We start from the raw sequence: 288358 nt of genomic DNA, 5'->3' as shown, positions 1-288358 counted from the left end.
GGACATACATAGCAATACCATTGATTTTTTTCATTTCATTACACGCAGTGAATAATTTGCCCATTTTTGTTTGCTCCAACCTGTGAATATCCTTTGGTAATATATGTGTCTCCTGTAAACAAAAAATATTAGCTTTGGACTTTTGTAGATGGTAAAACACTTTTTTCCTCTTAATTGGAGAGTTCAAATCATTAACATTCCAAGATACAATTTGTAGCATTTTTATTATTAATATAAGCTCCTACTCAAATTTCCATAGTTATTTCTCTTTTTCTCTTAAAGACTTCCATTATCCTTTTCACGCCCTCCCCTCTTCCCCCCTTTTTTCCCCCCTTTGTTCAGTCATCTCCCCACTCCTCACTCATCTGAGGATGATGCCCCCCCAGTTGCTTCTTCTGCCTTTTCTTCTTCAGCACGATCCTTTCCATCATGTTCTCTTGAAGTTTGGCCTGGTGGTTTGCGTAGCTCCCCTTCATATCTTCGCAAGAATTGTTCTACTTTGACAGTATCTGTGATCTTAACTCTTTTAGCCTTGAAGATAAAAGAAACTCCCTGGGGGTATTCCCATCTATGTTGTATTCCATTGTATTTCAGTCTTTCCACAAACTCTGCAAAAAGTTTTCTTTTCCTCAGCAGTCTTCCAGGGATTTCTTTCATCAATCTCACCGGATTCCCATCAATTGTTAGTGGGTTGTTAAAATGTTTATTCAAAATTAGGTCACGATGACTTCTGGAAAAAAGCTGAATCAAACAATCTCTTGGAACTTTATTTTTTGTAGCATAAGCAGAGTTCATTCTGTAGGCTGATATTATCATACCTTCCACCACAGCATCATCTTCCTGTAAAAAATCAGCCAACAATATTTTCAAATAATTTCTCAGGTTTGTACCTTCCTGTTTTTCTTTTAAACCTCGTAAACGAATCCAACTTTCCTTTATCTTCAACTCCAACATTGCAGTACTGTCATCTCGCAATTCGTCACGTTCCTGGGAGGCTTCCATTGACAATTCAAAAGCATCAACCCTCTTTCTGGTTTCTTTGTTATCCTTTGCTTGCTTTTGAACTTTTGCATCAAGCTTATCCTGTTTTACTGCTAAAGATGAGATGGATTCTTGAAGAGTAGTAATAGCCACTGCATTTTGATTTAGGCCTTGCTTAACAGATTCCATTTCCTGCTTCATTGAGACCATTTCCTGTTTAACTTCTGTCACCTCTTGTTTAACTGATGTCACCTCTTGGAGTGTTTTAGTCAGCAGTTCTTGTAGAGAGTTAAGAGTGGCATCAGGTTTTTTAGTCATCTTTGCTGTTATTGATGTCTCTGTTCCAGGAGAAGAAGCTGGTGAAAGAGCAGGACTGGTGACAGAAGCTCTTCTTTTAAATTGTAGTAATTGTTGAATCTGAAGCTGTTTGGTCTCTTTTATTAATACTTTAGGATGTTTTTCTGTGTCTTTTTTGACTTTGTCTTCTTTGTTTTCCATGTAAAAAACTTGAGGTGGCTGCTATTGTAATCCAGGGAGGGTGAGGGGGGGGTGAGAATTATTGCTTAAAACATTAGTTCAGCTATATTTGTTTAAACGTCTTTTATTTCAAAACAACATTCAGTTTCAAGCAGAAAAAATCAAAAGTCAAGAATCAATTCTGGAGAGGATATAGCATTTATATTCCTTCAATGCTCCATTGCCAATGTTTCACTTGCTTTCAGTCCTGGTCAGATGCTTCTCAGGTCTGAAGTGGCACAGCTGGAATTTTAAATGCGCAACACTTTGGCAAAAAGCCAAGTTTCACTTTGTTAGGGTTAGCGAGTGTAGAAAACAGAATCAAAAATGCTTCTCCTTGTTTAGATAACAGATTAGACACCTCCGTGAGTTAGTTGTTAGCAAATGTTAATCATTAGAAAAAAAAACCTTTTTACTTTGCTCCGTGCCGTTTCCGCCGCCACCCGGGCTCCTGCAGATCTAATGGTGCTGACTCATCCGCTTTCCCCTCCTGGCGCTCACTGCCGATTTTGAGGCAGCGGGCGCACCTTGGTCGGGGCGCGAGCCGGCAGCCTATTCAGCTTCCCCTCTCCTTCCAGGGGAGCCGCGTCGTTGTTCCGGGGGGGGAACCTCCCCCCACTCCGCTTTAGAGCCCGGAGCTCTAGTCTTGAGCTGCCACGGCGATCGGCACAGGAACCGGAAGCCGCAAGAGACTCTCCTTAGACAGTCACCAAAGTTTGGTGAACTTTGGGACAGGGGGTCCTATTTTATGGGCCCACAAAGGAGTTGCCCCCATCCTCGAGGCATTTGTGAGCCGAGCTGTCCATCAGTTTTTCTGGATCAAAAGTTCAGCATTGCTGAGGACTGGCAGAAAGAGCCGATTCCAGGCTGGTGCCTCAAAGTCTTGGGGCTGCCTTCGTTTCTGGGTCGCATTTCATGGTGTCCATGCAAATGAGCTTCCAAACAGAGGAAAAAGGCTTAAATGCAAGATAAATAAGGCACAGAAAATATTTCTTTTGGTGGCAAATGTCATCCTGTGAGCAGTCCTTTATTGTGGTCATGAAAAATCTGATTCCAAGAGATGGTCACGGTGTGGGGAAACAATATCAGAGCCAGCCGAAGTCATGACCAACAGCAAAGAAAAACAGTACCATGAGGCCACTATATATATATATGCTAAACTACAATTTTATGATTTTATAATTCAATCCCAAAATGTACTTACACAACTCTAAAAACATACTACTAAGGATAACAATACAGAAGCCATTCAAAGCAACATAGAATACTCCATAAGTTCTTCATATATATAATGTTCATGATAAAACACTAGTTGACACAACACTGATTGAAGAGTGAAGATGGAGTTGAAGGCTAGAAGCTGAAGATGACACCCCAGTATTCAGTTGTTTAATTTAGCTTCCTCAGTTCAGACTGTATCCATTAAAAGGAGATGTATATACATGAAACATCTTCCCTGACATTCACAGCATAAACTAACAGCTTTAGAAATGCATTTCTAAACTCAGTCACAGGTGACCACCCCGTGAAGTAGGCTGAGAGTGACTGACTCAAGGTCATCCAGAGATTCATTCTGGGGTTTCCCAGATCCTAGGCTGACACACTAACCATTACACCACAAATGGAAAAACGTTTGTGAAATCCATGTTTGTGTTTCCTTTTCTGTTAGCCACTTGCATCCTCAGTACAATTGACTCAGGATATGGCAGTTTTATGTGTTGATATGAATATTTCTATCTTCATTTGGTTTTGTCAACGAAATTGACTTCATTACATGATGACTCTTTTGTGTAACTATTGCAATATGATTTTGAAGTGCAAGCGTCCATACCCTTGCAAGGCTTCTAGTCATACAGTAATGGCAGATGTGATCACTCTTAATTCAAAGAGGCATTGTACATTTCTTTGTTCAAAAAGGCAATAAACTCAACTAGGTACACATGAGCCTAGCTACACAATATCCTTTCTTTGTCTTTCCATAAACGGCTAAGTCTGATGAAGGACTCAATATAATCTGAAAGCTTGTTTCTGGTACTTGGGGAAAAATAATTGGCTAATCTAGTTCAACAGGAGAGTAGGCCCAGTAAAAGATTATTGCCTTGTGTGTTCTGTTTCTCGTGCTGTAGGGACAATATGGCTGCTAAAGTATATGATATGAATAATAAATGTTGCCACTTCACTCTCTACAGCTTTTCCCATATTGTTAATGAATATTTTAAAACACTCATATCACAGTAAATGTCCTTAGGTCACCCATGACTGTTCTTGCTGTTTCCTAGCATTTAACCAGATGCTGATTAAGTATAGATTGCTCAAAAAACCCACCCTATTCACCATTTATTTTGCAACTTTTTTCTTGCATTCCACTATAAATTAAATGCAATAGATCCACCAAGTGCTACAGGACACAATGATATTGAGTAAAAAATGAGGTAAGGGGGTGGCGATGATAAGGGAGTTGTGCCACCTGTTTAGGTGGTGAGGATAAGGGAAAAGTAGAAGAAGAGGACATGCATGAAAGCACTATTGGATATTGTCATTATTATAACAAATTGCTTGGAAAAATAATGGTGGGCATTAATGCTCGCCCAAGAGAGAGACCCATGAAGACAGGAAATGCCCCAGTTGTTAGTGTAACCCCCTCTTCCCTTACTCTCCTTATCCTCCTCCTCATCTTCCTCCTCCTGGTCTTCACTGTCACCTCTTCCAACTTGTCATCCTGAACAGTGTCTTTGCACACCATCTTTTATTGCTGTAGCAACCCAAACCTCTGGAGCTTCTGAACTCCAATGGTTCTGTGAATTTGGAATATTTCCAAATCTGAATTGCACATTCCTACTGAGAAGCTTCCCATGCATTTGTCAAGCAAGATCAAGGATGGCATACCTTCATTTTCTCAAGTCAAACTAAAAAAAATAGTCCTAAACAGCAGTACCTTCTGTACATATTCAGAATCTCATGTTACACTGTGAGCCAAACTAGAAGTCTAGATTTTAAAAATGAGCATGTTTAGAGCATCCTATCTTGTTTGCTTGTAAGTAGCAACCCACCTAAAATTTGGGATGGGAGAGTTAATGCATTATAAACTACAATTAAGGACAGAAGGGTGCAGGAAAAGAGGACAGGCTATGGGGGGTGTAGAAAAGGGAAAGAGGAAATAGTGGGGGAGTGGAGAGGAAGATGAGATGCCTCCCGCAATTCCTTGTGGGTCCACTGCTTGTGTGTGTGGAGGGGAGAGAAGAACATTAGATACAATGAGCTTAATTTGGAGTAGGTCTGCATAGGATTTGCACTGTTAGTGTAAAAAACAGAATGATGCCTTTTCATGTTCATAACTTGGAAGATCCTGAATTGCCCTGGAGAGTTCATTGTTGTAGCCTAGAAGGCAGGATGGTAGAATGAAGAACTGAGTGGAGGGAATATTGAACTGCCTCTGCAGCAGATGGGGGAAAGAGCTCTTGCCACATCTGATATTATTAAATGGTCAGTGACTGAGATATTTTATTCCCTGTTGCCTTGGACACCTCCCTGCTGCTTCCTCTCTTCTTCTACTCCTTAGACAGAAAATGCCGTACACTTAATGAAGAAATGCTTCCACTCCTGTGCTGATCTCCACTCTGAACCTTGTGCCTGAATCCTTGCAGTGCCTGGGAAAAGTCATCTTTATAAAATATATATAAACAGAAATTAAAAATAGAAAAATACACAAAAATAGAAAATAATACAGAAAAGTTCTGGGCAGACATACAAAATTTTGATAAAATTACTTCATACATACAATTACTCTATCCTACTCAGAGAGTATATTATGTCATATCTCTACCCTCTTAATATCTGGTCCTCTTTGTTTTCTTCTTGCTAGCTTATGCTCTATATTGCTAATATTTTAACATTAACAATATCTTATTTTTAATTTAATATCTAAAGCTTTCTTCCTTTACATAAGCATATGTAAAGTCATCTTGATTGATTGTAGATGATGATTATGATTATGGTGATGAAAAAGAAGAGTTGGTTTTTATATGCCGATATTCTCTACCTTTTAAGTAATCTCAAACTGGTTTACAATCACCTTCCCTTCCTCTACCCACAACAGACACCTTGTGAGGTAGGTGGGGCAGAGAGAGATCTGAGAGAACTGTGACTGGCCCAAGGTCACCCAGCTAGCTTCATGTGTCAGAGTGGGGAAACAAACGCAGTTCACCAGATTAGCTTCCGCTGTTCATGTGGAGGAGTGGGGAATCAAACCAGGTTCTCCAGATTAGAGTCCACTGCTCCTAACCACTACACCACGATGGCAGTATGGACCTACCAGATAGTTTAGCTGCAAAGGAGATACAGATAGTTTAGCTGCAAAGGAGAACCCATGCAGTGCAAGGTGTCTAAGTTTCTGACAGGAGGCAAGACACGAAACATAGCTGAAAACTGTACTGTACCATGGACCTTATCTAAAAAAGACAGTTTTCTGAAGTAGGAATTTGCCTCCCTATGGTGTTAACAATGGTCAAAGGCTTCCCAAAGCCATATTAACTCAGCTCTTGGTACACGTTCTCCAAATGCTGTAATAGATTTATGAGCATTATCACTGCAGTTTTTAGGATCTACATTAATTCTTTCTTAACATATCATGTGGATCAATATATAGGTTGGATCTTACAAACTGTGAGAGCAAGGAGATTATGGGAAGAAGAGTTGGTTTTTATATGCTGACAATCTCTACCACTTAAGGGAGAATCAAACCGGCTTACAATCACCTTCCTTTCCTCTCCCCACAACAGACACCCTGTGAGGTAAGTGGGGCTGAGAGAGCTCTAAGAGAGCTGTGACTAGCCCAAGCTCACCAGCAAGCTTCATGTGTAGGAGTGGGGAAACCAACCCTGTTCACCAGATTAGTGTCCGCTGCTCACGTGGAGTTGCGAGTAGATCTTCCCCACCTTCTCTTCCCCAGCAGCCCCGCAAAAACTAATGTGGGGGTGGGGTGTCAAGGGACTGTTGTGGACAAGATGGTGAGCTAGCACAGGAGGAGGACAAATTCAGCAAAATCACCCCTTCCCTCTTGCACAAGCGGAGATCGTGCTTCCCTTGAGTTTCCTCTCCCAGTGATTTCACCCAGCTCCCACTCTTTACTGCATACCATGTGATATTTTGTCCATGACACTCCCCAACATCTGCTCTACCTCAAGTATGTCCACCAGTTAGGTTTTGTGGGGGGGCAGGAGCAAGTGACTTCCGGCTCTAACACTGGGCTGTCCTTGCTGTTATTGCAGTCATACAGTTCCACTAAATTTCCCTTTAAGTCACCTTCCCTGTCAACTGCATTTATTCCTCTGAAAAAGTTCTTCTGTGGTGCAAATCACTGTGGCCATGCAAATCACTGTGGAGAAAAGTTTACAGATCTGGGGTATTGGCTCTGGTGTGTTGTCTGATAGCCTGAAAAGAAAGCAGTGCTGTTGGCAACAGCAAGAAAATTCCAAGCATCATTCTGGCAACTGTATTTATTTAAAGAGACACTGTATAAGTATAGACAAATTGGGGCCAGGTGGCTAATGGAGAGGCTGATACCAAGAGGACCACACTCTGAAATGAGAAACTGATTTCATTTCCCTACTAAGGAAGAACTCGTTTTGATTTTAGTGTGCAGGTACCCTAACACCTTTGTCTTTCTGAGACATTGCCAACAAGATGGGAGCAGAGAGGTTTGGTTATTTTTTTTAAGTAGATCTTTAAAGCAAAGTCATGTCCACCTGTCACGTCAAGACATAATCCTTCTGTGTGCACAATGTGCTTCTTGAACATTTTAACAAATGGGGAATTGTGAATAAGTTTAAAAAACAAAAACAAATGGGGAATTGTGAATCACTTTTTGTAGAATACTGCAGCTAGTTATCAATGTAGAAGAAGAGAGTTGGTTTTTTTATATGCCGACTTTCTCTGCCACTTAAGGAGAATCAAACCAGCTTACAATCGCCTTCCCTTCCCCTCCCCACAACAGACACCCTGTGAGGTTGGTGGGGCTGAGAGAATGTGACTCGCCCAAGATCACCCAGCTGGCTTTGTGTGTAGCAGTGGGGAATCAAACCCAGTTCACCAGATTAGTGTCCGCCATTCATTTGGAGGAATGGAGAATCAAACCCGGTTCTCCAGATCAGACTCTACTACTACCAAAGGTACATCAGGGCAGAATCAGTACCTCATATCCAACCCAACTTTTAACGGCCTGTCAATCTTTGGACTTCTGCTAATTCCCTCTCCCAATTCAGACACTGGCTTTCCCCCCATGCTGTTCTTCAGGGTCTGCTAATCCTCAAAAACAAAACAGAGGACACACTCAGTGGGCTACAGCAGCAGGAGGGGAAGTGGGAAAGTCTCGCTCTGCAAGGTGTGCATTGCAAGCAGATCTTGTTAGCTACAAGCCATTTGATTGTCACGGTGGTGTGAGCAGAACTGAAATAATTGCAAAGGTTCAAGCTTTAATTTTCATCCTACAGTCAGCATATGCTTATTTAAATTTCAGCATTTAAATTTGATTTTGATAAAAAACATTCTGCTGATATCTAGTACATTTTTTATCCCACCCTTCCTCCTAAGGAGCTCTGGTGTATATGGTGATCCCTTCTACATTTTATCTCACAACACCCAGCGTGGTAGATGGGACTGAGGAAGAGTGATTGACCTGGGTCACCGAGAAAGTATCATGGCAGAATGGAGATTTGAATTCAGGTCACCCAGATCCTAGTCTAACACTCTAACCACTACATCACATTGCCCTGTTTTATGCAGATTTGAGGGTAGATTTTGGAAAATATAATATTGGTGGCAATGGTCATTTGCCAACTGCTGAAATAAAATGGTACAATTCTAGATAAATAATGTTACTGAAATCAATTTACATTTTGAATTGTCATTGCTTTGTTTTATTTCTATATAGCATATAGCCGATTGGAGGAGAGAGCTTAATTAATAATGCATAATATATCCTTGATAATGCATACAACATGGAACTGTCAAAGTTCAAACTTTAAATTGTCTAACCTCACACAAATCTAATGAAACAAGTCACCGTTATTCTCATTTTTACCAAGGGTTACCCAGTGACTGGAACTGAAATTCAAATCTAGGTTCTTCCAGTCCACATGCCGTTTTGATTAAGCAACAGAATCCAAATCAACGGCAACATTCCATGGAAAGGTTTGGCAATCAATCTTTTTTTCAGACTATGAAATGAGGTCTTGCTTTAATAAAGGTAAACCAAGATAGCCCCAACATTAGGGCTGAAAATATTTTACTAAGCTGCAATTGACCCTGATGGACACAATATGGTGGCATATTTCTTGTGCACGTGTGTTTTCCTCACTCTTCTTCCTGTCTTTTCACACAGACCATGATTAAGGAGTCCTGGTTTGAAACCGACTCCACTGCCCTGTAACACAGAAATGCAGGTGCTCAGGAGAAGCAGAGTTTCTTTGATGGTTGAAACTGCTGTCCATTTGTAGCTGACTTATGGCAACCCCATAGGGTTTTCAAGGCAAGAGAAAAACAGAGGTGGTTTGCCGTTGCCTGCCTCATTGTAGCTACCATGAACTTCTTTGGTGGTCTCCCATCCAAATACTAACCAGGGCCAACCCTGCTTAGCTTCTGAGATCTGATGAGACTGGGCTAGCCTTGGCCATCCACAGCCCACTAATCAGGATCGCAAGCTGGGATTAAACCATGGTTTAGAATCCTGTCTTAAAGACAATTTTAAAAACTCTGATTCACCTGGGCACCTGCATTGCATATATTATGGGACACCAGAAGTTGTTTCAGACCAGGTCTCCATAGTTACACTCAGCTGAAGATGGATAGAATAGGAATGCAAAGATTGTACAAGCACAAAGAACCAGCTGTGTTCATGGCCTAGGTGGCAAAATGTTGCTTGGCATGATGTCTGTATGTAGCCTAAGAGGTTAAGAACAAATAAAATCCTACTGGATCAGACCGACAGTACCATGACCAAGTATAGCCAGGAAGCTGACAAGAAGGCTGTGAAAGTAAGATCATTCTCAGGTTGTACTGAGACAGTTGTATTCAGAAGCAGACCAACTCAGAACATGAAAAAGCAATCTGAATTGACAAACAAGCATCTGACAAAAATGTAATCTGTAATGTTTTTTAGCCACCATTGAATTTCCTTCATTTGCTTTGCCTCTCTTGAGCGCACGTTCAGAGTATATCAACTGAAAAGTCAAATGACGCAAACAGTTCCTTAATCAGCCCACTGCAACAAGAAATTCACATGGGCTTTTGGAGAAGACATTATGTTCCTGCAGCTTCAGGATGTTGAAATATTGTCAGTTCAGTAATGCAAGGAAGCATTCCTTTTCTTGGCTTGTACACAGCTAGAGACAAATGGACTTTGACATCTTATTTCAACCTAATAACAAAACAGAGATAACTAAAGGTGCTCCATATGGCAATAGCGCTGATTCACACCACAGATACTCATCTATGAGGATGGCAGTGCCCTTTCCCAAGAACTCAGGTGTCTCCTCTGTTTGTACAAAAGACTGATGCTTGTTCCTTTCCAGAGGCTTTAAAAAAAAATATTTCTGCTGGGCATTGCTAAGCTGCAGAAATCTGATCCCAACCTCAAGAGCAGGCAGCCAGTAAAAGGAAACTGGGAACAGTTTGATATATCAAGGGATTCTGGAAGCCATAATACAGGAAATCTGGACTAGAGATTCTGCCGTTCTCTTTCCAGAGTCTAAAGGTGCTCCCTCCTTAACAAAGACATTTAGAAGATGATACTGAGCCCTGCTGATGCTTCTAATGTGATGAAGGGGTCAATGGGGCCTCCTGATCAAGCTTTCTCTGCTTCCTATTGGCAACAATTCCACCTCCACTCATCCCCCACACACACACACACTTTTTATCAACCACACTCGGTAATATACCACTATGAACTGTTCCTTGGGGAACAACTGCAAATATAAATGAGATGCTAATTGAGATAGTGAGATCTGTTATGCTATGGAATATGGGTACTGGATTAAAAATAGGCAGGGAAGAGGTGGCCACTCTTTCTTTGACATTGAACACTATTGAACCACTGTAACAATGCTTAAAGTGTGCACAGAGCCACTAAGAGTATTCCTAGTAGATTGTTAAGAGGTGGTTGGTTGTTAGAGGTTTTTGAATGCTTGCATCCAGCTGCTTAGCAGAGGATGCTATGTACCTGGCCCCCATCCCAAAATTAAATATGGCTGACAGGAGCCAGTCATTCAGCTCTTTGCCTAGGGTTACCAACCTCCACGTAGTAGCTGGAGATCTCCTGCTATTACAACTGATCTCCAGCCGATAGAAATCAGTTCACCTGGAGAAAATGGCCACTTTGGCAATTGGACTCTACGGCATTGAAGTCCCTCCCCTCCCCAAACCCCGCCCTCCTAAGGCTCCACCCCAAAAATCTCCTGCCAGTGGTGAAGAGTGACCTGGCAACCCTATCTTGGCCTCTTGGCACCTTTGTGGCCTGACCAGTCCAGACTGATGTGTGGAAAGATGGGGCTAAAAGGATGTGGTGCTGTCCACAATGATGTCCAAGTGAACATCGGCAGCACATGTTGGGAAAGCAGCAGGCCAGAATTGAAACTGGGACATAAAAAGGAAAGTCAAGATCAGGCAAGCAAGTAACAGCACTCCTTTCATGAAGTCTAGAGTAATTGCCAATGGTTAAGGAAAAAAGAGAGGGCATATAGGATTGCTGTCAGTGTTGGACTTTCAAGAGGAAGTTCAGGCCCCCAACTTATGTAGGGTTACCAACCTCTGAACGGGGCCTGAAACTACAACTGCTCTCCGAACCACAGAGGGCACACTCTGGCATTACATCCCTGCTGAATTCCTTCTTCTCCCCAAACTCTACCTTCCCCGGGTACTGCCCCCAAATCTCCAGGATTTTTTCCAAGCCAGAGTTAGGCTCAGCCAGGAGGGCCCAAAGCAGGCTGGAGCTTTGCATTTGAAGTATACTTTACCATCTAAAGGGGAGAGGAGTAAAACCATTCAGTGAGTCCATTGCTTAACTGTTCGACTGAGAAGCAAGAAAGTACACCAGTGATGAGCTGTGCTAGAACGCCAGGGGAAGATACTCAGTCCCCTGTTGGTTGCTGCTGTGCTGTCATCCTCCTAGTCCCACCCTTCTGTCACAATAACTGTAAATCTGATCCTCACGTTTGTGTGGAAGTAAATTCTGCCATGTTCATTGTGGCCAACCAGGCCTCTAGGCCAACATTGTGTCTCTAGGAAGCCCACAAACAAGACGACTGCAGCAGCGTCCTGCCTGTGTTCCACAGCACCTAATATAATAGGCATGCTCCTCTGATACTGCAGAGAATAGGTATGCATCATGACTAGTATTCACTTTGACTAGTATCCATGGATAGCCCTCTCCTCCATGAACATTAGTCCTTCATTGGAAAGCATTACTCCTTCCTCGGAAAGCACCGGAAGCTCTTGCATGCATGGGTCTTTAGATCATACTCAGTGGATTTACATGAGAGTTATTTTACCTTTCCCTTCTGAATACTCTGGATGTACAAGAGATGGCCACAGAACAAAGCAACATAAAAAAGCACTCTTTTAGTATAATGTCAAACATGTGTCCTAACTGAAGGTTAGCCAGATATGCAGAATTTGGCATATCACAATATACAGATATTGTAATGAAATGATGACTATTGATGCTTCTGAAGCAAGCTGCAGTGCTAGCCAAGGCATCTTTATTGCTGAGTAATAAATCCTAGAAAGTCTGTAGCTTTTTGGCATTTTCTGTGCTTTAATTCAGTCACTTTCAAGCACCGGCAATAAATAGAAGCCGGATCAGGGCCAGCCCTACCACTAAGTTATTGTTGGAGATTTTCAAGGGCAGGTCTTTGTAGGGGACAGTGCTTTTACTGCAGTATCAGATGGAAAGCGTGCTTTGTTTTTGGCACTGTTTTAGTACTTACAGTCACTTTGCTGAGGAAGAACAAAAGGCAATCGAAGACATAAAAATCTGATTTTACAGGAAGTGAAGGGTTGTGCAGGAGGAAAGGGTATGCAGTTTCTTTTTAGACAACACTTTAATGTTAATTCATGTTTCTAGTTTTGTTGGTCTCTCCCCCTTGCCCTCTACTTGATTTGTTCTTGTGTCCCTCTATACAGACCAGATTACTGCAGTTCTATGTGGAGGTCAATCAAACCATTTACCACGAATATCTAAATCTTATCTGGAGTCAGCTTCAATTAGTTAGCCCTCATCTGGCCTACTAGTGACCTGGCATCTGTTCAGAACATCAACTTGGATTAAATAAAAAGTAGAAATAGAACTAATGTCATCCGCATTGGCATCTTAAGAATACTTCTTATTTCCTTCAAACAATCTTCTCCACAAGTTTCATATAAATATTCTTGCATCAGAGGACGTGGAGGTATGTAGTACCCAGGGCTGGTGCCAGTCATTTTTGCACCCTAGGCTAGGCTAACAACTCCCCCCCGCCATCACCAACCAGTTTTAAAAAACTGATGTCTTGTAGAAAAACAAAAGCTCAAAACTTTTTATAAGACGTTATAATTAATTATATTCCATAACACTGTTGTGATGTGTGTATATTAAGTGCCATCAAGTCGCTTCCGACTCATGCCGACCCTATGAATCAAAGTCCTTCAAAATGTCCTATCTTTGACAGCCTGTGGTACTTAAAGTAAATAATATAAATTGTCAGTTGCGTTTTTTTTTTTTTAAAAAAGCCTTTAATTTGACAGGGCAGACGGGAGAATTATTTCAAGCAGGGTTATCCAGACCAACTCCCTGCCAATGCAGGAACTACAACTATAATATCCCTGACAAGTAGGTACCCAATAGATACTTTAAAACTTCCAGCAGAGAATCCACCACCTTACAGTGGACACTGTTCTAGCCTCAAACAAATCTCACTGTCAGAAAATTTCTCCTCAAATGTATATGGAACTTCCTTTGCTGTGGTCTATATCCATTAGTCTGAGTCCTGTCATCCAACACAACTGGAAACATATCCGCCCAGTTCTCCACATGGAAACTCTTTAGGTATCAGAAGTTTGCAGTCATATCGACTCACAAGCTTCTCTGACGTAGAGATTGCCAACTCTTTCAACCTCTCCTCATAGAACATGGTCTCCAAACTTAATACCAGTTATGCCATGGGCACATCTGTGGGCGGAGAAGGGGGCAATTTTTATCTAATTCCTCCTTCTACGTGCATCCCCTGCTCTGTCCTTCATCTTGTTTGTGAGAGACCTCTGACTCCTAAGAGTAGAATTTCATGTTTCTCTGTGCTGCAGTGGGCTTTCCAACCACAGTATTTTAGACCCAACCCAGCAGTAAAGAAATTGAAGTCTCAGGGCAAGAACTCCATCTTGGTCTTGATCTTATCAACTGGAAAATATTCAGTTACTTAAAGCATGTTTTCAATATACACAGGAGAGGAAGAATCACAGCATATTTTCAGGTAAAGAAAGCAGCATGAGCAAAATAAAATCAATTTCCCACTGAACAAATGTCTCTGGAAACACATAATTGAGGACTGGACTTTTTCAGAAAAAGCAGTCATGTTTGCTTCCAGTGAAATGCCTAACTTGAAACACAAATGAACAGTATTCCTTCTGGGCCTACACAAAAGCATTATTAGATTAAGCTGTGCAGGAGAAAGAAAAATAGGTAATTGGATTCACATTACCACAGATATGGGAAATAAGTTGTTGTATGACTGTTGAATATAGCTATATGACTCAGCAGTACTTGAATAATCTGGAAATCGCATGAAATTTCTCCACATCATGTTCCTTGGCCTAGATGGAAATAAGAAACACACGTTGATACTCAGACTTGGAAAGAGTCCATTTGCAGGGAACAAAATAATGAAGGGGTAGAAACAACCATTCAGATTCGCTTTCGCTTCCTGGTCTGGTTCAATGAACTCAGCATTTATCTCACAATAACACTGTGAGGTAGTTTAGACTGATAGATAAGAATTGCCTGAAGCTGTCCGGCCAACTTCATGGCTGAACAGGGACTGGAAATCTGGTTTGTAATAAATATGGTTCAACACTAAAAAATGGAACTCTCATTGTCAACGAGAAAATGGAATGGTAAAGTGATGGAACTGAAATAAAATTTCATTAAAATTAATTCTGGTAGAGATCCGCTTGGCATGCAGAAGGTCCCAGGTTCAATCCCCGGCATCGCCAGTTAAAGGGTCTAGGCAAGTAGGTGATGTGAAAGACCTCTGCCTGAGACCCTGGAGAGCTGCTGCCGGTCTGAGTAGACAATACTGACTTTGATGGACCAAGGGTCTGATTCAGTATAAGGCAGCTTCATGTGTTCATGTGTTCACCCTCCATTTTTATCTCTGGTATGCAATAAACCTTTGTTTTCAGGCTGTCTTTAACACTTTACAATTTTCTATATTCTACTACTGTGATAAGGCTTAGGTCTAATCTTTACATGCCACAGTTTGCCAGCTCTCGGTTGGGAAATTCCTGGAGATATGGGGCTAGAGCTTGGAGAGGAGAGGGATTCGGAGATGGGAGGGACCTCAGCGGGAAATAATGCTAGAGAATCCATCCTCAAAGCAGCCATTTTCTCCAGGGAAACTGATCTTTGAAGTTTGGAGATCAGATGTAATTCTGGGAGATTTCCAGGCAACCCTAAAGGGCAGAATGAGGTTGAGGAATTCTGAAGTGGTTGAATGAGCTGTACTATTTCAGACCGTATGTGAAGAGAGAGAGATTTTTAATGCTCCCACATGTAGAAACACCAGGAAAATTGAAGTGAGACATCCTAAAGAAAGGTTCTTGCCTTCATGTGCTGTGTTAGTTTTTTTTCTATTTACATACAATTATTAATGTAGGGAAGAAGAAGAGTTGGTTTTTATATGCCAACTTTCTCTACCACTTAAAGAAGAATCAAACCAGCTTACAGTCACCTTCCCTTCCCCTCCACACAACAGACACCCTTTGAAGTAGGTGGGGCTGAGAGAACTCCAAGACAACTGTGACTAGCCCAAGGTCACCCAGCTGGCCTTATGTGTAGGAGTGGGGAAACCACCAGATTAGAGTCCAGCACTCATGTGGAGGAGTAGGGAATCAAACCTGGTTCTCCAGATTAGAGTCCATCTCTCCAAACCACCGCTGTTAACCACTACACCATGCTGGCTCTCAGCTATAAAAAATGTTACCCATTCCCTGTAGTCTGAAGCAGTAAAGTCCATTCTGCATCAACAATCTGCCACATATCCCGTCACATGACTCAGTGATGCCTCAGATATCAATTCAAATATAGTAAGCAAGCATTGCTTTTAAAGTATGTATTTAGTAGAAATATGCATATACCACTTTCCCCAGGTGCAAGACACTTTACATTAAATGAAATAAAGCATTAAAATAGTGATTCAGGAAAAAAATAACTAACACGAGGACATGGTTCAGCTTTACAGTTAAGCTATAAACTCTGGACAAACATGAAACGCTGGTGCTCTAATACAGATGTTCTGTTTGCTGCTGCCATAGCAAACCTTTCTCCCCTGACCTCTAGAAACATTTCCATTCATCCTTGATAGTGTTCAGACCACACTTAAAGAACTGTTGCATCAACTCTTACCATTAAAGGCCCTGCTGCAATCTTGAAGGATGTAGATCCAAGCTTGGTAGAAAGCCAACCTTCCAAGCAGTGTAGACAGCCTGCCAAGGACACCCAAGTAAAACCAGATGCTGTGTTTTGGAAGTTTTTGGAAAGAAAGAAAGAAAGAAAGAAAGAAAGAAAGAAAGAAAGAAAGAAAGAAAGAAAGAAAGAAAGAAAGAAAGAAAGAAAGAAAGAAAGAAAGAAAGAAAAAGAAAAAGTTTGTAAAACAATCATCTTTACAAAGGGGATGGAACTTGGATTACACCATTAAAGAGGAGAAAGGACAGTCCTCACATTAAAGATCAATGGCAAAAGTAAGCAGATACACAATAAAAAGGAGAAACCCCAGTGTTTCATTAACATTGATATTATTGGCTTCAGTAGAATTTATGCCTAGTATATGTTTTTCAACGTAGAGCCAAATGACTGCAGATGTTCAAGCACTGAAATCCATCCATCTGTCCAACTTGAAATCAGAATTGAACCTAAGAGCAAAACTTGGAAGAATACCCCTAATTTGCAAAACTTGGAAGAATACCCCTAATTTGAAACCTGCAAATGCTTAGAACCCATTTCCAGAATTTAGTGCATTTCAGAAGCGACCTGACTATGCCTGAAAATTTCGATAGTTGATACAAGAGCTAGAAATCTGATTTTTAAATTGTCATGGCAGCTTGCAACAGAAACAAGGGCTTGTAGTGGCATGGTTCTGCTGACAGAAGGGATTTCCATCAGCAGAGTTCAACTTTCTCACCCCCACCCCCTGTCCCACTGCAGCCCCAAGAACCCCTCCCCTAAAATGCTTCCTGGAGGACTGGGGAACCCCAGGAAGAGCATAAGGGGGATCTGGAGGTTTGCACAGATGGAAATGAAATATCTTTGGGTTCATTAGAATGTGTTGTTGTTTTTTGCTGCTTCTACCCAATAACCTTTTGTTTCAAAGGAGCTATAATTTGAGACATGATTTGATTTTTACACTGATGCTGTTGCCTTTGGCTTATTTGATCAGTATGACTTCTGTTGTTCAGTGACATTGCTCAGTCAAGAGAGCTCTCACCTGACAGTCTGCATGCCATTACTTCATGCCTCCATAATCTCTTGAAATATAATTCATGCCTCCATAATCTCTTGAAATATAATCCATTTGTATAGGCTCCTGGTTTTTCTTTGTCGGTTCACAGATTCATTTATAAACTTGAGCTATTCTTCATTATCTTGAAAAAAAGCCTTATTTTTGCCTTTTTTATGCTTGGCTTTTCTCTGCAGGAACATAGAGATGGGGCATAAAGAACTTCCAAAAAGTTTTTAAAATAAAAATTCTAGATTAAAATGAGTGCTGTCTTAAATTAAGGTTAAATTGATTTTATTCTGTCCGTCCATCTGTCTGTCTGTCTGTCTGTCTGTCATAAGAACATAAGGACGTAAGAAAGGCCATGCTGGATCAGATCAACGTCCATCAAGTTCAGGAGTCTGTTCACACAGTGGCCAACCAGGTGCCTCTAGGAAGCCCACAAACAAGACAGCTGCAGCAGCATTACCCTGCCTGTGTTCCACAGCACCTAATATAAGAGGCATGCTCCTCTGATCCTGGAGATTCCTGGATCAGTCTGTCTGTCTGTCACATTTTTATTCTGCCCTTCCTACAAAAAGCTCAGTGTAGCATATAGGCTCTTCTCCATTTTAACTTCACAACAACCCTTGGGGAAAGATCAGGCTGACAGACAATGGCTGACCCAAGGTCACCCAACAAGCTTCACAGGAGATGTGAATGCTGATCTACTTCAGCTTCTTCCAATCCAGCCACTACACCATACTAGGATAAGGGGCCTTCCAATAATGGAGAATCATATTCTAACAAGATAGATAGATAGATAGATAGATAGATAGATAGATAGATAGATAGATAGATAGATAGACAGACAGACAGACAGACAGACAGACAGACAGACAGACAGACAGACAGACAGACAGACAGACAGACCACCCATAGGATACGGCCCAACAAATTCCAGACAGATAGGAGAAACGAGAAAGTATACTTGTCTTCAAAGCAATGACAGGCAGGATACAACCAATTCACATGAACTTCTCTGGGATTGTACCCCAAGAGAAGGCGTCTTCAGAATTGTATAGGTAGTCCATACTCAGTTGTCATCTATATGCCATGAGTTCAAATACTGATAGATTTCTAAGGTTCTCAATCCATTGATTTACCAGAGGTGGGCTTTAATCTTTCCAGTGTTGTAATGTGAGTCTTTTAGCTGTTCTAAGCTGTATTGAGGGCATGAAGGGTCTAGAGGAGAATTATACAAACTGCTTGGGGTTCCTGTTGGGGAAAAGGGCACGACATAAGTGAAGCTAATGTAACTGTAATGTTAATGAAATGGCAGATAGTAAACAGAGGGATTCTACAGAAAAAGGTTATCTGTATATGTCAGCCCATCACCACCAAAATAATTCCCTCCAGAAATCCCAAAGACTTAAATGGCTTAAATGAGCAATCCCTCCCATATTCCAGAGAGAAGCCCCACGTTTTCACTGTAAAAAAAAAACGTCCCTTGGCTTGCCACAATTATTGTTAGCCTGGGCCTTTGGTGAAACATTTGTGTAGTTTACCAGCAATATCCTGTAGGTTTTATTACCCTGATATTGTTGCCAAGGCTTTCTCAAGTGTATATCTCTGGCTGGTACCTGCACAGTACACTGAATACCCCCTTCCACCTCAACTAAACGGTCTTTTCAAAATAGCAAAGATTGTGAGCAGAATATGGAGGGGGGGAACCAGTAATGGGCTTTACAAATGCTCTCTAATGGAAAATGCGTTTAACAGGACATGAATAAAAGCTGTAGAGGGCAATCTTATTATATCTGCATTACTATAGAAAAAGTACAAAAGCATAAAGACTCAATCAAGCAGCAATTTTTTCCCCTGCAGCAGAAAAGTTCTGCACAAAAAGGGCCCAGGGATAAGCATATGGTGCATATTTGTTGGTTCTGCATCACCCTGATGTTTCCTAGGAAGTAGTTATGTAACCATATAAAGATTAGCTGCCCTTCAGAGAATCTCTTCCCCCACTAGACTTTGCATTTAAAGCAAATGGAAAAGAGGGACAGATTTTTGTGACAGTTTCTTTCCTTGGAGCCTCTTTTCATTTGGAACATCAACAGAGATTTGTTTGCGTCTGAATCCAAAGCACATTTACATGGACATAAGCTCCATCTGTATCAATACTACTAGGAAGTTTGATAAATCCTTTGCGTGTTGTTACCATATGAGGGGCTGTAGCTCAGTGTTAGAGCATCTGCTCTGCATGCAGAAGGTCCTAAGTTCAAACCCCAGCAGTTAAACCACGCAGTAGGTGATGTGAAAGACCTCTGCCTGGTACCCTGGAGGGCCGCTGCCAGTCTGAGTAGACTGTACCTGATGAACAAGGGTCTGCCTGATAAGGCAGTTTCATGTATTCACACCAGAAAGCTTACTTAGGATCACAAGTAAAGGGTGCAATATATGTTGCCACATGCAGGTGCTTGAAACAACACTGCCTCCTTTATGCTGTAGTGCAGGGGTGGGGAACCTCAGGCCTGGGGGCCGTATGCGGCCCCCGATGACATTTTTTGTGGCCCTTGGGAGCTCCGGGAACCCTGCCACGGAGGCGGGGCGCAGGGTGGCCCTCCCTGAGGGTGTTCCTGGGGCCACGGCGCCCTTGTAGCGCCCTTTGGACCTCCTCTCACCGACTGTCGGTTGTTGGTCGGCGAGAGGGGAGGGGGAGGGACGCTTCCCCCAAGGCTGCCCCCTACAGCTGTGGCGTGCAGGAACGCTGCGGCACATTGTAAGCCCCTCTCGCTGCCTGTTGACAGTTGAGCAGTGGGGGGCGGGAAGAGGCCGGCGGCTCCCGGCGGCAGAGCATGCATGCGGGAGCCGATTTGGTGGAGGGGGGGCTTTTATGGACTCGGGGGGGAGTGCATGGAGGCTGGGGCCCGGTTGCTTGGTGCTCTGTGCGCCGCCGGGTGTGTGTGTGTGTGGGCGGGGGAGGTGGGGTGGCTGGGGCCCCGTCGCGCAGGCCGGCATGCGTGTGTGTGTGGGAGGCTTTTCTCTCTTTTCTTCCTCTTTTTCTGTCACTCTTTCTCCTTTCTCTCCCTCTCTTCCTCCCTCTTTTTCTGTCTCTTTCTTTGTCTACCTCCGTCCTTTTCTTTCTTTCCCCCCCTCTCTCCATTTCTTTCTCCCTCCCTCCCTTTCCTTCTTTCTCTGTTTTCCTTCCTCCCTTGCCAATCGACTGTGGGCTGCGCCCCCCTGGCGCTTCGTTTTCTGGGGCCCACCGCTGGCTGCCCTCCCACCTGGGGAGGGGGGCGCCCTGCAGACCTTCTCTGGCTGGCCTCCCCTGGGGTTGCCAACCTCCAGGTGGTGGCTGGAGACCTGGCAACACTAGCCTCTCCCCCCCACCGGGTGTGGCCCCTGGTGTGGCCCCCGAAAGATGTTATTAATGTGCGAATGGCCCTTGGCAGGAAAAAGGTTCCCCACCCCTGCTGTAGTGAGTTATGGCTTTCCATGCATGTTCTGTGATTTGCTTCCACACTTCTGGTTTCGCACAGTGAGGAGAGCCAGCGTGGTACAGTGGTAAAGAGCGGTGGTTTGGAGCAGTGCGCTCTGATCTAAAGAACTGGGTTTGATTCCCCACTTCTCCACATGAGCGGCGGAGGCTAACATGACCGGCGGAGGATAACATGAGCGGCGGAGGCTAAACCAACTCTTCTTCTGGTTTAGCTGCCACTGGACTGTGAAAATCCTCATTTTACCCATGCACCTCTGTACCACCAGTACATTGCTTGGAATGTCCAGTGGCAATGCACAGTCACATCACCAGTTAGCGCCAGCCAGGCCTAGTGATCAACCAGGGAGCACAAAATGGTTAGAAGAATAAGAAGAGTTGGTTTTTATATGCTGACTTTCTCTACCACTTAAGGGAGAATCAAACCGGCTTACAATCACCTTACCTTCCCCTCCCCACAACAGACGCCCTGTGAGGTAGGTGGGGCCAAGAGAGTATGACTAGCCCAAGGTCACCCAGCTGGATTCATGTGTAGGAGTGGGGAAACAAATCCAGTTCACCAGATTAGTCTCCGTCACTCATGTGGAGGAGTGGGGAATCAAACCTGGTTCTCCAGATCAGACTCCACCGCTCCAAACCACCGCTCTTAACCACTACACCATGCTGGCTTCTTAGATCACCCCAACTCATCAAGCCAGCACAAGAAGGCAGTTTCAAGGATGCTCCAGGTAGTGGATCCAGGTAGTGGATCATCCTAAATCGTATAATTTATTTATTACATTCACATCCCAATGTTTACTCAAAAAAATCTTAAGGTGGTCTATGTAAAGGTTTTCCAATTTAATCCTCAGAACAACTCTGAGAGGTAAGTCAGGCTGATGGATAGTTATCCATTCCATGATCACCTGCTAAGTTTCATATCTGAATTCTGTTCCAGCTCCACCTTTCTTTGGTTTTTACCATACCAGTTCTCTCTCTCTCTCTCTCTCTCTCACCCATTACTCTGCTTAGAATTGAAACTTCAGATATAACTATTATTTGTTCTAGCAAATATGTCTTCCTGGATGTGGACCAAACCAGGCGATCCTGGGAGTTCCATGAACAGAGGTCCCCGTTTCCTTCCCTTCTGATAATCATGCATCTGGGGGTCTGGTTGCAACTGGCATGAGGGGATTTAAGTTTGAGCTCTTGGGCTGTTTTCCTGGCCTGGAAAAAATGTCCATGATCATTTTAGATCAGAAAGGCTTATCCCTCCCCTTTTCAATGGCCCTGACTGGAATTGGTCCCCTGGGCACCTGATTAAAACTGCTGCAAGCTCAGGTCACAGAACTCCCAACATTCCATCTAATTTTGTTCTTGTTTTCTGACTGCTGATAGATTATTAGGTGTGTCATTATGAAACAAGCAATTTAGCAGAAACGCTGTGAAGTTTAGTGTGAGAACGGGGAGTTTATGTTTTTTTTTAGGGGGGAAGCCAATTCTGATGCATGCTATCAACTTACCCTATCATGGATGCCTCATATCTACCATTAAAAGATCCTCCAAGAGCTTTCTCACAAACTTTGCCTGAGTTTGCAATCCTTCTTGTGAAATGTGATGATTTCATAGAACGTGCCAGATATTGGCCTTGATCCACTGGACCATTTCTGCAGAGGGAACAATTTGTCTCTGCGAAAGGTGACTGCTTTGCGCCTCTTTCCTGCTGCAGCCTGAAATCCCCCCTTCCCCCCAATGTTGCTCCAGGGCAACAGGATACCAGGAACAGCATTTCAGAAGATCTTTTGGGTTGCTGTGACATGGGGGAGGTGAGAATGCCATGAATCATGCAGCTTAAAAACTGTTCTATCCACACAAACATTCCATTGTTGTGTGTGTGTTAAGTGCCGTCAAGTCGCTTCTGACTCATGGCGACCCTGTGAATGAAAGTCCTCCAAAATGTCCTGTCTTTGACAGCCTTGCTCAGATCTTGCACATTGAAGGCTGTGGCTTCCTTTATTGAGTCAATCCATCTCTTGTTGGGTCTTCCTCTTTTCCTGCTGCCCTCAACTTTTCCTAGCATGACTGTCTTTTCCAGTGACTCTTGTCATCTCATTGTTCCATTGTTAGCACGTATACAAAAAAGATATACAGTCAATAGGGCTACAAGGCAAACATATACATGAAGGATGACAATGAAGTATTTAAATCCATGAGTTCCCACATCATTATGTTGTTCGTCAAAAGACATGGTAGGAGTTGCCATTAGCGAGAAGTCACAGATTTCTGTGCTTCCCAGTTTGGGCTGCCAAAATCTTCTTAGGAAATATTTTAACAACCCAGTTCTCAAAATCTGTGAGAAAGGCTTCCTTACGTAAGCAGAACTATTGCTGGAATCTATTCCCATACTGGTTGGCCCTTAGTCTCTCCAAAATTAATCATGTCTCATACCTTCTGTTCATCTCTCAGTGCAGGTCATTTACCAGGGAGACCATGCCTGAAAACAAATTGGATGCATAGAATCTGCTAGTCACAATTAGTATTAATCCCTTTACCTAAGGGCTCCATCTTTTCCACGTGGTGAGGGACAATGGGGAGAAATACCAATTCTGACAACTAAGATGACAATGTACTTTTAAATGCTGTAACTTCAAGAATTACTAGCCTATCCTTGTTAAACATCATTTCCGAAAAGTACTGTGAAGGGTGACCTGGATAGCCCAGGCAAGCCTGATCTCATCAGATCTCAGAAGCTAAGCAGAGTCAATCCTGGCAAGTATTTGGATGGGACGCCTCCAAGGAATACCAGGGTCATGACACAGAGGCAGGCAATGGCAAACCACCTCTGAAAGTCTCTTGCCTTGAAAACCCTTTGGGGTTGCCGTACGTCAGCTGTGACTTGACAGCAACAAAAGGGTGAGAGAAGTGTGTGTTCTCACTTTTTCTTTGTATCCTTGCTCAGCCTGATGCTTGTACAATCTATGTGTACTCTTTTTTACTTTTGCTTATTAAACTTTCTTATATTTTGAATTCTTCAAGTCTTGTTTCTGTGAACATACCACACCTATTTGGCCTTGCTATCCAAAGAGCAGTAAAGAGGATGGGCAGTGGGTGAATTAACCATTGGTTGAGCAAGATATTTGAAATTGTGAAAGTGCAGTAGATCACCGCCATGCTAGCTGGTTCAAGCAAAGCAGGAGATGTGACAACTAGGCAGAGCCTCTAAACAGCAATGGAAATAAAGAGTGGTAGATGTGTAAGCTGCAGCACTGCAGTCAGAAGCTCTGCTCATGACCTGAGTTCGATCCCAACAGAAGTTGGTTTCAGGTAGCCGGATCAAGGTTGACTCAGCCTTCCATCCTTCCGAGGTAGGTAAAACGAGTACCCAGCTTGCTGGGGGTAAAGGGAAGATGACTGGGGAAGGCACTGGCAAACCACCGCGCAAACAAAAGTCTGCCTAGTAAACGTCGGGATGTGACATCACCCCATGGGTCAGGAATGACCCAGTGCTTGCACAGGGGACCTTTACCTTTTTACCTTTTAGATGTGTAAATCCATCTGGCAGGGGATTTGCTGGTGGCAGCAGTTATTACCTGGTTTGATGTTGATACTCCTCAGGAGTAAGGGAAGGGAGTGTCAGGATCAGGTGTGTATGACTTAGAATGGCTACAGGGGTTTCTGGTCTCCCAGGACCCAAGGGAATAGGGTTTGCAAGTCCATTCATTGCAACAATACATGTAGGTATTTATTTATTAGAAACATCTTTCCATCCCATCAGATCCCCATATACAGAAACCATGATTTACATACCATAGCACAAACTACCTAAGCTGCAGTCTCAACATATCAGTTTCATTTACTGAATCAAATATATTTATTGGAATTTATGGAAAATATGTTTTCAATCTGTTTCCAATTTTTGCTGTATAACAATTTTCTTACCATACCACTTAATTCCAAAAGCCAAAGAACTTCCAAAATGGAAATTCTTAACCAATGATAATGATTTATCTATCCTTTCAATTAATTCCTTTGCATGCAGTGTTTTTGGGTTATTAAGTTGTTGAAGGCATAGCAACAACCATATAAACATAGCAATAGAAAGCAGAAAATTATATATCATTACGCAGTGAAAGCATATTTTAAAATATTTGGCAATTTTAAAAAATTGCAGTCCTATTTATATATGGATATATGTCTGTATGTTAAACGATCTACTAAGGGACCCAGAAAAAAATGTAGAAAGAGTAGAATGGGGGGAGTCTCTAATTATCTTAATTTTGTAATCTCAAATTTTCACCCTAGCTAAACTATCTTCTCATTTTGAAAAGCTTAATTTTGTTTGGACATATTTAATTCTGTAAAACTACAGAAGGAAAATAAAATATCTCGGACGTGACTAGGCTTACATTTGGAAAGCAGACAGGCACAGGACTGAAACATTAATATGTACCATAAGGAATGTTTCCAATTACAGGGGGGTAATGATGGATATCAGCATTTAACAATATAATTAAAATAGATCAGTTACAGCACATTATTCTGGCAGAACAGAAACACACTGATGCGTTGATAAGAAAAATGGTTTAAAATACACCAAAATTCTATAGATAGCATTCTTGCAAAGTATACATATGAAGACTGCTCAAGTCAGCGGGCATAATGCTGGTCTCTCTTTGGAGCCAAGTAAGAATGACAGTCATCGTGGTGTAGTGGTTAAGAGCAGTGGTCTCTAATCTGGAGAACCAGGTTTGATTCTCTGCTCCCCAACGTGAAGCCTGCTGGGGGATCTCTCAGCAGATTCAGGCAATGGCAAACCACCTCTGAACATCTCTGGCCTTGAAAATCCTACGTGGTTGCCATAAGTTAGCTGTGACCTGATGGCAAAATCACACACACAGAGGAATGTGTTACCTCATGAATAGGGTTGCCAACCTCCAGGTGTTAGCTGGAGAACTCATGGAATTACAACTGATCTCCAGGAAACAGAGATCTGTTCTCCTGGAGAAAATGACTGCTTTGGAAGGTGGACTGTATGGCACTATGCCTCACTGAAGTCCCTCCCTCCCCAAACCCCACCCTCCTCAGGCTCCACCCCAAAATCTCCAGGTATTTCCCAACCCAGAGATGGCAACCCTACTCATGAATCTGTTTGGCTTTGATTCAGGATTTTTTCCCCCACCTACACCTCTCTGCAGGTCAGGGGAGAGACTTGTTAGGGTCCTACTTGTGTTGGTCAAGTAGCTAGAATTGCTTGGTTACAACTGGCAATTGTGGTGAAGGTAAACCAGTTAAGTCAGAAGCACACTGTTCAGTGACCACCATGAGGCCTCATTTCAAAGGTGAAGGGAATGTTCCTCCAACCAGGATCTCAGGGTAATGCATATCAGGGACTGAAACATCCCTCGGGGCTGCTGTGATCCCTGAGCCAAAGACCTCATTGCTAGGGAGAAAGGATTTGGCATGCTTCCCTCAAACATCAGTTAGTATTGGGCAAGGAGGAGCCTGAACAGTACAGAAGACTGTTCAGAAGCTCACCACCCAGATTTAAGTAATGCTTAAGCAGAGGAGGCCTGATTCCTCTGCATCACATTATTACTAGGGTTGCCAACCTCCAGGTACTAGCTGGAGATCTCTTGATAATACAACTGATCTCCAGCTGATAGAGATCAGTTCACCTGGAGAAAATGGCTGCTTTGGCAATTGGACTCTATGGCATTGAAGTCACTCCCCTCCCCAAACCCAGCCCTCCTCAGGCTCCGCCCCCAAACTTCCCGCCAGTGGCAAAGAGGGACCTGGCAACCCTACATTATTACCCACACTGTACTATAGTTGAATTATTAAAGTACAATCCTTGGTGCTTACCGTTGATTTCAATGAGACTGGAGCAACTCTGCATATGATTGTGTTATTAGTTGTCTGCTCATTATAGATCTTATTCTGTATTTAATCAAGTTGTGGCCTGTTAATTATCCAGAAAACGGTGTCTGCTCTCTTTATTTCATGTCTGTCTGCCCAATCCAAACATTTGCTGCACAAACCTAAATGTAGGATGGGGATGAACAGGTTACAATGATCATTTATTCACCATTGTTTTGAAACCTCCAAGGTGCCTGTGCTGACTTCCAATTGTAGCTGCCATATGCTAAGGTCAAGGGACATTTGCTGAAATTATAACCACAAGTCAGCACTGGATTTTCATGCAAGGGCCCAAAGTTTTTGAATGCTTGTTGTGTCATATAAAAACTAAGTCCTGATTTATTTCTGGACTCAGAGCTGTATTGTCCAAAGTCATCATACAAGTTTACAGTAGCCAGCCATGGTCTCTGAATATTGCTTCTTCCAAGGCGACAGAATTTCTCCCTAATCAATCCCTTTGCGGCTTTACCTCTTAGCTGACAAATGATCTGGCGAACTACCTCCCTTGTCTCACCTCCTCTGACAGATGACATTTTATCTGCTTCATGAACATACTCCCTTTCTGCCACTCCATCCTGTAAACTACTTGCCTACAACATAATACGCATGGCACAAAAGCAGGAAAAAAGAATGAGAAGAGAAGAAAACAGAAATAAACTTCAGATAACTTACTTGACAGTTGCATACTGACCAGGTGAAATGCTCAGTGCAGGAGACAGTTTGAGAAGTTTTCATCGTTGCTGTTGTTGCCAGCCAAGATAATTAAGGGAATCTAATGATCAGACCTGTCTCTGGTTGTTTGCCCCGGCTTGGGTGTGGGGAAGTGTTCCTCCGCCCTTGCTCCCCCAAAGTAGTGTGGTGCTTCCACCCATCTTCTTGGTTTCCCTGTTTTTTCTGAAGTCTTTCAGAAGCCTCTTGGCTGCGATGTTTTGGAAAAAACGGGGCTAGTACCCATGTGAACAGGAAAGTCTGGGTCCTCCCAGTCTTATCCACACTGACACCATTTCTCTGTCCCATGGTATCTTGGTCTGCTATGGCAAGCAGCAGCCCTGTGAGGCGCCCTCGGCCCTGGTAGGCAGCTGTGGGGAGCCTGCTGTTTCACTCCATCAGGGGGCAGGGAGGGTGGGCACAGCCTTCCTCCCCTTACTTAGTCTTCCTTTCCTCGCTGGGGGCAAACAACATCTTCCTGTCATGCTGTGGTGAGGGGAGGTGGGAAGGAGCTGCATCATGTAACCTTCTTTGCTGCCACCCTGAAAGGGGGGGGGGCAGTTGCTTCTTCATACGGGTAAGGAGTATGGGTGGTGGTTTCTTGCCATGCCTAGGGGGAGGGGAGAAGGGCAAGTGGTTTCCTAGAGTGCCAGTCATGTTTGGGTTAGCCCTGAGAACAACCACAGAATGGCCACCCATCTGGGAAGAGAGAAGCCCATGGGCACTGGCTGTCTTTTGCCATTTCGCCATAATATAAAATTAACAGGGCTACATGAACACATGAAGCTGCCTTATACTAAATCAGACCCTTGGTCCATCAAATTCAGTATTGTCTACTCAGACTGGCAGCGGCTCTCTAGGGTCCCAGACTGAGGACTTTCACATCACCTACTTGCCTGCTCCCTTTAACTGGAGATGCCGGGGATTGAACCTGGGACCCTTCTGCATGCAATGTATATGCTCTACCGCTGAGCCACAGCCCCTCTCCAGCTAGTTTCATATTGCTCATAAAGGCTAATATATCGTAACAAAGGGCTTTAGAAAAGTAGCTCTTCAATTTTGCCTTTTAATATTTGATTGTTTCTCAAAGTTTTTTTTAAAAACTGGTAACATTTATAATGCTTGTGAGTGCAGCTGGGGGGGGGAAACTGAGGCAGGGGAGGTAAAGAGCTATCCTTTGGCTTCTTCATTTTATGAGAACGGGAGTCATACATGGGTAAAAACCTGAGGTTCCAAGGATTACATCACAGCAAATATGCTTTCAGATATTATTATATTTTCCCAGAACAACTTCAGTATATTACAACTCCATGCAACAACAACAAAAAATGATGAAAATGGGAGAAAAATCAGATATGTCAGAACAAATTTCCAGCAAGCAATAACAGAAGCAGCACCCTTAATCATATCTGTTTGCTCGTTCCTCTGTCAGATGGATGAATTCTAAACATCCATCCTGATTTTCATGCAGTTGTCTGTTTAACCACTACCATAAGCTCGCTTCCTCTTATTTAGTCTGACATTTTCCTATCCCATTTGGCCATCTGTTTTCCACTACATATATTCACAGTTCAACAAGTAGAGGCCTTTCCTTTCATGGGACAGAAGCCCACAGCAACTAAGTTCTTTTCCCATTGAAGATGTAGAACTGACACTACATCTAGGTTTCTTCTGAAGAAATGTCTCTCTAGCAATCTGGTCTTAAAACTTGCAACCAGGTGCATCATTAACTACACCATGGGAACAGCATAAACTACTATGTTATAAGGTATTAAATTATTATATCATGTGAGTTCTGATGTGTGATGTATGGAAGAATCATACTGTCCTTTGTCAAAAAGACAAAGATCCTCAATGGAACAGGCTTCCTCGGGAGGTGGTAGGCTCCTTTTTTGGAGGTTTTTAAATAGATGGCCATCTGACTGCAATGCTGATTATGTGAATCTAGGCAGATCATGAGAGATCTGCCTAAGATCTTTCTTACATGCCCAGGAAAATGCTGATTGCCACTTTGAGGTCAGGAAGCAATTTTCCTCCAGGACAGATTGCCCGGGGATCCTGGAATGTTTTCCCCCCATGTTCTGGGCATGGACCAGGGGTCACAGGGGGTGTGGGGGGAGGTAGTTGTGAATTTCCTGAAGGGGTTGGACTAGATGACCCTGGAGGTACCTCCCAACTCTATGATTCTATTAAATGTTTTCTCACTAACTTCTGGTGTTAGCACACCACATGAATAGGGTTGCCAACTGCCAGGTAGTAGCAGGAGATCTGCTAATTCAACTGATCTATGGCCGATAGAGATCAGATCACCTGGAGAAAAATGGCCACTTTGGCAATTGAACTCTATGGCATTAAAGTCCCTCCCCTCCCCAAACCCCACCCTCCTCAGGCTCCACCCCAAAAATCTCCCACCGGTGGCGAAGAGGGACCTGGCAACCCTACACATGAAGAGAGAGTGAGAGACTACACTGATTAAGAGTTATATGAGTAGAAGGCTTATCAAAAGATACACAACTGTCCCCAGGGATCTCTGCTCTTGAACAAAAAGCGAGACATTCTGCAGATTAGAAGAAAGGTGGTAGTGAAGGAGAGCAAGGCTAGGGTTGCCAACTTCAGTTTGGGAAGTTCCTGAAGATTTGGGGACAAAACCTGGGGAGGACAAAGTCTGGGCGGGGGGAGCTCAGCAGGAATGCAGCCCTCTGGAGTCTGCTCTCTGAAGCCACCATTTGCTCCAGGAGAACAGACCTCTGTAGTTTGTAGATGTGGTTGTAATTCTGGGAGAACTCCAGGCTCCACCTGGAGGTTGAGAACCCTAAGCAAGGCAAGAGGTGGAAAGACAGTGAAATACCATTCACTGGCCTGCTTTTATCAATTTGTACTTTATATTGAAGTGGTGTTGTGTATTTTCAAATGGAATGCCAGGGACAAATACTTCTAAATTGATAACAAGATGGAAAGGGTAATTCAAGCTTCTTTAGCAACTGTGGTGAGGCCCACCTCTCAGTTTGATAGCATCTGAACTTGGTAAAGGTCACTTAGTTATGCCACCTGTGAAGAAGAAGAAGAGTTGGTTTTTATATGCTGATTTTCTCTACCTTTTAAGGTGAATCAAACCGGTTTACAATTTCCTTCCCTTCTTCTCCCCACAACAGACACCCTGTGAGGTAGGTGGGGCTGAGAGAGTTTGAAGTCAGTTGTGACTGGCCCAAGGCCACCCAGCTGGCTTTCATGTGGAGGAGTGGGGAAACCAAGCTGGTTCACCAGACTAGAGTCCACTGCTCATGTGCAGTAGTGGGGAATCAAACCCCGTTCTCCAGAGTAGAGTCCACCACTCTTAACCACTACACCACTCATTCCCATTTTATTGTCCCTGCTTAGTGATCACAAAGAATGAAGTCTGCTTTTCAAGTACCCTCTGCAGCTTTGCCTTTAACAGCAGGTAGCAGGCAATCGTGTTTATTTCCAAGCCGTGAAAAGCCTTACAGATGATTTCTGCTCATCAGGTTGCTGCTAAAAGCACAGGAACGGTCAGGTGCTTTTCCCCTGGTCAGTTGACAACCACGATGAAGTCTGTACAGCAACTGCTGACACCAGAGGCAAATCTGCCTCCCCTGCTTTCCACCCTCTCTCCTTTATTTTCTTCAGCTGTTAAGCCAGTTGTTAAGATGGAGGAATGGACAAAGATGAGCGCGTGGGCAAGAGGAAGGACCTCCTCTCCTTCATGGGATCGTATTCCTTGTTCCCTTCCCTGAGAGAAAATTGTGAAAGCTGAAGTGCTGAGTTTGCCAACATTTTTGCAAAATGTAAAACACGCTGGAGCTAAGACCCAGTATATCAATTTGATATTGTGTGGAACACTTTTAATTTAAAATGTCAATTAGAAGTTTGTAAAAGAGCTGTCGTTGATACTTGGAATGGTTGTCCTTTCAATATTTTTTTTTAAAAACCTTACTGGAAGAAAACTGCCAAGGAAAGGAAACTTTCCGTTTCCCCATGAGACATTTTTTTGTGGTAAGCTTCAGTTTCAAAAAGAGGTCCACTCCTGTTTCTATCGATAGTGAGGGGAATTATGTCAGGGACTTCAAAGGGGAAGGGATTGAGCTCAAAGCTTCCAGAGGTAAATAAAAACCTACCTTTAATCCGGGGTTTTTGACCTTTACGGTTCTTGTGTTTGCACTGCGGACTGTGATTTTCAGTGTAAGCAAAGAACCTCGATAACGGTGCTGCAAGACATTACCCTTCTGTGTTCTATTCTGTTGCAAAATAGGGCCAATAAAGAGGGTTTGGCTTAGACATTGCAGGTACAATCTAGTCAAAGTTAAGCACCTTTAAATCCCCACTGGTTTAATCTCTCCCCACTGAAATCAGTTGTACTTAGTGGTACTTAACACATGATTAACTCTTGCTTTGAAATTAATAGGTCTTAAAAAGTGCTCAACTTAAACTGGATTGTGTTACCTGGAGTGGATTTTCTTGGAAGTAAGATACTGAAATCCATGGGGTTTCTCTCAAAGAAAACATGGTTTTAGCCCAAAAATGTCATCTTTAGCTGGACTGAATCATCGAGTGGGAAGGGTCCACCAGGGTCATCTAGTCCAACACCCTGCATAATGCAGGAAATTCCAAACTACCTCCCTCACACACACCCAGTGACCCCTACTCCATGCCCAGAAGATGGCCAAGGTGCCCTCCCTCTCATGATCTGCCCAAGGCTATAGAATCGGCATTGCTGACAGATGGCCATCTAACCTCATCTTTAAAACCTCCAGGGAAGGAGAGCTTACCACCTCCCAAGGAAGCCTGAGCAGTTAGAACTGCTCTAACTGTTAGAAAATTCTTCCTAATGTCTAGACGGAAACTCTTTTGATTTAATTTCAACCCGTTGATTCTGGTCCGACCTTCTGGAGCAACAGAAAACAACTTGGCGCCATCCTCTATATGACACCCCTTCAAGTACTTGTAGATGGTTATCATATCCCCTCTCAGTCTTCTCCTCTTCAGGCTAAACATACCCAGCTCCTTCAACCTTTCCCCATAGGAATGACAATATTTTCATTTCCTGTTATGTGTTTCTGTGTCACATCGATCTTTCAGCAGGGTGATACACATACTAAACCTAAGTCAGGGCTCATAGATTTCTATTAAGATGAGATTCACAGAAACCACAAGTGAACTAGCTGCCCCTCACTATCGCACCTCAAAAATAACTGGTCCTTTCCCTTTTTTCAAGGAGTGAGCTTTCCTCATGGTTCTACTTGCATGGAGAGAGGACCCTGGCCTGGATGGCTCATGCTAGTCCGATCATGTCAGATCTCAGAATAGGGTTGCCAACCTCCAGGTGGTGGCTGGAGATCTCCCACTATTACAACTAATCTCCAGGCGACAGAGATCAGTTCCCCTGGAGAAAATGGCAGCTTGGCCCATTGGACTCTATGGCATTGAAGTCCCTCCCCTCTCCAAACCCTGCTCTCCTCAGGCTCCACTCCCAAAATCTCCAGGTAATGCCCAACCCTGGCAACCCTATCTCAGAAACTAGGCAGGGTCTGCTCTGGCAAGGATTTGGATGGCAGACCTCCAACCAATATCAGGGTTGTGATGCAGAGGCAGGCAATGACAAACCACCTCTGAACATCTCTTGCCATGAAAACCCTATGCGGTTGCTATAAGTTGGCTGCGATTGCACTTTCCATCACCACCATGGAGAGAGGCCTTCTTGCAGGTAGCCACACAATTCTAAAACCCCTTATACAGTCTTGTCAACGCCTGGGCCTGTCGCTGTTTTGGAGAAGATTGTAAGGGCTTTTCCACATGTTCAGCTTGCTCATGATTTTCCTGGGAGTTGACCCACAAGCATTGAAATCAATTTAGGCACAGTTCTTCCACATGTCTACCCTCCTTCTGCATTTTCACAGTTTTGGAGCCAGTTTACTTTCTTCTGCACATGCCTTCAATAATGAGGATTTTCAAGAGAGGATGCTGTTGTCATCGGTGGTGTCATCAATGGCATCAAAGCACACCCTCCTTTTTAAAAAAAATGGCACTAAAATATCAATATATCACTGGAGCATTGTAACAATGGGATTAACACATTCTCTCTCCCTTAAAAAAACAAAACAAAACAAAACAAACAAGAATCTAGCCACTTCCCTCACAGAGATATGCCTTTTTCCTTATATCTCCAATTCAAAATTGGCTTCCAGCAAAACATTGGGGTAAAAGTGGTCTGAAACAAACTGGGGGCGGGGGGGGGATGGGGAAAATTTATGTTAATATTGGGGGATAAATCCATACACCATGGGGCCAGAACCAAAACACACACACACAGAAAAGACCAAAGGGGAAAGGAAAGGAAAGGAAAGGAAAGGAAAGGAAAGGAAAGGAAAGGAAAGGAAAGGAAAGGAAAGGAAAGGAAAACTAGTTTTCAGCTGCTGCTGCTGCTATTAAAATGATTAGACAATTCTGTATTTGTTTGCTTATAGGAGGGGCATAGCTTGTTATGGGCCAGGTCTTGCACTATGGCAAGAGATCGCCTGCGGGCAACCCGCTATCCCTCCTTCTTCAGGTAGCAGGAGAAAAATAAAAATAATTGCTGGTTTCATGAACAACATGATGTCACTTCCAGGTAAAACCCAGAAGTGACATCATGTTGCTCTAGGAATCACTAGAAACTCTATGGTTTTACAGTCGTTCCCAATGATTCTGAGAGCAACATGATTGCACTTCTGCTTCCCCCCAGAAGCGACATTATGGCACATGCAATAACACAGCCCCATGTCCCCACCCCTCCCATCTGCCACCACGTGCCAGCCATCAGCTGGCAACCCTACTTGGCATGTAGAAAATGCCAGCATCACCAGTTAAAAGAATCAGAAGGACTTCAACCTGAGACACTTGAAGGTCACTGCCAGTTAGAATGAACAGTACTGACATTGACGGACCAATGGTCTGATTCAGTGTAAGGCAGCTTCATGTGCTCATGTATATTTAGCATTTGTACATGTCATCTCTCAAGAGACATATTTTGTATACGTGTTTCACATGTATGTATTGAATACGTACATTAAAATAAGAATTTAGCCTAAGCCCTTAACCTTTTATCCTGTTCTGGGCTACTGTAGCCAGTTTTTAGGTTTGGATTCTGTTTCTGCAAAGATTCACAAATGGGAACACGGCATTAATAGATGGATCGCCCAGCAAAAACCCAAAATTTTCACTTGCATAATGTTTGAGGTATCACAGACTTGATGCTCTTTGTTTATGGATGGGAAGGTTAGAACGATCTGTTATTAGGTTTAAGGCTCATGGTCCTTGATTAAAAAGGGACATGGGGCGGGGGGAAACACACACACCATAAAAAAGGATTTGTTTCCATGGCTGCACCATCAGTTTTTCCTAAGGTATCCTTTAACAAAGGTAAAAAAAAAAGAGAGGAAAAGACGCTCAGTAAGTCCATTTCCTCTCAAGACGCAACAGTACTTTTGTCTCAGAATTGTGTAGGTGGGATACGAAAACTGGGCTGCGGTCCAAGAGCGGAAACACCAAACAGGCTGCTTGAATGGGATTTGCTCGACAGATTTTGCTGCAATAGGAGTTTTGGCTTCCGAGCAGCAGCAACAGCAGAAGGCTAAAACATATATACATAGACCTGAAAGGGACCCAGTGTTGAAAAATGCCTGCTTGCAAAAAAAAAAAAAAAGGGGGGGGGAGTGGTGGAAACGTGCCAGTGCCAAATCCCAGTCCTACGACAAGGCACCCTCACACATCTCTATGAAAGAACGGTAACGGTTGAAGGAGCGACCCCACCCCTGTGCCCTGCCTCGAGACAGGAGGACCTAATTGAATAGCACTCCTCCCTCTTTTTGGCTGCTGATGTTCACCTCTAATGGCATTGAGGGTACAAAATAGGGCTGCTTGTCCGCTTGAAACCTCAGTCTGAGAAAACAACTCGAGCAAGGCAGGATGCCCCGCCTCTCTCCTGGAAACCCAAAACTCTGCGTCTCCTGCTGAGGCGAGTTCCCTTCACACTCCTTCCCCCCACCTCCACGTAACGGCTTTTCAAGAAGGGATTTGAGCTACGAGCCAGCTTTTGAAAATAATAAATAAGTAAATGGAGGCGAAGGGGCGGGCGGCTCGGAAACCAGACTTTTGGTGTCTTGCGCATAAATAAAAATCGTAGCCCATGCTGAGGTAATGGTCAAGTGTATCGTGCAATCCAGCAGCAGCTGTCTGGAAAGAAAGTCCTAAATGAAAACACTGGTCACAATTATTACACGTATTTTCCACCCTGTTGTTTACATAGGATCCAATAGCTTTTAGAAAGACCGTGCTTATCAGGGTTGGAGTCATCATTATGTTAATTTTTGCTACCCTGTAGTGTAAAGATACCTGCTGTGGTGGGATTATTTGGGACATTTCTGACATGTAATGTTTAGTCTTTTTATTCCTTTTAAAATCCCCACACACTTCCAAACACGGTGACTCTTTTCTTATTACGGGGCAAAAGGAGTAACGATCATGTTACCCAGATGACGAAAAATAGCAATAGAATGGAAATCTGTGAAATGCTTTCTAAACTGAAACATATTTTACAAGTGGTTTGGGGAGGACTTTGCATCCCTTTATAAGCCTGTCCAGTTCCAGAGTCAAAAAAACTGCTATCTCAGTTTCACAAACGCAGCACAATCTTTTGTATCGTTATCGAGTTACTGGGAAGTATGAAGGAAGCTGGTATCTATCTGATGGGTGTGTGTGTGGTGGGATGTGCCAAGGTCAAAAGAATCTTGGGCCTGGTTCACACAAGCGGGAAAACCAGGCGGTAGAAAGGTGTACACCACTTTACACTGTATGGGGAGGCTCAAATTTTGGAAGGCTCTCCTCACAGACAGAAAACCACAACAGCCACCAAACTGGGGTAACGTGCCTTTCTCCGAGCTTTGCTAGTTGTCTGTTTGCATGCAGGTTTTTTAGGTGAAGGAGAATTCAAAGCTGAAATTCTCACCCGCAGTCTGAACTTCAGCTATCTCATTACATCCTCATTCTCCTGTATGTGTGAACCAGAAGCTGGTGAGGCTGTTCTGGGCAGGTGTATTTGCTGTGAACAGAGGGGGTGGACCCATCTTCTCTACAGCAATTGTGAACACAATCCTTGATGTCTCCGTATGATATTGTCTCAGTTCAGTTCACACATGCTTAGAAACCAGGTGACAATGAAAAGAATGGACTGCACTGTCAAGTTATTATGACTCCTAGGTGTTCTGTTGGTTTTGTGGGGTTCAGGTTGTTCTTGGTAGGCTTCAGGAGGATCGCATGAGATGCAAGACATTGGATGGTAAATGTGTTGTCTTTGTGAGCTTGTAGTAGATTTGATGATCTAATGAGTAAGACCTAGTGAGTACGTTTGGTGATCTAATGAGAGAAAAGACTCTTAGAGCTGTTGTAAGCCTGAAGGGTAGAGCTCAGAACTGAACGTGTATGCAAATATTAGGAACCTGTGGTGTGAGGGAAGAATGGGAATGTGTTGGTATGCCTTTGTGAGATCTATGGAAGCCATAAAGTCATGGGGCCTCAGAGCTTCTGTGATGGACCAAAGGGTCTCCATCTTCAGGGTTTTTGGATCCAATATTGCTTGTCAGTTCCCATTCCTTCTGGGGACCTCAAAGAATATTTAATATACCCCTGATGATCTTTCACATGGGGAGCTTGTTCTGTATCTCTGATGCTCTCAAAGTAATGGATGGATTTCATAGTTCACTGATGCTTTTCTTTCCTTTTGGACTTTGGGGACTATAGAAATCATTCTGGGGGATGGCATTTGAACTCCATGGAGTAACGCAGCCTGACTGACTTCCAAACCCATTGATCCATGTGCGGTAAGTTTCAGTAAAGGTACCTTTATTGGCATAACAAACCTTTCGCTAAATACAGTAAAACACATAGAAAAGCTGTTATAAGGCAGAACGGATTGCAATCATACCAACAAGAAAGTTAGCCATAGTTTCTATGGAGTAACGCAGCCTGACCGTCTCCCAGACCCATTTATCCAAGTGGGGTAAGTTCCATTGCTGACGGAATTGAGCTAACCACCCCCCTACTTGTGGGATGCTGGCAACAGGATCTTTTCTGTTGGGGTCTGTTCCTCATGCTGGCATTAAGGGCTGGCTGCCCTTGGGGTGGTTAGGGTTAGGGTTAGGCTTGGGCTACCTTGCTTGGGCTACTGTTTGTATCTGTGCCTGTTGGGTCTGCGCTAGCCATTTCTAAAGTGCGGAAGAATGCGTTGGCTATGAAAGGTTTGAGATGTGCTGGAGCATCTGCTATCCCTTTTATATGATCTGGGTGTGGCTTTCTCTTTATCCATGGTTTCTACCAGGATGATTGTCTCCAGAAGTCTTGTCACCCTGAAACAAAACAGATGCCAGGATCAGTTTAGAAAGACAGTCAGTCTACCTTGCGCAGAGCCAGAGATTTCTGTGCATCACCACTGCTGATGCCATTGACCTGGAAGAGAAATGTAGAGTATCTAGGGTGGAATCTAGGTGACAATTTTAAGCAGCTTGTTAGTTCCCTCTCTGGCCTTTTATTGTACTCTGGAATTACTTCAGGCTAAAGCCTCACCCCACATTTTGAGGGCTAGGGTTGCAAGGTCCCTCTTCACTACCAGCAGGAGGTTTTTGGGGCAGAGCCTGAAGAGGGCAGGGTTTGGGGAGGGGCTTCTGCCTGCCATAGAGTCCAATTGCCAAAGTGGCCATTTTCTCCAGGCAAACTGATCTCTATTGGCTGGAGATCAGTTGTAATAGCAAGAGATCTCCAGCTAGTACCTGGAGGTTGGCAACCCTGTTGAGGGCATAGTCTTATTTACAATCCAGTTGAATGCATAGGGATACTTTGCCATCCTTACGGGCAAGCGCCCTTGCTAAGAAGGCGACTACTAATGAAACTTTTAAAAGATCTATCGCTTGATTAGGCAAGGAGTTGCAACTTTTGACTAGTTTGAGATTCTGCTTATTGGAGAGAGGATTGGTCCCAGGGTGGATTTGATATAAATCAAATCAATTTAAATCACTAGTCAGTAAGACTAGATTTAAATCATGGTTTTCTACATAAACTGCACTTCTCATGATGTTGTTTCATTTCGGCCACCAGGCCTTGCATTTCTTTGTTGCAGTGTTTGCATTTTGCACACATGCCTGCCTTACCCATAGGTAGAGGAACTTCATTAAAATATTCCCAAACCGCGTCTCTTTTACAGCCTGCTGCCATTATAGTTTTTTTTTTTCCTCCAGGAAGAGCATAATAGGATAAACCTCATGCTATGCACACAAAGATCCCAAGACTTGTGGATAATTCTGCTCAAAAGGTTTCACTATCATTTTTTACTGCTTGCCCTTCCTTCCTTACACCTAGTTCCTTATGCAGATCTATTCCACTCCAATCAATCTTTTATTAATTGAACTTCTTGAAACTTAGCACTTAGGAGGCAAGGGGTTGATTCTGTGTGCATAGATTTGCAAAGGAGCAATGGGAGTAAGGTGTTTTTTCTCAACTCTGTATGTTTATTTTATAACATTTTTGCTGTGAAGAAGAGGCATGTTATCTCTGCAGACACAAATTCACAGTTTTGAGAACTGCAAAACCAAGCATCTGTGATATCTTAATAGAAAAACTGCCCAAAATAATCTTACAGAAACCTCTGTGAATGGATGGAATTCATTTACCTAAAAATGTAAACACTGAATCAATTTACAACCTAATGCTACTTAATTAAAAACTAATCCTTATTTCCTGATGAATATATAATGTATCTGTGGACTATAATGTATCTTTAATAGAAAACTATCTTTAGATCGATTTTTCCTCAAAGAGCATTTTATTTAAAAATTCTGATGTTACTGAGGCGTTTCCAGGGTTGGAGCTGCCTTTATGCAGCTTCCACAGCCCTTTCGCCCAGGAACAGCCCCTTGAGTGTCAGCGGGGCAGCACCACCTTTTTTGGTGGTGCAGCATTGCTGTTCCTTATGGGGCATTTCCCCCGTTTTTCTCTTATTTTTAAAAAAGTTTTTTTTTGTGTCTCTGTGGTAGCAGGGAAGCCTCTGAGGAAGCAGCGTGGCTCTGCTGCTCCCGACCACCACAGATCTGCCCCCTCACCTCAGGATTGTGCTCAAAGTTAAAATCCCCCAAATTCCTTACAAGTTTCGCTAAGAGGCTTCTTCACAGGAATCTGTTAGTCTTGCAGTAATTCTCCAGAAAGAGTACAATATCAGAACTATTGCAAGACCAACAGATTACCCTGAAGTAATCTCTTGGCGAAACACATAGGGAATTTTAACTGAGTAATTTTAACTGAGTAATAAAATATATGATTTGATTTGATTAGCAGCCCTTGATAATCTACCTAATTAAAGAGGCACTAGGGCTATTATCTCTTCCCCTTCTGAGACTTCTTCTTTATCAGAAGAGATGCTTGAGGCCCCTAAGCTATATGAAGTAGTGTCTCTCTCCTGGGGAAAAATACATGCTGTGGAATTGTCTTCCAGGTTGCTTTTGTGGGCCAAATCCCAGATCATCATGAAAAGTGTGCACTGCCTGGTGGCATCCAAGAAGCACAGCGGCCTTTCTTCCTGCTATCTAGTAGTGATGTCTGTAAAGGGGAGCATTGTCTGTGTTTGGGTTCAAAACTGCTGGTGGAGCATCAACCATACAGAAGAGGCTTATTCTCTCTCCCATGGTAGAAAAATGTATATTTTTGAGATTTTAGATATCCTTCTGGTGTGGTCTTGTGTAATAGCTCTTGATTATACCTTCTGAATGCTTGGAGATTATGTGTATGGAAACAGATTTTCCAAGTACTAAGCCTTCCTAGCTTAAATACGCACAGATACACAAATAATTCTCAATGACATTAACGAGATATTAATAGACTACACAAAGCCCAGAAGTATTATTTTCTACCCATGTGGAGATTTCCGTTGCCCCTTTGTGACAGCTTTGAATCCAGATGGGAAAGTGAAATGATTGGAACTATTGGAAGTCATAAACATATTTGCTCGGAAGTCTCACTGATTTCAAATGAGTAAGATGATAATATTTGTACAGGGCCTAAAATAAGTGTGATAGATAACAAAACATTAAAAACAGAATAGATCCTGCTTAGAGGTTTAGTCTTAAAAAAGATTAATCGTGTCATGTCCTAAGGTACCAACACCCATTTTATCTCTGCTGGATGAGACTAGTGGTCCATCTAGTCCAGCATGACTTTTCATACAGTGGTCAACTTGTAGTCCTATAGGGTCAACAAACAGGACCCCGAGGCCAAGGCCTTCCCCTAGTTCTTAACTATATCTTGCACCATTTGGGCTGAATCTTGCCTCATATGGTGTGTTTGGATTTTGAGGTTATCATTTGCTCTTCCCAAGGAAAAAAAGATATTCTGGACAGATAATCTTTCTTATATCTTATCTTTCATCTGTTTAAATGTCCCTGATGCTTTTCTTGATCTTTTAATTGTTTTCTGTGATGGATATTGCTTTGTCTACAGTTCTATTGTAGGCAGAGCAAGGGACTGCTACTAGAAACATAGAACTGGAAGGGACCCCAAGGGTCATCTAGTCCAACCCCCTGCACAATGCAGGAAATGCACAGCCACACCCCCATACACACACTTCCCCAGTGACTCCTGTTTTATGCCAGAGGAAGGCAAAAACCTCCAGGATCCTTGGCTAATCTGACCTGGAAGAAAATCCTTACAGACTCCAAAGTGGTAATTGGCATAACCCTGGGCATATAAGAAAGGGCCACAAGAGCTGAGCACTGGTTAATCCCTTCCTGCCCTCCCTCTCATGATCTGCCTAAATTCATAGTGAGTCACAATCAGTATTGCTGTCAGATGGCCATTTTAAGCCTTTGCTTAAAAATCTCCAAAGAAGGAGAGCCCATCACCTCCCAAGGAAACTTGTTCCACTGAGGAACCACACTGTCAGGAAGTTTTTCCTAATGTTCAGTCAAAAACTATTTTGATTTAATTTCAACCCGTTGGTTCTGGTCCAACCTTCTGGAGCAACAGAAAACAACTGCACTCCATTCTCTATCTGACAGCCCTTCAAATACTTGAAGATGGCTGTCATATCCCCTCTCAATTGTCTCCTCTCTAGGCTAAACATACCCAGTTCCTTCAACCTTTCCTCATAGGACTTGGTCTTCAAAGCCTTCACCATCTTTGTCACCCTCCTGTGGACATGTTCCAGCTTATCAACATTCTTCTTAAACTGGGGTGCTCAAAACTGAACACAATACTCCAAGTGAGGTCTAACCTGAGCAGAGCAAAATGATACTATCATTTCGTGCGATCTGGACACTATACGATCTGGACACTGTTGATGCAGCCCAAAATCACATTTGCTACCGCATCACACTGCTTGAAAGGTTGGATAAAAATGAATATTATTTTCTCTCACTTGAATGTTGCTATTCTATATATTTTCTAGTGTGTAGCTTCAATTGAGCCCTGACCTAGATAGCCCAGGCAAGCGTAATCTCATCAGATCTCAGAACCTGGAGTGACTCTGACCAGTATTTGGATGGCAGACTTCCAAGGAATACAAGTGTCATGACGTGGAGGCAAGCAATGGCAAACTACTTCTGAATGTCTCTTGCCTTGAAAACCCCACCAGGGGTCACCATAAGTCAGATTGTGACTGATGGCAAAAAAAAAAAAAAGTTCTATTGTCAGAAATTTCCTTTTTGTTTTCATGAGAGATGGCCAGTGTCTATTATTTGCTACTACTTGGGTTTTTTAAAATATGTTTATCCTGGACTTTACAGTATTTTTATTGATGTTTTCATTATTTTGTTGTGATCTGGCTTCAATAAACACACACACACACATATGTATTATCCCAAATGCTCATCATTTGTCCGCAAAAGTTCTAAATGTTCCCTGAATGCCAAGGTTTGTAGATTGTCCTGTTAAGAATCACTAATTTGGTTCATTATTGTATCATCAACCTGCTGTGCCTTTCAGTCTACAGCCCAGCTACCCAAGATCCACTTTAGCAGGAGATACCAGGATCTCCCATATGCCCTATGACTCGACAGTCCTATCTTACATGAAGAGCTGCAATCATAATGGAAATAAGGGAAGAAGGGATATGAAGGGTCCAAGATGTTTACAGCTTTGCACCTAAACCAAGCACCTTTCAGCTATTGTAGTTTCTGGGACATTGCAGTTACTATTTTTTGCACTGAGCTTAAGCACAGTTTATTATATTAGATTTTAGAATATCTGGCATCTGACCTAAGCCTGATGGTTTTTTTACAGTAAGAGTTGTTCAACAGTGGAATTGGCTACCTGTGGAGGTGGTCTGGCAGTCTTTAAGCAGAGGCTGGATAAACATTTGTCAGGGATGCGCTAGGCTGATCCTGCATTAAGCAGGTGGTTGGACTAGATAGCCTGTATGGCCCTTTCCAACTCTATGATTAGGTTGTGTTAAAAATAGAAAACCAAAAACTTTCCCCGTTTCCTGTCCCTTTTGTTTGCCATTCTTTGTAAAAATCCTCTTCCTTTTACTCCTCTGTGAGGCCAATGGGTGTTTTGACATGTGACTCTTAAGTGGTTTTTTGGCTTAATCGGTAATGCAAATATAAAATCTGCATCCACAATGTCCATTCAAATTTAAAACGTCTCTCTTCTTCTTGCTGCACTAAAAACCATGCACAGTCCAAACAGCAGCTCAAAGGAGCTTTTCAGAGCCCTCTGCGTCTGTGGTGTGGTAAGATGCAAGAGCTTTGTCGACTCTCAGTGATTCTTTTTGAGCCTTGTGATACACGTTTTGTGGGAGAGAACATCTCTGAAATCTGTAATCATAGCTGCAAGAATTTCAGTTTTCACTCAAACCATAGGCAATTACAGACTTGGAGATTGCTGAAGAAAGAGTCTGAGGGGAATACCAAATCCTGATATCTTCTTAGTCTCCTCACAGTCCTTTCTTGCATCTGCCTATTTGTATAATTTGGGTTGGCCTCAATAAAAGGTATTACATGATTTTGGCTTCTATATCCCCCCACCCACCCACCCGACTTTCACCTCCTTCCCAGTCTCCATTCATATGAATCTCTTTCCTCAGCTTCTATGGGCTATACTTCCCACCTCATAATATAAGAGGGGGGGGGCTGGTTGAGATATAATGGTTATATATTGCTCAGAGCCTCTTTTACAAAACTCCCCCCCCCCCCATACCTGCCTCACGAGTCTGGTAGGACTGTTTTTAAAAATACTGCAGACGTTGTCCTTTGACCTTAGTCGGCTGCTCCCCCCCCCCACTTCCAAACAGGCTGCTAAGAGTTGGGCAGGGGGAACAAAGACACTTTTGTCACCCTATATGAAGCACAAGGGTACAGGATAGGTAGCCAGATGTCCCTACGTTTGCAGGGGCTCTTTCGACACCCTGCACAACTCTACTGAGCAGAGTGAAAACCTTCCGAGTCCATCAAAGTGAATGGACTCTGCTTAGGTCTGCCCAGTCAGAGGTGCATATAGTGTTAAATGCAAGACACTGCTCTCTGCTGCATAAGCGGACAGCCCAGACCCCCTCCCCACATTGCTCCCCCAAAAGAACACTGTCACTATGTAGGACACAAAGACTAAACAGCCAGTCTTCTACTCAAATCACCTTTCCCAGAACCATTAATAGTCTTACTATTTTAACCTAAAGCCAGCGTGGTGAAGTGGTTAAGAGCGGTGGTTTGGAGCGGTGGAGTCTGATCTGGAGAACTGGGTTTGATTCCCCACTCCTACACAAGAAGCCAGCTGGGTGACCTTGGGCTAGTTACATTCTTAGTCCCACCTACCTCACAGGGTGTCTGTTGTGGGGAGAGGAAGGGAAGGTGATTGTAAGCCGGTTTGAGTCTCCTTTAAGTGGTAGAGAAAGTCGGCATACAAAAACCAACTCTTCTTCTAACTTTTATTTTTTTTCAATCCAGAGCTGATCTTGCCTTGAAATAAATTTGATTTGATTAAATGTAGGACACAAGGACTAAAAAGCCAGCCTGGGCTGTTCCCAATAACAGAAGAACCTGCCAGCCCCATATATCAAAAGCCACAGCGCCAAGGAACTCTGCAGAATTGGTTTTTTAAAAAATAATAATGCATGGACACTATTAGATAAACACCCCCCCAGTGTAGTGACCAGAGGACACAATGTAGGACACAAAGACTAAACAGCCAGTCTTCTACTCAAATCACCTTTCCCAGAACCAAAATGCTTTCCAGAAAAGAACCTGACAAATCGGTAGGACAGACAACAGTGCAAAAGATCCCCCTCCCCCATCCATATATATATCTCGGACTTCACAAGCCTTCCTTTCTCTTTTAATCCATCCAGTAAGCCTTACAGATGACGATGATCCATATGAATAAACAGCATTCTCAGTCGCACCGAAGGAAAAAGAGTGGTTTACAAAAACAGGAAAAAAAAGTTAAATCATGCCAAAGAAGGCGAGAGCGAGGAGGGGTTTTGGGGAAGGGCGGCCGTGCGGAGAGGAGGGACGGAAGGGGGCCGGCGAGAAAGCGGGGCGAGGGGGAAAGTCTGCGCTTCAACTCGAGTCAATGCGGTAGAGGATTCCTTCCCCAGCATTTGCAGGGAAGTCGGAGGCAATTAGTTCAGTCAGTAGACAGCCTGCAGCCAGCCAGTCTGGGCTGTTCCCAATGACTCGCGGGGCATCCGAAAAGGAGAGCGGTTGCAACAGTTCCCCATGATCGCCGCAGTTTGGGCTTCTTCTGAGCACAGATCGTTTTTGCATCTTGGGAGGGCGTGCAGTTTTGTGTGATTTTTTTTTTTGTGCGGGGGGGTCGCTTAAATTTTGCTTCGGGGGACTGGAGTTGTTTTTTTGTTTTGTGCATTTTCTTTTTCGCTTTGCATTCGTCCCCCCTTCGCGGGCAGGCGGGCGCGCCATGGGCTTCGAGCTGGACCGCTTCGACGGGGAGGTGGACCCCGACCTCAAGTGCAACCTGTGCGACCAAGTGCTGGAGGACCCGCTCACCACCCCGTGCGGCCACGTGTTCTGCGCCGGCTGCGTCCTGCCCTGGGTGGTGCAGCGGGGCAGCTGCCCGGCCCAGTGCCGCCGCCTCTCGGCCAAGGAGCTCAACCACGTCCTGCCCCTCAAGCGCCTCATCCTCAAGCTGGACATCCGCTGCGCCCACCGCCCGCGGGGCTGCGGGGCCGTGGTGCCGCTGCAGCGCCTGGCCGACCACCACGAGGCCTGCGGCTACGCGCCGGCCCGCTGCCCCCACGACGGCTGCGGCCAGCTGCTCGACCGCCGCGACCTGGAGGCGCACGTGCGCGACGCCTGCGCCGCCCGCCCGGCCGGCCTCTGCGAGCGCGGCTGCGGCCTGCCGCTCACCCACGGCCAGCGCCACGCCGCCGACCCCCACGCCGCCGCCCCCCACGGCCACGGCTGCCTGCAGGCGCTGCGGGACCAGGGCGCCGCCCTGCGCGCCCAGCTGGCCGCCCTGCAGAAGCGGCTCAAGAGCGAGGCGCTGCGGGCCGCCGGGCGCGAGAAGGCGCTCCTCGCCCGCCTCGCCGCCGCCCAGCTCGAGCTGCAGACCGCCGCGCTGCGCTACCAGCACAAGTTCACCCGCTACAGCGCCCGCCTCGACGCCCTCGCGCGGCGCCTCCGCGCCCCCACGCCCACGGCGCCCGGCAAGGTGAACGGCGGCGGGGGGAGCGGGGGGAGGAGAAGGGCAGCCCCCTCCCCGCGCGCGCTCCCTCCCTCCCCTCGACCCACGCGCCCCGGCCCCGGCCCTCGGTTGGGTTTAGGAGGGAGTCGCGCGCCCCGTTGAGGATGGCGCCTCTGCCAGCATCCTCCCTCGGAGGGAGGGGACAAGGGAGGGACGGAGGGGACCGCTTTCCCTGCAGGCTTGTGACAGTACAGAGGAAACCTCTCTCTCGCTTTCCCTTTCTTTCTCTCTCTCTCTTTCTTTCTCTCTTTCTTTCTCTCTTTCTTTCCCTCTCTTTCCCTCCCTCCCTCTCTTTCTTTCCCTTTCTTTCCTTCTTTCTTTCTTTCTTTCTTTCTTTCTTTCTTTCTTTCTTTCTTTCTTTCTTTCTTTCTCTTTCCCTCTCTTTCCCTCCCTCTCTTTCTCTCTCTCTTTCCCTTTCTTTCTCTCTTTCTTTCTCTCTCTCTTACTTTCCCTCTCTTTCCCTCCCTTTCTCTCTTTCTTTCCCTTTCTTTCCCTCTCTTTCTTTCTTTCTCTCTTTCTTTCTTTCTTTCTTTCTCTTTCTCTCTTTCTTTCTTTCCCACTCTCTTTCCCGCTCTCTCTTTCCATCTCTCTTTCCCTCTCTTTCTTTTCTTTCTTTCTCTCTCTCTTTCTCTCCCTCTCTTTCTTTCTTTCTTTCTTTCTTTCTTTCTTTCTTTCTTTCTTTCTTTCTTTCTTTCTTTCTTTCTTTCCCTCTCTCTTTCCCCCTTTCTGTTACTTTCTCTCTCTCTCTCTCTCTCTCCTTCTTCTTTCTCTCTTTCCCTCTCCCCCTTCTTTCCTTCCCTCCCTCTCTCCCTTCCCCTCCCTTCCTTTCCTTCCCTCTCTCCCTTCCTTCCCTCTCTCTCCCCCTTTCTCCCTTCCTTCCCTCTCTTTGGCTCACTTCTTTGGATACCTCCCCCACTCTTCTGTGGCCCATCCCTACAGGACAAACTCTTCCCTTTGGAATTTAAACCACCCCGCTCCCCAACCGTTTCACTCCTTCACATTGAGCATAAGCCGCAGATTTGGGACAGATGCTTAAGTGAGAGGAAATATCCCTTTGGAACAACAACAAAAAAAGCAGCCCCCCCCCCCCATCCAAGTGCCAGACGTTTGGCATCCTCTGGTGAAAGTCTGTGTGTGTATAGTGAAGGCTCGGGGAGGGTGCTTGAAATCAAGTGGAATTAAGGCTGTCTTTGGGGTAGGGAGCGAGATGTTTGGTTGTCCTGGTAGTCTCCTAAGTGGTCAAGCCCTCCTCTTCCTCCTTCTCCTTTTTGTCTCCTTCCAAACTTATTTTCTCCCCCTCCCCACTGCCCTGCTCTCTCTCTACCCGCCCCTTGCTTACAGACATGTCTGTCAGCTGCTGCTTCAGCCAGCTGGAGGGCTCTGCATGAAGGGCAAATATTTACAGCTAAGCTGCTCACAACTAACTTGGGAGAAATAGGACCTGCCTTGGAAAGGAGGAGTGCAGTAAGGGGAGGAGGAGAGGGAGAAGAATCAAAACATAAGATAACTTGCACCAAATTGCCATGCATTAGATTTTTGGCATTAGATTTCTTTTAAAACCCAAATTATTCCCATACCATCAAAGGCAAATCGTTGTAGTGTTTTGTTCTAACATGAATTCTTTATGGAAATCTTGTAAAATGCAGTCCACTTTCTCCTCAGTTATAACTATTTGATGGACATAGGGCTGGATTTGGTCAGAGGGAGAATAATGTGATCCATTGTACTGAATTACATAGTTGAGCATTTGGATAAGCACTGAAGGGCTTATTTTATTGCTTTAAAAGATTGAGCATCAGATTTATTTGTGATTAGTTCATGATGGCTTTGGTATGCTAGTGTACTCCGGAATATCCTCTGGATAATTCTTGGACGGCTATAACTGTAGAGTCTGAATTACAGATGGTGGTTTCTTTTATGGAAGAACCCAGGTCACAAGTCTTTTCTCCACTTTTTTCTCCAAAAGTACGGACTTGGATATACAATGAATAGGATTTTCAGGATTCCCAGCTGATATTGAGCCATTAGGAAACAGCAATTATTAAATAGGATCACTTAGTGCTGTGATCCTTGTCCTGGGCGCTTTCCAAACTGGGCTATTCAGTAACCATAAATCATCTATAGTGGGCTGAACAGGATCAGCCATAGAGCATGCATGCAAACATGGAATCTGTCCTCTAAAATCTACAATGACTTCATTGATCTAGAAAGCACAGAGGCAGACCATCGTTCATTGTTGTGTACTTGGAAGATCCCTGCTTAGACCCACCCCTCTTTAGGCAGACAGAAGAAGAGTTGGTTTTTATATAACGACTTTCTCTACCACTTATTGCAGAATCAAACCAGCTTACAATCACCTTCCCTCCCCCTCCCCACAACAGACACCCTGTGGGTAGGTAGGGCTGAGAGAGCTCTAAGAGACCTGAGACTAGCCCAAGGTCACCCAGCTGGCTTCATGTGGAGGAGTGGGGAAACCAACCTGGTTCACCAGATTAGCGTCTGCCGCTCATGGGGAGGAGTGGGGAATCGAACCCGGTTCTCCAGATCAAGAGTCCACCGCTCCAAACGACCGCTCTTAACCACTACACCATGCTGGTGTAGCCCTTCTTTTTCTTTTAAAAACCTCTGGATCAAGAAATTGGACAACTTCCTGTACTCATACACAATACTTCTTACAGTTAAGAAGCATTAATGATAACTAGCCTTAAATATGTTATAATGCCCTTAAAACGTTGTGTCATTGGGTAAGATGTGATGCCTTCTCGGAGTAATTTTTGGCTGGCAGAAGAGACGATGGGAGTTTGGGCAAAAGCCAATTCTTGCTGTGTTGCCTCCCACCGTTTCATCCAACCGGAGGATTGCTCAAATAATGGTTTTAAACAAACCCCATGGCTCACTCTCACTTTACTAACAGCACTCTCAAAAACTCTTGCTCCATAAGAACTACCTGTTTGTTGTCAGTTCAAAACCTACTTTGGGGGCCTGGATGGTCACCCACTCTCCTTCCCCTTTTCAGTGGCCCTTCAATAACACTCATCTGAACAGGGGCCTACGTTTCCACGATTCAGCTTAGAAGGACCAACTTTGCCTTTCTAAGGTTCTGCAGGAAATTTCTCCCTCTGTATTCTGTAAGTTCAGTTGTGTAGTTCCTGCTCTTTGTCATCTTTCCTGGCTCTTCTCACTCTGTCAGTGATGCTGATATGTTAGTCCACTCCCACCTTCTACCCCCCCCCCGCCATAGTCTTTCTGCATATTGTTGCACCGCTACTAAAATCTTTTAGACTGTCCTGTTGCAACTGAAGTGTGAAACCAAGCACTTCAATGAATATGGGGTTAGGGTAGCACCACTAACTTTGAAGGCTGTGTAAATGTCTTGTGTGCCAGTGCTTAGATTCAGTGTTAGCCCTCACCATAAGAATACCTCTCATGTAATATTGTATGGGTCAGAAGCTACAGAGATTGTTCAAATTGAGTTCCAGCCAAATTCTGCCCTAGTCTTTCGTAGCCAGACTCTAGCAGTTTCACTTGGAGTGGCACACATTACTGCTTACACAACTGTAGATGGAGCTGAGGTGTATGGAGGTGCTGATTTTTCATGTTGGAGTGAAACATTATCAGTGCATTCCTGAGCCTCTGGTGGCCGGGGGCAGCATGGAGGAGGCGCCGCTGCACCACCTCCAAACCAGTTTCACAGCCGCCGAAAACCTTTAAAAAGCCTTTTACAGGCTTTTAAAAGTTTAAATGGGGCTTTTCGCCCTATAGAGAACGGTGAGGTTGCGCCTTATAAAAAGCAGGTGCAGTAACGCCGTTCTTGGCGCCGGCGTTACGGGGTAAATGGGGACAGGCGGCTGCCTCTAGGCAGCCCCACCTTCTGAAATGCCCAGGGAACGCCTCCAGGGATGCCGGAATGGCCCCCGGAATGCCGGAGTGGTTTCTTTATGCCGGTGGGACGCCGGCGGAAGGCCCTGTCAGCGTCCCGGGGTGGCGCTGCCCAGTGCGAGGAGACCACCGTCCGGCCTGCCCCGCCAGCGTTGGGCTCATGGCAGATTAAGTAGCCCGGATGCCGGCATGGAGGGCCCTAACACTGGTGCAGCCCCTTCCTGGCCTCCTGAAGACTTTTGTCCTCAGAAGTCAGGAATGCGCTGTATATTTTCCACCTGAATTTCCATTCCTTCCCCAAACGATCCCCATGTCCGGATGCATGCAAGAGACAGTGCCTGAAAGTCCCTTAGTATATGTAATATTTGAAATTTTTGAAGTTCAGTTCAGGAATTCACAGTTGTTAGGGAAGCAAGTTATGTGTATCTCCCAGCATGTTTTTTTGTGAGTGTCCAGACATGGAATGATCTCATCACTGGGCTATGTAATGTCTGAACCAGTGTTGGGTGTCCATAGCTGTCCTACAGCATTATTATATTACTCCCCTAAATGCTTTAGTTGTTGCTATTAAAAAGAATCCCTGATAGTGTCCACAGTATGTGGTGTGTACAGCAATGTTTTTATCAGATTTATGGACACAGCTGGTTAACATGACTGTTTGTGTTCAGCCTGTCCACAAAAAGGTTGTTATTCAGTTTGTAGAAAAAAGGGAGCGTGTAATCTGCAGAAAGCCAAAAGGTGTCATGTCACCACAAAACTGTGGTGTAGCGCTCAATCAATTACATGTCTTTCATAGATTTTTGGGCAACTTTCCAACATTAACAGTTTCAGCCTGGCCAGTGCCAAAAGGACGTGCAATTAGAAAACATACGATTTTGTATTCTAGAGGACTGCAAAGGAAGATCATGTCATTATAGGCATCGTTCTTCCGCGTGGCTCACTGCATTGGTTTGGGGGCTGGATGGCTTGCTTCCAGAATTTTGATCCTGGGATTATTTAATCAGACAATGATGTCAACGTAGTTATGTACAGCAAACAGCAGAAGATATACGCAAGTGGTAGGGTACACACACTAGGCTCAAGAACTTTAGATCCCAAAATATTCAGATTGGGTATAGTGCATAATGTGAAGCAGCATTGTTCCGTTTCCCCACCATTCTTTGTTCCTTGTCGATATGTGATCACCTGGGTTATCTTTTATTGCGATTATGGCTCTTCCTATTTCAAAAATGTTATGGTAAGCTGGAGTTGCTCAGTCAGTATCAAAAATATCATTTGCATAATTGATCCATACAATATTATTAATGTGTAAGATCTTGGGTATACCCCCCTTTTGAGGTGGAGTATGGGATATCCAAGATGCTCAGAGCTTTAGATAAAGAGGGTTCTATTTACCTGTATGTTATAGGACTATTTGGGAAGAGCCCCGTGGCGCAGAGTGGTAAGCTGCAGTACTGCAGTCCAAGCTCTGCTCACGACCTGAGTTTGATCCTGACGGAAGTCGGTTTCAGGTAGCCGGCTCAAGGTTGACTCAGCCTTCCATCCTTCCAAGATCGGTAAAATGAGTACCCAACTTCCTGGGGGTAAAGGGAAGATGACTGGGGAAGGCACTGGCAAACCACCCCGTAAACAAAGTCTGCCCAGTAAACGTCGGGATGTGACGTCACCCCATGGGTCGGGAATGACCCAGTGCTTGCATAGAGGACCTTTACCTTTTATAGGACTATTTAGAGGCACATGGTTAATTTATAACTAGGATTTGGGGGAGAAGGTTCTATAGATACATGACCATGGTCAGTGTTGTATGACCTGGAAAAAAAGACACACACTTCCAGATGGACGTGAAGACACTCTGCATAAAGTGAGACATGGAAATTCTTGAAGCAGACAGGTAAAAAGAAACTTCTATTCAACATCTGTATGAAAATGGTTACTCTTAGTCAACCTGCTAATAAGCATCTGAATGGAACGGTTTCCCAAAGCTCAGTGTTAAATTGATTCTTGGGCACAACTGCACATTAAATGGGAAGTCTGTGATTGGTTATTTTTATTTTAAATCAACCCACAGGTGGCTCCCAATTTCATTGGAACAGTAGCACTGAAGGTGGGAGAAGTTGAATCCTTTCCTTCTGTACCATTTTAAACCACTCTTCCCAAATTCTGCTGTTTTTCCCATGGAAGCAAAATTCTTCTGTGGAACTAATGGCAGCATTGTGTATGTATGTGTGTGTATAGATATAGTTTGAAAGTAAAAACAAACATAAATAAAAAGAGTCAATCATAGAATGCCCATCTTACATACACTTTGGCTCTAAGATAATAGAATAGGGGCATTAGGGCTTAAGTGATAGTTTTTATAAACAAAAAACACCCTATTTTGCTTCAATTTATAATGTCTTTTGAAAGCTAGATGCCTGTACCCTTGATACTGTGAACATCTGTAGTTTCTGCTTGCAGCTCCCATGGCTTGCTGCTCAAGGCAAGGGGAGCAAGGTCATTCCACTGTGCTCCATGGCAGCTGCAATCCTAGTATTTAAAAAGTGTCTTTCAACTTCTGATTGACTCTGATTAGGTGGTTTTGTAATACCTAAAACAAGCTTGTGATGCCATCAGCTTGTCATTATGTCATATCTAGGGCACATCACATTGCTGAGGCCCACAACAGAGCAAATGTGCACCTGTGCTGGCATAAGATTCCTTGTTTATCCTGCACTGCTAGTGCCATAGTACAAGTGAAAATGTTGTGCTGGCTTTGCAGTCATTGTGTTTCCTCCTGGCTGGTGATGCAGTCTCACAGCATTGAGGCACAGGTGCTAATTAGCCGCAAGTGAATGCCATCTGTTTCCAGTACCACCCCCAGTATTCTGCTTCCCCCCCCTTATTATAGTGATATAATTTCCAGATACTGCTTTTGAAAGTGTCTTCGGTGGAACAAAGTCCAGTAGCACCTTAAAGACTAACAAAATTTCTGGCAGGTTCATAGAATCATAGAATCGGAAGGGACCACCAGGGTCATCTAGTCCAACCCCATGCACAATGCAGGAACCCCACAACTACCTCCTCCAAACACCCCAGTGACCCCCACTCCATGCCCAGAAGATGGCGAAGATGGCCTCCCTCTCATGAACTGCCCAAGGTCATAGAATCAAGCATAGCTTATAAGCTTTTGTGAGCAATAGCTCACTTCTTCAGACTGTGGCTTACAAAATCTCATACCCTGCCAGAATTTTGTCAGTCTTTAAGGTGCTACTGGACTCTTGCTCTTTTCTACTGCTATTGACAGACTAACACGACTACCCATCATGATCTGTCTTCAGTGGAATGAGATAGCTTTGGTGGATGCATTTCCTGGCAGCCATGAACAACTGGTAAGAAGAATATGGTACAAGGTGGTTAGAACACTTTGCATGAATTCTTTGGTTAAGACCTACCGCTCCAAATAATTTTCAGCTGTGTTATCTAGGAATGGGCAATAGGCTAGTAGCTCCAAACCAACAAGGGTAACATGTCCCCATAATTTACCTTTAACACAAGGTTAACTTTGTGGTTTAGCCATTGATCTGAAAACTTTGTACGTGGTTTTGTTTTTTCATCATTGATACTGTTGGCTTCTTGGTCAATCGTCCACTATAGCCTGGGAAGATATTAAAATATCTACTATGTATGTACATAGATTGGAGTGGGATCAGACCTACTAGAACTGTTTCCCACTGCCTGTGCACTCAACTGAACATCTGTGCAGAACCCTGTGTGCAATTGGAACTGATTTTTCCTAATCACGTGGAACATTTACCTTTTTCATGCATAGGACTCTGTGCAGACATTCCCCTGAATATGTGGACTTTGGAGATGGGACCTGCAGGTATGATCCTGCTCGATCTATGCAAGTACTCTATGCATTTTTGAACATCTGCACAGCCTCCAATAGGTTCAGTGTCAAGTCTTTTGAGAATCTTTGTACTACTCTGTTCTAATAAGTTTGGCTGAGAACTGAGTTTTTGCATTATTACCGGAGAACTGAGAACCTTTCAGTGCCTGGAATGAAATACAAGAGGTAGTTTAGGGCTCCAAAATACTCAGCTGGGAGGTGAAGCAATTTGCAGAATTATGTTTAAGAGCTTGATTGAGCTGTGGGAATATAGCATGCCAGACTTGTAGAATCAGATGATCTGAGCTGGGTGGGGCTAGCCAGGACATTTGCAAGACAATATTTCTTATTTTTAAAGTGGTTAGAATGATTGGCATAAAAGCAATTTATTTGGGACCAAGAGCAGTTGTTCCTGCGGCTAGATAGGAATTTCAAAAAGTGCAGTAGAAACATGTTGCTAGACCTTTGTGTTTTCATGTTTCAAGCATGTAGAACAATATTATCACCCTATTTTTCTCTGTAATTCTACTTGGTTAAAATATAAACAATTGATCAATTATATGAATCCATTACAAGCTAGCAGAATCCCCCCCCCCCCCAGAATTCTTGGGAACTTTATTGCAGAGAAAGTTTTATCAAACTTCACCAAAGTCTTGGACCGTTTTCCAAACCTTTTTTAAAACCCAACTACCGTAGTCAATGTATTTTGAAATCTCTCCCCCCCACAGACACACCCCAAGATCTTTCAAAAAGAAAACAGCCAAATTAATAGTAGTAATGGAGATCTTTTTTTAAAGCTTTAATTAGAGCGTCCATCTTGAGTGCAATCCAGTAATGGTGTCTTGATTGACCCAATTCTATTTTTATTCTTTTATAGAGTAGAGCTGAATAATAGAGAGGCTAGCTTTTGTGACAATAACATTCTTGTGTTTCCAATTTTGAACTTATTAGACCTTAAAAGTGGTCTCCCAGGATTGGAGGTTTTTTCCCTTGAAATATTATCTGATGTCTGGGCTTGGGGATTTCCGGGAAAACAGCTTTCATTCCCCCCCCCCCTTCATTGCTCCCCTTTCAGAAGAGCTGAATATTCACAAAGCCGGTTGATGCAAGTAGAATGTAAAAAAACTCAGTATCCCTTGAGACTGGATTTGGAAGTCTTCAGTACTATGGCTGAAAGAAATGAACACACATGTAGAAATGAAGCTTGTTGAAATCAGGGAGACTTACTTCTAAGTAAATATGTTTAAGTTGGGGCATAAGAATTGCACTTTGATTTGCCTCTAAGTAACATTTTGTTGTGCAACTGCTGTACAATTTGTAAGTTAATTGAGTCTCTAGAACTGTGTAATTTATAGTAGCCGATTTAAGCTCTGGGCTTTCTTTCAGAAGAGTGACAAGAAAATATATGACCAAGTCAGAATATACCAGATAGTAATAAAGGCTGACTGACATCTTCAAATTGACACACAGAAAAGAAAAAAACCAACAAGCTGTAAGCATCTGCATTGCAGTATTAGGCAGCAATTGCAATTTATGTCATTAAGTAGTTAATGAGAAACAGACGTGTAAAATAGCTTCCTCAAGTTTTTATGGGTGTTCATAACTTTTTCAACTTTTGGAGGTAACATACAAAAAGAAGAGTTTTACATGTAGCAATGGTTATGTTCAGAATTTGTTTATAATGGAATACTTTCCAGATCAAGGTATTGATTTATTAGTACAGTGTCACTTTACTAACACATCGCTGAAGTTGGAATTTTAATGTACTGTGAAGATCATCAGCATCCATACCTGTCGATGGCAAAAGCTATAAGTACCCACATATATTAAGCTACATTCAGACATCATCAACACACACCAGTTTGTGGTGATCATGAGCCAGGAAATCCTCACTCTTTCCTGTCTCTTCTCTTGTACTCAGAACCAAGAATGAGGACCTCCTGCAATGAAGGAAACCGCAGTTTGTTTGACATCCAGATCGACCACTTTTACACATTTCAGTTTGTTTCTTGTTTACAAATGTAACGTGGGATTCCCAATCAGGATTAAACCTGCTCTAAAACTGGTTTCTTTCAAACCATGAAGTCAAAAGCCAAATCACTTCTGGGCCCATTCCCATTGTAAACAAACCATTGTTTATTTGTTACGTTTGAATGCAGCCTATAGTGGAAATGCAGTATTGATGTCAAAAGGACATTATTTCAGATAAACCACATATAATTCCTGTCAGTATTTTATTTTGCCTTACTCCCTGTTTATTATTTTCATAAAGTGTGATGGAGAAAAAAGTACCCAGCCAATGTTTACTGTTGTTTTTAAATCATAAGTAGGTAACTTCCTCTTGCAGTTACTTGGATGATGTATTACTTCCTCCAGGTATCCAAATAGTTGAAGTTTACAAGCCATGTGTGACTTGTTCCAGAGCCTATTGAGTCAGGTGAGACTGTTTCCCATGATTTCAATAGGCTTTTTGATCAGGCTATGTATTCATTTAACCCAGGGGTGTCAAACGTTTGGCCCGAGGGCCGGATCCAGCCCCTTCAAAGCTGTTATCTGGCCCGCAAGCCAGCCGAGACAGCCACCTCCCCCAGTCCTGAACTAGGTTGGCAAGGCATGACCCGGCCCAACCAAGTGACATTTATGACATATCCGGCCGTTGGGCAACCCCGGTCCTTTCTTGAGGGGTAAAGGAACATAGACATAAAGACAGAAATGGAGATGGAAATGTATAAGGTGCTCTCAGGAGCAGAAAAGAAAGATTACTAGTTAATATAATACATTAGTCATGGCTTTATGCAGGTTATGATTTTCATCATTATTTAAGGCTAAACTGGAGCAAAACGAATGTGTGAGGAGAAATAATTCATGCAGGGAGATTAAAAAAAAGCCACGTGAAACAGGAACTGTGAAAGCCGTGGAACCAGATGTTTATGATAGAGTTGTGCCCCCTCCAAAGGAAGCTGATTTTTGATTGCATCCGTTTTTATTTTATGGAAAAACAAGGGGAGCCTCAGAATTTCTGGGCTGCCATGTGCTTATGTTACCTTTTCCAGAAGTACTGGCCTTAAATTCATTTTTTTCCATCTGTCTGCTTTGTTAACATAACTTTATTAAAGTCAGCGAAATTTTCTTTTACATGGAAGTAGAGGGACCCAGAAGTCAGTTGTCATATTTTCTGGCCATGTTTGTTGGAGATTAAAAAGTACTAGAAATCCTCCAGCTCTCAAGGGAAATAAAAACCCTGCCACTTAGTGAATTGGATCAATGGCTCATCGAGCAGGGTAATGTCAACCATGAAGGGTGCGTCTTGAACTCTGCTCTCTAGGGTCTCAAGTAGAAGTTGTTCCCAGCCCTGCTACCTGATACCCTATTAAGTGGAGATGGCAAGAGCTCAGACTTGAATCCTCATAACATGCAAAGCATGCATTCATCTTCTGAGCTATGGCCTCTTTTTTTGAACAGTGGGAAAGGATGTTTCATCGGCAGATGGCAATTCTATATTTAGGCACAAGCTCAGCAGCAGTAGCCATGGTCTCATTGTTATATGGCATGTATTATATACCGTTTTCTTAATTATATCAATAGGCAAGCATAAGTCTTTCCAACAGATTTTCTCGAAGATATATATTACATTTCTGTAACCACAAGACCTCCATAGACAAATGATATTTCATAGACCGGGGGCGAGAACAGGTTTCTCCTCATACATGGCCAACATATGTAGCGGGGTAGTGGTATAGTGGTTAACAGTGGTGGTTTGGAGCGGTGGACTCTAATCTGGAGAACCAGGTTGGTTTTCCCACTCCTACAAATGAAGGCAGCTGGATGACCTTGGACTAGTCACAGCTCTCTTAGAGCTCTCTCAGCCCCACCTACCTCACAGGGTGTCTGTTGTGGGGAAGGTGATTGTAAGCCGGGTTGATTCTCCCTTAAGTGGTAGAGAAAGTTGGCATATAAAAAACTGTTCTTCCTCTTCCTCCCCCTCTTCCTCCTCCTCCTATCCTAAACAGTTACATCATTCTAAGTCCATTGATTTAAGTGGTCTTAGAAGAGTGTAATTCTGTTTAGGATTGCATTTAGTGATGCTGGGCTAAACTGTGCGCACATTTATTTTATTTTCAGTGGTAATAATGTAATTGTTTGATCCACATACCATTTTAAAAAATCAGAAGAAGATTATGTGATGAAACTACTGCGAGTTGACATTTAAGTGTGATGAACAATTTTGGAATGATGTGTTGGGTTGCCAGCTCCAGATTGCGATATTCCTGGAGATCTGGGGGTGGAGCGGGAGAGGGGAAGATGCTCAGCAGGGATATGATGCTATAGAGTCCACAATCCAAAGCAGCCATTTTCTCCAGGGACACTGATCTTTGTTGTCTGGAGATTAGTTGTAACAAGTGGGGGCCCGCAAAAAACTTGTGAAAGCAGCTGTCCCATTTTGCCCCCCTTGCTTCCTCCCCTCACCCCACCCTTTCTCTGCAGGCTTCCCTCCCCAGCCCCGTTCTTGTCGACTTGCCTAGAGCAGTCCAGGCGGGCACGCCAAGCCTTCCCTCCCCCGGTGGATCCCGGAAGGCACGCCAAGGCTTCCCTCCCCTCTCTCTCTTTTCATCTTTCTCTCAGCAGCTTGTCCAGACTACTCCGGGCAGACGCATGGAGGCTTTCCTACTTCTCTCTCTTTCCCTCTCTCTCTTGGTGGCTCATCCAGACTGCTCTGGGCAGGTGTCCCGAGGGCTCCCCCCTCCTCCTCCCTTTCAGCAGCTTGCCTGGACTACTCCGGGCAGGTGTGTGAGGTCCCCACTGGAAACCTCCGAGGCCGCCACTGGGCACAGCGCAGCTCCCTGGTAGTGCTGCCACCTGAGATAAGTGCATTCTCTGTGCTTGCGCAGAGAACGCATTTTACTTTGGTGAAATAAACTGTTTTTTTATTAGTTCTCAGATCTTTTTGCAAACTTGGGGAGTACCCCAAGTTTGAAGAAACATCTGTTTGGCCTAAGCATGACCCTATCTGTGGATTTAAGTATCCACAGATAGGGAGCACAATTGGGAATTATATATATAGATTACTGGATCTCTCCAAACCCTACCTGTAGGTTGGCAACCCTAACATTGCAGTGATGTGAAATGAGATTGTGGCTTGCCACTTTCAAGCTTGGCCCACATTTCAAAGATATGCTAGGATTTCTTGAGGCCAGTTACTGTGCCAGAATTTTATGGAAATAGTTTGTATCAGTCAACTTTCAGTCTGGAAATGACTTAATATGAATATCTATCTTAACTGTTCCCAGCTTTTAAAAAAATGTCGTCTTTGGTACTTCCTGTGTGTAGTTGCTTTTCGTGGAAATCTTTCCTTTAGCATGCAGATCTTTAGCAAGGAGATTGCTGAAGAGAGGATGTAAACAGGGTGCCATTAAGCGGCAGAACTGTAACTGTTTCTGGAGGACCTGACCATGTTGTCTGTATTACTGCTAGAGCCTTTACCTGCTGTGTTTTGTTCCAGAGAGGTGGGCTGTGGTCATAATTTCATCAGAATTGCTACCAGGAAAGGTGGCGCAGGACAAAATACCACAGTGTTTCCTTAAGTAAAGTGCAGTGGTCACACACATAACTTCAGAAGTGCTCAGAAGACAATTTCTTCCACTGAGGCATGAACGAGATCAGCAGCTCTCATTACAAACTTGAATTTTATCCACCCAGGAGCAATAAGAATTTCAAGACGGTAAAAGCTAATGGCAGCTTTGCCTGAATATGAGCTGATCAGTTTGATCTGGTGCTACTTAAGGGTCTTGAAGTTTTCAGAAAACTTAATCCTCAAGAAATTTTCACTGCATCTGTGAGCAAAATACACGTGTGTGTCTTACTGTACTTACTGACAAAGCTGCTATCAGATATTAGTTTTCATTACTGAGCAAAACCTGTCCTAAATTTTCCAAAGGCTTTACAGTTGGCTTTCTTTGCTCATTTTAGGGTGAAGAAACTAAAGCCCTCACTCTTGTCCTTCATCGTGATTCTGGATCTCTTGGATTTAATATAATTGGTGGACGACCATGTATGGTATGTTAATCATTAAAGTATGTTTGTCTTTCCTATTAGTGACATCGTAAGAGGCATTGATTAGTGATTAGCTGAATGTTTTGCTTCACAGAAAATCCATACACAAATTACATGGACTATCTTCATTGAGCGAATGCCTCGTATTTTGAAGCACTAGGAAGTATGGGGATTCTTTGATACATTTGAAATAGGCAGACAGAACATCACTTCTTACAAGTTTTAACTTCTACTGGCAGTTCTGATAACCGTGCTCCTTCACAACGAGGTGATTATTCTACAGCAGCTAAAAGTAAACACCAATCAGCAGTCTGTTCTAACTTTCAGTCTTGGAAAATATATAAAATTCCTAAGCACTAGCATCAAATGTTTAGAAGTCAGCATTTGTTACAGTCCAGTCCTGCAGCGGGATGGGAAAATGTATATATTCTTAGCCACTGAAAGCAATTTTAGTTAGGAATATGGGGACCAGATACTTTGGATTTTTCTGTCTGTGCTTAACAAGATGGTAGACAGCATAATGTTTTAAGTTATGAGCTTTATTATTTCAACTGAGTACAATATGTAAATTTTGTTTAAATCAAAAATGGAAAAAAATGGCTTCATATTTATTGATTGGCTTCATTCTGTCTGAAAAAAATCAGCAGATTTCTAATGATAAGAAAGGAGAAGAGTTAATTTTGAAATAGTGGCTTTTTACATCGAAGAAGTGCACCAGTCTTGTTGGCTGCTGTACTTTAATTAAGTAATTTCCTTGTAATTAGCAACATTTTAATGGCATTGTGGTGGAATCTCTCAAACGCTGTTAAAATTCCCTGAAGATGATTGCTCAATGAACAAAAGAACCTTTGTCTCATTCGCCAGTATTTTTCCAGATGAGATTGGGGTGGGAAATCTTCACTGAAACACAAATGCATTCCTGTTGTTTTATGCTATACTCTTAGACAGTGTTACAGATTAGTCTGCTTGTGTACAACCTCATGAAAGTATGGATTGTTCACAATCTTTAGAAAATTAGCCATAATTAACAATAACTATGTGAAGCAAGCACAATTGCCATTCCCAGATGTTGAAAACATCTTGAATAAATCCTTTGTACCAAAAAAGGGGGGCTTAAATGTGCTAACACTGAAATAGTTAAGATTTGAGACCAGTAGAACCTTAGAGATTAACAAGATTTTCAGGGTATAAGCTTTCAAGGGTCCTGTTGCTACCAGACTCAAATCTAACTGTTCTACTGCAGACCAACAGAGCTATCCTCTGAATGCTGAAATAATTTGTTTATAGAGAAGTAGGGCTGAGCAGAATGTTATCCTGGTTCCCTGTTTGCCTCAAAGGTAGAAGTTCTAGGTGGCTGACTCAAAAAACTCTAGTCTTACCTTTCTTGAGACTATTAGCAACTCTTGGTGTGACTATTTATCCCTTCTGGGATTATTTCATTACCGTCTCCCACCTTATATTTCATATAATCATAGAATCACAGAGTTGGAAGGGGCCACACAGGCCATCTCGTCCAACTCCCTGCTTAATACAGTATCAGCCTAGAGCATCCCTGACAAGTGCTTGTCCAGCCTCTGCTTAAAGTCTGCCAGTGAGGGGAAGCTCCCTAGGTAGTTGATTCCACTGTCGAACAACTCTTACTGTAAAAAACCTTTTCCTAATATGCAGCCGGTACCTCTCCCCCCCAGGGTTCCCAACCAGTCAGGGGCCATGTACTGGACTTAATGCCATTCAGATTTGGCTGTGTTCTGGTGGCGCTGTCAAGTTGCAGCAAGTACTTATTATAAGAGTCACATGGATGTTGCTAACCAACCAGGAGTCACTCTAACAATTAAACATTTCTGTAGTTTCTCACTTCACTTCTCCTCCTGCCATCGTTTGCTCGAAGGGGAACTCCTTTCAATGCAGATAAAGATTTTCATTTATTGGGGAATCCATTCAGCTCAAACCTGTAAAGTCATCAAGTTTTGAAGCTACCCTGTAGCATTTATTCAAAGGGTTGAGACTGCAAGTGACTGTATCTGAAATTTTTGGAGGTGTTGGGCTGAGTTGTCTTCCCCATGGTTTTCTGATGGTAGGTGTCAGTAGCAAGGTATACATTCTGTTTCGACCTAAAAGAAAAATAGGCTGCTGCCACCTGAGCCTCTGGGATTCCCTTGTATCTTGTACTATGCCCTCTTTTCACCATTCCTCTTTTTTCTAGGTTTGCAGACTGTGGGTTGGGATGTTTGGGGCAGGTCATAAGCCAATTGCAGAGGGACCATCAGAGGAAGTATTCTGTTAGCGACCTGCTTTTTGGGCGGGTAGTCAGGCACTAGCTGATCTTCTCTCATTCTGTGAATGGGGCTACGAACTCAGCAGGTTTACAGTTTTAGGCCAGTGCCTTATAGAAAATAGGTAAGCCCTGTTGCCAGAGAAAAGAGCAAGGGTGACAGGATGAGGAAAGGGCATAGCACTCCTGCTGATGTTTTAAAGACACATTAGAACGGGTGGGGAACCTTTTTTCTGTTAAGGGCCATTTACATATTTATAACATCGTTCAGGGGCCATACCGGGCGTAGATCTCCTGGTGGGGTGGGAGGAGAAGCTAGGGTTGCCAGGTCCTCTTCACCAGGGTTGCCAGGTCCTCTTTAGGGGTGGAGCCTGAGGAGGGCGGGGTTTGGGGAGGAAGACTGCATAGCCATAGAGCCCAATGGCCGAAGTGGCCATTTTCTCCAGGGGAACTGATCTGTATTGGCTGGAGATCAGTTGTAATAGCAGGAGATCTCCAGCCACCACCTGGAGGTTGGCAACCCTAAGGGAAGCAGTGCAGAGAAGGCTTGGAGGGTGCCTCTATTCCCCAGGTCTTCCCCCTCCTCCCAGGTGGGAGGACAGCCAGCGGTGGGCCCAGGCAACCGAGGTGCCAGGGGGTCGCAGCTTGCAGCCTGCTGTCGATCTGCAGGGAAGGAAAGAAGGATGGAAAGAAGGAAAGAAAGGAAAGAAGGAAGGAAGGGAAGAAAGAAGGAAGCAAGGAAAGAAGGAAGGAAGCAGGGAAAGAAGGAAGGAAGAAAGGAAGGAGAGAAAAAAAGTAGAGAAAGACAGTGGGAAGAAAGAAAGAGACAGAAAAAGAGGAGAGAAAGAATAGGAGAGTGAGTGACAGAAAAAGGAAGAAAAGAAAGAAAAGCCTCTCTCTCTCTTTCTCTCTCTCTCTCTCTCACACACACACACACACACATAGCCGGCTCCACCTTCCCGCCTTGGGGGAAGCGTCTTTCTCCCTCCCCCCTTGCTGATTAACAGCTGACAGTCGGCGAGATGGGGTTTAAAGGGGCCGCAGCGTTCCTGCACGCTGCAACTTCAGGGAGGGCCCTGCTGCGCTGTGTTTCTCTGGCAGGGCCCTGGAGCTCCCGGGGGCCACCGAAAATGGCCTCAGGGGCGTAAACGGCCCGGGGGCCGGACGTTCCCCATCCCTGCATTAGAATGACAAATCAAGTTGGAGAAAAATTGTGAAAAACTGCCTTACACATTTCTCCAACTTCTCTAAGCAGAAAATAATGAGACAGTAGGTTGATCATGAAATGGAATGCCAAGACGGAGGGGCTAGCTTAGCCTACACCACAATTTCTTTTCCTTCCTTCCTTCCTTCCTTCCTTCCTTCCTTCCTTCCTTCCTTCCTTCCTTCCTTCCTTCCTTCCTTCCTTCCTTCCTTCCTTCCTTCCTTCCTTCCTTCCTTCCTTCCTTCCTTCCTTCCTTCCTTTTTATTTACTTATATATTTATTTTTTAAAAATATACTTTGCCTTTCTGCCCTTATCAGAACCACCAAGGAGGCCCACAGATTAAAAACACACGGAATAAAAACATTTCTTGAAATCCGTTAAAACCCAACAAAAACACACCATTCAAACAAAACCAAGTTGACATACACATACATTACAATAAAATATACACAGATAAAAAAAGAACCGTTAAACACGGGGCAGGAAGGAGGAATCACTGAGGGGGGACCGCTAGATGATACGAAGTCTTCACCTGCTGGCAGAAGATGGCAGCAGAAGGGGACAAGTGAGTTTATCTAGGGAAAGAGTCCTAGATTTTTGGTGCCATGATCGAGAAGGCCGTCTCCCGGGTTGCCATCTGTATAACTTCAGAAGGTGGGGGCACTCAAAGCAGGGCTTTAAATGTCAACACCAGCTCCTTGAGTTGTGCCCAGAAACAGATCACAAGCCAGTGTCGATGGAACAAGAGTGGAGTGATGTGGTCCCTATGAGCCATGCTAGTCGATATCCTGGATGCAGCATTCTACACCAATTGAAGTTTCCAAATGCTTTTCAAGGGCGGCCCCATGTAGGACGCATTGTAGTAATCCAATCTAAATGTAACCAGGGCACACAGCACAGTCACCAGGTCTTTTTTGACCAGGAGAGGCTGCAGCTGGCTAACCTGTTGAAACTGGCAAAAAGCACTGCTGTACACAGCTAACACCTGCTTATCCAGCAGTAGGCCTGGGTCCAGGAGCCCCCCCCTCCCCCCCGACTACAGACCTGTTCCATCAAGGGGTGTGCAATCCCATCCAGAATGGGTGACTCCTTAAATCCTGGGTCAGGCTTTCTGCTCACCAGTAGCACTTCTGTTTTATCAGGATTAAGCTTCAGTTTATTAGCCTGCATCCAATCCAAAACTGCTTCCAGGCACCAGTTCAGGGTTTCTGTAGCCTCTCTGTGACAGGCAGAAGTATAAAATAAAGTTGAATGTCATCTGCATATTGATGACAGATTATGTCATCTGCATATTGGATTAACTCATCCATTGGTTTTGTGTAGGTGTTAAAAAGCGTAGGAGATGAGCTTTGCAGGACCCCATAGGCCAAAGGCCATGGGGCTGAGCAACATTCTTCCATTGCCACCTTCTGAAACCTACCTTAATGCAGGGGACACCCCCCCAGAGGGCTGAATAGGGGCATATTATTCTTATCTCACTTCAGATGCTAATTTTCTGCCCCTGAGCATTTCTCCTCTGCTTTAATCAAACTAATTGCATTCTGCATTGTACCGCTACATCCTGACTCCTTTCTTTGCAACACTCCTCCCACCTTCAAGCTCAGTTATAAGGACTCATGGATCTCCATTCCTACTTGTATTTAAGAAAGGAGCTTTGACTCTTCAGGGCTCATATCCCAAAATCTTTTGTTGGTCTTTAAGGTGCTACTGGACTGGACTAGCTGTTCTACTGTGGATCAACACAGCTACCCCCTGAAACTGATCAAGAGTGTGACCTGCACAATGTGTAGAACTAGTTATTACCTCAGACAGGCCCATGGTTATCATCAATGCCATGAAGTCCTGAACCACTACTGACAAGATAGCCTCAGCATGAATGATGAAGTCCCCCAGGATCACCAGCCTGGGGTCTTCACCACCACCCTTGAGTCCACCTCTGTCAACTCAGGCAGGGAGACTGTTGGGCAGCGGGATGGGCGGTACACCAGTAGAATCTCATTACTGACAATGCAATGCTGACGTTAGGTATACAGCCTCAAAATTGGAAATGTCTTGGATGGGACACTGTGTTTTCAATAGACTACAGCAAAACCACCTCCCTGCCTTCCAGACCTGTGTTGATGTATCACTGAGTACCCTGGGGGACACAGTTGGGAAAGGGTAATCCCTTCCCTCACTAAGTATCAGTGATACAGTGTGAGGAAATACACATGGTGTATTTTCTTTTCATATCCTTCTGGTTCTTTTCCAAGGTGCAGGGAGACATATTCCTTTCAGGGGAACTCATGTCCTGTTGCTGCGGATAGTATATGTATCTTCGGGAAGAGGTCAACGACCCGCCCCCTCTCTACCTTCAGGTGATACCCAAATTGTGGAGATGTTTCCTCTTGTTCTGTTTTCTCTGAATCAAACAATGTGGTCTCCAGAAACACGACAAGTTAAACACTAGCCTGTTTGTGGCTGCATATAATGTTTACCAATAGAAAGGTCTGTATCACCATGGCTCTGGTCTGCAATGTACGTAAACATCAGTTTGGCATTCAGTGTTTAACTTGTGAGAAGTGCCATGACTTTGAAACGTTTCAGTCTTTCCCAGTGTTTACATTCTTTTTTTTTCTGCTTCCCTTTTCTTTCCTTAAAGGACAATCAAGATGGCTCATCTAGCGAAGGAATTTTTGTCTCTAAAATAGCTGACAGTGGTCCTGCTGCCAAAGAAGGGGGACTGCAGATTCATGACAGGATTATTGAAGTAAGAACACTTTGTCTGATCTCTTTTTAATAGGCCGAGTTCCATCTCTGATCTTTTGTACAAGAAGACAAGTTTATAAGACAAGTCTTGTGTGTAAGACAAAATGTTTATCTCTGACTTGAGAGAATGGTGGCACGGTAACGGAGGACTGAAGACGGGGGCAGCTAAAATATGCTTGACTTGCTTCGATGCTGACCTTCCTGGCTTTAGGTATAGTTCTTATCTATATATAGAAACCAGATTATGGAAGGTATGTGCTTGTCCTGGCATTTTGAGGAGCTAGTATCTACTTGGTATGCTGCAGTTATTTCTTTCTGAAGCTGCTGGAGACGTGCAAGTTATTTAGTTAAAACCATATGTGAAGTCAAGTATCTGTTGTGAAAACTGCGACTTTATTTAGCTTGGTTCCTAAGGCATTTTTCAAGAGGACCAAAATGTTTTGAATGGATGATAAAGGACAGAAACCTCTCTCAGTGAGCTTTCGTGTAGATTGTGATTAGCCTTTCTGAGAAATTCTTTGGAGGGTTACTGTGTACTTTCAGTACATATAGCCTAGAGTCATTTCCAGGTTCTTAAAAGTTTTCACTCCTTGAAAATGTAGATCCTATTGGAGAGTTCATTGCTGAAGACAATTTCTGTGTTTTTTTAAAACTGTTAAAAACAAAGTTTGATTTATGAAATGGAAACAGCTAATACCAAATCACATTCAACTGTTGGCTATATTTTAATTTGTCCATTTGTTTTAATTATTTTAAAAGTGGGAAAGTTAGGCAAGCCTATTGTTCAGAAAAGATAAGTGCTGATTTTGTTGCCAGAGATAGCAAGGAACAGCCAGTTTTCCAAGTAATGGAATTCCTTTGCTCTTATGTTTTGCAAATGAGTAATAAACAGCTGTTAAGGATTTTCTGTTGGCTAAGGACAGCATGTATTTGCTATTTTCTGCATGGGTACAGTGAATTGCATACACAGTTTTTAGTAAGCATAGAAAATATTAAGGACAACAGCTTGCTCTAGAAGGGATGTTTAATGATACAAAGGAGTAGAGTTTTTAAAAAACTGTTTCAATCTGCTTTTCGGGCTTACAGATTTATGAAGTAAGATGTCTGCAAAAAGAACTAATTAGAAGGCATTCATGCATTCTTCCCTTATGTAGAACTGTTAAGATTTTTAATAGTTTTAAGATACCTTCCCTCTTCCAAAACGCTGGAGTACAAGACTGCTGAGAAGGAAACTTACAGGTCACACTGGGTACACTTACCCAGGAGGTAGATAAGGCCCTGTGGTGTGTGGCTACACATTTAACTGCTCCTTATTTAGGAAAAGCTCTGCTCACGACCTGAGTTCGATCCCGACGGAAGTTGGTTTCAGGTAGCCGGCTCAAGGTTGACTCAGCCTTCCATCCTTCCGAGGTCAGTCAAATGAGGACCCAGCTTGCTGGGGGTAAAGGGAAGATGACTGGGGAAGGCACTGGCAAACCACCCCGTAAAGAAAGTCTGCCTTGGAAACGTCGGGATGTGACGTCACCCCATGGGTCAGGAATGACCCGGTGCTTGCACAGGGGACCTTTACCTTTACCTTTTATTGAGGATAGGGGAAGGTGGGGAGTGCGACCTTGGTCCATTTGGCAAAAGGAAAGTTATTGTGAGCCAGCGTGGTGTAGTGGTTTAAGAGCGGTGGACTCTAATATGGAGAACCGGTTTTGATGGGCTAGTCACAATTCTCTCAGAACCCTCTCAGCCTCACCTACCTCACAAGGTGCTTGTTGTGGAGAGAGGAAGGGAAGGCAACTGTAAGCCGCTTTGAGACTCCTTAAGGTAGAGAATAGCGGGGTGTAAAAAAACCAACTCTTCTTCTCGTGTAAACCGTGGCGGTGTGCTCTACCTGCCTAAGAGGTAACATTAAGGAGGAAATGCGGTTCCAAATGCAGTTGTTGGGTGAGTGCTTCCCTGGCTCGTACTTGTATAGTCTCTGTAAACAGGTTATACAGGATGTTATAGCGTTTTAAAAATGTGTCAACCTGCTTGGCTAGGGGTTATTATGGTGTAACAAGTATGTCCTTCAAAAGCCGTGATGGTTCTGTTATATGAACATAGACTCTCTCACCTCATCAGTGCTATCCATGAAGTGACTGCTCACAACTAAATGCAACTGTCTCTATTAAATGTTTTTTTTTAATTGCAGTCAAAAGTCTCTCCAGTTGCATAAAGACAGAAGTAAAAGTTCCCCAAATAGCTACCTTCTGATTGAGGACAAGTAAACCTGTGGGTAGGGTTGCCAACTGCCAGGTAGTAGCAGGATATCTCCTGCTAATTCAACTGATCTCCAGCTGATAAAGATCAGATCACCTGGAGAAAAATGGCCTCTTTGGCAATTGAACTCTATGGCATTTAAGTCCCTCCCCTCTCCAAACCCCGCCCTCTTCAGGCTCCGCCCCAAAAGTCCCGCACCAGTTGCGAAGAGGGACCTGGCAACCCTACCTGTGGGACAAACATCCTTATATTATCTCCATTGGGAGACAAAGCTGTCATGTGAAAGTGGCGGTACAGGCGTACACTGCCTTTCAAAGAGCCAGATTGCAAAACCCATTTGAATCCTATATGTGGCGTTTAGCTATGTGCCAAAGATGACTACATATGCTGTGACTGAGCTCACATTGTTGAATTATGCTCCCAGAATAGAAAGAAAATGTCTCTATAAAGTAAAGGCAGAGTAGACATGCTGTTTCATTCACAGCATGTGAAGATTTCATCAGGCATCCTCCCTGGGGTGCAAGTAATGAGTATTTTGTAGAAAACTCATAAGACTCATTCAGTGTAACACCTTTTAAATATGATCATAACTTGCACACAAAGCAGGCATCTGGTATCTAAACGGTATGTGTATGGGCAGCAAAGTGTTAGGGAATAGCAGGCCTAGGAAAAATAAGCTAGATGTTTTATTAGCGTTATCATTGATTTCCTGTGTGTGTCCAGCCTGCACAAATCTCCATGCTTCAAAGGGGCACGATGCCTGTAGAAGTTATCTTCAGTGCATTGAGATAGCCTTAGTAGGAAGCAGGGGTTGTAACAGTTGAACGTTTGAACTGTGTTTTATCTCTTTAACGTCCAAACACATTAACGTATCTGTACTCCCTCGCACAATCCAATCCAATCTAAAGTCTGAGGGCACAGATCCATTTCAAAGGTGACCTTGTGCGGCTGAGAAGAATGCAGAGCTTAACAAATAATAATGTTACAGTTGTGATTAATCAAATGACAAAGGTCTCTTTCTCAGAGAAATTGAATATATATATATTTATTTTGTATTTATTGATATGGTTCCTAGTTTTATCACCCTGACTTAAAATAACTGAGCCACGAGATGGAGTGTAATTCAACCCATTTGATACCACAGAGTCTGTTCATTCAGATTCCACTAAATGAATGAAGACTGCATCAGCAGTATTTGGTGTTTAGTGAGTGTAATCTGTGATTATGTGTATGGATTTTATTGTGGCTGTTTGTAGAGTGATACTATTTAAACACAGGAGATAGTATTTGTATTTTTTATCATCAGGCAATTATCAGGATAGTTCTGTAGTTTGCCAAAGTCTTGTACCTGCGGGACCACCTCTCCTGGTGTACCCCCCAGAGAGCGCTTCGCTCAGCTCGTGAACATCTACTGCTGATCCCTGGCCCAAAAAGTATCTGGCTGTCCTTGGCCAGGGCCTTCTTGGCTCTGACCCCAGTCTGGTGGAACGCAATGCCCAATGAGGTTTGGGCCCTGCGGGACTTAAAGCAATTCTGCAGGGCCTGTAAAACTGAGCTGTTCCACCACACATATGGTTGAGGACACCGATGATTTTTCCATCTGGCTGGCCTCCCTCTCCTCTCTTCGCCTCTGCTGTTCCCACTAATGGAAAAAGTGTTAATGCTACTTATGTTATTGTTATATGTTATTGTTTTATAGAGGTACTGGTTGCTGTTATAGTTAAGGGGGTTGCCAGGTCCTTCTTCACCACTGGCAGGAGGTTTTGGGGGCGGAGTCTGAGGAGGGCAGGGTTTGGGGAGGGGAGGGACTTCAATACCATAGAGTCCAATTGCTAAAACGGCCATTTTCTCCAGCTGAACTGATCTCTATTGGCTGGAGATGAGTTGTAACAACAGGAGATCTCCAGCTAGTACCTGGAGGTTGGCATCCCTAGTTAAGGGTGCCTGGTTTTAATACTGTTTATAGCTGTATTTATTGTTGCATGTCTTTTTAGATGGTTTTCAATTGTTTTAATAAGGTTGTTAGCTGCTCTGAGCTTGGCTTGGCCAGGAAAGGAGGGCCTATAAATCCGATCAAAAGAACAAGGACCTTTAAGTTCTGATTTGTTTCATAGATAGGTTGATCAACAAAGGACCTCTGTGGGAAAGTGGGATCACACGGGGCGTACTTATCTCCCAGTTGGCCCCCCTGATGTCCAAGCATTGGAGGTAAAATCAGGGAGGTTTTCAGTTCCCCTGGATAAAATAGTTGCTTTGAAGGGTGGACTCTATGGCATTATACTGGGGTTTCCAGGTCCCTCTTTGCCAATGGTGGGAGGTTTTTGGGGTGGAGCCTGAGGAGGGCAGGATTTGGGGAGGGGAGGGACTTCAATGCCATAGAATCCGATTGCCAAAGCGGCCATTTTCTCCAGGTGAACTGATCTCTATCGGCTGGAGATCAGTTGTAATAGCGAGAGATCTCCAGCTAGTACCTGGAGGTTGGCAAGCCTATGTTATATGCTGTTGAGGTCCCTTCCTTCTCCAAACCTTTCCTCCCCAGGATTTACCCCCCAGATCTCCAGGAATTTCCCAACCCATATGTTGCAACCATATCTGTTATTACCACACCTAATCCCATCACACCTGCTATTCACATTTACATACTGTTAACATTTACATCAGGGGTGGGGAACGTCAGGCCCGGGGGCCGTATAAGGCCCGCTAAATCATTTGGTCTGGCCCTTTGTGGGTCCTGGCAGATCTCTAGCTCAGAAGGATCTAAGACTAGCGATCCGCCCCCTCCCGCGGACAGGAATAGCCTCTATTCAAGGCGGATGTGAGTTTGTCTTGCTGAGAAAGGGAACCTTCCCCCCCCCTTGAAGAAGAGTCATTAGCTATGGAGCTGCTAGGACCACCCAACAAACTGAGTCTTGTGTTTGCTGCCCTGCCTGAATCTCTCAGGCCCAGCTGGGAAAGGCAGAGCTCAAAAGCGAGTCACTCTTCATGGCAGATACTCGGAGCTGTCTCCAGTCATGCCTCTTGGCTGAATGTTTGACCAAATAAATATAGCAGGCTAATTTTTAAGTTGATAATTTTGTATGGCCCGCGGATGATGTTCTAAATATCCAAATGGCCCTTGGCAGAAAAAAGGTTCCCCACCCCTGATTTACATACTAATGGTTGTCTGAATTCACTCTCCTCTACTTAAAGACAGATGGATTCACATTCTAGCTGTATCTGAAGAAGTGAGCTGTGGCTCACGAAAGCTCATACCCTACCAGAAAATATTTTTGTTAGTCTTTAAGGTGCTACTGGACTCTTGCCCTTTTCTACTGTTATTATCTGTTAGTGGAAGTCCAAGAAAGTGACCTTGCTTAACTTCCCCTTGAAACGGCAGCCTCCTGTGCTGCATTGCATTTTATGAGAATCGCCCAGCCACAAAAGAGTTTTGGTAGTCACAGGGACCTTCAGGGGAAAAGGGAGGTGGGAGTACATCTATTTCTGTGAGTTCTTTCCTCTGGATCTTATATAGGACAAAACATCATCCCTAGTACATTGACATCTGATGGCCCAGAAGTGGGACTGTTGTGCTTGGTTGACAGATTGGAATTCATTTCCATACAACACATTCATAGTGTACACTTAGAGATTATCTGAACTGGTTTCTGAAGCTGCAGCTATTTAATCAGTGGTAGCAAAGATTAACCTGTAAGACAATTTCAGGCCACACTCTTTTTAAGCTGCTCAGGTTTTGGTATATTATTTTGATGAAGAATGAAAAAAGAATCATTAAGGCTAATACTTAACGTTGTTCTTAACTTCTTGAAGAGTGGTAGCATGTATTTATTCAAATGTGTGTGGCGTTTTCACTCAGTGGATTTGGTGACATTTCTGTGGTGGCTTCCTGATTTCTGTAGCTATTGTTTATACCTAATTCCCCATTAAAATATATATATAATGAAATGAATGAACGTATTTATTAAGGGAAATGGCTTCTGCAGATTATTAAGTTTGCTGGGATCTCCATATCCCCATAATGAACCAATTTTGGGTTCACTAATGATCTGTAAGGCTAGTTAAAAACAGTAGCTTTGTGGGTTCATTTTTTAGTATTTAAAGAGATGGACCGGAGATTATTTCACAGACCAAAATGGCATAAGTATTACTTCTAATTTACTTCAGGGTTAAATTTTGTTCACATGGTTATAGAGCCAGTGTAGGGTTTCCATTTTCCTGTTGGGGGAAGGGGATCCCCCCACCCTGGCTCTTGTTTCCTGCTGCTGCTCCTAGGGCACGTGGGAGAAAAATAATATTTTAAAAATGCTGTTGGGCAATGGTTTGACATCACTTCCAGGGAAAAGAAAAATTCTTTGGCCAAGTCTGGGATGCTACTCAGAGTTAAGGCAGAGCTCAGTAAACCAAGGGGTAGTTTTCTAAGGCTCCAGGGAACTGTGGGTATACACAGGAAAGTGTGGCATTCCTCACTTACCCTTGTAGATCATCATCATCATTATGATCCACAAGTGTCAGTTAGGAATGTTACACCTTCCTGGGTATATCCTTAGTTCCATGGAGCCTTAGAAAACCACCCCCTGATTTTGCTAAAATGGTCAAGAAATTAAAGGTTTTGTGTGTCCTGGGATAACAGAAAATATACTAAAATAGAGTTGCCAACCTTCAGGTACTAGCTGGAGATTTCCTGCTATTACAACTGATCTCCAGCCGATCAAGATCAGTTCCCCTGAAGAGACTGGCCGCTTTGGCAATTGGACTCTATGTCATTGAAGTCCCTCCCCTCCCCAAACCCTGCCCTCCTGAGGCTCCGCCCCAACAACCTCCTGCCTGTGGTAAAGAGGGACTTGGCAACTCTAGTAGGTCCCCAGTTCCTTGGACCTTTAAAAATAATCTCCAGGGGAAATTTACTTAGTTCTGTCTGACTGCAGTTGGGATCCACAACTTTGACAAAGCTAGAGAAAAATAAGGGCACATTCAGAGCTGAATAAGAACTTGTATAGGAAATAATGTTTGATTCATAATACATCTGAGCATTATAAATGAGGAAATTTCATATTTAGATTCTGATAACTGGAAACTTTAGCCACATCACTACTCGAGGAGAAGGAATGGTGTGTAAATCGTAGTATGTTTCTAATGACAGTCATTTTCTAGTTTTCATGTTTTACCACTAAATACATAGTGACCTGAGATTAGATTAGATGACGATGATGACTTCAAATATTTATATTCTGCCTCCACTAATAATGTCCCAGATGGTGCAAGTTTGTTAGCTGATTAGATATTATTATGATTCCTGTTCTGTGTAAACAAAACCAAATCTAACTTACAGAGCAAAGCATCAGGTAAGGAATGTAGGTCAGATAACTTAAAGTAAACATGTTGAACTAGAAAGCACCATGTCTGAAAACATTCAACTTACTGTCGCTACATTTTGCCAGTGTTATTCATAAGGCTGGGAATTCTCCATTTTAAAAGAGAAAGACTGAATTTTCAGAAATTCCTAAAAGCGACAGAACACTCAAAAGGTAGGATTGAGAGGCACAGGAGAATCAAGGAACCCAGTCTTCAGATATGCAAGCAATATAGAATGACAGAATGTAAAGTAACCTGCATGCTAGAATTCAGGAACTGAACAAGCCACTTTAAATGTAAAGACTGTATTCCTATGCAATGTATTATGTTATTCCCTGTTGTTTGCAGAAAAAGATAAACTAGTCATACCACTGCAGTTTGTAAGGAGAGTGAATACACTTGGACTATTAGTAGGGTCGCCAACCTCCAGGTACTAGCTGGAGATCTCCTAGTATTACAACTGATCTCCAGCCGATAGAGATCCGTTCACCTAGAGAAAATGGCTGCTTTGGCAATTGGACTGTATGGCATTGAAGTCCCTCCCCTCTCCAAACACCACCCTCCTCAGGCTCCACCCCAAAAATATCCAGGTATTTCCCAGCCCAGAGCTGGCAACCCTATTAGCCATGTCTGCAAAATGAGTACCATATTCATGTATGAGTTAAAGGCTGGATGTTGCAACCTGGCAAATGGTGAAACAAAACAAAAAGGAATAGGTTTATAAAGAGAAATATCTGTAGGCCAGAGCGAAAACAGGAGGGTCTTTTTTCTCTAAAGCATATTCTCTAGGATGAAGTGCTCTAAGCTTTGAAGAGGAGCTGAGAAGGTGGCAAATCAAGTTTTCATAGACTTTTAAATAGTGAACAATGAGATTTAATGTAATCTCATTCTTATACTGTTGTTCTTATCTAATGCAAAGTAATTTAAAAATAAGAAAAAAGAATTCTAAATAGAGATGATCATCTGCATAGCTGAGGTGGGCTTAATGGTGGAGCATAGCTGAAGTGGGCTTTGCTGTTGCTCAGTGGTAGAGCATCTGCTTGGCATGTAGAAGGTCCCAGGTTCAGTCCCCAGCATCTCCAGTTAAGGGACTAGGTAAGTAGGTGATGTGAAAGACCTCTGCCTGAGACCCTGGAGAGCCGCTGCTGGTCTGAGTAGACAATACTGACTTCGATGGACCTAAGGTCTGATTCAGTATAAGGCAGCTTCATGTGTTCATATAGAAGGTTCCAGATTCTGTCCTCAGCAGCTCCACTTGAAAGGATGAGGTAGTAGGTAATTCATTCAAGGACATTCTCTATTGCTGTATATGGATATGAAAGTTGGACATTGGAGAAAGCTGACAGGAAAAAAATCGATTCATTTGAAATGTTGTGTTGGAAGAGAATTTTACGGATACCCATGGACCACCAAAAAGACAAATAAATGGTTTTAGCTCAAACCAAACCTACATTCTCCACAGAAGCTAAAATGACTAAACTACAACTATTGTACTTTGGTCACATCATGAGAAGACAAGAGTCACTAGAAAAGACAGTCATGCTAGGAAAAGTTGAGGGCAGCAGGAAAAGAGGAAGACCCAACAAGAGATGGATTGACTCTATAAAGGTCAATCAATAAAGCCCTCTATTTGCAAGACATGAGCAAGGCTGTCAAAGATAGGACATTTTGGAGGACATTGATTCATAAGGTCGCCATGAGTCGGAAGCGACTGGACGGCACTTAACACACACACATATACACACAATTCAGAGTCACCATAAGTCGGAAGCAACTTGATGGCACATAACACATACAGAAGGTAATGTGAAAGACCTGGGATCCTGGAGAATTGCTACCCGTCTGAGTAGACTGCACTGACCTTCATAGTTCAGTTTGTCAGTATAAAGCAGCTTCATATCTACTTTTAGAACACTGTACTTATGTAGTAAGCATTTTTCATGTTATAAGTCTGGAAGCCAAGCCCTAGATGGGGCCTTAGCAACATTCCTCTTCACACCCACTTTAATGGAAAATACACAATTTGTTGATGCACTGTATGTCTGCAAGAACATTGCTCTTCCAAAGGGGCTTAGAAATCTCTCTCTCATGGGTGTGTGTAAATAAGAACAGATATAGTTATGGCATCCATGGTAACTCTGAGCAGAGTGGACAACCTTTTTGTAGCTGTGGAAATTTTTTTCTCCCCCCAAATGTTAGGGCAATATAAATTGTAAGTGACACTACTTATAGCAGAAGACCTGACCTGTGAGAAACAAGTGAGTCAAATGGAAAGGAAAAAAATCTATACTTTTTTTTTTTTTTTTGTAAAGCAGCATGTTCTGTTAACTGTGGGTTGTGAATGGGTAAAGGTCCAACACGGTTTTCAGTGACGAACTCTAGACTGTAGAGTTATGTTGCTCCAGCTTGAACAGAATGATCTATTGACAGAATAGTTGGATTTTGGGTTTCATTTCTTAAGGAGTGGTAGCAATTGGTTTCATTTTCTGCAAAGTACACTTTTGTTCAGAATTTATAAGGGTGTGTGTATTTTACATTCTTTTAGACCAACATAACTTTCCATGGCACATTAGCACATATGGTATTTATACATATCTATGCCCCTCTACCCCTCATAAAGACAATGGAAATTTACAGCAGCCAGCATGGTACAGTGGTTAGGAGCAGTGGAATCGAATTTGGAGAACCGGGTTTGATTCCCCACTCCTCCACATGAGCTGTATCCTCTAATCTGGAGAACTGGGTTTGATTCTCCACTCCTCCACATGGGCAGTGGACTCTAACCTGGTGTGCCGTGTTGGCTTTCCCACTCCTACACATGAAGCCAGCCGGGTGACCTTGGGCTAGTCACAGTTCTCTTCAAACTCTCTCAGCCTCACCTATTTCACAGGGTGTCTGTTGAAGGGAAGGAGATTGTAAGACGGTTTGATTCTCCTTAAAACGTAGAGAAAGTTGGCATATAAAAACCAACTCTTCTCCTTTTTGGCCTACAACTGCTTGAACGTTTTCCATCCAGAGAAGTGTTTATCATATGTTGCCAGCAGTGGAAAGCAATGATGAGAATTTAAGACTTGTAGACAAAATGATGCTACAGCTTTATATAAATTAAATAATGCTACTTTGTTATATGTTTCTAGTAATAGTGAACTGATATAATTGGTACTGAGTGCTATTTTGCCTACAGAATCCATGATTTCTCTTATGTCAATGCTACCAAGATTGGTGATGAAAATGCACAGGACCTTTGGGGCGAATTTCTAGAGAACTAGAATACTTAGTGCAACTTTCAATGCTACATCTTGACTCTTACAGTGGTCAGTGTATGCAGTGATTAGCATCAGTCTAAAAGCAGAATAGGGCTTAAAATCTGATAAAACAGTGTAACGTTCTAAAGTTATTGAGATCTGCATTGCTTCTGATGAACGTATAACTTATTGATCCTAATGTTTTAAGCCTTTTTGTCATGCCCTGCAATTGAGTCAGCATTAATTTTCTAAACTTTCTACCTCATAATTCACTTCTGTTCCCCTGGCCATCCACCAGAGTATGCATGCGTGATGATTTATGAAACTTTTAAGACCAGAAAACCCAGGATGCAATACAACTGTGTGTGTCTGGATAAAACTGAACAATCAAAAAGGAGTGGAAAATAGGTATGCACATAATTGAATACATTTCAATTTACATTGTTTCCCTATGAAGGACAATGGAAATATAAGCACAATTAATACCAACTAGACATAAAAAATGTCGCCCACCCAGGACATTTAATGATGTACATATTTCAGCACGCAAAGTTTTAAAGAGAGGCTCCAGCATGGAGCTTCAGAGCTGGAATTCATATGCAGAATTGATACTGTCATATTTGGACTCAGTAGAGACCATGACTAGGTAGCTCATTACAGAAAGTAATTGTCTTAATTACCTACGGTTGTGACACTTTTCAAATGGTTGTACCGGCTGATCCATACCCATCCATAGTAATGACTTGCGCTTGTCTCTTGATCACTTCGCCTTCTGGCTTTATTTTCTAATCAGTTCTTCCTGCACACTTATTCCTTTTATCCATCTAACTAGGCTTGCCTATTGAAGATAATACTTTCTGCATATAATGAAATAAGCTCTGGCTCATGAAAACTTATGCTACGATAAATGTGTTTGTCTTTTACTACTAACAGCAGCTCTCTTTGAATTCATTCACAATTTTGCACATCCATATATTAGATATTTCCTGTTGTGCTCTGTAGGGAAAGTGGACTTACTTTTGAATTGTACTAACAAAGCATCACTTAACTTAGGCTAAATTGGCTTTAGGAGATGTATCCAAGATACGGAGTGTGTAAAATTTGGGGATTTAATTTTTTCACATCTATTGTCGAAGTCTTTCACGGTCAGAGTTCATTGGTTCTCGTAGGTTTATCTGGGCTGTGTAACCGTGGTCTTGATATTTTCTTTCCTGACGTTTCGCCAGCAGCTGTGGCCGGCATCTTCAGAGGAGTAACACTGTCCTTCAGTGTTACTCCTCTGAAGATGCCAGCCACAGCTGCTGGCGAAACGTCAGGAAAGAAAATACCAAGACCACGGTTACATAGCCTGGATAACCTATGAGAACCAATTTTTCACATCTGTTATATGTAGTTTCTTCAATTTTTAGAAACTCCTTATTCAGTTTTCCACATTTGTATCCAAAAACTATCATTATTTAACTGCTGGGTTTTAATTTGTGGATCCAAATGTTCTTTTTGAGACTGTACAGAGAAAATACTAATGCACTCTATTCCTATCTATAGCATTTGGGGGGAGTTCATGCATATCACAATAATTGGGCAATCAGGCACAATCATCCTTAATTTGCAACATGTGTAGTAAATTACCATGTCAGTTGTATAAAATGATATGAATAAAATTAGTGCAAACCGACTAAGGAGCTATTCACTACCCAGAGGATTCCTATTCAGAGTGCATTTGAATAGAGCCAATATGGTTTCATCTTATTTAAAAACTTTAGATTAAAAATTTTGGATTCATAGTATGGGCAGGAAACGGTACTAATACTGTTGGACAACTCCTGGGTTCACAAGAAGTCCTTACGTAGATTGTGATGCTATTGGATACTATTCTCTTGCGTCTATTATATACATGACTTCACCAAATTTCAGTTGCCCATGCAACCGGGAGTGAAGAATAAGATTGAGTTGTTAGGTTAAAATAAAGTCAGCTTTATTAACTGCAGCAACAAAAAAAGTTAATGAATAACATCCCTCCCCACAGGGGATGCCTTGTGGTTAAAAACCTGCAGCTTACAGTTGGGGCTCTCATATAAAGGATTCTGACTACTCTTCCCTATTGGAATGGATGCGGTGTCTGTGCCTTTGCGTTGTGCTTTCCTTTCAAGCAAAACCATCTCCATCCCCAGGAGAGGTCAAAAGAATAAACTAATGTATATGCCGTTCGTATAAAGAAAACCAAATGTGATCACCAAGTACGATCTCTTTTAATAATTACTTGTATCCAACCAGCTTCAATTGGATGCCTTGCAGATTTCTTTCTCTTTCCCCCCTCCTTGCAGTCCTTCTGGACTCTCCCCCCCCCCCGCACACACACACAATTATTCCTGTGGTTGTGGGACCCACATGGATGAACAGCTGTGCATCAAGAGGACTGCAGTGAAGAGGAAAGGGGATTAAATTGCTCTCCTCTTTTTGGCAGGGCAGTTCTGAGCTGGGTAATTCGCATTCTCAGGCAGTCCAAATTGTAACAAGTATTCCTACATCAATACTAGAAAGCCCACTTAAAGAATAAGGCATTCCAAGCATTCAAACACTGCACAAGCTACTCCATTTAAGAAGGGATTCAAGAGTTCACAGAGATAGACCAAAGGGAGAAAATGATAGCTACTAGTCTCTTGAAGATCCAAGCAGGAGTTTGAACACCAAGGGAGGGGTACAAGCCTTTGGATAGCAGAAGACAAACATCCCCCATTGCAGATGGGGGCTTCATACCTTAGAAGTCAGGGGTAGTCTTGAGTAAGCACAAGTGCTCATTTGGGACAGATTCTGTCCCCAGTTTTAAGGCAGACAAAAAAGACCAAAAACAATCTATTGTTTTATTTCCAGGCTTGAAAAGAGGGAGGACTGAAGCAGGGAATTGAAAAGAGGGAGGGCTGAAGCAGGGAATTCAAAGACGTAACCTAACTATTTGAAAGGGAGGTGTGCCTAGGGTTGCCAGGTTCCCCCCTCTCCTCCGGCGGGAGGTTTTTTTTGGGGGGGGGGGACTGAAGCAGGGATTGCAGCTGCGCCAAAGCAATCCATCACTTCCAGATTACACCCGGAAGATAGGGTTCCCGCCTTATCGGGAGCCATGTTTGCTGCCCCGGGGGGAAGAAGGAGCGATCGCGGCAGAGGGGGAGGGAGATCGGGTCCGGCCGGCCAACATGTGCGTTTGCGCGCGCACGGAGGCTCGTGCCGGACCCGATTTGCCCGGATACAGCCTTCTCATTGGCTGGGGCAAGGAAGGGCTCCAGCCAATGAGGGCGGAAGGCGGGAGCTGGGTGGGGGCGTGGCTAGCCTCGCCCCCTCAGTATATAACAGGGGAACGGGCCCGCCCACAGCTCACTCCGTTTTCTTTGTGAACCCACCCACCCTCCCTAAGGTTTATTGGCTTATAGTCACAGCTTGTTGCGGTTTAGCATGTGGATGTGTCATTTTGGGGGGGGAAGCTCCATAGGAATTGGTCGCTTCCCTGGTTTTGGGAACCCTATCCCAAGGGTTTTGGGAGAGGCTTCAGGGACATGCCCTGGCGGCAGGGCAGGTGTCCGCCTCTTCCCAAGTGGTGGGGGATAACACCCAGTGGCGTTCGTCCTGGTGTCATCCTGGTACTGCCATCCCAGTTGCCCACAGCGGGAGCCCTGTGGGCGGAGGTTACTTCATGGCCGTGGTGGACACGGCCTGGGCACTTGACACATCATGCATGCTGCGCCACGAGGGTCGCAGCTGTTTGCCAATTCCAAGCTGTGGCCAATTTATTTCAAAATCAATCTAATTCCTACAATTAAATGTTTATAATGTTGTTGTTTAATAGAGTTGTGTTTTAATAAAATGTTAACTTTTAAAAAATGTTTGAATTTATTGAATAGCGACGTTCCTTTTAATTAACCCTGGGTCAGCAAGTGCCGCATCGCAAGCGGCCTTTTCCACTCAAACTGGTAAAAGGCCTGTTGCGATGCGGCACTTCCGAATGTAAACATGAAGTGACGTGGCGCGGCATGCAGGCTCACGTGCACGCTTGCCCCCCGACCCTCAGCTGGTCGATGGGCAGCCTGGTGGATTGGCGGGGTTTTGCTCGCCACCACCGGGCACCTGGCAACCCTATGTGTGCCTTAGGGATAGGGTTGCCATCTCCGAGTTGGGAAATACCTGGAGATTTGGAGGTGGAGCCTGAGGAGGGCGCGGCTTGGAGAGAGGAGAAACTTCAATGTCATAGAGTCCAATTGCAAAAGCTGCCGTTTTCTCCAGGTGAACTGATGTCTATCGGCTGGAGATCAGTTGTAATAGCAGGAGATCTCCAGCCACCACCTGGAGGTTGGCAACCCCATACCCATACCAGCTTGATACTTTAGAGACCCAAGCGGTTGTTTGGGGCACTAAGTCAGTGGGGGAGGTACAGGATTAGGTGGGTGTCCTCTACAACCATGCAGCTGCCCTCTCATCTGTGCCACTGCTACCCAGCATCTCCAGAATGGCCTGCAGCTTGCAGAAGTGTTGCTTCCAAGTTGCACTCAGTGGTGATGGCATGGTTCTAGGGATTGCCCCTTCTGCCCCATCATAAGTTGCTTGTAGTTGAGATGGGGGCAAAATGATGGACCCATGATCAATAAATTGAGTTTGTCAGCAATTTAATATAAGCCAATATCTCTTTCCATTATAAACTAAAAGTCACAGGCAGAAATAAAAGAAAATAACTGCTTCTGCATTCATGTGCCCAATACCCTTTTTAAGTACTGCTCCTTCAGGTCCCTGATAACTCGGAAGCATCTCATAAGTAACCACAGTTCATCGACTTACATACTAAGGTGCTGGTACTGTATCACATTTATGTGATTACTTGTGTTGTTCTTGTTTGTTCCTTTCTTTAAAGCAGGGCACTTTGATGCGATCTGAATAATTCAGTATCGTTTGTTGTTGCATCTTTCATTACAGAGGGCAGCCACAGGGATTGTAAAGTGGTTCGACACCCATAAATATAAATGAGAACAGGCGAGCCATGTTAGCGGTTCAACTTGGGCCTTTTAAGTGTAGAATTGAATTGGTTGATCTGAGACACTGTGTTTGTGTGTGTCTTTCCACCAAAAACAAATCCATTGTGTTATCTACTTGTATCTAATACAGTCGGAGAAAGTGGGGGAGAGTGGGAGGGAGAGAGAAGTGTCTGGGGCAGAGTGTCTGCCCTGAGGTACCCCAAGTCCAGGCATTCCTCGCTACTGTGGTGTAAGCGCACTTCTGTTTGTCCTGCTTCCTGTCAGACTTCAGAGTGTGTGAGAAATACCGGAAAGGATGTACTACCTCAGCCACATGGGACACTGGCAAGCCCACCTCCGTTTCTTTCAAAATTGATTTTTATTCTTTGTGCAGCTTTAAAGTTTGTGCTTGTTTTCTTATTCTGTGGCATTATTTTGCATGCACTTTATCCTAGGATATCGTTGGTTCCTTTCAGCCTGGAAGTATGACTGTAAATAGTAATATTCTTTTCTCTATCCCACACCAGAAGAAACAAAACCCCTAAATAATATATTGGGAAAGCAGGATATGATATTATAGATTGGGTTGCTTACCACCGGCGGGAGGATTTTGGGGCGGAGCCTGAGGAGGGCAGGGTTTGGGGAGGGGAGGGACTTCAATGCCATAGAGTCCAATTGCCAAAGAGGCCGTTTTCTCTAGGTGAATGGATCTTTATCGGCTGGAGATCAGTTGTAATAGCAGGAGGTCTCCAGCTTGTACTTGGAGGTTGGCAACCCTAATGATAGAATCAATATATTTGGGAAAGAAATGCATCTCCCCTACTACCAATGGGCATGCAAACCTGTAGATCAATCCTTGTGAACTTCTAGTCTAAATACATAAAATTCCTGCCTCTGTTGATTATTTTACTGCTTCTCAGTCCTCGCTTATCCCACTACTAGAGGGTTCCATGGAGAGGTTCAGCTAGACTAGTTTGCTCAGTTTCTGTGTCCATGATGGTCAGAGCCCATTCAGATAATCAGCATTGCAAAGATAAAGCTTCGATTCCTTTCACATGCTGTCTAGTTGCACGACAGAGGGAAGGCTAGACAAATGATAGGTGTGGGCAGGAATGCCTGACCTAATAATGTTTATGGAGCGACTAGAGGATTTGAGGTTCAATAGAAACCACAAAAGGAGTATCAACATAAGATCAGAATTCCCTATGGGCTGTAGGCAAAAAACTTAGAACAAGTGAGATAATATTTTTAATGGGCCAAATAATGTTAGAAATGTGAAGTTTCAAGTTAACCAGAAATCTCATTGAGGGGTTGGAGATCAATGAAATAAAATTAAATGATGGTACATACTGGGTGAGTGTGCTTAAACAACTGGCAGGAAGAACTGAACTGCCCAAATTTTCTGGATAATCCAATCAATGCATCATAGTAGGGTGGCAAAACACTTTGGTCAAATGTGGGACAAAAACTCTTAAAGAAATACACAAATGCTTTATATTTTACAATTCATTTTTCAGGCAGGAATCCTTTAACGCTGACCACTGATACTTTTAGGGTCACAATTGTCATCTGATGCTGACAGATTAATCTATTTGTTGTCAGATAGGGACCCATATATTTCCAAAAGATTGGCACTGTATGGTCTGGCGGCCAAGACAATTAGGGAAAAGCAAACCATGAAGGGTGTCAAAGTTGGTTAGAGCTGACTGGGGGTATTTCAATTTTTTTAAAAAAAATTGTATTCTTTTAATGATTCTGTTTCTTCCTATTTTAACCTGCTACTATACTGTTTTAGATTGTAATGGCCTTATACAATACGGCCTTATACAATAAACTTGACTTAACCACTGATAAAGTAAAATTTGTCGTTATCTTAACTGGCCCAAAGAGGATTTGTTAGATATTTTAGGTGAAATTTGATGGCAGTTTTGTTCTGTTGACAATGTGTTGCATCCCTTCATCCACCAGCAGAAAGTACTGGTAAATGTGGATTTCCCCCAATATTCCCTTCCTGCAGCAAACCATTTTGACTTGTGGAAAGATGATGCCTTAGGGCCAAACTATACATGATAGTGTCCTTATTGCCACCATAAGGATGCTGTAGCTGCTTTAAAGTCATTTTAAAATGCTGTGAGAGCCCAGTATTGGGCCTGCGATGCAGGGCTGTTGTCCCCCACCCGTGACTTCTCAAGTTCCGAAACAGCCAGGTGGATGGGCAGCCATTTCAGGATCTGGCTCTCTCATCATTTTAAAGTGAATTGAAAATGGTGCTGGTGTCCTTGTGGCTGTCAACATCACATCTAGCTTGGTCCTAAGTTTTGGGACCCATGTGAATAAAATGCTAAGTGGTGTTTTTTTTTGGGGGGGGGGCTAAAACGAGGATGGGGAATTAGATTAATTGACCTCCACCCTTTTCTGAGAGACCAAAGAGGTTTCATCCAATGAAGTACATGCTTTTTGTGCATATGGGTCCCACAACTCCGGGAGTCTTTTTGAAATCCAAAGGGGCTGTTAGGGCAAGAGAACTCACAGAAAACCACCATGTTTTGCGCTGGTGGTTGGTTGGATACAATCCAATATTTATAAACCACTTTTATAAGCCACAGTTTGCAAGATCTGAGCAAAGCTGTTTTGGAGGACATTGATTCATAGGGTCGCCTAAGGGCAAGAGTTTTTGTTTGTTTTTAGATGTGCCTTCTGAGAAACAAAATATCTCTAGTTTCTGTACTGTAAATGAACTAGCCAAGATGAAAAGCTGCTTTAGAAAGGACTGGCACCAGAATTTCTCATTTATGTAATTGTGTTGGCGAACAAACGCATACCACAAGTAGTCAGTTGATAAGGGATTTTAAGCCATTTAGCCAGAGACTCTGCCTCTTAATGATGGTAAAACTGGTGATGGAAAGATATTCTGCGCGGCAGTTGAGTAAAAGAGCAAATAAATGTTTTTGTTTTGTTATCCTAGATGCTTACTGTTGTGTTCAGAATACCGTTTTGTTCGAGTAGCACAGCAAATGGGTGTTGTCGGCACTTGAAAAACTCTGACCATTACTCTACTGGCTTCTTGAACCTAGCAAGGGCACGGGTCATATGGCTGCAAGTAGTTAAAGCGAATAGAGAACAAGGAACATGGTTCAGGAGAATGAAGGTATGCCGAAAATCTAGGAGGGAGTCAGAGATACATGTTTTGTTCCTAGATCAGTAGTGTTCATCAACTTTTCTCACATAATGTTTTAATTAGGCTAGTCCCCTAACACATAAATTTGGTCATTTCCCTGATTATTCCTGTATTTGCCTCCTTTCAAATGGTTTGTCTGGTAATATTGGGAAATGTTTTGTTGTCTGTAAATGTGGGCCAAATTGTGTGGTTGGTCCATTTTGGGTTAGTGGATAAACCAGACTTAAATTGGGTGAGTTGGGACCTCTGAACCACATCTCATAATTGTTCTGGAGGCTTCTGTCATCAAACAAGATACTGAAATTTTTAAAATGCCAAATCCTATAGCCTTTGAGTGCTCATATACACTTCCTTTCTCAAAATGTAGCTCTGCTTATACTCATTAGTTGAGTAAGCTTTACTTAAAAGGACTTGTTTATAGACCAGACAGTTTTCTGTTCATCTGCAGCACTGTCAAAAATTGCTTTTAGGAACTGTTACAGCATAACACTGATGGGATCTTTATCACTTCTTTTCCTGCACAAAATTTCGCAGAGCCCAGATGATTGAGTCTAGGTTATTTTTTGAAAACATTGTTCTCCAACTGATTATTAAAAAAACAAACCACAATTTTATCCTTTCAAAATCTTAGATAGGATGAAGGTGTCGTGTTCTTACAGCTGTCACATGAGCATGCCGAAGGAGTACGGAGGATGGATTACCACTTTGCTACCTAAAACCACTTTGTTGTGGCCAGGGTCCAAGGAGCCATACAAGTACTTCATGTTCCTGAGGGGCGTTGGATTTGTTTTTCTTGAATAGCAGCTCCCATACCATATGGCAGACTGCTTTTGAAACCCACAGGGTCAGCGGTGTAAAAAAAAAATCCCCGCAGGCAAGTGCAAGTCCTTGGGCACGCCTAAAGTAGGTCTTTGGCTTCTGGCCTGTGTATATAACCCAAGCTATACTCTTTGTAGATGTAATTCACAGAGCTGCAGTCCGGTCTGAAGTTTCAGTGGTGGAAATGAGGGCTGGAATTTAAAGAGGCCCATGTGGTGTATAAACTGTTTTCATGCATGCATGGGGAAATAGCCAGTTTTTTCTAGCAGCTGCAGATTTCTATGCTACATTGAATGCCACTGCGGAAGCTCTCCTGACTTTCAGGAATGGCTTTTTGGGTCTGCAGTAGGAACAGGGCCCTGACCTGGATGGCCCAGGCTAGCCTGATCTCGTCAGATCTCAGAAGCTAAGCAGGGTCAGCCCTGGTTAGTATTTGGATGGGAGACCACCAAGGAATACCAGGGTTGCTGTGCAGAGGAAGGCACTGGCAAACCACCTCTGTTAGTCTCTTGCCATGAAAACCCCAAAAAGGGGTCGCCATAAGTCGGCTGCGACTTGAAGGCACTTTACACACACACACAGTAGGAACAGGACCCTGAAATACACCAATATATGCATGGGGCACTGCCTGTGGCCCTTTTGGATTCCAGTCTGTTTCTCTGTTTGCACTGATATTGGTTTTGGGCAGTATTGACTGGGAGATAGTAAATGACTTGTACAAAAGAAACCCTAGCAAAAAAAATCACATTATTAACTGTGATGGTAATAGAAATGAATGTAGTCTGAAAGGAAACCCAGAAAATTGTTCAGCTATAAATGTAGAAAAGATGTGTCAATACAGCGTCAATAAGTAAGGGGGAAGAGAGTCCAGCTAATTCTCAAGTGCAAGAACTTATCTTAAGGGAGTTGGGTAACACTCTGTCATAATTCCTTTATTGTGGTACTGTTATTGCTTACATTTACATTCTACCTTCCTTCCCACATACAGCATATGAACTTTTCTCTGGAGGTCTCCTATCCTTGTGTTGAGTAGATCAGAGCTCCTCAGCTTCAGCTATTGTTGCTGTATAAGGTGCCTTCCAGTCCTAATTTGGGATCACATGATTCATATTTACACCTTGTAACATATGAATTATTTGTTGTGGCGTTGATAATTTCAAAGAGGTAATCGGTATGAGAGCTGGGCCTTTTTTTGCAGTGATAGTTGTTGCAGATTCCAAGCCAACAGTCAGCAGTCTTCAAACCACTCCGGGTTAGACATCTCACTGTGTGAAACTCACTGTTGACCTTTCATTGGTCACTCTTTCCTAGCCTCACCAATTTCACAGGGTTGTTTGAGGATTAACTGGAGAGGAGAGAACTTTGTTCACCACTGAGAGCTACTTGGACAAAGGGTAGGATTAAAATGAAAGAATTCCTTTTCTACTTTATTTCCTGGTTTTTTAAGCAAATAATTTTTGGGGGCTCTCATTTGGTATGACAGTGTTAGCAAGTTAAAGGTAACTTGCCCCTGTGCAAACACCGGGTCATTACTGACCCAAGGGATGACGTCACATCACGACGTTTACTAGGCAAGACTATGTTTACAGGGTGGTTTGCCGTTGTCTTTCCCAGTCATCTATACTTTACCCCCAACAAGCTGGGTACTCACTTTACCGACCTTGGAATGATGGAAGGCTGAATCAACCTTGAGCCGGCTACCTGAACCCGACTTCCGTCAGGATCAAACTCCGGTCATGAGCAGAGCTTGGACTGCAGTTCTGCAGCTTACCACTCTGCGCCACAGGGCTCCAAGTTACTTGTAAATGAAAGGAAAAAACACCAGCACCTTTTAAATCAGTGGTTTCCAAGGTGGGCAGTACCACCCCCTGGGGGGCAGTGGGATTACCTGGGGGGGCACTAAGAGGCAAGGGGGCAGCAGAGAGGCGCTAGAGGTGGGCCCCTTCAACTGTGTTGTTGGATAAGGTAGGGGGCGCTGGGGTTGATTTTGTGGAACCAAGGGGGCGATGGCCTGGTAAGTTTGGGAACCACTGTTTTAAATGATGGCACTGAGTACCTCTTTTGGGGCTCTCCCAAGTCCTGGTACTCATGCACCAGCCTGTGCCACTCAAGCCATAGAAAGAAAGATTGGACCCACAGAACACCCTAGTGGTGATCTGCTGAGGAGGGGGAAATTGGTGGAAATGGGCACAACTTTATATATGAGTACTGACACTTAAAAAACAAAACAAAAATAGCACTGGAAAACATTAATGGTTTTTATGGGTAAATTAATAATGTTCCAGTGGGAGAGCCAGCATGGTATAGTGGTTAAGAGTGGTGGTTTGGAGCAGTGGACTCTAATTTGGAGAACTGGGTTTGATTCCCCACTCTTCCACAGGAGCAGCGGTCACTAATCTGGTGAACTGGGTTGGTTTCCCCACTCCTACACATGAAGCCAGCTGAGTGATTTTGGGCTTGTCACAGCTCTCTTAAAGCTCTCTCAGCCCCACCTACCTCATGGGGTGTCTGTTGTGGGGAAGAAGAAGATGATTTGGTTTTTATATGCTGACTTTCTCTACCACTTAAGGGAGAATCAAACTGGCTTACAATCACCTTCCCTTCCCCTCCCACAACAGACACCCTGTGAGGTAGGTGGGACTGAGAAAGCTCTAACAGAGCTGTAACTTGCCCACGGTCACCCAGCTGGCTTCGTGTGGAGGAGGGGAGAAACAAATCCAGTTCACCAGATTCGCGTCCGCTGCTCATGTGGAGGAGTGGGGAATCAAACCCAGTTCTCCAGATCAGAGTCCACCGCTCCAAACCACCGCTCTTAGCCACTACACCACGCTGGGAGAGGAAGGGAAGGTGATTGTAAGCTGATTTGATTCTTCCTTAAGTGGTAAAGTCAGCATATAAAAAACCAACTCCTCTTCTCTTCCAAATCATCTTGTTTCATTTTAAACCATTTCAAAGCATGAATGTTGCCCATATTTGATGCATTTGTTTGTTTCCCTTTGTTTTTGGCTTTTCTTCCATCTTTGAAAGCTATGAGAGTACAGACTGCTCTGCAGCAGGGGAGTTATTGCCTCCTTCTGTTATCAACCTTTTCATTAAAGGAGTATGGTTTCCTTAAAAAAATTTTTTACTCACTTTAACCCTCTTGTGAACTATGAAAATTCATTTTCCATTTTATCCACTCCTTTAATGAGTTTCTTTGCAGCTACAAGGATGGCAGAATTAACTGGTAAGGGACACTCTTTATAATAGTTTGGAACACCAGACTCCAAAATTGCTAAACAGAAAAAAAAAAGAAAGATAAAAGAGGAATGCATACAAAGGTGTCAAATCAGATAGATAAAATATTAGCCTTTTATAGCTGCCAGTAAATCTCTAGGTTTATAGGCTATTAAAGTTGCTTTCCCTGAGCTTGTGCTTTATAATATTGTACATTCAATTTACAGTATTCTCAGCTCGCCTTCTCTCTTTTGCTTGAGCCTTTGTTCCTTTAGGCATATTAAGGGAGCTTAGCAGTAGTCCTTTTCAGAGGTTAAAATCATTCATACCAGAAGCCTACAGACTGCATGCTACTACCCACAATCCTCGTTATACACATGGTTGCCATATTGTGTGAATGAAGGCAGTGAGTATTTACCATGAATGTACAGTCGTGGTATATGTGAACCATGAAACCGTGAAAAATCCAGAGGTCAATTCATTAGTATTGAAGCTGTATATGCACGGTAAGCATTTGTGTTGTCTCGGTTCACACAACATTAATGTTCCCATTGCACATGGTTGACAGGCTCCTGCGGCATGGAACAGTGATGTCTGAAAAAGGTTAAAGTAACAGTGCAATCCTAGATAAGGAAGTGGTAACAGTGCAATCCTAAGCAGAGATGTACCCATCTAAGTCCACTGAAACCAATGGGCTTAGAAGGGTGCTGCTGTGCTTAAGTGGACCTACTCAGAAGTAAGTGCCATTTTATTCAATGGATCTTACTCCCAGGAAAGTATTTTTAGGATTACAGCCTAAGTAACTTTAACTGACTGGGCTAACATGTTATTCCTAAGAGAACTGATTATCACTTCAGTCAGTAAGCAAAGGTGCCGGGGATACCTTGGAGAGGAAGCTGAGTTTCCAGGCCCTCTTTGGATCTTCTCTTTGCTGCTGTGTGTTTGTGTCATGATATGATTGTAGTCTGAGAAGAGAATCTTAAGCCGTTTTTCAGAAGTCAGACAATGTGGTTTCTTATGCCTTTTAACACTGGATGGTGCTTTCAAACACAACACAAGCAATGGAATCCATAGCTCTGCTTAGGAATGGGCTTCCACAATCAGCTACCTTCCAGTGTGTTTCCAGGGCTTGTTTTGTTTTTCTTTACAGGGGCCAGGCTTCTATGCATGCGGCTACTACAGCGATTAAGGGTTCTCGAGTGGAAAGAAGTTTGATTTGTTTGGGTGGAGCTTGTTTCTAGGGTTTAGGATTGAACCATTTTACAAGTGCTGATGTTTTTACTACAAATGAATGTTTTTATTCATCGTTTCCAGGATAAGGGAGTCACTGTATGGTTGCAGTTTGCAACCTACTTTTCAGGAACATTGCCTTCGTTCAAGAAAAATGAAGCCTCTGTGCTGATTTGCTATTGCTTCTGTACTGTTTTCAGGAAGTCTTGCCTTTTTCGCAAATGCTTAATTAAACAGCTGTCAATGAGGCGATAAACCATAGCAAAATTTGCTTGGGAGCAGAATGCAAATTTGGAGCTATAAACAGAGGTCTTGGGAAAGGTCTTGACTGCTTTTGCCAGTCCAGTTATTACCCAAGGTCATTCATATTCCCAACTAATTAGGTGAGAGAGATCATCTCCCATGTGTGAAAATGAGAATGTAAGTAAACTGTGAAACAAATGCTAACAGAAAAGGAAAGCACTTTGCTTAAACATGCATTTTCTGTCAGTAGACTGCTGAATGAATACAAACCAGAAGGATCACCTTTTTTGGGAAATGTGGCTCAAACAATGAGAAAACACAGGATAGATTCTTGAATTCTCTTTTGCCATATCCATGTGCAGTTTGTAGATCTCTTCTGATTTCATATGCTTACATTTAGCAATGATATTTTGATCTGGCATCCTTAGTTTTTCATGACTATAAAGGTTAGCCATACCTGCTGATTTCTTACTATTTTTTTGTTGTATATTCAACAATGGGACGGCAGACAGCATGGTATAGCCCAGGGGTCTCAAAACTGCGGCTCCAGAGCCGCATGTGGCTCTTTGGCCCATTAAGTGCGGCTCTCCGAACTTGGTTCAGAGCCCCTGCTCTTGCACCCGCTCGCACCGGCAGCCGGGTTGCTGAGCCGGCGCGCCTAAGAGAGAGAGAAAGAGCAGGCGAGCGGGCGTGCTGTCTCTCCCCCCCCCCCCGCCGTGGAGAATGGCCGGGTCCCCCTTTCCCTTGCCCTCAATGGTTGGGAGGCTAAAGCCTCACCTCCCCTCTAGCCGCGCGATTGCTGGATGGGCGGCTCGGCGGTTCCTGCCCCCCCTATCAGCTGTTGGGTGGGGCGGGCTTCCTTTGGTAGACCTGGCCTCCGGCTGAGTCCCATTGGGAGCCCATGTCTACCCACTGGCTTTCTTGGCGGTAGACCTGAACTCCGAGGAGGGGAAAAAGTCCCCCTTCAGAGGCCAGGTCTACCAATTGGCTTCTATGAGCCTACCACTTAAGGGAGAATCAAACCGGCTTACAACCACCTTCCCTTCCCCTCCCTACAACAGACACCCTGTGGGGTAGATGGGGCTGAGAGAGTGTGACTAGCCCAAGGTCACCCAGCTGGCTTCATGTGTAGGAGTGGGGAAACAAATCCAGTTCACCAGATTAGCCTCCGCTGCTCATGTGGCGGAGTGGGGAATCAGACCCAATGCTCCAGATCAGAGTCCACCACTCCAAACCTCCGCTCTTAAGCACTACACCACGATGGCTTCCATCTCTATGTAATCTCTATGTAATTAGATCTCTATGCTCCATCTCTGTGTAATGGAAGGAAAGTCTTATTTTGGGGTAGGACAGAGAACAGGTATGACCTTGACAGTAAGTGATGTGATCTGTGGAGAGGATGAGCATGCATTTTTTTTTGAGGAAATAAAGACAAATGATGTCAATTGGCAGGCCATTCAAAACAGTTCAAGTAGGTAGAGGAAGAACTTGCTACATAAGGGACAGTGATATCAACACAGACCCCTCGCGCTGGAAGAATTCTGCACTGAAATGTAGATGTTCACTTTCACGTTTCTTTCACTACATATGGAAATACAAGCTCTGCTTTAAATACATTGCATTCATCTTATTTATTTGTTATTAGTAGCTGGTAGGGGTGCTTTTCAAATGCGTTTGACTGTTCAATTTGCACTGGACAGAATCTGCTGTAGTGGTTTCCTGATAGCCTCTGAAAATTATTTGGAATTTTGAGTTACACCACTCCCAAGGAAAAAAACTCTTTAAAAAAACTAATTGCTATCTGATTGCTGGTTTAATTTCCCCATGTTTTTGGGATTGCAGCATGTGTAATTCACTTTTGTTTGACTAGAGGGGAGTGGACATGTTCATGGAGGAGAGGGCTATCCATGGCTACTAGTTAAAATGAATACTAGTCATGATGCATACCTATTCTCTCCAGGATCAGAGGAACATGCCTATTATATTAGGTTCTGTGAAAACACAGGCAGTATGGTGCTGCTGCAGTTGTATTGTTTGTGGGCTTCCTAGAGGCACCTGGTTGGCCACTGTGTGAACAGACTGTTGGACATGATGGGCCTTGGTCTGATCCAGCATGGCTTTTCTTGTGTTCTTATGGCAAAAATATTTATTTATTGATGTAGTCAATTCAAGGCCATTGAACCTCCCAGAATTTACAACAGTCATTGGAACCTGGAATGCCCTGACCTTTTCTGCTCTCTCCTGGAATATTCTTTAGGAAGATGTATCGCTTGGTACTGTGGTTGTGTTTTCTCTGAAAAAGTGTAAATGGGTCCTTGCACAGCCCAATTAGTGGAACAGAGTTTGTGTCTTTAATTCTACAGGGGTTAATGGCTAAGACCCATGGTTAAACATTTTCTTGTGGTTAGGCAAACAAAGTAGACAGTGTCTTGAGCCAAGGTCAGTGGTAAAGCAACAGCTTGGAGGGTAGCCCTCATTTTAAATTTATGTTTCTTGGCAAGTGTTTGTATCTGTCAATTCATAGTCCTTGCCCTACAATATATTGCCGTGTGCAGTTTTAACCATTAAGAGCATTGAAAGGTACCCCTTAAAACTACAAATAGGCTTGCTTTTTCTCTCTCGTTGTGTTTTCTTTTGTAATTTACAATGTTAGACGGGGAGGATGCCTTACTCTTGTCAATGAATAGAGCACAAATGCCAGCTTTAGAAAAGAAAGCATAAAGCTAATTGTTGATGGTTTAATGTTTCGGACCACCTACTCTGAGAAGGCTAGGATTTTCTTGTTTGATTGAAATGCCAGACAACTTTGAACTTTTTGAGGGGAAGAATTTCTGTTTGCTTAAATAGAAACTTAAAGAAGAAGAGCAGTATGCAAAGGTGCTGTAAAATACTGCGTTTGCATTTCTTTTTAAATAGCTGTGCTCCGTTTTCTTGCCATATGACAGGCCGGAGTTAAGGCCATACTTGTGAGCGATGCAGTTAAATCCTTTACATACTTTTATCAGGAACAGATACAAAGAAAGCTCTGAAGGGATTAAAATTTATTCTCTAAATGCAGAAGGAGCTGCTGTGTGCAGAAATGATGCCGTGAATTATTTGCAGAAGATTGTGTTTGGATTTCTGTATCTGTGGTAGATGTGATGGATTGGATCCTAAATTCTTCTGCATGTTCTACAAGGAGGATTCCCCCCCCCCAATTGTGTATTAGGTGAAAAGAAGGAATGATCTGTACTTAAAAGTAGCTCCACTTCTGTTAGGTGAGCAATCAAGCAGACAATTCATGAAAAGCTTTAGGAGCTTTACTTGAAGATCTAAATTATCTGGGCAGAGCTTAAAGGCAGCAGTGACAAAACTTGGTAGCTGGGTTTGATTGTAGGAAGATAATCCAAAACTGTACTGCCTTTTCAGTGCTGACCCTGGTTTCCCCCTAGCCCTACTGCAAGGGTGTGTGTGTGTGGGGGGGAGACTACATCTGCAAGGATCCATGTTTTGAAGAGTAGCATATTTGTGTCATGTGTATCCTCTTCTGTCCAAAATAGCACGTTTCACATTTCTTTCTTGTTTCTTCACTGCCATTTTGGATCAGAGGGGAGCCCGGTGAGGTGAGCTTACAATCCCTGGCATCTCCATTTAAAAAGGCCAGGTAGCAGGAGAAGCAAAAGATTCTGGAGAGCTGTTGCCTGTCACAGTAGGCGGTACTGACTTTGATAGACTAATTATGGTCTGACTCAGTGGAAGGCATCTTCATGGGTTCAAGTACTGGGCTGTTGAATTCGATCTAATAAAAGTGAAGTGCTGATAGATTTTTAACAGGTGCTGCAAGAAGCTTTTGTTCAGTCCTGATCTTTTAAACTCCCAATGCCATGTTTGTTTTCCCAATATCATTTGAGATATTCTCTTACTGCCAAGAATACAACATCTGTGTCACGAACAATATTTTAAAAGTTTAGCACCAGCAAAGAAGCTCCGCTATTTGCAGGTGGGGCTGAGAGTGTTATTCTCTGGACTGCTTTGAACAGGAACCTCTTTATTAGCAGCCTTTGCTGCGGAGAGACTCGTGAGCTTATTTCTCATTCCTTTAAGCAGGTGGTTGGAATCATTCTGCAGTTCATAAAAGTCGCAATCTTTCCAATATTTCCTTTTCAGCTGTACTAAATATGTTTAGTTGGGTGGGAACCCCTCACAGTCAGTTGTGCGGTCACTTACGTAATGGCTCATTGCCGAAAGTATTTCTATGCTGCTCCTCCTCTGTCAAGTCCCCAGCAACTGAGATGAGCCACGGAGTCGCCAGCAGCATCTTTGGGGGCAGTAGCGTAGGAGGAGGCAATAGACATGGTTTCATCTCTAGGACTCACAAACCTGCCATCCAGGGCCACAGTAAGATTGCCAGCTCCGGGTTGGGAAATACCTGGAGATTTGGGGGGTGGAGCCTGGGGAGGGGGATTGGGGAGGGGAGGGACTTCAATGTCATAGAGTCCAATTGCCAAAGCTGCTATTTTCTCCAGGTGAACTGATGCCTTTCGGCTGGAGATCAGTTGCAATAGCAGGAGATCTCCAGCCACCACCTGGAGATTGGCAACCCTATGTGGTACACTGATCCAGTCAGAACTTTCAGGCACACAGCCACATATACAAAATGGATAAACTTTACCCATTTCCAGAAACCCTGGTGTTCCCACAACAGATATGATTTCTGCTTAAAACAATGTCTCAGCACTAATGTTGAAAAATTGCAGCGCTTATTTTTACCTTCTGTGAGTCAGTATATTGTCAAGGTGTATTGGCATAATAAATATAATAATACCCAGGCTATAATAAAAAAAATCACTGAAGAAATTATCTTTAAAGAAATAAACTTTTTTAAAAACTTGAAAAATTGGTTTGCAAATTGAAACATAGTGTTTACTTCCATTCTGATTTCCCGTTCTTCATTTTTCACATGGCATTTTTTAGAACGTAACTCTTGTAACCATGTTATAATGTTAACTACCTTACTTACTCTTTTAAGATAGTGAAAATTCTCAGGATTCCAGTGGTGCTCTTGAAGAGACGTGTGGTCTGCATATGTCTTAATTCATGATTTTGCTTCCATGGGTATTCCTCCCATTCCATGAAAATTTATGAATGTGTCTTAAAAAATATGTGTCTTTGTAAATTCAACGTTTGTATTACTGTTTGTGTTTTAACTGGCTTAATGACGCAAATAAAATATTATTATTATTAAAATATATGTCTTGCAAGTGCAGCATTGGTAAGTGAAAGGTGAAATGCTAGCAGTGTTGAGGGCTTGCTAATGCTGACTTTTAAAATTAGTATTCCTTGTTAGATCAACAAGATCTTTACTGGTGGGCCTGAAGAGAAGTGAGTTAGTACAGTGAATGCATAAGAGTATAGCATCACACTGTAATCAGTGTAAACTCTTTTGCTTATAGGGGAAGTGTTGAATGTCTGACAGTTCTACAACTGACTTGTTATTTCCGACAACTGTGGCGGTAGGATAAATAGCTTTGGCTCTTTCCATTTTGGGGTTTTTTCACACACCCTCCACACCACTCATGGTTAGAGTATGTGCTAATAAAGTAGCATTGCCTTATTCCAGCTGATACAGATGTGTCTTTTTCTGAGATGAGTCCAAATATGAGAGAGACACGGCATCAACTCAGACATCACACCAGATCATGGGTAAGGAGCTCAGCTGTGAAGCCCACGTTACGTCCCTGCTCTTGCTTCTCTGCAAGAGGCAGTTGTACTAACTAGGGAGATAAGAGTGGATTTGGGGCTACTGAAAGTGGGGAAATGAAAGCAGAGAAGCAATTGTAAACTTCTATTTGCCTTTTCTAATTTTGGAAACTCAAATCACAGTTTGGATTCTACACTATGGGTTGGTTTTTCTGCTGGCGAAAAAGGGAAGGGGGGTTTCCCTTTGACCACCGAAAAGGCTATGCTGATGATCGTGGGATCTGCTTGAACAAAAGTCACATGGGACAGGGACTGCAATAAGAAGCAGAATTGAGAAACATTGAGCAAAAAAATTGTTTGAACTGAGCCACAGTTTTTATTGGATGCTGAAGGAACATGAAGAAAGGGTACATGTGTTCCTTTGAAAATTCCGTCATTTTTTCATGCTCTTTTGTATTGAAGGATTAAAGCTGGTCATCAATGTAATTTTAGGGGATATATGATTCCATGTTTATTGTGGTTGCAGAAAACATGTTTTTGTCTAGCTCCTGGTTATGTACATTGAGTTTGTACACACAAAATTCCCAGTAGATAGCATTCTGTATGGGGTTCAGGGGACCAAACCAGATCATCAGCCAAATATGATGTTGTTTCTAACATATCTTGCTTCAATAGTTGACAGGGATCCCAAAGTTGTTTTTGAAACTTCTTATAAGAATAGAATAAAATGATAAATAAATAAAAATCCCAAAGTCAAGTTGAAACAATAGAAAACAACAGTGATCTGTACAGTCAGTGGGATTCAAGGTTCAGGAATGTTTGACTTTTTCTCTCCTGGTGGACCCATATACCATAATTCAAGTTGTTTTGGAAACTCTTGTGTTTCAAATCTGGTTTGCCATGTGGGATGATGATGGGAAAACAAATCCAAAGTCCTGTTGAGTACATGGTTCTTTCATTCCTGGCCAAGTATGTATCTATTTCTAATATGAAAAGGAAAGTAGAATTATTCATTGTATCTATGGAAATCTGATAGAAATATACATTTATATATGAAGAAGAAGAAGGAGACCCAACTAACAATCATCTTCCCTTCCCCTCCCCACAACAGACACCCTGTGAGGGAGGTGGGGCTGAGAGAGAGTGACTAGCCCAAGGTCACCTATCTGGCTTCATGTGTAGGAGTGGGGAAACCAACCCGGTTTACCAGTCTGCCGCTCATGTGGAGGAGTGGGGAATCAAACCCGGTTCTCCAGATTAGAGTCCACCACTCCACCGCTCTTAACCACTACACCACGCTGGCTAGTTAGTCATTTTGTTAGTTCCCCTAAGCATACTGGAGGAATGGGATATAAATATTTTATATATGTGTCTGAATAAGTAACATGCAATAAAATTCCCATAAAGTATTATTTCATAACTCAGTAGTATTAAGTTGGATTAATTGCTGAACCCTTTAATTTCTGTTGCTTTGCAGAGTGTTTTGATCCTCTTTTGAGACAAACCAGGGCATGTAACTATTCAAGCATTCTCTTTCTGGGGTTGTGCTATATCAGTCTGTCAGCTGTTGCTTTGATTGAAAAGGTATGCTTGACAGCTCAGAACAAGTTTCATAACAAATGGCAGCCGTTTCTGAAAGAAAATAAAAGGGACTTTCAGCAGAACCTCTCTAAAAGCATCTTCCACTCTGAGGGCTTTCAAAATTTGCCCTAATAAGCTCCCGGAAATGAGGATGCTTCTAACAGAAAGGAAAATCATATCAACTTTGTGGATTTACGATGACGACGTTAATACCTTCCGGGAATACATATAATCTCCTAGGTACATTGTGAGTTAGACTATCTGAAGATGATACAGAGTGAGGTTGTGGCTTTTTAGTTATTTGCACAGGACAAGTTGATTCTATTGTTCAACTGTAAAGCCCTGGTCCCACTTTATTAAGCCATTCCTTTGGAGTGCTTGGTTGTAGGGCTGCGTTTATAGAGAGGTACACTGGTTAGTTTCAGCATAGGATGAATGTTTAGAAATCAGGAGAAGTAAAATTAGAGCCAAGGTTTTGCTGCATAGTGATGGAAGTATGGTACTTATCAGGCTGTCAGTGGTCTTACACAAAGATGTTGTAGGAAAGGTCACTCACATTCATACAGACAAAAATACACACAAGACTAATTCACACACATATACATTATCTCTTTTTAAAAAATTTGTCCAGCTTCTCTGTCGCCTCTCTTTTTTTCCTTTTCCAGGTGTTAGAACACCTATCTGATCATTATTGTGTTGAAGGTTTCTTGGAAGCCCAAAGCCCTGGTTTTTATTTTGGCACATTTGACAATATATTGGTGTTGTAAAAGATACTTGGAACATAAGAACATAAGAAAAACCATGCTGGATCAGACCAAGGCCCATCAAATCCAGCAGTCTGTTCACACAGTGGTCAACCAGGTGCCTCGAGGAAGGCCCACAAACAAGATGACTGCAGCAACATTTTCCTGCCTTTGTTCCACAGCACCTAATATAATAGGCATGCAACTCTGATCCTGGAAAGAATGGGTATGCATCATGACTAATATTCATTTTAACTAGCAGCCATGGATAGCCCTATCATCCATGAACATGTCCACTTCCCTCTTAAAGCTCTCATGACAAAACAGGTACATGTTAGGTTTTTAAAGAGAATCTTCACACATTGAATTAGTCTTGTGAAAGCTCCAACATGTTTGAGTTTATAACTTTGGCTCATTGCTCCTTCATTTCACACATATAAATGCAAGCATTCATTAGGGGAAATACATTGCATATAATACAGCCATCGCCATTTCTTATGCCAGAGCACGTTTTGCAAATTTTCTAGGGTACAGTGAGTTGTGATCTTTGCATGTGCCAAATCATGATAGAAGACTTGACTGGATGAATAGGTGCTAATGCGTCTTTGTGGTTTTGTTTTGTTTTTGTTATCTCCCAGACCATCAACCACAATTGAAACAAAGAGATGGTAAATAGCAGCCATATTTGATGGATTGCCCCCATAGTTGACTAAGCTGCTTGAAAATATGCCAGGCAGATGATGAAATCTGAAGTGATGGATCGGTGCAAATCTGATGGGTTCATGTTCTATATTGTTATTTGAGTTTTGCATTTTCACTCTTTGGTTTTCATGGTCCATAAGTGGGGGTCAGAGAGCAAACAGGTTATCTTATTGTGCTGCCATACTACGCTCCAGGATTTGATCTACAGCCTTAGCCTTCCCCACCAAGCACCTGTTAGGACTAGATATCCCATCTGGACATGGCATATAAATAGAAAGGGCTTGAATTATGGGAAATCTTAACTATTTCCCTTGCTGACAGTCAGAACAGCTGAGGACAATAACGAAGAAAGCCACTCATGTCACAGGATTTGGTCTGTTCAGTAAAGGACACAGAAGCTCGCTAAATATACCTAACCATTTGTTAACCTTTACTCCTTCACGTCACTGTCTCAGTGGGAGAAATATCTCAAGAAAGCCTAATAGGTAGAGAGGGGAGTAGTGTAGTAAGAAAGATGTGTATGAATTATGAGTAATAAACACGTGTCTCTCACATGTCTCTTGAGAACACCTCCCACTGCTCTTTAATTTTTGGCTCTTTGCTTATATGGATGCTTGATACAAATATAGCTGTTTCTCAAACCTGTACATGTTACTTGGATTGTGTCTGTATTTTAAAAAGAAAATGATTTGATTACTATCCTGATGAGCTTCCAGTTCTAAAACCAATCTATATCCCCAGGTTTGTTAACAAGTAGGACTTTTTTGGGTTGCATGTATATTTTATTTTCAGTTCCCCAGCTTATTCTATTATAACATTTGTGTGATTATACAGCATGTATCACCTTGTGGTAATTATAGTATTGAGACAGTTTGGTACAGGAGATGGCCAAATATGGGATTTGACTGGCTGCCGAGAGATTCCAAGCCTACACCACTTGTTGCCATATCAAATGATTTATGCTGAATTTTTCAGTGCCTGAAATGTATGAGTGGCGGGAGCAAAAACGAACAGTAAAAAAACATAGACCATATTGTTTCCTCATTATTGGCTTGCTCAGGCATCCTTTAGAAACACAGAGAGAGCTCCAGTTTAAGCAAGTGGGAAACTTCAGAAGCACAATACAGGATCAACTCCTGCAGGTTTTAGATTGAGCCATTCCCTGTCTGAGGCACTATTCCTCTGTTAGCCTCAATATAAGGCATTTCTATCTATTAAATAAACATGTCTGTCGCTTTCTTAATGAAAGTATTTTACAGTGTATTGGATTAGACAGATACTATGCAGTCACATGTCATTCCTGTTGAACTTCAGAGATCCCTCTGCATACGCATCTTTGGGCAAAAGAAAACATAACCCTACACACACACACACATTCATAACTTTAGTATGCTTTTTTTGGGGGGGGGAGAAGAAGAAAGGTTATTAGAACAAGAAGAAGGAAGCAAAACAAATATAACCAAATTTGGACCAAATGTTTGGCTTCAAATGTAGAAGCATCTCCCTTGAGTACAGACCTACAACGTAAGCCAGTGTTACGAATCACCTGGGCTTGTATTGGAAACAGACATATATGTTATCTTAGAGGAATCCAGCATTTGCATGTACTTTTATTTACATGTCAAGTATATAACATAAGAATTTCAATCTTTTTTTTTTTTGGCTTATCATGCAATACTATAATATTGGCATAACCTTTCACACAGGATACAATGGAGCAATGGGTTTCAAACATCCTACACCCAGGGAACTCTGTGTGAAATTGTGTGCTTAACAGCCATTGTGCTGTTCCTACTTTTAGCCAGGGGTTCTGGGACATATAGCCCATTAAAGGTAAAGGTAGTCCCCTGTGCAGGCACCCTGTCTTTACTGACCCACTGTCACATCCCAACATTTACAAGGCAGACTCTGTTTACGGGGTGGTTTGCCATTGCCTTCCCCACTTGTCTACACTTTACCGTCAAGAAGCTGGGTCCTCATTTTACCGACCTCGGAAGAATGGAAGGCTGAATCAACCTTGAGCCAGCTACCTGAAACCGACTTCTATCGGGATTGAACTCACGTTGTGAGCAGTGCTTTTGACTGCAGTACTGCAGCTTACCACTCTGCACCATGGGGCTCCCATTTTAGCCCATTACACAGGTGCTAACCAGGCCTGTGGGGCATAGTTGTTGCCCTGAATGAATAATCATTTTTTTCCTGTTTTGCCTTTATGTCCTCTTCAACAGAGACCTACGGGCCAAGTTTAATACTTATTGTGACAGCACGTAAGTCTTTGGGATAGAGGGCCAAATTAGAGGGCCAGCGCCATATTAGAGCTGAACTAGGCCACTCAAAAGTGCCATGAGGGCCCAAACCTGATTGGGCCCACAGTGCAGCGAGACCCGGTGATCTTGTTCTCCCCCAACCACCGCCTGTACCTTTTCGAGTGCTGAAATAGATTTGGACCCTTGTGGTATTTTTAAATGATCCAGTTCATCTCTAAAATGGCATTGGTGTCCATGGGTTGGACTTATGGATTGAACACATGAAGCTGCCTTATACTGAATCAGACCCTTGGTCCATCAAATTCAGTATTGTCTGCGCAGACTGGCAGCAGCTCTCCAGGGTCTCAGGCTGAGGTCTTTCACATCACCTACTTGCCTAGTCTCTTTAAGTGGAGATGCCGGGGATTGAACCTGGGGCCTTCTGCATGCCAAACAGATGCTGTACCACTGAGCCACAGCCCCTTCCATAATGTCTAGTTTGGCCCAGAGTATGAATATCTACAGGTATACCAATGCAACACCACAGTTCCTGATTTTATGCCAGAGTTGCAATATCATTACGCCAATGCAAATATTTAGTAGCGGTTGCCTCAGTCTTTGTTTACAGAGCTTTCATGGTCACAACTGGAGACTGTGCACGCTACTGTTAAATGCTGGATGTATGCCTAATATGTGTGTGTACTTACTTTTAAATACCAGACCAGTTAGCACATTTTATGATTCAAGTAATTCCTTTTGCTGTGTTGCATTTTAGAACTTACATTTTAGAACTTCCGCAGCAATTCAAACTTGCAAAGGTATAACAAAATGAAGTTCCACTCCTGAATAGTTAATGCAGGATTTTCTCACAGGCATAATAAAAATCTGCTGTAACAGCAGCCGTCTGCCTTGTGGATGTAAACCTATGTTGCAGAATGTGCTTTTGTTTAAGGTTTAAATGGCTTTTGCAGTCAACTGTTGTAATCCATTAGCGATAAGTAAAGGTATTTGTCTATCGGCTGCGGTTAACTGAATTCCTATATTAGCAACAATTTAGTCTCCAACATAAAATGGGCACAGGAAATTGTTCAGAGGGAGTCTGGAAATGCAGAGATGGAAAATTGGAGTAGCCAGGCCCAGCAATAATGGGAAGTATAACAGAACACTGACAACTAACATCTTAACCTTTCAGAGTATCTTGCACAGAGCAACACCGCATGTTTTTCCTTCCAGGATTTCAAAAGCGACAACCAATTAACCCTCTTAAGTAAATTAGAAATCCATGTATTGTAAGCCTTTAATAGCTGGTTTTTAGTTTTTCCTTCTATAGTTCTTTCTCTCTCTCTCTTATAAGTCTTGCAATACAGTAGTTTTCATAGATTTTATATATTAGTGCACATATCCAGATTTTTGGGATGAAATATTGCACATTGCATACATTCAAATAGTAAATGTGACTTCCCTATAAGTCCAGTTCATATAACATGCAAATCCATGTGTTATTAGGACCAGTTGTCCATCTAGCACTACACTATGAGTCTTAGCCATTAATGCTGAGGGGGAAAATAAATAGCTGTAGTCCTTACTGGCAGGAAACAGTGAAAACTTGAAACAACTGCTGATGAAAGTTAAAGCAGAAAGTGCCAAAGCAGGGTTACAGCTAAACATCAAGAAGACAAAAGTAATGACTACTGGAGAAATACACAACTTTAAGACTGACGATGAAGAAATGGAAATTGTTAAAGATTTTCTATTCCTTGGCTCTATCATCAACCAAAAGGGAGACTGCAACCAAGAAGCTAGAAAATATTCTTCGTGTAAGAATGTGTTACTGGTGACCAAGATCAAGATAAGTCATACCATAGTATTCCCCATTACAATGTATAAGTGTGAAAGCTAGACAGTGAAGAAAACTGACAGAAAGAAAGTTTATTGGTTCTTGTAGGTTATCCGGGCTGTGTGACCGTGGTCTTGGTATTTTCTTTCCTGACGTTTCGCCCGCAGCTGTGGCAGGCATCTTCAGAGGAGTAACACTGAAGGACAGTGTCTCTCAGTGTCAGTTGTGTAGGAAGAGTAATATATAGTCAGAACCTCCAGACTAACAAAGTCCACAATAGCCATGTAGATTAGCCTTGAATTCCACATGTTAACAGATCACTTCAGGATACAATGGTTCCACATTAACATACCACACCCTCATTAGCATATTATCTTGATACTTACAGGACAGTGATTTGCACATTACCTTTAATACTTTGCAGGACAATGACTCAGCTCAAACCCAACCCCCTTCTGACTATATATTACTCTTCCTACACAACTGACACTGAGAGATACTGTCCTTCAGTGTTACTCCTCTGAAGATGCCTGCCACAGCTGCGGGCGAAACGTCAGGAAAGAAAATACCAAGACCACGGTTACATAGCCCGGATAACCTACAAGAACCAATGAACTCTGACCGTGAAAGCCTTCAACAATATTTTAGAAAGTTTATTGCTTTGAAATGTGGTGTTGGAGGAGGGTTTTACGGATACTATGGACCACCAAAGAGACAACTAAGTGGGTTCTATATCAAATCAAGCTTGAACTCTCCCTAGAAGCTAAAACGAGGCTATTGTACTTTGGACACATTGTGCAAAGACAAGGCAATAATGCTAGGAAAAGTTGAAGGCAGCAGGAAAAGAGGAAGACCCAACATGAGATGGATTGATTCAACAAAGGAAGCCACAGCCCTCAATTTGCAAGATCTGAGCAAGGCTGTTAAAGATAGGACTTTTGGAGGACATTGATTCATAGGGTCACCATGAGTCGGAAGCACGCACACACACACACACACACAAGGTTCAGTTTGCAAGACCTGAACAAGGCTGTTAATAATAGGACGTTTGGGAGGTCATTAATTCATAGGGTTGCCATGAGTTGGAAGCCACTTGATGGCAGTTAACACACACACAGTCTTTACCAGTCACTTCTTGCTTCAGGCAATCAATAGTTTAATAGAAACTTGGCAAGAAGTTTTAGCTTTTATTCTTCCTCTTTAAATAATTTTAATCCATTCACACTGGTGGTTGCCCCCAGCCTGTAAAACTACGAGTGTACTGTGGGGAAACATGTATTGTACTGTTTAATCCCTTCATTAGTTAAAGCATTTAATACTAGTAAAAATAAGTCCTACTAACTGAACATTTTTATTTATATTTAACATCCATTAGCATTTTAAGTCAAACATACAGTTGAACCCAAAAATGGTGAACTGAAGTTACTGAGGGGGAAATACCGGTAACTGGCCTTAATGACCTTACATTTTCTTCCAACCAAAAAGTTCAATCTGACCAGCATTTTTGTGCTATTTGGCAACTGTATCTATTTGATTTTCCATCTTGTTGGCAACAGTTCGTTACAGTCAGCACATTCTTCATTACAGAAATGTATAGAAAAAATAGCATTGACTATTACTTCTACAATTTCTATTATAGAGTATTAACTATTGCTCTGCAATTGTATCATATTTACCAAACCTTTACTTACATATTCTGCGAAAAAATATTGTTGAGGTAATAGTTCTGGTGACTCTTCCCTGTAAAGAATGTTTCAGTGAAAAAGTAATAAAAATAATTTCACACATTCCCCAGAATATGCTTTAAAGAATGTTAGACTTTCTACCATTTTCTTGTTTGTATTGTTTTTCTTATATTTATTTATTTAATAGAAATTATTATTTAATAGAAACCTACTTAACTGTAATTTAAACAACACACAAGGTAATTCACAACAGGAGGATGAGGATGATGATAGCCCGCCCTTTCCCAACCAAGTCAGGCTCTGGGCAGCTTCCAACAAATACATACAAATTTAATATAATACAAGTTAAAAGATACAATATAAAACTATAACAGTGTATTCCTGAGAGGAATGCCTGCGCTGGTCTTTGGTGGCAATGCGACCGCCGAAACCTCCCAGTGGCCAGATATGCCACCTAAAAAGGTAGCGTATCTTGTAAAAATAAAGTGGCTTTCCTGGCCCAAAAGGGCTTAGGAGGCTGCCTAAAGGCAGCTCCTCCCCTAGCCTGGCGCTGGAACACCAAAGGAACGCCTCCCGGGATACCCCGACATGCCAGCGCGGGCTTTGACTGCGTTCAGATGCTGGCGGAAGGCCCCCTCGGCATCCCGGGGGGGTCTGCCACAGCAGTGCCCCGCAACCAGTGTCCGGGTCTACCCGCCAGCATTCAGGCCACTAACGCAAGTGTAAGTTGCCTGGACACTGGCACGGGGCCCCCCGGATGCCATCGCAGCACCTTCCTGGCCTCCTAAGGGCTTTTGCCCTTCAGGCTTAGGAATGTGCTGTAAATGACTGATTTAGCTTAAAAGATGGCACTCTAAATTACAGACCACCTATATATACACCAATTATTCCAAATAGTGAGTTGGTTTATAACAAGCATAACAGATGGCTAATAATAGCCCAAGAATTCAAAGGAAGGGGGGAAAGGAGGGCGAGAAGAGGAAGGTAGGCCAGCTGATTTAATGAACCATTGCTGCCTCAACCAAGTGCCTGGTGTAACATCTCTATCTTACGGGCCCTGTAGAACTGAGCTAAGTCCTGCAGGGAAGGGTCTTGTTGGACAGAGCATGCCACCAGGTTGGAGCCAGAGCTAAAAAGTCCCTGGCCCTGGTTAAGGACAGCAGGATAGTTCTGGGGCCAGGGACCACTAGCAAGTTGTTTCCTGAGGAGCATAATGGTCTCTGGGGGTATATCAGAAGAGGCGATCAGATGGGTTCCCTGTGTTGGGCAGTTTATGTGTACTATGCAGTTCTTCTCGATGACTGTACTGCTTCTGAAGAGAGTAACTATGAAGAGACATGTGTTCAACATTTACCTGATAAATGAACAATCTAGAAGTTAAAAGTAGGAAGTAACTAAGTTCCGTTTCAGAGTATAAATGCAGTTGTATAAAACAGTAGCTATAGGAGGGCAGACTTTGGGCTCCAGCTTGTAAACACAATCTGATTTATAAAATAATTTTGGTTTTTATAAATGGAACTTGCTTCTTGATATGCGATGTCAAGAAGCATTTGCTTTCTGAAAGCCTGCTTCCCCCCCCCATCCAAAACACTGCTTTCAATTCATGAAGTCTTTTCCCTTCTTTTATAGGAAGCACCGTTTAGTAAGTTTTAGCACATATTTAACTGACTCCTACCACATCCAATGAAAGCATGGTTTTCATTCATTGCAAAGTAAATTGCTTTGATTTTTTTTTATTAAATACAGTATGTTGACAGTACTGTATAAAAGGACATGAGTGACTTTCTCCTTTCTGCAGATGTGAGGGCCATAAATTGTGACCGTGGAATCACTGGCTCCTCAGCTATTTTTAGAGCAATGCCTTTTTTCCAAGAAATAAAATCAGAAAAAAATAGGCCAGTTATTATCCAGAGGTCTGCTTGAAAATCCATTTTTAGAAGCATTTTCTTTTTACTTCTAAATGTTTATTAGAGAGCCAGCATGGTTAAGGTGTTGGACTAGGACCTGGGAAACCCAGGTTCAAATCTTCACTTGTACCATGGAAGCTTGCTGGGTGATTTTGGGGCAGTCACATACTCTCAGCCCTGATCTTGGCTAGTATTTGGATGGGAGACTCAGAGGCAGGCAATGGCAAACCATCTCCGAATGTCTCTTGCCTTGAGAACCCTACGGGGTCGCCATGAGTCAGCTGTGACTTGATGGCAAAAAAAAATGTCGGTTGCCCTGTTGGCCATCTGAAATGCTAGAATAATGCCATCCTGAAACAATGGTATAATACTATAGATTATAGCCATGACCAATGGTTGTTGCCCCAGTCCTTAACACTGACTTGTTTCTGCAGCAGCCCTTGGAATGAAAACAAACCAAATCCATTTGGATTAGACCAAATATCCACCTAGTGCAGTATTCTGTCGCTAGCAGTGGCCAGCTGCTTGCCTTTATAATCCAGCTGTGAAATTCACTATCAAAATTTAAGTGCTGAATTCCTAACATGTTTTTGCAATCTGCAAATACCTTGACTCAGCTTTTCCATTAATGTTATACCAGGCATTCTTTTGGCCACAAAAGAGAGAGAGAATCAGTGTCAGTCAGTTTATAGTATGAAAATCTGCCTTGTTCTCGTTTGTGTAATTAAATAAATGACATTCCACAGTATGAGTGCTGGAGTGTTTTGGTGGTACGCATTACCATATTATTGTGGAATTAGTGATGAGTAGTCCTTTGGGCTTAGTGGGGATTTTTGTGGAGAAAGCCACTGCTCATCATTAATAACAAGCTGTAAATAAAATGTTTCACATCCTGGCATTAAGTAGAGTTGAACATTGCTGCATTTGTTGTTTATTAGGCTGCCATTTAAAGCACAAGTTATGTGGTACAAAGCAGAATTAGCTGCTGTTATTATTTACTATTGCATGATTGTTTTGTGCAGAGAGACCTACCAGAACAGACCTGTTACTTACAGCATCATGATGTGATAGAAGGTATGAACTAAACCACTAATGGATAAGCAAAATGCAAAGCAACAGAGATTTGCTGAATTCAGGAATATGGTAATGTGTGTAAAGTGCTGTCAAGTCACAGCGGATTCGTGGCAGCACCAGCAAGGGGCTTTCAAGGCAAGTGAGAAACAGAAGCTCATCAAATATGTTATTTCAATTGTTTAGATTATTCCCAATCTGGTTTTAGGCCTGGTTATGGGACTGAAACAGCCTTGGTTACCCTGGTGGATAACCTGTGCCAGGAGATGAACAAAGAGAGTACGACTGTTGATTCTCCTGGACCTGTCAGCGATTTTCTGTACCATTACTCATAGCCAGCTGGGATTGGGAGGCAGCATTTTGAGGTTGTTCTAGTCCTACGTGGAGGGTAGGTTTCAGAAGGTGGGACTGGGGGATTGGTGCTCAACCCCTTGGCCTTTGGCCTATAGGGTCCCACAAGACTCCATCTTGTCCTTTAGGCTTTTCAACATCTACATGAAACTGCTTGGTGAGGTCTTCCAGCGATTTGGGCTGGGCTGTCACCAATATGTGGGTGACAATCAGCTCTGACTCATACCTCTGGCCACAACAGGGAGGCTGTAGAGACCCTGAACTGGTGCTGGAGGCAGTTTTGGGCTAATAAACTGAAGCTTAATCCTGACAAGATGAAAGTGCTACTGGTGAGCATAAAGTCTGACGGAGGACTTAAGGCGTCACCTGTTTTGGTTGGGATTGCACTTTCCTTGACAGATAAGTAGCCTCTGGATTCTTTTGGACCTAGGCCTACTTCTGCATAAGCAAGTGGCAGCTATGGCCAGCAGTGCCTTTTACCAGCTTCGACTGGGTAGCCAGCTGTGGCCTTCCCTTGGCAGAAAAGATCTGGCCACTGTATTGCGTGCCCTGGTTATTTCTAGATTAGGTTACTGCAATGCGCTCTACATGGGGTTGCCCTTGAAAAGTATTCAGAAACTTCAATTGGTACGGAATGCTGCAGCCAGGATGTGGACCAGAGAGGGTAGTAGGGACCATATCCTTCCAGTCTTGGCCCATCTACACTGGCTGCCAATCTGTTTCTGGGCAGAATTCAAGGTGCTGGTGCACCTTTAAAGCCCTGTATAGTTTGGGACCAACATACCTGCAGGACTGCCTGATCACTTATGAAACTACCCAGCCACTACAGTCATCTTCCAAGACCTTCTCTGTTTGCTGAAACCTCCACAAAGACATAATTATTTCTTTTGCCTTTGACCATCCTAGTTCAACCTAGTCATCTGTGATTGATTCAGATAGCAAGAAGTGGCAGCATGGCATGTATCCTGGTTATGGATAAACATTCTGAAAGCCAGCATCCACAAGTGAATTAGTGAGGTTGCAAGTTTCAAAAACAATGGGCTCATAATACAAATCTTCACTCTTTTTTAGGAGTCTGTCTTTTATTCAGATTATTATTCCATGTTGATTAGCATTTCAAACTGATTTGGGCCTGTATGGTCGGCAGTTATTAGCTGAGGCCAGTAGCTGCTGTTGGTGCTGGCTCAGCCTTGGTCTCTGAAATTGGATTGAGCTTCTTCTTCTTCTTTTTTACATTTTACATAAATGTAATTGCAAACACTGCCATCACCGTCGCCACCTCATTCTCCATGAGGAAATCCCTGCTGATAAATATGGATCACAGTGGCGCATAACATGTGTGGAAGGAAAGAGAGTGTTACGTGATGACCTAGGGAATGTGCTGCCTTCAACTGCAGCTATAATTTCCCCAGTGGCAGCGCAAGAATGCATGATAGAAGGCATGCCGATTTAAAACTTTTTGGGGGGTCTCTTTTCTTTTGTCAGTACGTTAAAAAAATACAAAATAACAAACATTACACACAATAAAAGGCAAAACAACATATAATGCATGGTCCAGTACAGTCATTTCACTACAACACCAACATGTTCTGTAAATGGATGATTGTAACATTTGATTTCCTTAGTTATTCTAAATATGATGTCAATACTAATATAATCTTTATCTAAACAAATAATCTCTAAATAGTTGCTGTTGAAGATATCCAATCTGAACCCCTCTCTCCCCCTTCAGAAACGGGGTGGCTTTGTTTACTCTTTAAGCAGGGCTTTGAAACGGCGGTGAGGGCTTCTCTGTTCTCTTCTACTTTGCACCAGCTGTAACTACCTTAATGATTTTGAGCCCCTATATTCCTTACTAATAGAGCAGCCCTAAGAACTCTTAATTGGCTGAGTAGCACCAAGGAGATAACAGGCCTCATGCAACCATCATGCTATTTCTTGTATAAAAACTGAAGTGGTTTTTATTCTGTTGTCCAAAAACAAAGGATTTCAGTATAGAGATAGAAAAAAATCTCTCTGCATCCATGGACAATAATAGCCTATGGCATTTTTCGATACAAGAAATATTAATTGAATATTGAAACTTCAGGTTTCGTGTGATGCTGGGTCTATTTCTGTTTCTGTGAGCAACCGTGAAAGTTTTTCCCATCTTCTTCCCATTCCTGGTCACTCAGCCTCAGGCTACATCCTTAACCAATAAGTAAATGTCTTGCTGTCTCCAGTTGAAATCCATTCCAATTTTGGTGTTGTATCCAGAGACCCCTGAGCAGAAGACGTTGATGGGCACAAAATTTTCCCAAGTTTCCCTCCCCATCAGTTCTTTCTGACCCCAGGAAGTTTGACTCCCAGGGTTGCAAGATCCACATGGAGTAATGGTCATGTAGATTGGTGGGCAGCAGTGAGGAGGGGAAGGAGGCAAAATCATCCTTTCTACCTCTTTTCCAATCCACCAGCTAAGAGACTCCTCACAATCTCTGATCTCTGTGCTTTCATCTGCAAAGTTTGCTTCTAGTCTGGGAACGGTTTTATGAGACTCAAGCTGTTGAATGTCATTTTATGCTGTTTTTATACTTCTAACCTTTTAATGCTGTCATTCTTATGGCTAGTTTTTGTGCTCTGGTTTTTAGTGATAGTATTAGTCAGTTTTACTATGTGAGCCTTCTCAAGCATATATCTCCAGAAAGGCAAAATATATCGTTTCTATATAAGACAAAATGAGAGAGAGAGAGAGAGAGAGAATTGTTTTTTCAATGACTGCCCAGGGATTCAACGAGTGAAGGAAGAGTACAGATAATTTTAGTTGTATATGCTTTCCCCCTCTGTAATAGTGCCTTTAAATTTGCAACAAAAGGTGGCTTTAATTTTCATTTATTTCTATCCATACGTTGTTTCTCTGCATGTTAGTAAGCCTGAGTAGAGGGGTTTGGAATATGGTTGGGTAGGGGAGTTAGAACTATAATTGGAGAAGTTGGAGAAGAAAAGATCGTTTCAAATCTGGAAAGGCCTAAGATTTTAACTCCCTCACCCTTCCTTTCCTGTACGTGTTCATTAAAAGAACATACTCCTTTATATTTAAACAAACGTAGCTGTATTCATTACTTCAGTCTGCATGAGAGTCTTCCAAATAACTAACAAATGTGCATGCCTTCTGAAACCAAAACAGATTTTGGTGTCGGGCTGCAAGTGTTTATTACAGTAAACATTGAAACAACACCCCCAAAAGGAGATTGCTACAGAGTTGCCCTGTGAAAATGTCACTAATTTTAATTCACATCCCATTTTAATGTCATCTAGTTTTTCTGGAGTCCTTTAAGCATGCATCAGAAAATGTGGCCTCACATCAACCGTTGCTTTGAATTCCTTCATAAAGGGAGTCTTGTAGCACCTTGACGATTTAACAGATTTATTGTCATGTGAGCTTAAGGATGCAAGAAATATTCTGTATGAGTATGGAGGGGGAGACCTGTAAACACTGGGAAATAATGCTACGAAATGCCTTTTCGTAGTGCAGTCTGTGACTTCTTTAAGCAAAATTCATAAGTATACAAGGTAAGTGTAACAACCGCAAACAGGCACGTATGCAGTTGTTAATAACTTTTAGGTCAGTAGCAGCCAAGGACTCGAAATTATTTGCCTTCTAGTTTCTGAAAGTTGTTTTTGATGCCAGATTTGTATCATTTTTTTACACAGTAGAGTTGACCAGTAGGGGAGCAGAAACATGCCATTTTTTTTGTTAATTTTGTGCCAATCAACTTTAGCATTTAGCATTTTCCCAATTAATTTTCTGGCTCCTGAAGTATAAATTGAAACCACTATTGCATAATTAATTATTAAATCTTCTAGCAAAATATGTGTGAATATTGCATACTTATTACAAGGTGTTTTCCCTTTTAGGGCTACCAAGCCCCTGCCAGGGGAAGGGCATCCCAGTCCCCAGCTGCCGCTCCCTACCACCAATCAGCTGGCTGGTGGGGGGACTTACCGGTAGTGGGTGAAGGCCTAGCCCAGTGTGGCAGCAATGCTGCCAATGACACCATTTCTGGTGCGCACTGGAAGTGATGTCATTTCATCGCTGGTGACATGGGACACTCTGGTATATGGGCAAAAACTCTATGGTACAAACAGCTTTTACCAAAGGTTTTTGCCAAAATACCAGAGTGTCCTGCATCACTAGCAGCACAATGATGTCAATCCTGGTGCACTCTGGCTGTCACTGGCGGCACCAGGCTAGGCCTCTCCCCACTGCCAGTAAGTCTCCCTCCCCCCTCGCCAGTTGCCATGGGGGGCGGGCTGGCAACCCTATTCCCTTTAAACCGAACGTTCCCAACTGTGGAATGAATTTTTGTTTTTCCTGTAGCTCTTTTTAACCTTTTCTTACAGACATTAAATTAGCTAGGAAGAGTGTGTTGCTATCAGTTGCTGTAGTGACTGGTTCCAGTGTTTATCTGGTATACGTATAAACGTCACACAGAAATCTTCCAGACTTTATGGCTTGGACCCAAACTAACATTTTTGAGGACAGCCTGCAGGGCACACTTAACTACCACGAACCTCCTGCAGCAGTATTTTATTACGTTGGGGGCCACTGTTAATTATTTTTTCCCTCTATAGCTGTATGGGTGTGTGGGTATTATCTGCCAACTTCTATAGCTGTATGGGTGTGTGGGTATTATCTGCCAACTGAAGGTACACTTCATGCATCTGAGGAAGTTGCCAGTCTATTATTACTGGCCCAAAGTTAGGCTGTCAGCGGTTGGGCTAAAGTGGGAATTTAAACCCAGGGTAGCTCCAATAGCTGCACAGAAGGGATTCCCATCATCACTCTGAATTTCCAGGCAAGAAGGACTGAACTTCCCATAGACAGAAGAAAAGTAGATTCCCTATTTTTCTCTCTGTGTGTGAAGTGTTGTCAAGTTGCAGCCAACTTATGGTGACCTCTTATTGGGTTTTCAAGGCAAGAGACTAACAGGTGGTTTGCCAGTGCCTTCCTCTGCATAGCGACTCCGGTATTCCTTGATGTCGTCCCAGTCAAAGACTAACGAGGGCTGATCCTGCTTAGCTTCTGAGATCTGACAAGATAGGGCTATAACCATGCTGCCTTCCCTCCTCCTATTTCAATAGCCATAAATAATTGGACAATTGCTTTGTTTTAAAGTGATGAATGTGCCAAGACGATACATTTTTTTTAGAATGCAAGAGCCACCAGTAAGCATTTTTTCAGTTTTCTGGGAAATGATGAAAGCACAGATTCCCCAAAGCGCAGGTCACAAGGTTATACCCCAACTGAGATTGCTAAAAGGGAGAGTTGGGGTTGTCGATATCTGAAGGCTAAACTGGGTGTTGCATTGCAGATGCCCGCATCAGTCTCCTGATGCTTGTGTTTAATGAAAAGTGGCAGTGATAAGGAGCAGAGGAACAGGGGGGAAGGGGAAGGGTCTGCACAAGTCTTTCCCAGCTGCTTTCCCACCCTCAGGTCAAATGATACACAACCCTCCACTCCTGCCTCCAAGAAGACTACAAAATCCCATCAGGATAGGGATCCGTATATCTGCTTGTAGTTTTGCCTCAAAGTATCAAGCCTGTTTTCAGCAAGCTGTCCCGCATACATGTGTAAAAATGAATTTAAAAGATCACAGCAGCACCCTGCTATTCAATGGGCCAACTTCAGGTTAAGTTTATAGATTTTTGAAACCTGAAGAATTTCCCTGGTACACACGTTTGCTGATGTTTTCACTTGATTAAAAGCATGGACTTCATCCGTTCTGTCAGCAGACGGAAAAAGATAACTCACACGAGGTAGTAAAGGACAGGTGCTGGTAATGATGGTAATAACAAAGACACTAAACCAACAGTATTGGATTGAGAGGCTGTAAATACCTCGATCTATTGGATAACCTTGAAGCAGAAAGATAGGCTTGGATCCAGCAGTAGATTTCTGGTACCAGAAGGGGGAGAACATTTTGCTGATTTCCCCTCTCTCACCGCAGACCAGATTCAGCCTTCATACTGTCCCTGGAGATTCCCTGTTATCCAGGAGCAGTGTTCTGGAGAGCATTTGGGGCTGCGGTGGGAGGGGGCAGGCAACGAAGCCCCACTCTGATAATGGAAATAGTTTCCACCTCTGTTGATAAGATCCACCCATCATTTGTAAGACGTCTTCTGGCTATTATAGTTGTTTACCCGCTTTGGATCCCAGTTACTTGGGAGAATCATAGAGTTGGAAGGGACCACCAGGGTCATCTAGTCCAACCCCCTGCACAATGCAGGATATTAACAACTACCTCCCCCCCCCACATCCCCAGTGACCCCAACCCTCCCCTCGCCATGCAGGAAAGACGAGCCTATGAATTTTTAAATAAGGAAATAAAATCCAATAGGGATTTACCATGGGATCCACTTCTTATTTAGATGATGGAGCCACAGTTTGATCTGTGGAGTATGTAATTGTCAAAGGTTAATTGTAGCATTTAAAAATATGATAGACTCGAATAATAGAATCATAGAGTTGGAAGGGGCCGTATAGGTGATCTAGTCCAACTCCAGTATTCATTGTCACCTTCCAAGTGGATTCCTTCACACGAGAATTTCCTTCGTGTGTTGATACAACCTGGAACTTTGAGGCCTGACCTAACGTCTACCAAAGCCAAAAGCGTAACACGGACAGGATGTAAAAACCTCTTAGCTTCTTACAGGGCCCCCAGGCCTGATCGCCGGGCTAAGAGCCACAGGCCGAGAGCCCTTTTGCTCTCAGTAGTCTATAACTACTCTCTCGCCTTTTTGGCTTGGCCAAAAGCTTGCATCTCTGACAAAGAGGAGGCCTAGAGTTCAACAGCAAGAGCACAGGGTGGGGCCAGCAATCAGCCCCAGGCAAACAGGCCCTCCTCAATCAGCAATAAGCAGCCACAAATCAGACAAAAGAAACAAACAGCACCAAACAGAAACCGCTCTCCAGCAGGCTATAAACACCCACTCACTCTCAAACAGACCTGATCTCGTATGTAATAGTAACAAAAGTTTTTTTAAACGTTTCTCATTTAATGCACTGTTGAAACAGCATTGGGGATTTGATTTGAGGATTCTAGTGATCTCATTAATGATAGCAAAGAAAGAATCCTATTTCTTCAGACTAATGAAGGATTAAATAGTCACCCTCCAGTTATTTTCATAAAACACGGAAATGAAAGAATTGATGAAGGGACTTGCATTTCACTGCTATATGGAAAAGGCATTAATAACACACTTGATATATGATCCTTTGGCTGCTCTCTATATTAAATTTCCTTCAGTATTAACAGAGGAACTGACTGTTTCAGATGTCTTGCTCCAGAGTGCATCCATGTTAGCCTGCTGTAGCTGAACACAATGAAAATTTCCTGTTTGACTTTACTGTTCATTTTGCCATTGGTTTCACTGTCAACCGCTTACTTAATTTGATGCGTGAAGTGCCAATAAATCTGAATATGGTGGAAAATTTGGTCTAATTTCTTGATAAGGGTGATGAGGAGACTCTTGTGAAACATGGTGTGGTGGTATTGCCTGGAGAGAGGAGTGACAGCCATGGGTTTGGATTTTTGTTGAAAAGTTGACAAAAGGGGTTAAGTCAGTAGCACTGGAAATGTGAATGATTGATCCTACTTGATAAGCAGTTTGAAAGAAATGAGTACCACATTGAAGAAGAATGCTTTGGCTCAAAAAACACAGATATATGGCTGTTACTGCACTTGTATTCCCAGCGATGTATTAAGAGTTTGAAAATGTTATAAAAAATACTGTTTGCACTTTCTATGTATTCCCACCGATGTATTAAGAGTTTGAAAACGTTATAAAAATTACTGTTCGCACTTTGGCCCCTTTAGCTGTGAAGACATTTTCTAACCATTTATAAGCCGTGGTATTCAAAAACCCTTTTAAAGCGATGTTTTTTACAACATTTTCAGACTCTTAATACATTGCTGGGAATACAAAGTGCAGTAACCCCCAAAGAATTGAAATGACTGGGTAGATGAGCCCTTTTGTGTGTGTTAAGTGCCGTCAAGTTGCTTCCGACTCATGGCGACCCTATGAATCAATGTCCTCCAAAATGTCCTCACTTTAACAGCCTTGCAAATTGAGGGCTGTGGCTTCCTTTATAGAGTCAATCCATCTCTTGTTGGGTCTTCCTCTTTTCCTGCTGCCCTCAACTTTTCCTAGCATGACTGTCTTTTCTAGTGACTCTTGCCTTCTCATAATGTGACCAAAATACGATAGCCTCAGTTTAGTCATTTTAGCTTCTAGGGTCAGTTCAGGCTTGATTTGATCTATCAAAACCCACTGATTTGTTTTTGGGTTTTTTTGGCAGTCCAGGGTATCCGTAACACTCTCCTCCAACACCACATTTCAAAGGAGTCTACTTTCTTCCTATCAGCTTTCTTCATTTCATCAGCTTTGTTCCTTTTAGAGTCTGTAAATCGTTTTGGATGCACAGCTTAACATGGTGAGGGGGTTTGTGCGTGTCAGCAAAGCTGAGAGCAATACTGTAAGGGGCCTAGACTCTTGTAAGGGGTCAAGAGGCTAAACTCTTAGCAGAGTCACTCAAGGCAGAATGGTCACAGCTGAGACACCAGACTAAGATGCATCCACCCCTTCAGGGATCAACAGCCACATCAGCAGAAGAGAATAAACAGTTCCAACGGTGATGGGGACAGAGGAATCCTTGAAGGGTAGTTACTGGGCAGCAGCAGTAATAGCAGGTGAAATTGGCGGAGGGTCTTTCATAGACAATGGCAGTGCCACTTCAACTAACCCTGATTAGTACTGCACAGAAGGAGGCAATGGTAAACCACTTCTGACAAACCTTTACCTCAAAAAGCCTATGATGAGACAATCCAAAATGAAAAAAAAAGTATTTAGTGCTGGAATATGGTACTCCCAGGTTGGATGGCACTCAGTTACTGGGGAAGAGTAGAGAACACGAATGAGTAGCGCTATGACACAAATGGATTAAAGCTGAAAGGACATTCAGTTGTTGACATGAATGGATGCAAAAGGAAAGTCCAGAGGTGTTGAATGCATATAATAGGAACATGGAACGTGAGAAGCATAGAATAGAATCATAGAGTTGGAAGGGACCACCAAGATCATCCAGTCCAACCCCCTACACAATGCAGGAAATTCCAAACTACCTCCCCCCCCACAAACCCCAGTGACCCCTACAACATGCCCTCCCTTCTCATCATCTGCCTACGGTCATAGAATCAGCATTGCTGAAAGATGGCCATCTAACCTCTTCTTAAAAACCTCCAGAGAAGGAGAGCTTACCACCTCCCGAGGAAGCCTGTTCCACTGAGGAACTGTTGTAACTGTTAGAAAATTCTTCCTAATGTCTAGATGGAAAGTGTGTAGAATTCATGTCTCAGAGAGCTACCAAAGGTTTTGAATTGGTCAACTTAACCTGACTAAGGTTCTTGTAGGTTATGCGGGCTGTGTAACCGTGGTCTTGGAATTTTCTTTCCTGACGTTTCGCCAGCAACTGTGGCAGGCATCTTCAGAGTAGCCACTGAAGTTATCATAAAAGAATGTATATTTCTAAAATGGCATAGTAGGCTGTCACTTTAAACCTCATTATGAACAACAAGAATCTTGCTTAGTGAAACCTTTGCCTTTGTTATGAAACAGTCCTGGGCACACAGTATAGAACAGAATATTGTAGTTTAATAATGCTATTATAGATCACAAGAGCCTGACCCTATGAGGAAAGACAAACAAAGCCAATGTCAGTTAATTGGCCATTAGTGTCCCTATTATCATCATTTCCAATGTGTAAAAACTTTAAAAGACAACAGATTAAGGCAAAACTTAATGAAGTTACCTGCTGGTGTATTTGACTTTTAAAAACAAAAAACAGCAAACAGTTGAAAACGGAAGGAAAATAAACATCATAAAAATGTAAAACAGACATCATTGGTTAAATAAGTTATGTCTGTTTTTACTCTCAGAATTTCACAGGGAATCAACCATATCAAGTAAAAGGCGCTTCATATCTCACCCTAAAAGGACTCTTTAAGTATTCTGATTTGAATAAATGGATAATTTATTTACCTTCCCTAAAATGAGTGAGGCTCTGTGAATTCTCCAGTAAATTTTTATAGGAACAAAATCGGGGCAGAGGCCTATGAAATAACCAAAAGTTATAAAATCATTACAGCAATGCCCTATTTTCAGTTGTAAGAACCTATTAGGAACTATGGCTCATATTATGATGACAGGAATTAAAAGGAAATAGCTTTCCAGACCCTGAATGAGACCCTTTAAAATTAATGAAAGGGTTTGGAGGGCTGTTTTTAGTACCTAGGGCTTTAATGATAAGGAGTAGGAGGAGGAAGGGTAAGAAAGACATGAAGTAGTTATGAACTGGAACATGGAAAGCGTAAAAGCTAAGATTTTAATTTGAGTTTATCTACAGCGTTTTGCAAATTCATTTGAATTGCTATCAAAGGACAAGATACAGACACGAAATTATTCAGCAGATGAGAAAGAAAATGTCTCAGTCAAAATTCACCCATACATGTAATACATGTGTTGCAGAACTTTCTAGGCAGAAATTTATCTAAGAAACTGCATGTGAATTTTTGAATGAAATGAGACTCCTCCCCCTCCCTTCTTCATTAAAGACCAGCTAAGTTGAGGTTCATGAAAAGAAGGAATGTATGCAATGAATACTCTGTGGGTATAAAACACACTCAAGGTAATCAGAAATGTCAAACTTACACACCATGCATCTTGTTAGAGCCATATATCAGGCACATACATTCTTTATAATTGGAGAATTTGCTGGGCTGTGACTTATTCTCCAAGCCTTGAATACAAATGCTTGCCTGACAATATCCAGGTGAACTAAACTAGCGCTCTTCAAATTTAGCATGTGATTGTACTTAAAACATTATGTAAACACACATAAATAAAATCTCTGGAAACATGTTTTTGATAGAAATTTCCCTAAATTTCTGATGATTCAACTGTGCATACTCCCAAGTTTATCCTTGGGTGATTTAGTTCTATGGGAGTTAGCAATCTTGCATTTCATTGAGAGCTCTTTCCTGCTCTGGGATTACCCTGTATGCATGAGTGTTTGTTATGGAGACATAAGATTTCCGAATTTATTGTAATTTGTAATCCAGTGATATTTTAGGGAGTCTAAGACTGCAAAAACACTTTATTGGGGTATTTAAAAATGGCTAGAAATTAGGATGACTCTTGTCCAGCTCCCATTTGTGGAATTAAACTGAATTTGGCCCCATTCAACTGCCTTCCATCTGATAAAACAATTGCTTGTTAAGTGTTTAAATAAAGGGAGTTGTTTATTGTTATAATAGTTATCTATGCACTGGTTGTCTTCTAGCATTTAATATCTCCTTTTACTAAACAGTCTCTAAGTGAGATCTGAAGACTTAGAAATCTCAATGGTCAATGTTGATTTTTAGGCTAATCTTTTGTCTAATTTCCTTGAAAATGTTCACATGGCTCTAATTAGGGAACCAGCTCTTCTGTTTCAGCCCACTCTGGCCAAGGTTTTATGCTCAGCCTTATCCCCACAGGTGACATGGATTATTGCGAGACCAACTTGGGCTCTGCCGTCTGCATTGCTGACTTCCTACTTTGAGCACAGGTCCCTAGAAAAGGATACCTGTCTTTTGTGAACCTTAAATATGGTGTCTAATTAAGCTGAATGTCTCAGAGAGTTTATTTAATGATGCCGTTTAGCTGTAATGAGTTACAAAGCCACTGCGATGGTTACTGAGGTTAGGAATTCCTCTCACCCTGCACTCCCTTGTTGTTTTGGAATATAAATCCCATTCTCTTTATGCCTTATGAAGGGTAATGTGTTACTGGTAGTAGAATAAGCTTACCTTTGTCTTTGGTACTGTATTTCCTTTATTTATAGAAAAATTGTACTCATTATTTTTTCCCTAGCATGTATTGGCACTGAGCAAACTGTTCTAAGAGCATGATGTATTTATCAATGATCTTGCTATGTTGCGACGTGGAGTGCTGCCTTGGCTCTTTGAATGCCTCCTAGGCAGAAGACAGACTGATGTTGCAGCTCTTCTCCTCATTCTTACTGCACACTAGGGTTGCCAACCTCCAGGTACTAGCTGCAGATCTCCTGCTATTACAACTGATCTCCAGCCGATAGAGATCAGTTCACCCGGAAAAAATGGCCGCTTTGGCCATTGGACTCTATGACATTGAAGTCCCTCCCCTCCTCAAACCCCGCCCTCCTCAGGCTCCGCCCCAAAAACCTCCTGCTGGTGGTGAAGAGGGACCTAGCAACCCTACCACACACTTACCCACCGCCCATCTGCCTTCTGTGGAGCAACAAAAGACTTTCTTTTCAGCCATGGGAACTGTAGACAGACAATTCAGGAACATCTGTGACTGAAGCTCATACAATGAGTTCATCCAGGTTACTGAAGAACCTTTCTTTGCGACAGTTTGTATATATGTGAGAGCATGAGTACAGTGTACTAGGGTTACCAGCTCTGGGTTGGGAAATGCCTGGAAATTTGGGGGGGGGCTGGAGCTTGGGGGGGGACCTCAGCAGGGTTCAATACCATAGAGTCCACCCTCCAAAGCAGCCATTTGTTCCAGGGGAACTAATCTCTGTCCTCTGGAGATTGTAATACCAGGAGATCTCCAGGCCCTGCCTGGAGGTTGGCAACCTTAATGCCTACCTGCGAAGTTCTCTGGAGCGTCCGAACAATAAGAAAAAGAATCACTTTGCAGAATCTCCTAGTAAGTGAAGTGTTCGGCTCCCCTCCTCTTTGCCTCCCCTCAAGCTCAGATGCTTTTTATTAGTCTATGTAGCCTCCTTTGCCAATAAAGAATGATCTTGGGAGCTCTGGTCTGGCTCTCGCATCAAATGTTTAAGAAAACAGGCTTGGTTTCAGCATTCCTGTGGTAGCAGAACAATGCCTTCTAAAATTTAGATTTAAGAAATGTATGTCGTAGGGTGCGCTTATAAAATGAGGTTTAATGCAAGTGATATTCTTAGGGAATAAAGTGTTGTTAGCTTTACGCTTAATGAAGCAGTCCTGCAAGTACCAGTACCTCAAATAGGCAGACTGAGTTGGTCTTGTACAGACAACAGGTTTTGTATGCTTAATTCAGGTTAGTTTACTGCACTAAGTATCTTGAATAAGAAGAAGAGTTGGTTTTTATACCCCGCTTTTCTCTGCCTTTAAGGAGTCTCAAACCGGTTTACAATCTCCTTCCCTTCCTCTCCCCACAACAGACACCTTGTGAGGTAGGCGTGGCTGAGAGAGCTCTAAGAGAACTGTGACTAGCCCAAGGTCACCCAGCTGGCTTCATGTGTAGGAGTGAGGAAACCAACCCAGTTCACCAGATTAGCGTCCGCTGCTCATGTGGAGGAGTGAGGAATCAAAAACCGGTTCTCCAGATTAGAGCGCACCACTCCAAACCACCACTGTTAACCACTACACCACACTGGAAAGAAAGGTTTATGTTTCAGTCAAGCATTTTGATAGGAGAACAGGGACAGGTTTGGGATTCCATTGGGGTATATGTGTGTATCTCTCTCTCTCTCTCGCTCTCGCTCTCTCGCTCTCTCTCTCTCTCTCTCACACACACACACACACAGGTACAGTGTGCAGTTGAGTCACAACAAACTCATGGTGACCCCATTAAATTCCACCTTATGGTCTTTTCAAGGCAATAAAAAAGCAGAGGTGGTATACCATTGCCTTCCTCTGCAGAGTCTTACTTGCTGGTCTCCTGTCCAAGTTCCAATCCTACTTAGCTTCCGAGCTCTGATGTGATCAGGCTTCTCTGGGTGATTAGGTCAGCTATCTCTCACCACAAACACGCGCACACATTTAAAGCATAATATTTTATCTCAATTATGGCTGTAAATATATTTTGCCTAATAGTTCATTGCCGTGATGGTCCTTGAATTAAGGATGACCCAGTTTAAATACTTTTTGGAAAAGTTTACAATCATGAAGACTTCAATCATTTCGTTGTACAGACCACTCATTCCTCTGCTTATAGTGTTCTGCCTCATATTTTGACAAACTGTTTATCCTTACATGTAAACTGTTTTAAATGTGATGATATCAGCTGTCCACTCAGCTTTCCTATACATTTTACCTTCTTACTTCCTCATACCCTTCTTGGCCTTCATTATTTCCTGTGGAAGATTCTGGGCATTTCTCTTCATAGGCTTTGCATATGCCCTATCTGAGTCCAGCTACTCAGGCCAGTATCTGTAACTTAATTATCTGTCTACACTTGTAGTTTCATAGCCTTTGCCTCATTGCTGGCACTAAAAGTATGTTAAATAGCATGGGATAGTAGAGTAGAAAATATTGTTTCAATTTGGCTAACCGTTGTTGGCCGTTCCTTAGTATTAGAAGGTTGTTGACTTCTTAATTTAAATATTTCATCTTTGAAATCACTGTATGAGATTGGTGTAGATTAGACCTAAATCCCCTGGTTGTGTCATATTCTTAGCTGTAACTGGGAGATAACAAATATTCATTAATAGAATTTAATAGTTCACACAAAGTGGTTAATGCTTAATAGCGAGAATATTTTGGTGAGGCAAGATGATAACAGGTCAAGGTTTCCTATGAATTTTCAGACTGAGGAAACTCTCTAAGGAAACAAATTACTGTATTTTTCGCTCCATAACACACACTTTTTTCCTCCTCAAAAGTGAGGGGAAATGTCTGTGCGTGTGATGAAGAGAATGTGCGCACAGAGCCGGCTGGGCGCGCTGGAACGACGCGAGCCGGCTCTGTGCGTTCCGTTCCAGCGCGCCCAGCTGGCTCTGTGCGCCCCGCCCGCCTCCCAGCTGGGAGGCGGGCGGGGCGCACAGAGCCGGCTGGGCGCGCTGGAACAGCGAGCCGGCTTTCCCCGCCCGCCACCCAGCTGGGAGGTGGGCAGGGCGCACAGAACCGGCTCGCATCGTTCCAGCACGCCCAGCTGGCTCTGTGTGCCTCGGGACGCACAGAGCCGGCTGGGCGCGCTGGAACAGCGAGCCGGCTTTCCCCGCCCGCCTCTCAGCTGAAAGGTGGGCGGGGCGCACAGCGCGAGCCGGCTTTCCCTGCCCCGATGGCCAGCTGGGGGGGGGGTGTTATGGTCAGGTGCATGCTATGGAGCGAAAAATACTGTAATGGGAACGTTTTCAACACAGAAATATTGTAGGCTTTTAGAAACGTGGTTTGATTTGCATTCAGCTTTCTCTTTGAGGAACAGGGTAATGGGGAAGATGATTTTATTTATTTATTCACCTTCATTTATACCCCCACCTTTCTTCTCATTGGGGACCTAGAGCAGTGTATATCTTTCCCCTGCCCTTCATTTTATCCTCACAATAAGCGTGTGAGTTTGGTTGGCCGAAGGTGTATGACTGGCCCAAGGTCACCCAGCAAGCTTGAATTCCAGAGTGGGGTTTCGAACCTGGGTCTACCGGGTTCTAGTCCAACATTCTAACCACTCCGCTGCACTGGCTGGCTGCTCAAAACCCATACCCAGGAATCTACCATTCCCAGGGTCTTCATGTTGAGCCTTGAAGGCTGTCAGCGGAAGTCCTGGTTTCAGTACTCACCTCTGCTAATGGGAATTAAGCACAAATTGTGACCACATGCTCGATTTTTATTACTGAAGGCAGAATAGGGAAACATGCTAGAGGAAATTGGATCAGAACTACTCAGTGAAATGTTTCCAGCCTTCTGATGATCAGGTTCCAAGAAAAGATAATTCAAGTTTCATAAATGCAGACCAGCTGCTTTTTCGTTAACACCAAAATATTTCCCTTCAGAAATGGGGCGGCAGTCTTAACATGATGAATAAGTGCTTGCATTTATTTTTAGAACAGCTGTTCTTTATTGTTGTATTTCTTAATTTGAGAAATCATTGATATAAGGCCTTTCAGTAAAAAACTGCATTGATTTTACATTGCAGATCTCCTACAGAATGGGTGTATTGTGGAAAGGGTGCATGTTTAACCATAAAAAGTAACTTAAAAATATGGGGTTTCGAGAGAGGTAAGGCAGAAACTAAGAATCATAGAGTTGGAAGGGACCACCAGGGTCATCTTGTCCAACCCCCTGCACAATGCAGGAAATTCCAAATTACCTCCCCCACCCCACCCCCAGTGACTCCTACTCCATGCCCAGAAGATGGCCGAGGTGCCCTCCCTCTCATGATCTGCCTAAGGTCATAGAATCAGCTTTGCTGACAGATGGTCATCTAGCCTCTTCTTAAAAACCTCCAGGGAAGGAGAACTTTCCGCCTCCCGAGGAGCCCTGTTCCACTGAGGAACTGCTCTAACTATTAGAAAATTCTTCCTGATGTCTAGACAGAAAGTCTTTTGATTTAATTTCAACCCTTTGGTAACAGAAAACAACTCGGCACCATCCTCTATATGTTAGCCCTTCAAGTACTTGATGATGGTTATCATATTCCCTCTCAGTCTTCTCCTCTTCAGGCTAAACATACCCAGCTCCTTCAACCTTTCCTCATAGGACTTGGTTTCCAGACCCCTCACCATCTTTGTTGCCCTCCTCTGGACATGTTCCAGCTTGTCTACATCTTTCTTAAATTGAGGTGCCCAAAACTGAACACAATACTCTAGGTGAGGTCTAACCAAAGCAGAGTAAGAGAAAAGAGCCCTTTTCAGGGCTTCAGGGGGAAGCTCAAGGTTATTGCTCAGGCATCCCCAAATAAGGACATGAGACATAATTCGTTAAAATATACTAACATATTTTAAGGTCAGGCTGCTCTAGGCTGCCTCGCCATGGCTGCCTTAGTTGGTGTGATACTTGGCCAGCAGCTTCGACCAGCCCGGTTCTTCCTCGCCTTCAGTGTGCCAAGAGATATGAAGTCCCGTCACCCTCCCTTGATGTGCTTCAAGGTCACTACCAGATTCAGGGTGATGTTGCTCAGCACCAAGGGTGCTCCTTCCCAAGCTCAACACTGCCACAAGAGCAGTGACGGGCTGTTCAGGACACGCCCTCCGTCATCCTTGATGTAGCATCCAATGTAGCATCCAATTTCCCACAGAAATGGATCAGGAACGCCCCATTTTATCCTTCAGGTGGATCACCCTCTGTTCTTTGAAAAGAACATTTGCTGGCCAGGAGGGATATTATGAATGGTCATTTGGGAGTTAATGTTTAATAGTTCTGCTTTCATTGATTATGAAAGCATTATTATGTTATCATAAATGTAGCTGTCATTTTAAAGGACCATTTTATTGTATTATTTCAAATTTTGAGTCCCTTTGAGTGTCTAGGTGACAGAGGGGGAAGCTTTCCTAAGGAACTTTCAATGGTATTTAGTCCCAGGAAAGTGTTCTTAGGATTCAGTCAAAGCAGTTTACGAGTACAGTGGATACTTTTCAGGTTTCAACAGAGATCCTTTAAAAGGGCTGACTTCTTTTGTTCTCTCTTTTCCCCCTCTGAACTACCTGAGACCCTGGAGAGCCGCTGCCGGTCTGAGTAGACAATACTGACTTGGATGGACCCAGGGTCTGATTCAGTACAAGGCAGCTTCATGTGTTCATGTGTTCAATTTATCTTAAAATGCTTCAGTATTTCTGGAAATGTTAGTGCTCCAAGAACAGATTTCTTTGACGACGTGAAACTTGGTGGAACTCCTTGGCAAGATTCTCGTATGTCATTCACAGTTAATGTTGAGATGGGGAAAAAAACTGAAACAACTCCAATATTTGAAAAGAAGTTGATGTTGTTAAAAAAAGTTAAATGATCTGTTCTGTGTTCTGGTTTGGTTTATAGTCTCTAATTGGTACTGAGCTTGGAAGTATTTTATTTTTAAGACCAGGCCTCGTTTCTTGCGGTTCCAAGACGATAATCAATGGTATTAGCTGGTTAACATGGTTTAGTTTCAGAATTCTGATCTCATTTTAAGGACCGGGGAGGGGGTCTCATTTCACCACTCCCTTTCTGCCTTTTGCTTCCTCCCCAACCCCCCCCCCCCCCCCGTGACTGCAGCTCCTTCCCTTTTCTTCTCTCCCACCCACCCACTCCCTCCCTTTCTTAGTTCCCCCAGGCATCTCTATACGGGGATGCTTTGCCTTCAGGTATAAGGTAGGTAGATGATCAGTGAAGGAGGCCTTCTCTTTTCTGGTGACAGATCTCTGGAGTGTCTCTTCTTCATCCATATCGCTTGCTGAGCATTAAACACTACGTAAAAACTTTGAATGTTGGGATTGGTGTTTTTTGTTGTTGTTTTTATAAGAGATTTGAAAAAAAAAGATATGTGCTCTAATCATTTGTTTTGAGCAAATTTGGGGTTTTTTTAATTGACAAAAGGAGATAGAAATATTTGAAATAGAAAGTTGTTTTTTTTTTTATCAGTGAGGCAATGCAAAAGCGGCCATATGCAGTTGTTCATGTCTTCTCGCTGCCAAGGTCCTAAATATTAAATTCCCAGATTGGGCTGGCCACCCAGAATGTTTGCAGAGATGAGAAGTGAGTGAGAGCATGACTGAGGGGGCGGGGGGGGGAAACTAGATGAAAACCAAGTGTTGGAGAGGGAGGCTTGAGCATGGGAAGGAAACAGTGTTCACCCCAAGGAGTTAAAGGAAGTGGGGGTGGAAATCATCAACTTAAATGTATGCGTATAGTACCTACTATGGCTTTATTTACAGTGTGGGCACCCAGCCATTGTAAACACATGTACAGTCTACCAAGACAAGGAATTATGAGTTACAGTTGTTAGCATACAAACCTAAGAGTCTGTTCTGTGGAACTGTGAATACACGCATGACCTTGGTTGTACTCCTGTTCAGCTCGCAGTGCAGCCCAAAGCAGAATCACAACCTTCTAAGTCTGTTAAAGTTTGCTTAGGATTGCACTGCAAGCTTACTTGTTCTTGCATATTTCTGAACAAGAGAGAGCGCTCCTTGCTTCTGAAAACAGCTGTACTAGCTTCTTAGTTTGTTTCTCGGCACAATTTTGGATGATGATGTTAGGCAACTGGAACCCACATGCTTGAAAACTGCCTCTCTCAGTGTGGACTCGCCTGCCAGCACCGTTCTGCTCAGCGGTTTCTTTTGACCATCCCCTCTTCTCAGTAAGCAAGATTTTTCCAGGGCAGCATATTTTGACTTTTTTTAGGGATTGCTCCGGTTCTTTGAAATGATTTGCTAGAATAAGATACGAACACCCTCCCCCAGCTATTTTACACAAATAATGTAAAGCAATATTTGTTTTAGAAGACTTTTGTTTGATTATTGGTATCGGGCTGTTTCATCGTGTTAATAGGCATTTAACCACGTTGTTTGTTTATTTGTCTAAAGCATTGATAAAACCGCAACTCCCCCAAAACAGTTCAAAGTGATATACAATGGGATGGATCCAAGCAGTTTTTCTGCTGGTGAAAAGGACCACCCAAAAGGCTATGCTGTGAATCATGGGACTTGCATGTGGAAAAACCAGGTGAAAGTGTAGCTATAGAAGAGAGGGGAACTGGGTGAGACTTAGCGGAAAAACTGGCTAGATCTAACCCAATTAAACCAAACCAGCACTGTAAAATACAAAAATCAAAGCCTATTCGCAAAAAAGCCATAGAAACTGACTGACCAATTTACAAAGCTCTTTGAAATGCAATGGTTTTGCATGTCTTCTTGAAAGACAGTCAGGGAGGATGCATTGCATAACTCTGGTGGCATCCCGTTCTACAGCACAGGAGCCATCACATAAACAGGGTCCTAGAAAAAGCTGCCTATACTGACATCCTTATTCAGGGTTATGATCTGCACCAGGCAGTGGTGCCGTGGGTCCCATGGTGCCCACCAACACCTTTCTTGGTGTTCACCAAGTGTTTTTAGAGTGTGGGTGGGGCCTAGCGGGGCTCTTGCCCAGTGGGACTTCTGATTTGCCACTGAAGAACTGGCTATGCAGAAAAAACATTGTTTCAGTGGCAGCTGCCACCATAGTGTTGGTTTATTACCTCTGTTTCCCAGTATATTTTTAAATGACCCTTTCCTTCCCTGCACTTGGACTTCCTCTGCATGTGTGCCTTCGCCTCTTGTGCCCACCACCCTGAGTCAGAATTTCAAATGTTCCCACAGGCACAGAAAGGTTGGGGTTTGATCTAGACAAAGGAGTTGCAACCAGAAGCAGCTGTGAAGAGTGTAGGGTTGCCAGGTCCCTCTTTGCCACTGGCAGGAGATTTTTGGGGCGGAGCCTGAGGAGGGGAGGGTTTGGGGAGGGGAGGGACTTCAATACCATAGAGTCCAATTGCCAAAGCGGCCATTTTCTCCAGGTGAATTGATCTCTATCAGCTGGAGATCAGTTATTTTGGGTGCGGTGGAACACGGGCAGGATGGTGCTGCTGCAGTCGTCTTGTTTGTGGCTTCCTAGAGGCACCTGGTTGGCCCCTGTGTGAACAGACTGCTGGACTTGATGGGCCTTGGTCTGATCCAGCAGGGTCTTTCTTATGTTCTTATGTTATCAGTTGTAACAGCAGGAGATCTCCAGCTAGTACCTGGAGGTTGGCAACCCTAGAAGAGTGTCACTGGTGGATGGGCGTATATTGAGAGACACAGCCCATCAGAAAAATGGGTCCTAAATTATAAAGGGCTTTAGAGGAGCAGAGAACGTGTTGTTCTGTTCTAAGTTTGTTTCTAAAATGGTAACTCTGTTGTACACTGAGATACCAGAATGAGGTTTGGTCGGTATCTTCAGGTTAGCATTCTGTATTTCAGCTTTCAGCCCCAGCTTGGCTCCTTCCCACACACTATATTACTATTTATTTATACTACACCATCAAGGTATATGATACTTCATAGAAATTCCTAAGAATAGGAAGGGAGGAGTCTGTTCCCAAGAAGCTTTCATTCTAAAATCAGCTGCAGGGAAAATAATGGATTGTATGGAGAATTTTGAATACTGCCTGAGGCTGCTCAGTTTGCATTTAAACTTACAATGTGGCTGAATGGGATACACTTTGCCTTCCACGCCAAGGGCTTACCTAAGGAACTCTGGAAGCCAGGGAAGAGAAGGAAACAAGGTAGACTGTGGGTCCCCAGCTAAGTAAGTTGTTTATGCTTTCTGCAGACACAATACACTTCAACAATTTTACATTATCAGTTGGGAGGTCTAGATTTTTCAAAAAGCAATGCCACTTCCTTCTATTGATTCTGCAGCAGCTGTGTGTATATGTTTTAAGCACTAATAGCATCCCCTGCATTTATATAGTGTTACAGCTTCTATCCACATCTGTGTGCTTGAACTTGATCGTGGGGAGGAGGGGAATCTCAGAGTCCAGTTCCATGCCTGGCTACTCTAAGAAACCAACAAAAAAGGAAGAAAAAGAAAAAAAAACTGAACTAAACAAAGAACCTGAAAGTTGAACTGAAACAAAAGTAATTCTTCATGGCTACGCAGGATTGCAGTGTCAGTATTCTACTGTTATTGGTAGATCCCACTGCTGCCATGCTATTGTTGTTTAGCTGACGTTGTAAGCCTTTTGGAGGTGACCATGTAACATCTGTGTATCACTGGTTCAAATTTTTAGATGTCCGTAAGTTTGCTCAGCAGTCTCTATTCACAGATTTTTGTGACTGTGGTTGCTCAGGAGCGTGGGATGCTCCAGAAAGATGCTGTCCATTTTACTGGTTTACTTTATTTATTCCTGGCATTCCAAATTGGTTCCAGGGCTGAACTCTAGCAAGCTTCCATTTTCTTTATAGTACCTGCCACGGTCTAGTGCTGGTAAATGTAACAGTAGTAGTAAAGCGAAATGGAAAAAGAGACAGTATTTAAAAGCCTGCATCAAGAGCAGTGTAAAGTCTGAGCTTCTGTCTTCTTTCTCAGCGTTTCCCCCCACTGTGTCTATTGCCCTACGGCTCTCAAAAATATTGCCGATGGTATATTCTGCTTCAGTAGAAATACTGTGAAATATCCACTTAGAGCTACAGATTAGATGAGACAAGTTAATCCAGAAGCCAAAGTGGTTCCAAGATGATCAGAATACTAATGTGGCATAAGCCCTCCCTTTTGTCTCTTCCATTAGCTCTTTGTTTAGGGGATGGAGTTTGAAATTCTTGGCCTGCAGCTAACTTTCCTGGAGAGCCGCTCTGAGAAGATCCAGTGCCGCGGTCCTCATCTCGTCAAATGGCCCATCATCAGGGCCTCTCGCCACAGCGGCCATTTGCTCTGCATCTCTTTTTCTTTCAGGTTGGCAGTTGTTAACACAGGGGGCGCCAATCAAGGGTCTAGGGTGGCCCAGGGGTCCTTTAGTTGCTAACTTCGACTTTGTTAAACGTGGAGTTGAGGCAGTAATCAGACCTCAAAGATCATTCTCCAGGGTCCCAAACAGAACACTTCCCCTCTTTACAGCTTGAAATCCTGTAACTGGAGATGCCAAAAACCGAACAGAGCGGCATACGCCTGCAAACTGTGCGCTCTGCCACTGACAGCCTGATCTGGGTGACCTCCTGAAATTTTTACCACCGGCTACAGTGGGCAGAGATTTCACAAACTTTCCTCTGGTTAATACAGCTGTGTATATATTTCTGGCCTGGGTCCAAACGAAAAGCTCTTTCATCACATTGTAACGTGAAGCCTCCCATTCGGGTTCATGTCAGTTATGAGGCTTTCCCTAATGAGCAGACCCATGAGGCCACAATTAACATATGGGAACACTGCCATAGCACACAAAGATAGTTACCAAAGGAAAACAATACTTGACCCGCTACGATTAAAAGATGACTTTCATGGGGAAAGTAAAAACAACAACCAGGCAGTGGTAACATGGGCCTGTATCTAGCAGTACCTGAAATAGGGTTGCCAACTCCGAATTAGAAAATACCTGGAGATTTGCGGGGTGAGGCCTGAGGAGGGCAAAGTTTGGGGAGGGGAGGGACTTCAGTGAGGTATAATGCCATAGGGTCAACCTTCCAAAATGGCCATTTTCTCCCGCTGATCTCTGTCGCCTGGAGATCAGCTGTAATCCCAGGAGATCTCCAGCCACCACCTGGAGGTTGGCAACCCTAACCTGAAACTAAAGTACGTCAAGCAGCTCTCCTACAGCTTCACACCATCACTGTACTCGGCATATCTGTCCATCTACATTCACCATCTTTTGCCAGATGTAGCTTTAGTCTCCCAATTGATAAAAACGTTTGTATCAATGTAAATTATTAATATGTTGCTATTCTCCATGACTAAACTGAGGCTGTCATATTTTGGTCACGTCATGAGATGACAAGAGTCACTGGAAAAGACAGTCATGCTAGGAAAAGTTGAGGGCAGCAGGAAAAGAGGAAGACCCAACAAGAGATGGATTGACTCAATAAAGGAAGCCACAGCCTTCAATTTGCAGGATCTGAGCAGGGCTGTCAAAGATAGGACATTTTGGAGGACTTTCATTCATAGGGTCGCCATGAGTCGGAAGCGACTTGACAGCATTTAACACACACATTCTCCATGGAATCCACACCAATCACGTAGAAAGCAACTTGTTCAGTGTCACCTTCCAGACGGATCAAGTGAGTCCAAACCTCACTAGTTGGATCACACCATTCTGGGAAGTTTCTGTAACACTCATGTTCACCATAAATAGTTCATGATAGTCTGAACTAATGGTACACATGAAGCTGCCTTATACTGAATCAGACCCTTGGTCCATCAAAGGCAGTATTGTCTACTCAGACCGGCAGCAGCTCTCCAGGGTCTCAGATAGAGGTCTTTCACATCAACTTCTTGCCTAGTCCCTTTTACTGGAGATGCCAGGGATTGAACCTGGGACTTTCTGCATGCCAAGCAGATGCTCTACAAACTGAGCCGCAGCCCCTACCAATCTTGCCCTGACCTGACCAGATCCTATGTTTTCTGTGATTACTCACCTCTTAAACTTCGTGGAACATGGGAAACTCATGGAGTCTACTCATCAGAGTATTGGGTATGTTTTCTCTGTAGCCCTGTTGCCCACTAAAAATCAACCCCCAAGTGCTTTTGCTCCCCACAGAAGAAAGCATGTGGACTCACTAAGAAAGCAGGCTGGGAGGAGGATTTTGATCAGGAAAGCAGTCTGGGGTAGAATGGTTAAACATCATTCATTCCACACTACTCTTTTGCTGTACTTATATTGTGCTAGGAAAGCTTCTGATAGCTGTTGGCTTTTCTGGTAATGAAGTGGATGTTGTGTAAGGTTTTTGGAATGGGTGACCCAGGGAATGGAGTCATTAATGTATTATTCACATTTTTGTATGCCCCGCCTATTTCGTTGCTTTCAGCCTCTGCATCAAAGAGTTCCTGTAGAGATACCAGCGATTGCTAAGGAAAGCTAATAACACGGAGTTTTTTGATGTGTCAGATCAAAGGTCCAACTAGTCCAGCATTCTCTTTCCAACTGTGCCTAGCTAGATGCCTCTGGGAAGCTTAAAAGCCATACATGCAGGCAACAGTTTTATGTCATTGTTTGTACCCAGAATGTAGTATGCAAGGGGTGCGTTGCCACTGAACTCAAATCCTCCATTCCGTCACCATGAAAAACAACACCAAATAGTCCTGTCCTCCATGAATTTACCTCATTTGTTTAAAAAGCCACGTAAGCAAATTGCCTTACTACATCTCGCTGTAAGTTAATTATGTGCTGTTTGACTTGTGTCACCTTACAGTTTAATGAGCCAGCTTTAATGATGCCCTGGAAAGGAATCCTCATGTATTTACATGGCTGTTGGCTGCCCATGTATGAATAGATGGGATTGGGCCTATTTTTGGAAAGGTGTAGTGTATGAGCAGGGGGAGACTGATGCTGAACTCTTCCTCCTTATGTGTTACTACACTCTGCTGTTTTTACCTTTTCCTCTCAGCCTGGCTCAGGCATAGAAGAAAACAGAGCTAGAAGAAACATTCTTCAGGAATCAGAGCACAGTGTCTTCATTTAAAAACAGATTCCTCACCACCCAGTTCCTTTGTATTGACTTTCGTAAACACACAAGGATCTCTCTATTGCTATTTGAGCCCATTGTCAATTTTCATGGGTAGCTCTGTCACCTGGCTTGCAAGTGAGAATTTTTACTGCATATAAATGAGGGTGCTTTCTCCTGTCTGGAATGTGGTAGGGAAGATCCCTTGGGTGAAGGGTGCAGTGGCCGAGAATTTCCACCCGATTGAATTAAGTGGGGAAAGTTACAACCAGAAACCAAAAGGAGCAAATATCAAGTTGTTAATTAGCTTTAGCAACTAAATTAATTACACCATTTTAAATGCCCTTTTCAGGAGAAAGGTAAACTTTAAAATAAACAAACACACAGAGAGAGAAAGAGAGAGAAAGATGCAAAATGAAGAGAAACTATTGTTGCCTATTGTTGCCCCTTTGGAGGCAAGGAACTTGCCATTAGCACATGCTGACTTACTATATACGTGTTCTGTTGACCTAGCTAGATTGGGAAAGCCAGTTCAGTTTAGTTTCCTCTTAATTAGATGCAGTGGGGGATGCTGTATGACAACTGCGGAGAATCGTAATTACTGATATTAAGAAAGAGAGGTCTAAATGCAGCAAGTTACCAAAGCCCTTGGAAACCCTGCTGTTCCTCCTGACAGCTCATGCAAAGAGGCTTTCCAAGGTATCTCCTCCCCACAAAAACCCTGTTGGCAAAATCCCAAACATGCTTCTAGGGGTTATATTTATCCTGCTGCCCGTAGACAATGAAAACTGCAATGTTTGCTAAATTGATAGTCTTGACTGCAGCTGAACACTATAAAGAAGTAGACTTGAGCTGCTTGAAAATGACCTAGATATTTGTGTAACAAAAATGCTATATCTTCATAAAACATAATTTTATGTAACAGAAAGACCGGTTCAGGCTGCATCCACCACATTACTATTATTAGCCGTGATCTATCCCTGGTCATGCAACTACCCATTGTCACAAGAGAAAGAAATTACATGAACTGGACTTTATAAGGAGGAGGAAGAGGAGTTGGTTTTTATATGCCAACTTTCTCTACCACTTAAGGGAGACTCAAACTGGCTTACAATCACCTTCCCTTCTCCTTCCCCACAACAGACACCCTGTGAGGTAGGTGGGACTGAGAGAGTGTGACTATCCCAAGGTCAGCCAGCTGGCTTCATGTGTGGAAGCGAGGAAACAAATCAAGTTCACCAGGTTAGCCTCTGCCACTCATGTGGAGGAGTGGGGAATCAAACCCGGTTCTCCAGATCAGAGTCCACTGCTCCAAACCACCGCTCTTAACCACTACACCACGCTGGCAATTTCTGCTGCTGTTCGGTGGTATTTCTTCTAGTAGCCCTGATTGTGGAAAGTACTGTAGCTGTATCTTGTGTAGAGCCTGGTTCATGCTAATGATTTCTCATGCAAGCTGCTTCCCAGAGTTGGACCCCAACAGTATGAATCAGCCAAAATAGCAGTGAGGGGAGGGGGAATCCCTGCATAAATAAAACATTCTTTATTGCATTAAAAATCCTGTGTTTTCTTTCCTTAGCAGCTGATAAAGCCCTCACCAACCTTTTTGCTAGTATAGTCCCTCTGGATGTATAAATGGCATCTTGTGTGTGTGTTTTTTTAGTCTTTGGTTATAACTTTCCTCATGCCATCGATGTTGTTATCTGTTAAAAACTTCAGCACCTTTACACTGTGAGATGCTTGGTAGGGAGGAAGGAGGAGATTCAGCCTTCCCGGCCTCGTGATCCTTTCTGCTTCCTTTTAACGAGGGAGAGCCTGCCAAATCTAGGACTTCTTTTTCAGACTGAAACTGTGTTAGGGACGGGTTCTGCTCTATATCTCTCTCTTTCCCCTCACCATTCCAGGGCCAGCAACATCTCTGGATGTGCTCAGCTGCTGTAATAAGATCTCCCTCTTCTTCCTGCCGTGGACCTTGTTTGTGTTGGCACTCAGCTCACTGAGGCTTTAAAACAGAGAGCCAGTCAGAAAGTTCTCTGGGTTTATTCCTTTGCTTCTTCCCCCTTGTAAAAATGGTTTGCAAATAAAATGGCGATACTGTCTTTGAGACACTCCCGTTCACAGTAGTGAGCTGGGAACTATAAAGTAGGCTGTGGTGTAAGTAGGGTTGCCAACCTCCAGGTACTAGCTAGAGATCTCCTGCTGTTACAACTGATCTCCAGCCGATAAGAGATCAGTGCACCTGGAGAAAATGGCCGCTTTGGCAATTGGACTCTATGGCATTGAAGTCACTTCCCCTTCCAAACCCTGCCCCCCTCAGGCTCCGCCCCAAAAACCTCCTACCGGAGGCGAAGAGGGACCTGGCAACCCTAGGTGTAAGCATGGAGAAGGGAGTCACGCACCTAGCATAAAAATTCCATGTGAATCCCAATATATCACCCTGTGCATGTTTTGAAAAACGGTTTTAAACTTTCCTCATTGTGTCATAGTTTTGTTCAGTCACCTTCTAATTGTTTGGAAACCATCCCATTCTCATACATAGATTGGAATGGGAAAGCCATTCACAATCGTTAGATTTGCGGCTCAGTCCATGTTGAAATTTCATTAACGTGATCTGATTTTCATGGTAAACCCTGGGGTGATCGGAAGCAGCTTTCCGTCACTGGCCTTTGGGACCTCTTTGCCAGAAGCAGGCTGGGCCATTCAAGGGTATCCTCTTAAACCATCTGCAAAATGCCATACTTGTATCATCAACACATGTCACACGATTCAAGGTGAAGAAAACCAGTGGTGTTTTATTAGTTTGTTTTATTTTTGGATTATATCCTGCTCCATCCCGGCCAAAGCTTTTGTGTTTAGAGTTGCTGGGCTGTTGCAAACCTGATCATTCCCATGAGTTTTACTTCCAGGTCAGAAGCCGCATATCTCCTTTGATTCATGAAGATCAAGCGGGCTTTGTTCCTGGAAGACAGATAAAAGATAATCTGAGGATATGATTAGATGCAATGGAATATTATGAACAAAACAATCAACAGAAAGCTGCTTTTATTTTTTTGGATGCTGAGAAGGCTTTTGACATGGTTTCTTGGGAATATATGAAAAAAGATTTGGAAAAAATAAATTTTGGTGTAAGATTTCGGATTGGGATTGACGCAATCTACAATAAACAAAGATCTAAAATATTAGTGAATGAATCTATATCAGATAATTGCGAAATACAAAAAGGAACTAGACAAGGATGCCCACTTTCTCCTTTGCTTTTCATTTTGACTTTGGAAACTATGCTGCAAGATACGTGATACAGATGCAATCCACGGTCTCAAAGTAAACAAACAAGAATTTAAAATGAGAGCTTTTGCAGATGACTTATTACTTATTTTGAATGATCCGAATCAATCTATAAACAACTTATTGGAAGTATTGAAGCAATATGGTGAAGTTTCGGGATTTAAAATTAATCAAGATAAAACTCAGATATTGTTGAAGAATCTCAATAGAAGAACAAAAAATCTTCATAAATCAAGATGGGAGAAAACAAACAAAGTAAAGTATCTAGGTATTTGGATTACAAACAAAAGCAAAGATCTAATAGTCAACAATTACGTTAAACTATGGGAATTAATTAAAAAAGACATGATCTCGTGGTCCAATAAAAATATTTCCTTTTGGGGCCATATTTCAGTAGTACAAATGAATATTTTATCAAGACTGTTGTTTCTATTTCAGAATTTACCAATTGTAACACAAACAAAATATTTTGATGTATGGAGGAAGGACTTGTTGAACATTGTCTGGCAAGGGGAAAAAATCCAGAATTGCCTGCAAATATTTGGTTGACTCAAAGAAAGAGGAGGATTTGCTCTTCCTAATTTTAAACTATATGTGGAAGCATCTGCTTTGGTATGGCTAAAGGACTGGATACAGTTAAAGAATATACATTTATTGGATTTAGCAGGTTTTGATAATAGATTTGGGGTGCATGGTTACTTATGGTACGATAAACTTAAAAATTATACGGCTTTTCAACATCATATTGTGAAATCCTCTTTAATAAAAACTTGGTTAAGATACAAACATCTCTTAGAAATCAGAACGCCTTTATGGATCTCTACACAAGAAATGTTAACATTACGACCATTGAGACCATTTCAATTTGTAACTTACCAGGATCTTCTGTTATGGGAAGATAATAAATGTGCCCTAAAAGATCAAGAAGATTTAAAAGAACATTTGACCTGGTTCCAATATCATCAGATAAAATCTGTATATAAACACGATATGAAAGTAGGTTTCACTAAAGACAAATCAATTCTACAACGAACGTTATTGGAGAATAATGACCATCTAATCTCAAAGATGTACAAGATGTTGTTGATAATATATACAGAACAAGATCAAATTAAACCTACGATGATAACTTGGGCACAGACATTGGGTTACAATATTCCTTTGAATACTTTGAAGACTTCGGTCAAGAGACATGAAATAAATACTTTCACAATCGTTAAGAGAGAATATTTACAAGATGATCTATAGGTGGTATTTAACACCAAAAAAGTTGGCTAAAATGTAAAAAAAACAATGTCACCAAACTGCTGGAAATGTCAAGACGAGGTTGGTTCCTTTCATCATGTTTGGTGGCTATGTGAAAAAGCTAAGAACTTTTGGGATATGATCTACAATGAACTAAGACTGATCTTACAAAAAAATATCCCTAAAACTCTGGAAATGATGTGTTAAGTATTATACCGGAATCAATATTGACTCAGAGATCCTTTTTAATATATGCCACCATAGCCGCAAGATTGGTATATGCAGCAAAATGGAAATTGTCAGAAGTGCCGGATAAGACTGAATGGATAAATAAAATGTTGGAACTAGCAGAAATGGCTAAACTTACAGCATTAGTAAATCAGAAGGAAAATATGGAATTTGTGGGAGAATGGGAGGCTTGGACAACATATTGTATAAATGAATTTAATTTGGGAAGTATCAAAGGTTATGTTTTGAGCTAATTCAAGTGATTAAAGTAGAAATAATGATAAACTTAGTTTTTAAGACCATGAGATATGTAATTAAATATATAAATGACATATAATGAATTAGAATTTGAATGCAAAAGGGAGAGTAGAGATACTAAAGAGATAGAGGAGGGAGAGGGGAAGTCAATAAGTAAGAACTATAATGATTAGAGAAAAATGGTTTATGTTGTATGATTTTGTTGATTGGAGGATTGATGTTAATGTGATCTAATTAGAAAACAATAAAAAAAAATTTAAAAAAAAGAAGCCGCATATCTCCTGTATGATAATCACAGTTTGTGTCATGTATATCCTGTGGAAATCCACCATCAATCGCAGTGAAATAGGCATGTGTGCATCTGAAGTGAGCTCAAGTAATTAGACACAGTTAATGTTGGCTTCTTACGTAAATCCTCGAGTAAATTCACACCTACCTTTTCAAATGGCAGGACTTTGCTGCCATACTGACTTCATATCAACCTACATAACTTCTGTAAAACTAAAATGTTATTTGATGTGAAGTGAGGTACCAGTTGCCCTGACCTGGATGGCCCACGCTAGCCTGATCTGGTCAGATCTCAGAAGCTAAGCAGGGTCGACCCTGGTTAGTATTTAGATGGGAGACTAGCAAGAAAGTCCAGGGTCACTATGCAGAGGACAGCAATGGCAAAACCACCTTTCCTGGAAAACCCTGGCAGTACTGGTTACCCTGTTTGGGTCATACTGAAAAGAAAAATTGTGACTATCTCAATTGCCTAGAGGTTTAAAGTGTATCCATACTGCCAAATAATTATTCTCCATAAACCGGAGAAGCAGGGTAGCTTTCTTACTTTTGGGGTTGTGAACTCCCTATTTTAGGCAGTACAGAACCTGCTTTTTACTAACAGAATTATTGCATAGTGTTATAGGAAATTTTGCCACACTGACCTATGGCTTTTATAACTTCCAGGCCTGACTTGTAATGTGAAGCTGCCTTTTCTTTTGACTTTCAGTTTATCTTCTTCAAAAAAGCTGTTAACACCGCTGTAATCAAATACTGAAACCATTGTGCTCATTTATACAATACAGTTGTCCAGGCAGAATGAATAAGAAATGAATACTGGTTATGTGATCCTTAGTTAAGCAAAAGAAATAAACGGATCCTCAGTCCTCAAGTCCATAAATTAACCTGTAAATGCCAAAAAGGGATATTTTATGACCAGTGTGGCAAAGAATTGGGAAGGGTTCTTGTTCTGGAAATATTTAATGGGATTTAGAGATCATTGTCGTCATCATCAGTTCAGCCCCCACTTATTATGGGCTGTTTCCATGTATAGTCACTGTTTATTGTTTTTCCCATGTGGCGTGTAAAAGAAAGTATTATAAATTGGCCAAGTCAAATTTCTATAAGATTTCATGGAACACAATAATAAATTTGGTTTCATGGGTAACCTCAGCAAAACGCTGAAAGCTGATGATATTCGTAAAGAAAGCAGGACTTAAGGCTAGGTATTATAAATAGTAGTAGTGCAGCGATTCTTTTTCCTTCTCGAGAAGTAAGACTGATTTGAGTATCAATCTCCTATATGGTCTCCAGGCATAGACACTGTTTGGCTTTGTGGGTCACAAATTGTACAGGCCAGGCCAAGGGAAAGCAACACATGTGGGAAAGCTCCATGTAGTTTAAAGGATAACCAGTGAGGACAGGACAACAAACAATGAGTTTAAATGCAAGCAGGCAGAAAATACTACAATGGATTGGCAAGACCAAATAAAAAAGGAGTGCAGCCCTTGAAGACTGTAATCTCACTTTTCTTTTAAATGTTGGAAACATGGACAAAGATTTGATATCCTTTCCAGCTATATCATGTTCCAATTTTATAGATAGTTAGGAGTAATGTCTTTCAGCTCTTTTGGCAGAGAACCACATTGACTGGCACCATCAAGCTAACATCTTTAATTACATGGAATTGCTAAGGTATTAAATCAGCCAGCATCAATATAAAGCAGTTGGCTGTAGTTAGGGTTGCCAGGTCCCCCCTTGCCACCAGCAGGAGCTTCAATGGGGAGGGGGTACGCACACTCACAAAAACATCCCTTCCAGGTTTATGCTGAGGGCCAGCGTGGTGTAGTGGTTAAGAACAATGGACTCTAATCTGGAGAACCAGGTTTGATTCCCCACTCCTCCACATGAGCAGTGGACTCTAATCTGGTGAACCTGGTTGGTTTCCCCACACCTACACATGAAGCCTGCTGGGTGACCCTGGGCTAGTCACAGTTCTCTCTGAACTCTCTCAGCTCCACCTACCTCACAAGGTTTCTGTTACGGGGAGAGGAAGGGAAGGTCACTGTAAGCTGGTTTGAGACTTCTTTCGGTAGAGAAAATCAGGGTATGAAAAACAACTCTTCTTTTTCTTCTTCTACCCTGGAAGTGACAGGGACTCTTTAGCACATTCCTCCAAGAACTCTATGGTTTCCATAGAGTTTTTTGAGAGACATGCTAGCGCGTCCACATCACTTCTGGGGTAAATCAGGAAGGGACATTATTTCACAAACTGCAGTACTGCAGTCCAAGCTCTGCTCACGACCTGAATTCGATCCCGACGGAAGTTGGTTTCAGGTAGCTGGCTCAAGGTTGACTCAGCCTTCCATCCTTCTGAGGTCGGTAAAATGAGGACCCAGTTTGAACCTATATCAGTGATATTTCTCATGAGTTTGGATCTGAAATGGACAATGGATGCAAACATTTGTCTTTAATTGGTAAGGAAATAATGTTAATATTTTGTGTTCTTATTTAGTTTAATAGAAAACAGTGTGCTTATGTAGTAGATGGTTGTCATTATGAAAAAACAGTATGAGCCAAGATCAGCTAGAATGTCTTTCAGTGGAGTAAGGCCTGAGGGCAGAGTGTGGAGTGGATAATACATATTTATGTTTGTTAAACAAAATTAAACTGAAGCCAAAAACAAAACACAGACTAACAATTTGTTCTAGTTCCTCTAATTCAATAATATTGACTTGAGTGTGTTGCACTTGCAACAGGCAGTATATACTTACGAGTGAATCCAGTGTCGTTTCCCTGATAGACAAAATGAAATACAGAGACAATTAAGGATGAGAGCAGGTTGACTGGTAGGCCATCCCTAAGGTAACTGCAGAGAAAGATATGCACAAAGAAGTGATCATATTCAGGTTCGGATTCAGCATTTTTGTTTGTTAATAATACATTTAATATTTCTTTAGAAGAAGAAGAGTTGGTTTTTATATGCCGACTTTCTCTGCCACTTAAGGGAGAATCAAACCGGCTTACCATCCCTTCCCCTCCCCACAACAGACACCTTGTGAGGTAGGTGGGGCTGAGAAAGAATGACTTGCCCAAGGTCACCCAGCTGGCTTCATGTGGAGGAGTGGGGAAACAAATCCAGTTCACCAGATTAGCCTCCGCCGCTCATGTGGAGGAGTGGGGAATCAAACCCGGTTCTCCAGATCAGACTCCACTGCTCCAAACCACCTTTCTTAACCACTACACCATGCTGGTGTAGTTATCATAATGATGTACTCTTCCCTGAAATCCTGATATTTTTCTGACTTCATTGTTTCCCCACCCTCCCTGCATAATCCGTGTTTCCAGTGTTCCTTTTGTAAGCAGGAGTGGCAGGCGTTAGATGCATGTGGTTTCTGGAAACAAAAACCTGGCGTAACTGTTTATATAAACATGCAACCACACTGATGGAATGTTGACATCTGGTTGCTCTGGAAGCTTTTAATGTACAAGGAAGACAGTAAGTTAAACTAAATTTCCAAGGAAGAAACACCAAACCGGTTTCACTTTGAAATATTCAGTTGTGACCATGTCTCAGTTTTGGCTTGGAGATTCAAAATTATCCTTTATCACTTAGAAGCTCCTTGAGCCATTGATCTTGAGCAGCGTAAATCTAATGTTTGAGGGCTATAAGGACTGAAATAAATCTTGCCACTGACATTTCAAAATTATCAGTAGCTGTTGACGGGGCAGATGCTCGGACAGAGCAAATGATGCGATTGCAGAAACAGAAATATCCTGCAAGGAACCAACCAGCTCCAGAGGAATGGAACAGCTCGTGGAGCAATGTCGGATTTCATGCTGAAGTGACCATTTATAATCCTGGTTGATAAAATATGACCTACCCTTTAAGATAGTTGCACCTTTCCCAAGCATGTCTGTTGTAATAGACATGATTTCCAAGTAGAGGGGTAAAAACCTACCATTTGGTTTTATAGGGCAACATAGCTCAAGGGACCAAGGAAGGATAGAAGATGTCTTGCAGGCCAGATGGTCTGATGAAAGATACTTTTCCTGCAGAAAGCCAAATGTTGGAATGTCTCACAGTGACACACTGAGGAACAAGAGAAATGCAATATGCTTCATGGGAAGGGCGGGGGGAACAGTTTCATGTGGTGGCAAAAAAGTGTTAAATCAAAAGTTATGAACCTCAGCGTCTGGCCTTGAACATATGGTCAGACTAACCTACTTAACAGGATAAATAAAATACTGTATTAAAAATATTGTAATAATTACCTCAGCCCAAGGGTTTGGGACATGAGTGTGAAAAAAGTTAAATAGGTTAATGTGGCACTTCCCAGCACTGGACATTTGGAAAGAGATTAATGGAATATTCACAGAGCAATAAAAAATAAATGGCCATGGTGATGGCAGAAAATCATGCAACTGTGCCAAGCATTTTTGCCCAAATTTGGGCTGTCAGCAGATTATTATTTTATTGTAACGTATTTGGAAATTCTTTTGAGCAACAGAAATTGATAGCAGCAGAACATAGGGCTAAATAACCCATCCTTAGGGATGTACAAACCAGTTGACTTCAGGGTTGCCAGCAAATGGCTGGCACACAGTGGGAGATGAGGGGGCTGGGGACATGGGGGGTGTTAGGAGTGCATGTGGCAGGAACCCAGAAGTGATGTTGTGTCAATCTAGGTATCACTGGAAACTCTGTGTTGTTGTTTTTAAAAAAATTCTTCCACTGTGCCATCAGGCGAGGGCTTATAATGACATCTTGTCACAAAAAAATAAAATAAAAAGACACCGAAGGAATATTTAAAAAGCCACCAGACATCAAAAAAGCAACAAAACTACAAACAGTGGATAAAAATAATTCATTTTAAACAGCCAAAGAAAGAGAGACAACATACCAATGTCAGTTTTTCTCTTTAACTTTGTTTGGGAGTTGAACTTGTTCAGTAGTCAAGGATCTTCAAATAACTTGCTCAGATCAAATCACGTTCTTTTCTTTTGTATCCCTGACTGCGATATTTTCTGACCTCTAATGCTGTTTTCAGAGGACCTAACCTTAGACTAACCAGGTCCTGCCCCTGTTACTTCAGCCCCAGACCTTGCCCAGTAGAGCAACAGGAGCAAAATCGGGGAGGGGGAGGTGTCACACAATGCTCTAAGAATTCCCAAATCTCTGTGGTTTTTACCATACAGGTGCGGGATTCCTAGAGCATCACCATTTCTTCAACTGGATGGCAACCCTACCTGAGATTTACACTTATTTCTGAGATTCTTAGTGTTTCCAAATTTTTACATAAGATAAAAAGAAGTATGTAAAGCCAACTTTTTTGTTGTTGTTTTTGGTACACGGGTGCCCTGTGCCCAGGTGGACAGTCAGTAGATCAGGTTATACTCTATCCATCTATTGTAAAAATCAATGTAAGGAAAAGCTTCAGCTGTGTTATGTCTTTCCTGACTTTTTCCCATCAAGTCGCAGCTGAATTATGGCGACCTCTTGTTGGGTTTTCAAGGCAAGAAAATAACAGAGGTCGTTTGCCATTGCCTGCCTCTGCTTAGCAACCCTGGTATTCCTTGGTGGTCTCCCATCCAAATACTGACCAGGGTCAAGTCTGCTTAGCTTCCGAGATCTGATGAGATCAGGTTAGTCTGGGCAGCAGCCTTTAAAAGCACAGAACCTCTTTCCTTAAAAAATGGCAGCCTCGGTGAACCTTAATATGAGGTGGGGGAGAACAATAACGTGTTTCTATGACTGTTGGAGCATAACGGTTTGAAGTAGACATAAAAATAGACATTAAAATGCTCCTGACGTTCTAGTAAAAGCAAGAGGGAAGATGAAAAGCAAACTTGAATTACAATATACTTGTTCTGACTCAGGTCACTGGCTTTAAATCTTGTCAAAAGTGTTCAGCAAAACATAAGCTTAATTAAGACAGAAGGACTGATGGGGGTATTGGCCTTGCTTTTATAAATCCTTCATTGTTGCTTCATTTAACTTTGCCAATGAATCTTATTCCCTTTGATGTTAAAGTAATAGGATTAAAATCAACTTGTTAGACTGAAGAGTGAGGTCACAGGCAGATTCATTAAGAGCAGGGTTTGATTAACATGGTTGCTTTTTTTTACAGAGCTTATTAGTCCAATAAGCCTTTACTTCTTTCATGCATCAACTGGTTTTACTCAGTTGTATAGAATTGTTTCTGTGAAGCTGAATGACTATGAATATGACAGTCCAATCTTTTGACTTCATCCTGATGAAATATGCCAACCACCGCTGCATCGACAATCATATTAGACACGGGCAGTTTTACCAGAACAAATGTGTGGGATTGAAGGCTAGTTGCCCCTTTTCTCAAATTAAATTTGATCGCCAAAACTTTTACATTTTGTAATTGAAATGAATTATCAAAATCATTGCAAGCTCAAGGATACAGTCCTCCACTGGTATCTCCTGTCTTCCCCAGAGGAGGCCTACTGATTATCATTCTCACTCTTTCCCCCTGTTCTTAGACCGAGGTTTTGGACAATAAAACCATAAAACTTAAATAACACCCATCTCTAAAAACACCTCCCGTTGACTCTTCTCTGCAGCCTCCAAAAAATGAGCAACAAAATAAGAACCTGAGGGTCAGAATCCTCTAAGAGGAACTGAACCTTTTGCTCCAAAGTTGCTCGAGAAAACACAGACCATTTGTTAAAACATGGTATAATCCATTTTAGCCTAAGTTGGTACATGTAAGGAAAGTGCAAAAGGAAATGTACCAAGGAGTGCACTGACTGAAGAGGGCAGGGACACAGCCAATCTGAAAAAGGGATCCTTAGCATACAACCCAGCAAAACCATTGAAAAAGAGCAATTAAATCTCGAATGCGTAAAGATTCCACATAACTTTGGACTAACCAGAGAATCCAGATAGGAAAGAAGATTGCACTTAGATAACATGCCCAGGGCAAGCGGAGAACATGTCCTCCCGAGATTATTTTAAATAAATTGAGGCATGATAATACCTGTATGCACTTGTGTATCTTTTGAACAGCGTCTCTATCCTCTTCCCCTTCTTCAGTTGAAATAATTTGTTGTGTCTACCTCAGCCTTTCCAAACCCTTTGCATTAGTTGTTTAACAAATAATTCAGGGGTCTGAGATAATTTCTTCCTTTGCCCTTTCTCTTCCTGGCCGTTAGCAAAGACCCATTACACCCTGGCTGTAGTATGCAAACACAGGCTAGTACAAAAACATTTGTTCCTAATTGATTGTGGCTATGATGTCATTTTTGTGCTGATTTGTATTAAGTGTCCTCAACATTGTTCCAAAGATCATTGTGTGTTTATGTACAATGAACAGTTTATTGTGGAACGGGGGAACATATTATGGGAGATGGGTCATTACATATTTATATCTAATACCGATCTGAGGATCCAGTGTCAGTATTTTGGACGATTTCCCATACAACACAGTAAGGACATGACGCTTATAAAGTATGTACTCAATAAACTGATTAAATAGCTGTAACTCTTGTATTTTGTTTTATATGCAATGTAAAATTGCAAATCATTGGACTTTTTAACTTTTCCAAAAATTTACGTTTGACATTTTGGCCAGTTGCCTCGAGGTTAGTCACACTAATAACCCCATGTGATATCTCCTGGGTTTGTCACAATTAGTAATTGCTTCATTACCTGGTAACGGTCTGAAGAGAGAGTTGCATTTTTACTGATTCTGGTGTTGAATTGTGAAGTTTGTTTATCTCCAGACCTACAAGTACCACTTCTACACGTAAGAGTCAACATACACAACAATAGGCTTTTTAGTAAATAAAAAATATTATTTGTGGCTAATATGACAAATAAAACAGAAACTGCCCATACAGATTAGATGCTTACAACCAAAGCTAACAAAATTAAGAATCACCCAATTTTACACTTCCACAGATTAGGGAACATTGAGGCGACGTAACTTCATTGCTACGGCACAATATTTTGCAACCTGAGTGGTGATTGGTGAGCTGTCTCCCAGCAGAAACCTTTTGGCTCATTCACCCTCATCAACAGAGCCCATTTCCCTAATCAAAGGGTCAATAATATTGAAGCGGACTGACTTGTAAAGGGGACATCTAAAAAATACATGCTGAATGGTTTTCAGCTCCCCTGTGTTACACAGGCAAAGTCTCTCCACCCTGGGGATCTTCTTATAAGGCTTTTTAGTGTATTTACATGGGTACCACAAATTCTACAGCAGCATACAGGAGAGTGGCATTACACACTCAATTCAAACCAGGACTGTTTCTGATTTTATATTGTCATGCATTCAGATCTGCACTAACATAGATGGTTTTATATGTGAGCAATGTCTGTGCTCATATATCTGGAAACTGAGTTCTGTGCCTGCTGTCACACTTCTTTTTAAAACATTGTGAGCAAGGATTAGGGTTGCCAGCTCCGGGTTGGGAAATACCTGGAGATTTTGGGGGCGGAGCCTGAGGAGGGTGGGGTTTGGAGAGGGGAGGGACTTCAATGCCATAGAGTCCGATAGCCAAAGCAGCCATTTTCTCCTGGGGAACTGATCTCTGTTGCCTGGAGATCAGTTATAATAGCGGGAGGTCTCCTGCCACCACCTGGAGGTTGGCAACCCTAGCATGGGTGCACTGTGCCATTGCAAATGTCTCCTCAAAGGTTTGCAGTTATGTAGAAGCAATCACCAGATCTTGTGGCAAGCCACTCTCAAAGATGGACTGCCAATTGCACATGGAAAAGTGCCCTTTTAAGCAGCCACTGCATTTCCATATGCATTCCATATGCATCGAGCCATACTGAAAGGCAGTTACAAGGTGGGATTAAAAATAACTTAAAGAGAGAAAAAACAGCAGCTCTCCAGGAGCGCAGGTAGGGGTCTTTTACATCATCAGCTACCTGATCCCTTTAACTGGAGATGCTGGGGATTGTACCTGGGATCTTCTGCATGCCAAGCGGATGCTCTACCTCTGAGCCACAGCCCCTTTCCCAAGAAGAGGCATCACCGTCATTTCCTGCATGGTTAAAATGTCAAATGGTAATCACTGGAAAAGACAGTCATGCTAGGAAAAGTTGAGGGCAGCAGGAAAAGAGGAAGACCCAACAAGAGATGGATTGACTCTATAAAGGAAGCCACAGCCCTCAATTTGCAAGATCTGAGCAAGGCTGTCAAAGATAGGACATTTTGGAGGACTTTCATTCATAGGGTCACCATGAGTCGGAAGCGACTTGACGGCACTTAACACACACACACATAATCAAATGCTGGTACCTCAGTTGTCCTTGTTCAGTCACCAGCTCGATCACCTGAACACACATGAAGGTTTCTTTTACTGAATCAGACTAATGAGCCATCAAGGCCGGTATTGTCTGCTGAGACTTCTGGCGGCTCTCTAGGATATCATGAGGAAGTCTTTCACATCACCTACTTCTTGATACTTTTCACTGGAAATCAGGGGTATTGGACCTGGGACCTTCTGCATGCAATGCAGATGCTCTTCCACTGAGCCACAGCCCCTCCCCGACATGGTGGCATTGTGTATTGGATGCACCACAAGGAGTGAGTATGAAAATGGTTGCCATGCTCCCGGTGCACTTGAATGTAATGTCTTCGAAAAGTTATACCATGCGCATTCCCACTGTGAGGCAATGAGTCTCTGTGCGCTGTCGTGCACTGGGATGTGAAGCTAGGCCATGGAGTTTCGTGGTGCCAGTCCCTGTGGTGAATACTTGTAAATGTTTCATTTTGACTTGCCACTGGGTTTTAAATCATCCCTGTGTGGATTGAAACGTGAGCTCTGGCCCTCAAGGAGAGGAGGATTCCATGGCAGAATTAATAAAATACTTGAAAAATGCTGTTCAGCAGATTTTAGGCTCTATTAAGTAAAGAAAACAATGCTTATTTGCCAAGTTGAAGTAGGAATTAATCAACCATTAAGGTCTTTGAATCCACTTTCTCCTTCTGTAAGCAGTCACTGTTATATAACTAACATCTTACCCCCAAAAAACCCCTCTTGAATTAGTGATGATGTGGCAAGTTCTCAGCTGACTCCGATGCCGCAGTTGGAATTCACACCAGCTGTGAGTGTTTCTTGTTGATTTATTAATCCTAGCTGTTCATTTTCTTTCCATCTCTAATAACTTTTGTTATTGGTTCTTGTAGGTTATCCGGGCTGTGTAACCGTGGTCTGATTATTTTACCTAGACCACGGTTACACAGCCCGGATAACCTACAAGAACCAATGAACTCTGACCGTGAAAGCCTTCGACAACTTTTGTTATTGTTTTATTGTTTTGTTATAACATAAATATTATGTTAATTTCAATTATTATGTCCCTTCAGTTGTTCAGCGGCTGATTATTTTAGTGGCTTGTTTGAAAATTGCGCTAGCTCCGTCATACCCATTGTGAAAGCATGGAGGATATTTGGAATGGACACAGTTGTCGATTCCAGCTGTTGTCCACAGTCTACAAAATGGGGCAGTGCTCTATTTTAAAAAAAAAATTGTGTGTGTGTGTGTAAAGTGCCTTCGACCCCTTTTGGGGGTTTTCATGGCAAGAGACTAACAGAGGTGGTTTGCCAGTGCCTTCCTCTGCACAGCAACCCTGGTATTCCTTGGTGGTCTCCCATCCAAATACTAACCAGGGCTGACCCTTCTTAGCTTCTGAGATCTGACGAGATCAGGCTAGCCTGGGTCATCCAGGTCAGAGCAGATCATTAAAGAATGGTGAATCAGAACTGGGTGGAAAAGAAAACTCAGCCAACATTTCTGAAATTCCAATAGGGACACAGTTGTATCATACCCATCCTCATATAGTGAACCCCATTCCTCCCTCACCAACAACACACATATATTACATTTGTATTCTGTAGTTGGCCCTCCAACTATTTAAAAGTCAGTTGGGTGTCTTTATTTAAAAATACAGTGGAGAAACCTGGTGGTCCTACAGGAAGGATCAAAATAGATGCTTGGGAGTTCCATGTTTGAACCTTCCAAATTATTTTCTTTACAAGTAGCAGCCCCACAGAGTGCCAGTTTGGCTGTGAGGAAGGACCCTTTCGTTCCATGCAGTTTTCCCAATCTGAAGTTACTTCATAGAGCCGCTGTGTGTCCCAGCAACATACAGTGGCAGCCCCTCTTTTAGAATGCTGTCTAGTCTCTTAAAAAATGATGGTATCTATCCAGCCAAAGATTGTGAATTTACACCCATATCTAAGTTTTAGTCCGGGTGGCTTGGATTCTGTGAACAAGTTCCACGTGCGTGCTTCCTTTTCTGATAAATCCATTTGCTCAAGAGTCATGGTTTTCAATGGTTCCTTGAGTAAATGGAAGTTTTACCAGGAGAGAAAGCGTGCTCCATGGCAGAGATAATCTAGCATACACAAAACTTGTTCCCAGGATTCAAGCCATAATATGGGAAGAAAGGTGGGAGTATAAATGAGCATTGGAACCCAGGTGCAGTTCACACCACAGTATACTCAGCTCCAAGGACACTGGGGCTGGGAGAGAACATTCCATCTAATTAATGTCTGAGATCATCTAGTGGGAGGAAGCCTTGCTGAGGAAGCTGGACACAGCTGCAAAGTGCTCTGTCACATTGGCAAATTCTTCTGACCCCTTTGTCACATGGTCAGCAACATTTTCTATGGTCAAGTGACATCATTAACAATACATGTGATTGGCTAACCAGGATCGGGCTAATGCAGGTCTTTTAGCATATCGCTTAGACCCATCATTCCAGTTTGTTCCGTGCTCCCTGCTTGGTCCTGAGCTTTGGCTAGGGTTGCCAACCTCCAAGTAGTACCTGGAGATCTCCTGCTATGGCAATTGATCTCCAGGCAAACAAGATCAGTTCCCCATGGCTAGGGTTGCCAGGTCCCTCTTCACCACCAGCGGGAGGTTTTTGGGGCAGAGCCTGAGGAGGGTGGGGTTTGGGGAGGGGAGGGACTTCAATGCCATAGTGTCCAATTGCCAAAGCAGCCATTTTCTCTATCAGCTGAAGATCAGTTGTAATAGCAGGAGATCTCCAGCTAACACCTGGAGGTTGGCAACCCTAGAAATAGCTGCTTTGAAGGGTAGATTCTATGGCGTTATACCCTGCTGAGGTCCCTACCCTACCCAAATCCAGCCCTCCTAAGGCTCCACTCCCAAAATCTCCAGGTATTTCCCAACCCTGAGCTGGCAACCCAACTTTGGCCCAGGTGCATACACTGTGTCTTGTGTCTTGTCGCTGGTGGGTCTTGCTGACCAGAAACCTTATCTTGGACTTTGGATTTTGACTCCAGGAAGAACTCAGCCTTTGGGGTAACATCTTGATATGGAACCAATGCATATAGCTGTAATTGGTCTTTTAAAATTAGCTTTGTCATTTTATCCACTTTTCTCTGCATTCTTGTTGTTGTTGTTGTTGTTGTTGCACATTTTTAATAAATCACTTTAATGATATTTAGTGGTGTCTTTGAATTCAGGAGGCTTCCATCTGAATCCAGTACTTTGCCCTTTATCAGTTACAGCTACCAAATTAATTGCTTTCTGAAACTCGCCTTGTAAGTGTCCTACCTTGCAAGGGTGACTTTCTTGATCTTAGTCCCAGGAGGGTCAGAGGCTTGACCCTTGGACTCTGGCTGAGTGAGCGGTGAAAGGGAGTGGTGGCAGTCTATCTACTGGAATGTGAAGAGTCACACCTCGATTTTTTTGTAATTTGTTTAGTTTAACTACCCCATCCCGTGGTGACTGTGGTGACACAGGATGCTGCACTAGATGGACTACTGATCTGATCCAACAGGTTTCTTATGATGCTCTCTCATGTTGTTTTGTCTTTCTTTTTTCCCCCTCTTCTGATGCACAATTGTGGGTATCATGTGGGTGACCTCTTACATACAAAGTCTACCTTTCAGTGTGGATTTGAAGCATCCAAGATCTTTTAGTTCCAATTTGAATATTTTGTTCTTCTTCTTGAATAAGCAATGGCAAAAATGTGCCAGATATTAATCTGGTTAGGCAATCAGCTGCCTTAAAACGCTTAGCTCAAGAGAGAGAAAAAGAGGCCTGATATCCAGGCTGCCGTTCTCACCCCTCGCTGCAGAGTGCTATGACTGTAAGAGAGATACTATCTATATTGATCTAATACTTTCTATAATCCCTGTTAAATAATCACTTGATGTTTGCCTGAAACCGTAAAAGCTATAAAGTTCCTATATTTGTTTCTCTTCCAGTCTTGCAAGCAATTACAGGCTTTGAGGGGAGAGGGGTAACTGGTTTCTTCTGAACTTCAAAAAGAGCATCGAGCCATTTTAATCTTTGCCCTGTATTGCATGAAAGTGGTAGCTGGGCTATTAGAAGGATTAACTGGGGGGTGCTTTGAAACTGGCCACTCCTGCAAGGTGGTGTCCCCGACCAGGTCCCAGCCAAGCATGAACTTTTTTTTTTTAAGAGCCAAATTAGTAGCAAGCATTAAGTGAACCCTCCTACACTGCATGCTCCTTTGGTTTTTAGTGGAAGGTCCTTGACTGAGAAAGGCTTGACCTCTGACCTTGACCTCAGCAATCTTGAACTGGCAAGAGTAATTTGTTAAGGGTTATTTGTGTGTGCAAAACGTAGCCGGTGGAACATTAGCAGCCTCTAAAGCAAACAGCAAGTAGCTCTAGTGTGCTGTGAAGGCCATTTTGTGGCTATATTTTGTTTGTTTGATTCGTATCCAGTCTGGTCCTTTTATTACGCTGATTACATCCTTTATCTTGAATACTCAGGAGAAGACTGCACTGTAGTATCCTGTCTCCTTTCTCACATTGGTTAAATGCTGACTTCTCCTATCATCAAACACACGTTAACATATTTTCAAATTAGCATATAATTCTGTGGTGTCTCTCATCTGCCCCATATTCTGGAGTCGGTTAAGCAGATATGCTAAATGAATGAAAATGTAAGAAGAATCTCCCCTATGGGAGGAAACTGCGGATTCAAGACCCTCTTTGGTCTTGCTTTAAGGTAGAGCTAACACATCTATCTCACTAATAAGTAAAATAAGGAAGGTTGTTCCTCTAATTTAGAAGAGGACGGGGAGAGTGTAGAAACTATAATGTTTAACCTTTCATTTGCTTAAGGTGTTGTTTTTTCCTGTGGCCAAATATGCCAACAACGTTTTGAAAATGTAGAAGCCACCTAGTTTTTTCTATGAACCAGTTTGAAGAAAGTGATTGTACAAATGATAGGACAGATATTCTTTGAATAGGGCATTCCGATCTCTTCCTCCTACCCATCCCTCTGCATGTGATCAAAGAGACTGTTATTACTACTTCTATTTCATATCTTTCCAAGCATAGTGGTAGCACTGGGAGGAGGAGGAGTTGGTTTTTATATGCTGACTTTCTCTACCTTTTAAGGAGAATCACACTGGCTTACAAGCTGCTTCTCTTTCTCTCCCCACAACAGACACCTTGTGAGGTAGATGGAGCTGAGACAGTTCTGAGAGAACTGTGTCTAGCCCAAGATAACCCAGCTGGCTTCATGTGGAGTAGTGGGGAAACCAACCCAGTTCACCAGATTAGAGTCCGCCACTTGTGTGAAGAGAGAATAAGGGGAAAATACTGTGAAAACAGGAATATCCATATTCTATACATCGTGATGAAAATTATAAGCCAAGTCTATTGAACGGGAGTTCAGTTTGTGTGCTGGTTTAATTTAGTAATCTTTGTGAGAACCTGCATTGTTTGTAAACTTAATTGGGAAGTAAACAACATGAATTAGTGTCTCTGTGTTTCTCAGATAGTTGTGATATGGCTACCAGTACAGTTGGACTGAAAATGAAAACTGGTTTGGGTGGTGTGTTTATTTTTTTCAAAATCTTCCCCCTTCCACCTTCATAACATCTTCCACTCTTTTCAGTTTGCCAACATGGCAGCGTTTTCACTGATAGGTTGTTGTTGTTGATGGTATTCAAGCCAAAAAAGTTGCTTTTAGTGTGAGACCAATTCTATTTTGCTGAATCTATGAAGGATAGATCTGTTATTGATTTGATTTAAGTGCTCACAGAGACTGTATAAATACCTGTAGGAGCATAAGTCTTTTGTCCAAGAATCGCATACAACTAGGGCTGAGCCATATTTTGGTCTTTGAGTTGAAATTTGCATGAAGAGAAACTTCACCAAACAACTTAGCACATGAACACATGAAGGTGCCTTATACTGAACCAGACCCTCGGTCTATCAAAGTCAGTATTGTCTACTCAGACCGGCAGCAGCTCTCCAGGGTCTCAGATAGAGATCTTTCACATCACCTACTTGCTTGGTCCCTTTAATTGGAGATGCTGGGAATTGGACCTGGGAGATCTCTCTCTCTCTCTCTCTCTCTCTCTCTCTCTCTCTCTCTCTCTCTCTCTCTCTCTCTCTCTCTCTCTCTCTCTCTCTCTCTCTCTCTCTCTCTCTCTCACACACACACACACACACACACACACACACACACGACCTAAATGGTAATTGCAATTCATATAGATCTTATGTTGGGGCAGGTTTACATAGAGTATATAAATGGAACTCTATCTACTCTTGGGAGCAGTTGGGTTTGTACAAGTGGGATCAGTTGGGTTTGTACAGTTCCCTTCTTCTCAGGATGCTTCCCTGTGAGTTGGGAGACCAGGACTGCAGTTTCTTGGAGCCTTACAAACTACAATATTGTACAACTACTTTCATCCAGGACTTGGATGAGAAACCCTCAGAACCCCCTCCAAAAACAAGAAGGTGTTTTTTGATGGCAACAAAAATGAAGCTGAAATGAAAGAGATTGTTTCAACTCTGCTCTGCTTGTCGTCTGGTTTTCTGATCTGTTTGATTTGAAAATAATGTTGGTTCCCTGAGAGGTCTAAAACATCTGGGTTATAAATTCATTCTGTTTTGCTTTACTAGTTCAGAACGCGACTCTAAGGATTCTTGATGGCGAATCTGAATTAATTACGTTATAGAAGCCAATAAAAGCAGCTCCTTTCCAAACAAAGGCCAGCTCGGTGGGCTTTGCCCTTAGAAATTTCTTGTCTTAGGAATAACTGATCTTACATCAAAGCAACTAGCGAGGACCTAGCACTCTTTCCTTTGGTTAATAAAGAGATTTTGTTCTCTTAAAGGGGCACACCTGACATTGTTTGCATCCATAAGAAGCGGTCTGTAATAAGTGGCCCAGTGGAAGTTTAAGCCTGCTTTCAGGGGTCATTGACTTTCCTGACTGGTGCTTGATCTGTTGATCTGACTAATTTGCTAATCAGAGAAAGGCTTAAATCTTACCGTGATTGCCTCCCGAATGCTGTTGCAGCAATACCCCCCCTTTTTAAAAGAGAACTAAGCATTAAGGTTTTCACGTAAATTAAATGAACATACTGGGTGCCCGAATGAATGCATGCATATCTAACTTGCTTTAACCAATATATCAAGACAGATTTAGCTTTCCATTTGAAGCCTTGTGTGAAGTCAGGCCCTGGCTAATATTTGGATGGGAGACCTGCAAGGAATACCAAGGGCGCAACGTGAAGGCAGGCAATGGCAAACCACCTCTGAATGACTCTTGCCTTAAAAACCCCACCAGGGGTCGCCAAACGTCAGATGTGGCTTGACAGCAAAAAATAAAAATAAAAAATGAAATCAGTCCAGATCATTTCCTGCAGTAACTGAAATGTCGAACACAAGGCCTTCAGGTATACAAGACCCAGTGATAGAAGGCTATAGGCTGGATCCAAAGGTGGACTTCTGTCAACAGAAAACATTGGTGTTTACACAGAGATGTTGTAAATCTATAATTTCACAGATTTCACTGCAGCTGCAGCCTGCCCACAGCAGTACAAGGGTTCTCGGTCTGAAAGGACCAGTCTGTAATGGCATGTGGAGCTGTGGAATAGAAAGAAACAACAAGGATCGTTTGAGATCTACTCATAGTCCTTTGAATTCTACTGTGTGTGTGTGTGTAAATTTAGAGAGAGAGAATATACAAGAATAAAGCTGCAATCCTTATGGTGGGTGAATCTCCTTAGGAGCCAGTATGACCCCACGCCGACGTAGGTGCCACTTTATCATGGCCGACATAGGTACCACTTTATCATGACCAATGTTTTCGGTTGACAGAAGTCCACCTTTGGATTGGAATTGTCTCCAAACCACAATAAGAAACAATGGTTTAAAGTTTGTTGACAAAGCATGGCTTGGAGGCAGTCTTAGTGCCTTCTATCATTATTCAGGTGATATGAACCTTACAGCCCATTATGGTGCAAACTGCAGGAGGCAGCAAGGGGTCTGAGGCTAAGATGGAAAGGAGAGACGACTACATTTTGGGGGGGATCCGTAAAGTGATCTGAATTGAGCCAGCATGGGAGTGGTGGTCCTGGACATTTTTAGCTCAACAAAATGACTAGACGTAGGTTGGAAAGTAACTTCAGAAAGCAATTTATGTCTCTTGTCCAGATTTGGCCTCTAGAAGAAAACAGCTTGACAAAGCATCAGCTACAAGCAGGATGTTCTGAGCCATTTTCAAATGGCAGGTATATGTTTAAGAGGGCCCTGAAAAAATAAAGTGCTATTTTGGAAAGCCTCGTGGAAAGATACTTGACCTCTGCCCAGCACCATCTGGTTTCCAGTTTAGTGTGAATTCCCCCACCCCAGTGCAATCCACTAAGCACTGTTCCGGCACAAGTCCTGTTCTTTTTTTCAGTGGTATGAAACAATGTTTGGTGGATTCTTTCATTTGTTTACATTTATCGACCCTTGTGAATAGCCTGTGTCATTAACTCAATACTACTTCCACAGCAACCAGACAGAGAATGTTTTGCCCACTACAAGAACTGGTCTTTTCCCCACTTCAGGTCCTCAGTGAGCCACAAATAATTAATACAGATAAGTCTGGCGAGGCTATCTGTTCATTTGGGAGATGAATTAGAAATTCTTTGATCACGGTCAAGGATGGACTAGTACTGTTAAGTATGGCCCAGGCTAGCCTGATCTTGTCAGATCTCAGAAGCTAAGCAGGGTTGACCCTGGTAAATATTTGGATGGGAGTCCACTAAAGAAGTCCAGGGTCACTGTGCAGAGGAAGGCAATGGCACACCACCTCTGTTAGACTCTTGCCTTGAAAACCCTACTGGGTTGCCATAAGTTGACTGTGACTTGATGGCACTTTACTCGCACAATACAGGAGACTCCCAATTCGAACGAAGGAAGTGTGCTTTCAAGTGAGATATGGGTTGTCGACAAGAACTTCTGTGGAATGGAGTCTCCAAGGTGTAGCCTTGATGTACGCTATGCCTTTCCCTGAGATTTGCTTCTTACTACCCAGGAAGCATGGAACTAGCAGGAGTACATAATGAAATGGTCCAACCAATTCACTAGGGACGTCAGTTATAGATATCGTGGCAGTTACCATGCTGATAACAAACTTCATTAGCATTTAATGGGAAATACAGCTGTGCTTTGTAGCAAACATGAGCTTCGGTAGTTCTGCCTCTCCCAACTTAGTAGAGACCAGAGTCTGACTCTCAATCAATGTCACTGGCTTTTGAGGCCAGACCTGTTTCATGAAATAAGCCAACCATATCTCCTAGGCCATTAAGCTTTAACAACATCGCTGTAGTGAAACTGTGATACACCTCACATTACCAAGGCAGCTAAAGACAGTCACACGAGACTGTCAGGAAATAAACCAGAGAATGAAAATCAAAAGTATACTAAATTCTGTATTCTCAGTCCAAAAGGAAAGATCTCAGGATATTTTTGTCTATTTATTTTATTTACATTATTTATAGTCTGTCTTTCTTACAAAAGCCGGATGACACTTTGGGCAAAAACGCATGTTCGCTTTAGCCTCCTTTATTCCCTGTTTAAGCCAGGATTCAGCCAGGATCGAATGCACGTTTGGCAAAACGCATGCGTTCGATCCTGGCTGAAACAGGAAATAAAGGAGGATAAAGCAACCATGCGTTTTCATCCATAGTGAGTCAGTACACTCAACAAAATGAGACATTCAATGACCAATGCATTAGAATTTTAGATGTCTGGAACCACCAGAAAGCACTGAAACATAGCATAAGTTTTCACAGGACACATTAAGCAGTACACAAATTACATAGGATCCCACTTATTTGAGGTTGTTGCCCCGCAGGAACTGCCCCAGGCCCCTCCACGATCCTGCCCCTATGGGCTGGCAGAGCTTCCTCGCCTCAGACCAATCGGAAAGAGAGTCAGAACTGTCCTCTCCCTCCATGGCTGCCAGGTTACCTGATATGGTGGGCCTTTTGCAGCCAGCCACATCCTCCCTGGCCTCTGCTCACAGCCAGCCTTTTATACAGTGAGGGCCCCCTTGACCCCTCCCCTGAACCTCCCCAGGCACCTCCCCTGGAAAGCCATATAAGGGCTTTCTCTTGAGTGCCTTCTCCAGCTCCTCCCCTTCTCTTGAGAGCCTTCTCCAGCTCCATCCCTCCATGTGCGGGCCATCTGGCCCATTGTTGCCCCACCCTCGCTCTGCCACCTGTCAGCTGTTTGGTGGCTGTGGGCAGGGGAGCGAGGAGTGGCTCCAGTCGGCCTGCCCTCCAACAGTGCCTTCCTCCATCTTTCCCCTGAAGGTTGTGGTGCCGGGCATGGGAGGATGGGGCCTGGCAGCAGAGCCACGTTTGGCAGCCTGGGTTGAGCTGGCTCTCCTCCCCTGTCTCTCTCCCAAAGCTGGTGTTGGTGAGCTGGCCGGAGGGCTTTCCACTGGCCCGAGTGTTGATTCTTCATTCCTGGTAAGGCTGCTGACTTGAGGAAAGGCCCGGGAACCCAAAGTTGGAGGGCATCCTGGGACAATTACAATAAGCTAAACTCAGTGGTATAGACCACAGTCTCAGTCATTGAACGAAGTGGTCATGGCAAAGCCTATCATGAAAGACTCCTGTATTTATATAGAAAATTGTGATGTACATCCTCTGATAAACTGTTCTGGAGCATAGTGCCGTAATTTAAATGGAGTGTATCCTAACAGATGATTACTGAACTCAGTATTCAGACAGGACTGATGATGTAAATTTATCTTGTGCTTCCTCCAAGGATTAAAGGCAACTGGGAATAAAGAAAAAATCAAGGTGATTTTCTGTATTGATTTATATCCCATCTCATAGTCCAGAAAACTAGGATCAGGAATAAACAACTGTCTGTTTTCTGTCATTCATATAAATCTCTAGTAGTTACTTTCTACAAGGGTCCTTCATAGCCTTTTATTTTCCTCTTCTCTCCTAGTAATTAAGTCACAATGATACTCAAGCAGCTGTAGCCACTTTTTAGTATTTCATTAACTCTTGTGCCAATCCCGGGTTTTTTAGCCAAGGAAGAACAGAGACTTTACCCCCAGATTAAGTTGGTGACCCACCACCACTACGAAATCCACACTGTAAGAGGGGACGTACAATTACTATCAAGCTTGTTTTCATTTTGTACTTTTAAAGGAGCGCATTCAGAAGATGTAACATTAGAAGCAGATCTTTTACCCAGAGTTAGATGAAGCTTAAAGATTAACTCCGCTGAGAAGAGTATAAGCAAAGGGTGCCTACATTGTTTGTTTATCATTACCTTTAATGGCAACGTTTTATGATTCAGAACACACTCCCTGCTATAGAACCAATCCCCTAATCATTCATTTCTGGTGGACTTGTGTAGGACTCCTACACAAGCCCCATTTGAATGACTAAAGATCTGGGGACACAAAAGCTGCAAGATCAAAGAAAAGAGAAATGTGCCATGGTGCAGTTAAGGGGGGAAAAACAAAACATTTATTCTGCATGTCTAAGGAAACAACCATATGCCTTTTCAAGTGTTTGGGGGAAAGTTAAGTATCAGATTGAAAAGAATTCAGGATAGGTCACATTGTGCGCGTTTTGCCCCCTCTGTGTCACTGATTATAAAAACTGTGAAAGGACAAGAATTTAAAAATGATCTGTTCCAAAATTTACTGTATGCTCGCAGTGACGATGCTTTACCCCAAGAGCCCAGGTGTTTCCTGTCTTAGGTTTGGAACGGCTGTCTAGCTTACAGTGGATTTACTGAGACATGCTTTTATATGTTGAATGTGCAGAAAAGAAATCTTTTACTTTCAGTTTACCCCAGCAAAACACGACTGACCAAAAGTACGGAATATTGCCAAGTCATATAACGGAAGAAATGTACAGTTAATAAGCACTTTGAACAATTGGATGCCTTATGCTTTAACATGTAGGAAATTGTGTCTAACCCCCCAAAAGTATATATCAGCTGTCTTTCTAAATATGCATCAGAGTATAAAATACTGGTTCCTTTACAGCTAACAACAAAAGCTAATGTTGGATTGGACACGTAGAGCGCATTCCTTGGGGGGAGGTGAAGCACCATACACGCCGGCGTAAGTGCCCGTTTAACCCGGGATAACGGGCACTTATGCCGTCCCGGGTTGCACATACGCTGGTGCCTGGGCGTTGGGGAGGGGGGCGTTCCAAGGGGCGGAGCAGACGTTAGTCACCCTCCTGAACGCCCCCTTAAGCTGCAGTGTGGCTGCATCACCTTTTTCGGTGGCGCAACCTCGCTGTTTGCAATGGGGCACTTTCCCCTTTTTCTCTTTTGAAGAAAGCTTTTTTTGGGGGGGCCCACGGTGGATCTACTCCCCATTTAGGAATGGGCTGCCCTTTGCTACCCCCAACAGAACCAGGCAACAGACTGTAGCCCAGTGGAAAAATTACCTTGATAGACTCACATTCAACTGAACATCTGTGGTAAGTTCTGTGTACATGCAAACGCACACTCATATGTTCTTCCACTCACTGTAGATGTTGTTCAACTGAATGCATGGATGTCAGGAAGTGGGTCTGGGGGGATGATCCCATGCTCCTCTACATGGGTTCAGTGCATGCGATTTTTAACGCAGGAACTTCCTACTTCCACATTACATGGTGAGAAATTTATGTTCAGGATTGCTCAATAGGGAGTCATATATTTATTTATTTATGAGTGTAATGAAGTTCCAGTCTTTGTTAGAGTTTGTGAATACGGATTCATGGGATGGTAGTTATTTCAGATTACTTTATTTGGTGCAAACCAGTGTAGTTCAGCCTATATTGAATGTTAGAAAGTCTCCTTGATTATAGAAGACACAGGATTTTGATCTGCTTTAATATATGTTAGGAACAATATAGAAAAAGGGACTCGTTTTTGTCTAAAACAAATAGTTTCCTTTCAGTACACTTCAGACAATGGGCACGTGCACTGGAAAATTTGGCTAGGACACAGACTTTGAGAAGTGAAGTGCTACATGTTCGTATGATATAATGTGCTGCAGCAAATTGGAAAAACTGCAACTAAAAATGCAAGTCTATGATCACTACTCACACAGTGATCTATATGGAGATTATTCATTTGTGCAGAAAGTTTGCATTGGTGTAAAGGGCCTTTAGTGTATGACCTGATCTGCATAAACCTTTTTAGATTTGCTCAGATCCATTCCACCAAGAACTCTGTGTGTGTGTGTGTATGTGTGTGAGAAACATGGAGGATCAGGATATGTGAGGGTGAAAATATAAGATTAGGTGGGACAATAATAGAATTTTGAGGGTCAGAACAAATGTTTAGAAGCTGCATGCTGCATGCATAGAATTGTCAAAACAAAATAATCCCCTGGTTTACTCCAAATAAAACAAAACAGAAACCAACCTCTTTCTCACTTGCTGCAACTTCACATTTTAGAATAATTTACTGTATGTGCAACATATTTATTAGATTGCAAACTTTTTTGTGGGTTTCCCAATAACGACTTTAAAGCTGTTGATATTAATATATAGAAAGAGTGCCGTTATTTCTTTCGAATAATGGTGTACCCTACCTAACTGTACGTGCTCATTAAATAATGCAAATTATTTAATTACCCACATACCTAGAGTTATATGCATGTTCCTCCATCAGTGGTTAATCTGGCCTCCCAATGAGAGTCAAGTTTATCCAGACAGTGAAAGATACATGATTGACACAGAAACAGGTTGCTCTTTTATTATGCAGTTAGCATGGAAGTTTGAAACTTGTATGCATGGTAGGATAACATAAGCCTGATTATCTCATAGTTCATTATCAGGAAGCCATCTAGTGGTCATATCTAGTGGATATTGTTTCCTTGTTTCAACATGCTACTTCTAGAAGTGTTCATTGAAAAGGATTTATTTATTTACTTAATTTATAGTTGGGTTGCCAACCTTCAGATATTAGCTGGAGATCTCCTGCTATTACAACTGATCTCCAGCCGATAGAGATTGCCTGGAGGAAATTGCTGCTTTGGTAATTGGACTCTATGGCATTGAAGTCCTTCCCCTCCCCAAACCCCACCCTCCTCAAGCTCCACCACAAAAACCTTCCACCGGTGGCGAAGAAGGACCTGGCAACCGTAATTTCTAGCCTTCCTTTCTTGCTGAGATACCTGGCAAATTACCCTATAGAAAAACAATGCCGTCAGACAGCATAAGACATCCAGAAAACAATGCAATAGAACTAGGATTACAAAATTAGAAGCCAGTGCAGACCAAAAAACAACAACATCCGCATTAATACATGACATACTATAAACAATGGATTACCATAGTAAAAAATAGGACCAAGATATATTAGTTAGAACTCTGTGAGCGGTTTTGATGGAAAGGCTTCTAACTGGAAGACCGAAACTCGGGTTGCAGAGAAGATTTTTGAGGGCTCTTATCTGGCCCCCGATGCAGCTAACTCCCCCCCCCCCGCTCCCAATCTGGGCAGTCCCAAGGTGACAATTATCAAAGACTGTTAAATAAAAGAAAATACTGTAAGAGTGATATTGTTTTAAGCATATTTGTATTTTAAGTAAAAAATAAAGTAGAAAATAATATCATTAATTGGCTTTACCTGTGTCTTCTATAAAGTCTATATCTCTGGTACCTGGCATTAAATTTTATGGTACACATGGCCCAGCCCAACCAAGTGATGTTTAGGTCACATCCGGCCCTCGTAACAAATGAGTTTGATACCCCTGGTTTAGACCATTTCCCTCCGTGTCTTTGCCCTACTGGGTAAAAAAAGCACTTTATGGAATTATTTATTTATTTTGTGATTGGGCGGCGTTTTATTGCCATTCTCTGCTGTGACTGACCAAAAAAAAAACCCCAGAAAAAAAGCTAGAGAATATTATGTAATATTGTAGCATCAGCCTCCCTACAACGTGAATTTGTTTAGGATTGTGGTGTTAGTAAAAAAAAAAAAAAAAAACTTACACCGCCTCATTTAAGTGGCTGTTAGGAATGACTGAAAGGCAAAAACAAAAGTGGTCGCTTGTTGGAACAGCCCCCACTGATAATTCAGCAAGGCCCTATATGATATGGTTTACAAAGATTAATATTTGGAGGGGGATCTTAACTTAAGATGACCTAATGACTGTTAGAGCTGTCAAGAGCTACCATAAGTTTCCAGATAAAGATTCCCCTTACTGTTCCTCTGACATCACTCAGGTCACCCAAGCCATCCTATGAAAATAAATCAGATGGCATGCCCAGTTCCACAGGTGTCTAGGGTGACCAGCACTCCTGGGAGGATTGTCCTCCTGGTTACTTCTTCTCGGCGGCTCTTCAGAGATTGTCAGAGACTCCAACTCAAAGTTAATTCTCTTTGAGCAGGACTGGGGCAAATTTTAGAGTACTGTTTTTATAGGCTTCAGTGAGAATACAATTACTGAGGTATAGGGTTGCCAACCTTCAGGTACTAGCTGGCTATCTGCTATTACAACTGATCTCCAGCCGATAGAGACCAGTTCACCTGGAGAAAATTGCCACTTTGGCAATTGGACTCTATGGCATCGAAGTCCCTTCCCAAACCCCACCCTCCTCAGGCTCCGCCCCAAAAATCTCCAGGTATTTCCCAACCTGGACCTGGCAACCCTACCACCACCCATGTTTACCATCTTTACACTGGCCAATTTTCAGGACTTCCTGAATCCCTGGCCTTTTAAATGCAACTCCCAATCTGCCATGATATTGATTTGGATCCTACAAACTATGAGTGGAAAGCATCCATCAAGGTGGATCTACCTGGCCTTCTCCATCTGATAGCAGTGTCCTCTGACCACAAAAAGCCATTGCTGAAGGTTGGGGGACCCATTGTGAAGAAAATATCCCATGGCCTGGGAAGAAAATATCACATGTTGCAGTGAGACAGGAAATTGGATTAAAACTCTGATCTCCCCCTAGGCATATGTGGAGTGGTTGCTCCACTGATTTCTTGTTCTCATGCAAGAGGGAAGGGATTAGTTCACTCAATTCCCCCTTCTTCTCTGGAGCTCCCAGGCCATGTGACATTTCGTTCTTGGAGACTGCATGACCCTCAGCTTTGGTTCACAGGGGCTGCTGGGGAAAGGAAGGCAGTTATAGTTCACAGGATCCAATCCATTGTTAGTGCATTTACCTACTCACTCTGCTCTTAGTAGTTATCATCAGCAGTGTGACATGTATAGCCCACTGAGTTCCTGTTAGCCAAAGAAAGCTTTTCTGCAAAGATGCTTGTTGCAGATGGAGGTGTCTTTCTGGGCGGGGCTGCCAGTCACTGTGCTTTAGCTACATAGTCAGACCTTCCGTTTTAGTCCTACAAAATTTGCCTTGAGCTCTGATGATTGCCATTATCTTTCTTCAGAGATTCAGGATGTGTTACAATGACTTCTAGGAGCACCTGGAGCTTTGGACCAAAGCATTTCCCATTACAGCACAACTCCAAAACCTTCCAATTTTACACATCCAAAGACAGTGCTAAGAATCTCAATAATTGGAGCTTTTCCTTTATTTTTGATGGTGGTTGCCCTATATAAAGGTTAATGAGGTGATACATTTGAGAAGGTTGGATTCCTATATACGTGCATGCTGCATGGATTTGAAGAGGGGGTTTGAGCAAAGGCCTAAGACTGGCCTTCCGGTCTTATGGAAAGGGAGGAAGACGCTGGGATAAAATTGCGGCAAAAACGATAGTGTAACTGATGTGTTGATTATTTCTGCTGTATATTGTGTTCTGTTACCATCAGTGATTTAGCAGGCAGTCACACATAATATGTGTGGCCCTCACTCCAGAATTGTGGCCCTCACTTGATGGTGGCTCTCGCTCCAGAATTCCCTGCCTCTTGGATGTAGTTTTGGACCATTGTTTTGAATGTTTTAGACGGTTCATAAAGACCACTGTCATTTGTGGGTTATTTGATCTGGTTCAATAAATGGCATTTTTTCTGTGATTTTGTTCTAGTTAATATATGTGGGATTCTGGTTATTACTGATTAACTTAATTTTAGTGTTGGTTGAATTATCTGTTGCTGTAGTTGTGATATATTGTTTCATTTTATACATTATTATTTGTTAGTTTAAATAGTTTTATTGCGAACCATTTTGAAAGTTTACCTGAAAAGCAAAGTGTAAACATTTAAAATAAATGAAGCAACTTGATGGAAGAAAGGGCAAACTGAAGACCCAAGTGGTTTAGAATAGCAGTATTATTTTCAAAATCACCAGTTTTTGACAAGTTCTACTGAATGCGGAGACTTTAATGGGTTTCGGGCAGGGGTTGATTTTAGGGTTAAGGTCAAAAAGATTAATTGGCAAAAATGCCTGTTTTAAGAATCAAGTTTGCCAAGCAGATTATACCTAGCAAAACCTGACACCTCTGTGTACAAAGCAGGATGCTCCAAAAGTGAGAAAGTGTGATGATAATCATTAGACACAGACAGTGATTTGGATCGAAATGTATCACTTCCTAAATTTAAGTTCTGCGATGTAGGTGGGCATCTAGCACATTAGCTCTGATCTGGATAGCCCCAGGCTAGCCTGATCTCGTCAGATCTCAGAAGCTAAGCAGAGTCAGCCCTGGCTAGTATTTGAATGGGAGACCTCAAAGGAATTCCAGGCAATGGCAGACCACCGCTTAAAGTATCTTGCCTTGAAACCCCTAAGGGGTCGCCATAAGTCAGCTATGACTTGATGGCAAAAAAAAAATCTAGCACATTGTATAAGTAGTGAAATGGGTGGAAATTGCTTACATATAGAGAGACACAGACCGACCGACAGAGAGCCTGTGTGAATTCTTGCAGAAACTTTAACTGGCTGCTATTTTCCTTCCATTGTTGGGTCTTTGTATTTAAAACAGAGTACTTTTTGGGTTGGCAAGCAGATGATTTCATCTTAACTTTATATAGGGTTGGATTGCTAGCTGCTTCATATTTGTACTTCTCATGTCTTCAGACCATTTTTGCTTGTTTCAGAATGTGGACTTAACCCCACAGCAGTACTGAAATGTACTGGCATTTCACTTAAACGCTACCAGTCCAGGTTGACCTGTAAAACTGTGCAGTTGGTTGTCATTTGCAAGAATTAAAAAGAGTGGTGCCAAATTTGCAATCGAATTATCCGTATGGATTGTTCCCCTTAAGTCAAGGGGGGACAGCCTTGACAAGCCATCGGATGCCACAAGCAGTTGAAACCAGAGATGCAGAGTTTTTTAAATTTTATTTTTGCCCTTTCAGGTAATACATGAAAGCCCAATTTAGTCCAAGTTTGGGGGATTTTCCAAGCCCAAATCTAGTGATTTCAGGGATTTAATATATTCTGGGTTTGTTCATTATAATCCCTTTTCTTTTTCTTTTCCCTTTAGAAGAGCAAAGCAGAAAGGCAATAATATGATCACACAACAGCATACTTAATGAGCAACACATTGTATTTTCCAGACCCCGTCTGAGAACAACCCCTTGTAAATAAGGTATATTTGCCCTTAGATCAAGAGGCTGCTTTTTTTTGGAATAACATCATTAAATGCTGCATGATGTATATAACTGAGTGCCAAAATATTAAATACTGTATAATTTACTCACATGACCCAATTTAATATAATTTTATGCTCAATTAAATAAACTTTTATATCATTTTTAAAAACCTTTGCTTAGTTTCCCCCCCTAATGTCTGCAGGGGTGACTCTAAGCCAAAGAGCATGACAGCATTTGTTTAAAATTCCAGAAGACTTAGAAAAGAGCCAGTACACATTAAGGTGCATTCTTAAGTCATTAAATGGCTGTTACTAGGCAGAAGCTGCTGTACTAAATTATTTGCTGGTTAATAAACATATTTTAAGCACATTATTAATTTGAATGTTAAATGTGCTGTAATGAATGAAATGTTTGTTGTGTGGGCGAAAAATGAAACGGTTGGGATTTGTCCAGGGCGCGTTGTCATGGAAACAAAACCTCTAAAAAAAAATCTTCCTGTCTGCTGACTAGACAGACTACTATTTGCACAGGTGGTTTTCTTAGCAGACAGGTCAAGCCAAATCTATTCTTCCTCCGTGCTTTCATTATATATTCCCATAACAATGTGTTTCATTTCAGTGCCATTGTAATCAATGGCTCATTATCAACTAATTAATTTACTCTTTATATTTTATAGGAGTACATATGTCACACAGCACTGACTTACAAAACCTCTTTTCCTGGGCATGTCCAACCACATACGGTTTAATTAATGGGAAGGTTGCTTGCAGTACTTACAGTACTGAGGCTAATTCCTTGATACTTAGATAACTGTTTTCTGTGGGATTTGCTTCCTTGCACGAAGTGTTGAAGCTCAAAGTGCAAATCAGCATATGGGCAGTTCATCTGGCAGTTTTGGCCCGCAGGAATTATAACATAAGCTGGGGTAGAGGGTTGCTGCTAATTACGCGTTTGGTTAGTGGGGGTGTCGTCGCACATAGTCCGGAGAGCCAGCATGATGTAGTGGTTAAGAGCGGTGGACTCTAATCTGGAGAACTGGGTTTGATCCCCACTCCTCCACATGAAGCCAACTGGGTGACCTTGGGCTAGTCACTGTTCTCTTAGAGCTCTCTCAGCCCCACCTACCTCACAAGGTGCCTGTTGTGGGGAGAGGAAGGGAAGAAGATTGTAAGCGGGATTGATTCTCCTTATAAGGTAGAGAAAGTAGGCATATAAACAACAACTCTTCTTCTTCCTCCTCCTCTTCCTCATTCTGGCTCAAAGCAAACTGCTGGTACAAAGCAACCCAGCTTGTTGTGCCGAGCTTTTGGCAAGCATATTCTTTTTCAGCTGGGCAACTTGTTTGTTTTATTGTCACATTTGTTATTCTGTTCTCCACGCGTGACTGAAGTGACATACTGCTTCTAGAAACTGGAAATTAAAACAATAAGCAAAAGTGAGTAAAATAAACACAATAAAATTCTTATACTCCATTACATTTTTTTACATCAAGTGTATCTAAGCAGGCTTAACTTGGCATGCTTCTTTCCCCTGGTCTACATATTAAATGGCAGTCATGACTAAATTATCATATCTTAGGAGGAATTCAGACAAATTTGTGGAGAAATTAATATATTTTTTATTTATTGCAGGGGTCCCCAACCTTGTTAAATCTTTGGACACTTAGAATTTTCAGATCAAGGATTGGCTACCCTCAGCAAATGGCTGCCACAGGATGCTGGGTGCACGCAGCCTCCTATGGTGGAGGCAGCCATTACTGAATGGCTGCTCCCTGCAAACACAAATGTGATGTCTTCTGGGTTCCCTTTAAATCACTCCTATTCAAGTGAGATGAAGGAAAGGCATGACAGGCTTTTTGCCTTGTTGGTTTTGTAAAAAAAAAAAAAATCTATCTATCAGTCTATTTATTTATTTATTTGATTTCTATCCCGTCATTCCCTGGCAGTGGGCACCAGGAAAGCCATTGGTGGCAGCTACCATAACATAGTGTCCACCAGTCCTGTTTTTCTACTGTGTGTTCTCAAAGGAGCTCAGGACAGCATGGCCATCCCATCCTTCATGTTCTTTATTAATCATTATTTTATTTGTTTACAAAATTTGTACCCTGTCTTTCTGCCCTCACAAGGGTCACCAAGGCCGCTAACAATTTAAAACCTCATTTTAAAAACTATTGAAATCAGCCCCTTACAACATCCCTGTGACGTAGGTTAGGCTGAGAGATTGACCCCAGGACATGCAGTGAGCTTCATGGCTGAGTAGAGATTTGTATATAACTTCTACTCAGGTATGCCATCGAAGATATAGATGTTGGAATGAAAGGTGATGATCTTTGGACCTAGGGAGTCAGCGTAGTGTGGAGGTTAGACCAGCATTTCTCAGCTAGGGTTCCCAGGAACCGTAGAGTTCCACGAGAAATTGCTAGGGGTTCCGTGAGAAATAGTGACGAATAGGCTAATCATATGTAAATGATATGTAATCATATGTAGGGGTTCCCTGAGACAAGGGTTCCACGAGGGTAAAAAGGTTGAGAAATGCTGCGTTAGACTATCAGATTAAGCTTGAACCCAGACGAACCCAGGTTCAAGTCCATTCTCAGTGATGAAACACAGTGGCTTTGGGCCACTGCATCTCTATCAGTCTTACCCAGTTCGCAGTTTTACTGCGAGAGCAAAAGCGGAAAAGAACCCTATGGAAAGAAGGATAGGATAGAAATGTGATAGATATTGAAGGGAGCCAAGAAAGGTGTAATACACATCATAACGTGTTTCCTTTGGGGCACTGGGATATTGGAATGGAATTTGATATGCACCTTTATGAATCCTGTTCCATTTGAAATGTGAATGGTTGTGTAAACTCACACACATTTGTGAGGCAAGAGGAACTGAATGGCTAAACTCCCTTGCTGTCTGTGGAATAAGCCCTTCTCTGTTGGAGGAGGTCTTTCTCCATTTTTGTCACATGAACGCATGAAGCTTCCTGACCACTGGTCAGGCCAAGGTCAGACCACTGTTCTGCCAAGGTCAGTATTGCTTACTCTGACTGGCAGCATCTCTGGTGGACATCTTTCACATCATCTGCTACTAGATGCTTTTAACTGGAGATGCCAGCGATTGAACCTGGGACTTTCTGCATGCAAATAAGATGCTCTGCTACAGAGCCACACATACAAACCCAGAGAAAGGGAGAAGAAGGCTAAGCAAAAGGTAGTAATTAGACTGAACCCATAGAAAATAGGTTGTAATGGTGATACATGAGATGTAGCTGGCTGAACACTTGTTTATGTCAAAGTGAAACTGAGGTGAAAAGCTCTTGATTATTCATATACTCATCTTCTAGGTTTATTCTAAGTTTATTTGGGTGTCAGTTGAGATCAAGATTTTCCCCCTTATACAGGTGATAAATTAGTCTAGCAAAAGTAGAAAGACTGTTGTATCACCATTTATTTCTATTGTGAGTGGTCACTGTGAATATCTTTGAGCTTCTGAATAGAAATGTCATATATCTTACCTCTTACAGTTCATGGCCCCACTGTTTACATTTCTCCCTCCCTGAGAAAGAGAGAGCATAGGTAAATTGTCTGCTATTTTAGGATACAGTTTATGCATCTGATAAAGTAGGCAGTACGTACGTGACAGATTATGCCAATGTAAATTTTGTTGTCTTTAGGCCATCACAAGATTTCTTTTTGTGTTTTCCTTTTTTAGTTCACTCAAAGGATCCTTGAAGTGCTATATATGAATGGGTAAAATAGAAAGTGTGTTGTTCAGGTTTAATTGGAAAGCACACATGATTTTCTTAGAGGTTACAAAATGCATTCACTGTGAGTTTCACTAGATGGCACTAGAATGCCATATACTTCTGAAGGAGTTCTTACTATCTAACAGCTCATCTATAAAATAGGGTTTACTAGATGTCATAACTGAGTTTGGGCTAAATCAGAATATAGGAAGCACTTGAGAGGGGCAAATGATGTAAAGGGTTTCCTGCCTCAAATAAATTATATATTTTTTCTTTTATTATTTTATATGAAGATGGTACAACAAAGGGATCTGGCAGTTTTGAAAATGGCATAACACAATATATAACAAAGTAATAGACACCCGGATCTTTGGGAGGCTTCATGGCAGGGCACATGCCTTCTATGTGGAAGATTCCGAGTTCAATCCCTGGCATTTCCAGTTAAAATATGAAATAGCATACCTTAGTATCTGTCAGAGAGCTTAGAGAGTTGTTGCCAGTCGAGTAGACAATGCTGAGATACACCAATGGTCTGGTTCAGTATAAGGCAAGTATATATGCTCATTTTAAACATCACAATGCAAGCATAATGACATGATTTCACTTGGTCATGAAAAAATTGTGCTTCTTGCAGATAGACATCTCTATCTGTATCATGATGCTCATTCAAAATGTACTTTACTGGCTGGATGTGTCTTTTTTTTTTTAAAAGATTTGCCAGCGATGGACTGGAAGACAAAAAAGCCCTTGAAAATGGCCGAGCCCTGGCTCTGCCCTGTGATGAAGGGGAAGGAAGGGAGAAAGAGGAGACTCCCACCAGTTCTGTACGAGACTTGAGCCAGTGCTGGTGGTGGTGGTTTGTACTGCCTTGCACAGGATAAGGGTTTCCAGTTCCTGCCCGCTTCGTGCGGGGTAAGTGCAGCTCCTTGCTTTGGACTGGGGTGTCCCTGACAGGTGAGGTGGCTTCAGGAGGTTTTTTCCCCCAGCTGCCGTATTTATTCACCTCATTTATACTCCGCCTTTCTCCCCAATGAGAACCCAAAGTTTACATAGTTCTCTCCTCCATTGTATCCTCACAGCAATCCTGTGAGGTACATTAGGCTGAAAGTGTGTGACTGGCCACAGGTCTCCCAGCAAGCTTCAAGGCAGAGTAGGGATTGGATCCTAGTCCTAGACCAACACTCTAACCACTACACCACACTGGCCTTAAGGGCCAGTCCACCCTTGGAGGTTCTGCAACCACATCCAAGGCCCCCAGTTGTCATATGTGATGAGTTGCCTACAGTTGCAGCAAGATCAGGGCAATGGCTTTTAATGTGCTGGCGTAGATACAGGAATATTCCATCTGAAGTATCTAAATGCTGGCAAAAACACGCTTTGTGATTACATCTTAAGCTAATGAAGATTTAAATATTGCACAACTGGGAAACAGCAAAAAATCTGGAGGAAGTACATTTGGGCTGTTGGCCAATGAAAGCACAGCAGGAGTTTGGGAGCAGGAAGGAAGTAGAGGACCACTGTGTCTCTTTGGCTTGGAATATTATAGTGGGGAACCATAAAAAAAATTGTCGAAGGCTTTCACGGTCAGAGTTCATTGGTTCTTGTAGGTTATCCGGGCTGTGTGACCGTGGTCTTGGTATTTTCTTTCCTGACGTTTCGCCAGCAGCTGTGGCAGGCAGAGTAACACTGAAGGACAGTGTCTCTCAGTGTCAAGTGTGTAGGAAGAGTAATATATAGTCAGAAAGGGGAGGGTTGAGCTGAATCATTGTCCTGCAAAAAGTATCAAAGGTAATGTGCTAATCATTGTCCTGTAAGTATCAAGATAATGTGCTAATAAGGGTGTGGTATGTTGATACTTTTTGCAGGACAATGATTCAGGTCAACCCCCCCCCTTTCTGACTATATATTACTCTTCCTACACACTTGACACTGAGAGACACTGTCCTTCAGTGTTACTCCTCCAAAGATGCCTGCCACAGCTGCTGGCGAAACGTCAGGAAAGAAAATACCAAGACCACAGTCACACAGCCCGGATAACCTACAAGAACCATAAAAAAATATTTACTTCCCTGTAATTTAAGTGCCTACTCATGATAGATTTTCCATTTTGACCTTTTTATTGCATTTTCTAAGACCAGAGAAAATCAAAGCCTATACACTTTACCCCTGTGATAGCCAGGAACTGAGTTCTGCTTTAGCTGTGCTGATATTATTTGAACTGATCCAGAAAATTGGGTTGGCCAGCTAATAAGCTGCTGGTACAGGATCTCTGCTGGGCAGTACAAATTATGTTTGTGAGATCCTAAGGGTCTAGGGTTGCCAGATCCCTCTATGCCACCGGTGGGAAGTTTTTGGGGTGAAGCCTGAGAGGGCAGGGTTTGTGGGTGGGGAGAAACTTCAATGCCGTAGAGTCCTATTGCCATAGCTGTCATTTTCTCGAGGTGAACTGATCTCTATCGGCTGGAGATCTGTTGTGATAGCAGGAGTACCTGGAGCTAGTACCTGGAGGTTGACAACCCTATAAGTGTCACAATCTTTTCTTTTCTTTTTGCCATCACGTTGCAGCCTACTTAAGGTGACCCTGTAAGGTTTTCAAGGAAAGAGACATTCAGAAGTGGTTTGCCATTGCCTGCTTCTGCGTATCAATCCTGGACTTCCTTGGTGGTTTCCCATCCAAGTACTGGCCCCGTCGGGCTAGCCTGAGACATACAGTGGTGACTGTTGTGATATGTTGGGATGCCATTGGTAGTGTATAGCCGGTAGATCATCAGTTATGAGTGCTTGTTCTAAACTGACTGTGCAAATTCATTTGTGTAAATGTGTGCAGAGGCAGAAAGAATTATTTACCTTTAAATACTCAATAGTGGTGGGAAACAATGCAGTTCCCTAAAATAATGAAGATACTAAAATGTTTGAATACTGTAATGATATCTATATAACCAGTTTGTTTAAGTTTCCTGTGTTTTGCTGAAACCAGCATCATAGACGTTTTGTGTATGTAGCATACAGAGTTTACAGTATGTTTACAGCCCTTTACAGTTTGGCTGCTGTGGACTTGGAATTTAGCAGACTGCTGATTGTTCCACAGCCACCTAGCCTGGCCTGGTCTACATAATAAAGTACAGATAAAGACGGGGCAGTTCTGTACATTGTGCCTGGCTAGGAGTTTGAAGTCATACAAGGACCTCCTGTTTTTCCAAACATCCTTAGTGATGCCTCCAAAGTTTGTAAAACGAACTCGCCCTACTCGTAAGGCTCAGATGTATTCCAAAACGAGCATCCTTTCCTTGACCAGTTCTTCTGCAGATCCAAACAGAAAAGAAGATTCCGCACATGCACTCGCAAAGTAAAATTCAGGCTACCTTGTAAGCGTGTGCAAAAGGATGCTCCATGAGAGAGAAGCTTTCCTTGAACAGGTGAAGAAGTTGAACGAACGTGTTTCTCTGCTTTCCATTTGCTTTTGTTTTTCTAATTGTTGGATAGTAATTACAACTCCAAGGTGTGCAAAAACCCACTAAAGATGATTTTTAAGACTCTAGGGAACTGAGGATTAATAGAGGGAAGCACCTTAGTTGGGGGCGAGGGGGGAAGCCAGTTCATCCATGAATTTATCTAGTACTAAAACCATACGAGCTACCATTTAGAAAGAAACTCGTTAGATCAGGGATGTCAGACTCAATTGTTACGAGGGGTGGATATGACATAAATTCCACTTGGTCGGGCTGAGCCATGCTTCACCAGCCCAGATCGAGAGTGGGGGGGAGCGGCTGGCTCATGGGCCAGATAACAGCTCTCAAGGGGCCTGATCCGGCCTGCGGGTCTTAACGTTTGACACCCCTGCATTAGATGCTTTTAGTAATTTCTTCCACAAGCTTGTTTGTAGCCGAGGGAACTCTCGGAACTACTGCAGCTGTACTCATCTAGAGATACGATAAGTGCACAGCTGGACAAAATTGGAAGAGACGATCACTGATGATCATTGGCTGACCCGGCCAATAAGAAAGAGGAACAAATGAATAAAATCATATAAAAACAAATGGGACCTTTTCATGTGGCGACATCTTTAGCGTTACACTGAATCGTAACCACTATTGAAGCCTAAATGTTCTCAGTGTGAATGAATTTGTTAAACTTTATTGCTGTGCAAATGTCCATGAAGTTCACATTTCCAAATGATCGACTAACTCGTTGTGCCTTCCTTAGGAAACTACATTTTGCCCTCCTAATTTTGTAACAGAGTTTGCTTGATAATCTCATTAAAAAGCATGCAGTGAGCACAAAACTATAATTTACCTGGTGTTACACATTCGTTAAACATCAAAAGGGAGCTTGATGAAGTAGAATAATCCTATTTTGCACCCTCCATTGAACATCTTTTCAAAATAATTTTATTCATTTAATTAGAAGGCTTCTAAATGAAGATTGTGTTGGCTTTGTAGCATTTGCATTTGTTATCCAAAGCACTCACAATTTCTTTCTACTTAAGCATGTTAGATTGCATACTGGAAACGATCAGAGCAAATTAGTACTTATTTTTCAAAATGGTACTATTCAATCCTCATTGAATAGCTAAGTAGTGAAGAAGATCCCTTTACTATGTGGAATTTCCTCTTCAGTGCCAGGGATTAGTCGTGTCAAGTAATGACTTTTCCTGAGTGTTAAAGGGGATTATTAAATACCATTTTCACACTGGAAAGTCATATACGTGTCCCATGGATGGGGTCGCCTGTGATTCATTTGCAAAGCAACAGCATCTTCTTCTTCTTCCTTACTAAGCCAAGTGCTAACTTGACACTTCTTTCCTTCTTTCTTCTCCTTCGGGGCTAAAGCTTAATGATAATGGGGATGCTAGCCTTTTTGTTTCATGATTTATTCTTCCATATCAAGGCTAAATACCAAAAGAATGCTGGATACTCTGAAGATCTGTTTGAGGCCTGCCCTTTTACAACCACAAAATACCAAGCAGAAAGTGAATCATATAAGGTCTGAACAATGGCTGCAAACCAGAAATTACGCACAAATTTAGTAAGATTACTCTTGAGTCAGCCAAAGCTAGGGTTGCCAACTCCAGCCTGGGGGATTTTGGGGGTGGTGCCTATGGAGGGGAGAACATGGGGGGATTTCACCTAGAATCTATGGTATCTATATATCTAATTCCAAAGTGTGTCCTCTGCCGGCGGATACTTAAATCTGTAGATAGGGGGCACACTTCCCCCCCCAAAAAACAGGTTTTTCTGCAGACTCATGGGAGCTCCTAGGTCTGCAGAAAAGTCCAAAAAGTTTTTTAGAAAATAAACTGAGGGTTTAAATCTCCCCAAAACTAAATAAGGTGTTCTCTGCACATGCACAGAGAATGCACCTGCCCTTAGTGGCTGCCTTCGACCCCCGCCAGCCCAGAGGCAGCTGCTCCTCACCGGCGGAGACACCGGCAGCTGCCTGGAGACTGGGGGGGTGGGCAGCTGCCGTTGTCTCTGCCGGTGAGGAGCAGCTGCCTCTGGGATGTCGGGGGTCGAAGGCAGCCTCTAAGGGCAGGTGCATTCTCTGTGCATGTGCAGAGAACACCTTATTTAGTTTTGGGGAGATTAACTCGTAGTTTTGGGGAGATTTAAACCCTCCAGGCAGCTGGCTGGAGATTGGGATGGGAGGGGCATCTGCCTTGGCTGGCAAGCCTGGAGGGTTTAAATCTCGGGCTCTCCCACCGAGATTGGGAGTAGGGGGTGGCTGCCTCAGCTGGCAAGCCCGGAGTGGGCTCTCCCACCATGATTGGGAAGGAGGGTGACCACCTCAGTTGGTGAGCTCAGAGTGGGCTCACCCACCGAGATTGGGAGTAGGGGGGTTGCTGTCTCATCTGGGGAGCCTGGAGTGGACTCTCCCATTGAGATCAGGACTGGGGGGGGGGTTCTCGGCAGGCTCAGCAATACGAGTTTCACAAGTCCCCACTTGTACTGTATAGTTTTCCCTCTGAAGTTGCCATTTACCTCAGGAGGACCAGTTGCTTTAGTCTGGAGATTGGTTGTAATTCCAGGAGAACTCCAGGCCCTGCTTGGAGGGCGGCAACCTTAGCATCCTCATCATCATCATTTGTTTATTACGGTCAAAGACCAGCTTGCACAAAAAGGCAACCTTAGCAAAAGCCCATGTGGTCTGAGATCCATTTCAGCAGAGCATTAGGTTGAAAGTAGCGCATTCGGTCGAAACCTACAGATGAGGCAAGAACTGATATTTCCCCTCCTGATTTCCCCCCACATTTCCTTCCCCTAGGAGCCTGCTCAGACCCCTGAAAGGCCTTTCTAGGCTAGTAAATAAGGGAGGTAGGAGACAGACTGTCAGCAAAGTCTTTATGCACTGAGATCCATAAAGATGGCTGCCATCGGTTCTACTGTATGTGAAATTTTGAATTGGCACTCATTTCCCTTTACAGCCCGATCTGCAAAACGTATCAGATAGAAAGATAACTGCCCTTGGAGCGTGCAGTTTGAACTAATCACAAACTTTTATTAAAGAACCAAAATGCAAGCATCCCAGCGGGCTGCTGAAAGTACTATAACGTTTGGAAAATTAGGTCCATTGTGTGGGTCCATTAGCCATATTGTAATATCACAGCGGCCAGATTAGTTAGTTTGTTATTCATGTCGATACACTTGTGGGTCTTAAATTTCTGCCAATTGTTTTATTTATTGGCAACGTTGCTCGATGACAAGGAAAAGTGAAATAATTGGACTCGACTGGTGATGCCATTGCCAGTACAGGCTTTAATGGATGATTATTTCAACTTTTAAACATAGTTTGACATAACCAGCCTTTGAGCTCATGAGAGTGAGCACAGATGTGTCCTAAGAATTTAGGTAAAATCTGAAAATTGCAGCCTTTCAGCCAGGTTTCTGCTTGCTTATTTCTCTTTTGACACCCTCACTGTAATAGTTTCATGACTCGTGGGTGTGGTATGAAAATATTGAGGAGAAATGCATTTTACTTTAGGGGTTTAGCCTGTACAAAACCTTCACAGTAAGTTTTTAAGTCTTTCTCGCTTAGCAGAGAGCGGGTGGGGGGAGGATTTAGAAATGCTAATTTTGATAATGTATGTTTTTATTTTTTTTATTATTATTATCTTTTTTGTTTCTGTTTGTTTTGTTTGTTTTTTGTTATAAAATTTAATAAAAATTTATAATTAAAAAAAAGAAATGCTAATTGTTTTCTGGTTAGAAACAATGTCCATTTATGATGAGCTGTTCCCTCACAGTCACCCCCCAAGCCCGCCGACTGATCTAGTGCTTGCTTTGGATTATACATGCCTTTCCTGACCGTCAGAGGTCGTCTCACTCTCTCCGTGCGTTTTCACACGTTTTACCCATGTGTTGTTTTAGTGAAAATGTTTTAGTGAAAATCTGGAAAACGCGGGCAAAACGTGCAAAAATGCGAGGCAGAAGCAAGGTGACCTCTGACGTTTGGGAAAGGCATGCGTAATCAAAACGAAGCACCGGAGCAGCGGGGGTGACTGCGGGGAAACAGCCCTGCATAAATGGCCAATGAAATAGTAAAGTCACAACTCCAGCTAGAAGACAATGACATCTAGGAGGAAAGAGGAATTTTGGAGGTTTACAATGTTAGAAAATCTCTTCCTGGAAATGTCAGAAAAGGTTGATGTGTTTTGTTTTGTTTTTTGACCCGTAGAAGCACTAGGCAAACAAAGCACTAGGCCAACTTACAGCGACCCAGTAGGTTTTTCAAGGCAAGAGACTAACTGAGGTGGTTTGCCATTGCCTTCCTCTGCACAGCGACCCTGGTATTCCTTGGTGGTCTCCCATCCGTGTATTAGCCAGGACTGGCCCTGCTAGGTTTTGAGATCTGACAAGGTCAGGCTAGCCTGGGCCTCCAGGTCAGGGCAAGATGGGAGTAGGAGGAGGCAAGATAATATAATGTGCTTAAAAACAAACGTTTCAATGGCGACACAAGGCCAAGAGTGTTGCAGTGAAGTCTTCTTCCTCAAGAGCTACAGGAAGATATAACCATACAATGGAAGCAAAAACACATAAAACAAGTTTGTGTTATAAGTTTAAGGACTTATTAATCAAACATCCTACAGAAGAATTTCTTTGTAGCTCAAAAGCCTTTAAAAGTTCTGTCTGTTTCAGTAAACATAATTCATGGTCATTTTGGCATAAAGCTATTTATTTCTTTTTTTTTCCAAAATGCTATTTCATAGGTTATAAATATTTCCTGCAATAAATGTTATATGAGGTGCTTTAACATCTTTAATGGTGTTCTGTAAGAGAGCTAATGACCTTGCATGCTTCGGGCATAAATTATTCTTCTGCACTTTTCCCTGAGTAGCTTTATGTAAATATGTATGGTGGCTAGCGCTCTCTGCAGCAAGCTATTCATTTTTAAAAAAACAACAACACTGCCTTTCCTACGATTTTCTCTGTGGCATTTTGAACTTATTCTGCTCCAGGGAAATGCCACCCTCAATGTTACTTGCAAGGGCCAAACTACAACAGAAGTGCATTTATGTGCTTACTTGCTTATTTATTTATAAGCCTGCTTCCCTCCTCAGCAGGGAGCCAGCGTGGTATAGTGGTTAAGACCGGTGGTTTGGAGCGGTGGAGTCTGATCTGGAGAACCAGGTTTGATTCCCCACTCCTCCACCTGAGGGGTGGACCCTAGTCTGGAGAACCAGGTTGGTTTCCCCACTCCTCCACATGAAGCCAGCTGGGTGACCTTGGGCCAGTAACAGCTCTCTCAGGCCCACCTCCCTCCCAGGGTGTCTGTTGTGGGGAGGGGAAGGGGGATTGTAAGCCAGTTTGATTCTTCCTTAAGTGGTAGACAAAGTCAGCTTATAAAAACCAACTCTTCTTCTTCTTCAAAGTGGCGTACCAAAAAAAACAACACAAATGCAATATAAATAAATGTAAATGAACAAAGCACGGTATAAAGAACATGCAAAAAACAAATGATAGACATGACTACCGGGACTGATGTCCACCGGGTGAGTCCATCAAGGCCCCGGGCATGAACCTTTCAGCTAGCGCCCTCTGGTCACTCGCAAACTTTAAATAGATGCAGCAGGAGAGGGACTCGGGAGCCTCCTTCTTACAAGCTAGCAGTCACCTTTCCAAAAGTCTTCCTCTTTCTAAGGGAAAATAAGCTTATTCCAACCATTGTGTACTTTACATAATGGAATTGGATATGCGTGCAGGTTGTGGAATCATTCTTCCTTCCCAAAAATGTAGATAAATGTAGAAATGTCTTCCCAAGATGAGTTAACTACCATTACTTTCCACTTGCCTTATTGAGGTCTGTCACACTCCCCATCCTTCATCCAAAGTACTCATGATGGTGTACAGAGTTCATTTTATCCTCACCACAACAAATATGGTGTTGTGGATACCGTGGACTGCCAAAAAAACAAATCAGTGGCTTATAGATCAAATCAAGCCTAAACTGACCCTAGAAGCTAAAATGACTAAACTGAGGCTGTCGTACTTTGGTCACATTATGAGAAAACAAGAGTCACTGGAAAAGACAATCATGCTAGGAAATGTCGAAGGCAGCAGGAAAAGAGGAAGACTCAACAAGAGATGGATTGACTATAAAGGAAGCCACTGGCCCTCAATTTGCAAGACCTGAACAAGGCTGTTAAAGATAGAATGTTTTGGAGGACATTGATTCATAGGATCGCCATGAGTCAGAAGAGACTTGATGGTACTTAACACACATACACAACTGGCCTGAGAACATTGACATGAAATTCCACAGATGCCTCTTGTGCAATTTAACAGTTTGATATAGCTGTCAGAATGTCAGATTTGAACTTGAGAGACCCAATTCAAATGAAACTCCCTTTCAGTGCAGTCCTCTAAGTCAGAGAACCCTAGAATCATAGAGTTGGAAGGACCCATACAGGCCTTCTAGTCCAACCCCCCTGCTTAATGCAGGATCAGCCTAGAACATCCCTGACAAGTGTTTGTCCAGCCTTAGCTTCAAGATTGTCAGACAGTCCATTGATTTCAACAGGCTTTGACTGGAATACTCCTGCACATGATTGCACTGGGGTTTCCACCAGTGGGAAAATAGGAATCCTGCTGTTTTGCCATGTAAAAAAACTAATGGAGAAAAAAAATCTAAGAGGCCAGCCCTGTCCCCTATACATTCAGGCGGTTTCATTTGAAGAGAGTTAAGTCAGCCGTTCTCTTATTTCAACTAAATGGCACCAGAAGCATTGTGCTAAAATTGTACACGATGTCCATATATGCAAATAAGGAAATTCAAATGCAGCCATGAATACAAGAGACCATGTTTTGCAAATCAAGGCAAAGACAAGAAACCTTTCATGTGTATGTGCTTACCAAGGTTCTCATTAAAGTGATGCTTCTTTGACCTGTGCCATTATAAACCAGACTCAAAGGTAAGAAGGCTTGTACTAATGAGCAGCAAACATATATTTTCCTCTTGCAATTAGAATACAGTCAGTAGCAAAGCCAGATGGGTCTCTAAAGTTGCCAGCTTTTATGTGCTGTTTATACAGAGGAGCCAGGAGTCAACAACGGCTTTGACTGGATCATTTTAGAAGGGCTTCGTGGTTTTACTCAGATCTTGGGCGTTGTACAGATAGAAAGGCATTTACAATTACATAAACTAGACAGATTAAAATTAATTAAACAGGTATTGAGGCACATGCCAGCATTAATCCTATCGGCAAATGCTACCCAAGTGCAAAATATTACAACATGTTCCAAAATATGTATAGTTTGAGGATTGGGCATTTCTGATGACTTATTCCCTCTCTCACCTCTGTACCTGTCACCAGTGAACACTCAGACCAGAAGATCTCGCATTTATTTTATTCCAGATCTTCCTTAACTCTGGTGAGTAAACCCACAAAGTTTATCTTAGCGAGTTGAGTTTAGTGTCCTGGGTTGGGTGTTCCTCACCTGTAGATAACTGGTGGATCTTTCAAGTATTGTAGTTTTCAATATATTAGTTTCAGGTATTGACATATTAAGGCTTTTCATCTGTTTAGGCTAAGAATTGTCTGGGACAGTGGACACAGCTGTGTAACCGCAAAAAGAATTGACGCAGTGAACAGCTAACGTCTAGGACGGGAGCCAACAGAGAGATAACAGTGTACAGAAGAAAAATTATTAAACACCTTTCGCATTTGGCTTTTCTGCCCTTGGAAGTGGGCGGGGGGGAGATTTCTGCCTAGATGATTTTTTCCAAATATTCTTTACTTTAGAAGTATAATCAAGAGGCAATATATATAACTTTAATTTTAAAATGTTTAGTCTTTATTAGCCAGACAGTGAACAGACATATGTGTGAAACTTGGAAATGTTATGAGAAAAGTGTTGCTGATATGAAAGGCTCTGATGCCATCCATCAATTTATGACATCAAGGTTAAAAGTATATGCTTGAGAGCAGACATTTAATCTGATCTCATACCTTACAAGTCCCTTTGAAGTCTGGGAAAATTGAAATATTCTCATAACAAAATCTCATTGGTTCTCGAAGCGAGAGCCTCTGAAATTTTATAAAAGGGGCTCCAAAATTGAGAGAAATTGGGAAATTCTCCCCCAGACATGTTGCTAACAGTCTGTATGGAAAATTCTCCCCGGCATGATCATTGATGGGTAAGGTTATTGGGTTGGTAACTGATTTGTAACTGTATTCTTTGTCAGATCTATATTCTTTTGCTGTAATCTGTAATATATTATGCATGTATCTTTTCATTTTACTATTTTGTGAAGTATTTACAATAAAATTGAATTGTTTACAATTCAAATAAGTTGTATCATCCCTTGCAAGTGGCTGGTTAAATAAGGTAACGTGGTTTTTAGTGAATCACAAAATCTAAAACTTTAGCCACAAAAAGTACAGTGATTAACCATTTCACAAGCATCCATCTGTGTCCTTCTTTGAAAATAGGTGACAGGAGACACAATATTTTAACAGTGACCATGTGTGTGCAGGTATAAATCATTCTAGATTATAAATGTAGAATTGCATGAAAGTGGCATTTGTTTTTACTAAAATGGCATTAAAGACTCTTCGGATACAATTGCAGAATACATTTCAGCCACCATGTTCATGTCATATAAACAATGAATGCAAGTCCTTTTCAGATGCAGCATTATTCTTAGTAGCTCACCGACTCCAGCAGCAGCCCAGGTGAGCCAATCAGGCGCCTGGGGCTTCACTGCAGTCTGTCTCCTCTATTTCACTGGCCCTGCTGCTGGGGCCCAGTCGCAGTTTGTTCCGGTTTCGACCCTGAGACTTGTCATTCCACGGTCCTCCCCCAGCAGACAGGCTGGGCGAAGATGGGTGCCCATGCCGTGCCCATGCTGCTGTGGTGGTATTCAATAAATCTGTGGCTTGTATCTCACACCAGTCATGTTTCTGGTGGATTTGTTCTCCCCTTCTTCCTCACTCCCTCCCCTGCCCCTTGGACCACAATTGGTAGACTCCTGTTGTGCATGATTGTAGCATCTGAAAAGGTCTGTGGGAAGTTTCATGTCTCGTTATTGGTCCTCACAGTCATCCTTTTGCATTCCATCTTTTGTTTCTGTTCATCCCCCTGTTCCTCCAAGCTCTCCAACCATGCATTCCTGAAGTGGGGGGCAAAGCTTCTTAGGAGCTGGTGTGACCCTGTGCCAGTGTAAGTGCTACCTTATCATGGAATAAAGGGGCACTATTCCGTGAGCCAGCATGGTGTCGTGGTTAAGAGTGGTGTTTTGGAGCGGTGGACTCTGATCTGGAGAACCAGGTTTGATTCCCCACTCCTCCACATGAGCGGCGGAGGCGACTCTGGTGAACTGGGTTGGTTTCCCCACTCCTACACACGAAGCCAACTGGGTGACCTTGGGCAAGTCATGCTGTCTCAGTCTCACCTACCTCACAGGGTGTCTGTTGTGGGGAGGGGAAGGGAAGGTGATTGTAAGCCAGTTTGAGTCTCCCTTAAGTGGTAGAGAAAGTCTACCACTCTAAAAGTCTACCAGTCTAAAAACCAACTACTACTCCTCCTCCTCCTCCTCTTCTTCTTCTTCTCCTCCTCCTCCTCCTCCTCCCCGACAGGGAATTCCCAGAAGAGAAAGCCTGCACTGGCATGGGGGGAGGGGCATTTCAAGGGATGGAGCTCACATCAGTCAGCTTCCAAACCCCTTTTGCCCTGGGAATGCCCCCTCAAGTTGCAGCATTATTTTGAGGCATTGCTACAAGGCATAGCCTTGCTAAACTCTATGGGAGCTTCTCCCCCTATTTTATTTTAAAAACACCTGTTATTTTCTTTGCAGCAGCTGGGAAGTCTCTGTGGAGGTAGCGTGCCGGCCACTGCTTGACTTCCCCCCCCCCTTCAGGAATGGGCTGTAAGTCTTGTTAATTGAAACAGAATGATTGTGGATGCAAACAACTATAGCAGTAAGGAACCTTTTTAATAAATCTGAAATTCATTTCAGAAAATGGGAGGGATGAGTCACATGTAATTAGTTCTAAATGCATTGGTAATGACCTGATAGGCTCCTGTATATTGCCACCTTTGGCCCTTTTTTGTGCATGTATCATAATGTCGGGTTGCTTTTGCTTATCTGTGTTTGCCTTTCAGCTTTCTCCCCTTTCATCCCTTTGCCATGAGGTGTATGTAAATATTGCAGATAGAGATTGATAAGCGTTGGTTTAACAAGGTTGTTGCTTTATTGGGTTATAGGCTGGCCTGTATTAGATATATCTGATTATATTGTGTTAGAGAGGCATTCTTTGCACCCAATGTAATTACAGTTGTGTTGGTGCTGGCATTGAGAAGTCCATCTCCCGTGATATTTGTACTTGCTGGTGATCTGCACCTTGCAAGCACAATTTGGCAGGAAGTGATTCTAAAATAAAGGAAATTAGTTTTCTGAATGTTAAAGTAGCATATAAAGAACTCACTTTATTTGATTCTGTTCTCCCTTTTAAATGCGGACAACTTTAAGCCAGGTAACTAACTCGAAAGGCTGGATGTACGACAATAAAACCAAAGCAACTTTCGGTGTTTCCAATACCAATCTGAATGTGAACTAAGTTTGCTATCTTATGCATACTTATTTGAATCAAAGCATGATGAAAAACAGTTCTAATAACATCTGACTAAATGTGCATAGGATTGGGCTATAAAGCTACTGTACAAAGTCCTTTTGGGCCGGGAACGCGCTGCCTACAACAACAGCGTTGCTGCGCCAGGTTTTTACTAGCGCAGCCTAGCTGTTTTCAATAGCTGTTTTTTTAAAGCCATTTGGCGGCCGGGGAACCGCTTTGGAGGTGCCGTGGCCAACCCATCCCCAGCCACCGAAAGGCTCAGGAATGAGCTGTAAGTCTACTTACTGGGCAGTTGGTCCCTTTGGGGCAGTCTTATCCAATGGACAACCAGGGCAGCTGCCCCAGAACCTGAGCTGGTGGGGCTGACTGCCAATGTCCATGCCTTCCTGATGGAGGGGTGGGGAAAAAAGAAGAGTAGACACCCACTGCCCTGCCCCAGTTTCGAGCAGGGTGCTCCACAGTGGTGGCTACTTGCACCACCACCCCCGTACGGGGTTCAGGCAGCCGGCTTCCAGCAGTGGTTCCTGCCCGCATTGCACAGAGCAAGGGCCACCCCTTGCTTGACCCCAATTGGGGGGGGCATTCTTGAGGCCCATTCTGGTCTTTTGTCCAGGATCTCAGAATCATTAAAACCGCTCCTGTGTTCCATTAAATGCAATGGAGCTTTCTTCTGAACATACATAGCTGCAGTCCTTGGAAGTATGTTCAGTTTAGATTAATTGGACTTCCAAATAATATGTTTTAAACAATCAACTAAAGTAAATGGCAAATTGTTTGCACTGGCTAAGTGGGCACAGACACCAGCACAGGGGCACTTACACCAGCTCGGGTGCCGCCGCTGCCTCCCCAGCAGCGTTTTTCCAGCGCTACTCCTTGCGCCGGCATTCAGGAGGGCCTTCCCCGGACATTCTCAGGGGTGGGGCTGACATTAGCTCCCAAAGCCCTTTCAGCCTGGGAATGCCCCTTTTTGCAGTCGTCGAGTTACACCTGCAAAAAAGGAGGCACAGTCCTGTGAAACTGTGTGGGCAAGTTACACGGGGCTTGGGGGAAATCGCCATCCGAAACCATCCCCGGGCACCTCATAAGTACCCCCCTTTCAGGATTGGGGTAAAAAAATGTCTTATCCGTTGGAGGCATTTCACGGATGCCATATAGAATGCCTTGAAATATGTTTGTATCCACCTTATGCACAAATTCTGGTGAAAGATATATTTGAGGTCCAAAAGATTACGTATTTTTCCATTGGAAAAATGGTAATCTTTGTTGTCTATTCCCTGTTTTTTCCAAGGTGAATATAAGCACCCATGTATCTATAATGATAGAAAATTGTGATGGGCAGGTTTTTTTTAATAGACTATCCAATGCTACTCACACCATTCCAGTCCCTACATTCTGTGTGCCCAGATGATTAACTGCTGTGTTTTTCCCTGTTCATCAGCAAAAAAATACCCAGTTGGGAGAAAACTTGAAATGGAATAGAGAAGACTTGTTCAACAGCATCTGGAGAACTGTAGGAATAAATTTATCCCTGCTCCATAAACACTTGGACATTTATGGGCACAGAATGCATTTATTGCCTGATAACCTCTCTGTGGCATTGGGTGTATCTCTTCCCTATCATTATTCTGCTCACTGAAATACATCCCTCATGCTTCTTTACTGGAGTCCACATCCATAGAGTTTTTAAACCCTTGTAAAATTCATTGTAAAACGGCTACACAAGTGATCAGTAGGGAGCAGAATTCAAATACCTCTATTGTTCTTTGAGCCTGAGTTGATTAACCAAAAGACTTTTTCTATAGCATGATCAGAGATTAATCTTGGCATGAATGATGTACTGCCATTGTGTGGCCCTTATACAGTGGCTTCTACCTAGCAAGCTGATAAGGGGAGAATCATGGCTCTTGAATTACAAGATTGTCTCAATTATTCCACAGTTAATTTAGAAACAAAACAAGGGAGGTTTATATCATTACAAAGTTTTAAAGTTGTCCATAAAGACTGAAAGAAAGCTTATTGTTTGTTAATGTACTTTGTTAATGTTGTGTTAGCAGTGGCTTTTCATTCAAGAGGGCATGATTTGCTATACTGTACACACAAGATAGTCAAAACGTGAATCTCCTTGTCTTCAATGCACATACTTTTTTTACCAGCATGGCTGCTGATGCCTCCCACAATTGCTCCCATAAATTTCCAGGTCGGAGACTGTCATGCTGTGGTGGAAAGTGCTGTCAAATCACTGCAGACCTATAGTGACCATGGCGAACAGAGGTGGTTTGCCATTGCCTGTGTCTGGATAGCAACCCTGGACTTCCTCAGCAGTCCCCCACCCAAGTACTAACCAGAGCTGACCCTACTTAGCTTCCAAGATCTGATAACTAGTCATAATGCATACCTATTCTTTCCAGGATCAGAGGAGCATGCCTATTATCTTGGGTGTTGTTGAACACAGGCAGGATGGTGCTGCTGCAGTCGTCTTGTTTGGGGGCTTCCTAGAGGCACCTGGTTGGCCACTGTGTGAACAGACTGCTGGACTTGATGGGCCTTGGTCTGATCCAGCAGGGCTTTTCTTATGTTCTTATAAGATAGGGCTAGCCTGGGCCATCCAGGTCAGGGCAGGTGTAACTACATGTAAATGACAAGAAGTCTTAGGTATCTTTTTAAGAGAATTGAATACATTCGTGGACTTAGTATGTATCAACAGTCATTAGCCATGATTATGGACTTAGATGATTAATGGTGTACTTGACTTCCTGATCTAGCCTTTTAATATTGTTATTCTTTTCCATTTATGCTGTCATTTCCCTTTTCATTATTTGCAGGGTTACACCCTTCTAAGTCCATTGAAGTCAGTGGCCTTAGGATGGAACTCTTCGCCTTTCATTACCTCAAAGATAATGAAATATGTGGATTGGCATCCAGAGTAAAAGTGAAGATCTTAAATCATTTCATAATATTTCAAGAAAAATCTTTCCATTTGCACTTTATTTGGGAACACTAATTTTAATTTTTTTTTAGACATGTAGAGCTCGAATGTGTGGTGGTGTTCTTGTTTGTTTTTAAACAAAGCATCAACCTGTCCAAATGCTAAGATTAATAGAGGAAGCCTTCCTGGGGGAAGCTGTCTTGTCTGTGGTCAGCTTAGCAGGGACTTATGGCCTTGGCACTGACTGGCTGTTTGATGGTGCCAGTTCCTTTTGCATTTGTTTGTTTAGAAAATGTCTATGGCTTCTCTCCAGAAAACCTGCTTGATGCAGCTTTTAGTTGTATCTGTGGATGATTTTGATTATTGCTTTGATATGATAATGGGTTTATGTTTTGCCATAGCTGTGAGCCTTCTGGAAGACCCTGGATAGACTCACTGCAGTTATGACCACATGAAGCTGCCTTATACTGAATCAGACCCTTGGTCCATCAAAGTCAGTATTGTCAACGCAGACCGGCAGCGACTCTCCAGGGTTTCAAGCTGAGGTCTTTCACATCACCTACTTGCCTAGTCCCTTTAACTGGAGATGCTGGGGATTGAACCTGGGACCTTCTGCATGCCAAGCAGATGCTCTACCACTGAGCTAGGGCCCCTCCTCATTATAAACAGAGTAGGACCTTTCTAAATTCAGGGATGTGGGTAGATTTAGAAGGAGGGTGTAACTCTATTTATCATATAAAGCAATATGCTTTCTTAATAAGTCACTTGATCAGTGTTTTTAAAAAGCTTCACATTGTGATGATAAAATGGTTGCTATATATGTACTGCCTAACTTGCAGGTACAATTGAATAAAAGCCCATATCACGGGAAGTCTGTATAGATGTACACGTTGGAATTTTGGCAGTGTTCCTGAAGGGAGGATGGAGGGAGAAGAGAGCACTTGTTGGCTTCTTCTTGTCACAAACAAATTATCTTGTATTCAACTAACTATGCATAGAAGGTGCATAAGAGTTTTCCCTTGTTCTGTTCCTGGAGCCCCTTCTGACCCCAGAAAGATCATTCCTGAGGTCATAAGACACGTGTGGAGGAATAGCCACATGGGTCAGGGTGAACTGGAGTAAGGAAGAGCAAGGGGATGAAATCACCCTCCCCTCATAAAACTATCCTCAGAGGTCATAAGCTGTCCAAACAGCATATATGTAGTGATCTTAATTAACAGTGCTTCCAGCAAACCATGTTGTAGGTAGGATATTTCTTCTGTATTCAATCATGTATTTTAGTAGTACCTGTGGCTTTGATCCTAAGCTTGTCTTCCTTTTGTGCTATTCCCTTTTCCACTGCGGGGCTGATCCTCCATGATCATCATCCTCCACTACAGATCCCGTTCTTCTAGTGCTAGGACCTTGGTCTCACGCGAGACCAGCATTTTCAAAGCCCTGGAAAGCACCTGTTGCCACTGCTTCTGCGGTGGGTGCAAGTGGAAGCAAGTTCAAGGATCCACACTTTCTTTTTTTGCCGTCAAATCACAGCTGACTTATGGTAGGGGTTTCAAGGCAAGAGTCGTCGGGAGGTAGTTTGCCATTGCCAGCCTCCATGTCACGACTATGGTATTCCTTGGAGGTCTCCCATCCAAATATTAGCCAGGGTCAGGGAGGATCCACACCAATGTTTGAAATATTTATGTATTCATAAAATAAAGATTTCTAAATTTTTCAAAACTTGGAAGAAAATCATATAATGCCACTTTTATATGCGTGTCACTTACCACTTATCACGCCATTTGTTTTTGCATACACACACACATCTGTATCTTGTGGTGGTAATTAGAACAGAGGAAGGGAGACAGCAGCATCAGCGTGGCATACTTCCCTCATGGAAATCGATAGTCCTAAGCACATCTAACTGAATTATGGAGTACTGGATGCAGTAGCAAATATGTTGCCATGTGCTGAGTTTGAAAGTCTCTTGAGTCAGAATAAATGTTTCAAGCATACCAGATAGTTTATTGGTGTGTGTGTTGCAGTCTTTCAAAAATGTTTCTAGGGCCTGATAATTTATTTTGCACGGCCATGATGTAATCGTTAAGCAGCCATAATGAAGATTGAAGGTTTAATAATGCCAAGTGTTACAAATTTCTATTTAATCATTCCTAAATTGATTAGTTACTCTTGCCCAAATGCCTAGCCATTGAAAAGCAAGGAGCTAAAGATACACACTGTGAAGGGCCGGGAGATTTGATGGATGTGGCTTTGGTGCGGTGGTAATTGAGTTATTGAATTTATTCATCTTCCAAATGATGTTTGCATTGTCTCAGCCACATGTGTTTAGGGCCAAGGGAAGGTCATTAGGAGCTTCAGTCCGGGGGCATGTTTGGGTTAAAGTGATTTTGAACAGCCAGTATCGAAGTTAGTCAATTAAAAGAAATAGCACAGCCAATATGCTATGGGGCGGTTGGGGGCGAGCGAGGAGGAGCAGGAGGGCTGTCACACACTGGTCAGTGCTCAGGGGTCCCAAAGGTCTATTTAAAAGAGTCTGAAGGCCCTTAAAGTAAATGTCTACTCTTAGCCTCAGGCTGCTTAGCCCTTGACAAATGGCTGCTGTAACCGAGAGGCAATTTTATTTGGAAGGCCCCTATAAACAAATCCCTCACTTTTATAGCTAAATACAGGATTTAAACGGGCCAAAGTTAAACATTAAATAAGCAGATTTTCTAGTCTAATGAAGGAGATTGCTTAAATAATGGACTTGTTTGTAAGGAATATCTTGGTTTTATTTTTTATTTTTTTCAAGAGATGCATCTCTTGAGGAAATTGACAATGGCAGAGCTCAGCAATTGAAGTTCATTTCTTTATTAGGCTAAAGTTAATTTAGGCAAGACATCCCTGTCTTAACTGCAGTTATTTACTAGAAAGCCTGATTGATTTCACCTGCATTGAGTTTCCAAATGATTGTGTTCACAACTGCAGCCCAACAATTGCAACTAATTCTTAGGATGAGGTGTGAGCCAGCGGAGCAGTGGCATAAATGGGATATCACACTATTTTTAGAAGCAGATATGCCATTGTGAATACTTGTGATTGGGATTTATAGCAGTAATAAACCCCAGATGCAATAAGCTCCAGATGACTAGATTCAAAGGAAGATTGAGGACTTCCTTTAATAGTTGTGTATATAGGGTTGCCAACCTCCAGGTACTAGCTGGAGATCTCTTGCTATTACAACTGATCTCCAGCCGATAGAGATCAGTTCACCTGGAGAAAATGGCTGCTTTGGCAATTGGACTCTATGGCATTGAAGCCCATCCCCAAACCCTGCCCTCCTTAGGCTCCGCCCCCAAAATCTCCAGGTATTTCTCAACCCAGAGCTGGCATGTGTAGATAAGAGAATTTTGGCAGGTACAGATTATCATAAAAGATGCTGATTCCCCTCACCCCTTTTTCAGATTATTAAAGATACAGGAAAGTTGTCCACTTTACTTGTATTTTTATGGAAAACTTCAGATTGTTCACTTTATTATCTATTATAAACCATTCACTAACTCAGGGCACCTTCCCTTGGCCACTCAAAGAGATGGTTATCTGTCCGCTACTTTAAAAACCATCCCTACAGAAAAATGATGTGGCCAATTATCATCTGGTCTCTACCTGCCCGTTTCATGGCAAAGTGATTGAGAGAGCAGTAGCAAACCAACTCCAGGTCTTCTTGGATAACTCATTTGCTGTAGACCCTTTTCAGTCTGGCTTCAGGCCAGACTGTGGGACAGAGATGGCTCAGCTAGCTTTAGTTGACGATCTTCACCTGAGTGTAGACAAAGGCCATGCCTCCTTGTCACTCTTGTTGGACTTATCTGCAGTCTTTGATACAGTAGATCGTACCACCTTGTTGAGGCACTTGGAGATTTTTAGGGTGGAGCCTGAGGAGGGCGGGGTTTGGGAAGGGGAGGGACTTCAATGTCATAGAGTCCAATGACCAAAGCGGCCATTTTCTCCAGGGGAACTGATCTCTATCAGCTGGAGATCAGTTGTAATAACAGGAGATCTCCAGCTAATACCTGGAGGTTTAACAAACAACAACAAGCACTGATGGCACACAACTTATATAATGAAGCGGAGACGAGGCGGCGCTCCAAGAAGATGAGTGGCAAACCCGGACAGGAGTTCCATGGCGCGAGACACAGAGAAGCGTGTGTCAACAAAGTTCATCAAAGTTCATATAGCCATCCCTCGATCTGTAAGCTACATGCTTTCCAGCGTTTGAGATAGTCATCTCTTGCTATACCATACTTCCCCGATGGACAAAGCCACGGCGAAATGGGTTTTACCGGTCTCCCATCTCGGGATGAAGTAAAATTATACCATAATTGTGGCTTACTTAGATGAACTTTGTACCATTATACGCATTGACACACGCTTCTCTCTTTCTCGCGCCACTCACCTTCTTGGCTTCAACTGGAGCCGCATCGCCATTTAGTGCAACATCACGTTTTCTGTAAATTTTACAGATTTTCTCGGGACCAATTGGTTTTTCTGTATATTGTTATGTATTGTATGGGATTGTACCTATATCATTATATAAATTGTGTGCCACCAGTGCTTGCTGTTGTTTGTTAAATCTCCTACTTAAGCACGAGGTTTGTTTTGAATTCCAATACCTGGAGGCTGGCAACCCTACTTACCCACCGATCCACTGGAATACAATTATATGTAATTGTTCCTGTTGGCAGCAGAGGACAGGACTCGCAATAATGGGTTTAAATTGCGGGCGGAAAGGTGACTTCCGGTGCCTGCGTTGGTCCCGGCAACAGTCTCCAGGGAGAGTTCCCAGGAGAAGCCAAGATACGCTTTAAATTGGAGTGCAAATAGCACACCAACCCGGTACTAAATAGTGGGCTGGGATGCAGGAATTCCTCTGCAGCCAGAAGATAGCAGTGTGACTCCCATACTCTCTGAGGGAGCTTTTTTAAGTCCCCCGGAGGTGTGGATGTTGTCCTGCTCGGCATCGAGGGGAGAATACATCGCCTTGGGCGTTTTCTTGGCTACCGGCTTGGACCTCCAGCACCTATAACCATCTTAAGAAACATTTAAAGGAAAAATACCTCACCCTCCGAATTCTAAGTGAGTTCAAGAATTCTTTTGATCTTACCGGGTACAGAAAAATAACCGGGCTGAGGGTGTGGTATGTTAATGTGGAACCATTGTATCCTGAAGTGTGAAGATTTCACACATTAACAGATCACTTCAGGATACAATGGTTCCATATTAACATACCACAGCCTCATTAGCACATTATCTTGATACTTACAGGACAATGATTAGCACATTACCTTTGATACTTTTTGCAGGACAATGATTCAGCTCAGCCCAACCCCTTTCTGTCTATATATTACTCTTCCTACACACTTGACACTGAGAGACACTGTCCTTCAGTGTTACTCCTCTGAAGATGCTTGCCACAGCTGCTGGCGAAACGTCAGGAAAGAAAATACCAAGACCAAGGTTACACAGCCCGGGTAACCCACAAGAACCAATTTAGGAAAGCCTTCTATGATTCAGCTGTTCCATTGGGCTCACCCTATAGGATACTGAGTCTATATAAATACTACTTTGTACCCGTTTTCTGTCTACTAAATATTATTTAAATCACAATAGTTCCTAGTCCTTTAGAGGAGGAAAATGCTTTAATCAATAAACCTTTGATGAATACATAGCTCAGGGCTGTAGCGTTGACTGATAACTGTGGGATGGTAACTGTGGGACTATCTTTCCAATTCTGTGGCGGACCCTTTTATAAGGGACTGACTTTCCCAAGTGTCAGGTACATTCATAGTTAAGGGCAATTGTGCATTCAGTATGCCAAGTTAGTACAGCTTGCCATGAGCCAGTAAAACAAAGACTTTTTTCTCAGTTTTAACAAGGGAAGTCAGAGTAACAGCTAACACCACTGTATTCTGCAGGCAGGAGAACAAAGCCATTATTTAATACGTATAGAGCTCAGGCTCTATTACAAATTGTTATCATAAACTGCAGTGAAAGGCAATTAAACATGGACTCCCATGCAAGCCCCAGTGAAATGAATGAAGGTTGCGCATCAGAAATATTTGGGAAATTGCAGTCCCTGTCTTGTACATTCTCCTTCGAAGAGTCATCAACTGAATTAGGTTTGGGATGCTTCAGTACAAAAGGCACTGCTTTGTTTCTGATTAGCTTGTCTTTCAGCATCCATATATTCTATCACTACCTGGTTGTAAGGCAAGGGGACAGTCATATCAGGAAGAATTAGGTGATTTTTGTCCCCCGCTGGTATATTATAGGGTGGTCACCTGGCTATTGCAGCAGTGAGGGATTATGTCACAGGAAGGAGGCTCCTACACAAGTAAAACTATGAAAGAATCAATTGGGAAGGATCACTTGAACAAATGTCTCTGGTGCTCCAAACAAACTTTATTACCAGTTATAATAACTAAAAAAAAATCTGTGAAGTCTGAAGATTCAGACAGCCGGAGACTAGTAGAAAGATTTGGTATTCCTCTACCAGCTAAGCAGGATATCTTTCATCCATCCTTAATTTAATGGCCATAACTTCAAGCTGATCAAGAGAAAAGGGAGAGTATGTCGCCTACATGTATTGAAAATGGATGTGGAGTAAAAAGCCTCCTAAATTTGTATAAATTAAATCAGAGACAGCATGGACCTTCATGGTATTCATCCATTCGAGTGTCATTCTTATAGAGGACAGTAGTGGTTAAATAGCTTACTGTCCATTATTACAGTCTTAGAAACCCACCTTTTGATAAATCTACATTAAAGTGAGTCGGATTTAGGGTTGCCAGGCCTACTCTTTTTTCTTTTTTTAAAATATTTTTATTGGTTTCTAGTATTAAATAGGAATACAGGAAAGGAAAAGAGGGTAGGGGAAAACATTAACAAGAAAGTACATATTTTTACCCCCTTAACAAGGTTCAAATTGTCATCATTATTAACATAATATATTTAATTGTCAACTTCACTTTTATAACGTTTGTAAGATTTTATTATTGTTTTTTGGTTTTAATATATTCATAGAAGATGTGCCATTGTCTTTATTTGATTTTTGAGTGTCTGTTTGTAATAGTTCTGTTAAGTGTGCCATTGGTATAAATTCATATGCTTTATCAATCCAGAGTTCAATTTTTGGTATTTTTTCTGTTTTCCACAGAGAGGCTGGGACTATTCTTGCCACTGTTATCAGATATTTTAGTATGATACTCTTGAGAATCCCGAGAGCTTTAGGGGACAGAGCCTGTAATGGGGAAGCATAACTAGGGTGGGAGATTTTGGGAGTGGGGATCACATGCTCCCGGCCGCGAGCAACATGATCCAGTCACTTCCAGTTTACTTCCGGAAGCACTGCAGCACAATGGGATGATTTGCCACTGAAACTCCCCTTTGAGTGGTAAATCATCCTGTCCCAGTGTAGCTCTCCGGAAGTAAACCGGAAGTGACAGGATCATGCTGCTCGCAGCTACAATCCTTACGCGCAAACAATCCTTGCTATCAGCCAGTAGATGGATTGGCGAGCAACTGCCCACCATTCCAAGCCACATAGCAATCCTAAGCATCACTGATGCTGGGACATCATCACCCCAATTTTTTTCTTGCTGTTCACTTGGTTGAACATGGGCAATTGAAGGCGAGGGCAGGAGCTTGCCTGCTCTAGGTGGGCACCTGGCAAACCTAGTTGAATTCAAACACATAGATTGTATTCTAAAGTGCCTTGAAAAGGCTGCTCCTAGGAGCAAAAGGCTGTTCTTTGACAGAGAAACTCTTTCTGCAAGTGGAAGACCACCTTGGATCCAACACCATCGTTTGTTAATTTTTCTTTAATTGTATTAAAAGAACAAACCTGTTATGAGAGACTCCCTTTTCCTCTTAGGGTAGGATAAACCCTTGTGCAAAAAAGAAAAATGTACTAAATCACACCACATAAATATAAGGTACTAAAGCACACCACATAAAAACCAACAGTTTATGAAACTAAAATTGAGTTGGGGCCTTTATCACTTTTAGTTTTGGAGGGAAACACACAATTTTTGCAAGTCGAAATTTTACTTCAAATGAAATTTGGACTGTGAATGCATATTGTGTAACTTCCACATTCCTTTCACACATTTTGCTTTGGATGCCATATGCCATATTTTTAAAAAAAATCTTGTCTCTTTATGAAACAATTATAACCCTAGCAAGGAGGGGAAATGATCTGAAAGGACGATTACACCACTCCCTGCTGTAAAAAAAACAACAGATTTTGTTACCATGAAACTTTCCAAAATCACACAAGAATTATATTCAGCCTTTTTCTCTTCAAAGGTATTACAAACCACAACATAGATAGCACATGAACGGAAGATAGCAAAAGGAGGAAATAAACATTCAAGTGATCTTATTTTATTCCTCCTTTCGTGTATGTCTAATATGTTCTGTCCCTGATAAGGTTGGTGCCATAATAATAGAAGATTAATTATTTGACCTAATATATAGCAAGCTAAATATAGAAAGCTGTTGTGTGTGTGTTTTTACATAATATCTAATATATTTTTTCACATTACTCCAGCTATACAGTCACCCAAGGCTGCATTTGAGATGACACCCAGGCAATTAAGGAAAAATGTGTCCAGGCTATGCCCCTGTCAGCCTGAATCATGACCCTTCTTTTGGCAGGCTCATGCATGAGTCTTTCCCCCTTGGGGAGAGTCACTGCTGTAGACAATAGCCAACTTGCCAGTTGACATGATATGTACAATTTCATGCATGCATGTCATGTTAGTGATATTATGCCCTTATTGGGAACAGGGCGCATCACGCCTCAGTAACGTGGTATTTTAATTGGCTCTTAAGGATTGTTTAATGAATAAATAGTGGGAACCAGACTATCTGTAGTGGGGAGGGGTGTGCACATTTTCTTTGCAATTACCATATGTGCACTTCTTTAAAAAAAAAGTTGTGATGTTTTCAGATTAGAAAATAAATGTGCGCCTTGGTAGGGTTCTGCCTTCTGAGCAAAAGAATAGTTAACAGCACAGCACAGGAGAGGTAAACTTGAGAGATGGACCAGGAGGACCAATGCTTGGGGAGAGGCTGTGGCTCAGTGGTAGAGCCTCTGCTTAGCATTCAGAAGGTCCCAGGTTCAATCCCTGGCATCTCCAGTTAAAGGGACCAGGCAAGTAAGTGATGTGAAAGACCTCTTCCTGAGACTGTAGAGAGCCGCTGCCAGTCTGAGTAAACAATACTGACTTTGATGGACCAATGGTCTGATTCAGTATAAGGCAGGTTCACGTGTTCATGCTATAGTAAGGGTAACGGGTCTTTCTGTTCTGTTGTGGGAGGGGGCACAAACCCTCACTTCTCAACAGTACAGCTTTTGGGCTTTATTTATTGGACTTATATCCCGCTCTCTATCTTGGCCGAAGCCAGGCTCAGAGCGGCTAAAATCCATTAAAAACACCGTAATACAACAAACAACAAGATATACAAAATAAATTCAGTTACGATTTAAAACCAACCGTTTCTGAAATTAAAATTGAGTTGGCGCTCTTTTATCGGCACACAGGTCCGCAGTCAGCCATAATGTGATAAGTTGGCCACCTGTCTTCCAAAAGATATCAAGTTATGTGTTTTGCTGTTAATCGTTTCATTCTTCATGAATGCAGAGCGTCAATCTTTAGACAGCTACCCTTGTGGTTGTTTTTAAATAGTTTCATGTAAGAGAAGAGCTTTAATGTTACTGTCAGCTTAAAACTGTTGGCTCCAATGCTATGTACTGCTGCTGCCCATTCATATGATTCTCTTTTAAACATCAATTGCACTGTGCTCATTATCGTGAATGGATCTTAATATTAGAGAAAATGATACTATCATCTTCTAATAAATAATTATCTCATATCCACCACTCATTATAGAATTTGCAAGAATTTAAGATTTAACTGATTATCCTTTATGTATTGAAAAGAGCATTGGATATATAGGGTATGCCACTCTACCATTATCTTCCAGCAAGACTTCCTTGTTTTGTTGGGCATTCCCTCACAGACTCTCCTTCCTGTTTATGTGTCTTTGTGTTCTGTTTAACTGGGTTTTTAATTGTTTTATAGATGTGCATTTTTTTGTTTTATTAATAAAATGGACAGTCAACAGTAGATATATACATAAACTAAAAACAAATAGTCACATAATCAGTTGTCACATAAAATACTTTACAACCCTGTATCTATAGCCCCTTCTCGCTTAACTGAAACTATATCTTATTATAAAATGGACATTTCCATTCCTTTAATGGTTCTTGTCCATAACAGGTCTACACTATTAATATCATTATATTTTTGGTAAGCGGTTAGCTTCACTAAAATATACACCTCTTCTATGTTTGACAACCAATCATGTATCTTAGGGGAGGTTTTCTGGTTCCACTGCCTAGCAAAGACCATTCTAGCTGCAGTTAACATATGTAACACTACTATCCGTTGGGAAGATAGTTCAACAATAAGGTTTCTGGCTTAAATGGAATTTTAAAGCTGGCTTCAGTGTTTTTGTTTGTTCACTATCTTAGGGACCCAAGGTTGGGTAGAAAGGTATCATAAAAAATTGTTTAGATAAATAAATAAAACAAATACCCAGGGCAGTCAACAAATGTAGGATGGGAGTGGGATTGGCAGATCACGCGGGTGTGGTTCAGTCGCAGTATGCATGGCAGGTACAGATCCTACTACTTGAATAAACTTGTAATTGTATTGAGTTCCTCACAGTTTATGATCTCTTGGCTTCATGGCATGTTGAGTAATTTAGCAAAAGGCAACAGCAGATGCTACAAGCTCAGGAAAATAATGCCAGTTGTTTATCTTTTAACCCTCAAAGATGTTTGTCAAATCCAGCTTTCATCTACAGTTGCCACCATAGTTACCCCACTCACCAAAAGCAAATTATTTCTTTTTCTTTTAATCTCAGTGACAGTCATGAGATTGAATATCATGGATCCATTCTGCTACCAGAAGTGCTTTCCTTCAGAGGAAGACGCTGTCCCCTGAAGCAAGACACTCTTCAAAGAAAGAATTCTCCACTAGCAGAACATATCTGTGCGATCTGTCCCACAGCAGTTTAGCAAACTTGTGTGTTTTATTTATAAATCTTAGCCCTTTAATATGTGTGCTATAATTAACAAATAGCCATTTTTTTTGGCAAGCAGGGTGAAATTACTTTTTCCTAATTAGTCTTCTGACAGTGTTTACACAGTAAAGAAAGAAAGAAACTAACTTTGCCTCAAATTTCAAAGGGGTGTATCTCAGCTTAATTCTGCTAATGGCAATTAACACAGATGGCTAAAAAAAAGTAATTATCTTTTTTCCTTTTCTGCCACCTGTCACAAGTGAACTGTTTTCTTTAATTGCTCCAAATTACTCTTAATCACACAAAACAGATACTTAAATCAGAGTCACATCTTGAAGCTCAGGAGGAAGATTTAACACCTGACTGATGAGTCTTTGAGAAAGCATCATGATAGCATAAAGTACAATCCTTACGACTTGCTGCATGGATCAGAAATTCATGCAAGGTCATGATTTAAACAAAGTATAGCCTGTAGCCAGATCTAGGTGATAACCACCCACGGGGGGGGGGGGGATCAGAAGGGATCAGCTTCTTTCTCTTTGAGATTTGGCAAGGAACATCTGGAACTTCCTGTGCCATAGCTCTTCTAGCCTTTAATCCAGATGGGAAGGAGGCAAAGAAGTAGAACTTCCACCCTTCTCTGTGCCACTGTCTTCTTGTTCACATGATATCTGCAGAGAGAAAAGGCAACTTCCCCTTGAGCCGTCTAGGTATTGAGTGTTTGTATTTTGACAAGTTTGATCACTGAAAGAAGGGGAAACCAGTGAATAACAGGCTGTGAAATACTTGTGGGCTAAACCTTCAAATATGGTAAGGTAATGGCCACAGCCCTCAATTTGCAAGACCTAAAGCTGTCAAAGATATGACATTTTGGAGGACTTTGATTCATAGAGTCGCCATGAGTCAGAAGTAACTTGATGGCACTTAACACACACAATGGTTTGGTAGGACTTATTTTATAACTAGAGAACCATATAACCTATGTCTCAAAATGGTGTTGGTGGTATGAAGAGATGCCTTCAGAAGAGACCGGATAAAATATCAGTTTGGAATGTCTCCTGTCTTTCCAAGTGATTTTCCATTGGCATTTTAAAAACTCATTTAAGTCTTTCTTGCGACTGAGTTGATAAATACGTTATCCTTCTGAATTTTACCAAACAACAGCTGCAAAAGAAAAAACCCTTTACAAGGCAGTGGACAATACAAAGATGACTACCAACCTGTAGGGTAGCTGTGCTGATGTACTGCAGACAAATTAACACTCGCCTTGCTCATTAAAGACTAATGAATTTATTGTGGCATAAGGAGCCAGTTCATCAGGTACATATGACAATAGGGGTTCTGGCTTACATAGGCTTATGCTCATATATAATATATTAGGTTTAATTCCTCGGTTGCCCTGTTTTTGAAATGGCATTGTGTGCTTTAGCTCTGGAAATCACCATTGAACTAAACATTTTGCATAAGACCATAGACTGGACCAAACATTTCCTTCAGCTAACTAAATGTCTTGTTTATCAGAAGAACCCTACTCCATCAAAGGGAAAGACCTCACTTAGCAGAAGGGAGGCTTCAGATCCAGGGCACTACCTGAATTTATTTTTAAAAGAGCTCCACAGAACACTCTTGCCTATGTCAGGTAGCACATGCTTCTTAAGGAACACGGGTTTCCTTTTGCATTATCTCTGCTTAGTCACTTCGTAATCGTTCAACTATCATGACTGTATCAACATCTTTAATAGTCCCAATGCCTTGGATTTAGAGTCTTAACACAGAAAGGCTAAGGAAGACAACTACATAGGGATCCTAAACAGAGTTACACTCTGACTGTCCAATCCTAAGGGGGAGGTGGTTAAGAAGCACCGGGGGACGGCACAGCCGCATCGCCTCCTGAGCGGCTCCCTGGCTCGAAAAAGGAAAGCAAAAAGGTAATTTTAACAAAACCCTGTGAAACTCCTCCATAGGGTTTCACGGGACTGCAATTGGCTTTTTGCAGGTGTAACTCAGCGCTAGCTAAATGGGTGTACCTGGGCCAAAAGGGCTTTGGGAGCTGACTAAAGCCAGCTCCGTCCCCAGGAATGCCCCCTTTGAGGCCAGTTCAAGCTCTTGTGCAGGGAAAATGCTGCTGGTGAGGCTGCGCCCGTGGCTCATACTGCCGCGCTGCTCCCCAGAGCCGGCGTAAGTGGCCCTGCACCGGAGTTAGTGCCAGTTTCGCCGGCGCAAGTGGCACTAATACTGCCACTGGGGTCACATCGGCTTGTAAGCTGGTTCTCCCCACCCCCCATTAGGATTGGGCTGCCGTAAGCCCATTGACTACAGCAGATTGAGAAGGGTGTAACACTGTTTAGTACCGCACTGTTATACCAAAGACAGGTCATCGTAACGCCCCAGGAAGGTTTTGCAAAAACTTTGTCAGAAAGACAAAAGTGGTTGAGTGTAGAAATCAAATAAGAGTGTGGATATATGAAGTTCAGAAGTTCAGAAGGATTTGCTTTTGCAACTGGTACTCTGCCGTGTGTGATTGTTGCAATAAGCCATTTGACGTTCCTTGACTGGACTTCCCTCTTCAAAGCACGAAGCTTGAAAAAACAAGTGTGAAATTAGTCTAGCTTCTTACAGATACTGCAGACCAGGCATTTCTGTAACTGAAGACAGCATTAAAACTCTCATCAATAAGAGCATAGTGCCTGAGCATCTCACTTCCATTCTGTGAAAGCTATATAGGCAGAACAAGACCTTTCTACCTTTGAAATGAGCGAGCAGGGAATTAATTTGTATTGACGCTTGTATATATGTAATAACAAGCTACCAGCAGTAGCTTCATAATACTTTTAAAAACATAAAGCCAGCATTTTAAAAATGTCGTCTGTCGGTCTCATTGATGCTACTAGATAAAAGAAAATTAGCTAAATCCTGGAACAGATCCACCGGTGTCAAATGTGAGGGGATAATTATATTATTGATTCTTCAAGATTATTGTTCTTATGGGAATGAGAATTTTGCAAAGGCTGCCCCTGTACTGCAACTGATGAGGTAGAACCAATTTATCTCAACCTACTCATGACAGGGCTTTATTAAATTGCATATTCATCTCTTGTGTGAAATTAAATGGGGGTGGATTGTTACAGAGTGCTACTCACATCTTTTCTTAATTCAACATTGTAAGTCTTTGCATGATTAACAATGGGGCATGGAGAAAAATAATTGTGGGTTCCCCCCCCCCCCCGATATGCAATCCTTCATAATAATTCAGAACTCAATATGCATCCTTGGGGAATGTCCCCCCCCCCCTTTACATATCCTAACAGTGGATTATGCCATTCAGGGTGGCCTTTACACATTTGCCTTTGAATGGGAGGTTGGGGATACCTAGAGGGTAAACCAGACATTATTTTTTTGTTTTTTTTAAAAAGAGAAAATGTTTAACTATAACCACTGGGACTGGGATCATCGCTTCCAATGCCCTAATGTGAATATCAATAAGACTCTGGTCCGTGGAGCTCTGCATTTGATTTGACAGTTTAAAGGATCACTTAGTTAATTAGGAAATGACAAGGGTGCTTTTGGGTCTCCTAACTGCGCTCTGCCTTCTGCCTCCTCTTTTCATTTTCATTTTTTCCCCTTTTTTGACATGCTAGATTACATCATTACTGGTGGTTTCACTTGTTAACCACACCAGAAACTGAGAATATTTTAAGCATTAATTATCTGTGATTTCTGGCCAGACATGTCTTTCTCTCAGAAAACACAGACATCCATGTTTAAGGTTTTTGGTAGTATACGATATTACCAAACCTTCATCTTGATTGTTTTCAGAGTTGTGTGTATGTGTGTGCTTTCAAGTACATATTGAAAGCCTTTCATTTTCCTTCACCATTGTTGTCCCGCCACACCCTTCCTTGTGATTAAAATTTTTTGTGTATTGCTTCTCAAAACTAGCTTCCTTTTGGTGTGGTACATTAGCCACATTGTACAATGTTCGTGTTAACTCAAGCCCATTCTTACAGGGTTTTGCTGAAAAGCATTTGAGTAGTCTTGTATCCTACAGGGGCAACCTTGATTCACGGTTAAGGGGTCAAGTACTGCCTTTTAAAAACACAATGGTGAAGCAGAAATACCTCAGAATACAATGGTTGCACATGATAAATCTTCATCCATTGTTAACGTTTATAACCTCTATTTTTGGGGGGGGGGGACATCAAGACACAGGTAACTTAGGACAACCCCATAGGGTTTTCTAGGCAAGAGATGTACTCCATTAAAAATGTTAACAATCTGATCTGATGCAGGTGGAGTGAGGATGAAATGGAATCGCTGCCCTGAAAGTCCTTGGCAAAAAGCATCATGCAAATGCAACATCTATTTCACAATGCAATCCTACACAGAGTTACACCCTTCTAAGCCCATTCAATTCAATGCATGTAGAAAGGTATAACTCTGGTTAGGATGGTACTGTCAGTGTGGCTTTGGAATAGAGACAGCTTTGGTTGCTCTGGCAGGAAATCTACATTTACAACTTAACAATGGTGATTCTTATTTTATTTATTTGATTTGATTTATACATTCTTTTTATTTATTGTATTTTATTTATACATGGGCAGCCACTCCATTTTGTTAGATTGGTTGGCAAATGGGGCAGAGGTTAAACACTGGTCCCTTTTGCCCAAACAGATACAGAGAATTTCCGTCAGGGATGTTAAACTATCAGTTTGGGATCTGACCTGTGACATATCACAAGGGTCAGTATTGTCACCCACGCTTTTAGTATTTATGTTAGGCCATCAAATGAGACTGTGCAATGCTTTATTGTTTGTCATCAATATGCTGATGTCACCTCTCTCTCTTTCATTAACTAAGTCTACCAAAGTGGTTGTCCTAAACTGGTGCTTGCAAGTTGTGGTCAATTAACTGAGATAGAACAAAGTGAAGTTTAATGCAGACGAGATCAAGGTGATACTGGTTGATGAGGCTGATTTTCTTGAAATAAATGATCTATTTTCTTTGTTTGTGAAATATTGTTTTTTGCAGATCATGTAAAGGTATCTGTGATTTCTCTTGGACCCGGTCTTCTTGCTGGAGAAACAGATTCGTGTTCTTGTTAAGGCCATCTTCTTACTAATTATATCTTGCTCATAAATTACCTCCTATTCTGAAAACTTGGCTAATCTGGCTATGGTGATCAATGATACCATAACCTTGAGGCCAGACTACTGTCATGTACTTGCTGTGGGGCTGCATAAATACCACCTGGAAATTTCAGGTAGTAAAAATGCAGCTGTCCATTTACTGACTGGGATAAACAGATACAAGGTCATTTCCCTTATTCTAAATCAGCTTCATTGGTTGCCTCTTTGTTTCCAACCCCAGTTTGAGACTTTGTGCCTTATCTTTTAAAGCTGAGACCCATGTATCCCATGTTTCCCTGTATGAGCATGTGTGTCCACTGGGCTCTTCTCATCTGCTGTTTCTTACCATGCCTTGGAGAGTTTAATCTTTCTTGGCCCGGGCTCAGGCTTTTTGGTAGCGTTCTTAACCTTGTGGAATAGCATGCCCACTGAGAACAGGAGGATGGCGCCTCTATGAGTTTTCAGATAGAGATGCAATATGGTCTTAATCCAGAGAGCATTTATTAATAATGGGTGGTGGAAAGTGCTGTCAAGACAAGAGTCAAACCGAGGTGGTTTGCCATTGCCTGCCTCTGCCTAGCAACCCTGGACTTCCTTGATGGTCTCCCATCCAAGTACTAGCCAGGGTTGATCCTGCTTAGCAGCTGAGATCTGATGAGATCAGGCTAGCCTGGGTCATTCAGGTCAGAACTTACTAGTGAAGAATTTGTGTAGGTTTATATGATGGGTATTGGCTATATTTGTAAATGAAAGTTTGTAATGTAATCACTGATACTTGTTTGCATAGTTATTGTAACCTGTCTTGGTCTGTCAGAGGGAAAGTGAGATACAGATATTTTAAAATAAATAAATAACCTGAACTGGATGGGGTCAGCTGCCTCAAAACAAGAAATTTATCTATTTTATATAATTAGGCATACTGAACAAGGGTGCATACTCATTGGTGGTTATAGATTTTCAGCTAAGTAAAACCATTTAGCCTACCTAAAACAGAGGGCCAGCAATCATCTACCAATGGTGGGTCACTTTGTGTACAGTCATACTAGGCTAGATCCAGATTTTTTTAAGTGGAAGGGGCCATGGCTCAGTGGTAGAGCATCTGCTTGACATGCAGAAGGTCCCAGGTTCAATCCCCAGCATCTCCAGACTCCAGTTAAAGGGACTAGGCAAGTAGGTGATGCGAAAAACCCCAGCCTGAGACCCTGGAGAGCCGCTGCCTGTCTGAGTAGACAATACTGACTTTGATAGACCTAGGGTCTGATTCAGTATAAGGCAGCTTCGTGTATGTAAATGCCCCATCCTGCCTTCATGTGGGAACCTGCTCTGGACATGGCAGCCGGAGGCACTTTCTGAAACTTATGCCTATAAAATCCCCATTGTACCTTTTGGTTTTCCAAAGGAGGGGTGCTCTTTAGAAACAACTAAGAGGATACTGGGGATCAAAATTGGGGCCTTATGCATCCTTATCCTTTCAACAACACCATATATATGTACAGTAGGGTTGCCAGCTCAGGGCTGGGAAATACCTGGAGATTTTGGGGGGTGGAGCCTGAGGAGGGCCTGGTTTGGGGAGGGGAGGGAGGAGGGACCTCAGCAGGGTATAATGCCATAGAGCCCACCCTCGAAAGTAGCCATTTTCTCTTGGCCGTCTGGAGATCAGTTGTAATAGCGGGAGATCTCCAAGTGCCACCCGGAGTGTGGCAACCATAATGCACAGAATGGAGACTATTTAGATGCGAAGACTAGTAATTTATAATCTAGAATCCTACGACGGCTAGTATTCATTTGCCATCCTCCAGAGCAACTCACTTTAAAGATTTTATGGTCAAATACCAGAAGCATTTAGTTCTAGTAAATAAATGCATGCTCCCTTAAAGCTCCATGATAGTACTGTTGTGAGTCAGCAAACTGGCTAATATTAGTAGGTATGCTGAATCGCAGCAGTTTCCCTTGCCCTAAGCTATAGCCCAATAACTGCAATCCCCAGCTATCGCAGTACAGCTCGTTTTAGAGAAGTGAACTATTATTTTTTGAGCGCACAGCTATCAGTTTTAAAGACAGAATGGTTATGTCAGCCAAAATGTACAGCTTTCATGTTGATTATACAGCTGCTGTTTAAAAAGGAGACATGTTTTTGTTTTAAGACAAACCGCCATTCAGAAATGACCTCCCAGGAGTTCTCCCTAAAGCACAATCCACAGTGAAAGAAAATAAGTAATTTCAGACTAAATGTCACATACATGCAATATATACAACTAAAACGGGTATTTCAGTCGCTGGGGGAAAAAATGCTACATGGCATGAGCCACAGGAGTCCAACAAATGTACTTGCCAATGGTGAACGTATCTTTTAACCCAATGAGCTAGAGTTTTCATCAGGGGAGGAACAGAGTCTGTGCCAATCATATGCTTTTCAGCTGACATAGCTAAAATGTAGGGTTTCCAGGTCCCTCTTCACCACCGGCGGGAGGTTTTTGGGGCAGAGCCTGAGGAGGGCGGGGTTTGGGGAGGGGAGGGACTTCAATGCCATAGAGTCCAATTGCCAAAGCGGCCATTTTCTCCAGGTGAACTGATCTCTATCAGCTGGAGATCAGTTGTAATAGCAGGAGATCTCCAGCCGATAGACATCAGTTCACCTGGAGAAAATGGCCGCTTTGGCAATTAGACTCTATGGCATTGAAGTCCCTCCTTCCCCTAACCCCACCCTCCTCAGGCTCCACCACCAAAATCTCCCAGTGTTTTCCAGCTCGGAGCTGGCAACCCTAGCAGTAGGGGCTATAATTTAAAGAGGGAGTAGTAAGGAAAGAGCCACTGTTAAGATTTTCCCTTCAAGTTGCTTTCTCTGTTGAACTTTAGCGCCTACAAGCAGCTTTCATCTGCAGTAAAGTAAAGAAGGGTATGGGTTTCATGGGCACCAGTAGAAATACAAGCAACTTCAGAGTGGCAGTTTTCAGTGGGGGGATGGCACAAGCAGAATGGATTGCGTGCTCATCCTCTGCTCATGTTGGTCTCCCCCTTTAAACTGCAGCTTCCGTGGGTGCACTGTGGTTTGTTTGTTTTTTAAGTTGCAAGCAAAGAGACTGAGAAAACTGCACATGCCACCATGGAATTGTTGTAGAGTGGGTGGCTTTCATTAGAACAAGGCAATGTAAAATGGAATGTGTGAACAAGGAGTGACTGGCTGTCATAATCCCAGATGGACCTTCAGTGGTTCCCCCACCCCCATTCCAGACTCTGACAAGCATTCCCCCGATTGCCCACTCAAGCACTACCAGAATAGCCCCTTCCGCTAGCCTTCAAATCATCTGAGTGATATGCTGCAAAACTGTGTGGGTGTGCAGCTGTGCAATAAGCGACTGAAATATGCCACCACGCAAAAGTAGATGAAAGCAAGGCTCACTGAAGTATAATGAGAACATCTTTGTACCGGCGTAAGGACAAAGAAAGCTCGCCCTTGGGCATAAGTCGACTCAGACCTTGTTCAGCGTACATAGGACAGTTAGGATGGTTGAGTCGCGATAAAATCCCTGAGATTTCTGTTTGCATTGTCCTTTTTTCCCCACACTGTAGGCAATACCTGTGAAAACTTAACTCCATTTCAGCCCAGGAAAATCTTTGTGACACCTGCTAGGCTCAGCTGTAGACATGCCTGAGAACTAAGCAGGAAATAGATTACTTAAAGGCCAAATGCATTCTGAAAGAAGACTTTGGAAGAACTGCTTGGCTTTTTAAGATGTGGAAGGAGCCACCTATAAAGTGCGATCTAAGACCTGCTGGAAAATTGAGAACTGGTGGTCTTCTGTACTTTATCACAGCATTCTCCCCCCCCCCCCCCAAAGCTTAATAGTATTTCCTGGTGAAAAGGTAGAATTACCCCCATGCTCCCCAGCCTCCGTTAGGTGTGCTACAGAGTGGAAATATATTGCCATTTGGCAATTCCATTGTCAAAAATCATTCCACAGAAATACACACAAACCATTATTAGCTTATTGCCTTACAGATTCAATGCATATATGCTCTTTAAGTAAAGCTGAATCCTGAGTGAACTAGGAAGGCAGGGTATTAACAGAAATCCTGGGCTTTTTTAGTACAGGTTGAGTATCCCTTATCAGAAATGCCTGGGACCAGAAGTTTTTCAGATTTTGGATTATTTTGGATTTTGGAATATTTGCATATACATAATGAGATATCTTGGGGGTAGGCCCCAAGTCTAAACACAATATTCGTTTATGTTTTATATACACCTTATACACATAGCCTGAAGGTAATTTCATACAATATTTCATACAATATTTTCAATGATTCTGTGCATGGAACAAAGTTTGTGTATGTAGAACCATCAGAAAGCAAAGGTGTCACGATCTCACCAGAAGTTTTGGAATTTTGGATCATTTTGGATGTCGGATTTTTGGATGAGGGATACTCAACTTGTAGTTTGTACCTTTCCTTTTCAGTAATCTGATCTGGAGGCATCATATCAAGCTAGAACCTAGACCACCGTGTCGTACCTGCTTTCCTTTTGAGGAGGAACATTAGGGTAACGAACAATTTATCTGGTGGCAATTTATCTGTTTTATTAGTAACAGACAAGATACAGCAGTTCCTGGCTGTTTGCCATGTGAACATGCTAGATCAGGTGCACATTAAGAAAATATTAAATAAACATTATACGCAACAGAAAGTGCCAAGGATAGTATACCAAAACATTACATCCTTTCTCCAGGGCTGTTTCTGTGCCATTCACAGCTGCATGGTAGGCAGTAAGGAGAATACCCAGCCTTTTGTCTACTGGCAGAAAAGATGGGCAGATCACGGGATGCCTTTAGCAGTATGATAGGCCAGTGCTGCTGCTGCAAGTGTGAGGGGAATTTTCCTAGAGGTATGCGATCAGTTTCTATGAAAGGGGCAAACGCCTCTTTAATTCCTTTCTAGGTTTAGATGTTACTCATCTGATGTAGAGTAACATGGGGAAAGTACATACAAAGAGAAAAAGAAACTCACCTCATATTCAGCCCTCTGCACATGTATTGTCTGTTTTCCAGTTCTGTTTTTAAGTGCTGCTCTCCTCCAATGCACTGTTGTTATAAATGAGGGTTTTCCTGTGGACTCCACATAGAGCTCGTGACATCTGGAGCAGAACCTTCGTTAGGACAAAAACCATAGATTCACTTCATGTACATCCCCTTCCAGTCAGAGAAGATCAGAAGGATGCACGTTCCATCTCTCATGTTTAGATGACAGCAGTAGATTATCAGTGGGACAATCATCTATTTGTCACACGCTTTTTGATTAGAAACATCCCATACTATATGCACCTCAAAGCACACTGGGCCCATATGTCCGCGCTTTCTCGATTTCCTTTTGATCCACTGGCCCAAAGGCCCCGATCAAGACTAAACCCTCCCAAGCAAACTATCATCTTATGATTTGTCTCAGTAGTTGATTGTGCTTAGAAGAAGGGCACATTGATGACCTTTGAGGGCCCTATGATGGGAGAAGCTACCCCAGTTAACACCAGGCAGCTGTTAAAGTGAAGGGGGTTCTCTGACCTCAGAAACGGACAGCCAAGAAAGTATCCTTGATATTAATTTTTAAAAGCTTCTGCCTACTCTTCAGGGATACAAATAGAGCCCCGACCCCTGCTGAGAATCATACTACCCTGTGTCTGTTTTCTGTGCCTAAATGCTCAAAGCGAATTCTTTCCAATAGAGGGCAGTGGTGTCATATAGTAGTCGATAATAGGTACTGTCAGACTTTTCCCCCCAACTACAGCTTAATTTTTATTTAGTGTGGTTAATTTTTTTTTTCAATCTGAAAAACAATCAAATTGCTGGTAGGCTTCATTTAAAAAGTTTAAAACCTGTATTTATATGGGCAAAGCCAGAGTGCAATGAGTCCTTCCGTTTATATGAAATATTTTAAGAATTGTCTCTATTCCACAATGCTACGGGCTAATATAAAAACGCAATGAATATTATGTATTGCAGAAAATACCCTAATACTGCAAAAAAAAAAAAATTAGTATAAGACTTACTGAACCACATTTCCCAGTATACTCCCATAGGCCAGCTACATTCTTCAAATATCCTTCTCCTTATGGTGTGGTCTCTCAGAATTGTCCACATGGAAATAGTTAGGTATAGAATCATAGAGTTGGAAGGGGCCATACAGGCTATCTAGTCCAACCCCTTGTTCATTGCAAGACCAGCCTAGAGCATCCTTGACAAATGTTTGTCTAACCGCTGCTTGAAGATTGCCAGAGAGGGATAGCTCACCACCTCCCTAGGCAACTAATTCCACTGCTGAACTACTCTCACTATAAAAAATGTTTCTCCTAATATCCAGCCAATACCTTTCCTCCCATAATTTATGCCCATTATTGTGAGTCCTATCCTGTGCTGCCAACAGGAATAGCTCCCTGCCTTCCTCTAAGTGACAATCTTGAAGAGAGCAATCCTGTCCTCCTCTCAACCTCCTTTTCCAGACTAATCATTCCCAAGACCCTCAGCCTTTCCTTGTAGGGCTTGGTCTCCAGGCCCCTGATCATCCTTGTCACTCTCCTCTGCACCCACTCCATTCTGTCCATATCCTTTTTTAAACGAGGCCTCCAGAACTTCACATGGTACTCCAGGTGCAGCCTGACCCATGCGGTGTACGGTGGGACTAAGACATCTTGCAATTTGAACGTTATGCCCCTGTTGCTACACCCCAAGAATACATTAGCCTTTTTTTGCTGCTGCATCACACTGGCTGCTCATATTCAGCTTGCAGTCCACCTGTATCCCTAGATCTTGTTCACACACAGTGTTAGGTAAAGGTAAAGGTCCCCTGACCCATGGGATGACGTCACATTCCGACGTTTCCAAGGCGGACTTTGTTTGTGGGGTGGTTTGCCAGTGCCTTCCCCAGTCATCTTCCCTTTACCCCCAGAAAGCTGGGTACTCATTTGACCAACCTCGGAAGGATGGAAGGCTGAGCCAACCTTGAGCCGGCTACCTGAAACCGACTCCCGTCGGGATCGAACTCAGGTCGTGAGCAGAGCTTTTGACTGCAGTACTGCAGCTTAACACTCTGCGCCAAGGGGCTACAGTGTTAGCCAGAAGTAAATCCTCCATCCAGTGTGTGGTAACAGGCTTTTTCTGTGATAGGGCCAGTTTTCTGGAATGGCCTGCGAAAATGGGTGTGGAGGGCACTATGCAGTCTCTCTGCTGCTTGAAGGTGAGGGCGTCCTGACAGCCCCTAAACTGGGCATGTCCTCTGTAAGCCCTCACCTCAGAATCCCTTAAGGTGATCCCCAAAGATGAGGGAAACAGGCACGAAGGCCAATTTCTCCCAAAAATGGATCTGTCCCCATGTTGATACTGTCCAGTACAGTTGTAACACAGAGAGAGGATAAAATAGCAAGATACAGATATGCATGAAATGATCAACGTAACCAAAGCAACCGCTGCAAAACCAAGAGAGGGAGGATGGTGAAATCCACATGGCCAACTGGACCAAGGAGGCATGGCAGAGCCTAAATAATCCGGCTAGGCGGAGCAGAAGGGAACTCCCCCATGCAGTCCACTGGCCAGGGCTCCTTCCCCCCCCCCAAACAGAGCCAGGCGCTGCCTGATTGGCTAAGCCGGGAAGTAGGCCGAGGGTAGCCCGCACAGGTACAGAGGCTTCCCTGGCTGTTACCCAGCCACACCGCTGGCTGCAGCCACACCACATCGCTTCACACACACACACACACACACACACACACACACACACACACACCGCAGTCATGCAAAAGGCACCCAGGTAAGTCTGGGCCCCTGGCTCCTCACTGCAACCCCCCCATGCCCTGTGGCATATTGTTTACTAGCCCTCCATGACCCCCTGCATCAGCTTTTTATAGGAGGTTGACTCAGGAGGCTGTTGTGGGAATGGGCAGGAAAGATGTGCATCTGTGACTGCCTTCTGCTCGTAGTTCACAGGATCCAACCCTAGGTTTTAAACATTTTTTTCTACATGGCAGCTTTCAATCATACCATGTCAGTGGGTGTTTTTAGTTTCAGCATATGAGAAAATCTGTTCCATCTGAAAATAGTACTGTGACTTGGCTTGATGGTGGGGGGAGGGGGGAGGAAAGTGCTTCATGGGAATAAGCTGCCTTAATGCAAAAGGCATCAAATAAGTAGGTGGGATAAAAGGACAGAAACAGCCGCCACAGAGAAGAGAGCGTAAGAAGAGAAAAACTTATTTCAAATGTAGAACTGGGAGTCAGTTCTACTTACTGGAGCCAGTGATATGATTCTTACTTGAAAATATTACCAGAACACTGGGGGAAGCATCAATAGGGAAGTAGTTCTTATTTTCTTTCTAGTAAGCTGAAGTCATACTCATGACATGCAATTTAGAGGGAACAGGGAGGGGCTGTGGCTTAGTGGTAGAGCATTTGCTTGGCAGGCAGAGGGTCCCAGGCATCTCCAGTTAAAGGGACTAGGCAAGTAGGCGATGTAAAAGACCTCAGCTTGAGACCCTGGAGACCCACTGCCAGTCTGAGTAGACAATACTGATTTTGATGGACCAAGGGTCTGATTCGGTATAAGGCAGCATCATGTGTTCGATATGATTGGTCCATTAATGGCCGTTACAGCACTAATTACTTACTTCACATTTTCCTGGTCGTCAATCCCTGAGGCTGCACATCTCCTTTTTGAGAATGTTTCAGTCTGTCTACATTCCCCCCCCCAAAAAAAAAAATGGCAGGAGGGGCAGAGAAGGGTGGGTCTGAGGTGCTGCCTAGCTATTGGGGGGTGTCCGAAGCGGTGAGGCAGAAGCAGCCCGGCCGGATCAGCTGAGGTCGTTCTGGTGGGCGCTGGGTCGGCATCCCCTTTCCCTGCAGCCACCGCCGCCTCTGAGAGGCCAGTCATGAGCGGCGAGGCAGCAGGAAGCTACTGCCAACACTAAGGGGCCCGTCACAGCCTGATGCTGTAGTGGCGAAGCAACAGGATGGTCACGTTGGCATCCGCAGTATAGATGTCTGGACTTCTCTGATGTGGCTAACACACACACACAAACACAGTGATCCCCCCCCACTACGCTTCCCCTGGAGATTTCCCCCACTACCTGCCCAATTGTTTTAAAGTTTTTGAACACAACACTCTTACCTTGCTTCGTTAGTCCTGATGCTTACATTTTTTTAAAAAATAGCTGGGAAATGGCTAATGGAAATGGATGGCAGGAGGAGAGGGCAGGGAGATGGGAGGAGAAATTAATAACGTCTCTAAATGGGAACCTAAATGGGAACCTCTAAATTAATAACGTCTCTATAAAACGGAGGCAGGAATTGCATCGTCATATAAGTGCTTGTTGAAACCACGCAGATTCAACGACTGCTAAATGTTTCCGGTACAAAACAGGTGCAAAAGGGTGTGGACAGAAAAAAGATACGACGTTTCGTTAAACACTACAAAACATTAGTGTGGAAATGGACAATATCTAGTGTTAAAAACACAAGGACATTTTGATAAGGACAAAAGAACAAGAGAAAGTCAGAGATATACAGGCCCTGTCCAAGGCGCTGAGAGGTGTTTGAGACCCTTAGCCATAATAACAAAATTTAAAAATGGTGACATATGATGGGTATAAAAGTAAACTGTGAAACTTATCAAATGCCAACAAGATTAACAGATGTCTAAACTAGAGACCCCCTTTGAGCTTGAGGCCCAGGACAAATGGCGCTGCTATCCCACCCGACTGGTTGGCCTTGGTTAGGACAAGTGAGGCCCTTGACTGGTAACTTGTGAGTGCAAGGGGAATGGCAAGTAAGTAATCAAGGGCCGTGACCCAGAAATCAGATAAACTAGCATAAGAAGTATATTAATAGAATTTGTACTGAGAGCCATTTTTCTTGCATTTTGGCGCTGACTCCAGCTATTCATAAGCTACAGGGTCAGCAGCCGACACACAAAAAAAACCAAAGTCTTCAAGCTGCTAGTTATTAACAGCCAAACATTTCTTATTGTCATAAGAGCTTTACAATATTGGGAAAGCCCTTATAAATAGCCCTATTGAGAGCGGAATACATTCTCCATGTGGATTTCTAGTCACTACAGGGCTGATTAAGCTGACCCAATTTCTGTACTTGATTAAGGGGGGGGGGGAATTCTGAATACGTACAGAAACAAAAATAATCTTGATATTCTTCTTTGTAAAGTGCTATTGTTCCAAACAAACCTCCCTCTTCCTTTCACTCTCTTCCCTGCAATGGTCATCATCAGTATAATAAACACAGCATATGTAAATGGTAAGATTGATTACAAAGGAGCAGCTGCTCTCTCTCTCCCCCCTTGCCCTCCTTTCATACTAGTCTTAAAAATGTGCAAAATGAAGAGAAGTTAATTAGGCCATTGATATATTAAGCAAAATATTGTTTCATGGCACCCATCTGATATGAGGAACATTCCCTGAAACAGGTGCTGATAAATATACACACAATAAATACAGGCTGTTATAATAAGTCAAAATGTGATTGAGATCAAAATTGGATAAACGGAAGAACATCCTGAATTTAGAAAAGGTTATTTGGCTTGAGTTTTAGACTAACCATAAAATCCTTAGGGCCGTAATTAGGGGGAGGGGGAGACGAGGAGGGCAACCTCCCCCCGTGGCATGCAAAGAGAGTAGCAGAGCTGCCTTTCCTACCTAGCCTGCTCCTCCTGTAGGAGAGGCAGTTCTGCCGCCCTCTCTGATGTTACTAGGCAGCACATCCCACTAGGCCAGAGCCAGGGCCGAAAAGGCACTGGCTGTAGTCGAGAACAGCCGCACACTCTTGAGGCTGGGGACCACCAACAGATTATTGTCAGCAGAGTGCAATGCTGTTTGGGGAGTATACCAGGCAAGGCGGCCCCGAAGATACGAGGGTCCCAGACCATGTAAGGCTTTAAAGGTCAAAACCAGGACCTTAAACCTGATCCGATACTCCAGCTGCCCTTGCTCTTCTGGCTCTATTGACTCATTAGCCCATGCCCTTTTGGAATGCCGCTTTTACGAGGATCTTCGATTGCACTATATTTCCCCCCCCCTTTTAATATACAAATCCAATGCCTCTGTGACTGACATAATGCCTTTTTTACTAAGTGATAGGGACCCCAAGGCTACATTGTCAGTGGCAAGATTTGTTTCAGTCCTTATATCCCTCCAACACTAGATATATGCTGCTCAAGATCAATTGATCAAGGAGCTTCTAAGGGATAAAAGGAAAGGAAAGGAGCCAGTGCAGTTGACGGAGCACTGGCTGTATACGTTCTCAGGGCGAGGCCCCAGTAAGGAGCCTTGCCACCGCATTCTGTACCAGCTGGAGCCTTTGAGTCAGCCTCAAGAGCAGCGCTTCTTAGAGCGAGTTACAGTAATCCAGCCTAGAGGTGACTGTAACATGGATAACCGTGGCTAGATCCGGGCGGGAGAGGTAAGGCACCAGCTGTTGGGCTCGACGGGAATAGAAAAATGTCACCCCAACCACAGCCGTGTCCTGAGCCTCCATAGATAAGGAGGCAACAAGATCACACCCAGACTCTTGACAGCAGGCACAGGTGTTAAGAGTCGGGAGCCAGCACCCTGTCCCCAAGACACCCCTACCGAGCCACAGTACCTCTGTCTTCGCTGGATTCAGCTTCAAGTGGCTCTTCCTCAACCACCCAGTCACAGGGTCCAAGCACTTGGCCCGTGTGTCTGGTGTGGAGTCTGGATGGCTATCCATTACCAGATAAAGCTGGGTGCCATCAGCATATTGATGATAATCCAGCCCCAAACTCCGGACAATCTGGGCAAGGGGACCCATATAGATGTTAAATAGCATCGGGGAGAGGACTGCACCCTGCGGCACCCGACACACCAAAGGGTGCCACTGCAGAACCTCCTCCCCGAGGAAGGAACACAGCCATTGTTGGGCTGTGCCCCAGATCCCAGCATCGGCAAGGCAGTGGTCAAGAAGTTCATGATTGGCTGTTTTGAAGGCTGCTGAAAGATCTAAAAGTATCAGGGGGAATCGATTTTATTTTCCCTCTACACCTCTGCAAAATCCTCTGGAGGTGGTCAGACTTCAATCTTGAATCATCTGTATAGATCAACAGGTTTATGCAAGAAAAATTCCAAACTCAAATAGATCATAGAATCCTAGAGTTGGAAGGGACCACCAGGGTCATCTAGTCCAACCCCCTGCACAATGCATGAAATCCACAACCACCTCCCCCACACACACCCCAGCGACCCCTACTTCATGCCCAGAAGAAGGCCAAGATGACTTCCCTGTCATCATCTGCAACAGTTATGTTGCTTTAATGCAGTAATGCTACAGTTTTGTGATAAGAGGAGTTTGTAAAGCTTCTTGAATCAAGGTAACGAGCGCCCAAGCCAATTGGAGTGCCTGAAGACATCAGACGTAGGGTAGATCATGTTGACTTGAGAAAGTCTAGGGACATTGAAACAGTGGCTTGTCATATTACCTACTACTTCCCCCACCCCCAACAATCTCTTGTTCTGCTCCGTGTAACACCAATAGTCAGAGGAGCCAGTGAAAATCCTGCTCCTCTTTCCCTTCTGACAGCCTGCTTCAAAGAGAGTGTACTAGGGAAGATTAACATTGGTAACATTGGTTAGGGGGCCTAACTTGTGCCTGCTTTGGCAAGAGGTTGTGCTGCACAGGAAAAGTCAATTTCACTCTGAATCTCATAATGTTTCATTTCAAGTTGAGGTACCGCAGTACGTTTCACAAAACATAAATACGTGGCTATCCAGTCTCTGACCCAGTGATAGTGAACGCGCAAAGCCAGCAGTGAGACATATGTAGGAACAACTATGAGCAGCCTGAATTCTGGCCTACCATGTCTTTCCAGTGGTCCCATGTATCCTTCCATGCATTTCCAGTGGTTCTCAATTGAAACCAATAATTTCTAGAAACAAGGTCAGGGACTCTGGGATCAACACTTGTGCTGCAGTGGAAGAAGCCAAATTTGTAAAATAGTACCAAGATAAGAATCAGGACAATGCCGATTAAGGAACAAGGAATCATGTCACTGAGAAGGGACCGAAGTAGGACTGAACTGGCAGGCACTGGTTGTCCTCCAGAGCTCTCACAGATGTCATGGGAAGTACAGTCTGTCAGTCTCACAGCAGATTTCACTTTCTTGTTGGGGATCACCGAGGTTGTTAAAATAAGACGGACATGAACCCTAACCCTTAGTTTAATGTTCTGTAGGACCTTGACCAAACTGGGGAGCCCATTACAATGTGCTGGTTGATTTATATGTAGGGTTGTCAGCTCCAAGTTGGGAAATACCTGGAGATTTTGGGGGGTAGAGCCTGAAGAGGACAGGATTTGGAGAGGGGAGGGACTTCAATGCCATAGAGTCCAATTGCCAAAGCAGCCATTTTCTCCAGGTGAGCTGATCTCTGTCGGCTGGAGATGAGTTGTAATAGCAGAAGATCTCCAGCCACCACCTGGAGGTTGGCAACCCAATTTATAGGTCATCACAACTAGAGCTACAGCCGGGGTGATTTTTGTTTCTTAAACCATCTTGCAATCCTGACAAATCACCAAATTTGTTATGAACATTTTACTGCGGGCTGATATGCACTCGGAGGGTGGATCCCTATTGACTGATCTTTTTCTGATTGCAACGTGATGTCACTTGCCCAAATTCCATGTGTTGAATAAGCACAGAGTATAGGCAGAGGCCACACTAAGACTCTGACTAGGCAATAGTAGTAGTCAGACAGTAAATTGAATGGTATTACCTGTTCTTCAGCGTGTGTCAAGGTAATGAAAGACTGAACCCGGCAGCACAACTGCTTTCAGCTAGTAAATACCGTTTCTTTTTGACGTCTGTCTTGTTCAGAGATAGATTTCCTAGTACAAATTTATTGTGCCACTTAGTTCAACAATTGGGGTCTTAAAGCAACTACAGCATTTGAGCCACTGTGAAACTGAGTGATATACAAACTTAGAGGACTTTGAGGATTATATACCTGCTGTGCAACATGTTCGTAGGCACAGTTAAATACTATTAATGAATGCTCCGATAATGTTTAACCGTTTTGTTGCCGAGCGGAATTTACGCTTGACGGATTATATCTTCTGAGCTTCTCTGATTCTCCAGGCTGCAGCAGTGAGGATGAGATGCAGAATGCATCCCATATCCGTCTGCTGCCCTTGCAGTCATTCCATTTGGGGTGGGGCTGTGGCTCAGTGGTAGAGCCTCTGCTTGGCATGCAGAAGGTCCCAGGTTCAATCCCCGGCATCTCCAGTTAAAGGGACTAGGCAGGTAGGTGATGTGAAAGACCTCCACCTGAGACCCTGGAGAGCCGCTGCCGGTCTGAGTAGGCAATACTGACTTTGATGGACCAAGGGTCTGATTCAGCAGAAGGCAGCTTCATGTGTTCATTCTATAACCTCTGTGTTAGAGAACAGGCATATTCACTATAGACTTCACGTAACCCTGAAGAAATTCTTTTAAACTGTTTTAAGGAGTGTTGTATTTAACTTTGCTGCGACTGTTTAATGTTGCTTGTCACAGTTTTGTTGTGGCGGTAGATTTGTTTGGGTTATGACTTACATTTAACATGTATTTGTAATCTGCTTAAATATGCTCAGGATTATCCTTAGGGACCTCAGTAAAATGCAGTCATGTTTATTTGTAATTGCTACAAAATGGTTTACAGAATTGTTAGTGTCTTTTATTATGCCCTGCTACTGAAGTGCTGGCTTGTTAATTAGAGGAATTTCAGCTGTCATAGGCGGCAATTACAGCTTCCGTATCACTGTCTGTTATGAATAGTCAATGAGAGCTGATTAATATGCATGAGGGCCGGTATATAGTGTGTGCATTGGAGTAAGGCAGGAGAGGGAGTGTTGTATGCTGTGAGCGGAGGAGGGAAAGCATTAAGGGGCGGGGGGGACAGAGTTGCCCGCCAATGCTCAGAGCATCACCAATGTGAATCATTTCAGTTTGCTCTGACTACTTCAGCGTGCCAAAAGGGATATCTGCATGCATGCTCGGTAACAGCAACTCCCTGGGTTCTACCAGTGACTAAAAGAAGACAGGCGTCTTAAACATGGGATGCAGCTTGTGCTCTCTGCAGAAGCAAGAGGAACAGTACAAATTACTGTATGAAGTTTGTCAGGTAAAGCCATTTGATTTACATTCTGAGCTCGGATGCAGTGGGATGCTGGTCTAGGGAGGGCTGCTGCAGTTGTGATTGCTGTTATAACAGTGTGTGTGTGTGTGTGTGTGTGTGTGTGTGAGAGAGAGAGAGAGAGAGAGAGAGAGAGAGAGAGAGAGAGAGAGAGGAGTGTACTTTGAAGCAGATTGTCTCCAGTGGGGTCTTAATCTTATCTGATAAAGCCTCCGGATTGTTTGTTGTCGTGTGTCTCCCAACCCAACAAGTACTGATGTCGGATGCCTCTGAAACCACTATTGAAGGAAACAAGCCCGTCCGCCAGTGATTCCTCAGACGTTACTCCCAGCATGGGCTGAGTAAAAGATCGCAGCCAGGGTCAGAGCTTGGTCACGCACAAGTTAGGAAAGACATGTGTGACGATTGATGCTGCTGGAGGGTTGGTCCCTGTTTACCAATAGTTCTGTGGTGTTCCTTGCTGGAATCACATGTGCTAAACTCAGGCTGCATGCCGCTGTTTTTTCTACCAGTGTTTTGACTCAAGCATAACTCTTGTAGATTCTGTGCTGCTTTTCAATGTAAAGATCTTTCTGCTGATCACTGATTATCCCGCGTGAAAAGACTGTTGTCTTAATGTTCCAGTTCCTTTGCCTAGGGAGCGCAGAAAGAGAAAACAAAATTTTTAACGGTGTGTGTTCAATTTCATTTTTTTAAAAAAGACTTGGTTTAAATTAGTTCTGAAATATCATGCCAGAGCACGGATTTGCGGTACCACTAAAATAAAAAGTTTCCTATCAAAATAAATGTTGGGCAGTAAGGTTAGCAGTAGCTTAAAAAGAAAATGCTGGTGTTTAAGATTTGAAGCATATTGTATTACCCTTTTTTCTTAGCTATAGAAGCTATTTACCTGAACTTTGAATGCATACCCTGCTGGTCATAATTGTACCTATAATACATTTGAGGTTAAAATATACCTTAAATAAATGTAAAAAGGCAAGCAAGAATATTGCATCTGTTGATTAAATGTGGAAAGTTTCATTTTTACACTTGCCAGCAGAGGGTGCTACAAATCACCAAGAGACGTGCTGTGGTCTTTGTGTGGAACTATCCATGTCACTCACTACACTGTGAATAAAATGTGTCTTGTAGTCTGTGCTGGCAGGAACACAATTAAATTTTAAACACCCGTTTCGATTTATTTCTCTTACACCTCCCAGAGGACACCATTGCTCCATAGAAAACTTTGTAACTACAAACAGACAGGCATGCCCATTGTCATGACCATTTACATCAACTAGACCTCCTGAGAATAAGTTGTCCTGTGTATAGGGATGGTTTTTTTTTTATATAAGGTAACAAGGTTTTTCTGGACATGATGATGTATTGAGAATGAGCTTTGTTCAATAACCACCAGCAAAATCTGGTGTCAGTACTGCCCTTTTGAATCTTCATACATGGATTAGTGGCATTAGCCTACAGTGACTGCTTGTTTTCATGGTATAAGAGCTTGAGGACTTTTGCCATTCTGTGCAGAAGAAGAGTTGGTTTTTGTATGCCGACTTTACCACTTAAGGAAGAATCAAACTGGCTTACAATCACCTTCCCTTCCCCACAACAGACACCCTGTGAGGTACGTGGGGCTGAGAGAGTATGACTAGCCCAAGGTCACCCAGCTGGCTTCATGTGTAGGAGTGAGGAATCCAACCTGGTTCACCAGATTAGAGTCCACCGCTCATGTGGAGGAGTGGGGAATCAAACCCGGTTCTCTTGCTCAGAGTCCACCGCTCCAAACCACCACTCTTAAAAGCTAGACCACTCTGGCTCAGAGTTAACACCCTTCAATGGCCATTGATGTCAGTGGGCCTAAGTGTTTAGGATTGCACTTAGAGATTCTAAAATATCACATACAGAACAAACCAAGAAGAATGTATTCACAAAACAACTTGTGAGCTAGGAAGTTTGCAAAGTGCTCATAAAAAAGGGAGGATAACATTTTGACACCAATAATGAAAGCACTTAGGCACAATTTTAATGCTTGATTCTTTGGCTAGCAAAAAACCCAAGTGCCTAATTTACACCCGTTGATCCAAGTTTGAAAGTTGAAAGCATTTCACCTGATACCAAAGATGGTGGGGGGGGGGGGGAAACAATCTTGGTTATACTTTTATTAGGAAAATCACAATTTTTAATGACTTTAAGGAACAGAGCTAGTTTCTGCATAAGGTATTCCCAGCCGTATCTTGACAAAACACAGGTTTCCTGTTCAGTGCTTTTTATCTGTGTGAATTTTAGTCCTTATCTCGGATCATGAATGGCTTGATCCATGACCTACTTTAACCGAAGTACTCGGAGGTCAGCCAGTTTACAGCCTGAACACCAAGCCTACAAAGTCGAAGTGCTCGGATTAAGCCAATGGCCAGCTCCGTGCTGTCGATCAGCTTCAGCAGCACAAACAGCCATTTGTTCAGTAGCACATGGGGGCAGCTCTGCCACCTTTGTGTTAGAGGACGGCAGCAGAGGACTGAGCTGATAACCCTCACAACGCTCAGTTCGCCTATAGGATAACTCTAAAGCGCTCACCCCTGGCCTAGCCTGCCTTTTCTTAAAAGCAAAACAGCGTTTGTGCAATGATACGGGTGCATCACCAGTATAGAATCATAGCGTTGGAAGGGACTGCCAAGGTCATCTAGTCCAACCCCCAGCACAATGCAGGAAATTCACAACTATCTCCCCCCCACACACCCCCAGAGACCCACACTCCATGTCCAGAAGATGGCCAAGATGCCCTCCCTCTCATCATTTGCCTAAGGTCATCGAATCAGCATTGCTGACAGAAGGCTATCTAGCCTCTGCTTAAAAACCTCCAGGGAAGGAGAGCTTACCACCTCCCAGGGAAGCCTGTTCCACTGCGGAACTGCTCTGTTAGACAATTAGTACCCGGGATCAAGTTCCAGAGCCAGGTTCTTCTCTCTCCTGTGCACGTGCATGGTTTCTGGTACCTAACAGAGCGGCTTATAGGGTCAGGCTGACAAACCTGATGTTGCCAACTGATTTAAAACCAGCAGGATAATAGGCTTCCCGACATATTTTGTTAAATTCTAGCACTGTGTTGAAATAAAGCCTCTATAGGCTTGGTGGAATCCCATGCAGCTGCTGTGATCATGTGACTATTGGAACCATGACTTAGTAGGGAAGACTCACATAGACTTGTTGATGTAGTTCTACATCAGAAAAGTTGCTCTCGCATTTCTCTTTTAATGTGCCCCTAAATTTTCTGGGGAAACAGTAGCAGAAGTTCATAATGGCTGCAAAAAAAAGTATATTTTGCAATACAAATAGAGATGTTTTCAATAAATTACTGTAGCACAAGAGGCAAAAGGCTGGAATTCTAAAATTGCTTGCAACAGGAAGCACGCCAGCGCTATTCAGAAACATGTGCAATCTGTGTGCCCTGTAAAAAGGTAAAGGTCCCCTGTGCAAGCACCGGGTCATTCCTGGCCCATGGGGTGATGTCACATCCTGACGTTTTCTAGGCAGATTTTTGTTTTTGCGGGGTGGTTTTCCAGTGCCTTCCCCAGTCATCTTCCCTTTACCCCCAGCAAGCTGGGTACTCATTTTACCAACCTCGGAAGGATGGAAGGCAGAGTCAACCTTGAGCCGCCACTTCCCTCGGGATCGAACTCAGGTCGTGAGCAGAGCTTGGACTGCAGTACTGCAGCTTACCACTCTGCGCCACGGGGCACCTGTACATTTGATTTTTCTTTCTACAAGCATTAAGTAATTCAGTTTACCTGCACAACGGCCTAGTGAGGCATTTGGCTAAGACCTTCACAACCGAGTAGGGTTGTTTGGGGTTTTGGTTTTTCTGGAGAGTGGCTTATAAAATCTTATTACTTGTTCTCTGACTCTGGGCGCTTTCTAGAGGCTGTCTGTGGCTATAGCTGAAGGCAAGCAATGCTATCATATTCTAAGCCAGCGTTTCTCAACCTTTTTACCGTTGCAGAACCCTTGAAACATTTTTTTTTGTCTCAGGGAATCTTTACATATGATTTACATATGATTAGCCTATTCATCACTATGTCTCACGGAACCCCTAGCGATTTCTCGCAGAACTCTAGGGTTCCGGTGGGGAACCCTGGTTGAGAAACGCTGTTCTAAGCTGCTGTGAAACTGCCCTTCCCTCTCTGGCTGCCCACCTACCGTCAATATCTAGGCAGATCAGTCTATAACATATTTTCATAAGCGAGCTGAAGTTGTTGGCTAACCCCTCGCTGTATTGAATGGAGTTAGATTGCACCCATAATTGGTGTCTTGTTAGAGGAAGAATTGACATATTCATAGATGACAGATGTTCAGGCTGCTAAAAGTTCATAGGGATCAACAGAGTATGGAATTTACAAACTCCCCATCTCTGTTCCTGTTTTAAGCATATCACATGTAACTATGTGTTGCCAGAACAGGATACTTGAGCTGACGTAGGCTCAAACTTCATGTTACGTATTCTTCCATTATAATTTTAAAACAGTTTTTTGTTTGTTTCTTAAAGGCAGCCACTGTGGCTGCCTTTTCACAGGGCACAGAGGTAGATGAAAGATTTAAACTTTTTCTCCCCTGCATGTTCTCACTGACAAAAGGCATCCCCCAGTTGCTTTTACCATCACTGGGGGTAATGTACATATATCCATATATTTTCCTCAGCAAGAATACTAACACTTTTGTGGTGGGGAAAAGGCAGGGGACACTGTTCCTCTTCTAAAAAAAGTAGTCCCTGTGCTTTCTTGTTGATTATGGCAAAAGGGCTTGAATCTTGTAGGCCAGGGCCAAATAGGACATAAATGTCACTTGGTCGGGCTGGGCCATGCCTCGCCAGTCCAGATGTAGAGTGGGGGAGTGGCTGCCTCGGCTGGCTCGCGGGCTGGATAAAGAGCTCTGAAAGGGCCGGAACCGACCCTCGGGCTTTATGTTTGATGCCTCTGTTGTAGGCAGTCCTGGGATGGGGGTATTAAGTTTGTTGTGCACCATATGGTTGTGTTTGGGTGTGGGAGAGGTGGGCAGGTCTGCTAGCTTACAGCTCCCTGCTACTGGAATTATTTCAGTGATTCTTGTAACATTGGTAGGATAAGTCAATATAATTGTCCGCAGGTAATTATTAGGCTGGGGTTGAAATAATAATGGCTAATCCTAAAGCTGCTTTAAGGTCACTTTGTGGTTTAAAGATGAGCTATGAAATGGGGATTTCCTGAGTCACAGCTCAGCCTCTTAACTATTATGAAAAGAGCTTCTGTGTAGAACTGAGGCAAACCTGAGCTCCTTGACATCAGTGAGAAAGGCATGCCAAACACTTGTGCGGCTGCTGGACTGTCCACTGCACATTTACCTGGGATTAACTTCCCCACCACCTAAAATAATCTGGGTTTACATGGGAGTAAACATATAAAAGATCCAGTTATACCTTGGGCACTTTCACATATCCTGAATAAATGCACTTTCAATCCACTTTCAATCCACTTTAACGATCGTTTGCAGGTAGATGTTGCAAAGTGTATTGAAAGTGCATTATTCAGGATGTGTGAAAGCACCCCTTGTCTTGAGGCAGTAACTTCATGTTTCTGTTCATGGGGTCTCTTCGCAGTGCTGAAGAGGCATGGGGGGAGCACTGGAGATTCCCTGGAATTACAACTGATCTCCAGACTACTCAGATCTGTTCCCCTGGAGAAAACGGCTTCCTTGGAGGGTGGACTGTATGTCACTAGGCCCGGTTGAAATCCCTCCCCAAACTCCACCATCCTCAAGCGCCACCCCCAGATCTCCAACCATTTCCCAGCCCAGAGGTGGCAACCCTAGTGCCTGGCCATAAACACTGATCTAGCCCAGCAAGCCATGCTAGCAACATAGAAAGGTTTGGTCCCGTTCTGTTCAGTCATGCTGCCAGGTTTCCATGTCAGCATTAGAGCCATGTGCATGTTCACTAAACCTCTGGGGTGGGGAGTCTCTCAGTCTGGAACTTACCTGGGAAAATGGTCTTCTTCTGCATTTTGCTTCAGGTTTGTACTTACCTTGCTGCCTTTCATGCCTGACTCTGTTGCCCTAAATTCATCATCTGCTTAGAGGCCGAGACATCACTATCAGATACACCCATGCTTGTCAGTTGAAAATGAATATTAGCAGGTTGCAAGGGAACAATTGTTGGCCAGCCATGTAATGACTGTTAGGTGGGGCTTTTGCTTTGTAGGCTTTAACCCTGTCCTTTTTTTTAAAAAGAAGGCTTTTTTTGGCATCATCCACTCATAGAATCACAGAAGTGTTATTTCATTGTGCAGTCAGGACATTTTGACTAGTCTCAGCTCTTTTCCTCATGTTATATCATCATCACTACTTTGGTATGGTCCCCCACTAAGAAACTCCCTTTGGAGAAGGAAGTTGCTACTAGCTGAGAAAACTGAAGAAATTTAAGTGCAAGTAGTTACTTACCCTAGGGCAGAATGGAAGGTGGATGAACAATTATTGAGTCAGTTGTATCGACCAAATCACAATTTTCAAAAATTCAATGTATCGGTTTCATTGGCATTATAGAATGAGTGACACTAACCTTGAAATACATTCTTTGACTTCTGTTCTTCCAAAAAGACCCCCCCCCAAAAAATAAAGCAATTCATTGGGTTGAAACCAGTCCTTCCCCTCATGTAAACAGAACTATCCCCCACCCCAGCTACATCCCAACTATTCCTGCAATCCCACTCAGAAATGGTTTTCTGAGCAGGATCTCCATCAAGAAGGAAAGTTAGCAAAGGTCCATTATACAAGCAGAGTTCTCTGGATCTATATCATTAGAATTAGAGGTGAATCAAATTTTCATGAGTCTTGGTTTTCATATCAAACATCTTACAAAAACAGAATGTGTTCTGTTTATCTGTGTACCTACCTACCTGCCTACTTACCTACTGATTATGTGCATGTTCTCATGAAGGAGGTAAGATAGCCTACATGTAAAAACTCTGGGGAACTCTGAAATCGTGCAGTAAATGAATTATGCACTCTCTGGACTCAACAGTCCACACTTGGAGAAGCCTCTGAACCAGCTAAGGGTAAAATGTAGGCAAAGTGTTTTTATAACTCCCTGCATGACCTCTCAGCCCATGTGATTTTAGGAAGGACCAGTCACATGAACACATGAAGCTGCCCTATACTGGTCCTGTATACAAATTACAGTGAATGCACGTTCAGTCCAAATACAGTGTACTCTTGATTGGTACTGATATGAGTATTGAGTAATTTTCATGTTACTGTCAAGATATGTACAGCTGAATGTGTGATTTAAAACCCACATTTATCCCAGTACTGGTCTCCAGTTTCTTTTGTAAAGTGAATGCACATTGACTCTTTCTTACAAGTAGGGTTGCCAGGTCCCTCTTCACCACCGGTGGGAGGTTTTTGGGATGGAGCCTGAGGAGGGCAGGGTTTGGGGAGGGGAGGGACTTTAATGCCATAGAGTCCAATTGCCAAAGTAGCCATTTTCTCCAGGTGAACAGATCTCTATCGGATGGAGATCAGTTGTAATAGCAGAAGATCTCCAGCTAGTACCTGGAGGTTGGCAACCCTACTTACAAGTAGGTGGTTGCATATGCATGCAACATATCTATAACATGTCAACAGGCCTACTGAACCACAGCAATAGTCTGTCAAGCTCTGTATTGCCTACTCTGATTGACAGTGCCTCTTAAGTAGAATTTTGTCACATCACAGACCACCTGATGTTTTAATTTTAGATTGAATCTGGGGAATTGTATAAAGGCATAAGCTACGATTCAGACATGTTGGGGAGGTTATTGAGCTTGGTCAGACACCTTCTCGAGCTCATGGAAAAAACTTAATGGGTAGCCATGAATGGATAGAAAATAGAAAGCTTCTAAGGGGCAGCTGAAAGTGCACTGAAAAGCCAAGGATGCTTTTTGGCAGTGAGAGTGAAAATGCAACTTTTAAAAACTGCTACGACTTGGCTGTAATTATTGATGGAGACCCTATCCAGAAAACCATTTCTGAGTGGGATTGCAGGAATAGTTGGGATGTAGCTGGGGAGGGGATACTTCTGTTTACATGAGGGGGAGGACTGGTTCCAACCCGATGATTGCTTTATTTGGGGGGTTGGATGAACAGAAGTCAAAGAATTTAAAACCTACATTTATCCCAGTACTGGTCTCCAGTTTCCGAGAAAGGAGAAGCGGGGCATTTAGGCTGTTAAAGTGACAGAATGTAAACTTAACCTTGCGAGTGGTGGTGAATCCTTTGCACATGCTGCGAAAGAGACATGTGTTTGTTTAGAAGAGGCAATCGATCTCAAACACTTTATTGTGGGCATGTTTTTAGTGTTGAATTAATTCACTGTCCTCAGCTGATAGACTGGAGGCCCATAATCTGCTGAAAAACTGCCTTTAATGATTGTGTCGCCTGTCCATGGCTCCGAATTCCCCTTTCTTAATTAGACCATTTACTAGAAACTGGCAATTGAAATTTTCCTCTTCAGTTGACGATGAATAATGCAACACCTCAGTTGGACTCCCTGTAGAAAAATACTCTTACGTTTCATGGTGGATGGATTTGTTTTGTTAAAAAATACACCCCAAAAAAGTGTTTAAAAGGGAAATTTAATTGCAGCGAGCGATGTAGTAAAATAGCCAAGAGAAATGCTTTATTGCTTCAAAATCTTAAAAAGTACCGACTGGATATTCGGTTAGCTCAGACTATAAAAATTTAGAGTATGCGGTGTGGTTGTTCTGCTTTACTTAAAAGAAATAATATTTTCCTTCCAAAAATGATAAATGATTGGCTGAAAAGGTTTTGTGGTGGTTTACATATATACATCTGTTCAGTGCTATGAAGCAGGTGGCAAGAATTCACAGGGGAGGAAGCACTTGGGACAGTCACTCCGAGCTTTACTGTCACATGTCAAATACTGGAAGGAAAAACAGGCATATGGAGCAGAGGAAAAAGTGCAGGCGTAATAAATGGGCTGTGTTTCATTCATTAATGATGAAAGGGAAGGTCATGGCTCATTTTCAGGAGCACCAAAAGAGCACAGACATTGTGTACATTGGCACTGAGTCAATGGAAGACTGGAGAGCAAAGTGTTAATAAAAATTGATTCCTGTTTTTCTGACTTGGTTAGCCATCATGATCTTGACTGGGAGAAGTGTGAGGGGGAAAGACCACAAGTGAAACAGCAAATACACAGACAAGGAGCCTCCAGAAGAGACTGTTCCATATTTCACTATAGTCTCTTCTATCATCAAACTCAGAAATAATTCCTCTTGGAGATAAAGGTGTAACGAAGGAAAAGAACATAAACCAAAGATGTGCAATTTTTTTTAACTTTGCTTTAAAATCTAAACTCAGTTTTGCTTGTCATCATTACATGTGTTTGTTTTCATCATTTTCTCCTTCCAGCTTCCCAAACCACTTATTGGATGGCTACTGCCACAGTGGTAGCCCCAGGAGCATAGTGGCAGCTTGCCAGATAGCTAGGGGGCTGGCTCATCAACCAGCCATAGGGTTGCCAGCTCCAAGGTGGGAAATAACTGGAGATTTTGGGGGTGGAGTCTGAGGAGGGTGTGGTTTGGAGAGAGGAGGGTCTTCAATGTCACGGAGTCCAATTGCCAAAGCAGCCATTTTCTCTCAGGGAACTGATCTCTGGAGATCAGTTGTAATAGCGGGAGATCTCTAGCCACCACCTGGAGGTTGGCAACCCTAACCAGCCAGCCAACAGGCAGGATAGAGAAATAGAACCTCATTTCTCAATGTGAGTGCTGCTCTGGTGGCTCAGATGTTCTTTCCGATGTGTCCAATGACATGAACTGGGAGGACTACATTTCCCAGGTCCAGCAGATAAGAGCCTCAGATGCATCCAAAAGGACAGAACAGCAGTGGGCTGAGAGCAGAGTAGATTCTCTTCAGCTGACCAACCACCACACCCGAGCACCTGATATGGTTGTCTGGTGCTGTGCCCAGGGGCAGGGCACTTTGTCCTTTTTGTTAGTTAAAAATGTCCACACCTAATCATAGGAATTGCCTATTAGCTGTCCACTGTTTGATACCATTAACAATATGTACCAAATTGGTTGATTCATCAATCTGATGTTTACTGGCACCCTTGAATGAGGAAGAGGTGGACAGAGACTGGCCTCAATAGCTGCCCAGTAAGTGTTGTTGGTAGGAGAGGTACAGAGATCAATCAAGAATGGGGCCATGGCTTTGCATCCAGATAGTCTCAGCTCCACTCCCTGGCATCTCCACTTACAAAGATCAGGCAGCACGTGGTGTGACGGACCTGTGCCTAAAGCCATGGAGAGCTGCCACGAATCAGAGTGGAGAATACTGACCATGATAGACCAATGGCCTGATTCAGTATAAGGCATCTTCATGTGAACATGTATAGGAAAAGTAAAGTATTTGTTGTTATTCTCCGTCATTTTTCTATTTTTAACACATTCAATAGGTGTATCTTTTCTGGTTCAGCTTTTCATTCAGTTAGGAATTAATTCATATCCATAATATTAACTTAAAAGTTTGTGCTTAACAGACAAGAACTTTTCTTTTTGACAGTTGTGAAAGTTGATGTCTAGTCATAGAAACATCCCGTAAGCAGTCTACTCTTTGATACCCTTAATTGATTCATCGATGGGGTGGCTACAAGTACATGCAGTTCTTTCTTTCTTTTTTCCCCTTAAGGTATATTTGTATAGCCAATGTTTGTATAACTTGTTCTATTGTGTTTTGTAGTCCTTTCCTGTTGAGCACGTTAATCCGGCATTATGTGTTTCTGTTCGTTCAAGACTAGTATATTTCAATGAACCGAGAGCACTTTGCATCAGAGGAATGGGATCTGCAGTGGAGGACCACCTCCATAATGGACAACAGGGGAAGCAAGGTATAGGAGCCAAGCCTAAGCAAGTTATTAGTAACTACATAGTAACTACTTAGCAACTAAGAGTGGGATCCTAAGCAGAGTTATACCCTTCTAAGCCCACTGGCTTCAACAGATATACAAGAGTGTAACTCTATTTAGGATTGCACTGTTTGTTTAGGGTTGCAGTGTTTGGACAACCAGTTGACAATTTCTTTCACCTCAGTTATTGTTCTACCCTCTCTTCTCCCCTTTGGGCAATTAAATAATTTACTGTGTACATGTCTACATGTTCATCTCAACAGCTCAAAGGTCAGCACACTAATAATGAGAAGAGCATGTGGATTACAACACTGGAAATAATCCAAGTGTGTGGGACAAAGTAGATTGAAACCTTAATGAAGGTATCCTGATGCTTACTTTTCTTTGGGAAACCACTTTTTTATACTGTATGTGAATTAAACTTCCATTTACTTTATTTGCAGGATAACAGAACAAGCTGTTGATTGCAAAACAGGAACTGAAAGGGCCAGGAAAGAAAAGTCTAAGGGTGTTGTCCAAGCCCACAATACTAAATTTAACCCCATAGCCATCAGCTAGATTCGAGTCCAGCAGCACCTTAGAGACCAAAAAAGGTTTTCAGGGTATGAGATTTCGAGAGTCAAATCTTCCCTCTGTCAGATACAGGTTGGAAAGGATCTCTCACTCCCGAGAGCTTGTATGCCGAAAATCCTGTTGGTCTCTAGTGTGCTGCTGGACTCGAATCTAGTTGTTCTATTGCAGACCAACATGGCTACCCTCTGAAACTACCCATAATCATCTGATTACTATCTATACATACAAACATCTGTTTCTATGTATATAGATGTAGTTCTATATGCCTACTGGTCTCTTCTCCTCCGTCAAGGCCAGTCCAGTCTAGAAAAGAAGTCTTTGGTTTTACTTGATCCCCTGTTTATCACTAGGCTCAGCTTACCTGTTCCCTTTTCATGTTACTCAGAAACAGATTAGATGTACTTTTAAAAGGAGGTGAGCCAGTGAATCAGTTTCAGGATCATTCCCCTCCCTCCATGCTCCTCCCTCAGAGAAATAGATACAATTCAATTTCAGTGCACTCAATGCTAAACCAGGCCCACAATCTGAAGGGGACAAAATATAACTTCCAGTAGGCTGGGTACAGACCACAATAAATCATGCAAAGTTCAATCTAATTAACCCATCTTAGTATCATTTTCTCTAGTCCTCAAATTTCCCACTTGGGATTTTTTCCCCCCATTCAAAGCGAAATATTTTTAGAGAGGATGAGTGGGTTTTACTTCATTCAATAAAGAATTCTCTTATTAGTCTTAACTTATTTTGTCATGAATAGCTTACAAGAGAAAGGGGAAGTGCACACATGGGACCAGTCTATTACTAAACAATAAGATTCTGCTTTCTTGAAAAAGGAGACTGTCAATTCTAGAAGAAATAAAAGAAGGATTAGATGAAGATGTAAAAAGAATTAACCTGCACTTTGAACCTTCTTTCTCCAGATTCTGAGGGAGGAGGGAGATTTTGCAAATAGGCTCTTTTAGTGTTGCATATGCTATAAAGTTGTGTTGGGTTTTTCCTCCTCAAAACACGTAGTTCTGGCTAAAGAAGTGAATCAGACCATAAAGTGTGCTCTAAATGGGACACAGACAGCTGTAGTCAAACAGAACTGGCATTTTTGTGGTGCAAATCCCAAGGATTGGCTTGATCTTCCACAAAAGGAAAGAGTCTTATTCTTTCTTAAGCACAAAAAGTTTCCTTAGTCACATTGGCTAATGACTTAACAACTGACAAGCCGTACAATACATACAAATGCATGAAGCCGAGAGAAAGCCAGCTTCTTCCAACAGGCAGCTCTGGATCTAATTCTGAGAATACTGTAATCGGCCTTTTATTTTTCAGAGGCCTTTCTCTTCACTTGAGAGTGGTGGCAGTTTTATGTAGCGCAGGAGGTAGAGAGCAGATGCCCAGTGGAACCTCCCAGTTATATTGATGGACAGGTGTTTTTTTTTTCCTGGCAGACAATGGACCATCCACAAGGCCTAATTTCTGAATTCATTGCCACAAAATATAGCAAACCATTTAGATTGTTCAGATGTCCCAGTAACTATTAAAAGTGGGATTGGACACATTTGTAGAAGATAGATCAATGGTTGTCAGGCGGGTTGCCAGCTCCAGTTTGGGAAATACCTGGTGATATGGGGGTGGAGCCTAAAGAGGGCAGGGTTTGGGGAGGGGAGGGACTTCGATGCCATAGAGTCCAATTTCCAAAGTGGCCATTTTCTCCAGGGAAACTGATCTCTATCAGCTGGAGGTCACTTGTAGTAGCGGGAGATCTCCAGCCACCACCTGGAGGTTGGCAACCCTAGTTGTCAGCCAAACCAGGCAAGCAGCAGTAGACTGAGAGGGGGTGGTGGGGATGTGGCAGGGTGGCCGTCAGTGACAGCATGATGTCACCTCTGGGGAAGCCCGGGAGTGATGTCACGCCTCTAAAGGACTCACTGGAAACTCATTGTTAACACCATATGGTTTTCGGCAATTCTGAGAGAGGACTGAGGTAACTCCTAGGTTTTCCCAGAAGTGATGTCATACCGTCTGAGACAATTTTTAAAAAAAATCTTTCTCCCACTGACCTGGAGTGTGTGTGTGTGTGTGTGTCTGTGTCTGTGTTAAGTGCCGTCAAGTCGCTTCTGACTCATGGTGACCCTATGAATGAAAGTCCTCCAAAATGTCCTATCTTTGACAGCCTTGCTTAGATCCTGCAAATTGAAGGCTGTGGCTTCCTTTATTGAGTCAATCCATCTCTTGTTGGGTCTTCCTCTTTTCCTGCTGCCCTCAACTTTTCCTAGCATGACCTCTGGAGTGCCAGCAGGCATATGGAAACCCTAGTTGCTGGGAGATAACAGTGAGAAAGTGCTGCTGCTTTCATGCCCTGCTTGTGGCCTAGGATTGCCAGCTCTGGGTTGGGAAATACCTGAAGATTTTAGGGGTGGAGACAGAGGAGGGCAGGGTTTGGGGAGGGGAGGGACTTCAATGGCGTATAATACTATAGAGTCTACCTTCCAAAGCAGCCATCTTCCCCAGGTGAATTGATCTATGTCACCTGGAGAACAGTTGTAATACCAGGAGATCTCCAGTCACCACCTGGAGGTTGGCAACCCTATTGTGGCCTTTCCAGAAGTATTTGTATGATTGTCATATGGAACAGGGTGTTAGTCTAGATGGGCTGAGTGTAATCCACCAAGGCTCTTCTGTTATCCTTCAGTGCATGTTTGCCTACTATTTTCACCACATTACCATGTCTGAAAAAGAAACTCGTGCACATCTCCATAGGAGCCCTTACATCAAACATTTAAGTTACAAGTGTTAGAAAGCAGAACCATACAACCATTTGTTTGCCACATTCTTCAATGTATAAATTTAGTCATTTAGTTCATTTATACCCACACTTTCCCCAGTGGGGACCTGCTAGGGTTGCCAGCTCCGAGTTGGGAAATACCTAGAGATTTTGGAGGTGGAGCCTGAGGAGGGCACGGTTTGGAGAGGGGAGGGACTTCAATGCCATAGAGTCCAGTTGCCAAAGCGGCCATTTTCTCCAGGGGAACTGACAGAAGGAAATCTCCAGCTACCACCTCGAGGTTGGCAACCCTAGGACCCACAGTGGCTTACCTCATGCTCCCCTCCTCCATTTTACCTATGCCAAGTGTTGCCATTAAACAAAATAAGAGTTCTTAGAGCAGAAACAAATACAATGTGCCCACTGTTTTCAAATAGGGTGTGCTGGGTACAAATGTCCTGAGATAAAGATGGAAGAAGGCAAATCTAGGATAAGGAAATTTTGGCCCCTCAAGTTCCTTACAGCAATTAAAACGTAATTTTAATGAATGCATAGGTAAAGAATATGGTCCCTCTGGCCTCACAAACGGCATCCCGTGAAAGCATTCTCCGCAGGGAATGAGTAGATTAACCCTAAGCATAAGAAGGAGGTCTCATAATCCATGTGTTGTAAACTCATCTCCTATAATCTTCCACACACTGAAATTATGAGCAATGTGCCATTATTGCACTTGTCACAAACTTGTGTTTCTTTTTGCCCTTGTTTGTCCATCAGAAACAAAAGGATAATTTTTTTAATCCACATGATTGATGTGGCTGCTTCCGATGTCTTTTGCATTCTCTTGCTTGGAAGACTTTCCATTTGGATTTGTGCCTAGGACTCCCATTTTTCACCTTAGAATGTCATCTTCTCTTGATTAGGGACATAGATCATGTGTTGCCTTAATGGTTTGCTGTCTCCTTCTCCTTCTCTGCTGTGGCTTCCTAGTACCATGGCTGTTGCATACGTATAGCTTGCTCTTTTCCTGTTACTTCTTGCTCATCTTTTATATTGTATCTTGGCCTATTCCTCTCAAAGCCTGGCCCACTGTAGTACAATTGCTATAGTATTTTCTGGTTACACTCATAGACCTAATTCGTTAACTGTAGCATGTCAAAACTCTTCAGCCAGTATGGTGTAGTGGTTAAGAGTGGTGGTTTGGAGCAGTGGATTCTAATCTGGAGAACCGGGTTTGATTCCCCCACTCCTCCACGTGAAGCTAGCTGTGTGACCTTGGGCTGATCACAACTCTCTTTGAGTTCTCTCAGCCCCACCTACCTCACAGTTTGTTTGTTGTGGGGAGGGGAAGGCAATTGTAAGCCAGTTTGATTCTTCTTAAGTCAGCATATAAAAACCAACTCCTCCTCCTCCTCTTCTTCTTCCCCCTTGATAAAACTCAGTCTCGCAACTTGTAAATTATGTAAACCATAACTAGTTTTGACAGGGTTTGGGCAGGCTGATCAAGATAGGTAGGGATGATTGGCAGTAGGGTTGCCAATCTCCAGGTAGTAGCTGGAGATCTCCCGCTATTACAACTGATCTCCAGCCAATAAAGATCAGTTAATTTGGAGGAAATGGCTGCTTTTTACAGCCTTGCAGAACTCCTTAAGGTCCCTCATAGGGTTGCCAGGTCCCTCTTTGCTAGCCAACAGAGATCAGTTCACCTAGAGAAAATGGCTGCTTTGGCAACTGAACTCCATGGCATTGAAGTCCCTTCCCTCTCCAAACCCCGCCCTCCTCAGGCTCCGCCCAAAAAAGCTCCTGCCGGTGGTGAAGAGGGACCTGGCAACCCTAATTGGCAAGCACCCAGAGACATCTAAAGGAGTAGAGGGTGTGGCGGGGTGCAGCTGGGAAGGAGCAGCCCTTGGTGCTGAGCAGCATCTTTCTGAACCTGGTAGTTGCCATTGGGTGCATCAGGCAAGGGGGCTGGGGCTGGGCAACTCTCGGCACACTGTGTGCAGGCATTGATAAAGCTGGCAGAAGATGCTGGCTGCATTTGGAGTCAGGGTGGGTCTGCCAGAAAAGGCAGACTCGGGCACGCTGGCTTAGCAAAGCCTGTCCATTTAAATATGTTAGCGTGTTTTAATAATGCTGATCATTTTAATTAATTAAACTAGTTAAACCCAAGCTGTTTTCTCAAAAGAACATAAGAAAGGCCATGCTGGATCAGACCAAGGCCCATCAAGTCCAGCAGTCTGTTCACACAGTGGCCAACCAGGTTCCTCTAGGAAGCCCACAAACAAGACGGCTACAGCAACATTATCCTGCCTGCGTTCCACAGCACCTAATATAATAGACATATTCCTCTGATCCTGGAGATAATAGGTATGCATCATGACTAGTAGCCTTTTTTACTAGTAGCCATGAATACCCTTCTCCTCCATGAACATGTCCATTCCCCTCTTAAAGCCTTCCAAATCTCGCATCTTCTTTGAATGAGTGCCTGGGGCAAATACCCAAGACATTTCAGACATCTAGTCCCAAGGGTAGCTGAAATTTTGCAGAAGTTATTGATATTTTATTCCCAGTGTTTACCATTTAAATACGACTATTGCTGTTTTGTTCACAAATAACAGTGAAAAATGCATACATTTTATAGGGAATTAGACAGTGGGAGAAAACAGTGGGTTGGCTCCACCAGGCATTTACACAGCTTGAAAGATCTCTACCTTCCTTGCTGCCCCATCCTGCCACAGCCCAAAATGCCCATGGAATGCTGTTGTCCCCCAGGAGTAGCATTTCAGGAGGCATTTGGGGCTACATCAGGACTTGGGAGGCAAGACAGTCGTGCTCCGAAGGCAGAAGTCCTTCCCCCTATGGAAACTCTCCAGTGGACCCAGGCCAGTAAGTGGAACTAAGAATAAAGGGTTGCAGATTCAGTATGTAAAAGGTGGGAGCAAAACTGAAGTGTGGATCTGGAGGTCAAAATAGCAGAGATTATACAAAATAGTCCTAAACGTACTTGCGCACACTTCGAGTGGTCCTTGCAGTATGCAACATTTGTGCACCATACAACCCATCTTAATGAAAGTCCTTTTTTTTGCTAGGAAAGAGACTTCAAAATAGTTTCTTTAAGTCATATAGAAAAGAGGTCTGCAACACATGGATTGGGACCTGCAGATGGGTTATGGAATTCTACCTCACTTTTTGAAGGATCTGTTGCTAGAGTGCAAACATAGAGGGCAAGCACGCTATGCCTCCTACCTCTCTTTGTATGCATTTTGAGAGAAGCACTAGGATGGCAAGGTAAGGTCATTCAGAGGTGGAACGCTCTTCATGGCTCCGTCCCTTGGTTTGTTCCTCAAATTGTGCAGTTCTTATTGTTTGGTTTGATTCCTATCCCTGCTTCTCTTGGTCTGTTCCCACAGTCCTAGCCTTGACACTGGCAAAGTCATAACTTTGGCTTCCCCTTCTTCCTGTCCCATGACCCATGTGACATCACCTTGACATCATATGACTTCTGCCTGCAATTCAGTTAATCCCAGGTTGGGAAAGGTTGTATAACACTGACATAGAATATCATCACATCATATACCAGATATTGGTTGATGACTATGTAACATACAGTCACCCATTTTCTAATTAAAATTTCCTCTTCCAAAGAACTGTTGAGTTGGATGTGCTAAACCATTGATCCTCTTCACACTCTGTGATACCATTATAATTGGATTCCTGGGGTAAGATAGACAACTTCTTGGAATTCCTCATTCTTCATTAATTGCATTTGAAGTTCTCTTGCTAGTAGGATGTGGGGGTGAGATGTCAAACATTGTGACACTAATAGACATCTAAACAAATCCCAGGCAAGCAAGACTGTTATGCTGGATTCACATGGCTGCTGTTCCTTCATATCTTGGGGACTTTTTCAGACATCCCAAATACCTCTATATGTATTCAATATGCAAAGGATGCACTAGAACTTTTTATAATTCCCACTTCCATTGACGTTTTCCTGTCCAATGACTGAAAAAAGTATGAAACTGAAGAAAAACAATTACTTAAGAATACCCTTTCAGCCATTGGAATCAGTCTTCCAGTACTTGGGAGCCACTTGCCTACATGAGTAGCTCTCTGTAGATCTCAAGTTTAGTATATTCCTGCAAATGGTAGGAATTGTTGGGTTTTCAAGATCATGCTTAAAACTGGCCCTCCCAAATTGCTCCTGCTCATAGTAATGTAACCAATTTGCCAGTGGAATAAAAACGCTTTAAGAACAGGCTTAAGAACATAAGAAAGGCCATGCTGGATCAGACCAATGTCCATCAAGACCAGGAGTCTGTTCACACAGTGGCTTCTGTAAAGGGGCCTTCAGCCTATGGTCATTTATGCATGGGAGTTTTACTTGAGGTTCGTTGCTTGCTGAACCTACGCTTTCTTCTTTAGAAGCTATGCACCAGCAGTCTCCAAGCTCAAAACAAGAAGCCCGCCCCTTGAAATGCCGCTTTGTGATTGGCTGTAGTTCAAAGAACTCCCAGGAAGCAGGAAGTATGTGAATCCCTGCCTCTTTACACACTGCTTTGTAATTGGCTGTGAGAGAAGCCAAGCTTATGTGGCCTGCACTTTGCCTTATGCACATGGGCTCTGATTGATCAGGAAAGTTGTTAAACCCTCTTTTGTAATAGAGGCGATATTTCTACCCTCCCTTGCCTGTGGTGCTGCCACTTTCCTGGCTTCTTGTGAGTAAAACTTTGCTTTCTTTGCTAGTGCCTTCCCTTTACCCCCAGCAAGCTGGGTACTCATTTTACCGACTTAAAAGGATGGAAGGCTGAGTCAACCTTGAGCCGGCTACTTGAAAACAACTTCTGTTGGGATCGAACTCAGGGCGTGAGCAGAGCTTGGACTACAGTACTGCAGGTTACCACACTGCGCCACGGGGCTCATATTAAAACACTTCATTTCCATCATCTAGTAGTGCTGCATTTCCAGTGGAGTGTACCTGCTCTGTCTTAGGAAGGCGCACCCATCAAAGCTACTGGGAGCTCAAGAAAAGAAGAGGCACTGTTTTCTTTCTCCCGCATGCGAGTCACTAATCCCCACTGACTTATATTAAAGGGGCTGCAGCTGACAAGCCGTTAAAATTGATCTCTCCTCTCCCAACAACGGACTCACTAGTTTATTCAGTAGGGGCTCCAATATTAGCCCCATCTCAAGTGTGTCCCCCTGACCACAGCCCTTATACTTTCTCCCATTTGACTCAGTGACTCCCACTGACTTCTGCCAGAGAAAATTAATACAGGCCCGTCATTCTGATGGGCACTTCATTAGATCCATTATAAACAATGGAGTCCTGTGTCCGTGGGAGATCGTGAACCTGCCACTACCCTTGGGGAGGAAGAGAAACAGGAATATTAAATATATGTAAATATCTCTGAGAACCTAAGGAAGCAACTAAATACATATAAAAAACAATTTTCAGACTCAAGAGCAAAACATTTCCAGCTGTATACTTTTTTGGCGTTGCTGGACCAGAACAGTGTACATCTTTTCAGTAACGTATATGGGGGAGATAAGAACCATTTCCCACAGAGAACAGTTGCTAAGGTCTAGTTGATAGGTGAGTGATCAGTGGGTACAGTAAGGAAATATGAATGCTCCTGCCTTACACTGTGTAATCATATGAGTGAACAATTCATCAGGACCCCCCCCCCCAAAAAAAACAGATGGACTGGGCCCAAGGAAGAAGAAGAGTTGGTTTTTATGTCAATTTTCACTACCATTTAAGGAGAATCAAACCGTTTACAATCTCTTTCCCTTCCTCTCCCCACAACAGGCATCTTGTAAGGTAGGTGAGGCTGAGAGAGCTCTAAGAGAACTGTGACTAGCCCAAGGTCACCCAGCTGGCTTCATGAGGAGGAGTGGGGAAACCAACCTAGTTCACCAGATTAGAGATTGCCACTCATGTGGAGGAGTGGGGAATCAAACCCAGTTCTCCAGATTAGAGTCCACCACTCTTAACCACTACACCACACTGTCTCTCTACTGCCTGTACTTATAAACCCTTTATCCAGTATACAGTTTAGTCTTATCAGCTACCATTGTCTTACAGAATAGTAATTAGGAAACCTCACCACCTTTAAGCATTGCAAGACAATGTTTTCAAAAGTGTACATTAACTTTCGAAGCATGGGCTATTTAAGTGCTTTTCTGCTAACAAATATCTTTTTCAGTGTTACACATGGGTCGTTTTGGTATTCTCTAATTCTGATTGCTTTGTCACCCTAATAGCTTAGTCTTTCAAAAAAGAAAGAAAGAAACCCCTCAGGATCATTGCTAAACCTCAGGCATTAAAATTTGCACATTTCATTTATTGTTAATAATAAAACTTTGGATAACATCAGCAGTCCTTCTACCAACAGAAATCATTAAATTGGGCTTAATTTTACAGCTGTACAAATTGTAATGTGCTCAATTGGGTGAGTTAATGATGTTTAATTTGACCAGGCCAAAACGTAGCATGCCTTGGCTTGCATGTTTGTAGCTGCAGTCAGCTCCAACTGCTTGGCAAAGTGTGTATTGTGGCAATATTTTGGAGGGATCTGCTCGGTAGAGGCATAGGAGTGACGTGGTTGGAGCTGCTATGTTTCCTCCCTGTACATACCTGCCAAAAGGGAACATGACTGCAAGAGAGCACTCAAACACATCTGTGGAGCCCCGGGGGTGGAGATTCATGCCAGGACTCATCCCATTCATGCCACAGTCCCCCTCACAATGAAGGGCGCAGTGTTCCTACCCCCAAGTGTTCTGTATAGATGTAGCGTAGGGTTGCCAACCTCCAGGTACTGTGCAATCCTAAGAAAAAAATCTCAGTACACTGCCACAACTTTCCTTTCAAATATATTTCTCTCTCTTTTTATTTTCTTTCCAAAGTTTCTTAACTTGTCTTAACAATTTATACAACAACAAGGTTATAAGTTCCAATACAGTTTAACTTCACTATACAATTACTTCATTACACTTAATACCTTCTCAGAATCTTTAACATAAATGAGTACTCCTCGGGAACAACGAAATGCCGGCAGCTAAGTCCTTACTCGCAAGTAAGCAATATAAAGACAATGTTGTGAGGAACGCTGTACTCCGCACCACTTCCGCGGTCAGGTGATGTGGACTGGTCCAATCACAATGATGGAATCTCGTTCCTGCCGATGTTTCTCTTTTGACTGTAAAAAGCTGTGTATTTTGAATGTGGATCCATTCAATATTCATATACAGCATACAAAGATGTAACAAGATCCCGGTTGCCTCTTGTTTCGCATTGTGTATAATTAGCTTCTTCAGACCATGTATTAATATTCTGACTGCACCCTTGCAGTTCAAAGGAATGACTCCTAGTCATAGGTACTAGCTGGAGATCTCCCGCTATTACAAGTGATCTTCAGCCGATAGAGATCAGTTCACCTGGAGAAAATGGCCGCTTTGGCCATTGGACTCTATGGTATTGAAGTCCCTCCCCAAACCCCGCCCTCCTCAGGTTCCGCCCCAAAAACCTCCCGCCAGTGGTGAAGAAGGACCTGGCAACCCGAATGTAGTAGCACTTTTTCAAATGTTTGTAGGTGCTGTTACGATTCTTACAATACAAATTCATTTGAAAGCATTTCTAAATCATAGGAGCGTTTTCTCATTATGTATTTTCTCAGTCAACGGATATTAGTAGTGCAACTACTGTCATGTGGAGGTCTACAAAATTTCTTGTTGTTCAAAAGGGATCCTCATACTTGAAACGGTTGGGAAACCACAGGTCTGAAGGCTCCCCTTTGTTTCTTTGTCTCGTAACTGTGGAACCCAGAAGAGGGTGATGGACGTTCATGGACCATAGAATTAATAGTTTGCAGTGTATAAATGCAAAGGCCTGGGGTGGGGGCGGGGGATGTATGAGATTTTTATTCATCAATTGAACTGTAACTGACAGTTGCAAGCGGGTAAGCAGTAGACAAATGATCAGCCCAAACGAAAAGGGACAGAACTGAAGATCTAGGAATGTAGATCCGGGAACTGATTAACATGGCAGTTAACTTACGAATAGGGAAGAGCTGGGGCTCAGACCCTTCTAGAACAAGTCTTTCCCCTAATCTGGTTGTGCAGGTATGGGCAGTTGGCTCTCTCTACATGCTCAAAAAAAAATCCATCTCACTAGTTCAAGTATTGCCTTTCTATAACCCGCTTCTAGTTGCCATAATTGTAATGTTTGGGTACATACGCTCAGAGTGTGTGTTGGGATAAATGAATTCATCTCCACTGAGATAACTGATAGCCATTCAGGATTTGGTCGATGGAGTGTGATAATAAGGATGATTAATCAATCCCTGATTAATAATGCTTGTAACATTTATTGGAGTGAAATCTGGCACACGCTCTATATTAGACAGGAATATTGCAAGATTCTCTCCTCTCCCTCCCCCTTAATTGATGTTGGCACTGCAATAATGCCAACCCTTTCACAAGGATCCCATACATCATTGTGTCCCTTCAAAATGCTCAAGTATTAAATAGAGCACTTGAGTAGTAAAATATATTAAGCTTGAAAAACTGATAAATTGCAGGCGCCTTAATTAAAACCATTGTGTTAAGCCCAGGTTAAGGAGTACCAGTGAGCTAGGAAAATGTTTTTACCAGAAGTTGCTTGACACTCATTTGTTGAGACCCTGGTGTGTACATCCATGTCGTAAGATGCGCTCGTTCATCACGTAGGAAGATTTACAAGTTTGAAAATGTGTTTCTCTGGCACAGTGAAGATGAACATTCAGCCTGGTTTCTGGATCATACCATGATATCCAGAAGCAGATAACTTTCTTTATGTGCAGGGGCATCTTTGTTAAGACAAAGGTATGAATAGCAGCATCCTTTAAAATTAGTATCAGAAGTACAATTTGTAAGGCTTGCTTTGATCGCCGTTGTTTTTGCATAAAACCTTTCTCATGATGCATTCTAGCAGCTGCCTTGTCCATAGTCCCTTTGTGATCTGCAGCGTAACATAAAGAATGCATTTGCTCCCTGAGCTCATCACCCGTGCCTTTGAGTAACTAACAGCCCAGCTTTTGATGTTTGCACGCCTTCGCTGCAGGCAGTCCCTGCTTGCCACACAGTTTCAAATGCATCGCCTGGTTCCATCTAAAGTATGCTGACTTCTCTGTGGGCATTCAGGCCATGTATGGAAGCTTTACGATCAATTTGTGTTGATCATAAAACAGAAGGAAGCAGGTGTTTCTGCATACCAAGTCATTATTTGATTTTATGTGGCACTCATTGACTTGAGAAGATTCCAACTTTCTCTTTTAAAACAAGAAAAGTGATTCTGAAGTATTGGTCCATAAAACCATGCGCTACAGATCAGGGTGCCTGATTTTCATATGGGTCTAGTCTGACCTCTTCTGTTGGCTAACTCTTTCAATTGTCATTTTGTCCAGGGGGAAAAAAAGTTGAAATAGATGTAACTGACACAAACAGGACACAGGGTCTTATTCCAAGACACTGAAAGACTGGACAATTCTACCAACGATTTTGTCAGATTACACAGAGAAGCCATTGAAATTCATAAACATGAGCACAACTTTAACAGAAAAGAAGAGAGTTTAAGAATGAATAAGGCTTGGCTTCCTGTCCTGAAAACCTCCAGACTAACAAAGACTCTAGTCCACAATAGCCATGCAGATTAGCTTTGGATTCAGGGTACAATGGTTCCATATTAACATACCACACCCTCATTAGCACATTATCTTGATACTTACAGGACAATGATGAGCACATTACCTTTGATACTTTTTGCAGGACAATGATTCAGCTCAAACCCATCCCCTTTCTGACTATATATTACTCTTCCTACACACTTGACACTGAGAGACACTGTCCTTCAGTGTTACTCCTCTGAAGATGACTGCCACAGCTGCTGGCGAAACGTCAGGAAAGAAAATACCAAGACCACGGTCACACAGCCCGGATAACCTACAAGAACCAGATGTAACTGATTTGCACATATCCACTCACTGTTATTCTTGCCCCATTTTACCAAACTCACTGTAAATATTGAGATTGTGAGATATGTCTCCTGCTATCTTTGTGAAATACCTTGTACGTATATAGCATTATAGTCAGTAATTAGATTACTATAGTGTCTTTATAGGGAATTCCAAACCTATATAACATCAATATATCTAATTCTCAACATAGCCCCATCTGTGGATACTTGAATCCAGAGACAGGGACCATGGATAGACAAGATAAATCTTTCTGCAAACCAAGGAAAAAACCCAGATTTACAGAAAAATCTGAAACCTAACCACAAAAAAGGGAGTGTTAAAAACCTCCAAAATGATTGAAGCAATGCATGTAGCTTTAAGAAACAAACACCCTCATTAGCCATTGATATGTAACCATGACAGTATTGCCAGCATTCAAGCCTTGGTTTCTGTCAGTAAAAGCCTGGAGGAGGGGGACAGGGCTCCTGTCCAGGGCTAGTTTGGACTTTGAGGGAAGACCCATTGGAGCTAGCCTGGCAGCAACTACTAGGCAACTTGCTATCACATGACTTGCATGACTCACCCAGGTTTGGCTGCTTACTACTGTTCAACAGCACCCAGCCAACCATAGAGCTTCAGATTAGGTTCTGGGAGACCCTGGTTCAAATCCACACTGTGCCATGGACGCTCACTCTATGACTTTGGGCCAGTCACACACTCAGCCTAACCAACCTCACAGGATTATCATGAACATAAAATGGAGGAGAGGAGAGGAGAATAATATAAATTACTTTGGGTACCCATTGTTGTATTAATGTAGCAAGTAAATAATAAATATACTATAGCTGAAGATGGGGGACAGATAAAAGGTAGGCTGGTGGGTGGTTGGGATGGAGCCAAAAAGGCAAGGAAAGGACATGGGGGTGGCCAGGAGGAGGGAAAGAGGATACAGTGAGGGGGATACAGAGTGTGGTGAGGGGGATACAGAAGAAAGTGAGGTGGCGCCCACATGTCCTTGTAGGTTCCCCACCATGCAACTGAGGCCAGGCCAGCCGGTACTGCATAACTGAACCCGGCCCAGTGACTGGCACTGTGCAACATAGCCCAGGTTAGGGAGAGGCTGCCAGGTGGGTGGAAGGATGGAAAGTTGAAAACAACAGTAGATGTAAGTAGGTTGAGCTGATAAGTGGGAAAGAGAGAAGGAAGCAGGAAAAGGTAGCAGGCTGTATGGGCTTTCGGGGAAGGGGGAAAAGAAACAGTGGGAGAAGGTAAAATGAGTTGTTTCCCAGCAAGAGTCCTCTACTTGTATCTCCATATTTTTCAACCTGTCCATATGATTGTACAATGTCAACAATCACAGTTTCCTCTTGGATGACCAGGGAGATACTACACATAAAGTAAGCCTTCTGCTACTAAACCAGATATGGTGAATGTTAGAATTCCTGGACTTTTGAGACTGTGATGAGAATCCAGGATTGCTTTTCAGCTGTTGTTCTGCAAATTGATGCCATTTTTCTGCTGCTCTAGGTGAAGAAAGCTGTCTATGTGATTCCATTTCCCCACTTCTAGGTCAGGGAAGAGATATGCTAGGAACATTAAAGAGAACTTTTTCTTACACAACAAGCTCAAGCTGGACTTTTGTTTTACTGGTGCAGATCCACCTGCCCAGAGCAACAAGAAATCTGTTGGCAGGCAGGACCCTAAAGGGAAACAGAAAAGTCTACCCTGATTCACCAAGTTAGCAACTTGTATAGCCAAGGAATATATGTTTCTCCATGTGAGGGTGTGTGTGTTACATGCTTTTCCAGTGGTGGCATCTTGTCTTTGGAGTGATCTCCCGTGTTTCCCTTTAGGTGTGAGACCAGAACATTTCTTTTAACCTAGACTATGAACTCAGGGGTTCCATCTTTTCAACCTTTTTTAATGGTCCGCGTCTTTCCTGAGGACTGTTCTGTGGCTGTCATTTAAATCTGCTGGATTTTGTTTTGTGCAAATTTTATGATTATGCTTCTGGACTGTTTTTATGGTTTGTTTTATTATTCATAATTCTTATATTTTCTCATATTATTTTACTTTATGTGCAGCCCTTGAGCAAATCTCTGGAGAGGTGACATCCAAATATTCTTAAATAAATCAATAATATAGATGTGTGGAGCTGCTTTTATCACCTGTTTGCTCCCAAGTTTTTTGAAAAGTGCTCTGAAATCTCTTCTTGACATCACACATACACACCCATATATGGGACAGCAGACAAGGTCAAGAATCACACAGGAAAGAGAGGGGAAGATAGAGAAATGGCCTTTTTATTAGGCAGCTTTAGGCACCCTTTGTGGACAGCAGTGGATGGAAAGGAGTATCTTGCTAATTGCTCCTAGCTGCAGCAGTTCCTGGGCAGGAAGGATTAGCCACTGTGGGGCATGCTCTGATAACATCTAGATTAGATTCCTGCAGTGCATTTTATGTGGAGATGCCCTGGAAGACTGTCCAGAAGCTACAGTTTGTACAGATTTATGCAGCCATAATGCTGACTGGAGTGGGTCACAGGGACCGTATCACTTCAGTCTTGTTCCATCTACGCTGGCTCCCAGTTTGCTTCCAGGACCAGTTCACAGTGCCGGTATTAACCATTAAAGCCCTATACACCACGGAGCCAGCGTACCTTAAGGACCGCCTACTCTCATATAAACTTACCAAACCACTTCAGTCATCTTCAGAGGCCCTGCTTCGCACGCCCTGCCATTTGAGGCTAGACAGATGGCAACCCAAAGAAAGGGCCTTCTCAATTATGGCGCTGAAACCGCCCCCAGGGAAAGCCATCTGTGCCAGCCCGTGAAGGCTTGTTTTGTTGAGCATTCCCTCACTAACTCTTCTGTCATCCTGTTTGTCTGTTTTTATGTATTTATATGTTGTGTGTGTGTGTGTGTGTGTATACTAGTTAAAATGGATATTAGTCATGATGCATACCTATTCTCTCCAGGATCAGAGGAGCATGCCTATTGTCTTAGGTGCTGTGGAACACAGGCAGGATAATGCTGCGGCAGTCATCTTGCCTGTGGGCTTCCTAGAGGCACCTGGTTGGCCACTGTGTGAGCAGACTGCTGGACTTGATGGACCTTGGTCTGATCCAGCAGGGCTTTTTTATGTTCTTATGTACACACACACACACACACACACACACACACACATATACGTATATATATTTTAAATGCTTAGTGTTTGAAATGTTTTACTGTTTGAAATATCTTAATGTACATCAACTTAGGGACCCTGAATTGGGTGGAAAGGCAGAATAGAAAGGTCTTAAATAAATAAATATAGTGCATGAGTGTCTGCTGTACAGGAACAGCAGGAATAGGGCAAGGCACTCCATTTAGTTTTTGCCACATGACAGGTTGCAGTGGAGGTTAGGGTTGCCATCCACTGGCTGGCATGAATCCAAGAGTGGCAGGGAGATGGGGGGGCATAATCAGTGACAGTGTGACATCACATTTCAGAGGAAAACCTGCATGTGATGCAGTGTCTCTCTAGGAATCACTGAAAACTCTATGGTAAAATAATGATGTATGTATGATGTAACTTCCTGGTTTTCCACAGAAATGACATTGCATTGTCAGTGACAGTAGTTTTTCCCCATTATTTTTCTTCCACCAGCTTCAGGAGCAGTGGCAGGAAACAGGAGCTGGGGCAGGCCTAGTGGGGATAGTATAGTGTAGTTCAGTTCATCCCACGCAGCACAACTACAAAACTCAGGCTTTTGAAGAGTTTATAGGTGCAATCTGCAGGAAAGGAGCCTTAGGTCTCCTTTTTGAACCAGTGTGGGAAGCCTTCAGAGCACAGTACATTCCATTGGCATTGGGTTATCCAAATGGCTGGCCAGATGTATGGAGAACCGATTGAGTTGCTTAGCTGTTCCTCCTGGATATCTCTTCCCTGCATTTTCATAAATATTAGCACAATTTTGTATTTAGGGCTTACCTTTAGCGGTAGGACTGCAACATCCGGTACCTCCGGCACATTCTCTGAACCATTAAAATGAATGAATATTATTTAAAACAATAAAAATAGGTGGGAAGGAAAGTTATGAAAATCACCTCTAAGGTCACTTGTGATTCTAGGAAGCAGGAAATTCATCCCCAAGGTTGCATGGAGCAAGTTGAAGAGCTTTGTATACTATTTATTAGTGGACGAGGCCACTTTTACTTCCTGGATCGTTCTTTTTCTATAGTTGAGAGGCAAAATAAAGCAGCTGTGATAATACAGTTTAAAACTATTAGCCTTTGATAATGTGGCCAACAGTGCAGTACTAGTTTACTATGGTCTCCTGAACTTTTCCCTTCACTCCCACTAGGGTTGCCAGGTCCCTCTTTGCCACCAGCAGGAGGATTTTGGGGCAGAGCCTGAGGAGGGCGGGGTTTGGGGAGAGGAGGGGACTTCAATGCCATAGAGTCCAATGGCCAAAGCGGCCATTTTCTCCAGGTGAACTGATCTCTATCTGCTGGAGATCAGTTGTAATAGCAGGAGATCCCCAGCTAGTACCTGGAGGTTGGCACCCTAACTCCCACACTGACCCTTGACTGATTTCAAGTGGCACTGAATCTGGCTTTTGAAAATAGTCAGTGGAAGAAATGAAAGGCCTCTTAACAAATACCCACTAAGTATACCTTTGGAACATTGTTCCACAGTAAGGTTGCCAACCTCCAGGTATTAAACTCCTGCTATTACAATTGATCTCCAGCCGATAGAGATCAGTTCACCTGGAGAAAATGGCCACTTTGGCAGTTGGACTCTATGGCATTGAAGTCCCTCCCCAGCCCAAACCCCACCCTCCTCAGGGTCTGCCCCAAAAATCTCCAGGCATTTCCCAAGCCAGAGCTGGCAACCGTATTCCACAGGGACTCCTCCAGTATAAAATGGCTGCACATTTTGGCCATTATTGACTAGTGCTACGTTGGAGCAATGGACTGAAAAACATCTGCCTTAACAAATAGCTCAGAAATGTCAGAATAATCTTAACAGAATAATCTTTTTTGGGAAGCAGTTTTATACAAAGGGAATGCTAGAAAAATAGGACTTACTTTCTTGTTCTCATTTTTTCTCTCCCCAAAGGTAAATGGAAAAGACTTATCTAAAGCAACCCACGACCAAGCGGTTGAAGCATTCAAAACAGCTAAAGATCCTATTGTAGTACAGGTCCTTAGGAGAGCACCGCGTACGAAAATCTTCAGTCCCTCTCATGAATGCCTCCTAGTTGATATGGGCACTCAGACGGATATCACCTTTGAACATATCATGGCTCTAACCAAGATGGGCTCACCTACGCCACCAGTTACAGTACTGGATCCATATCTCTTACCTGAAGAGTAAGTATCAATTTCATTAAAGCTTTTTAAAAACCACAGCGTGTAACGTGAAAGGCAGCTGTCACTGGAGCAACATTGCTAACACAAATAATGGAAGGCTGCATTTCAAATTCCTATAAAAGACACAGTGATGTTCTCAGAAGGTATGCCAGATTCTGAAGAGTCCTGAAAATGCAGTGTGTATCTACCTAATAAAGAAATGCATAGGAATAGAATCCATCATTCCACATTTACCTACCCCACCTTACCACACTCTTCCTCCAAGGAGTTGAGATCGGCATACATCCCCTCCTGTTATTTTATCCTGGCAAAAACTTCATGAAGAATGCTAGTCTGAGAGTGAATGCCCCAGTATAATAAATACCTTATTTCTGAGATCAGAAATATTATTCAAAACAACAGCCTATTTCCAACAACTTTCCAAAACCTTAAGGGCACTTATTTTTCTTAAATGCTTGGTTGCAGACCACCATTTGGAAATTATAAGTGAGTGATCTAGACATCTGTGGAAATGGAGAGTTTGTCAAATCCCTAACTCTGAGTAATCTAGTAATAAGTTAAAAAAAAACCTCTGACCCATTCACATGTAATGAAACTAAGTGAAATCTTCAGTCAATGGTGTATTTTGATCAGCAGTCCCATGAATGACGATTCATATTCTTGAAGGCTGCTGTCATCAAAGGCATTTATACAAACTAAAGCCTTTTTCTTCTCTAATGGGATGAACTAGAACTATATAGATGATTGTCACGTTACAGGGGAGGTGAATGGTTGCAATCTGAGAAATATCCCTGCCTGATCCACATACAGTAGGAGGTTTGAACCACCTCACATGCTGCATTGCAAGTGGCTTGTGGAGTTCAGAGGACTTTTCAAAGCACCTTGCAATGCAAAACAGGGATGCTGTTTCCCCTTCCCTGTACTTATGTATGTGTCATCAAGTCACAACCAATTTATGGTGAGTCCAGCAAGGAGCTTTCAAGATAAGTGATAAGCAGAGGTGGTTTTCCATTGTCTTCCTTGGAGAGCCAGCATGGTGTAGTGGTTAAGAGCAATGGGCTCTAATCTGGAGAATCGATTTTGATTCCCCACTCCTCCACATGAGTGGCAGACTCTAATCTGGTGAACCAGGTTGGTTTCCCCACTCCTCCACATGAAGCCAGCTGGGTGACCTTAGGCTAGTCACAGTTCTCTTCGAATTCTCTCAGCCTCACCTACCTCACAATGTGTCTGTTGTGGGGAGAAAAAGGGAAGGTAATTGTAAGCCGGTATGATTCTCCTTAAAGGGTAGAGAAAGTCGACATATAAAAATCAACTCTTCTTCGTCGTCGTCTCCCATCCAAGTACTGACCCTGCTTAGCTTCTGTCGTTTGACAGAATCCATCTATACCATGCTGCCTTCCCTCCTCCCTTCCCCATAAAAATGTAAAAAAAAATCCTACACATACCCACAAAGGTTGATACATGCATAAATGGACATGCACCTATACCCATACACTTCTACTCAAACACTGCATCCATCTGGCTCACTATGGACTACTTGGATTGGAGCAGTTATCTAGGGTCTGGCAAGAGTGTTTTAATGCTCTGATGGAGATGCCTGAACCTTTTACATGCAAAACATGTGCTCTATCAAGATACATGGCCTTCCCTAAACATGGGGTCACAGCTTTTCTGTCTTCGTTCTTTTTTATTCGTTACAATATGTATACCCCACCTTTCCCCATGGCTTAAGGTGGCTTACAAAACCCAGTTTAAAACATACAAAATACAATTTTTAAAAACCCCTCTGAAAATACCTGCAGCTTACACACCATTAGAGTCCCCAGCAAATAAAATGGTTTTACACTGCTGCTCTCTTTGTCACAGGGAACATAAATTTCACACAGCTAAGAGCAACTATCTTCTGTTCCAGTATATTAATCACTTTATTATAATCCTATGGCGATCTTACGTAAATATGTTGTTCTCGAGGGCTGATATTTCTTCAGAATAGTGTCAAGGAATTTCGAGAATCAATTTTTAATTACTGCTAGCAATGTTCTGATACTTTTGCACATCCAAATTAAAAAAATAAATTGCTTCCTTAGCCATTCTTGAGCCTACCCATACTGTTAATGTAGGAAAGAATTCTCTTCAGAGTCCAGTATTATTCCACATGGATACTTGATACTTATTTCTGCAGCAAAAAGAAAGGGGTAGACATTTGCCAAAAATGACAAAGTATTTGCGATGAACATCTTTCGATTTTATTTGCAGAAAGTTCGATGGTATTGCTGATAAGAAGGCACTTTTGAAGTGAAATGCAGTTTCAGGTCTGTTTTAGACAGAATCTGGAAAATGCGGGCAAAACAGGCGGGGAGAGCGAGGCAACCTCTGACGGGCGGAAAAGGCATGCATAAACAAAAGGAAGCCCTAAAGCAGTCGGCGGGGGTGACCGCAGGGAAACGTCCCTGCATAAAAGCCTATATCTTGACCATGAAAGGATGGGTGTCTAAAGAGCAGAACTTTGGTCAGTGACTTTGCTTCAAAAGGGTTTCAAGGGCACTTGGACAGTAGCCTGTATCCTATTTGGGCTTCTTTTGCAGTGCTTGGCATTACCTATAAAGCTTCTGGTTATCACCAGAATCTGTGGAAATTCCTGGAATCTTACTTCATTTTATCCATAGTGAACATTCTACTGAGCCGTTTCCTTAAATGATCCTGGGGTCTAAGGTTATCTGAGGCCTAAGAGAATTTTTCTCTAACCACTTATCCCACACTATTTATAAATTCTTATAAATTAACAACCTACTGAATCATTACATTTGCCAGGTCCCTCTTCGCCACCAGCAGGAGGTTTTTGGGGCAGAGCCTGAGGAGGGCAGGGTTTGGGGAGGGGCTTCAGTGCCATAGAGTCCAATTGCCCAAGCAGCCATTTTCTCCAGGTGAACTGATCTCTATCGGCTGGAGATCAATTGTAATAGCAGGAGATCTCCAGCTACTACCTGAAGGTTGGAAATCCTATGAATCGTCCTATATCTAATTCTGAACCTGGCTTCCATGTGGATGGAAAAACCAAAACAATGGGGCCAGATATAGATATTTTTCTATTGACCTGGCGAGGGGCTCCCCAGGTTTGGAGAAAAAAATCCCCCAAATAACAAAAAAGGCAGACATGAGGACAGTGTCCAAAGTGGTTAGGCGGGGAGGGGGCAGATGGGGGAGGATGGGGTCCCTCCGCTGAGTCTGGTAGGTCTCTCAGCTAAAAACTACTTTTGTAATACTCTTATTGTGATATGGCAACCCTAACCTTGCACCTCAGATTTATATAAAGGTGCTACAGTGCTGGCTTTTTAAATTTTCTGTCCCTTTCCCACAGTCCCTCACTGCTCACCTGTGACTCCAGGTCACTTATCAATAACTTTAATAGCTCCAGTCCCAACACAGATCCTGAATGATCCTATTGCTTATGTCTGTCCATGGACTGCCCATTTATTTCTACTCTCTGCTTTCTGTTTTTATGGCACTATAACTGGACCGTGTCCTCTTATTTGTGAACATTATCTGTACTTAGGGGTCTTGGGTAAGGTACTCTGTCGAAAGCCGTTTGTAAATCCAGACCACCCCACATTTGTGAAACTCTTCAAAACATGCAAAATGTTTTTGAGGCAGGACTTCCCTTTTTCAAAAGTCATACTGAATAATCTTCAGCACAACTTGCATCTCTCTGTGTTTCAGAATTTATACCTTTAATTATTCTTTCTTCCCATTTACCAGGAACCAGTTTGGAAAAGCAGTTTCACATTTGAGTTCTTTAGAGACTCTTGGGGAAATGCCACACACCCAGTTTGTCAATTACAATTTGTTAATTAACCCCAACGTCTACCTTTATCACTTCTGTTTTTCAGCCAGTCTCCTCTAAAATAACGGTTCGTGAGTAACTATCTCTTAACCACCATCTGCAGTGAGGGCTCATGCAAATCATTCATTTAGCTTCTCTGCAGTCTTTGCCAACATTTCTTTCACACCTTTGTTGTCTTAAGATGCTCCCTGGCTAGTTTCCTGCTTTCAAGGTATTAAAAAGTAATTTTTATGGCTTCCTATCACTTTGCTCCTCAAATTCCCTGTGTGCCTTATTGACTTTTTTTTTTTAGAGTTCCTGCTTTTTCCCAACCCTCATTTGATCAGGACTTCCACTTTTCAAAGGAAACCATTCTGTGCCTTTCATGGCTTCCATCACACTGCTATTTAACCACGCTTGTATTGCTGTGGTCTTGTTAGTACCCTTACTAATCTGTGGTATAGATTTTAGTGGTTTTAAATACCCTCCCCTGTTTCTTGAAGGGATTCAGCTTCCCTGACTCTTTCATTCAGCTTTCTTTTAACGAATCCCCATATTTTTGAAAGAATCTTCGTTTGGAAATTACATGAACTTTGAACACAAATGCACTATACATTTACATACAATACAGATACATTTAGGGTGGACTCCCCTCGGTTCTATGGTTACTAAGACACAATGACTTAACTTAATTTTCGCACTTAATTTTCGCACTTAGGGTTGCCAGCCTCCAGGTGGGGCCTGGAGATCTCCCGGAATTATAACAAATCTCCAAGCAACAGAGATCAGTTCCCCTGGAGAAAATGGCTTTTGGAGGGTGGACTCTATGGCATTATACCCCTCCCCAAACCCCTCCCTCCCCAGACTCCACCCATTCCAGTATTTCCCAACCCAGAGTTGGCTGCCTCGTGATCTGAATGTACGTTTACACAGCCAGTGACTCACCAATTGAAGTCACCAATTATCATAACCATTTCTTTTTGTGTTTTTTCCCACCTCTGCTGCCTTTGTCAGGGAAAATGCGGATGGCTCAAGCATGACATGGGAACCTACCCTGATAACTGTAATGGGCCTATTCAGTCATAACTAGGATTGCCACGCCCCTGCCAGGGGCGGGGGGATCCCGCACTTTGGGCCCCCTCCCCCCAGCACCATTCAGCCAGCTGGCGGGGGACTTACCAGCGGTAAATTTGGGTCTTGGCCTGGTCACTGTTGATGTGATGACATCACATTCGGAAGTGATGTCTTCACATGCCGCTGTGGTATTTGCGCAAAACTCTATGCTAAAAACGGCTTTTACCATAATGTTTTTGCCCAAATACCAGAGCGTCTCCCATGATGTCAGCGACGTGATGATGTCACTTTCAGAAATTACATCATGGCACCGGCCTCCCTCCGCAGTTGGTACGTCCCCCCCATCCACCACCCATTTCCCACTGGTTGCTGGGGAGACCTGGCAACCCTAATCATAACAGCAAACCATGGTTTGCCATTACATGTATGAACCTGGACAATTCCTGGGATCCCCACTGCTCTAATGTCTTATTGCTGCTCTGCCAAGGAAGTAATTAGATGCTGCATGAAATGAGAGGAAGAAGAGGGAGTTCACGAGCCAAAGCTTGCACCATTATTCTGCTGGTGCAGGACAAAAGCACAAATTTCTGCTCACTTAGCTCCTCTTCCTGTTTTGCAACCAATCCTCTTTTTGAAAGTTCAGACAAAAGTGTAAGCATTTTAGGTCCACTGTAAAAAGTGAAGGCTAGCTCTTGGAGAGAGCCCGGCTTTTCCTGTCCCACGTCCCACTTTTATGCTCCTTCCTTTGATTCAGTCCTGCAACATATATTCATACACATGAACACATGAAGCTGCCTTATACTGAATCAGACCCTTGGTCCATCAAAGTCAGTATTGTCTACTCAGACTGGCAGCAGCTCTCCAGGGTCTCAAGCAGAGGTCTTTCACATCACCTAATGCCTGGTCCTATAACTGGAAATGCTGGGGATTGAATCTGGGACCTTCTGCATGTCAAGCCGATACGCTACCACTGAGCCACAGCCCCTTCCACACTTACTATCTCAGAAGTATGTATGAATATATGTTGTAGACTGAATCAAAGGGGGGATAAAATTTATCTCATGGGCACTTATACACTGTGACCAAATCCTGAATCTTGACTGAAAGCATTCTGAGGGCTTTGATCTAATTTGTAAGTAGGCTTACTGATATTCTAGCTAACTTTCAAAATGTACTCCTTCCATCCTTTTATTATGCAAATCTTTAGATTCTGAATTGTGTTTATTTGCATACTGCATGTTACTGAACATTTGCATTGAGCCCAGCCTAACTCCAACAAGCCATTATGCTTGACAGACTATTTTATTGAGAATATTCATCCATGCCATGCACACACATCGAAACTACTTTCTCCCATGCCATAACATCCTGCAGCTCTGCTTTCCTGATAGCAAACCACAGCAATATCAATTGGCTGTTCTTTCAAGACTGCTGGCTGAAATTAACTGTTTGCCTCTCTAGCGGGTTAGCCCCCGCACGTTACGTGAAGGAGACAGATTTTATATTTGTTTGCTTTTTGTTTAATGAGCTTACAACCCTGAACACCATTGATCACTGGCATCCCATCAGCCTGGATGTACGCGTGACACTTTAGTGATGATCTGCCATGAAGCTTGGGGAGGATTAATATGTTAATTAGAAGAGCAAGTGATAACCTAAACTGTGCTTTATTTTCCCAGGCATTCATCAGGGCACGACTACTATGACCCAAATGATTACATGGGAGGCATTCATCAAGAAATGGACAGAGAAGAGCTAGAATTAGAGGTATGAGTAATAACCAGAGGCAGTCCTTTAATACAAAATCTTCCAATAAATTTTCACGTGCCGAGGACTTAGCGTTGCTTTAAAATTGTGCTTGCGTGCTACCACAACATATTGGAAATGTGGTTGCAAGTAACATTGGGTTCTTCTGCAGTTCTGAGTGCAGCCTCCATGAAATTAGTGCTTATTCACTTCCATATGCTGTTAATTGTGTGTTATGTAATTAAAGGATTAGAGGCCATGTCCTCAGCTGGCATAGAAGCAGATACCGGTCCATCGGTTTTCCTTATCAGTTTTACTGCATAAAGCATTTCTACCGAAACGTGTTATCAAAAGCAACATTTGATGCATACTGTAGATTCACAAGAATATCATCCTGCGTTATAAAAAGGGGGGGTTGAATTCTACAGCTCCTTTTCATTAACTGAGGAACCCTTTTCTGGTAGAAGGAGCTGTGTTTCATTAGAAGAAAGCATCCTTTCTTGGAGGAAATCATATAGGATCAAATCCTAAGTTTCTAGACATTGTGGATGTCCAAGTATATTTAAAAATGAGCATATAGTATGTTCAGAAGCCTCCTTCACTGCAAACCAAGGGATTTCTTTGTCCAGCATATCATATTATGCTTCTTTCGCAGTCTCAGTCAAGATTTTATTTCCCTACGACCACATTCAAAATACATTCAAGTACCAAAATTCAATAAAAATCATGCAATTGAGTGACAAAAGACACGTTTAGAACATGAGCGACATGTTCTAAAGTGCATCAATATTGACTTATTTTACAATCCTTAGAAGAGCTATACCCTTCTAAGTCCATTGAAGTCAATGGGTTTAAAAGGGTGTAACTCTGCTCAGGATTGCCCTGTTAGTCTGACACCCCCATCTAAACCCCAAATTTGAGTTTCCCTGGCACTGAATTGGAGTTTCAGATGAACTCTCGAAAGATCTGTCCCTCTGTACTAACTAAAGTCTTTGGATTGCCAATTTCTAGTTACTCCCCTCCTTAAAGTGGCTTGCCTTGTATCTCATGGAGCCCTTTCCTGTAGTGAACACAAGAAGCTGCCTTATACTGACCCAGACCGGCAGTGGCTCTCCAGGGTCTCAGGCAGAGGTCTTTCAGGTCACCTATATGTCTAGTCCCTTTAACTGGAGATGCCGGGGATTGAACCTGGGGCCTTTTGCATGCCAAACAGATGCTCTTCCCCTGAGCCACAGCCCCTCTACACCTTTTGGAATGGGTTTCCTGAGAAGATGAGGGGGGCGCCATCTTTAGATGTTTTCAGGAATCTCTGTAAAGCCATTTTGTTTGTGAGGGCTTTTCATCGGCGTGTGAACTACAGGCCTTGTTAATGGGGTTTTATTGTAGTTTGTATATTTTCAATCTCAGCATTGTAAGGCACCTTGAGCCACAAGGAAAAGGCAAGGTATAGACATTTTACTAATAAATAAAATGCATTGAGGATGATCCACAAAAGAGCTTCCTTCACTTTTGCCGATGCCAGTACAGAAAGCCAAACCAAGGTAGGCCCCAACCTTACCTGGCCTCAACCCATCTGCCATACAACAAAATTGCTGGCACTGTGACAGTTGGATAAATTGTAGGACATATTAATCTGGCAACTGTCAGATGTGTGCCGTCTAGTCAGACTCCAATCATTTCACGGCATTTAATAATTTTGACACTAGAAGAGTGCTTTAAAAAGAAAGCTTTGTAACAGAAACTGCTAAATGCGGAGGAAGTGTTTCTGGCTTAATAGCATTTCTGAAATCCCTTAAGAATGTTTTCAAACCTGGGAGACGAGGATCAATGGAAAGGGTCAAAGTGTAACAAACGCTCAGGCAGCTTCTTGCTTTTATTGTTTGCCTATTGACAGATTTGTTTTAATAGACCACAAAGGCGCTTGCTTCATTGACTGTAGCGGCAATGTGGAAAAAGGAAGCAAAATATCAGGACAGACCACCTGGGCCACTCTCTCCATAAAGCATGTTCTGAATTTCAGTCCATCATCTTGGCTTTTATGGCCCCCTAACTCACAATTAATGACTTAACAGATACAGTCAACAAGTCTCCTGTGTCCGTGTCCATAGCTCTTGCTGGAATATGGCGAAAAGCGCTAGAATGGCATTACCAGTCTCTACAGGCTGATATATGTTGCAAAAAAATTGAATCGCTGCCAAGAACGAACCATTAATGGCAGGAGCTCAGTACCTGAAACCAGGCTCTGGGGTTGCAAAGAATTCAGTTCCCATTAACACCATGTATTACACCCCCCCTGTGTAAAAAATGTTCACCCAGTGTCATCGTGGGAGTATAATATAGCAGTGCATTGCTAAATTGCAACGTATTTTTAAACACGTGGAACCGTGTTGTCTCCAAACAGCAGTGCAGGCATTCCGCCCAGGAATGCACTGAAAGTCTGTCAACAGCAATAGAAAAGAGCAAGTAGCGCCAGTAGCACCTTAAAGACTAAAAAAAATTCTGTAGCACGTTAAAGACTAACAACATTCTTAGCGGGGTATGAGCTTTCATGAGCCACAGTTCACTTCTTCAGATACAGCTAGAATGTGACACCAATGAGTCACATTCTAGCTGTATCTGAAGAAGTGAGCTGTGGTTCACGAAAGCTCATACCCTGCCAGACATGTTGTTAGTCTTTATGGTGCTACTGGATTCTTGCTCTTTTCTACCTTTTTTACATATTACTAAGGAAATACTAATTAAAATAGTGCTACCTACGAATAGTTTTAAGAGCGCTGACATGACAGCTAGCGGATTTGTATGACACAAATTCACGTCATCTCATGCATCTGACGAAGGAAGCTCTAGTCCAGAAAAGCTTATGCTAGAGTAAAATCTAGGGTTTAAGGTGCCATTAGACCCCTGTTTATTTTTCCTCTCATCTCCTTGTCCAAGAGGTAGGATCATCAGGCAGCCATAAAAATCCAGGTCAGACAGATCTTCGTTTAAAATCATTCTTAAAAGATAAGTGAGTGCAGTTCTTCTAGAATGTCACTTTGCAGATTGTCACTGAACCAGCGGCAGCCAGCACTGATTGACTGGCTTTGTGTGGCTCAGGAAAACAACACCCTTAGTGTGGCAATTATGTTTGCTGCGGGTAACAGCTCATTATTGAGAGCTGCAGTGGCCGAGGACGGCGTAGCCGCGACAGTGCCGCAGTGCCTCCAAAGAGGTTTGGCTGCTGCAGCGGGGGTGGGGTAGGGGTTTTTTTTAAAAGAAAAATTTTAAAAGGGGGGGGAAAGGCCCATTGAAAACAGCGACTCTGCGCCAACAAAAAGCTGATGCAGCACCTTTGTTGCTAAAGGGGGCGTTCCCAAGCTGAAAGGAGTTAGGAAGTTGATACTGGCAGCTCCGCCCGCCCCAGGAATGCCTCCTGGGACACTGGCGTGAGGCCTTGCACTGGCAGGACACCAACGAGAGGCCGAGCCGGCATCCGAAGGCTGCTCTGCCGTGGCAGTCCAGGGGCGCCGGCGCAAGTGGCACTACACCGGCATCCGTGCCAGTTTGCACAGCATAGGGGTCATGGTGCCTCCTAAGCCCATTCAGCCTCCAAGCTCAGGAATGAGCTGTTAGTGACACGTGGTATCTCATGTGGCAAACGCGTAACGTGTGGATGATATGTAATTGTCTCTGGCTCGGCTTGCATCCTTACATATGGGCACACAGAACTTGACATGTTTGCCGCATGCAACAGCAGTGCAACAGAGTTGTATATGCTGCAGACGTGTTTGCTTCTAAAAGTGCACTGCTGGCCTTGCCACCATCAAAAGGCTCTCTTTCAAGATGTGGATCAGTATTCATGCTCAGTACCCTTGCAGCCCTCACTCACTCCACAGATCAATTCACTTCCATAGAAACACCCCTTCTGAGAAGGCTGGCTCAGGTTTAATTGAGGAGCGAACTGGCCCTAACGGGAGATTGTCTGCAACACAATTCGATAATCTGTTGAGCCCAAGTTTCCTTTTGGCTAGACAGAGGTTAATTTGCTATTATCTTTGGTTCTGAAAACTTACTGTTATGAGTAGCTTCAGGCACAATAATATCACTACACACTACTTCATTGTCTCACTGAAAATAGCATATGGATTTTGAGCAACCGGGTGGTTTAGCTCTTCTTATCTCTCACCAGTTGGCGCAGGGCCACAATAATTTTATGCAATTGTCTGGCATCCATTTCAAATTCAGAGATATGTCTAATATCTACACACGCTTAATTTTTTTTATCAGAGCTCTACATGAGAAAAGTTATCTTTTCTATCTCTGCATCTCAAAAAGTTATGCTAATGCTTATTCATGAAGCATTATTATAATCCATCCCGGATCATCCATTCATCTGGACAATTAGTGTCCAATCCGCTCTGCATTACCACTGGTGGGCCTCCATTAATTCTTACAAAAGATCCCTGCAACAGTAGGGTACATAATATTACAGTGTTCCTCAGCTTCCTTCTCTGGATTTGGCCATATTGTGTTCACCAGCTGCAGTATAGCAACACAGCTGCATGCAAGCATTGTCTTGAATGACTCAATGTATAGGGATGTATTGATGTTTGTGGGTGCCATGAAGTCACAGTCAGCTTATGGCAACCTCAGCAAGGGTCTTTCGAGGCAGGTGAGAAGCAGAGGTGGTTTGCCATTGCCTTCCTCTGCAGAGTCTTCCTTGGTGGTCTCCCATCCAAGTACTGACTCTGCTTAGCTTCCAGGATCTGACAAGATCGGGCTTATATCATGCCATCTTCTCTCCAGGGGTGTATACAGGAAGGTTCAAATCCAGAGACAGTTAATGCATGGCTGTAATTAACTTTAAATAGAAACACATGAGTTACAAATATGTAAAAAGAAAACCCTTCTTTTCCGTGCAAGCAGGGTCAGGTTTGTATTATTTACAATACTAAGAGTCACTTTCCCTAGCAAGACTGAAGGAGTTAGGAACAAGATGCCTCTGTGGTCTTTCAGCACAAATATTGTTAGTCATAGAACATCAAAGAAAAAATTGGTTTAGAGCTCCAAGCCAAAAGAAGCTCATGAGAAACTGGAAGCCAACCTGTAACAAAAGGAAAACCCTTCAGCACTGGGCAAAGACTAGGCGCCTTATCCATTTGTTGCATTTTTATCTCCCTCTAAGGAGCTCAGGGCAGTGTACATGGGTCTTCTCACCTGCATTTTACCTTCACACCACCTCTGTGACGTAGAGTAGATTGGGGGAAAGGGGCTGGCCAAGGTCATCTGGTGAGAAGAAGAGTTGGTTTTTATACGCCGACTTTCTCTACCACTTAAGGAAGAATCAAACCGGCCTACAATCAGCTTCCCTTCCCCTCCCCACAACAGACACCCTGTGAGGTAGGTGAGATATTTAGGCTCAAACTAGGGTTGCCAGCCAATAGCTGGTAGCCAGCAGGAGTGGGGGCACGGGGGACAGGAGGAAGTGGTGCTGCACCGGTGGCACAAATGTCACCTCCAGCAAATACTGGGAGGATCATCACATCACTGACGTGACATCGATGCAAAGTGACATTGTGCCACGGGCACGGCGCCATTTTAAATCAAATGTCCTCCCACTGGCCCTCAGCAGGCTGGCGGGCAACAAACAGGGACAGCAGAAAATCTCTCTAGCTCTAGCTGCAAGCCGTGGAAACTCCATCTGTGACGACACTGGAACACAAAGTTTTCTTTGTGTTCACATCTGAAGAAGCCCATCTCTACTTGTTGGCCTGCATGAGAAAACTTTCTGCTGTGCTGTGCGTCAAAAACAAAAACGCTGAAATTTGAAATCTGTACCCGAGGGACCCAGCATGGGAAATTCCTGGAGATTTATGGCAGTGCTTGGAGACGGGGAGTTTGGGGAAAGATCTGAGTATGTGATGCCATAGAACTTGACCTCCGAAGCTGCCATTTCCTATAGGCCCCATCTGGAGGTTGGCAAACCTGTGCATTAATACCACAATGCCTTGGCATGTGCCAATCACTTGCTGTTCCACAGGAGAAACTACTTTAGTGGTCATTACTTCCTGGTCCCTGACATGAAAACGATATTCCTTAACCGTTCAAATCTCAAGATTACTTTACAGATGTAGGAGTCTAAGAATCTGTGTGCCAGTAACAAATTTCATGGTGCTTATGGGCTTTTAGTTTGTTTGTTAAGTACCCCATTCTAAAAGGTACCCTGAACATTAAAAAAAAAAAATCTTTGCTTTGATGGTTTTAAATTTATGGAGTTATTGTCCATAAAGTCTTTTGAAGCTTTATAGTTATATTAAAACTTTATTGAGGCACAGGCAACTAGGAAGCAGCTGTTCTCCTTTCTAAGTACACAAAATTATCATATCTAAGGTAGCATCAAATCCCAGTTATTTCTGTTCTAACTAGGGCTGGGGGGAATGTACCCAAGGGTGGGTCTATATCTAATTACTCATATAAATTCAAGTAGTAAACACCTGCTCTGAGGTTATTCTGGGGGGATTGGTTTTTGCAAACACCATGTGTCTGAGCACTGTTTCCTCAGTTGTGTGTATACTTTTAAAAGTGATTTATCTCCAGACAATATATCTTAGACAGGAGAGGCAGAAGTGATGCATACTGGGCGTGAGTCATATTTAAAAGCTCAGGCTTTTGGTTTAAATGTGTGGAAATGCATGAAAACTAAAGTCCTCAAATGCTAAAGAAGAAGAAGAGTTGGTTTTTATACCCCGCTTTTCTTTACCTTTAAGGTATCTCAAAGTGGCTTACAACTGCCCTCCCTTCCTCTCCTCATAACAGACACCTTGTTAGGTAGGTGAGGCTGAGAGCAGCAGGCTTCATGTGGAAGAGTGAGGAAACAAACCGAGGTCACCAAATTAGAGTCCACCGCTCATGTGGAGCAGTGGGGAATCAAACCTAGTTCTCCAGATTAGAGTCCGCTGCTCCTAACCACTACACCAGTGGATTGGAAGCTTGGAGTCTCAGTAGTTCGATCAATGCCCCCTTCCTTGCCCCAAGATATTTGATGATGACTTCTTGAAACAAGGTTGCCTGCATCTTTCAAAGACCTCTGACCACATTTGTCAGCCACCAGTCCTTTAGATATATGGACAGAGTCTGTGTGGGGTAGCGGTTAGTGTGCTTGACTATGACTAGGGTTAACCAGGCTCAAATCCCTCCTTTGTCATAAAGCTCTCTGCCTGATCTTGAGTCAGTTTTATGACTCGCTCACGTAACAACGTTGTTGTGAAGATAAGGGAAGGGGACCACGTTCGCCGCCCTGACCTCTATGGAGAATGGGCTGGATACAAATCTAATACATAAACTATGTGGCACTGCAGTAGTGTTCTGAATGGCTTGTGCAAGCATTGTTGCAGCCATGTTGCATGGTTGACAAGTGAGGAAGTTATATCCCACTAATGCTACACAACAGTTGTGAAGGACTGCTATCATGGTGTGGGCTTACTTATGTATCTGGATTTGTGGAACCCAGTAATGTCTTTAGGATGACATACAAGTACTTTATCCAGACCTGCTCCTTTTTGCCCTATACAAAAATTCTGCTGTGCTATTACATCCATGATAGTGGTAGCTGCTACTTCTGCACTCTTGACCTAAGCTCCTGCAATAGAAGAAGAGTTGTTTTTCATATGGCAACTTTCTCTACCTTTTTAAGGAGAATCAGACTGGCTTACAGTTGCCTTGCCTTCCTCTCCCCACAACAGATACCCTGTGAGGTAGGTGAGGCTGAGAGAGTTCGGAGAGAAGGGTAACTAGCCCAAGGTCCCCCAGCTGGCTTCATGTGTAGGAGTGGGGAAACCAACCCAGTTCACCAGATTAGAGTCCGCCGCTCATGTGGAGGAGTGGGGAATCAAACTCGGTTCTCCAGATTAGAGTAAACCGCTCTTAACCACTACACCATGCTGGTGTCCTAGTGCAGTGTCCTAGGACTACTAGAGTAACGCCACATGACGCAGCAGCCATAGCGCCTGAAATTATAAATAACAGCATGCAAAAACAGTGAGCTGCTTGTCAGCAAACTGTTTCAATTTTAAGTGGGCAAATAATTAAAATATTTTTTAAAAATAAGGCAGGTACTTTTGCATAGCTATTTAATCATGAAAACAGGTTGGTTTGACTAAACATGAATATTTGTGTATATTATGGCAGCACTTTATTGTTTCCCACGATGCTGCTTTTAATTATTAGGGTTTTGCTGGTAATCATAGGATTTGGTATCTGATCTCCTTGCAGTTTGTTAAATTAGTATTTGATTCTGTTTGCTGTGGGTTTAGTCCAGAGACAATAAGGCAAGCTGCTAAATTCTTGGTATCCCAAGCACTTTTTTTTTAAAGTTTGGGAGAAGAAGTAAAATACAAGCCCCTATACTCTCCTATCATCCTTTCAGTGTCCAGAAAGGAGAGGAAAATCATAATTGCACTCCTGGATCTCCATATATGTTCATTTTTTAAGATTGGTTTTTTTTTTAATTGACAGTAATCTGATCTGAACCTTTCAGGATAGCACATGAAAAAAATCATGTTTTTGAAAACAATGGGAAATGAATGGCTTAAACCAAATATTTACATAAAATTTTCAAGTATTGTCCCCAGGAAACAAGGAACATTCAGATACATGTCTTGAACAAAGATGGAAATGAAAATAAAGTTTAAGAAATAACCTAATTACAATCCAGTTGAAAAACTACATTAATGATCTGCTAAATTGTACCACAAGTCAATGAATGCTTTCAGTTTTGTGCTTTGCAGCCCAATCCTATTCAGTTTTACTGAGAAGTTGTCCCACTGGCTTTAGTCAGTCTTACCGCCAAGCAGTATAAACTTGAGTACTTAAAATAGTATGCCACTTAATAAATCTTGAGTTTACAATCACACTTAAATTTTCAACTCTCTGGTGTGTTCCTTCACCATACTTATAATAAATGCCATTCATAAAGAGTAAATTATTTCACATATCCTCCTTAGTGGAAATGTTTCCAGATTTCAGTGTTGCAAATTGCAGAAAGCTGTTTAAAGCAATCTTTCCAGGGCAGTTACTTTCTTTTGCCTCAATTAAAGGCACAGAATCTACTGACTTCATTTCCCTTTGCCTGAAGAATTTACTCCTGTGACTAGACTTGGTTGTCATTGTCTAATCTGCCTTATTGATCAGCCAAAGCCCTTTTTCTTTTCTTTTAAAAGGAAAAGCAAAGAAATATGGAAAACTTCTGCCATTATACCGATGCATTCAACCTTTCTGTAACAAAAGAAAAGCATGACGAGGGAACACAGCCATTCACAATCGTGTCTATTGATTGGAAATCATTTAAATACCATCTGAAATGTCACTGACATTTACGGCTCTGTTTTTAAAAAAAACAAATTACACATGTTGACAAGTAAATAACAAGAGATTGCTTATCGTGGCAGCTGTCATGTAGACATGCCAATAAATTATTCATATCGGCGAGTTTTATTGTCTTCCCCCGGTGAATGGCACCGCAGGTTGAAATTGAGAGATGCTCAGAGGGGAGACTGTTGTGTTATTAGGACTTTTAATGCATTAATACCAGGAGGGAAAAGCCAGTAATCTCTTTCCAGACTGAACACCGAGTGCGGTTTCCTTCCTCATATCGTCATGATATTGGAATTCATAAAAGTGTTTCATGCCCATTATTGCAGCACTAGATCCTACTTCTTTTTAATTGTCAGCTTTCTCAAATTCCAAAGGGAAGAAAAGTATTATTTAAAGCAGGATTGAGGGTTCAGTAACACGAGTTGAATGAGTGGCCAAAGAATTGTAGAAGACGACGACGACAAAGAAGAAGAAGAATTGGTTTTTAATATGCCAACTTTCTCCACCACATAAGGAAGAATCAAACTGGCTTACAATCACCTTCCCTTCCCCTCTCCACAACAGACACCCTGTGGGGCTGAGAGTGTGTGACTAGCTCAAGGTCACTAGCGCAAGGTAGGTGGGGCTGAGAGTGTGACTGGCCCAGGGTCACCCAGCTGGCTTCATGTGTAGGAGTGGGGAAACAAATCCAGTTCACCAGGCATTTTAGGCTGGTGTGCAACCAGAGCACTGCCAAAAACATTGGGTGATAAAAGATATAAACTAATAACAGATAATTAAGGAACTTTGGAAAGGGGCTGTTACTATCATTAAAGACCTTAATGGAGATTGAGCTTCCACTGTGCCCCCTCCTGCCACCCTTTAATCTTCTGAGTAATATGAAAAATAAGAAATATAAATAGAGGCTTGCTAATTATACCAAAGATTACTGTGGAATAGGCTAGAAAAACAAAGGACAACCCCTTGGAGTCAGGGTTAAAACTATCACCTTCTTAATCAGTTTGCTAGCAACATTTACAGAAGAATCAAGCTGAATGAAATGGTGCAAGCAGTAGTATATGCAGTGAAACAAAAAATGTGCTTATTAGATCAAACAAGGGGGGCTCCGCAAGACTTGTGGGATGAATCCCATCTCCCAGCTTCACCAAGTAGAATAAAGAATGATGGTGATTTGCAGGGGAGGGGGCGTTAAATTCCCCTATATATATTTTTAACATATCAGATTTTTCCGAAGATCTAGAGAGTTCCCCTAGTTTGCAGAAAAAATTTTTAATGTCCGTGTGGTCCCAATCTGCAGATTTAGAGATCTGCATAAGGGGGCCGCATGTTGCCATTGGATATATAGATACTAATTTTTTTTTTACTTTACCAGCACATGTAGCCAATTCTATTGATCCCTCACTCATGCCATTAGGCATATGTGACACTCCTAAGAACAGTCCTGCTGGATCAGAGCAAAGGTTCATCTTGCCCAGCATCCTACTTCCCCCAGTATTCTACTTCCCAGCTTGCCTCTGGGAAGCCCAAAAGCTATACAAGAAGGCAGTTGCCCCATTGTCGTCCAGTTGTACCAACTGGCCTTCAAAGAATTGAGTTTCCTTTTTTCTATTACGGTTAATAGCCATTACAGTCCATGATTTTGTTTAATTCCTTTTTAAAATCCCCTAAGGTAGTGCCCAATATCACATGTTGGGACAGATAATTGCACAAATTATATGTTGCATAAAGATGTACTCCCTGAATCCATTCCCACGATTGACTGTCAAGTGCTTGTATTATGGGAGAGAAAAATAAGTTAACTCAATCCACTTCATCTCTGCCATACATAATTTTATGAACCTCAGTTAAGTATAAATTCTTATGGATATAAATTATGGGCCGAAAGGTACCGGCTGGATATTAGGATTTTTTAAAAGTAAGAGTACTTCATTTGTGGAATTTGTGGAATCAGCTTCCTATGGAGATGGTGAGCTCCCCCTCACTGGCAGTCTTCAAGCAGCAGCTGGACGAACACTTGTCAGGAACGCTTTAGGTTAATCCTACATTGAGGAAGAAGATGGACTAGATTGCCTTTAAGGCCCCTTCCAAATCTATGATTCTCTCCAAGAGCCTTTTTTTCTAAAGTAAAAAGCCTTCAATAATTTACCTTTCATTGTACAGATGAAGCTTCAATGTTATAATAATTTTAGTTGCCTTGTTTCCACCTTATCTAACTCTATGGAGAGCCAGCATGTTGTTGTGGCTAGGAGCGGTGGACTCTAATCTGGAGAACTGGGTTTGATTCCCCAATCCTACACATGTGCGGTGGACTCTAATCTGGTGAACCGGGTTGGTTTTCCCCACTCCTACACATGAGGTCAGCTGGGTGGCCTTAGGCTGGTCACCGCTCTCTTAGAGCTCTCTCAGCCTCATCTACCTCGCAAGGTATCTGTTGTGAGGAGAGGAAGGGAAGGAGACTGTAAGGTGGTTTGATTCTACTTAAAAGGTAGGAAAAAGTCAGCATATAAAACCCAGCTTCTCCACCTCTAATTCTTTTTCTCCTCCTCCTCCTTCTCCTTCTTCTTCTCCTCCTCCTCCTCTCTTTTGAACTGGGCTGACCAGAACTGTGCACTGATTGCATTCAGACATCAGAAACAAAAAGCAGAAATCTGTTCACCACAGGCTCAAATACCATTTGTTGCCATGCCGACATGCTCCCTCCCTTTCCCCTCCCTTCTTGCTTTATGTGTGGAATATGACTGAGGGTTACTGCCTTTGGAAACCTTTGCTTTAATCCCAGTTTAGAATCAAAGCTTGTGGGGAGGAAACCATTTCCCCAGGCACCTGTATTGCTACAAACTGGGGCTTGGTTGTAGACTTCTGAAATCAGAAATCCTTCGGTGGTTCTCCACATGTCAAGGAACGAGCGGGAGGAAGGAGCATGTATAACATGTGTTTGCTCATGTCATCTGCAGGCAGCAAATATTCTAAATGCAGCTGCACCTTAAATTTATATAAAGGCATTATGATGCTGGCAGTTTTATTCTCCATCCCTTTCTGTAATCCCTAGCATAGAATTTGTCTTTTCACAGCCAGTTCACACTAAGTCGATGTTTTCATTGAACTATCCATCACTACCCAAGATCTCCTTCCTGGTTAGTCATTACTGGTTCAGACACCATCAGTATATATGTGCTTTTTCCCCCACCCCTCTGTGCATCACTGCAGAATGACTTACATTCAGCTTCATTTGCCATTCTGTTGTTCTCTCACCTAGCTTGAAGAGATTCTTATGGACTTTTTGATTCTTAATCTTTGCTTGGGCTGTAATTGTCTTGAATGGGTTGGCGTCATCTGAAAACAAGGCCATTTCACTGCTCATCTTGACTCCAGAACCCTAATCTAGAGAACTGGATTTGTTTCTCCATTCCTCCACATGAAGCCAGCTGGGTGACCTTGGGCTAGTCACACTCTCTCAGCCCCACCTACCTCACAGGGTGTTTGTTGTGGGGAAGGGAAGGTGATTGTAAGTCGGTTTGATTCTCCCTTAAGTGGTAGAGAAAATAAGTATATAAAAACCAACTCTTCTTCTTCATCGTCATCATGAAAATCAAGGAAGTTACAAGTGCCAGATCATTACAAACTGTTGTACGTATGCGGCTAGCCCAGTATCGATTATCTGTATTGGGCATAGAATAGGGTACGCTGTACTGCATGTTGACAATTAAAAATATGAATGTACCAACCATTTAAATGAGATTGAAGAGCCCTGGATAGTTTCCAGTCGATATCTTTTTAAAAAGCTGCTCAGCACTTTCAGGCAACCAGTATTCGCTCAGGTGGCTTGTTCTTTATTCTACGTCAAGCAAATTTTTTCAGAGGCTACACGAAGGATTTATCTTGTCAGCAATCCCAGTGTTGGAAAGTTGGTCATTCTAGTTTTCCCTGGTGATTCTTCCAGCTAGAGGAAGACTCTCCATTTATGGCTTGCCCAGCATACCTCATGACATAATTCCAATCACATTCATCTGCAAGTGACACTGAATACTTTAAGGGGAGGTGGGGGGAGTTGTGCAAATATTTCCAAAAGCCATGCCAAAAAGTGTATTGTCTTTTTACTCCAGCGAGTGGGAAATGGTGTTAGTTACACCATTTCCCTTGGCAAAAATAAAACTTCACATAGTAATGAGACCATATAGTCCCCTGTGGGCTTCATAACTTCTCTCCTTGTCAGATCTAAGTAATGGTTTTCATTCTGTCCTTCCCCCTTAATCTCAGAGCTCTGCAAGGAAGTGAAGCTGTGCCAGGGATGCTTTCCTGCTGAAAGCGAACCCTGAATGGGAGATAGTCACAGCTTTCCATTTTTCCCCCCAAGGGCAAGAAAACAGTAGTGTTTGGAATAATTTGTGCAGACTGTTCCTCAACAGTTCTAGAAAGGGCAGAATCAGTGGAACAACTAGGCTATGAGTGTCCTGGTGACATGATTGCCTCTCCCACATGTTTCTGCCCAACTACAAAGTAAACTGATACCCTTCCTTCTCTCCCTTTTCTTTTTGTTGGGTTCCCTTTGGAGGGGGGGGTAAAGCTATTGTGTAAGATATTATGGGATGCATTTAATATCATGTGCTAAATCAGGGGTCCTCAAACTTTTTAAACGGGGCCAGTTCACTGTCCCTCAAACACTGTTGGGGGCCGGCCGCCCCCCCCCCGCCGCCCAAATGGGAAGGCAGCCAGGCAAAGAAAAGTCAACTTGCGGCAGGAGGACGTGCTGCCCCTCCCCCAGGTGCCTCTCCATGGCCGACACTCCCCCCTTCCCTGGGCTGAGAGACCCCCACTGCCGCGTACCCTCCTTTCCCGCCTCCTGGAGCGGGAGGCAGGCTGGGCTGGCCCCCTGCTTGGCAAAGAGCACCTGAGGGGAAGGGGGAAGGGCATGGGAGGAGGCCAGCAGGAGACGGGGGTCTCTCAGCCCTCCCCTCCCCGGAGGTGCTGCTACCCAAGCCCCCCGCGCGGGAGCCCCGGCGCCCGCTCGCCTCGCTCCTGCTTGGCTTGCAGGCAGACAGGGATGTTCTTCTTCCAGCCCGGCATGGCTCATTCAGGGCTGCGGCAGCTGCTGCAGCAGGAGGAGCAGCGGCAGCGAGGGGCACATTGCAGTCCAAGGCGGCGCCTCCCATTCCCCGAGCCGCGCACGCGCCTGGGGAAAGGAAGGCATCTGCTCTTCAGGCAGCCACGGCGGGGAAGGCACAGAGGCGTCAGCGGCTCCCGGGTCGGCGCAGGTGTCGCCGCTCCGCTGCTGCCGCCAACGCTTTATACGGCGAATGGCCACCTTAGTTTGGGGAAGGGACGGGTGCGGCGGCAGCGGCTCCGGAGGGAGGAGGGGGCCGGGTCCAGGACCCTGACGGGCCGGATCCGGCCCGCGGGCTGTAGTTTGAGGACCCCTGTGCTAAATTGAACAAAAAAACCATTCATGTATTCAGAAAAAAATGTAGGGGGGTATTCTTTTCATGGTTACAGCTTGCAGGCCCTGGCTAGTTCTTGGTAGCTAACATGGAGTGCTAAGGTTCTCTGGATTATAAGCCAGCGTGGCCAAGAGGTGAATGAATATGCCCGCTGCTCAGCAGCAGCCAAAACTGGATCCATGGCACCTCCAGTGGTGAGAAAGAATCACTACAGGGCAGGGATGCAGATCATCAATCCAGCGACTGCTTCTCCAGTCCATACCATGGTCCTAATGCTAATACAATTGCAACTGCTGGTGACAGCTGCCTTGCTGCATCAAACCCCCCAGGACCCCTAGGGCCATTGCCCACCTTGCAGTGTAACACAGGTGCAAAACATATGGGGGCATGCAACCCAGCAGAGCCGTGTTGCTTAGCCTGAAGTCCTCTCCCATGAGGCTGGGGGAGGAAGCCACCCCTCTCCTGCTACAGTCCAAAATGCTGGCGGCGGGGGGATATCAGCATGGCAGCATTCTGACGCCCTACAAACCTTTGAATGCATCCAAGAAGGTACACAGGTAACAGTGAAAAAGTGGCAGAATGCTGACTGTACTGTAGACTGAGAGTTCATCTTCTGACCCATCCCCACAGGGGAAATTTCTCCATTGCACTATTTTAAGTGTAGCCCATGCTGCTGCTACAGTTGAAGAAACCAGGCATGTCCTTATTTACCACGAGGAGGTGTGACAATTGCCCCCCTTCTCTACATATAGTTAATCAATTGGTGTGTGCTCAGTGCATGTAGTGTTTCCAAGTGGACGGCCATTTTGTTTGTGCTGATGAGATTGGGAGTTTTCTTCATGATGTTTTTAGAAAGGGCTTTGCTATGAAGGAACAGGAAGCAGGCACTGTTACTGAGGCATATTATAACTACCCCCATGCTTTTGTTTATTTAAAGAAATTATCTCAATGTTAAATAAATTTATCTTCCTTCTTATTGGTATCTTCAAGAGTGAGACTAGTACAGTTAATCCAGAAATACATATGTGCATTATATCCCTTTGGTAACCATAGATGGAAGTTCTGCTGCCAAAACAGACTGATCCCGCCCACTTTTGCAGATATTGGAACCATAGTGGGTTATCATAAGTACAAAACTTGCAGATTCTGATCAACTAAAAGTAGTCATGACTGCAGTCCCTGTGGAACAAAGGGATTTAGACGTAAATAACTGAAGTCCCGTTGCCTTTGGTATGATTTAGTCATGACTTAAGTTTAGATGGATTAGGACCAAAGTCTTGGGAAAAGAGTCTGGACTCTGGAGACTATTTCAAAGTTGCATTGCATAAAGCCCCAGAATGCTACTAACAGTCGTTGCTTGCCATGTTAGCCCCAAAGCCTCATTGGAGATACATGTCATTGTTTAAAAGGAGAATGAATAACTACCATAGTATTGCTGAAATAGAAGTTTGTCAACTCTTTTTTTTGCTTTTCTGGTCTTGCCTCATAGGAAGATGGACCATTTTTCTTCTGTCTAATCGATGAAAGGGTCTATTTTCAGAATGACTTCATATCGACAGAAAAGTCACAGTTGCCCTCGGTATTGATTCCTGTGTCCATAATCACTTCTTGCTCAGTAAATTAACTTCATCCAATCATTTGCAATAGAAAAGAAAATAGATCAGTTAAGGAAAAAATATTTGCACTTTTTTTTGGTAAGTAGACCTTCAACAGTGTTCTTTTTGTTGCCTAGGAAGTGGATTTGCATCGAGTGAACAGCCAGGATAAGTTTGGACTTACCGTGTGCTACAGAACTGATGATGAAGATGATATTGGCATTTATATCAGTGAGGTGAGAGAGAGCAGCTTTATACAGAACATCTGCCCTTTTCAAGTAGAAGAGAAACTGTTCTGCTTTCTCCCCGTTAATTATATATTTCATGTTACTCCCAATAGCAAGCTTAAATTTAAACATTTGTTATTAAACATTTCTTCAAGTATAATATTAAACATTTCCCTACCGTTTAGCTTCTATTCCTCTGTATCCTTCATGACCATCCCTCTGTATCTTTCATGTTTACCTACACATGCTATCCTTTAAAAATGTATTCATTTCTGTGATTAAATCATAAAATATGAGATTCATATAGTTTCCTAGCAGGAGTACAGCCCTGCTTTTTCATCTCTTTTCTTAAAGCAGTAAGAACTATGGTCAGAAATACAATTTCATACCATATGTCGGAGGGCCAGTTGACCTTGGGAGTCTGCAAGTCCATTGTGACCCTAGGTGGGAAATGACGTCAGAACCATCCATAAATCACAAGAGAGGTTGAGGGAGGGGTAAGGTCACTGTAGTTTTTAACACAAATGTTACTTTTCTTTCTCTTTGTAAAGTCAGCATCTAATTTATATTCATACAGACCTGCTGACTCACAGTCATTTAAAACATTAACGTTAAATATTGCAGTTTGATTAATACAGCTAGTATGAAGGAGGGGTGTACATATCAATATACTGAAATTTTAAAAACCTTGAAAAATATCTTTTCAGTATTGGGGGGGGGGAGTTTTACTGGCAAGTGGATCCCAACTAATACTGATTTTTTCAGCATTATTTGGGCCACTTTGGCCTGCTGCCATTTTCCCCCCTCCCTCCCCCCTTACTTACCTGCCTCTGACAGAAATCTACCCCACTTTCAGATCTACCCCGCCGCCCTTCTCTGGAGTCTGGAGAAGGCCAGCAGGGTGTATCTGAAAGATTCAGGGTTTTTTCAGTATTTTTCGGGTTTTCCGGATTTTAAAAAAAAAAATGGATTTGATAAACCTAAGCCAGTGGTGGTGAACCTATGGCACGAGTGCCAGAGATGGCACTCAGAGCCCTCTCTGTGGGCACGCGCGCCGTCGCCCCAGCACAGAGTTCGCCTGAGTTCGTTCCCCCGGCTGAGGAGGCTGGGGACCAATTGGTGGCAATTGGACTCTGTGGCATTGAAGTCCCTAAGGCTCCGCCCCAAAAACCTCCTGCAGGTGGCAAAGAGGGACCTGGCAACCCCTAGCCCCATGTGGACTTCTAGCTGTGCTGGCACTTTGTGATAAATAAGTGGGTTTTGGGTTGCAGTTTGGGCACTCGGTCTCTAAAAGGTTCGCCATCACTGACCTAAGCCAAAAAATGCCGAAAAAATTGGAACACACCCCTAGAGTGAATACTCGCTTTTCCATCAAGTTACTCTAACTCCTTAGCACAGTGAAGTGGGCATCTTATGCTAAGCACTTGTTTTAATTACATTCAAGAAGGCCTAAGCATGTGACACATCCAATGTACCTTCTGGTTTAGGGCTTGTTCACAACCTATGTGCATTGTCTCTACATCTGATTGAATGTACAAGCTGTCCAACTGGGAAAATATCATGTCACACAGACTTTGGCTTGGATCCACTAGAAGATTTTCATGGAAAGAAGGGATTTGCATCTGCAGAGCCACCCCTCTCCTGCTGTGGCCCAAAATGCCCCCCCATTGCTTCTCCTGAGAGACAGGGACCCCTAGGAACAGCATAGGCATGGAGTCAGAGTTCTGCTGCAGCAGGAGGGAATCAGTGAACATTGACAACTCCCCCCACATCACACAGGCGGAAATTCTCCAGTGGATCCAAGCTAACAAGTGATAATGGTAGTTGTCTCTGTAATGACCAATGGCTTATTCATTCATACAAATCAATACTCCATTCTGCACTGATTGAGTAATAAAGCAGGTAAGTATGAATTAGTTGACTGAACTGGGATGAACATCACAGTCTCATCCCAGTGGACTTCATATGCAATTGCTTCTTCTATTAATGTTAGTCAGTTACAGGGCCATCAACTTGGGCAACCTGCAACTGATTCAGCTGAACTTACCAAGCCCATGCATAGCATTGCATCTCCCATGGTTTTGATTAATTTGGGATGACATCTTTCTCTCTCTTGAAGGCTCAGAGCAGTGAATAGTGCACATATTAGTAGTAGTATGTACAGAATATACTGTAAAATTTAAATCCCTCCTCTGCTTCCTTCACTTCACTAGCATCATAGTTTTAGGAAGCACTGAACTAACGGGAAGCAGCCAACTTTCTGCTCTTCGTTTCAGATTGATCCCAACAGTATTGCTGCAAAAGACGGCCGCATCCGAGAAGGCGATCGTATAATTCAAGTAAGTTTGCAAATAATTCAAGCAGTGTTTATATTATGAGAAATGCTACCAGCATAGTATAGTGGTTAAGAGCAGTGGTTTGGAGCTGTGGAGTCTGATCTGGAGAACCAGGTTTGATTCCCCACTCCTCCACATGAGCGGCGGAGGCTAATCTGGTGAACTGGATTTGTTTCCTCACTCCTCCACATGAAGCCAGCTGGGCTAGTCACACTCTCTCAGCCCCACCTACCTCCCAGGGTGTCTGTTGTGGGGAGGGGAAGGTAAGGTGATTGTAAGCCAGTTTGATTCTCCCTTAAGTGGTAGAGAAAGTCGGCATATAAAAACCAACTCTTCTGCTTCTTCTACCACTGTTGGTACCAATTCATCACTTGCCTGGTTTTGTGTTGCCTCTTGAAAGCCAGTCCATAAGAAAATCGAATGTAAAAAGTGGCCCAAAGCAAGTACTTCAAAGTAAATTTTCTTGGCATCCTTTCACAAAGCCAGCTGCAAGCACTTTAGGCCACATGCAGTAGAATTTGCTGTCATGGATTGGCCATGAAAAACCAAAGAGTTACCAGGCAGCATTATACCCGTGAGAGATGACCTCCTAAGAGGACAATTCAGCAATCTCTTATAATGCTCATCATAGAATGCATTTAATGTACAAAGAAATGTATAACTTTTACTTTAGTCAACCTCGTAACAGCTCTGTGAATCCCAACGGTCAGATTATTTTTGAGGTGATAAAATTATGCAACAAGCAGTTACCTACTTTGCCAAGAAAAGTTTTAAAACCCAGAGTTCATCCTGACCAGGTAAAATCATTGGTGCCCTTAAACAAAAATATGAAAAGATTTCTCCATTTGAAGGCGCTCATGAACAATCACCAGAAAACTGTTGATTTAAAATATTTGTTGGGTGACAAGATTGTACATAAACTAACAGTACAATCCTAAACAGTTACATCCTTCTGAATCCATGGAAATTACTCTGTTTAGGACTGCACTGATTTGCGTTAAAGACCTAGGCAGCTTGGACTGAAAGACACTGATTTGTCCAAGGCCAGCTGCTGAATTTATAGCTAAACCTAGAACTGAACTCAGACCTATTAATTTCTAATAGATTAAGCAAACAGAACTGTTGGATTGGACTTCATATGAAGAATAGGTGTTTAAACCCAGATTAATATTCTTGCTGCCTATATAGCTGGCAACTTGCAGATTTTTACAGAAACACATTTCACTGAATTATCACCTTGCAGTGAATTATCACTGAATTATCACCTTTTTCTCTAGAAAGTTCTACGCCTGAGGTGTCAAATTCGATTGTTACGAGGGCCGGATATGACATAAATGTCATTTGGTTGGGCCGAGCCATGCCTCACCAGCCCAGATTGAGATTGGGGGGTGGGATGGCTGCCTCGGCTGGCTCGCGGGCCTGATAGAGCTCTCAAGGGGCCGGATCCATCCCTCGGGCCTTATGTTTGACACACCTGTTCTACGCATTAGAATATTAGAATATTAACTTCTTCTCTTTTTTTTACAGATTAATGGCATAGAGATACAGAATCGAGAGGAAGCTGTGGCGCTTCTTACCAGTGAGGAGAGCAAGAATGTCTCCTTGCTCATAGCAAGGCCTGAAATTCTCCAGGTACCATGTCTAATGTACATCTGTTGGGAAAGGAAGAAGAGGACAATAGTCCCTGTCAGATGTACAATTTATTTATTTAAAATATTTTTACGATGTGCTTCTACCCAATCAGGATCCCTAAGGTGGCAAACATGAAAATAGTAAAAATCTGAACAATTAAAAACAGCATTTAAAATTATAAAATAATTCAATAAAAACACACAAACATACACCAGGGCCAGGGAGGAGGCCAATAACTGTTATTGGGGGTATGACAAACAAAACAAAAAAAGTCTTCACACACTGGTGGAGGACAGATGAATTTCCCTTGGCGGGGGGGGGGGGGGTTTCCAAACTTTTGATGCCACGACTGAGAAAGTTATTTCTCGGGTCACCACCTGCCTAGCCTCAGATGGGGGGGGGGGGGGGCAACCAAAGCAGAGCCACTGAAGATGACCAAAGTGGAAGGTTCATATGGGAGAAGGCAGTCCTTAAGGTATGTTGGTCTGAAGCCGTACAGGGCTTTAAAGGTCAATACCAGCACCTTGTGAGCCTGGAAGCAAATTGGAAGCCTCTGTAGATGGAACAAGAGTGGGCCCACCCCTGTCATTGACCCATTCCAGTCAACACTCTGGCCGCAGCATTCTGTACTGATTGTAACAGCTGGTCAGTCTTCAAGGGCAGACCCATGTAGAGCACATAGCAGTAATCTAATCTGTGTTACCAAGGCATACACCACAGTGGCAAGATCTTTCCTGCCCAGGAAGGGCCACAGTTGGTTCACAAGCTGAAGCTGGTGAAAGGTACTCCTGGCCACTGCTGCCATCTGTTTATCCAACAGGAGACCCAGGTCCAGGAGAACTCCCAAGCTACAAACCTGCTCCTTTAGGGGGAGTGCAACCTAATCCAGATCAGGAGCAAACCCATTTCCCATGCCAGACCTTTCCCCCACCAGTAGCACCTCCACTTTGGCAGGATTAAGTTTTAAATGGTTTTCAGTCTTTTTGAGACAGGCGTAGTCCAAAATTACTATGCTCCACAGTAGCATGTCCAAACAGAATAGGCCATGTAGGAGAACAAAAGCTGTCCATGAAGACCCTAAGAGTCAAAAACAGATGTACAGAAAAGAATATTAGATTCATCATTGGTCAAATCACTCTTCTGAGAAACAGTTTCCAAGCATAATTTGGTTTGGGGTTGTTGTTTTTTTTGGGGGGGAGGTGCTTTTCCCCCGTTTTGCTTTGACGTAAGCTTGTAAAGCAGATACAGCAGGGTCAGTGACATCCTAAACTGAGTTACAGCCTTCAAAGCCTACTGGCATCAGTGAGTTTATAAGGGTGTAACTCTGTTTAGGATGGCACAGTAGACTCTTCTGTCTCTCTTCTTTTTGGGCTTCAGAATGGACTGTCTGGTTGAACATCCTGGGCCTTTGCAACCCCCCCTTTCCAGAAACCATGATCAGGTCTTTTCCTTGCAGCATTGCCTGGTTATAGCCTGCAACATGCAGTGTTAAAAGGAACACATCACAGCGCTCTAGCTGGATTCTTAACAATTGCTGAGCAGAGTGGTGCTAACCATGTCACGTACATCATGCTGCTTTTTAACAATCTAGAATTATTGCCTTTATTGCGTTACATTATGTTGCTACTGCATTTGTGCGTGTGCCATCTGGATGCTTCATGCCATTGCGCACAAATTAATGGGAGTGTGTGTAAAGGTGATTCTTGAAGCACAAGATGGTATTCCCATAACACTTAGTAAAGAATTGTTCCCTGTTCTGGCCGGGAAAAATAGCAGTATTTATGCTCAGGGCCCTTCTCTTCTGCATGGAACGTCCACCAAGGAGTGATGGCAACAGTCATGTCATAGGCTGACATAGTTGTAAGGCAGTAATCTCATTCTGCTCCTCTTTCCTTTCGTTGTGTGCTACTCTGCAAAAAGGAACTAGATTTGAGTCCAGTAGCACCTCAGAGATTTTCAGGGTATAAGCTTAGTGTAGTGGTGTGGAGAGCCAGCGTGGTGTAGTGGTTAAGAGCAGCGGACTCTAATCTGGAGAACCAGGTTTGATTCCCCGCTCCTCCACATGAAGCCTGCTGGGTGACCTTGGGCTAGTCACAGTTCTCTCAGAGCTCTCTCAGCCCCACCTACTTCACAAGGTGTCTGTTGTGGGAAGGGAAGGCGACTGTAAGCCACTTTGAGACTCCTTAAAGGTAGAGAGAAAAACCAATTCTTCTTCTTATTTCCTGAAAATCTTGTTGGTCTCCAAGGCTCTCCTGTACTTGAATCTAGCTGTTGTGCTGCAGGCCAAACTCAGCCACCCTCTGAAACTATCTGCAGAGAAGGAATCCTTATCCCAGAAAGTCGCTTACCAGATCTCCTTTCAGGCGAGGCACATTTATTTTGTACGTCTGCTTCTTATTGCCTCTTGCAGTTGGATGAAGGATGGATGGACGATGACAGAAATGATTTTCTGGATGACTTGCACATGGACATGCTGGAGGAACAACACCACCAGGCAATGCAGTTTACAGCCAGCATGCTTCAGCAGGTAGATGCCATTGTATGTCGTTTGTCAAAACGTCTTCAATGCCCCCATTATAATATTCTGATATATTAGGGGAAATGTACCACTGCTGGTTAGGACAAAAGGGTTATTTATACAAATCTACACTCTTCCCTGATTCCTACTGAACATTCAAAATTTTATGCATTTCCTGTAAGCTCCCTAAGATGGAGGCAATAGTAAATAAGAGAAAATCCTGTATTCGCAGAGTAGTTGTGAAAATATAGGATTCTTACTCTGTATCCTTACACTTAAGACAATATCAATCCCACCTATCCAATTCCCACTGAAGCAACAAGTTCATTTCATTCACTTTGTTTAGATTCTTTCCCCCACCCGTCCCAAGGACTTACAATATAGCATTAGCTCATTTTATATCACCATAACCATAGCCTAAAAGATAATGTAATAAAACTGGACGTAAGGTGTTTGTTTATTTACAGTTCTTTATAGTCTGCCTTTCTCACTGAGACTCAACGTAGATTACATAATGTAAGTCAATACAATCAATAGGGTGAGGAGACATTGAATAGACAATGTAACAGGACTAGGACTGCAGAAATCTGAAACAAGGCATAAGTATTAAACACAACATCTCAAACAATGCAAGAAATTGTATTACTTAAGAAATACAATGCAGCGACAGCAAGATAAAAACATGCTGCAGCAGTAGTGGTATAGCCAACAGTCCTGTTCTCTCAATCAAAACAGCTTCCGGAATCATTCTGTTATACTACAGCCCTGTTCCTTTATTTAAAAAATGCCCTCCAGAACACTTTTGTTTTACACAGTTGCAGAAAGCAAGTAGCACGGGAGCCTTCCTTACCTCCTCAGGCAGGCCATTCCATAGGGTGGGGGCCATTAGAGAGAACAGTCTCCCACCTGAAGCATTCCTGATGAATCATTCCCAGCGCACCTAAGGCAAATGTGTGTGTAAAGTGCCGCCAAGACGCAGCTGACTTGTGGCAACCCAGTAGGGCTTTCAAGGCACGAGACAAACAGAGGTGGTTTGGCATTGCCCTGGTATTCCTTAGTGGTCTCCCATCCAATTACTAACCAGCTTAGCTTCTGAGACCTAACAAGATCAGGCTAGCCTGGGCCATCCAGGTCAGAGCACCCATAGCAAATAGACATAGTGCGATTGTCCCTTTATTTTCTTTACATTTTCAGCTTCTGTGTAACTTTTTTGTTTACTTCTCTCATTAGAAGAAAAACGAAGAGGATGGAGGCACCACAGACACTGCAACTATTTTATCAAACCAACATGAGAAAGACAGCGGTGTTGGTCGTACCGATGAAAGCACTCGAAACGATGAGAGTTCTGAGCAAGAAAACAATGCAGACGATCACACCACTTTCTCCAACACTCTGGAAAGCCAGAAGAAACTCACGTATAGCCAGGACACGCTGGGCAGCGGCGACATGCAGTTTAGCAACGAGTCGTTCATTTCAGCTGACTGTATGGATGCAGACTTCCTTGGCATACCCGTGGACGAGTGTGAGAGGTTTCGTGAACTTCTGGAGCTCAAATGCCAGGTGAAGTCCACAAATGCATATGGCCTGTATTACCACAATAGCACCCCAGATATGAGTAAAAGCGATCAAGAAAGCGTGGACAGGGAGCTGGAGATGCTGAATGAGGAACTGCGCAACATTGAACTGGAGTGCCTCAACATCGTGAGAGCGCACAAGATGCAGCAGTTGAAAGAGCAATACCGAGAGCCGTGGATGCTGCACAACAGCGGCTTCCGCAACTACAACACGAGCATCGACGTCCGCCGGCATGAGCTCTCAGATATCACGGAGCTCCCTGAAAAGTCGGACAAGGACAGCTCCAGTGCTTACAACACAGGGGAGAGCTGCCGCAGCACACCTCTCACGCTGGAGATCTCCCCCAACAACTCTTTATGCAGGACTGCAGAAGGGCTCGATCTGCAAGTCAGCGAAGGGGCAGAAGACCAGGGTAGTTCTCAGAAAAATCTGCTGACGTGCCCAGAAAGTCAAGAGTCCAGTGCAGATAAGCCACACCCAAAAGATGCCGAGCCTGACAAGCAACTGGAAAGCAAAGAGAGGAAAGCCACTGATGGAAGCAAAAGTCCAACTCAGCCCCCCAAACCAGGTGGCTCCTACTTGTCCTCGTACCACCATTCTCCATATAAACACGCCCATATCCCTGCCCATGCCCAACACTACCAGAGCTACATGCAGTTGATACAACAGAAGTCAGCAGTGGAATACGCGCAGAGCCAAATGAGTTTAGTGAGCATGTGCAAAGACTTGAACTCCTCAATCCAGAGTGAACCCAGGATGGAATGGAAAGTCAAGGTGAGGAGTGATGGCACCCGCTACATCACCAAGAGACCGGTAAGGGACAGGCTACTGAGAGAACGGGCCATAAAGATTAAGGAGGAGCGCAGCGGCATGACCACAGACGACGACGCCATCAGCGAAATGAAGATGGGCCGATACTGGAGCAAGGAGGAACGGAAGCAGCATTTGGTCAAAGCAAAAGAGCAGAGGAGAAGGCGCGAGTTCATGATGCAGAGCAGGCTAGAATGCCTCAAGGAGCAGCAAGGGGCCGAGGAGAAGAAGGAGATGAACATCATAGAACTGAGCCACAAAAAAATGATGAAGAAACGGAATAAAAAGATATTTGACAATTGGATGACAATCCAAGAACTCTTAACCCATGGCACCAAGTCTCCCGACGGCACAAAAGTTTACAACTCCTTCCTGTCGGTGACGACGGTATAATCTTCCCGTGCCAAAGTTGTGTACATAAAACCCTACCATTGGGGTGGAGATTCCTGCCTCGTTAAATGCGGCAACACTGGTTGTTTTTTGTATATAAAGACACGCTCATCGAGTTTATAATTCAAAGACTGAACTGAGGGTGCAACCCTCCTCAACAGGGGAGAGAAACAGTCACCCACCCAACATCTTTAATGGCAATATTGAACTGACAGAGCTTATTTGGAATACCGATAGTACCTTTTTTGTAACTTGTTACCCTTTTACATAAAAGTGTTTTAAATATCAGGAAAAAACATATTAATCATACTTACACAGGTAATTTTAAAACTATATTCATATTTAATTAAAAAAAGGTTACACATTCAGAAACTCAAAGACAACTTCAAATATGTATTTTTAACAAGCAAAAAAAACCTCCAGTATTTTGCAATATATCTTTGCTACTGTGCCCTTTTTTCTGCACATGTTACTGTTTTATCAATATCTTAGCTGAATTACCAAAATCCCTAAAGGATTATTTTGCAGGAATATGCGTCATTTATCAAACTGGCTGGGTCTTTGGGACTGGCTATACATTCTGGTATATTTGGCACAGTGGGCTGCTCAGATCACAAGTCCCCAAACACAGCCTCGCTGTCATTTGCGGTGACCTGTCCTGTGCTCAGCAAGCTTCTGTTTTTGCTGTTGGCCAGGGACCATAAAACAGGATTGTCAACAAAGTGGCCGGGTACTGTACACATCCGTGGGTGCTGTAAAAGGTACAGGCACGGTCCCAGAGGGACTGCCGCAAATGTCTGGTTGGCTGCAAAGCAAGAGTCAGAGGTAATGCGTTGAGCGCTGTAAGAATGTACCGGGGCTGAAGCAGCGTCGCTAATGTAATATGGGGATGGAGGGCACCTATAGTAAATGCACACCACCCGGTAAAGTTCCGGCTAACGGCTATACACTTTCTTCCTCTCTGTTGTTTCTGAAAGAAGTATGAAGGTCTCGTTGAAAGAACAGGAGCAAAACGGCTGCGTGCTGCAGCTCAGAAGGAATCTGAAGCAAGTTTGCCCAGGCTGTGGCCTGCTGAAAGGACGTGCATGTATGTCTAATGTTTTTACAAGGCTGTTTGTGTACTTTGAAATGCCCATTGTAGTAGCTGTCTGCTTTGTAGATTTGAATGTATTGAAAATGAGAGCAGTTTTTCACGAAATCATGACTAGTTATAAACATTAACAAGTAAAATGAAGTTAAAAAAATAAATTATTGTTTTATATTTCACCTCCTTGGGAACTGTTCTTTACTCTCACCCCTTCCTGCATCCACCACCCCTGCTACACCATATCAGATACTCTGGCTGAGAGGAACACACTGCGTCGCTCACTTGTTTTTCAGTTATTGTTACCTGCACATATTTTTTTTAAAGCTTGATTCAGCTTCGGCTTTGTTTTTCAAATTTCCAGCAGACCCATTCATTATATGAAACTTTTTTGGTAGAAATCAGCCTGTGGTCATGTTTACATTAAGAAGACAGTAAGGAATCTAAGGTCAGACTCTAGAGAAAGTCCATTCTAACCATGTGAGCAGTCACTGAGAAATAGTTTTAACGCCCTCCTGGTTTATGCTTCCACTTTGTGCAAAAAAAAAAAAAGGGTAAATTTTGGGTTCGGGTTTATTGGGCCTGGGTTTTTATTTTTATTTTTTATTTTTTTGTAAACCTGAAACAAGTTGAATACCCATACTGGTAAATATGGGTATTCGGCTTATTTCCAGGTTTACCGGAAAGGTTCGGGCCCATTTATGGGGATTTTTGGGAAGCTCCGGGGGGGGGCATTTTTTGAGGTAAAGCCCCAAAATTCACAGCATAGCTTGAAGGGACTCTCCTTTCATGACCCCCAAAGTTTGGTAAAGATTGGATTAGGGAGTCCAATTTTATGGGGTCTGGAAGGGATCACCCGTCCTCCATAGAGAAGTATTGCAAACTTCGAGCCCGAGCCGAAAATAAGCCAAAATGGCGATTTTCAGCTTTAACAATATGCACAAGCCTGTCCCAATCCCAATGGGACATAGGGAACAACGAGATCTTTTTTGGTAAGTAAGGGTCAAAGCCATTTATGGCACTGCCATTTAAACACAGGGGACTTCAAATTATGCCAAAAAGTCTATAGGAAGTCATAAGAACATTACAAAAGCCATCCTGGATCAGACCAAGGTACATCAAGTCCAGCAGTCTGTTCACACAGTGGCTAACCAGGTGCCTCTAGGAAGCCCACAAACAAGACAACTGCGGCAGCATTATCCTGCCTGTGTTTCCACAGCACCTAATATAATAGGCATGCTCCTCTGATACTAGAGAGAATATACATCATGACTAATATTCATTTTGACTAGTAGCCACTATGAACATGTCCACTAGATATTGTTCCCCAATGCGGTGGCCATAGGTGCCATGGTGACCGCCAGGGTACATTCTTGTGCTCACTTGCTTTTCTCTAAAAAATGTCTTTCCCAGAGCAAATTCTGGCTTTTCTCCACGTTACTGGAGAAGGAGGTATTTCAGAAGAACCCAGATGACATCGCCTTTGGATGGATCTGCAGGAAGCACCCATTCAAAAATAGCTGCTCCATCATCAGACCATGCTTGGCTTGGGACATCCCATGGCAGCCATCTCATGGTAGTGCCCACTATGTATGTACCGTATTTTTCGCTCCATAAGACGCACTTTTTTCCTTCTCTTATAGAGCGAATGTGCGCACAGAGTCGGCTGGGCGCGCTGGGAGGCAGCCGGGGAAAGCTGCCTCGCGCCGTTCCAGCGCGCCCAGCCGGCTCTGGGCGCCCGCCCAGCCCGCTCTGTGCGCTTGCTCGCCTCCCAGCTGGGAATCGGAGGGGGGCGGCTTGGCGCGCCCGCCCGCCTCCTCCCCACCCGCTCTGAGCGCTTGGCGCGCCTCTCCCGCCCGGCTCCTCCCAGCTCGCTCTGAGCTCTTGGAGTGCCCGCCCGCCTCCTCCCTGCCCGCTCTGAGCGCTTGGCGTGCCCGCTCCCTGCCCGCGTTTTTAGAGGAGGGAAACAAGATTTTTTCTTGTTTTCCTCCTCTAAAAACTAGGTGTGTCTTATGGAGCGGTGCGTCCTATGGAGCGAAAAATACGGTATGTGCCATCAAGTCACAGAAAGAAGCTTTCAAGGCAAGTGAATAGCAACTTGCCGTTGCCTTCCTCTGCAGAGCCTGCTTTAGTGGTCTCCACTGCAAATACCAATGCTGCTTAGCTTCCAAGATCTGAAGAAAAGAAGAAGAGTTGGTTTCATACCCCACTTCTCTCTACCATAAGCAGTCTCAAAGCAGCTTACAATTGTGTTTTCCCTCACCACAACACACACACACACACAACAGGCATCTTGTAAGGTAGGAGGGGCTGAGAGGTCTGAGAGAACTATGACTTGGCCAAGGTTTCACGTGGAGGAGTGGGGAATCAAACCTGTTTCTCCAGATTAGAGTCTGCCACTCATGTGGAGGAGCAGGGAATCAACCTGGTTCTCCAGAGAAGAGTCCACCACTCTTAACAACTACACCACACTGGCTGTACCATGCTGCCTTCCCTCCAGTGCCCACTATCTTTCCCAAAATTCCAAAAGTGGCCACAGACTTAAACAAGTTTGGGGACCCCTGCTAGAAATCAACTTCACTAGCAAGCTGGTGAGATGTTTTCTATGGCCTCAAATCAAAGCAACCAAAGACTACCGTTTTCAACTTCTCAGGGAAAACCCAATGTAGAGTACATTGCTGTTATCAGAGATAGGTTTAGGAGGAAGGGGAAAAGGAGGAGAAAAGGATGTGAGAGGATAAATGTGCATGCAGGCTAAGTATCCCTTATCCAAAATGCTTGGGACCAGAAGTATTTTGGATTTTTTCCGATTTTAGAATATTTGCATATACATGGTCAGTATTTAGATGGGAGACCAACAAGGAACACCTGGGTCACAAGGGCAAACCACCTCTGAGTGTCTTTTGCCTTTAAAATTCTCGGATATCTTGGGGATGGGACCCAAGTCTAACATGAAACATGAAATTCATATATGTTTTATATAATCTTATATACATAGCCTAAAGGTAATTTTATACAATATCTTTAATAATTTTGCACATGTAACCAAGTTTGTGTACATTGAACAATCAGAAAGCCACCCATGTGGACAATCTGTGGTTGTTTGGCATCACCATCATTCCTGACTCTGAATTTGTATGCTACCGATAAGAAATTTTCCCTTGAGGACGCTGAATAAACAGTCCATTGTGCAACTGCGTTTTGACTGCGACCAGTCACATGAGATCAGGTGGTGTCATGTCGGGGCTCAAAAAGTTTTGGATATTGGATCATTTCGGATGTCTGGATAAGGGATACTCATCCTGTATTTCTGTGTGTGTATGCATATGTATGTGCACCTTTGAATGGGACATGTATGTGTATATGTGCAAGAAATTGCAACTGGCACATTCATTTGACTGGGTATGCAGCCAATATGGGTGTTTTGTGTGCATATACATGACCAGGTTTATATTGCATGTATGACTTTCCATCTCTTACTAGCCATTCTAAGGCACCCGCTTCTTCTCTGTCTAAGACTACAAGTCTATGTGCATTGAACCCTGGCCTGGATGGCCCAGGCTATACTGATCTCCTCAGATCTCAGAAGCTAAGCAGGGTCGGTCCTGGTTAGTATTTGGATGGGAGACCACCAAGGAAGACCAGGGTTGTTGTGCAGAGGAAGGCACTGGCAAACCACCTCTGTTAGTCTCTTGCCTTGAAACCCCCCCCCCAAAAAAAAGGGGTCGCCATAAGTCGGCTGCGACTTGACGGCACTTTACACACACACAAATCCCATTGAATCCAGCAGGATTTCTTCCTGCATTAACATGCACAAAATTGTGCTGAATTCGCAGGAAATTGCCTGCAGTCTTCACTGGGATACTTATATAGACCGAAGCTTTAAAATCAGCAGGCTGGTAGCCCACAAAACTGTGAAGTGAAATAATATAGCCCCAAAACAGACCTAAAAGCATCATCCTGGTGGGTTTTGTGTTGCTTTTCCATCCAGTTTTATACAAAAAACACAAGTTATCACACAGTAGGGATCACAAACAAAAGGAGGTGGGGTTACACATAGCCTAAGGACTAGTGGTTGGAGAATTAATTAGGATTATAAACTGGAAGTATGTAAATTAAAGCAAATATAATTATCTGCAAGTGGCCTTTGGAAATAGGTTACCGGATACTTGTTAGCAAAATTGCTCAAATGCCTAGAAGCAACAGAAACCCGAAGCATCAGCAGTTTAAACTCGCCTCTCTTCTTTTGTTTTCGACACATCTTCATACTGAGGATATGTATGGAACATAAAACTGTTCAGAAAGATATTGCCCAGCAAAGCGTGTTATACATAGACTGGAAACAAAAGTTTTTAACTATTCCCTTCACACTCACACCGCTACACACCAATCTCTCCCTAATCCTGCAAATATGATTAAATGTAAAATGCCCTGTGATAGAAATGACAAAATATTGGACCCAGGATCGAGTCATTTCCTAGAGCCTCATGTTTCTTGCACACCCTCGACAAAGTTCATCCTGTTGAGTAGGAAGTTTTGTTACTGAAACACGCATTTCTATGGTGTACAATTTTACATTACACCAGTTCGGTATATTCAGAAAAGGCAATTACAGTGTGAAAGAAAATATGTGGTCCTTACAAAAAAAAAGCAGCATTTTCTTTCCTGGTGTAAAGGTGGAACAACATGTGCATGATACTTTATTTTTAAAAGCCCCAATGGCTCCTTCTAGGAAAAAAAGCGCATGCCCAAAAAATGGCAATTTGGGGAAGAGAAAGGGGTCTTTGATGGGAAATCTTTTCTGGCTCCCCACTTTTCTACCAACCCCCCCACACACCTCCAGAAACCAGTTTTGCACCAGAAACACATTTTTGAGGTCCAACATGAACCTGGAATCCAGCATGGTGGTGGTTTCAGGTCATCTTTCTGACTTGGATAGCCCAGGCTAGCCCAATCTCATCAAATCTTGGAAGGGAAGCAGGACTGGCCCTGGTCAGTATTTAGATGGGAGACCAACAAGGAACACCTGGGTCACAAGGGCAAGCCACCTCTGAGTGTCTTTTGCCTTGAAAATTCTCTGGGGTCACCATACGTTGGCTACGACTTGACGGCAAAGAAACAACAACTGTAGGTCCTAGAAGGTGATAGATATTGACTGTATCTCTAGACTCATTTGCACCCTCCCAAAACTGCTGTTCACTACAAGAAGTGTCCATCAGTCTTCTATTACACTAACAGAATGTATACTTTTGCTCAAGAGACTGTTCAGGTGACCGTTCCTAAATGTAGATGGTCACACCACAACTTATTTGTCAAGTTCTGTTGTGGTTAGACCAAAAGAGAATGATTCAACAGTGCCACCTTTCCCATGTAAAATGGTTTAGTGACTAAGACCTAAGGTTGCAGTTTGCAAACATGCAGCTGGTGAAATCTAGTCAGGGGAGGGAGGCATGGTAAAATAATGTTAGTTATAGAAACATTACAGAAGTTTGTAAAGTCATCAGCGAGTTCTAAACATGTACAGGTTTAAATTTCAGCATGCGGTCATACCTTATGTGGTATTTGGACAACCAAAACATGTGAAAGATGCTCAAATAGGCATGGATGCTGACTGAGGAGCTGCAAGAAATCCCAGTTTCCTAGCACAAATACATGATATATCCCCAGCTATCTGGGATAGTGTGAATTGTTGAGAGCCAGCGTGGTGTAGTGGTTAAGAGCAGTGGTTTGGAGTGGTGGGCTTTGATCTGGAGAACCAGGTTTGATTCCCCACTCCTCCACATGACTGGCGGATGCTAATCAGGTAAACTGGATTTATTTCCCATTCCTACCCATGAAACCAGCTGGGTGATCTTGGGCTAGTCACAGCTCTCTTACGAGCTCTCTCAGCCCTACCTACCTCACAGGATGTCTGTTGTGTGGCTGTAAGCTGGTTTGATTCTTCCTTAAACGGTTGGCATATAAAAACCAATTCTTCTTCTTCAGTAGCATTCCAGTTTGTGGTTTTACAGTCCAATCTCAAGACACACTTCAGCAGTAACTACTCAGTCAGCGCTATGAAACCAGTGTTGGTACTACTAGGTAAAAAAAAAAAAAAAGTTGCATCAGCCTTCTGGAGTTATCAGTTAGAGACCCCGAGGGTTGAATTTGAATTGGCCACAGCACCCTTTGTACCAGAGATGGAGACACCTCGGTAGAGGGGGACACCTACCTTCCTTGTGACCGGTACTTTAGCAAATGCTGTAGGGCAGGGATAGGCAACCCTCCCCCAGCATGTATGCCAACAGCAGCACACCAGACTGATCCTTGGCCCTAGTGACCAAAGTACTGGCAGCGCTGGAGCCAATGGTGCAGGAGAAGGCAACAGATATGGCATATGCCTGTCATCACCTCCCAGTAGGGTTGCCAGGTCCCTCTTCACCACTGGCGGGTGGTTTTTAGGGTGGAGCCTGAGGAGGGCAGGGTTTGGGGAGGGGAGAGACTTCAATGCCATAGAGTCCAATGGCCAAAGCGGCCATGTTTCTCCAGGGGAACTGATCTCCGTCGGCTGGAGATCAGTTGTAATAGCAGGAGATCTCCAGCTAGTACCTGGAGGTTGGCAACCCTACCTCCCAGGCAGCGCATCCCTGAGATGCTGGCAGCACTTCTGGGACTTGGCTTGGTCTG

At 43.0% G+C, this 288358-nt stretch overlaps 1 protein-coding gene across 2 annotated transcripts; it reads left to right on the top strand.

Annotated features, from left to right (window-relative positions):
* Positions 1 to 45255: 45255 nt before the first annotated feature.
* On the top strand, positions 45256 to 281185 carry PDZRN3 (PDZ domain containing ring finger 3). Of its 2 annotated transcripts, XM_056858942.1 has the most exons (10): positions 45256 to 46008; positions 59756 to 59842; positions 65958 to 66065; positions 247843 to 248096; positions 254673 to 254760; positions 271258 to 271356; positions 273624 to 273686; positions 275211 to 275315; positions 277726 to 277842; positions 279064 to 281185. In XM_056858942.1, the coding sequence occupies exons 1-10, from the start codon at positions 45256 to 45258 to the stop codon at positions 280609 to 280611; spliced, it is 3222 nt and encodes a 1073-aa protein (XP_056714920.1). In that variant the 3' UTR covers positions 280612 to 281185. The 2 variants fall into 2 exon arrangements, with proteins under 2 accessions (XP_056714920.1, XP_056714921.1); XM_056858943.1 differs by lacking the exons at positions 45256 to 46008; positions 59756 to 59842; positions 65958 to 66065 and adding an exon at positions 218317 to 218486.
* The last annotated feature ends 7173 nt before the right edge of the window (positions 281186 to 288358 follow it).

This window comes from Euleptes europaea, chromosome 1, assembly GCF_029931775.1.
Source record: "Euleptes europaea isolate rEulEur1 chromosome 1, rEulEur1.hap1, whole genome shotgun sequence".
In the NCBI taxonomy this organism is placed as follows: domain Eukaryota; kingdom Metazoa; phylum Chordata; class Lepidosauria; order Squamata; family Sphaerodactylidae; genus Euleptes; species Euleptes europaea.
Note: the sequence above shows the minus strand (reverse complement) of the source record. Positions and strands in the feature narration are given on the sequence as shown.

What these genes read in the sequence shown, in the direction of transcription:
- PDZRN3 (XM_056858942.1), top strand. Translation starts at nt 45,256, where the DNA reads ATGGGCTTCGAGCTGGACCGCTTCGACGGGGAGGTGGACCCCGACCTC. An exon ending in AAGGCGATCGTATAATTCAA is followed by an intron (nt 273,687 to 275,210) that starts GTAAGTTTGCAA and finishes TTTTTTTTACAG; the next exon opens with ATTAATGGCATAGAGATACA. An exon ending in CAGCCAGCATGCTTCAGCAG is followed by an intron (nt 277,843 to 279,063) that starts GTAGATGCCATT and finishes TTCTCTCATTAG; the next exon opens with AAGAAAAACGAAGAGGATGG.